Source organism: Anolis sagrei, chromosome 2 (assembly GCF_037176765.1).
Source record: "Anolis sagrei isolate rAnoSag1 chromosome 2, rAnoSag1.mat, whole genome shotgun sequence".
In the NCBI taxonomy this organism is placed as follows: Eukaryota; Metazoa; Chordata; class Lepidosauria; order Squamata; family Dactyloidae; genus Anolis; species Anolis sagrei.
This window is the reverse complement of record NC_090022.1, coordinates 151,378,626-151,666,983: the sequence shown is the minus strand read 5'-3', so window position 1 is coordinate 151,666,983 and position 288,358 is coordinate 151,378,626. Positions and strand designations below refer to the sequence as shown.

Below are 288,358 nucleotides of genomic sequence, written 5' to 3'. Positions count from 1 at the left end.
GTTGCAGTGGAGCCTCTTTCCTCACACTGGTAACAGTACTCTGTTCCAACTGCTGCTTGATAAGATCTAATGGCTTCCAAAATTTGTGCCTGCATTTAACTGCTTTCTTTTCACCTCCCCTTACCATTTTTCTTTTGTTTCACATCTGTGAAACTGTGAGCAAAAAAATCATATCTTGAATCTATGATGATTTTCTGATCTTTTTAAATAAACGATTCAGTAATTTATAGATGAACTAGCTGTACCCACCATGCATTGCTGTGGCCAACCTTCCCTCCCTTTCTCTCTCCTCCTTCCTTTGCTCCTTCTTTCCTTTCTTCCTTTCCTTTTCTTCTTTCCTTCTCTCCTTCCTTCCTTCTCTACCTCTTCCTTCCTTTGCTTTTTGCTTCCACCCTTCCTTCTCTCTTTCCTTCTTTCCTTCCCTCACTCTTTCTCTCCTTTCCCTCCTTCCTTCATCCCCTCTTCCCTTCCTTCCTTCCTTCCTTCCTTCCTTCCTTCCTTCCTTCCTTCCTTCCTTCCTTCCTTCCTTCCTTCCTTCCTTCCTTCCTTCTTTCCTTCCCTTTCTTCCTTTCTTTCTTTCTTTCTCTCCTTCCTTCCTTTTCTACCTCATTCCTTCCTTCCCTCTCTACCTCTTTCCTTCCTTCCTTTGCTTTTTGCTTCCATGCTTCCTTCTATATTTCTGTCTTTCTTGCCCTTTCTTTCTTTCTTTCTTTCTTTCTTTCTTTCTTTCTTTCTTTCTTTCTCTTTCTTTCTCCCCATCCTTCCCTCCCTCTTCTTTCCATTTTTTCTGTATGTCATTTAGCTTTTTTGTGTTTTTAAGTCCTTTCTGCTGTTTTTTGGGGGGGGGGGGGGAGGTTATGAGTGATGGTCACTTGTTGGCCTGTTAGGGATATAGTGTCCAAATTTGGTGTCAGTTCCCCCAGTGGTTTTTGAGTTATGTTAATCCCACAAACGAACATTACATTTTTATTTATATAGATAACAACAATAGCAGCTGAAGTCAGCACTGCTGTACCCAAACTTCAGAAAGCCTACACTCTACTCACCCACCACTGCAACACACACACTTTTACACATTGAGATCTGATCCAATGTGTCCATCTTAATTATGATTAATTTATTTGGCTTTTGCTAACTGATTGTGTGTAAGTTGCATTTGCTCCGGTTTTGTTTCCATTTCTCTAAGAAATATGCAACCTTTTCTTCTCCCTGAATGTAACCATGGTTCGAATTAGACACAGCTACTTTGATTAGTTGTTGTTCTGTATTAAGATGCAAATGCAGTAGAGGAGACGCATGAGTTGATTTCACTTTTAATTGTTCTGTCTTTTGTGGGAGATATAATGTTCTCTGATTATTATTTTTATATTCATAACTTATAATAATCAAATTCTGGAAGGGACTGATAAGACAAAGGAGATGAGACATTCGCTGCTGCATGCATATCAATTACAAGTAGCTGATTTTGCAGGCTCAAACGCATCCACATTTGCTGAAGGCATTTCCCTTCCCCTCTTTTTAAACTGGCATTAGTCAAATTAAGAAGGCGAGACAGTTCTATTTATAATCAATATAACTATAAGTGAGAGATGAGTAGAATGAAAGAAGAAAGGGAATCATTTGTGATCATTCTGCGGAAAGTAGATTGAACTGGAAAAGGTGTGTTGGCTTCAGTGATGATCCTGTAAAATACTCTGCTGAAGAAAATGTCTTCTTAGCTTTCACCAAAAAAATAGGTGTTAAATGAAAAGAGGATTGGCGCATTAGATAAGGAAAGGAAAAAAAGAAACATAGAGGGATACTCCACCCTTCCAAAACAAAAGAAACCAAGTCCAGAACACTATTTTATAGAGTGTGCTTTGCATTTATCTATATTTTAATCGATATTACTATATTTTAAACATTTCAGAGGATAGATGAGAGAAAGAACCTATTTTAATAATAGCAGCTGTAGGAACTTGAGACACTGTCGCACGAAGCTTGTAGTGCGTTTTGGAGCTCTCTAATCATGAACAGAAGATCTCTGGCTGCAAATCCCTAACTTCCCACTCTTGCCCAATTGGCTTCCTTTTTTAAAAAAATCAAATAAATGCAGCTTTCCAGGTAATTCTAGAAATCGTGATTTCTCTTCTTAATTAAGAGTTTCCTCTCTGTTTGCAAGTCCGTTTTGGAATATTTCCAGCTTTTGCATCACTAGACAAGGTTTGCCAATTAAAGGAACACCTCTTCCTTGCAAGGGAAAGGCTTGCAATTGCAAAATGCATATTTATTTTTATTAATATTTGAAGTGTTTATAGTGACAGTGCTTGCTGGATGAAACATTAACAACCTTAGATATGCAGATGATACCACTTTGATGGCTGAAAGCGAAGAGGAGCTGAGGATCCTTCTAACCAAGGTGAAAGAAAAAAAGTGCAAAAGCTGGGCTGCAGTTAAACATTAAAAAAAAACAAGATGATGGCAACCAGACTGATTGATAATTGGCAAATAGAGGGAGAAAATGTGGAGTCAGTGACAGACTTTGTATTTCTAGGTAAAAAGATTATTGCAGATGCAGACTGCAGCCAGGAAATCAGAAGACACTTACTTCTTGGGAGGAGAGCAATGACCAATCCCAATAAAATAGTGAAGAATAGAGACATCACACAGGCAACAAAGGTTCACATAGTTAAAGCAATGTATTCCCTGTAGTAACCTATGGAGGTGAGAGCAGGACCATAAGGAATGCTGAGCGAAGGAAGATAGACACTTTTGAACTCTGTTGTTGGAGGAAAATTCTGAGAGTGCCTTGGACAGCGAGAAGATCCAACCAGTCCATACTCCAGGAATTAAAGCCTGACCACTCATTGGAGGGAAGGATATTAGAGGCAAAGATGAAGTACTTTGGCCACATAATGAGATGACAGCAAAGCTTGGAGAAGATGATGCCTGCCATGCTTTGAACTGCCTGCCATGCTTTGAACTGATTTCCAAACTTGGTACAGAGGTAGCCCAATGTAAAGTGCATTGCAGAAGTCGAACCTTGCGGTTAGTATTACCATCTTTAGATCTTCCAATTTTAGGAAGGGGCATAGCCTGGCATATCAGCTGAAGCTAGTAATAAGGACTCCTGACTGTGGCATCTATCTGAGCTGACATTTGATGAGACGCATATAGGATTCAGTTTCAATTTGTTTTACTTCATCTAGCTAATTACCTCTTCCTTAGTAATGACTATTAAAGATCAGCAACAACAGCTATGCAATAGTAGCAAATGATGGTGGTTGTATTATTATTGTTGCTATTATTTATATAAGAGTTTTGCATTCAATTGGTATATTGCCCTGATGAGGCTGGGTTTTGGCTTTTAATAGAGCTAATAATTCCACATTTTAGGGTTAGTAGTATTTTTCCTAGGACTTTCACAATGTGGATTCAAAGGCATAAAAGTGACACTGGGCCAGAAGTACCCACCTTTCTATCTAAACTTGCAGCAGTTCATAAGATCTGAGCTAGCAGCCAGGATCCCACTACACCTTAACCTCAGTTTCTTACTCTGAGCATTTACAAGTGGTTTTTCAGCCTTCATATCCAGCAGCAATGCCCTCAATGAGCAGAAAGCAGACCTCTTTGCATTCGTGGAATGTAAAATCATCTACTCCTTAATCTGCATACTGAGACAGCCGCTCTAGGGCTATGCAAATTCATGAAGCAGATGGTTGCGGCTGAGCTGCTGCAAATAACAAAGCAAAGGATGAAGTGGAACATTCTGAAACTGGCACTGTCAGGGGAATGCCTTTGTTTGAATTTCATATTTTGAAACTGATAGACAACAGTGTCTCGCACGTTCGACAGGTAGGATTAGGCAGCATGTCGAGTGATTATGGAAAGAGAAGCAAGGCTAGGAAATTACTTTCTTATTGAAGATTATTTTGATTATTTCCTAGAATGTCAAGATGGGTATGTGCGTCAGCAAACTGATGACAGAGGAGATGGGGAAATGAACCAGTTATTTTGGTTGGGCTACAAATTGGACAGTCTTGGCTAGACACCTTAAGACCTATGGTAGATTTGCAGCAGAGAGGCCAAAGTTATTTTGGCTCCATCTCCGCTGCCATATAATCCAGTTTCTGAATCCAAATTATCTGCTTTGAATTGGATTATGTGGCAATGTAAACTCATATAATCCAGTTCAAAGCAGATAATCTGGATTCAGAAACTGAATTATATGGCAGTGTAGATCCAACCTCTGTCTAATTCAAATGTCAAATCCAAAGCTTATTGATATAACCCTTAAGAGGGGAACTCATAGAATTGCTCCATTTCCACTAACTGTGAGTGTAGTAGCTGGTCACCATGGCAAACTGGTGAAATTGGGGAGCTATCCAGCAAAGCAAGAGAACAGTTGTAAAGAATGCTGTGCTAACTGAGAAAGCCCAGGAACCAGGCTGAAGATCCAAGAGGAGGTGTGCATGAGCAATAGTCAAGATACAAAGATGTGATTTATTTTTCAAAGCAACAAGAGGAATTGTTCTATTGCCATGAGGTTTATCCGTCCTCCTTCAGAGCAAGACCAAGAATGAGGAAATTTCCCATTGCCCAATGTGCCCATAATTTTCTGAACAGGGCTTCAGTTCAACCTTGTTGCTGTCTCTGCTTCTAGCGCCTGGCTGCAATGGCCAAGGCTCTGGAAATTGCAAGGAGTGACTGTGGCAGATAAGATGGGGCATCTTCTAAGGTGGCAGACTAATGGGGTGCTTCATAGTATGCCTAATTCCCCTTTGTTCTCAATATGTATTTATCCTGATGGTGATACGGCTCAGGTCCTGACTATTTACGTGACCACATATCTCCCTATGAACCTGTTCAGACTTTAAGATCAGCTGAGGAGGCCCTCCTCTCAATCCCACCTCTATCACAAGTGAGGTTGGTGGGGGTGAGTAGTGCCCCCCACTTTGGAATGCTCTCCCTAAGGAAATAAGACAAGCACCCACATTGTTAATCTTTAGGAAGGAGCTAAAAAACTTGGATATTTAAGCAAGCCTTTGAGAATGGCTAGATTTTGTTGGAAACTATTAGGCTTAGAATGACCATGAGATTGTTAATTATAACTGCTGGATAGCTTGATAATAGGAATGGCTGATTAAACAGTGATATATATACTTAGAGGACATATAGCTTTTAAATTGTTATCATTAACACTTATGGTATTTTAAATTTTACTAAATGATATTTTTTTTGGTCATTGTTGTTTATCATGTACTAGCCGTCCCCTGCCATGCATTGCTGTGGCCCAGTCTGTGTATATGTGTGTGTATATATTGTATATATGTATATATGTATATATGTGTGTTTGTGTATATATGTAGTTTTGTGCATGCGTTGTAATGTATTTTTTGTATTTTGGCTTTTTAAATCTCTTTTGCTGTGTTTTTCAGTGTTTTTATGACTTATGGTCACTCCTTGATCTGATAGGTGTATTGTGTCCAAATTTGATGTCAATTTGTCCAGTGATTTTTGAGTTATGTTAGTCCCACACACAAACATTACATTTTTATTTATATAGATTGCTTATATTTTTGTATTATTGCTTGTTGTAAGCCGCCCCGAGTCCCTTCAGGGATAAGGGGTGACATATAATTTTATTTATTTATTTATTTATTTATTTATTAAATCTCCTTCTTTAAAAAAATGACTAAAGCATTCAGACTAGGCATTACATTGCTGCCTCCACTTTCATATTTATTTTTTAATTAGCACTCAGCATACTATTATTTTTAAACATATTCTTCAGTAGACATTAAGGACCTCATTCCGTTGAGGCTGAGAAGCATCTTCTCCTTGCTTCTCTGTGCTGTCGGCATGCTGTCAGCATGGAGTCCCCCGGAGCCCATCAGATGACAGAGAGCTACTTCCGGTGGGGATCCATTGGGCTCTGCCGACAGCGCAGAGAAACAGTGCAGCGTACACCTGACTCCTCATAGAAGAAGCTGGGGAGGAAGTGATGGGAAGCTGGGGACCATGATGAAATGTTTTGGAAAGACAATGTAAACTCATATAATCTCATACAACCCACAATTGCAAGAGAATGCAGCATGACTCTGCCTTACAGTTTCCTCCGCTGTTCCCCGACTTCTCAGCCTCAATGTGATGAGGTCCTTAGTGGAAGACAGGGTGGCTTGCTTAGGATTTGTTTCAAAGAGGGTTTTTTTTGTTTTGTTTGTTTGTTTGTTTGTTTTTTGTATATCTGACCATTCTGACATCATTTCTCGGTGATCCCATTGGGTCCTTTTTCCCTCGACAATACTAGAAGAAAGGGTAGATTTTTTAAAATTAACACTGGCTTTCTCTTGCAGTATACACATGTGCTCATGATGCAGTTTTTTTTAACCAGACATCCCTCTCTACGACATGCAAATAGTTGTGAAAAAAAATGGGTTTTGAAAAAAAATCTGTGCACGCATCTGCCCACAAACCTTGATGATATCTGTATATAAAGTTTTTTAGACATTTCAGAGAGTAGTCAGGAAAAAGATACAAGTGACAACCTCTCCAGCCTGCTGAAAAATTACTTCCTGGGCCATATATGGCATCTGGTAATTGATGGTTACTTTTACTGCCTTGGACACTCAGCCACAACTTCAACAAATATGACTGTGGCTGGACAGATTCTATCACATAGAAATGAGCATTAATTAAAGACCAGATGCCAGGATTCTGAAGCCAAGGCATGTGTGAGCACCAGGTGTGATGCAGTGTTGACTGACTGCTGATCTCCTGGGCCCCATGGGCATGCCACTGACATTAGCTCCAGGCACAGGCAAACATGTAAGTGCTCATTAGCTCTTTGGGGCTCATCTGATACCGCGCTCCATTTTCTTCCTAGCTGTCTGTGTCAATGAAGAATCATGGAACTCCAAGAGAGAGCCGGTAAAATGGACAACTTATATATACAGTGTACAAGATGTGGTTATTTAACCTGATTCTTAAGTTTTCTCAAGTTTTCCCATAAAATGCATAAGTAAGCAGCTGTTATGATGGTGTCAGCGCTTTTGATAAGCTTCTCTTTATGACTTGCAAAATAATAATAATAATAATAATTTATTTATATTCCGCCCTTCTCCCCAAGGGGACTCAGAGCGGATTACAGCATAAAATCAACCACAGGCAAACATTTGGTGCCTTGTTTAATGAAACAGAATGAAACACAAATACACGGACAAAGGCAAGGGCTTCTCCTTTCATTTCTGGCCCTGGAGGTGGTGCTCATCTCCAGCTCTGAGGAAGATGCTCATCTCCATTTCCAAGCTGAATTGTCCATAGACACCTCCTGGTTGTGTGGATGGCTGGCTGCATGGAGCATCTTTTTGCTTTCCTGCTGAGACGGTACCTATTGATCTACTCACATTTGCATGCTTTCAAACTGCTAGGTTGGCAGGAGCTAGGGCTAACAGTGGGAGCTCACCCCATCCCACGGATTTGAACTGCCAACCTTCAGGTCAGCACTTTGGCAGAACAAGGGTTTAACCCATTGCATCACCACGAGCCCTTCAGTTTGCATGCTGGTTGGGAAATTCTGGAAACTATAATCCAAAGTACAGTAAATATACCAAGCTCTGGGTGTAGTGAGCAGAACATTGGCCCTGAACATTCCTCATAAAATGCTTAACATTAATGTTATATAGATAATTAAATGTGCAGGCATTTGGTGGAATGGTTTACAATTCAGTAACCATGACACAGAAGGGAAGAAGAACTAATGATGTGGATATATGATACAATCAAAGTGACTAATTTATAAAAGGGTCCAAGAAACTTCAGGTCAGTGGAATATCTGAGCTTACCCTTCTTCAGTTCCAGACATAATCCAGGTGAAAAGATTACCACTGTTTTAAGGCCCTTGGAGAAGCCTAAAGACTAATTATGATATCATCTTCTATGTTTTCATTTTCCGTGGAAGGGAAAAATGGTTGAGTGATTGTGGTCATGCCATTATGGCATGACCACAATCTATGTGACTGTCTGGTTCAATAGAAGTATTGTGCCTTCATATTTTCCAGATGACTTCAGTAGATTCTGAAAATTAAGTGGTCTCTGTTACCATTGAAATTAAGATCATGTAAGACAGCTCTGATCATCAGCTTATTTTAATTAAAGTATTTATATGGCACTTTCCATTGCCCAGACTACATTGTATATACACATTTATACAGCTACTAGCCGCCCCCTGCCACGCGATGCTGTGGCGCAGTCTGGTGATGTCGAAAATAAAGTAGTGAGAAAGTGTTGGTTTCTAATATATGTAATGTCTTGATGCTTGTGGATAAACAGTATTTCTTGCTGTTTCTTTGTCAGTGTTGATGTGGAGATGGTTTGGTTTACCCACTCTGGAACATATTATTGTCCTTCTTTAGGGGTCCTTTTCAAACCTATACTATATCTCTGTGTGTGTGTGAATCATATATCTATAGCTATGGCTGGATGGCTCTTTGTCAGGAGGGCTTTGATTACGTTTTCTTGCCCTTGTGAAGGGAGTTGGACTGGATGGTCTTAAGAATTTTCTGTTGGTCACGAGGGTTCTGGGTGGGAAGTTTAGCCCAATTCTATCGCTGGTGGGATTCAGAATGCTCTTTGATTGTAGATGAACTATAAATCCCAGTAACTACAACTCCCAAGTGTCAAGGTCTACTTTCCCCAAACTCCATCCGTGTTCATATTTGGGCATATGGCATAATCGTGCCAAGTTTGGTCCAGATCAATCATTGTTTGAGTCCACAGTGCTCTTTAGACGTAGGCAAACAACAACTCCCAAACTCAAAGTCAATCAATGCCCACTAAACCCTTCTAGTGTTTCTGTTGGTCATGGGAGTCCTGTGTGCCACGTTTGGTTCAATTCCATCATTGGTGGGGTTCAGAATTTTCTTTGATTGTAGGTGAACTATAAATTCCAGCAACTACAGCTCCCAAATGACAAAATCATTTTTTTAAGTGAAGGACATACATTGGGTTGTTAGGTGTCTTGTGTCCAAATTTGGTGCCAATTCGTCCAGTGGTTTTTGGGTTCTGTTAATCCCACAAACGAACATTACATTTTTATTTATATAGATTATTATTCCATGGTAACATGCAACGCAATCTTGGGATTGGTTGTTTAAGGAAAGGCTCTCAGAACTCAGAACTCAGAGCTCCTTTCAGTGTCTCACCTAACAAAAAAAAAAACTTCAGGATTCAATAGGATGGCAGTTAAAGTGGAACAATAACACTATAACTGTGTGGTGCATATGGATCCAGAGTATCTTGCTTGCAGTAAACTACTATGTAATTAAATGAGCTTTGAATTTTGACTCTCCTTTCTTACGCTTTTTATCCATTACAATTTAGTAGAAACAACTGAAAGCACATTGAGATGAAAAACAAAAACAAGTGGAAAAACATCCTCTATATCAATGCCTAACTTGAGTAAGCCTGCCATGTTTCAGTAAGATCCCCTTCCAAAAAGCAAGAATATAATATGTCTATACATTTATTTTGCCACTTTGAATAATGTTTAACATGCCTAGAGCACACAGAGAGAGCTCTCTTACAACATTGCTTCTCAGATTATTTGATGTGAAGGAATAGTTTAATTTTCCAGTGTGCCAGGGACTGGCACCATATTTGTAACCATAGGAGACAATGGTTTCTGAAACTTGTTGTCACCTAATGGCTAATAGACTGGCGCCAATCTTATCCATGGCCGTCAGACAAACTACCTTTATGATTATGTTTAGTCAGCATAGGACAAGGAAACTAAAAACTTGATTTTGTGTCTATAGAAAATATATATTTTAATGCTTTAGAACAGTGTTTCTCAACCTTCCTAATGCCGTGACTCCTTAATACAGTTCCTCACGTTGTGGTGACCCCCAATCATAAAATTATTTTTGCTGCTACTTCGTAATTGTAATTTTCCTACTGTTATGAATCAAAATGTAAATATCTGATATGCTGGATGTATTTTCATTCACTGGATGAAGTTTGCACAAATACCCAATACGCCCAAATTTGAATACTGGTGGGGTTGGGAGGGGGATTGATTTTGTCATTTGGGAGTTGTAGTTGCTGGGATTAATAGTTAACATACAATCAAAGAGCATTCTCAACTCCACCAATTATGGAATTGAATCAAACTTTGTACATAGAATTCCCATAACCAACAGAAAATACTGAAAGGGTTTGGTGGGCACTGAACTTGAGTTTTGGAGTTGTAGTTCACCTACCTCCAGAGAGAACTGTGGACTCAAACAATGGTGGATCTGAACCAAACTTGGCACAAATATTAAATATGTCCAAATGTGAACACTGGTGGAGTTTGGAAAAAATAGAGCTTGACATTTGGGAGTTGTAGTTGCTCAAAGAGTATTCTGAACCCTATCTATGATAGAATTGGGACAAACTTCCCACACAGAACCCCCATAACCAACAGAAAATACTGTGTTTTCTGATAGTCTTTGGCAACCCCTTGGACACCACCTTTGCAACCTCCACAGGGGTTCTGACCCCCAGGTTGAGAAATGCTTTAGAAGGTAAGACTCACTACTTACAGATCTCAACTTTTCTAAACGAAATTAAAGATCCATTTCAGAACATTGCCATGACCTAAAAATAACACAAACCCCATTACCAAAAACAGATGCACTGAATATATCAACTTAGCATTACAAAAATCCTCTCTTTTTTTAAAGAAAATTATTAAGAAATCAAGGAATATGATGTTGTGGTTAATATATAATCTTACACAAGTTTCCTCTTTGGCAAATTTTGAAATGCACACTTGGTTCTTTGGATTTCAAGTATTACAATGCTTGTGCTGGCATTTCTTCACACATGTTTTGCGTAAAGGCTGGGGCTGAAAGAAAATGACTTGGCAAAGATTATATGCAGAATCCTTACCAGAAATGAGGCCTGAATCGAAAAACATGACTCCAATAGCAATTTTCACACCTACATATTCCAAATAGAATTGGGGAAAAATCTAGAAAATATCACACTTACCTTCTTTACATATCTTACAGCATTTGATAAAAAGATGAACCTATGCAAATGTAGTCCCATTTGTATTTCTCGTAAATGGATTACTGTCTCAGTTTCTTGCCACTCTATTATGCATTGCTGTAGGCTCAGTGCATATGCTGAGTTCATTTAATCTGCAAAAGCATTTTATGAACATGTCGGTACACAGGCATAGGATGGTTCTTGTGTCATTGGAAGAGCAAATTCACTGTGGGGTTTGTTTGGGGGTGTTGTTTTTTTGTTGTTGTTTTTTTTAGAATTGTGATCTTTGGAAATGCATGACCTTGTTAGAAATCATGACCGTTTTGGGAAAATGATGCCATAACCTTTTGGGAAATGGAAATCTCCATAACCTTTTGGAAAATGGCATTCACCATTCACTCAAGCTCACTTGAGTCAATCTTCTCCTAAGTGGTAAATATCCACTAGTATTCATGTAAGGCAATTAGGTTTCTCTGCTGTTAAACTGATATACCTCGATATCTCTTTGAACTATAAGGGACAAAGATATGCCAATGCACGAGAGAGAGAGGGGAGTTTCAGAAGTATTTTTTCAGTTGCTCAAAAAACATCTACTTTTCCTTAAAACATCTTGGTTTAAATCATGCTCTCAAGAGACAAATTAAGGTAGACTTCTTTAAAAGTAACATAGTTGGTTTACTCACCAACTTCATGTATTCAGCATACAGGTACATTGCGTATCAGTCCAGTTACAGATAGGATTTGAAGTACTTTCTATGTGTAGGTAACATAGGGTATCTTTCTTATAATGTTAACAGTCCAAAGTCTAAAGCATCTCTCTTTTCTGAGAGTCCAATAATCTCTGTCTAGTCTGAAAGACCAATGGTGTCTGAGTCCTGAACAATCCCAGAGTTAAGGAAAACCACATACCAATACACACATATACAAAACAGTAAGCAATCTGCATTGTATACAAACAAATAACTAGTGAAGGCTTGAAGAAGGTGGCTATTTCCAACAGTTTTAACCCCCAATTTTATGGGAGCTATCCAGGGTTCTGATCCCAAAATAGATTGAGCATCTCGGATAGCTCCTTTAAAGTTCAGACTAAAACCTGGAATAGTTTTATCATCCCATTTATTTATTTATCGTGTCAGGCAACCGAACAGTTGTATTACATTTTTAACAGAACAGACAAGCATACATACAAAAACACGGAGTTTGCAAGCTTGGCATTTGATTAAATGTCCTTTGACCAGTAGCTGGCCACTTGTAGTGCCTCTGGTGTTGCCGCAAGAAGGTCTCCATTGTACATGTAGCAGGGCTCAGGTTGCATTGCAGCAGATGGTCAGTGGTTTGCTCTTCTCCACACTCACATGTCGTGGATTCCACTTTGTGCCCCCCTTTCTTAAGATTGGCTCTGCATCTCGTGGTGCCAGAGTGCAGTCTGTTCAGCGCCTTCCAAGTTTTCTGTGTGCCCAGGGGGGAGTCTCTCATTTGGTATCAGCCATTGATTGAAGCTCATCCCATATGAGTCATGAACTGAGTGGGTATGGAATGAACTGGATTGTAAAAGTAACCATTTCCAAAGAATATTTAATAACACTTGCAATCCTGCATTTTCTTACCGAAGACAAAACTCCACTATGCTTAATGGAATTTTCTCCCATTAGCTAGTTAGGTATAACAGGGTGAACAACCTCCAGTTCCCATCATTCCCTAACTTTTTAAATGTTGCCTTCGCAGTTACAGTGCAAAAACTCTGGAGCAAACAGTCTATCCCTGAATCCTCAGCTTAGTCCCACAATGGAACCTTAGTTTCAGATGGACCTGGTTGTACTAATTGTGAAACAGCTGCCACCCAAACACATTTACTATCTGTTTATTTTTGAAAAACAGTTACAGAATGAAAGGAGATCAGTGATCCTACATATGCCTTGAAGCTATACGATGAATCTGCCTATTCTCAATATCCCTTTACTCAATATGACCTGGGGAAGGGGACTTTGATGCCTGAAGAACACTAATGTGTTTGTTATAAACTGGAAAAATTGTAAAAAGGCACACTCTCCCTTCACACACACACACACACACACACACACATGGCAACATCTCCCTGGAAGACAACATAGGAATAGTTTTTACTATCCCTAAGAGATATAAAGCATAAAGAAACATCAGGAGAGAATGCCTCCAGAACATGGCCATACAGCCCGAAAAACCTACAACAACCCAGATATAAAGCATAGTGTGTATGCTTATGGAAAAGTATAGAGGCAGGGGCGGCTCAACCCATTATGCAAAGTAAGCATTTGCAGTATAGTTGATTTTGCCCAGGGGCACTCTTGAGGCACTCTTGAGGGAAATAGACCTTGACATATGCGAGTTGTAGTTACTGGGATGTATAGTTCACCTACAATCAAAGAGCATTCTGAACTCCACCAATGATGGAATTGAACCGGATATGGCACACAGAACTCCCACGATGAACAGAAAATATATATCAGTGATTGGTTGGGGGGGGGGGGATACTGTTTGCTTACCATTGAAAATTACCTAGGGCCGCCTCTGTATAGAGGCTACATCTCTTTGCAAGAATTTGGTGATGTGTCTATGTGAAAAGGTTCCCTGAAAGCAGAGCACTTGCAAACCAACAGATAAGTGTAAATAATGTTGGGCAAGTGCTCTAGCATTTGGAGCATAAGAGCACTTAAATCCAGAATGACCTGTGTAAGTTCAGCAGCCATTGCCTGGAAAGCAAACACAGAGAGAACAAAAACACATTTGTATTCTTGCTGTCTTCAAGGTCTCTGGCCTGGCTCCACCACTATTTGGTTAAGACTCTTTTGTGTACTTTCACTGAGCAGTTTAGACTAATGCTTTCATGTAGGAAGCAACGTCGTTTCTGTTTGGCTGCCAATTATTCATTATAATCTAAAGGGCTCTAAAAGGCTGTTGGTTAGCCAAAGCAGCTGTACAACTTGCTGGATGGAGTGTGGAAGGAACATTTCACTGACTCACATGCACTCCAGTGGGGCTGCATTTAATGTTGAGCCAAAATCTGCTTTAAATAAATATTGTATATTGGTGCTTTATGAAGCTCAGCATCTGGCCAGGCTGGCCAACTTGGAATGGACTTTTGCCAATCACTCCAGACAAAGTAATAAAAAACTCATACCCTCAGAGTTTAAACATGCATACACTTCAAGTGCAATTATAACAGTAACCATCGAGCTATGAGGCCATCAAAATAATCTCCTGTCTCTTCCAATTTGGCCTGCTTTCCATGCCATAAAGAACAAGTTTTCTTTTTTAATGGAAGGAATAAGAAGGAAATGAGAATGAAGGGAAGAGAAAGAGATTAACTGTGCTATCCAGGGTGGCATTTCCAAATGAAGTTAGAGGAAACAGCAAGGAAATTGTACTCATTCTGTTGGCTTTCAAATTGCTGGTTGGCAATGAAAACCAACCAGTCCAGGTCTTTTGGCAATCTAAAAATTATCCTGAGGACCATGCCTAGAGGCCTCTTTGAACAGATAGCCAAATGAAGTGCTTGGCAGTGTCATTCAGCTTTGCTCCCTTTGGCTTGCTTTTCTCCCTGTGCCAAGCCATCCCCACACATTTCCCACTGCTGCTTTCGCTTTATTGTTATTTTTTTGTGGCAAAGAATGTTGGAACATGCGCTAAAGCTCACAGTCAGTTCACATAGATTTTTACCCAAGCTCTTATGGCTCAAAGTTGCCCACAAAAACAGCCAATACTCTCCTATAGTAATTCATTGCAGGAGGAAATTAATTGTGGTAAATACTTTTTCAAGTTATCTTTGAGAGAAGCACTGCAGCAAATGACTAAACTAACTATTGAGAAACCAAGTGTACTGATCTCTCCCCAACAACCCCCAGTGTTGCCTGGAAAAGGTGCCTGAAAATCATAACTGAATGACACTAGGTGCTTTATCATGCAAGCTTCCTCTCCTGCTAATAATAATAATAATAATAATAATAATAATAATAATAATAATAATACAATTTATTTATATTCTGTCCTTCTCCCTTAGAGGACTCAGAGCAGATTACAGCAATTACATACATAGACTAACATTCAATGCCTTTACAATCATATCCAATGAGACACACAAACAGAAACAAAGGCAGAGGCTTCTCCTTTCATTTTTGGCTTCTGGAGGCAGTGCTCATATCTGGCTCTGGAGAGGTGCTTTCTTCATTTTCAAGCCAAGGAGCCTGCATGATCACCTCCTGGTTGTGTGGCCAGGAGGATTACTTGGAACAACTCTTTGCCTTCTCACGTCAAAGAGGTCCTTATTTATCTATTCACATTTGCATGTTTTCGAATTGCTAGGTTGGCAGGAGCTGGACCTGACAGAGTTAGGTTCCCACTGGATATACTTCCAGTATTTTGTCCATCTTCTTAGATAATTTCCCCCAAATCCTCCCAGGAATTCTCTGTAGATGTCTATGAGGATGATGGTGATATCACTGTCATTCCAAATCAGAGGAATCTATGGCCCTCCAGATATTTTTGGCCCCACAATATCCAATCAGCCCTAACCAGCTTGCCTAATAACTGTGGGTAATGGGAGCTGTCATCTGACAACATCTGGAATGACATAAGCACATTATTTCTGATATACATTTTAAATGCAAACATACATTTAAAATCAATTTCAACAGTAGAGGAGACATATAAGAAAGAGAGGGAGAGGAGAGGCAAGGCAAGGCAAGGCAAGGAAAAGGCAAGGACAGCAAATGGCAAATGAACGCTGACAAATGCAGAATATTTATCAGATATTCTGTCCACAAAATGTGCTGAATATTCACTTTTTGTGGTGCATCCATGGGGGACTGTTATAAAATCATCGTCCTTCTGTGTTTCCCCAGTTCGTCCAGTGTTTCTCAGAGTGCTGAAAATCTGAGTTTTGGAAAGGTAAACAAAAAAGGAGAGTTTCCCCACTTAATCATTAACCATTCTTAACTAATGTTCAATACTCTCTGAGAAATATAACTTCTATGTATATCGGGTGGTGTCATCCTTAAACTGCATAACATACTTTCATTAAAAAGTTTGCAATAGGCACCATCCTATTTAAACCTCTAATTAGCACTAAAATGCTTTCTATTTTTAAAATAATTAAGAGCAATAATGTTGAAACAAAGCAGCATTACAACACTAATTAAACAAAGAATTTTTAAAAGTCGAGTGACTTAGCAATCATGGCCATTTGAGCAACATTTTCCTACTTCTAATTAAAGACTCCTGATCGACACTTCCTATCTAAAACAAATGCTAAGTGCTTTGTTTTTAGACCTTTCATGAACAATAATAGGGCAATCACACATAAAGAAATGATTAGATGCTGCTTAAATTATCTGATTTTTTGTAAAAGATTGCTAAGAATTTAAAGGATTTTGTATTAGAAGTGATGTTTGGATGTGAGAACTACTGTGGTATTGTGGTTTGAGCATTTGATTGTGACTCTGGAGACCAGGGTTCAAATTCCTGTTTAGATATGGAAACCCACTGGATGGCCTTGGGCAAATCACACACTCTCAGTCTCAGAGGAAGGCAAAGACTCAACCCTTCTGTACAAATCTTGCCAAGAAAACTTAGACAGCAGTCAGAAACAACTTGAAAGCACACTACAACTGCTGTCAGTGGAGCATACTAAAATGTAAATATATGGGTTGAGCATCCTTACCTGAAATTCCCAGAATCTGAAATACTCCAAAAGCCAAAATTGTCTACCTGAGATGCTGTGATTATTCATTTATTTATTTATGGCATTCATATTCCGCCCTTCTCACTGCAAAGGAGACTCAGGGTGGATCACAGAATACATAGATGGCAAACATTCAATGATGTTAAACAGACAGAACAGACAACAGATAGAGGCATTATGTCGGCATTTTCCCCAACTTCAGTGTCCTGGAGGTTGTGCTCAATTCCGGCTACAGGGGAATGCTTTCGCTCCATCCTCTATGACAAAGAGTCCCTGATCACAGAGTTCCTCCTTCCTTTGATCACTGACATTTTCTGGTATTTACTTTATGATGCCATAAAATACCTCCCTGCTTAATTGGAACCTAATTTCGCTACTCACCGCTCACAGCTGTTTTTGAATTACTTAGGTGGGCAGTAAGCTGGGCTGAAGGTCGGGTGCTCACCCTGACCCAGGCTACAAACTGCCAACTTTTTGATTGGTAAGATGCTGCTGGTGATTAATCAGCTGTGCTAAAGCCCTTTGCTTTCTGATGATTCAGTGTACACAAACTTTGCTTCCGGTATGAAGATATTTAAAACATTGTATAAAATTACCTTCATAATAATAATAATAATAATAATAATAATAATAATAATACATTTATTTGTTTCCTCTCTGAATGGCTTGAGGAGGGGTACAACAAAGTCAAAACATATAAACATAAAGTTCATACAATAGCAAACATATATAAAAACATGCCATTTTTAAAAATGTGTATATGAAGCATAAATTGATTTTTAATTTAGACTTGGATTCCATCTCCAAGATGTCTCATTATGTATACAAAATTGGGGGAAAAACTGAAATCGAAAACACTTCTGATCTCAACAAATTAGGTAAGGGATATTTATCCTCTATCAAAAAGAGTAATTCTTTTCATTGTGTGGAAATTAGTTTCACCTATAGTTTGCAGTGGAAGTCAAGTTGAGAGTTTCCAGAAGTACAGTTAATGGGTGTCACCAGCAGCCTTTATCTGAAGGCACTCTCAGTCTAGGAACCAAGGTGGAAACCAGGTTCAAACAGATCTTAAAAATGGGAACAATTTCCCCAGAAATAACATTTTCATATCTGGCTGATCATTATAGAATATGATAGGTGTCGTGTAATCGGGTGGGTAAGGATGTTTTGCACCAATAATGGGTTGGCCAACTCCACCTTCAAACATATTTGGTATCAAAACCTCACTAAAGGAAGTTGTCAACTTGTATGCCCCTTATCAAAATAAGATGGGGGCAGGGAGGGAGGGAGGATTTCACTTCCATGAATTTGTAATGGAAATATGGATGTTGATAAAGAATGAAATAGAGCTAATGGACTTAGGTCCCATGCACTTCCTCTTCCACCACATGCCTTGTTGCCAAATTCTATTAATAACTTTCTAACTTGTCCACACCTTTTGCTTCAGGATTGAGCAGGGTAGATGGCACTATTTAGGGCAGGGATGGGCATCATGTGGCCCATGTGTTGGACTACCATTCCTACTAGCATTTCCTCACCATTAGCTGTGTTGGATCATATTGCTTAATTAATTAATGGTTTAAAATACTATGTTATATTTGTAAATAGGGTGTTATCGCTGACAGTCTTAGATAATTAGGTTGCTATAAGGAATTTATCAAGTTTTAATCTGTTTTAATTTTTACTTTGTATGTTCTTATTATATTGCTAGCAGCTTTGAGTCTCAACTTGATGAGGGAGAAAAGTGGGGTAAAAATCGACTCAAATAAATAAATAAATAAAATAGCAGGTACTATCCAGCAGCAGCAGCTAGAGCCAGACACGAGTCTCACCCTGATTTAGTGAATGGATTTGGTCCAAAACTGCCAGTTGCTGATCTTTGTAAATCAATTTTTTGCCTGCCATGGCAGTTAGATGCTGGTTTTGGTTAGCTATTTTCACAACTAGAAACTGTTGCTTTAATTAATATTTTGATGTCATCAAGCAAGAGAGAGAGATTGATGGCCTTCTTGACCTGCCCTGTTCAGGAAACAAGCTTTGGTGCCTAGTAAACTGGACAAAAACCTGTCATGTCAGCTGTCTTGCAGCAAAAGCCCTTGGCACTGATAACTCTTAACATTCAAAAACATGACAGAAAAGTCTTAACGATCCTTAGAGATTGGTACAAAGTGATTTTGAGCCTAATAGCCCATGAGTAAAATTTTATTCACAAGTTAGTTAAAGATTAAGTAATCCCAGACTGGAAACGCATTTCAGTCTTAGTGATAAAACAAATCTCTACCCCTTGTATCAAGGCCAAACAAAGAACAGCTGACACATTTTCCTAACATGATTACAGTTTAAATAATTTTAAAATTTAAACTAAATGAGCATTAAATCTAAATAGGCAGTGGAGAATTATAAACTAAAGACTTTCCGCTGCTGAAGAAGCTTGTGAAGTAGAGCTGTGGAGTTTGGGTTCACACTGCTGAACTAGAACTAAGGTGAATGCATTGCATTCACCACCCAGATCAGTTCACCTGTAGGTTTGAAGCCAACTGGCAGCTTTCCTTGTCATACGACAAATGGCTCTTGTGGGTATAAACATTGTAGATCTGATTTATTAGGACATCATTATTGGACTACAGCAATGGAAACCAGCGTTTATTTTTCACACAACAATGGAAACCCACTGGATGATCTTGGGCAAGTCAAACACTCTCAGGCCCAGAAACCCCCAGAAAACTAGGTTTGCTTTAGGGCAATAGTTCCCAACCATTTTTTGACCAGGGACCACTTGACAAGGGACCACTTTGACCAGGGACCACTCTCCAACATTAGTACCAAAGGGATTATGAATCAGTTTTTAGCCACTTTGGTTATTTGGGGTGCTGATTCAGAATATTGCATTGGATAGACCATATGAGCTCTAGTTTCTGATACAGAACACACACCATCCAGTAGCCGCCATCTGCTTGCCCACAGAAAACTATATTTAATTATCTAGACCTGATGTGGTCTATCCAATGCAATTTTCTGAATCATCACCCAAATAACCCCAGGAAGAGGTCTAAAAATGAAGACAACAAGGCATTCCCACTTCCATGCACCACATGGAACAGCTCCACTCAGGGGGAGGGAGAAGGAGGAGAAGAAGGAGGAGAAGCAGTCAGGAGGTGTGTTGTCATGCCTTTTATGGGTAGTCAGCCTCTCTCCTCCCACCATCCCCGTTGCCTCAGCACTATAAGAAGGTTTCACAAGACCAGTCGCTCTTATTGCAACAGTGTAGTAACAGTGAGACAGCGATCCATATTTTAGTTCTTCAGGACCACTGGTGGTCCATGGGCCATAGGTTGGGAACCACTGCATCAGAGTCATAAACTGGAAATAAAAAGAACCAGTATTGACAACAGCAATATAGAGTTGCACCTACAATCTAAGGTTACAAATATGGACACCATATTGCAGCTGAGGAAGATGTGTGTTTCTTGGTAGAATGGTCATAACCCTATATTGTTGTTTTGACACATTATCCTTAGATCTGGACCACTCATGATGTGGATTTGATGCTATGGGTTGTAGCACTGAGCTAGAACATGCCTAAAGTAAGTATTGGTTTCCTAGCATAGCAACTCAAAAAGAATAGACCATAGACACAAACCTGCTGCATTTTATCATGCATGCTTGCTGATGGAAGTATGGAATCAAAAATGTGTGTCTCATCCAGCTTGATTTGTTTATTAGACAGGACACCGTTTATTAGAAAAGGGGGGTGGCAATACTTGGCTAGAAATATAAGCAGTCTGATTCAGTGGGTGGCTTGTCCATTTGAAAACAGATTGTGGACATGCTATCTTGAAGGGAATTCGGCCCACATGTTTACTAAAGAGCTCTGAAAAGGTACTCTGCAAGTCAATTTGCAGAGTTTATATATTTTCTTTATTCCAGCTCCCCAAAACCTCCAATCAGTATGGGAAAACTCAGATGTTATAGCTGTTAGATCCATAATAACACTATAATCATGAGATAGAGACTACAGGTTTGGAAAGGCAGTTCAAGCACCAAAAATTTTACACCTAAAGGGATGTAAAATTCATCATCTCCATCAGTTGTCATAGAAGCAATGTGCTGGCAGCCCGTCAATGTTTATTCATTGCCTTTTTGGCAAAGAACACAGGCTTTTGTGTCATCTTGGAACAGAAGCACTGAGTAAAATGGTAATCCCAATATCAGCAAAATCCCAAAAGGTAACTTTTCCAAGCTTAATGCTTACCAAATAGTCTATTCTTGTGACTGGATGCAGAAAGTCAGAATGGGAAGAGGGGGAGCTAAAGAAGAAGGCAATGTCCAAGGTAGAAAACAAGTATTCCTTATTTGTAGCTGAAACCAAACTTTCAAATTTGGTTCAGGGAACTCTGTGACTCCACTGTATCTATTCAAAATATGAGCCCCTTGTCATTGCCTACATGGGTACATTGATCATTCATTGGTTGAAATATAAAGTGTTGCCTTCCCTTTGAATAAATCACTGTGAGTCAAACCCCTGAGAAATTGTTCATGCTTACAGACTAACCATTGAAGGACTGTGAAATCAAGTGATGACGTGCATGAGTGAATGGTCCATCAAAGATATAAGACCACAGAGAACACTTTCACATTCAATACTTCAATGTTTATAGTTTTGGGGTTCACGTGGGTTTTCATGAGATCACTTCACATATTTAGCTGCTTGTCCTCAAGGGCTGATTCATATACAACATGTTCCTCACTTGATGATAACATCAACTAACAGTAACCAATGTGTGTGTGGATATCAAAGGTCAGCTCACCTCACATAACAAAATAGGTAAGGTAAAGGTTTCCCCTTGACATTAAGTCTATTTGAGTCTGACTCTATGGGGTGGTGCTCATCTCCATTTCTAAGCCGAAGAGCCAGCATTGTCTGTAGACACCTCCAAGGTCATGTGGCTGGCATGACTGCATGGAGTGCCATTACCTTCCTGCCGGAGCGGTACCTATTGATCTACTCACATTTGCATGTTTTCTAACTGCTACATTGGCAGAAGCTGGGGCTAACAGCGAGAGCTCACGGAGCTCCCCAGATTCAAATCACCAACCTTTCGGTCAGCAAGTTCAGCAGCTCAGCGGTTTAACCTGCTGTGCCACCAGGGGCTCCCATAACAAAAATTTTTTACAACAAATCCAGAATCTCATAATCTATGGTGAATGTATTCACTAGACTGTGATTGGATGAGGAAGAGTAAAGAATAAGCTACAGGCAGGTGAGCAGGAAAATTGAAAGGACACAGTGTAGTTTTCTCATCCATAGTCTTGGGATTCTGCGTCATTCTAGATCAGATAACACTCTGCCACCTTGGAGCTTCTGGATAGCCATGCCACCAAATACCCAACTGTTCCAGGAGGATAGATAATGTGTATGATCAGCAGGGGGAGCTACAATGTCTCAAGAGGTACAAGGCGTATCAACATCCTCAAACAACCAGATTCTTTTGTTTCAGTATAGAATCATAGATTCATAGAATCATAGAGTTGAAAGAGACCACATACACTGATACCTTCCCCCTCTTTTTTGTGTTATTTAGAAAAAGTTCTAATAAATACATTTTTTTAAAAAAAAGAAACCACATGAGCCATGGTCCAACCCCCTTCCATGGTCCAACCCCCTTCCATGCAAAAAGCATAATCAAATCACACTTGGCAAATAGCCATTCAGCCTCTGTTTAAAAGCCTCCAAAGAAGAAGCCTTCTCCACACTCTGAGGCAGAGAGTTCCACTGTTGAACAGCTCTTATGGTTAGGAAGGTCTCCCTTAAGTTCAAGTGGAATCTCCTTTCCTGGAATTTGAGCTCACTGATCCTAGTCTCCTGGACAGCAGAAAACAAGCCTGCTCCCTCTTCCTTATGGCAGCCTTTTAAACATTTAAACATGGCTATGAAGTTTCTTCTTTGTAAGAATGTGCCTTCTTCAGAACCAGTGACCACAGCTCTTTCTGTCTCGGCTTCCTTTTGACGATAGTGGTAACAAAGATAAATCTGTGTGTGTTTGTGTATGCAGGAGTTCTTTCAACTTACGGACAGAAAACAGAATGTCAGTGGACAACAAAGAAATTTAAAGATGGGCTTAAAGCTAACCTTTCAAAAAAAGTGCTATAAAACCAAGAACTGCAAAGCCTTGGCACTCGAGCCTTGTAACTGGAGGTCAACTGTTACCAATGGTGCTATGGATTTAGAAGAGGCACCTCTCACTTGTGCTCTGTAAGTGAAGAGTGAGTTTCTAATCAATGAATTTTTTCTCCTATATTGCAGAGCAATTTATGAGATGCTGAATCTAAAGGAACTAGATCTGGTTAGTATTTGGATAGGAGACTGCCAATAAATACCAGATGCTGTAAGCTATATTTCAAAGGAAAAAACTAGAAAAATCAACTCTGAGTATTCCTTGCCTAAGAGAACCCTGCAGAATTAATGGGATCACCATAATTCAACAGGAGAGGTATGCACTCGCGCGTGCGCACACACACACACATTATGAGATGCAGATTGTATTTAGTGATTAAAATAAGGGTTGTGAGGTTGCACGTTCATTCAAGATTTAATCCTTGATAAATGTGTAGACCTGGCATGTATAACAGAGAACTGACTAGATGAGGCTGGCTGGGTCAATCTCACCCAGCTTTGCCTGCCAGGCTACACCGTGCAGCACCAGCCAAGATCTGGAGCAGGGTCACAGTGGTCTATCAGATTCCATCTTCCTGACCAGGTACCACATTCTGCAGTCAACCACATTTGAGTGTGTCCACCTGAGAATAGGTGGCCAGGACAGAATAGGGATTCTGCTAGTGTATCAACCACACCGCTACACTACAGTCTCCCTGCCTAAGCTAGCCAGGGTGATCTCAGGCCTGGCATTGGAGTCCCAATGGCTCATTGTGCTGGGGGATTTCAACATCCATGCAGAGATCACCCTGTCAGGAGTGGCTCAAGATGTCATGGCTACCATGGGGCTGTCCCAACTAGTATCTGGCCCTACTTACAGAGCTGGACACACACTAGACTTGGTTTTCTGCCAGGGAAAGTGACAATGTGGAAGAGTTGACCATCACTCCATTGGCATGAGCCAACCATCACCTTATCAGGTTTAGGCTTACCTTGCCCTCCAACCTCTCCAATTAAAATGGTCTGTCACAGGAGGTTTTGCCGATTTATTAGGAGGCAAATATGTATAAAAGCAGCAAAATCCAGGAACTTCATAAAAGAAAGGAAGTTTTTGTCTAAGTCTCCGATACCCAGTGCCATAAAACTAACTGAGAAAAGGAAACCAACACAAGAAATTAGAATGAACTGAAACTAAACACGGTCTTTCATAAAAGTCTCATGCTATAGTTTCTAGAAATAATTTGAAGGGGGTATGAATAGATGAAGTTGCATGTTTGTCTTGCTTTATTGATCTCTTTAAATAAAAAAAATCATTTTAATTTTATTTATTTATTTAGAAAAAAAAGCAATTGTGGGGATGCTTTTCTGAATTTTTGCACAATTTTCCCCCTTGGAGAGTGGAGGTGGGAAGGCTATAATTTCAGAAACTGATTGTTTATTTTCCAAAGCTATTTTGTCTTTGATTTACGTTTGTGACTATAAACAAAAAAGGACCAATAGGCAACTTTAGTGTTTTTTGTGTTAAGATATTCTTATTTAATCCTTCAATATCCTAAATTGCAATAATACTGAATTTTGGAAGCAATACATATGCTATCTTACTCTAAATGATGAATTGATCTGTTGGTGAAAAGGTGGGTGATTCATCAATTAAAGTGATCTAATTGGATGATAGGCTTTGTTTAGAAATGTGAAACATTTTTAAACAGATGCAAATCTGAAGCAACATTCTAGAATCCAAGCAACAAACAGTATTTACACTTGATTTACAACAATGTCTTTTAAGCTTCAAAGTTAGTTGTTAGTTTTCGACTAACGTATTTTAATTACCAGTGATATAGTCCCTGCACAGCTGCATTGAATTTAATTGAAAAACTCATATATTAGTATTGGAACTTCAGGATGAATTATTGCTGTTTACATATTTCCAGCAACAATACATTTTCCTTCTCAGCCACTGGCAGTTTATTTCCAAGGTAAAAATGCGATGTTTGATTTTGCTGTAATCTGTCTTGCAACACATACGTAAACTTTGCTGTAATGCTCTGTCAAGCAATAGCCTTAGGTTGCCTTTGAAGGAAGAAATCAAAACTCAGTAACTATGTGGGATTTGGTGCTGGAAACAACTGAAGCAAGTTGGGATTTACAGTGTGCTGTAGCCTTCCCTGCTGCCAAACTATGGCACCAACATAGAATATTGATATATTTATGAAAACATTTCAATCACGGCCTATGTTGAAAGAGAATAATAAATAAAATAGCAGAATGTTTTAGTCAAACAATTTAAAAGAATGATCACATGCAAAACTACACGCTGCAGGAGTTGTGGAGAAGACACCCCAGGTAGGTTTTCCTAATATACAGGCAGTCCCCAAGTTGAAAACATCCGACTTACAAATGACTCATAGTTAAGAACAGGGATGGGACAGCAGGAAGTGAGAGAAATCTACCCCTAGGAAGGAAAATTCACTCCTAAGAGAGTTATCATGGGGAAAAGGTGCCTCTACTGAAGCCTTCTCGCCAATCCTTGTTTCCACAACAAACCATTTTTTTTTTCAAAATCCAAAGACCATAGGGACAGAAAGTGAGGTGTGATCTTCTGAACAGGGGCCCAGACAGCAAAACAAACACTGCAGGGGTGTTAACCCTTCCCTATGCTACCCAAAGAGAGAGAGAGAGAGAGAGATTATTGGTTGGAGTTAGACTTTAAAAATATACCTTTTCCGACTTACATACAAATTCAACTTAAGAGCAAACTGCAGAACCTATCTTGTTCGTAACTTGGGGACTGTGCATCTATATGACCACAATGATATTACTGTGTTGTGTTATGACAATCTGCCCTGCCCTCTAGGAGGCAGCCAATGATGTAAGCTCTAAGTGAGAAAATATACCCATAGATCTGAAAAATCAAATGTAGAGGAGTCTGTGTAAAAAGGCATCTGGCTCCAGATGACAACTACCTGTCCACCCCTGGAATCTAAGCAGATAGTGGCCAATGCAGCCAAGAGGAACTTCAGGAGACTGAGCCCTACCTCAGCCAGGGCACCAAGAAATACAGAGCCAACCTTATGAAATGGGGCTACAAAGTGGAGTCCATGACATTTGAGTGTAGACTGACTACAATGCAGCCTGAGCCCTGCCACATGCACAATGGGGGACCATCTCACAGCAACACCAGAGGCACTCCAAGTGGCCAGCTTCTGGTCAAAAGACATTTAGTATAATGCCAAGTTTTTAAACTTACTTTGTGTTTTTAAATACATGTTAACTGTACCCTCAACTCACTTCTGAGATGATAAAAAATAAAATCAATGCCTTTTGCCAACTAGTTTTGTTGTGTGTCCCAAGGTTTTATCTGTGTTTTAAAGCTCCTGAAAAGTGACTGTTTAGAGCTATCACTACCTGAATCCCCTCATTTTCGTGCCCATTTTGCTGACTAGCTTGAGAGCAGAAAAGCAATAATAAAAGTCACTTTTTCCTATCTCTGTGTAATTAATCGTTTCATAAAATTATGTTTTCCAGCTCTCCCATATTTTGATTTTTGCTGAGATAGGAAAAACCGATTTAAAAAAATTGTTTCAGCTCATTAGCAAATCGCTGTAAAGCAACGATTATAAATTTAAACCAAAGTCTGGCTTGGCAAGAGAACCGGAACTTCTTGACTCTCGGTTCCTTGGTGGTAAATATTCATGGTAAAAGATAAAAGCAACTCTCTGTGTGCCTAACATGGATATTTTAAAAGGCTGCACAGACTTCCCATGAAAAATGAAAACAGGATAGCAAGTGATTTACATATAAAACATGGGTCTTTCTGTCTAAGTGATGGAAGTAGTAATTGGTCGAGGCAACCCAGAAGGACACTTGCCAAGTCACTTGTTGTAGAGTTAACTATCTCAGTCAGTTACAAAGAAGAGCTGCTCAATGAATAACCATCAGAGGTCAAACGCTGTTTTGATAGATTTGTCAAGTTACAGCCTTTTATCCAAGACCTGGCACCAAGTATTAATGCCCTGACTACTGATTAAACAAAAAAGGAATGGTTTAGCATTTACAGACATTTACCCTTCAGCATAGACAGATAACAGAGCTGGCAAGCTGTAACAAATTAATAATTTCTAGTGTTACATAACTGGCTTAAAAAAAAAAATCAACAGATAGAATCTAAAAGTGCTACCAAATGAAGTGACCGAATTCTGGAATAGTAGAGCAGACCATACAACTTCAGGCTACAAGGAAATAATGTGATTTAAAAAAAAAAACAAAAAAACCTCAGCCATATATACTTTCTTCTGGTAGAAAATGAGTAGAAGTTGTGTTCTGCATGGAAACAGTTTTCATGAGAGAGAGATTGGAGTGGGGTTTATAGCATAGTTTATTGTCTCCTTCACGAGAGAGAAAGTGGGGTATGTAATAATAATAACAACAACAACAACAACAGCATCATCATCAATACAACAATTCTTTATTGATTAGTCAATTTTGACCATATCAAAACATGCAAAACATACAAGACATACACATACAGTAAAACCATATATGAATACAAGGCATCATGGCCTACTGGCCTGTCGACCCACTCCTAAATAATTGAGCAACTACAAGATAAAGAGGTTAAAAGATTAAAAATTGATTAATTCCTTAAAATAGGGTTAGGGTGGGGGGCATGGGTAGGTAAAACTAGTGGCGTGTCCATATTAAGTTTGAGTTTTGTTGATGGCAGCAAGGTCGCCTCTCTCTGCTTCCATCTTCTCACGGATGGCCAGCGCTTTTAGGGTAAAAAGGGTCAATTTTAAAATAGAGTTTTTATCTGAACCCCGAAGAAGGATGTGCAATTTCTCCTTATTCTCTGAATAAGTATGGTTCTCCAGCAGAGGCTCTAGGTAGTAAGACCGGATCCTGTTGTAGTAGGAACATTTTAAGAAAAAATGTTCTGAGTCCTCCACTTCTGCATCTACCCCATCATCAATAGAATTGCAAAGACTGGCACAAGCCAGTAAAGGTAGTCCCAGTTGGGATCAGCACACTGAGTGCAGCTCCTAAAGACTTTGACCTGCACTTAAAAACAATTGGCGCTGATAAAATTACCATCTGTCAGCTGCAAAAGGACACCCTAATCGGATCTGCACATATTATTTGCCAATACATCACACAGTCCTAGACACTTGGGATGTGTCCAGCATGTGATCACATACAAAAGCCACCATAGTGATATTTTTGCTGTGTACTAATCTTGTTATGTAAATGATGATGATGATGATGATGATGATGATGATGATGTCTGAGCCCCAAGAGGCAAAAAGTGGTGTGTTCCACGGGTCCTACCTGTGTGAGAGGTCGCTTTGAGGGAGCTGCCAGCAGTTTCTTCTTAGAGGGAAGACAAGGGAAGGGAGAAGAGAAGAGGCACCTCACTTGCTCAGACACTATGCCCATGAGGATAGGCATGGGGTGATAAAATGCAGTAACCCAAGGGAAGCCAGGTCCTGATGGAGCTGCTGTAGGCACAGATAAGTGACTGGTGCTGCTGCTGCCCCATTGAGATGACACTAATGAGCAGAAACCCCTTCCCAACAGCAGGAAAAGCTTCTGCTCCTGCCTCTATGGAGTAGTTCTCAACCTGTGGGTCCCCATGTGTTTTGGCCTACAACTGCCAGAAATTCCAGCCAGTTTACCAGCTGTTAGGATTTCTGGGAGTTGAAGGCCTAAAACATCTGGGGACCCACGTTAAGAACCATTGCTCTATGGCTTTAGACATGGCTGATCTAAGGCTTGGAGGCAGACCAAATGGTAGTAAGTGCCCCCATTGCTTTGCATTCTTGGAGCTATTCAGGAGCAATGTTGAATGGCTTTCACCATTGTAATCCATGAGGTCACTTCCCTGCACACATTCCTCCCAGTACTGTCAAAGTTTTAAAGTATCCCAATCATTCAGCATGAGGTAGCTGCCATTGGCAAGACGAACAAAGATCTGTGTGTCACATGACCAGTTCTGTAGCACTGAGCTGACCTATTTTCTCCATGAAGGATGCTGTCTCATTATCACCAGCGCAGAAGTAAGATTCATCTGCCTGACCAATTGACTTCTGTGAGTGGCAGAACCAAACAGAAGCAGGTAGAGTGGCATTGGGTCCTTTGCCTTGGACAACAAATTGTCTTGGGCTTGCTGTGAATGCAGCCTTGTAATTGTATGCCTTCAAGTAATTTCTGACTTATGGCAACCCTATAGGGTTTTCAGGGACTGTGTGATTCATCCATATCTCCCAATGGATTTCCATGGCTGACTGGGGAATCAAACCCTAGACTCCAAAGTCATAATCCAACTCTCAAACTCTCATGCTGTTAACTGAGTCTGAGGGTGCAGCTACTGGGCTTAAAGCATAGCATGCATGTGTATGTGTGTCTTCACATGTTGTTTATTCATTCAGTCACTTCCAACTCTTCGTGACCACGTCTGAACTCTCTGTTGGCTGTGGCCACCCCCAGCTCCTTCAGAGTCAAGCCAGTCACTTCAAGGATGCCATCCATCCATCTTGCCCTTGGTTGGTCCCTCTTTCTTTTTCCTTCCATTTTCCCCAGCATCATTGTCTACTCCAAGCTTTCCTGTCTTCTCATGATGTGGCCAAAGTACTTCATCTTGGCCTCTACTATCCTTCCCTCCAATGAGCAATCAGGCTTTATTTCCTGAAGTATGGACTGGATGGATCTTCTCGTGGTCCAAGGCACTCTCAGAATTTCCTCCAACACCACAGTCCAAAAACATCTATCTTCCTTTGCTCAGCCTTCCCTATGGTCCAGTTCTCACATCCATAAGTTACTACGGGGAATACCATTGCTTTAACTATGCGGATCTTTGTTGCCAGTGTGATGTCACTTCACTATTTTATCAAGATGGGTCATTGCTCTCCTCCCAAGAAGTAAATGTCTTCTGATTTCCTGGCTGCAGTCTGTTGCTCCTAGAAATATAAAGTATGTCACTGCCTCCTTGTTTTCTCCCTCTATTTACCATTTATCAATCGTTTTGATTGCCATAATCATGGTTTTTGACATTTAACTGCAATCTAGCTTCACATAGGACTTCACATATGTTTATTTATAGTGACCCCATGAATTTCTATACCTGTGTCTTCTGCTCCTGCGCGATGCTGCTTCAGAGCCATCCAAACCTTTTTTCCTGAGTTTCTATGTAAACTGGGACATACTTTCAGAGCAGAACATGCATAAAGCATTTGGGTACCCACCCCAATTAGTCCAATTGTGTGATTTTTGCCTATCTTTCATCTTGTGGCCATGAAACATATCAGATACAGTCCACTAGTTAATAATCCAAATCCCTGTACACAATGGCTCTGTCATGAGATGGTTGGCTGCTCCATTCTTTAATAACCACCAGCACCCTATTCAAGCCAATCTACAGAATCAAGGAGGCAACACTGAACTCCCTAAGAGGCTGTGGTTTGGGCTCTAAGTAGTTTCTGTTCAATAATAGCTTTAACAGTGTAATTTTAGCTCTGCATTACATCCAGACAGAGTGGAACCAGATAGGCTGTCTAATGCTTTACCTATGGGCTGGGTTTTTATTGGTTGCTTTGTCATAAAGCTTTAAGGAGGATTCTTCATAGATCTCGCACAGGGTGGGACTCAACGTTATCTTGGCAAATATACTGTTCCAACCCCACATTTGCAGGGATGATGAGAATGTGAAGCGAGGAGGTAGATTTATAGAGGAAGTGCAATGAACAAGAATGAGTTTTTAAAGTACTTTGTTTCATTGCTTCTTGTGTATTTTTTAAAATTATAGAATCATAGAGTTGGAAGAGACCAGTCCAACCCCCTGCCAAGAAGCAGGACAATCGCATTCAAAGCACCCCCAACAGATAGCCACCCAGCCTCTGTTTAAAAGTCTACACTTCAAGGTAGAGAGTTCCACTGCTGAGCAGCTCTTACAGTCAGGAAGTTCTTCCTAATGTTCAGGTGGAATCTTCTTTCTTGTAGTTTGAAGCCATTGTTCCATATCCTAGTCTCCAGGACAGCAGAAAACAAGCTTGCTCCTCCTCCCTATGATTTCCCCTCTCATATTTATACATGACTATCATGTCACCTCTCAGTCTTCTCTTTTGCAGGCTAAGCATGCCCAGCTATTTAAGCTGCTCCTCATAGGGCTTGTTCTCCAGATCCTTGATCATTTTAGTTGCCCTCCTTTGGACACATTCCAGCTTGTCAACATCTCCCTTCAATTGTGGTGCCCAGAATTGGACACAGTGTGATTCCAGGTGTGGTCTGACCGAGGCAGAATAGAGGTGTAGCATACCTTCCCTGGATCTAGGCCAGTGGTTCTCAACCTGGGGATCCCCAGATGTTTTTGCCCTTCAACTCCCAGAAATCCTAACAACTGGTAAACTGACTGGGATTTCTGGGAGTTGTAGGCAAAAACCATCTGGGGACCCCAGGTTGAGAACCACTGATCTAGACACTATACAGTACTCCTATTTATGCAGGCCAAAATCCCATGGGCCTTTTTAGCTGTAGACTTGGGGTGTTCTGGGAAGTACAAAAAATTGATTGAGGCCTATGGTCAGCAATGTTTCCATCCCTGATCCATGAATATTAACAGATGATAATGCTTAACTCAGCAAAGCAAAAGGCTACTAAAATCACAAAAGAAGGTCAGGCTGAGGTATGTTTTCTGGTAAAATGAGCCATGCTCCTGCTGGGATGTGCTCAATGGCGAGAGTTGTGGATGGACAAGGTACTCAGAACACATTCAGAAATGATTTGGAGTCAGGTGGCAAGCAGAGAGATTGCCAAGTTTTACTGATGGGATAAAACTATCAGGGGAACTTAAAGGAGGCTTGTGCAGAGCTCCAAAATGATGTCACCAGGCTGAGGAAATGACTATGAAATGGTAAATGCAGTTTAATGTAAAGAAATATCAACTGAAGTGCATTGGGACAATTACTCATATATTAGTAGAATCCAAGAGCCCCTCCAGACATCCCAGTTGTTCCAGTAAATGTCAGGACTTTCTGTTTCAAGATATCATGTTTTCTAACTGTTGTTTCTGCTCCTGCATTGATCATCCTTAAATATACTAGGGGTTTGGCCCTAGTTTATTGCTAGTTGTAGCAGCGTTTAGCACTAGTTCTAATCTATACATTTCTTTTCAACTGTGGGTTTCTCCCACTTGAGGTGTGGTCAAATGGTGGTGTGAGCATGATCTCCCACCATCCCTGTCATCCCCTCTATGTACTCAGTTGCTCTCCCATCCATCCACATTCCCTGTGTTATACATTTAATTTTGTAAAACTTACACAATCATCCCTTCACATTTTAGGGAGTTAGGAGCACATGTCACTGTGAAAATGAAAATAACTCAAATTTTAAAAATGCTGCTTTATCTGAGACATCTCCCTAGGAATGTCTATTGTCTAGATCAGAGCTTTTCAAACTTTTCATGTTGGTGACACGCTTTTCAGACATGCATCCTTTTGTGACATAGTTATTCAGTTTTACTGGCAAATCAGAGGTTAACCCAACACTTTGTGTGAGTTTTCATGCACTATATATATTATATAATATATATAATGTATGTATGCATATATATAATGTATATTAGGTAGAGGTTTCCCCTGACATGAAGTCAAGTCGTGTCTGATTTTGAGAGGTGGTGCTTATCTCCATTTCTAAGCCAAAGAGCCATCGTTGTCCGTAGACACTTCTAAGGTCATGTGGCCATGTATATTATATAATGTATAATATATATTAATTTCATATAATCTTTACTGTATAAACAAGGTTTGGATTTTTTCCCCCTTTACACTTCTTATATGCCACAGTTGATTTTTATGTTGTTTCCTCTATAGTCACTCCATGTGGTTCATCACAAACATCATTGTCAACAGATTTTCTTTTCTGAATTAGAAATTTATCCATTTTCGTAACAAATACCACAACTCAAATTATCAAATTATAAAATGTATAACAGTACCTACATTTGAACAGCACCAGCCATTGATTGGAGGGAGAATTTTTCACACGACACACTAAAGGCAACACAGTAGTGTGTCCGACAACCCAGTTTGGAAAGCTCTGGTCCAGATCTTCCAGCACAAGTCTATGGTCAACTCCTGCTGGAAACTAATCGTATAATTGCCTTGGAAGATCTAAAGCACATCTACACAAACACTTTAATGCAGCCTGGAACTAGTTTCACTATGTGGATGATTAGACAGACAGGTTGGGAACTCGGCTAAACCCAGAAAGGTGAGCACATTAACCATGGAACCTGGTCTCAAACTGCTCTGTGGAGTTTGTGTTGATTTCCCCATTTCTGGCAGAGATGTGCAGCAGGCTCCATAAACATAGGAGGTAAAAGTGGGGAGGGGGTGAGAGGAGGTAATTAATTACCCCTCCCAGGGGGTCAGTTGGCCCCTGTTAGCCAACCATAGCCTTGAGGCATTTTTGGCAGATTCCTAACCCCCTCGTTCAGACTTCTACAAAGCGCATGAGCAAGAACAGTTGTCTATAATGTCCTCCACATTCTGTAGAGTCAATTTCAACATGAGATCTGGGATATATTGCGATCTGCTGCAACATATTAAAGGCCTTAACTCAGTCTGTCCTGCAACTTTCTTTATGCACTGTATACCCTTTAGTCCATGTTGCAGTGTTCACTAGTGGCCAACATTTTGTGGCCACTGCAGCATCAAATCAGCTGAGAGCACATTATAGACGGGGGTGGGGGTCATTGTAAGATGGGACCCTAGAGAGGTATTTTCTCTAGAAATATCTCATTCTTCCAGCATGACTAGAGGAAGTTGACATAGGAACTTCGGGATTTGCCACACATCGTGGCAAATCTGTGGGCAGGTGGTGTGGCGAACCCATCACCCCACATCCCATGTCGCCTGACTTACCTTTGGCCCCATCCCATTTGCGGGAAGCATCTGCTACCCCGCTTCTGTCCATTGTTACAAATGCCACATGGGAAGCCTCTCGTGTTGGCGCCATGGCAGCATATGCAACTTGCTCTTACCTTTTGCCAGGGAAGCCTGCCGAAAGTAGATGTACATTGTGTAATGGCCTCTGTGGCAAAAGAGGAGAGGAACTGCTGTATGACAGACAAATTAGCCCATATGATGAGGTTGAAAAAGTCACACTGAAGAACCTAGATATTCCTAGAAATAAAATTTAAAGTAAAAGCTGCAAAAATACAAATGCAAATGTGGAGGACCAATTTAGTGTGGGGTAGAAGAGAGAGAAGTATTCAGTGTGTTAACCAGAAATGTAATGGGGGAATAAATGTCAAAGGAAAAACTCTGTAACCAAGTGCACACACCCATCCCAAATATTATCAATGGGGCTGCGCAAAAATTGAGTGGGAAGAACTGAGACAATTGATACTTCTGTATGGGAAAATCCTGGGGGTGGAAGACAAGGTGGAGCAACACCCTGCAGGGGCTTTAAAATGTTGTGGCTAATACTGACAATTCACAAGAAAAATATCATTACAATTTGAATGTTCTATGATATCAGAGGGGAAAAATATTCTAATCATTCCAACCATAATTCCTGGCAAATCCCAAGGTTTGGTGCCATTCAGGAGGAGCTCTGTGCTATCAGACCATAAGGACTTGGGATCTGGGAGAAGAACTGAATTAAAATGTAATGGAGGCAAACAGGAAATGCCATGTTCGACATACTTAGAAAAATATATAAAAATAAAATTATAATGCAAATCGATGATGTCACCATAATTAGACTACCAAGTACAGTTTTGGTCATAGCATCTGAAAAAAAAGATATTGTAGAGCTAAAGAAGGTGCAGAAAAAGCCAAACAAAATGTGTAGGGGCCTGAGCTATTCTGCTGTGAGAAATTATTATAATGTCAGGGCCTACCTAACTTAGAAATAAGGTGAGTATGGCGAGATGTGACAGAGCTATATAAAAGTATGCATGGTTTGGAGAAAATTGATGGGAAAATGTTTTTCTTCTTCCCAGCTAATAATGTCATCCAAGGTCATTCATGGAAGCTGAACAGTAAGAGATTGGAGACAGATAAAAGAAAATATTTATTCACAAAGGATAGACAATAGGATTGGCTATCACAAAACATAATGATTATTAATGCCTCCCAATTTGGATAAATTCATGGAGGACATTATCAGTGGCTACTAAGCATGATGAAAATATGTTCCTTCCGGTTACAGAGGCAACGTGTATTGTATATTAGTTTCTGGGGAACATGAGTGGGAGTATGCATCCCATGTGTGAATGCCTGGCACCTGCAAGGACACAATGCTGGAGGCTCTTCTTATTTGTTTAAGTACTAAACATGTTAATGTCACTATATGGAACGGAAGCTTCCAAAAACATTCTTTTCCTGATGAAGAAGCCATGATGTATTTTCAGCATGTTTGGCATATTTGCTGAAAGGTAGGTTCAGAGTTTTTCATAGTTACTCACTGTGTAGCATCAGAAAGTTGGTAAGGAAAACACGCTGAAGACAGATGTAACATTTAAAGAGCAATGGAGCAACTTTCTTACATATAGTTCATTTTCTTGTCTCAGGGTGAACACCAAACATGGGTTTCACTTGTTTGGTGTTCACCCTGAGACAGGAAAATGAATGATTTAGGTAAATGAAAGAATTTTGTTCATACACAACACTGATTGCCTAGTGTCCATGCATCATCTGTTCGCCATTCCCACAATCTGTAGGAAACTCTTTGCATTTTTAAAGCAGTAGCAGGAAACAAGTAGAACTGCAAGTCCGGGCCATTGGGAAACTGCACCCCAATATTTATAAGGCCACATAATTCCCATCCTGTTTTAACAATATAAGTCTGCAGTCATACAGATGTTACCTAGGAGTAAGTGGCATTTAATTCAGTAGAACTTACTTTTGAGTAGAAATCTAAAGGTGTTTACCATGCAAGACTGAATTAGCTGCACTTTGAGAAGAGAAAAAGCAGACAGTCCAGTGAAGCATGGAGATAACTTGACAGCTGAACTAACATTCAGTTTGCTGGTATAGACATCTGTCATGTAAACTGCAAAGCTGGAAAGATTTTTGCTATATCTGCTTAAATGCAACAATTCATCTTTACCCAGAAATGCTGTGGAAGAATCATTATATGTGGTTGACATCCAGCTGCAACTTCCTCCCATCCTTGAAAGATAAAATACTTCTCACAGAAAGCTGAGGTGGAGAATGCATGGCCCTCCTGATGTGATTGATAGACCACAACTTCCATAACTGCTTTGTTTAACTATTTGTTCATCACCTTACAGCTTGTCAAGGTTCCCAGGGTGATGTGCAACAGATAAACACATTTAAATTATAGCAGCTTGTCATAGCTCCATTATATGGAACCCTGGGATTTGTAGTTTTTGGTGACATCACAGCTTTTTGACAAAGAAAGGTAAATAGCTCAAAAAACTACAAATTCTAGAATTTCATAGCATTGAGCCATGGCTGTTCATGTGATGTCAAACAGTTCTATTTCTTCAGTGTTGATACAGCCATAGTGAGTGAGCTGAAGAAAAATGGCCCCCTGAAGTTTTAATACTTTTTCTGACAATGGAATTAGGTTGCACTTCCTGAAATCCCTTCTTATAAAGAGTTATTAAAGGTGAAGGCAGCCTTTCCTATTGAACTGCTGGCCACCTGGATGGCAGAATTTCCAAGTTAAGACTACAGAGAGGAATAGCACTTGGTAGCTTTCTACAATATGACCAAAGATTGATTGTGAGAAATCAAGCTCCTATTTCCAGGGAAGTACCCAATCTCTCTTTCTGTGAGTTCACTTTCGATCAACCCTGTGCAGCTCTAATGTTCAGCTCCACTTAACCTTGGCAGAAGTGTAATGTGCTCAACACCAAGAACATTGGCACTCACCAACAATGCAAACCTATCCATGTCTAGTCAAGATCTTATTTGTTTCAACACCGGCTCTTTGGCTTAAAAATGGAGATGAGCATCAACCCACCAGAGTCTGACACAACTGAACTTAATATCAGGGGAAAACCTTTACATTTACTACTCTGCTTTCTCAGATCCCATCTGGAATCCTGTGTCCAGTTCTGGGTACCACAATTTAAGAGAGATCTTGACAAGCTGGAAGGTGTCCAAAGGGCAACTAAAATGATCGAAGGTCTGGAGACTATGAATCACTCTTGAGGCGTGGCTTAAAGAACTCGGTATGTTTAGCCTGCAGAAGAGAAGCCAGAGGGAGGACATGATCACCCATGTATAAAGATGTTATAAAGAAGAGAGAGCAGGCTTGTTTTCTGCTGCCCTGAAGACTAGGACTCAGGGCAATGGGTTCAAATTACAGAAAAGGAGATTTCACCGGAACATTAGGAAGAACTTCCTGACCATAAGATCTGCAACAATAGAACTTGCTGACTCAGTGTGGCGGAAGCGCCTTCTTTGGAGGCCTTCAAATTGAGGTTGGATGGCCATCTGTTAGGAATACTTTGATTGTGCTTTCCCTGAACGGCAGGGGGTTGGCCTGGATGGCCCCTGAGGTCTCTTCCAACTTTGTAACTCTATAATTTTAAGATAGGAACTTCTGCCAACAGTCTTCTCTTCCTGATTGAAATGACCACTTTAATGGATGAGTCGTAGGCCCCTTTCTCTTTCTCCAGACAATAGAGGAAATAGTAACTACTTCCTATAAGTACTGATCTTGCCACCAGTTAATTATAAATGCATTTCCAGTTGCCCAGTAAACCTGGGAGATTTTGGGATGCCACACCCATACTGTGCAACACACCACAAAGTGATGCTTATTACCACAAGGGTGTATCCTTGTTAACTAAGCTCCTTGCTTCATTATGAAAAGAAACACAACATGGAAACAGGATGAGAACAAGGAACATTTTCTTCTCTTTCTTTTATTGTTGTCATAAGCTTGGATGGTTTAATATTAATGCTGTCAAAATTATAGCTCTTGGCCCCATGGTCACTGCATGTTTGGTCTTGGATTATGGGATGTGGCAAGAAAACTGGAAGTGAGAGGCAAAACAAGAGATGCTGTCACTAACATGAAGTAGGGCTGACATGTTGGAGAAAGGTTTAGACTTGCTTTGCATGGCAAATTGGGAAGAGAGAAGCAGGAAAGGGATATATCCTGCAAAATGTCAAGGAACACCCTCAGATTTAATCAAAATCTTAGTTCTGTTTCTGATTCCTGAAAGTCCTCCTGAGCATTTCATCTTCTGTGCCTTTCTCAGTACTATTATGAGGGTTGAATGAAAAGTAATGCCTCCACCTTCGTAACTCCTCAACTGATGGCAGTACTAGTATGCGGCAGGTACTGGCTTGTTCCGTAGACTCTCCTCTACAGTTCCATTTTGGCAGGAAGCCTTAGCATTGAATGGTTGGGTTGTTAAAGTGCAAAGTATGGACCCCTGCACAGATGGTTGGTCAATGCGACTTAAGTAACGTGGAGTCATTGAATTCTTGACAGCAGAAGGTGTCAACCCAAAGGAGATTCATCAGAGAATGCAAGCTGTTTATGGTGATTGTGTTGATGCAAGTACTGTGTGTCATTGGGTGAGTAAGTTTAAAGATGTTGAGGTGACACCTTCTACTGTGAAGAATTCAATGACTGCACGCTACTTAAGTCACATTGACCAACCGTCTGCGCAGGGTTACATACTTTGCACTTTAACAACACAACTGTTCAATGCTAAGGCTTCCTGCCAAAATGGAACTGTAGAAGAGAGTCTACTGAACAAGCCAGTACCTGCCGCATACCTGTACTGCCCTCTGTTGTGGAGTTACGAAGGTGGAGGCATTACTTTTCATTCACCCCTTGTAGACACATTACCAATACTGTAGTAACATAAATCTGGGGAATTGCAACAGGCAGATTGACAGTTCACGGAGTTTTCTTTTCTTGACTTTTCTAGAGTTATGTGAATGTTGCTCTTTCTTTCATCCCTGTTTCTCTGAGGTCACTTTCTTCTTTTCCCTGCTAGGAATGAGGCAAGGAACACAAGGAGTCTCCATAATGGCATCTTGGGCAGATATGTACCCATGGAAACCCACTTTAGCAATGAAATCTAGAGTATTTTTTCTGCATGATTGCTAATGAATTTTCTAAAATGGTCAATGAAAGATTTTAGCTTACTAAGAACGTTCAGAGTAGCTACCATAAATTCAAATACTAACCCAGGGTATTCAGCTAGCATGGTCGCAAATGACACTTGTATGCACAATGCACTGAAATCTAGAGTATTTTTCTGCACATTTGCTAATTAATTTTCTAAAATAGTCAATGAAAAGTTTTTGCTTGCTAAGAGCATTCAGAGTACTAGCCCAGTGTACTCACCCAGCATGGATGCAAATGACACTTGTACACACAATGCACTTGGAGATTACGTCTTCCATCAAAATTAGAGGGAACAATAATGTTAATGTCACGAATTCGTCCATCTTTTTAATGACCCTTCTGACAGATAAGGTGAAAAAAATCATTCTTCTAACAATGTTCTCGACCACTATTCTCCTTCTGCAAAAATTACAGCTTGGTAGCTATAACAGACCTCTATGTTCCCATTGAATGTGAAGTCCTAATTGACTATAGAAATTGCTGTGCCGTGCTACTTGGGGAAGATGTTTACAGGCTGGGAGAACTCCCCAGGGTTTGCACATTAAAAAAAAGAAAACAAAGACCCTAAAGCAAGGTTGGGGAACCAAAGCCAAATGAGTGGTAGGGAATGCTGAGTGATTCTTTTTAATGCATAATTAGTGGAAAGGAACTCTAGCCGTCGGATAGAGCACCCTGGAAATAATGTGGCTGGCTAGCTAAGAGCCTGAATAGTGTTTTATACTGCAATATTTTGTTATGCGTTAAACATGGAAATGAATTTTTTTAATATAGTTCCCAGAATTCCACAAACCAGAGTTCCTGAAGGGTAACACCCCTACAACTAAAATTTTCTAAAGTTCTGGTTGAAGGTTCATGTGCAGAGAAAAGCTGGTTTCTCTGGTTTGTGATTTGGAAATCTGATTCCTTGGGCTGAGGCCTTATTTAGGAAATTAGTAGCAACAATACTTTGGTTGCAAGGTGGGAATTAGAGTATCAGAAGACAAATAGCAGTAATCTTTATTTAGTTGAATGTCAAGGTTGGTATTAGTAGTTAAGTAAGTATTGGGTTTCAGAAAGCTTCTCTCTCTCTCTCTCTCTCTCTCTCTCTCTCTCTCATCCTTCTGTACACAAAACACTGAGCACAAAAGTCGAGTAGAAGAATCAAGTCTTTCCTCCAGGCTTTTTGAATACCACCTCATATATCATCACTCTACAGTGGGCATAGATATTACTTTCCAGGCAAGAGTCTATATTTTGAAAGCAGCATCTTTTTCAGAGATGGATAGCTTCTAAGTCATCATCATAGGCTACCACTCATGGCAAAAGTATGATTGCTCTCCAAGTGTAGGATCTTGGCAATGGGTCCATAAAGACCTATTTTTGATCTGCGTGTCCTTTTGCATTGATTTCCAGCTGGAAGGTGGTCCCAACAGGGGTTGCCTTGATGTGCCTTCCTCTTGACACCTTCTCCTTTTTGCCCTCCATTCATGTCTCATCAAATTCCACCGCACTGTTGGTTGGTAACAACTGGCCAGAGGGCCAAGGCCTCCCAGTTGACAGTGTCCATGCCACAGTTTTTACGGTTAGCTTTAAGGCCCTCTTTAAACCTCTTTCCTGTCCACCAACATTTTGTTTTCCATTCTTCAGTTGAAAGTATAGTACCTGCTTTGGGAGATGGTGATGGGGCACTCAGACAATGTGGTCAGTCCAATGTGGTGGAGGATCATCACTTCAGTGAGGGTTTTCTTTGCTTCTTCCAGAACATTGACATGTTTTCCTCCTGTTTTGTGCTGCTGTTCAACCATTATTGTTACTATTACACTAAATTTCATTTATATCTCTCATTTTCTCCAAAATCCGGAATCAATGTACCTTAGAAATCAAAACTATCTATGAAGGTGGTGTTCCCTTCTCTGTCTTGCTCCAAATGGCACCCCATCTCCCTTTCCTAGTCTCATCCTTTGTTCCTGCTTTTCTGGTACATAGACATCATACAAGTGAACACACACATTTAAAAATGAAAACCTCATCTCAGGAGCAAGGCTCTGGTAGAAATGATCCCTCAGCTTTAAAGCCATCTCCCATACATACATAAATTGAACTTTCTTCTCCTCCTGCTTATGATACTTTCAAACTTCCCTCCCCCACATAGGCACACAGAGAAGAATAGCAACTACCCAAGCCTTTGGCCGGTGCCCTGAGACTTGGCAACTCTAGATCTAATCCATCTTTTCCACACAATCTGACTCTTCCAGCTTCCCATTTTAAAACACTATCTACAGATAAACTCATCATTCAATACTTTTGGACTCTGGGGAGAATACTGGCTAGATATAGCCGTGAATAATTGTACCTAGTTTACTGCAAGCCAGGAGATGATTTGCCGGGTGCTAAATTTAGTTAATGAGTTAATTAATCATGTTACAGTTACATCTTAGATTCAGAACAATTTATTCACTGCCCTATCCCTCAGGCTCAGAACTGAAGCCACAGTGCATTTTTACACAGGTTAGGAAGAGATAAAATAAATATACCAGACTCCTGAGTGCACAGGCCAGCCAAAAAGCAGGCCTTTGAAGTCAAGTGATTTCAGTGGGGAGATTTAGATTTGTGCTCTGTTTTGCCACTGAATTCAATTGAACTTTTTCTATTTATTGTGTGAATCAACTTGAGAGGACAGTATAACCCAGAAAGGTAGTATATAAGTGCATAAATAAAGTGCAGACATTTTCCTTTGGTGAGATTGTATCCAATATTTACAACTTCATAGATAGCCCTGCTTTACCCTCCAAATACTGAAGGCCTGGGGAAGAAATGTTTTATGATACCCAAAAGAAAAGTGAAGTTCCAGCAGAACTTTGTAAACAGAATAGTGTACTATTAGAAATCATAATCTTTGGCCCCTCCTACACTGCCATATATTCCAGATCAAATTGGACAATCTGGATTTTATATGGCAGTGTAGAAGGGGCCCTGAGTATTTTTCCGATCTTCTTTTGGAATAGAGCAAAGCATGTGATATTGAGACCAATAATCTGGCGTGTCTGCCAGTTTATCAACAGAATTTCAGCTGTTCATTACCAAATCTAATTTATTTATTACAATTTATCCAACCTCTACTCCAAAATACTATTGCACACACACACACACACGTATCATGTCTTTATATTCACAAGAACTCTATGTGGTCAATTGAAGTGAGAAATACTGTCCAAAACCAAATTATTATTTTGGCTAGAACTGATACAATGAATCAATGAAATTTGCATTCATGTTGGATCACCATTCAACTATGGGTTCAATTAAATTCTTCTACAGTAATTGGAATTAACTAATAGAATACCAACCATTGACAGTGAGTTCCATAGTTCAGTTAGGACTTACTTGATTTCTGGATTCCCATGTTTGGGATGCTCATCCATACACTACACTGGCTATCAGGTGAACTGCTGTATTTGAGCTTGCATTGAATATTACATGTAGACTTTGCAATTCATTGTAAGATCCACCTGTAACAAAGCCCATTCAAGTAAACAGATCATCTAAAGTGCCCAATTACCCCCTATGGTCATAAACAGAATTTTGGTTACATCGATACAACCCAGTATAAAGATCTACAGAGACAAGGTTAGCAGCCATCTTCACTATTTGCATGGAGTTCGCTATCTCTGTATAAACTTAGATTTGTTTCTTAATCCTATAAATCAAATGTGAACAACTTCCAGATATCATTGGACTACAAGTTTAAACAGAAAATGACATAGTGGTAATTTCTGAAGTTCAGTACTCATCGTAACAGTTTTGCTATAGTTATAACCCAGAGAAATTTTGAAAAACACAGGTAACATACTATTGACAATATCCATATCCACAAATCAGTGCTGCCTATTTTCATCTACATCAAAACAACTTTTGGAAAGCCAGTGAGTCCTAATTGCCCATTCTGGAGCAAGCCACCTCAAATTATTCTAAAGCGACCCAATAATCGTGTTTTCTTGGCAAGATTTGTTTTTACCGTGCTCTGAGGCTGAGAAAGTGGAACTTGTCCAAGGTGAGTCAGTGGGTTTCATGACTGAGGAGAGATTCAGACCCAACCTCCAGGGTCACAATCCAGTACTCAAACCACTACAAGACACAAAGATCACAACAATATACTGTTGCTGGATAAAATCCATACCCAGGGAAGGTATTTTATTTATCGTGTCAGGAGCTAATCAAATAATTGTATTGTATTTTTTTAAAAACACACACAAAGTTTGAAAACTTGGCATTCTATTAAATGTCCTTTGACCAGTAGCTGGCCACTTGGAGTGCCTCTGATATTGCTATAAGAAGGTCCTCCATTGTGCTTGTAGCAGGGCTCAGACTACATTGCAGTATCTGGTCTGTGGTTTGCTCTTCTCCACACTCGCATGTCGTGAATTCCACTTTGTAGCCCCATTTCCTAAGGTTGGCTCTGCATCTCATGCTGCCAGAACTCAGTCTGTTCAGCTCCTTCCAAGTCGCCCAGTTTTCTGTGTCTCTCATTTTGTATCAGCCATTGATTGAGGTTCTGTGTTTTAGCCTGTCATTTTTGGACTCTCTCTTGCTGAGGTGTTCCAGCAAGTGTCTCTGTAGATCTTAGAAAACTATTTCTTGATTTTAGGCATTGGCGTGCTGGCTGATATCCAAACAGGGGATGGGCCGGAGATGTCACTGCTTTGGTCCTGTTGGTTACTACTTCCCGGTGGATGTCAGGTGGTACAACACTAGCTAGACAGTGTAATTTCTCCAGTGGTGTAGGGCGCAAAAACCCTATGATAATACGGCATGTCTCATTAAGAACCACATCCACTGTTTTAGCATGGTGAGATGTGTTCCACACTGGGCATGCATACTTAGCAGCAGAGTAGCAAAGCACACTGTATCTCATTGTAATCCCCAGTTGTGCCAATCAGCTTTTGTATGATATTGTTTCTAGCACCCACTTTTTCCCTCTCACTCAGGGATCTCTAACCCAGGGAAGGTGAGGGGTACAATGATATACGCATTGCTGCTAATCAAACAGCACCAGTTAGTGCTGGCTCCATTTTGATTCAATCATTCTTAGCCAGATTAGATAGCAGTTAGGAAAGATGAGAAATCGCATCTGGAGAATCCCATCTCTAGCCATATTTATCTGGACAGAAGCCCAACTATACTCTAGTTAATAAATTCTACAAAATCAAGTAGTGTAGCATTTGAATACAATTTTCCTGCTTCTTGGCAGAGGGTTGGACTAGATGGCCCATTAGGTCTCTTCCAATTCTATGATTTCCTCAGAATCCCATACATGTCAGGTTGGCCGTGTGTTGGGAAGAGGCTATTATATGTTAAAACAAACTTGACACATATCAAAAACCTTACCCTTCTTCACAGCATTTTAAATTACTACCTGCAAAGACGTTTCTTTATACACCACTGATGAGCATTCAAATATGCATTCGGACTTGCAAAACCCACTTGCTACTCAAGGTGGTGGTTCTTTGCCTTGAAGTCATTTCCAATGTATGGTGAACCTAAAGCAAGCCTATCACAGGATTTTGTTGTCAAAGTTTGTCCAAAGGGAATTTGCATTGTTTTCCAATGAGGTTGAGAAAGTGGGACTTGCCCAAGGTCAACTCGGGGTAGCAGAGTCTAGGAAAGCCTCGTTTCTACTAAAGGCATAATCTGGGAGATTACACAATTAGTTTTAATCACTGCATTTTATCTTTTCATAGCAGGTCATCCTGTTAATGTTCATCTTTCAGAGGAGAGAATAGCATCACTGCCACATTCTTCATTTGAAACAGATGAGATGTAAAAAAAAAAGAATCCAACTGAAAGTTGCATGCAGACTCTTTTATAGATGAGCTCTGGATGCACAGTTGTTCTTTTTCTGGGAGAAAGAGAGAGCTTAATTTGCAAATGGCTCATTCAGTACCCATCCTTTCCACATGACTAACTTCACACTTTATCTTTCCTTTCATATATAAGCTTTTCTGCTTCCGAGAGCTAAATCAGGATGCAAGTCACAAAGAAAATCAAATTGTTGTCTCAAAGAAAGGTGAATATATAATAGTGCAGAGTCTTTATTGATGGCATGTGCGCTCTGAGTCTCGCTTCAAACTCTCCAGTCTTCTCAGATAATTTATTGGGCTTCCTCTGTTTGCAGATGTGAAATATATTAATGCCTCCCAGAAACAATCCTTTTAAACAATCTCATAGGAAAGGAAAATGAAGGCACTGAATCTTTATTGGTTTTGAAGAAAAGAACAATGTTGATCTCTACCTAAATTAACAAAGGAAAGACTGGCTGTTTGTTTACTTTTGTTTTGTTTTTTTCAAACTTTGCAAACAAGCTCTCGAACATAAATCCTAGCTAAGAAGCTTTGCAAAACAGGGATTTAAAAAAAAAATAGAATAGAGTAATACAGGTTGAGTATCCCATATCGGAAATGCTTGGGACCAGATGTGTTTTGGGCTTTGGAATAGCTTTATTTCCATATGCATATATAATGAGATATCTTGGAGATGTGACCCAACTTTACATACCGTTCTCATTTCTGTTTCATATATATAGTCAGAATGCAATTTTATTCAACATTTTAAATACTTTTGTGCATTAAACAATGTTTGTGTATATTAAAATGATCAAACAGCAAAGGTGTGTCAGGACAGTGCATCAGTGACTTGGCAGCGTAGGCAGAAGCATACAATCTGACAAAGAAATAATCTCTTTAGATATTTAAAGCAACACAGGATCCCAAAACCAGTCCAAAGAAAATATACAGGAAGCTCACCAACAAATCAATGTACAATCCAGGGTCATTCACAAAAAATAGTCCAAACAGGCAGAAGACATCATCCAATAATTCAGTCCAAGGTCAAATATCAAAACTCTACATAGTGTAATGCAGGTCCAAGGATTCACCTCACTGACTGAAGACATCCAATGCAACTATTGCTTCCAGTAATGTTCTGTTTGCTACATCCTTCTTTTATGCTGCCTTTCAAACCACTCTACAGCTGACCTTCCCTCATTGAGGGAAGCTGGCCTTCTCTCTTTGACCAGTGCAGCTGGACCAAGTCTATTCTCACCTGTGGCCACGCAGAGTGCATCAAGTCCTGCCATTATTCCTGGAGATCTTCATCCTGCTCAAACTCAACTGCCCCAATAGAGTCCTCCTCCTGCACAGCACTATCATTCTCAGGCAGGGCCAACTGTTACTCCTCTATAGGCTCTACTTTGGATACTGGGAGGCAAACTCCCTCCTCCTCCTCCTCCTCTTCCTCTTGGTTCATGGTCCTGACAAGGTATCACTTATCTTAGTCATCCATGTGGACAATGGATGACTGTTTTTGGAAGAATTTGAATTTTGGAATTCCAAATAAGGGATGCTCAGTACCAGGGAACGTAAAGGTAGAAGCACAAGTCCTTCAGAATTAATTGTGAGTTTGGGCAATCCAAAATTTGAGGTGAACTCTATAATGAAAAATAAGGCTTTTGAACTACAACTATCATCGAGTTCCAAAGAGACTCAAACCTTTCCAAAATGTCTTCCTTTCTATGGACAAAGCATAGATTCAAATTGATCTAAAACCATTCTCTAGTCCTAACAGAATTTACTTAAGTATTTATTACAATATGGCACTTAATTGATGTAGTCAAGTTGGGAGTAGCACTTGGAGGATCAAGAAAGAATCTGGGCAGTATATATTGTAGATCTAATTGCTAGTCCCAACTAGAACAGCCTCACCAAATCAATGAGATTCCCATAAGTGACTACTTATATCAGTATCTCTTATCTAGCAGTTTGATTTGAGTCTTAATCTCTGATACAGGAAGCTGCTTTATACCAGGCCTTTGGTCCATTTAGCACAAGTACAACTAGAAAGATTTTTTCCAGGATTTTAGAGAAAAGATGCTGTACATTGATTATTGGACTATGTTCATATAAAGCAAGCACACTACCCTCTGTTGTTGAACTTCGTGCATTGGAGCACCTGCTTTATTATAACAAATTTGGACTTTCATGTGAAATTACAGCTCAACAAATGAGTTATCTGCTAAATTTAAAGGAAGTTGTGGATTAAAATGTATCAGCAGATCTCAAATTTTCAGTGGCCTTTTTATTTTCATGCATGCTGACCCTTTTCCTTTCTTATTTATTTTTTGGTAAAATTCTTTTTTTTTTTTACTTTTTGTATTAGAATACTGATAGGGGGTTAATTAAGGTTGCTATACATTAAGGGTTTAAAGCAGCCAAGAATTATTTCAATTCCAAGACTCTGTGGCATCTGCTTCAATTTCCTCCACAAAAGAAATGTGTGTGTCTGCAGCATCTATGGTATGTGCCAAGTGAAAACCCATCTGGAGAAAGGGGGTGCCTACTTTTTATGCTTTCTCATATATATATCTACTTAAAAGTCATTTTTCTTATATTTTTGCTCGTCATCTTTTAAGATTGTCTATATAACATTCTATATGTTTTCCTGATTATCCGAATGTAATAAAACTGAATACTAAATGCCCTAAAGATTCCATCAGATCTTGAATGTGAATTAGGGTCAGACCTGGTTAGCATTTGGGTGGAAGTTTGCCAACTAACCAGATGCTGTAGGCTACATTTCAGGAACTGACAAAACCATCTCTGAGTATTTCTGCATAAGAAAATCCTATGAAAATCATGGGGTCACCATTAATTGGCAGACAACTAAAAGGAATGCACATACATACACATTTAAGACACATTTGGAGAGTTTGGGAAATATAACAGGATTAGCGATTTCCATGTGACTTGAGTCTTCTTAAACTTGTCTAAAACTTGAGTCTTCTTAAAAATGTAATCTTTTAGAAATCTGAGTAAATAGACTGTCCCAACAAGAAATGGGCAAAAGTTATAGAGTTCTACTGCAGTGAATCTGTTCTAGTTTTAGTCTGAACATTGAAGAAGCTATCCAAGGTGCTGAAGCTATTTTTCATACAGGATTCAGCATCACATGCCCTGCTAGCATAGTAGCCATCAGCCACTATTGATAGATTTGGGTAATATGTAGTAGGTAAACAAAGGTTTCATTTTGGATGAAACCATAGTGTTTTCATGGTAAAAGACATTCAGAAATAGTTTATCTTCTGCACAGTATTAACAATGTTAGCTATGGTGTCACTGCTGTTGTCTCCAAAAGATCCTGTACCAGTATCATTGGTGTGAAAATTGGTGGAAAGAAACTCAACAGTTTAATGTGTAATCATACTACTAGCGTAAAACAACAAAGACTTAGAACAACTATTGAAGAAATCAAGATCAAAGACAGGCTTACAGATAAACATTGAAACAATAAAAATAATGACCAAAGATGATTTAAATAACATTAAATTTTTCCCTTACTCAATCACTAAACAAATGGAGACAGCAGTCAAGAATTCAGAAGAAGTCTAGGACTTGGAAGGGCAGCTATGAAGGAGCCCCAGATTGTGAAATCATGAGAAAACATGACTCACTAGAAAAGACTATCATGCTTGGTAAGATTGACATCAGTAGGAAAAGAGGAAGACCTGCATTCCAGATGTATAGATTCAGTCAAGGAAGCCCCAACTCTGTGCTTGCAAGATCTGAGAAGGGTAATTGATAAGAGGGTGACTTGGAGGTCTCTCATTCACAGAGTCACCATAAGTTGATGTCAGTTAACAACAACAAGCAAGAGATTGGTGTCCAGATTACGGTAGTTTAACCAAATGATGCACACATGTGCCATTACACTGTTTTAATTAATAAAGCTGAGGAATGGAGAAAGTCATTCAGGAGTAAGGTTGTGTGCTTTGAGGAGCTGTGAACTCGAGTTTGGGTAACTCAGAACAACTACCAGGACAGCCTGATCTTTCATGAGGGAGGGGGTGTTGAGTTTTCTGCCTCACCCCAACCAAAAAAATCAAAAAGGGAAGTGATTAACCAACAGTTTGGCATGGGGAAAGCTCCCACACAACATGGAGCAGATGTGAAAGAAGCAGCCATAACACTGACAGTAAATCCACTGCCTCCACAGCAACAAATGCACAAGTTGCCTCTCCGCCTTCATCCCCTGGATCTTCCCTTTGGAGGGCAGTAGCTAAAGGTAGTGCAGGTATTTCGCATCCAGAAGGTGCCCACTTCATTCACTGGTAGCTACATTTGAAAGCATATGTTTGATAGGAAAGGTCATTGCCTGAAACCATGCAATCCACGTGGGTTATATGGAATTGTGGCCTGCAAAGGACTTCCATATTTCATTCCAACCAATTTTTAACTAGGGCAGTCAGTTTCTCCTGTCAAAACAGAGGTAAGGAGGATCTATCACAATTAGATGTGACAACAGGTTTATTTCTGCCTATGACAGCATGGCATAGTAGTTTCAGCACTGGACTGTGACTTTAGAGAACTGGGTTGAAATCTCATTCAGCCATCACATTCCACTAGGGGCCCTTCCAGACAGGCCCTTTATCCCAGGGGGCCAGGTTTTCTATTTATCCCAGATTATGTGGCAGTGCATACCCATATAATCCAGTGTAAAACAGGGATCAGATCCTGGGATATAGGTCCTGTCTGAGATCACATCCTAGGATATAGGACTGCCTGAATTATACACTGCTCAAAGCACTAGCTCTGCATCTCCAGGATCTGTTGCCATCTAGACTGAGACTCCTTCCACACAGCTGTATAAAATCCCACATTATCTACTTTGAACTGGGTTATATGGCAGTGTGGACTCAGATAACCCAGTTCAAAGCAGATATTGTGGATTATATGCCTTGATATTCTGAGTTATATGGCTGTGTTGAAGGGCCCTATATTTACTTTGTTTACCTTTTCCTGGACTTAATGTGTATGATGATCATTCCCAGCCACAAGTAAAGCTGAGAAGTAAAGCATTGCAATTGACTTTTTTTTACACATGACTGGTCAGCACTGTCATTGTACAAATCAAACCTAAGCCATGCCATACTTGTTTCAGCAGATCAGGTGCTCATGTCTGTCATCCGCAAAGATCTTTTTCCAGACATTTCTTCCCAACAAGAGGATTTGTGAGTGAAAAATAATATAAATGTTAATATAAAACCACTGAAATGTATTTGTATATGCAAAAAATAATGTTCTTCTTCTCACTTCTCCTTTATTTGCATCCTTATCATCATCCATCCTTACTTTTCAAAATAAACACATTGTTGTCCATGGGCATATCTCTGTAAATTTAGAGGACAAAGGATTTTTTCTATCCAGCCACAGAGCCCATTGAAATAAGGTATTAGCCCATTGGAAAAAGGAGAATCTAGAATCCGACACTGATATTCCTGTCATCCTTAGCCAATGGCAGGATCTAATTCATTTAGAGTTATTTATGAGCCCCCAGTGGCAGAGTGGATAAAACTACTGAGCTGCTAAACTTGTTGACTAAAAGGTCACAGGTTTGAATCCGGGAAGCAGAGTGAGCTTCTGCTGTCAGCCCCAGCTTCTGTCAACCTAGCTGTTCAAAAACATGCAAATGTTAGTAGATCAATAGATACTGCTCCGGCGGGAAGGTAACAGTGTGTCCATGCAGTCATGCTGGCCATGTGAACTTGGAGGTGTCTACAGACAATGCTGGCTCTCCGACTTACAAATGGGAATGAGCACTAACCTCCAGAGTCGGACACGACTGGACTTAAAGTCAGGGGAAAACCTTTACCTTTACCTATGGGATCTGTAAAAGTGGCTTGAATATTCAGACCAAGGACCTTATCACATTAAGGTTGGGATTTGCCATGCATCGTGGCGAATCTGTGAGGTCGGTGTGAGGGGTGCAAAGAACCCCTCACACCACATTGGCTGTCTTAGCATTGACCTCATTCCATTGTTGCAAAGGCAACAATGCAAAGGCAACTCTCACACCAGAAGCAACTTGCAGTTTCTCAAGTCACTCCTGACATAACAAAAAAAAAAAAAAGGCAACATAGGAAGCCTCCTGTTTTCCTGCCACTTGCTTTCCCCTTTTGCCTTGGAGCCCTCCCGAAAGTAGATATATGTCATGTAAATGGGTGTACCATCTCTGAATTTGACTAAACTTTTTAAAAAGGTGTTCATTCTGGTGGTTAATACTACATCAGGCAAGGAATGTCTAAGAGATGATGCCATGAATTTCATAGGGTTTTCTTAAGCAAGGAATATTCAGAAGGGTTTTGCCATTACCTTCTTCTGAAAACACGTTATTCCTTAGTAATCTCCCACATATACTAAACAGAGCTGATTTTGCTTAGCTTCCAAGATCAGATAGGATCTTGTATCTTCCTGATGCAGAATAGATTGGTTTTGAACCATGCTGTTCTTTCTTGAGCCTGAAGAAGACTCTGAAACTCAAGTACAGAGTTCCAAGTAGCCAACTCACAAAAACACGGTGTGAAGTCAAATGTGAGGATAGCTGTGTTACTTTGAGTTGCATGGTTTTTTTTCAAAGGTCAAATAGAAGCCTTCCTAGGTGAGGTTAATAAGAGTTGCAACGCAACACATATGAAGCAAATCAAGGTGGAGAAATCACTTAAATCAGATAACCAAGTGTTGGGTAACATTGGGTGCATCTACATTGTGGAATTAATGCAGTTTGATGCCACTTTAACTGCCATAGTATCAATGCTATGTTATCATGGGAGGATAGGTCTTTAGCCTTTTCTTCCAAAGAGTGCTGGTGCCTCACCAAACAACTTCTGGGGAAAGACAGTCAAACTCCCTCTATCAGCTCCAGCTCCCCATTGCGGGACATGAGAGAAGCCTCCCACAAGGATGATAAAAACATCAAATCATCCGGGTGTCCCATGGGCAACGTCCTTGCAGATGGCCAATTCTCTCACATCAGAAGCAACTTGCAGTTTCTCAAGTGCTCCTGACATTACAAAAGAAAAAAAAAACCAAACAACAACTCCCTGGATTTCATAGCTTTGATGTAAAGTGCTGCCAAACTGCACTAATTTCAAAATGCAGATGCACCTGGGAAACATTTTAGTTTGGTTTTTTTCTAGATTAAACAGGAATACATTTCAGTAGTAGTAACAGTAGCAGTTATTAACTTTATTTATATCTTCCTTTCCCCCAAGATTCGCACTCAGGGTGGCTTAGAAATTGAAATTATTATAATAAATACTCTTACTTTCTTACACTTTCCATGGCATGCTAATGTGATTCAGCACACCATTGGAGAATTGCTGTCTTAAGCATTGTTGCCAGCAAATTTCCTGCAGGCCAAATTGCCCTCGAAGCAAGAACCCTGTTGTCATTAAATGGTAACATTACTTCAATTAAATCAAGCCCAAAGTGCACCTTTTTCAGGCTGGCAGGTTCTACAATCCTCAAAAAGGAACTCAACACAGCAAAAAGTCTTCATTTGCATGCAAATATCACCCTCTTTCATGCACATCAAGTGTCAGCTTGGAGCACACACCCACACAACCACCTGCTATTGAGTAAGAGAGGTGTGAGGCTCCCAATTTGGTGCCGCCATCTAGAAGACAGACATGGCAGGCAAGGGAATGGAAGGGGTGGGAATGTAAATCCACACACCCTCCTGTGAAATGTTTGGTAACATCCTCTGCTGAAAGAGGTGAGGAAGAGCTATCAGTTTATGACCTCACTGCTGAACATATCCTTTCTAGGGTGAGCTGCGCTGCCTCCTTCCCTGGTACTGTTAATCAGATTTGACAGGTTAATTTCCAGGCGATGACAGATTGCAACACAAGCTCTTGGACTATAAGTTGGCTTCCCCTTCTTCTTCAGATATTAATTTAAAATTCTCTCCATCCGCTCTATTTAAATGAGCGCAGCTTATCTCTGATGCCAGTGTCTAGGCCGGCTTTGTATCTAAACCCAGTTGAGAAACATGACATAAAATGGGGTATGTCAGGCATTCTGAGCTGTCATCAGGAGGAGAGGAATTCACAGCTGTTCTCGCCAGCACACAGACAACAAAGTCACTGGCTGAACATTTCTTCTAAACCTGCCAGAGAGTTTTCTTATAAAGGGCGATGCTGTTATATATGAAGAACGCAACTTCAGTTAGGTCATTGCTGTAGGCCGATTACAGTCGCCCTCCACATTCACTGGGATTAGAAGCAAAGGACCCCCGCAAACGTGACAAAATTGCAAATTCAAAATTTACTTTTAAAAAAACCCTGTGAGGACACTTTTCTAGGAATCTCTAGGTCCTCCAACACAACTCTGGTCAATTTTGCCAGAAGCTGACCATAGGATCACACAGATGCTTTCTAACATTCTCTCAAGGAATATCTAGGTCCTACAACATGACTCTGTGGCCAAGTTCCTGTGAAGGTTGATCATAAAGTCTCACTGGATGATTCTCAACATGTGGGTCTCCAGATGTTTTGGCCTTCAACTCCCAGAAATCCTAACACAGTGTTTATCAACCTTCCTAATGCCATGCCCTTAATACAGTTCCTCATGTTGTGGTGACCCCCAACCATAAAATTATTTTTGTTGCTACTTCATAACTGTAATTTTGTGACTGTTATGAATCCTAATGTAAAAATCTGATGTGCAGAATGCATTCTCATTCCCTGGACCAAATTTGGCACAAATACTCGATACACCCAGATTTGAATACCAGTGGGGTCAGGAGGGGAGGGGGATTGATTTTGTCATTTGGGAGTTGTAGTTGGTGGGATTTATAGTTTACCTACAATCAAAAAGCATTCTGAACTCCACCAACAATGTGACTGAACCAAACTTGGCACACAGAACTCCCAAGACCAACAGAAAATACTGGAAGAGTTTGGTGGACATTGACCTTGAGTTTTGGAGTTGCAGTTCACCTACATCCAGAGAGCACTGTGGACTCAAACAATGATGAATCTGGTCCAAACTTGGTATGAACACTCAATCTGCTCAAATATGAACACTGTTTGTCTTCGGGGGAAACAGCCCTTGACATTTGGGAGTTGTAGTTGCTGGGATTTATAGTTCACCTACAATCAAAGAGCATTCTGAACTCCACCAACAATAGAATTGGGCCAAACTTCCCACATAAAAACCCCATGACCAACAGAAAACACTGTGTTTTCTTATAGTCTTTGTTGGCCCCTCTGTCGTTCCCCCCGCAACCTCCCCTCCAGAGATCCCAACCCCCAGGTTGAGAAACGCTGTCCTAACTGCTGGTAAACTGCCTTGGATTTCTGGGAGTTTATTCATTCATTTATTTAAAACATTTATATTCCACACTTCTCACCCCGAAGGTGACTCAGGGAAGAGCACAACATAAAAACAGCAAACATTCAATTGTTGTTGGCCAAAACACCTGGGAACTCATAGGTTGAGAAACACTGACCTAAAGAGTCCTAAGAAGAACATTTTTATCAAATCTGTAAATAATCATATCTGCAAAAGTCAACCTCTCAAATGTGGAGGGCCAGCGGTAGATATTACATGCAAATGCACGCAATATCATCATGTCTGTGTTGTTTGGAAAGCAGAGGAGTCAGACAAGGCTGGAGAAGAGACTGCAGCAGAAGACATTTCATCTGGATTGTTTACTTTTGAAAAATAATAATTATTACTTACTGTTACAACTCTAGCACCCAAACGATAGCTTGTTACCAATATGGTTGTCATTTTTAAAAGAATCTGCTTTATTGTTTCTTGTTATTTATTCGTTCAGTCGCTTCCGACTCTTTGTGACCACATGGACCAGCCCACGCCAGAGTCCCTGTTAGCCGTAACCACCCCCAGCTCCTTCAGAGTCAAGCCAGTCACTTCAAGGATACCATCCATCCATCTTGCCCCTGGTCAGCCCCTCTTCCTTTTTCCTTCAATTTCCCCCAGCATCATTGTCTTCTCTAAGCTTTCCTGTCTTCTCATTATGTGGCCAAAGTACTTCATCTTTGCCACTAATATCCTTCCCTCCAACGAGCAGTCGGGCTTTATCATTGTTTCTTATAACTACTTTTGTAAAAAAAAAAAAAAGGAAAAAGAATGAATGAATGAATGAATACTATAATGTGCTGGTCGGAGGTACCTACTGCTTCCTCCTTCCATCAGTCTCATTGGCCTTTTGTGCACTTAGTAGAGCGGGGGCAGCAGTATGGGTTACTCCATGAGCCATATCATAGTGCTCCTCCACAGTTTAGTAATTGCATTTTACTGTCATATCACCAAAAGAGTGAGGTTATCTCTTGTTGTATAATATTTGGTCATCACACAGCAAGTATGAATAAATTCCATATGTGTAATTCATAAATACACAGTAGTAACTTAATTATTATAAGTGGTTATTTGTAATTAATTTCTTCCACACTCTGATTGAGCTCCATCATGGCACGGAGCTTTACATGCTGGACTTGGACTTTTGAGACCAAAGTTCAAATCTCCATTCAGCCATGGCAAGTGTCACTTCTTAATGTCAGAGAAAGGCAAAATCAAATCTACTCTGAACAAGAAAACCCCAAGATAGATTTGCCATAAGATCACCATAGATCAGAAATGTTTTGAAGGCTCACAACTACAACAGCAAACACTTTGCTTTATTCAGTTTCTTCAGGCAACTTTAGGAGGCACAAATCACAGCAGTTGGCAAAACAGCTCCTGCACACAAAACCAACTGTGTGATTTGTATGAGGAAGGAACTCAGGTCGAAAGCTGGTGAGGCCATGTCTTGTTCTGTTCCATTACTTGCTTGTTATCTTTATGTAAAATCTTACATCTTAAATATAGTTTATCTACATCCTGAGATTAGTTTATCTGCAGTGCTAATTTGTGTTGACTCCTTGTTAGTAATTGCCATGGCTTCTCCCAAAGAAAACTAGTAATTGTGGTTCAGTGAGGAAATGCACTTTCATGACGAGGAGAAATAACAAAAACAACTGAACTCAGTCTGTATGGATGAGATTGAGAAAGGAGGACATGGAAACTCATGCACATGAACTCCTACCCTTGGGCATGTGTGAGTGCTTCTCCAGACTTTTTTGTGTTTGCAAAGGGATAGGCTCATTCAAGGCCATAGCCAGAGAGCGGGGAAGGTTGAGGGTTCTAACCCCCCCCCCCAAGGATTGTAACCCCCTCCTCCCCCCCCCCCAAAGAAAACCTGGTTTACTCATGAATTTTAACTGGTTAATGAATTTATGAGTAAAACAGGGGTTTTTTTTAACCTGAAACATTTAAGAGCAGTGTTGAACATTTAAACCTCCCCCTCTGGCTACAGCCCTGGATTGCAAGGTATGAGAAACAACTTCACCTTTTGCTAGGTGTGATGCCCACCAAACAGTATGACAGGATGGAACAGTGCTTCAGTGGATAAAGCTAACCACTGACTATATCTGATGTCACCCTTTTAATTAAATAGATTTTTTTCCAAAGCTCTTCCCAAATATATTTTAAATCAGTGGTGTGTGTGTCAGTGTTTTTGTGCCCTCCAAAGGTTTTTTACTTGAGCTGAGTAGGGAGTCCATGAAAAAATTTCAGGAGATTAGTGAGCTTGAATTGAAAAAAAAATCCATTATGAATGTATGCAATAAATTACATTAATATTCCTTTCAAATAATATTACAGCTGTTTCAAAAATCTTTTAATGCTCATCCATGCTTCAGAACAACAGTAATTGAACCCAACACGAGATCATGTGTGATCTTAGGACCTCATCATACAAGTAAATTTCAGTGTTGTAGGATGTTTCTGCCTAATTGAGCCATCGAGCTCCACACCACCCATCAGACGATGTAGGCTCACTTCCAACTGAGCCCTGGGACTCGACAGGGGTGCAAGCATCATATGACGCTGCATCAGCAACATGGGCGCCTCTCCGTGTTCCATTAGGAACAATGGGACTAGCACAGGGGGAAGTCACATGGTGACAATTTCCATGGAGCCCCCGGTGGCGCAGTGAGTTAAACCCCTGTGTCGGCAGGACTGAAGACCGACAGGTCACAGGTTCAAATCCAGGGAGAGGTGGATGGGCTCCCTCTATCAGCTCCAGTTCCTCATGCAGGGACATGAGAGAAGCCTCCCACAAGGATGACAAAAACATCAATTCATCTGGGCGTCCCCTGGGCAACGTCCTTGCAGACGGCCAATTCTCTCACACCAGAAGCGACTTGCAGTTTCTCAAGTCGCTCCTGACACGACAAAAAAATAATAATTCCCATGTGTGATGGGGAAGCGTCGCTGCTGGCAAGGCAGGGCATGTGGCACCATGATTGCCCTGCTGTGAAAAACAGGTCTCTTCTAGATTCAAAAGTATGGGAGAAAGTCTCCCACACCTCATAGAGAATGTTTGAAGCAAAAAAAAAAACTTTTTTGTAGAGTGTGAAGGAGTAGGCCCTCCAAGTTTTTCCTAGCGGCTAATGAAGCCACCCGCAGCTGTCCCTAGTTGGCATCCTTGCTTCAGTGATTCTCAACCTGTGGGTCCCCAGATGTTTTGGCCTTTAACTCCCAGAAATCCTAACAACTGGTAAACTGGTTGGGATTTCTGGGAATTGTAGGCCAAAACACCTGGGGACCCACAGGTTGAGAACCACTAAGTCATCCAGCACTCTATTTATAAATCCCGATATACCTTGTACCCATTATTATGGAAGATCTAATATATGATTATGGAGAAGTTTATACATTTACCAATGCTATCACCCCAGACATTTAGTCTTAGCATGGGAAAAATCTATAAAATATCTGGACAGATGGGTCTATGGCAGGGAATGTGTGCGTGTCTACCAAACACCCTTTCCCATGTGCCATCTGAATACCTAGATACTGTAAGACTGCTGGAATGCAGATGTACTCAGTGTTTTTTTGGTTTCGAAATTGACTTTTCAGCCCCTTGTCCTTGAGGTAATTAATTTCATCCAATGTATCACACCTCATTCATTAAGAGAGTTCTGACTGTTTCCTGATTCCATTTTAAAGCTCTTCTTGCCCGCTAATGCAGTTCTTGAAAACACATCTTCTCTCCTTTGCTATCTTTAATTATTTTTCATTAGAGTCAATTTTCTTCATACAGAAGCAATTGAACAAGTTACCATAACAGAATAATTCCAAATTTGCCTTCCCTCTGCCACCTCTTCAGCTGCTTGTCTTTTGTGTGTGTGTGTCACACCATTCACCCTAGAAAATGAATGTCAAGATAATACCCTTCTTTTTCACTTTAATGTAAATCAGTCTGTCAGTGTTTGGACAGGGCCTTTTAGCCACAGGCAATTCAGATCAGAAATCCAATGTGCACTATGAAGTCCAAATTGTACTGCTTTTGTACTGCAAATTGAAGTGAGTTCATAAGTTCATAGTGAAATTCAGGGCACGTGATGACAGCATAGAACTGCCAAAGCTGGTGGAGAAAAATACAACCAACACAATTTAAAACAATGGGGTTTGTATTGTCAAAGGCTTTCATGGCCAGAATCACTTAGCATTTGATGGCCTGGAAATGAACAAAATCTGGCTACCAGTATTAAAAAAAACCTCTAAAATTATAACAGTAAATAAAGAACAAAACTCAAACACAGGGGAACTCCAGACAAGAAACAATTAGGAACAGCTAATTAACTCTCAACAAATGATTCCCCCAGGCAGTAACAAGCCACACCCCAAAAACTGTCAGGCCATCAAATGCTAATCAAGTGGCCAATTGAAACATTCACACCTAGCTCCAATAGACAAGAGTTCTTTCTCCCACCCAGGACTTTCCACAGATATATAAACCCAATTTTCCTAGTTTCCAACAAACCTCACAACTTCTGAGGATGCCTACCATAGATGCAGGTGAAATGTCAGGAGAAAATGCTTCTAGAACATGGCCATACAGCCTGAAAAACCTACAACAACAAAATGAGGTTTGTTTGTAAGTAAGGTGAGAGAGACCATGGGTGCGTCTACATCATAAAATTAATGCAGCCTGACACCACTTTATCTGCCATGGCTCAATGCTATGGAATCCTGAGAGTTGTAGTTTGGTGAGGCACCACACTTTTTGATAGTGAAGGCTAAAGACTTTGTGAAATTATAACTCCCAGGATCCCATAGCACCAAGTCATAACAGTTTTCTGTACTCCAGATCTCTCTATCTAATCTGCTGCTGGAAGTGAACAATCAACATGCAGAAATTATCCCAGTAGCATGATAAAACTCTGTGTGTGTATGTGTTTTTCTATTTCTAGTGGGGGGAAAATGCAAAACACCAAAGTTGAGTCAGTGCAGTAATGAATACAAACTGCAGAGAAAGAAAACAATCCATTACCATTAGTAATCCTTGTCACTAAGAATGAATTTTATACTGTGAAAATGATGATAAATTACATTATTATTGTGCTACTCACCACAGAATCCCACTTTCTTTCCTCAGCAGAGAGCTTCAGAAACAATCTTCCCGAAATGTCACTGTGACTGCTACACTCCTGTTGCCCATTGTATTGTGTTAGGGAAAGGTTCCTTTAGAGATGCATACCCACCAGGTGAATTGGGACAAATCCCACACTCTCAACCTCAAAGGAAGATCATATTAGAGGTATAGGACTGCATTAGATTCCCAGGAGATCGAAATGTCATCGCGATTGCTACACTCCTGTTGCCCATTGTATTGTGTTGGGGAAAGGTTCCTTTAGAGATGCATACCCACCAGGTGAACTTATTTATTTGTTTATTTGTTTATTTATTTATTTATTTACTACATTTGTATGCCACCCTTCTCACCCAAAAGGGGACTCAGAGCACTCTCACAGATAGGCAGCAAATTAATGCCATAAAATCATACATAAAATAAAACAAAAAAATAAAAACACATCACATTAAAACAATTAAAAACCTTGCAGTCCAAACTTATAATCCAGGGGTCCTCAAACTTTTTAAACAGAGGGCCAGGTCACAGTCCTTCTGTTGGAGAGCCGGATTATAATTTTTTAAAAAAACATGAATGAATTCCTAGGCACACTGCACATATCTTCTTTTGTAGTGCAAAAAACACTTTAAACCAATGCAATAATTAAAATGAAGAACAATTTTAAGCAATATAAACTTATTAGTTTTTCAATGGGAAGTGTAGGCCTGCTTTTGGCTGATGAGATAGGATTGTTGTTGTTATGTGCTTTCAAGTCATTTCAGACTTAGGTTGACCCTGAGCAAGGGTCAGGTAAATTACCTTGGAGGGCCGTATCTGGCCCCCGAGCCTTAGTTTGAGGACCCCTGTTATAATCCAAGGCCATTACGATCATCATTGCACTAATCTGTGTTCACTTACTGCACTAGAACAGGGGTCCTCAAACTACGGCCCGGGGGCCGGATACAGCCCCCCAAGGTCATTTACCCGGCCCTCACTCAGGGTCAACCTAAATCTGAAATCACGTGAAAGCACACACAACAACAACTATCTCATCAGCCTAAAGCAGACCCACACTTCCCACTAAAATACTAATAAGTTTATATTTGTTAAAATTGTTCTTCATTTTAATTATTGTATTATTTTAAGTGTTTTTGCACTACAAATAAGATGTGTGCGGTGTGCATAGGTATTAATTCAAGGTTTGTTTTGTTTTTTTCAAATTATAATCCAGCCCTCCATCAGTTTGAGAGACTTTGACCTGACCCTCTGTTTAAAAAGTTTGAGGACCCCTGCACTAGAAGATTATTGTCTGAAGGCTTGTTCCCATAACCATGTTTTTACTTTCTTCCTGAAGGACAAGAGAGAAGGGGCTGTTCTAATTTCACTTGGAAGGTCCCTAATTCATCTTAGCAACAATTCTGCTTCTTCCTGGTTTTCATATGTGATATAAAAATGTATATAATCAAGTGATAGATTGTGGACCCTTCAACACAGCCACATAATGCAAAATATCAAGGTAGAAAAACCCACAATATCTGCTTGAGCTTGATTATCTGAGTCCACACTGCCATATAGTTCAAAGCAGAAAATGTGGGATTTTATTCAGCTGTGTAGAAGGGGCCTCAGAGACACTGCAATGAACTGTGACTTTGGGCATTCCATTCTTTGAAAACATATTTATCCTATGGTGAAAATAATAATAATAATAATAATAATAATAATAATAATAATAATAGAAAAAAGTCTGGATTATTGATGTCGCCATACCAGGTGACAGTCGCATTGAGGAAAAACAACAGGAAAAACTCAGCCGCTATCAAGACCTCAAAATCGAACTGCAAAGGCTCTGGCATAAACCAGTCCAGGTGGTCCCAGTGGTCATTGGCACACTGAGTGCAGTGCCAAAAGATCTCAGCCAGCATTTGGAAACAATAAACATCGACAAAATCACGATCTGTCAACTGCAAAAGGCCACCTTACTTGGATCTCCGTGCATCATTCGAAAATACATCACACGGTCCTAGACGCTTGGGAAGTGTTCGGCTTGTGATTTTGTGATATGAAATCCAGCATATAGATCTCGTTTGCTGTGACATACTGTGCTTTTGTGTCAATAATAATAATAATTTAATTAAAGTACTTCTCTTTCATGTTCATTTTGTGATCTTCCCAGGAAGCAAGTGCTCCTGGCATCCATTTCTTACTACTCTGCTACACAGGGATGGTGCACCGCTGAAATGTAATCTTGTAGCATACATTTGGATACGATCATTGATGACATTCACTTCCCACAATCAACAATATGTATTGAGGAACAATTTGCTCAAGAAGAACCCACAAATTTTAGGATCCTGAGTTTTTATTATTGTTGTCATTTTTAAATAGCAGTATCAGTGCACAGAGCATCTTATAATTGTTAGACATCTGACAATTGGAAGGGCAGGGGATTAAGTTCTGTTCTTCTCTCCCTTTAGCAGCCAGAGCAGTGGCAGCTGGAATGAAGGCAGAGGGCTTTCCTTGCAAGCAACAAGTCATAATTCCCATCATCCATAGCCAGCAAGTTTTTGTTATCTGTGGATGATGGGAGTTTGAGTTCTATATCTCTGGAGGGTCCTGGCTTCCAGAAGGGTAATCTAAGGCCCCTTCTACACTGCCATATAACATCCATATTATCTGCTTTGAAGTGGATTATATGGCAGTGTAGACTCATATAATCTAGTTCAAAGCAGATAATGTGGATTATCTGCTTTGATAATCTAGATTATGGAGATCCCAGTGGGTTTTAGTGTTTTAATGCTGTTGATGTATTGTTTAATTGTGATTTATGTTTAATTGTGGTTTTACTATTGTAATTGTTTGTATTGGCATCGTATCGGTGCCCAAAGTAAGGCATTGAATCTTGCCATTATTTATGTGTAAACCACTTTGAGTTCCCCCAGGCATGAGAAAGGCGGTATATAAATATTGTAAATAAATAAATAAATAAATAAAATCCCTGTGCTGGCATGACTGTTGACAGGTCAGTGGTTCGAATCCAGGGTCAATGGTTCAATTTATTTATTTATTTATTTTATTAACAGCATTTATATTCCGCCCTTCTCACCCCACAAGGGACTCAGGACGGATTACAATGTACACATATATGGCAAACATTCAATGCCAATTAGACATGCAATGTATATAGACATACACAGAGGCTATTTAACTTTTCTGGCCTCCAGGGGAGCTGTCGCTTTCATCGTCCATCTGCGACACTGATGAAGCATGCTTTGCTGGAGTGCTTTTGCTGGAGTCTTTTTATGGCCTCATAAATTAGTTAAATTAGCCTCCCCACACAAGGTGGTACCTAATTTTCCTACTTGACAGATGCAACTGTCTTTCGGGTTGCAAAGGTCGACAACAAGCTACACAATCCAGGGAGAGCAGGTTGAGCTCCCTCTGTCAGCTCCAGTTCCCAATGTGGGGACATGAGAGAAGCGTCTCACAAGGATAGTAAAACATCAAACATCCGGGCATCCACCGGGCAATGTCCTTGCAGATGGCCAATTCTCTCACACCAGATGCATCTTGCAGTTTCTCAAGTTGCTCCTCACACTCACACACACACAAATCTAGATTATATGGCAGTGTAGAAGGGGCCTAAGATGTATTAGTTAGGCCTACTTCCAGCTGAATTATTTTCAATTTTTCCTAGATGCTAAAACTTAGTGGACTTACTTTTTCTAGTGCATGAAAATGCTACAGGCAAGAGAATGCTATTAACAGTATCCTTCCTAGCAGAAGGAATTAATTAGCCAAATGAAAGAGGCTGCAAAATTTCTTTGTATGGTATCCTCCAAAGGATTCCCATAGCTTACTTCTGTGGACAGAGAAACTTCAGTGATACTAGAAATTCAAGACATCAGCAGTACAGTTTAGGATGAATGCCTGCATAAGTGGGTTAGGGAGACTTTAATTGCTTTGTGAAGATATACTCAGGAAGCTTCCTAGTTCCCCATTTCCTCCTCTGCATTTTGCCTGAAACATTGTACTGCTGGTGAATGTAACAGGAGCAAAGTGCGTAAATTTGGGAGAAGAAAGGATGCAGAGTGGGGTCAGTGGAAGGACAAAAAGATTCACTAGTGGTTCTAAGAAAATAACTTTGGGATTTAAAAAAAGTATTCCAGTAGTGTGGTCAGGAGTCTTATTTTACATATGGCATCCTCTGTATGGAGGCATTCTTAATTTTAAGAATGTAAGAAAGTCAGGAGCAGTGCACACATTTTGCCATGGATTGATTATTTTGACTTGCAAAGTGCCGCTGTAGGCAAAGCTTGCAGAATTAAAATTTTGGATCACAGCTTCTATAATCGCTAGCCAGCAAAGCAATGGCTCATGTTGACTGAGGGATTTTGAGGGCTGTAGTGAAAAGGTAAGTCTCTCTCATTCTGGCTAAAGGAGAATGTGAGGTCAGATCTAGCCTCCCAGTCCAGTGTCCAGTTCTGGGCACCACAATTCAAGAGAGATATTGACAAGCTGGAATGTGTCCAGAGGAGAGCGACTAAAATGATAAAAGGTCTGGAGAACAAGCCCTATGAGGAGCGGCTTAAGGAGCTGGACATGTTTAGCCTGAAGAAGAGAAGGCTGAGAGGGGATATGATAGCCATGTATAAATATGTGAGAGGAAGCCACAGGGAGGAGGGAGCAAGCTTGTTTTCTGCTTCCTTGGAGACTAGGACACGGAACAATGGCTTCAAACTACAAGAGAGGAGATTCCATCTGAACATGAGGAAGAACTTCCTGACTGTGAGAGCCATTCAGCAGTGGAACTCTCTGCCCCGGAGTGTGGTGGAGGCTCCTTATTTGGAAGCTTTTAAACAGAGGCTGGATGGCCATCTGTCAGGGGTGATTTGAATGCAATATTCCTGCTTCTTGGCAGAGGGTTGGACTGGATGGCCCATGAGGTCTCTTCCAACTCTTTGATTCTATGATTCTATCCACACTGCAGAATTATAGTAGTTTGGCATTACTTTAACTGTCCTGACTCCATCCTATGGGATCTTGGGATTTGTAGTTTATTGTGGGTCTAAAAGAAAAGGGTAAATATCTCACCAAACTAAAAATCCCAGAATTCCATAGCATTGAGCCATAGCAAGTAATGTGATGTCAAACTGCTACAATTCTGTAATGTAAATACTAGGGCTGGGCAACCACAGAAAAAATTGTTTCTAAACTCGATTAGTTTTTAAGGGGTTTTTGTGTTTCGTTTTTTAAAAGAATTCTGAAATTTTTCTTTTAAAAAGTTCGATATTTACGAAATTTCAGAAATTACAAAACAATTTCGAAACAATAACGAATCAATTCGTTAATGGTGGACGCGATTGCGCAATACGCTAAAAAACCCTCCAAATGGGACAGGGGGAACTTCTGAAGCTTCCCTCTCTCTCTGTTGTTGACTGTTGGTGTGATAATTTATTTTTTTATCACTGATAAAACAAACAACAACTATAAAACTTGCATCAGACATACGGAAATAATAACGAAATAATAACGAAACAATTTCGAAACAATTTCGAAACAATTACGAAACAATACGAAATAAATTTTAAAAATTTGTTTCGATTTTTAGTTGCTCCTGAATGGTTCAATATCGGATCGTAAGCTACTCTAAATACGAATTATTAACGAATTACGAAATTAATGAACGAAACCGCCCAGCCCTAGTAAATACAGCCTAGCCCAATTTTACTAGACTGTTTGTGGACTGGATCCATTTCTTCTGTATTTATGGAATTGTTTGCTAAAAGGAATATATCTACAATACAGTCTTTTGGAAGGAGGATGTGGTAACCCCTCAGAAATAGCTGAATGACCCCCATGGGGGTAGCAACCCCCAGGTTGAGAAACGCTGATGTAGAACTTCTTTCCCTGACATCAAGTTTTATACATACACAGGAAGCTTTACATAAAGAGAACCACTCAATCATGCAAAGTTGTACTTCTTACCTTTAGTCTCAAATTACATAGTTTGAGAAAATAACTGGCATTGCACCATAGCTCTAGGTCAGTGGTTCTCAACCTTCCGAATGTCGCGACCCCTTAATACAGTGCCTGATGTTGAGGTGACCCCCAACCATAAAATTATTTCCGTTGCTACTTCATAACTGTAATGTTACTGCTGTTATGAATCATGATGTAAATATCTGATATGCAGGATGTACTTTCATTCACTGGATGAAATTTGGTACAAATACTCAATACACCCAAATTTGAATACTGGTGGGTTTGGGCAGGATTGATTTTGTCATTTGGGAGTTGTAGTTGCAGGGGTTTACAGTTCATCTACAATCAAAGAGCATTCTTAACTCCACCAACAATTGAATTCAACCAAACTTGGCACACAGAACTCCCATGACCAACAGAAAATACTGGATGGGTTTGGTAAGCATTGACCTTGAGTTTTGGAGTTATAGTTTACTTACATCTAGAGAGCACTGTGGACTTCAACAATGATAGCTCTGGACCAAACCTGGCACAAATACTCAATATGCCCAAATGTGAACACTGGTGGAATTTAGGGAAAATAGACCTTGACATTTGGGAGTTGTAATTGCTGGGATTTATAGTTCACCTACAATCAAAGAGCACTCTGAACTCCACCAATGATGGAATTGAACCAAACTTCTCACACAGAACTGCCATGAGCAGCAGAAAATACTGTGTTTTCTAATGGTCTTTGGTGACCCCTTTGACAACCCCTCATGACCCCCCCAGGGGTCCCGACTCCCAGGTTGAGAAACACTGCTCTAGGTTTCAGATTTCAATTGCCTTTTCTTTCTATAACGGGCTACCACAAACCGACATGCTCCAGATGTGTTGGACTATAAATCCTATCAACCTCAACATTATGGGTAGTGGTGGTCTACCCCATCTGAAGTGTTCAAGCTTAGAGGAGGCAACATTTGTACTTGTATCTCTTAACAAGTTAATGTATTGTCGAAGGCTTTCATGGCCGGAATCACTCAGTTCTTGTGGGTTTTTTCGGGCTATATGGCCATGTTCTAGAGGCATTTCTCCTGACGTTTCGCCTGCATCTATGGCAAGCATCCTCTACCTCTGAGGATGCTTGCCATAGATGCAGGCGAAACGTCAGGAGAAATGCCTCTAGAACATGGCCATATAGCCCGAAAAAACCCACAAGATCTTAACAAGTTAAACATGATGAAATAAATAGAAGCAGTAGTTATGATTTATTTTGGGTCCTGATTAAAGTTCCTTGCACATGGCCATTAAGGAAATGAAGTAACCCGAGTGGGAGTTTAAAAGTTCTCAGAGGGATTAAGATGCTGGTGAGTAGATTGGAAGGAAAGGGTGGAAATAAATGGCCCACCTCCTCCTCAGATAGGAAGAAGACTGGTAATGAGCTAAACCGCCTGTGGGATCAGATTGAGGAATGCTGATGCTCAGTTACAGTAATAACCTGTTTGACAGAATGAGCAGTGAGCTGGCAATTTTTTGCTGATGACGTGAAATTTTCTAGGTTACTTTAAACTGAAGGAGATTTTGAGGAATCCCACAAGGAGTGAACACAACGAGGCAAGTCTGACAATACGAAGGAAAGGAACACTTGGCAAAAGACAAATAGAAGTTGGCCTGTATCTCAGCAGGATTTACAATTATTTTCCCAGGAGGAGAGAAAAAGATATTGTCAACTGTCTGCGCAAAGCACAACCAAGCCAGAACGATTCATTCCAGTTTGGATGTTGCCGTTGAAAAATCTCTTTTATAGCTATTATTTAACCCCTGACAGATAGAATAAAATGTTTCCCTGGGCTGTGTAGGGGGGTGCAGGAAAGGCAATTTGGTCAATGCCAATCTGTTCAATCCGGGGTGCCCTGTGGCTCAAGCCTATCAGGATATATGGGTTTTTGAGACAGAGAGACCATGACAGGGTACAGAGCCGGTGGGATTGCTAAAGAAAATGAAAAGAGAGAATTTCTCCTGGATCTAGTCATCATGACTTAAATTGTTTCAACATGATGTGAGAAGGGTGGAACAATACCAGACGGGAAAGAACTGGTTATAAAGTTTTACATATGTTCATAGCTATGGAAAAATGCACCAAAGATGTGTGTGTGAATGATACTAAGTTTAACAGAAACGGAATAAATCAATGTTTGGTTTTATCAAGTGAGCTTTAGCAGTGCTGCTTCATGATGCTCACCATTTTCACCATCATCATTTCAATCTGTTATTATTATCAGGTGAATCATAGAATCAGAGTTGGAAGAGACCTTGTGGGCAATCCAGTCCAACCCCCTGCCAACAAGCAGGACAATCACATTCAAAGCACCCCCAACAGATGGCCATCCAGCCTCTGTTTAAAAGCCTCCATAGAAGGAGCCCCCACCACTCTCTGAGACAGAGAGTTTCACTGCGGAACAGCTCTCACAGTCAATAAGTTCTTCCTCATGTTCAGGTGGAATCTCCTTTCCTGTACTTTGAAGCCATAGGTTAAAGTGTAGTTTGTCAGTTTTTTAAACATAGGGCACAGCAGTCTTTTTCAATGCATCAGGAAGAGGTGAGGAAATGGATTTTTCTCAATTTTCTGGGGGGTTTTTTGCCAGATTTCCAACGAAGTAGCATTTGTTGTTCCCAGTTGAAAATGTGGGAGAGGAATTTGTGGGAGGAGCTAAAACATCTACTCCGGTTAGGAAGAGTTCTGTTGCCACCATTTCCTAGGTCTTTGCCAAAACAATTTTTTTAAAAGCCTTGGCAATAAGCCCCATTGAGTTCAGTTAAACTTTAGCACCTTTCAGGGCCGTCTGGCCATGTTCCAGAAGCATTAACCCCTGATATTTCACCCACGTCCGTGGCAGGCATCCTCTGAGAAGTGAGAATGTAGCAATTGGTGACTTTGATTAGCACTTAATAGCCTTGCAGCTTAAAAGCCTGACTGCCATTATGCAATGATGCAAGCAGAGCCGTAGCCAGAAAAAAATTAAATTTTTGAAAATTTTGGGGGGCGTTGAAAATTTGGGGGGGGGGGTTGAAACCTGCCTTCTAGCTCCTAGCTCACACTGAAGCAAAGAGCACAGCAGGGGCAGAGCAGCCTTCAATAGCCTGCAGCTCCGTCCCTGTCAACCACCTTCACCAAGTCTGGCCTCCTTAATGAGAGCATTCAACACCCCCCCCCCCCCGCAACTTGGTTGCTTCTCTACATCAGCTATTGCTGCAAGTAATGACAGTGTGAATAAATTGTCAATATTTGCTTGAGATAGTGCTTGCAGTTCTGGAGGGACTCTTAATTTTTTGCGTCTCATAGACTTAGCATGGGGATTTGGTTAACCAGTTAAAATTCATGAGTAAAAAAAGGTTTTTTTTAACCTGAAAAATTTCGGGGGGGGGGGGGCTGAAACCCTAAGCTGCTCCTCATAGGGCTTGTTCTCCAAACACTTACCAGCTTAATGTGATGAAGTCCCTAGTCTCTCTACCCAGTCACAGCTTCTAGTCTTTTTAAATGCCTGTGGGAAAATGGTGGTGATAGCCAAGAGTGCCAAAAACACACCTGAGGTGACGCTGGTGCTTTGCCCTATCTGTAGAATAACCCCCAATTTATTCATGGATCATATAAAAACGTGCCCTCAACATATACAGAAGGACAACTTATACAGTCACTTACTAGCCACGTAATCCTATTAAGTGTACATCCTGGATTAAATCAAAGTGCTAGTCTCAGGTCAACCCAATTAAATAAACAGAAACTTGTAAATTGACACTTAAGTAAAGCTGTTGAGTCAATGGGTTTTCTCAATACTGGATTTTCAAGCCCCAACAGAAGCATAACATATAGAATTCAATGCACCACACCAGGTCAGCTTAATTATCAGACATCTATTGACTGCCCAATAATAACTGGGTTGTGCGGTAATTGGTGTGGTATATCCTTAAGCAGTCACTGCAAGCCGACAAGTTGTAATTATGCATTAATATTAAATGTCATTTGCGTATCACAGCACAGACAGATAACATCTCTCTGCATTATGCGTTGCTAATGCCAGCACAGTTCACAGGCCCTGGCGTCCCTCACTTTCAGTCTCTCTCATGCTTTTAAGATTACTGAGACAGAGCTAGTGGGAAGGCATGCTGTGTTCCATTTTCAGATTTCAACAGGGGTTCCAGGCCATAACCCAGGGGATAGGCACAGATGTGCACATTTTAAATGACTATATTTGTGGATGGACACCCTTTCTCACTTTGATATCCAGTCCATTTCAAGTTCTCTCAGGATTTCCCATCAAAAGGGCAAAATCCATTACTTTATTTGCTTTTCCATTTTCAAATGTACGCGCATTGGTGCATGTGTGTAACATCGTATGCATTATTTGAACACATTCATCATTAATGATATCATGTTTAAAGATAACTTCATGGGCATTTGAAATCTGCACATGTAATATATGTGAACATCTATTTTCCCAGCTGCATCCACAGATGTCCAGTTATATGCTCTTTCAAGAGTAGAACTTGTAGAAATTGAAATGGATAGATTGTAATACCTAATATCTAAAAATAAGGGAACCCTGTTAAAAGAAACCGATTGGATGAAAGCGACAGAATACTTGAAACATAAAAACAGAAATGTATTGATATAGTAAGAAGAAAAGGGAAAGACAGCAGAAGAAAAGACATAGAAGGAAAAAGAAGAACCCACATGGAAGATAACCAGGAAGTCAAGAAGCTCATACATTCTTTCTTTTATCATTTACTTCCTTTCCTTTTTTGTTTCCTTTCCTACTTTTCTCTTGTTTTTCTTTCTTTTTTTCTTCCCTTTTTCTCTCTCTTTCTTATTCTTTCCTTTTGTCTTTCTGTGATTATTTAAAGTGTTTGTGTGTGTGCATACACACACACACACATACTTTGTTTTTGAGGGAAATTCTCAATAAAGATTATTATTTTTAAAAAAGAGTAGAAATTGTACTCCTTTTATATTTAGCCCTTGGGCTGTGGCAGCACAGTGGGTTAAACCGCTAAGCTGCAGAACTTGCTGATTGGAAGGTTGGCCATTCGAATCCGGGGAGTGGGTTGAGCTCCCGTTGTCAGCCCCAACTTCTGCCAACCTAGCAGTTCAAAAACATGCAATTGTGAGTAGATCAATAGGTACTTCATTGCCGGAAAGGCAACAGCACAGTCATGCCAGCCACATCACCTTAGAGGCATCTACAGGACTGTGGCGCAGCTAGCTGGGAGTCAGCTGCATTAAGATTACTATAATAATAATAATAATAATAATAATAATAATAATACTTTATTTATACCCCGCCACCATCTCCCCATAAGGACTCGGAGCGGCATACATGAGGCCAAGCCTGACAACACATCAATAAAACAAAAAACAGTAAGCAAAAACAATACAATTAATATAACTCACATGTAAACAGTAACACACAAGGATTTAAAAACCTATGGCCAGGCCAAATGTAATAATTTCAAATTTAAAAGGACATGAATTCAAAGCTTCTGACCAAAATTGTGTAGCTTCTTGTCGACCTTTGCAGCCCGAAAGACAGTTGCATCTGTCAAGCAGGAAATTTAGGTACCACTTATGTGGAGAAGCTAATTTAACTGATTTACAAGGCCATAAAAATCTCCAGGAAGTATACAAACAATGAGGAAGTACTTCATCAGTGTCACTAACGAACTGTTAAGCGACAGCTCCCCTGGTGGCCAGAAGCTGGAATGTTAAATAGCCTCTGAGTGTCTGTTTATATATGTTGTGTGTCTATGGCATTGAATGTTTGCCATGTATATGTACATTGTAATCCGCACAGAGTCCCCTGTTGGGTGAGAAGGGCGGAATATAAATACTGTAAATAAATAAATAAATAGATAGATATGGACAACCTCGGCTCTTTGGCTTAGAAATGGAGATGAGCATCACTCTCCAGAATCAGACTCGAGTAGACATAATGTCAAGGGGAAACCTTTACCTTTATATATAGCCCGGGAAGCAGGAATCCAAAGAGACCTGTCAAACCTCAAACTAAAATCAGATTCTGCACACATTCCTTCTATGAGACATCAAAAACTGCTCCCCACAGCTATTCTTTATGGGCTTTGTCCATCATGTGCCTTCCTCAAAAGCTTTTGTAAGCACACCAGGTAAGCGAGAGCAGACAAAGTGACAAACAGATAAAATAGGTGAAGGTTGTTACAAGTGCCTTATTTTAATAGGCAGGAGCTGTACATTATCTGGGTTGCCATCTGGTAGCACTAAGACTCTGTCCAGACAATATGGTGTAAGGAATGTTATTAAAAGACTCAAAGTGTTTCCCACACACACACGCCCTTAAGAAAATGGGACATGCAATAAAACCAGCAGAAGTAGAACTATCATGCAAAGTGACAGAGATAGGGAGCACATTTATTTTAACAATTCAACAAGAGTCCATAGTATTTATGTCAATATTATTTATTTATTTATTTATTTATTTATTTATTTATTTATTTATTTATTGTAGCCTGTTTTTTCTCTCTAAGAAAAGAGATCTGAAGTGGCTTACGTTAAAACCAATAAAATGCAATTTAAAACTTAAAAAATATACAAACATTAAAATAGAATTAAATATTACCAGTATTAAATCAATCTTAAAACTGATTAAAACCTATTCATAGCTCAAACCACAGCACCCCCTGACTTGATCTCAAAAACTTTCTTCTTTAGATATTTAAAGGCAACCTGTGCCTTCAAGTTGCCTGGTGGCTTATAGTGACCCCAAGAATTTAAAGTTGGAAACAGCAACCTTCTCAAGCCTCCACTAGTTATTTGTTATGTATATAATTGCTTACAACTCCCAGAAATATCGGCCAGTTTACCAGCTGTTAGGATTTCTGGGAGTTGAAGGCCAAAACATCTCGGGGCCAACAGGTCGAGAACCACGGATCTACAGGATCATCACAGTTTGGAAACAACTTGAAGCCATGGAACAACAAACATTTCAAATTTATCTTTTCAGGTAAAAGCTTACCCACAACATGACTTAATGCAAAATGGAGTTAAACTCTCATGCCCATCAGACGTTCCTAATTTACTGCTAGCATCAAAGATGAGTGAAAAAGGTAGAAAAGCTAGGGAACAGTTTGCATTTGCCTATTTCAGATTTCAATGCAAATAGAGGTCAGGGGCCAAGAAGAGCTATGTTTACAGCTCTGTACAACCCAAGGTTAATCAATCTGAACTCTGGCTACCTTCATGCAACAGAAAATGCAGAGAGAATTTAAAAAGGCTAATTATGTACACCGAGGCAGCACATCCAAATACTTTTGACTTAGTCTTGGAAATACTGTGTCACCTAAGTCTGCATACAACTAGTGCCAGACCTGGGGCGGGGGGATAAGATTTTTAAAAAACCCTGCAAATCTCTTACTTTCCTAGTTCAGAGCAGCAGTTTGGATGTTCTTATACATGCAGGAAGCTAATGCCTCTGTCCCTGATTTTGTGGGTAACCATCAAGAAAAATAATTAGGAATAAATGAAGCAGACATCATATTTGCATGTGAGTGCTTTGAAAGATACTGGCATAGACCCAGAGTTTCCTTGAACTCACAGAGAATCAGGAATAGGAGGTAGAGAAGAAGCCATTTTTGCCAATTCCTCCTTCTCCAAGCAGTCTATTGTATTTCCACAAAAGCTGCTCTAGAGCAGGACTTCTTAAACTTTTCTCACTACCTTTTCCCACCCGATACATTTTTACATGACACCTGATATATAGATATATAAAATAGGTATATAAATCAAATATTGCCAAACAGGCTGGTTTTACTTTTTATGGAATACAGTTGCGGCATTTTCTGCAAGGTCCACTTTAAACACTGCATGTTGTTGTTAACAGATTTGTACTTAGACTTGTACTCAAACTTAGATCCCAGGTGTTTTGGACTTGGAACTCCCACAATTCCTAATGGCTGGTTAACTGGCTGGGATTCCTGGGAGTTGAAATCCAAAACACGTGGAGGGTCAAAGTTTGCCTATGCCTTCTCTAGGGCAGTTCCACCCTGATAGTGACTATTGTCTCTATTGTCCTCAAGCAGCACCCATTTCCCTGCCCGGAAAGCCCCCGCTAGTAGCAGAAGGACTGACAGATCTGGCATGCATAACAGAGACCTGGTTAGATGAGGAGTCAACCTTACCTAGCTTTGCCTACCAGACTACTCCACACAGCACCAGCTGAGAACTGGGAGATGGGAAGGTGGGGTCGCAGTGGTCTATGGGGATTCCATTTCTCTGACCAGGTCCCCCATCCTACAGTAAACCACTTTTTGTGTCCACCTGAGGGTAGGTGACTGGGACAGAACAGGGATTCTGTTAGTGTACCAATCACCTCGCTGCTCTACAGTCTCCCTGCCTGAGCTAGCCAGAGTGGTCTCGAGCCTGGCGTTGGAGTCCAGGGGGACTTTAATATCCACCCTGAAACCAGGAGCAGCTCAGGACTTTATGGCCTCCATGACAACCATGGGGCTGTCCCAATTGGTGTCTGGCCCTACTCACGGTACTGGACACACACTAGACTTGGTTTTCTGTCAGGGATGGGAGGAAGGTGGCAGTATGAAGAAGCTGACTATTGCTCCATTGCCATGAACTGACCATCACTTGAACTATGTGAAATCAAATACTGGAATGGCTTCGATGATGTTTTTGGACCACGAGGCTAATAGTGAAGGTAGTGATTTAATATGTTTTTAAAGGTTTTAATGTATGTATTTTATAATTCTGTTTGACATGTTTATTGTAATTTTTACATTGTTGTAATGGCATCGAATAGCTGCCTAAGTTGTAAAGCCGCCTTGAGTCACCTTCGGGTTCGAGAAGGGTAGGTAGAAATATCGTTAATAATAATAACAACAACAACAACAACAACAACAACAACAACAACAGATGATTCATTGGAACCTGTGCCACAAATACCATCTGCCTGCGACAAAGAACTGGTGGGATCAAAAGCTGTAAAAAGTTACAGAAAATGAACACGTCAAACTCCTCTGGGAATTCTGAATTCAGACTGACACAATACTCCTGAACTTACAATCGTGTTAAAAAACAAAGTATGGATTGTCGGTGTTGCAATCCCAGGTGGCAGTGGGATTGAAGAGAAACAACTGGAAAAGCTGACACGATATGAGGATTTAAAGATCGAACTGCAAAGACTCTGGCACAAGCCGGTAAAGGTGGTCCCAGTGGTGATTGGCACACTGGGTGCAGTGCCTAAAGACCTTGACCTTCACTTAAACACAATCGGCGCTGACAAAATTACCATCGGCCAGCTGCAGAAGGCCACCTTACTGGGGATCGGCATGCATTATTCGCCAATACATCACACAATCCTAGACACTTGGAAATCCAATACAACAGCCAGCAGAGTTATGCTATGGACTCTGCTATGGACTCATCTTGTTGTGTTTCTAACAACAACAACAACAACAACAACAACAACAACAACAACAACAACAGAAAGCAATGGTGAGATTGAGATTTCCAAAAACACTTGCAAGAAAGGAGAGACCATTTCTTCTCAGGTGATGAAGCATAAGACTGAAAAAAGAGAGAAGGCATGATTAAAGTACCAAAGCCAACAAAGAACTAGGAATGTTCTGACAGCACCTGTTTGACCAGACTGACACTGAGTTGGCTGTTACTCAATTGCACAACTTTATTCTTGCATACCCAGCACTGGCATGAGATTGGTGCTACTGTATAATTATGCATATGACTGTCATGTTTAGCCTAATTTTCAGGTGGTACAGGCTTTCTTTCCAGAGGTAAGAGATTACTGTTGCAAACAAGAATGTGATGTAAGTTATTTGTATATTCAACCAATGTAACAGCAGGTCTTTTCATCCTAGAAAATCATAATATCTACTTGAAGAAAGTCTGATTGTTAAGAAAGCCCTGTTCAGAAAAATAAGTGCTATAATCTTGTGTGAGTAGTTCTTCTGTTGATAGGCTGCTAAATGGAACAGCTTGCACGTGCGTGCATATGCAATTATTTACATAGGTAGGTTGTGAAAAATTGCGTGTGCTCCAACTATCCAGCCTTGAGAAATTAAATCTTAACCAATTCCAATATGAAACAGATCTGATTGGCACCTCCAGAACGAATGTACAGATTGGAACATAGTTATCCGACAGCTTTCAATGTAGCTCTTGATTCATAATTATATATAATTGACAGGCATGATAAGCTTTGCATTTTCAGAGAAAATGCATGTAGAAATGTTATTTTGTGAAAAAATATGTTAAGAGACATTTAATTTTTTTACAGATTTTCTATTCCTTTAAAAAATAATCATGGATTAATTTAGAAATGGAACAGAATGGTTTTATGGGTGCCAAGATGCCAAAATGAGAAGGACTGAAATCAGAGGGGTTTCTGCATCCTATAACAACCTTTTGTTGAAGTAAAACAATTTCTAAAGGCACCAGATTCCATTTGATCTTGGAAACTAAGCAGGGTCAGCCCTAGTTAGTACTTGGGTAGGAGACCACGAAGAAATGCCAAGTGTTATAAACTCAGAGGAAGGAGTGGCATTACCACCTCTGAGGGCCCTTCCACACAGCCCTATATCTCAGAATATCAAGGCAGAAAATCCCACAACATCTGCTTTGAACTGGGTTATCTGAATCCACACTCAGATAATGTGGGATTTTCTGCCTTAATATATTGGGATATAGGGCTGTGTGGAAGGGCACTGAGTATTCCTTGCCCAAGAAATTCATAGAGTTGCCATATGTCAAATGGTGACTTATTTTATTTATTTTCTAGCTGTCCCCTGCCACGCGTTGCTGTGGCCCACATGGGAATTCTGTGTAGGAAGTTTGGCCCAATTCTATCGTTGATGGGGTTCAGAATGCTCTGTGATTGTAGGTGAACTATAAATCCCAGCAACTACAACTCCCAAATGTCAAGATTCTATTTTCCCCAAACCTCACCAGTGTTCACATTTGGGCATATTGAGTATTCTTGTAGAGTTTGGTCCAGATCCATCATTATTTGAGTCCACAGTGATCTCTGGATGTAGGTGAACTACAATTCCAAAACCAAAGGACACTGCCCACCAAACCCTTCCCATATTTTCTGTTGGTCATGGGAGAACTGTGTTTGGTTCATTCCATTTGGTTCACTTTGGTTCATTCCATCGTTGGTGGGGTCCAGAATGTTCTTTGATTGTAGGTGAACTCTAAATCCCAGCAACTACAACTCCCAAATGACAAAATCAATTTTTTTGAGTGAAGGACATACATTGGCCTGACAGGTGTATTGTGTCCAAATTTGGTGTCAATTCATCCAGTGGTTTTTGAGTTCTGTTAATCCCACAAACGAACATTACATTTTTATTTATATAGATTTATTTACTATACTTCTATACCGCTATTCTCAGCCCGAGGGCGACTCATGGCGGTTTACAAAATGGCACAATTTGATGCCCACAACAGTACAAAAATAATTTAAACATTAAAAACATTTAACACAGGTAAAAAATTCATTACAATAAACATCAGTAACATAATAAAAACCATAAGTCCTCCGCATTTCATTACCAATCATTATCCAATCACGTTGTCCAACCGTTCCGAGATCAGTTTAATAGCTACACTGCGTTTGGGAAGACCAGCTCATATAGCCAAGTTGAAGGGACATATACACACAGATAGAACAGCCTGGTTCATGCATACCATTTGATGTGACCGTCTTTAAGTGACTCAACCATTACATCATCAACACCACAGACAACTCCTTCATGTCATGCAGTCATGCCATTTCAAACACAGTGCTTTACAGTTGGGTCAGGTCACACATCTAGCAGCCAGACATTAAGGCCTAAATCTTGCTTGTACTCCCAAATAAAGTGACCCTTGTTATATACACTGTCCTTATATCCCAGGATCCGATCCCACATTATCTGCTTTGAACTGGAATATGTGGCAGTGTATACTCAGATAACTGAGTTCAAAGCAGATATTGTGGGGTTTTCTGCCTTGATATCCTGGATTATATGGCTGTGTGGAAGGACCCTGGATTATGAGTCTCCACTGCTATATAATCTGCGATAAGCAGATAATGTTGGATCAGATCCTGGGATATAAGGACAGTGTTGAAGGGTTCATGCATATCATTTGATGTGACAGTCCTTAAGTGACTCAACCATTACATCAGGGGCCTTAGGAGCCTTCCACAGAGTCATATAACCCAGAATATAAAGGCAGAATATTCAACAATATCTGCTTTGAACTGGGTTAGCTGAGTCCACACTGCCATGTATTCCAGTTCAAAGCAGATAATGTGGGATTTTATTCAGCTCTGTGGAAGGGGGTCAGTATACTCTAGTTGACTGACTCTACCATTGTTTTCATCTGCCCCAAAAGGTGCTTTCACATGGGTCTTTTTCACACTACAGGGTTATAACAGCAATGGGTCTATGCTATAGAATTATGGGATTTACTGGGCTTTGATGCCTATCACCAAGTTGCAAATTCCATAGGCTGGCAGTTAAAGTCAGACTAATTGACTATATAGTGATTAGGATTGTCAGATTAAAACTGGAGATAGCTCCTGTAACTTTAATGGTTGTGCAAAAGGGAGATTTTAGCAGGTGTGGCTTGTCACATAAGCACAAAGCACATGTGCATGCATGTGCATGCGTACCTTCAAGCCTGCCAATTTATGGTGACCCCATGAATTTCGTAAGGTTTTCTTAGGCAGTTTGCTGTGTCCCCCCCCCCCCCCCCAAATATAGCTTTTAAAAAAATAAAACTGTTGTTATGGTACATAACAGAAAAGCAAATCGTGGCAAATATAATCAGGTTACAATATTTTTGATATGTGCATGTACATATCAAATATAGCTTATAACACCAGGCATTCATTGGCAGTCCCCCATCCAGGTACTACCCAGGCCTGATCCTGCTTAGTCTCTAACATCACACAGGATCTGTTACCTTCAGGGTATATAGGCAAGCAGTACCTGCTAAAATTCCCTCTTCTATACAATGGTTAAAGATACAATAATCCTCTCCAGTTTTCCTCCTGACAACCCAAAGTGGAAAACAGCGTACAGTATTGAGGAAGGCAGCAACAATAGATCAAAACATAATTGGGAGGAGTGACAGCAGAGCAGTATGTGACTTTCTACTCTTCCTTGGGAGAAGACAGAATCTGAAACTCAAACTGGTTTTAAGATTTCTTGATGGCAGACATGCTACCAACTCTTCCCTTTGAAGGGAATTTACATAACACATGGTGAAACTGGTAGGTTAAATGTAGTCTAAAGCTCTAAAATATGGTGAAAGGACTAATGGAAAAAGATTAATTTCCATTTTTGCTAAAATAATTACTATTTTTGTTTTGCCTCTATTCACGGTAATACTCTGACTCTCGTGATCATACTTGCCAGTGTGAATATATGCACCAAGAGAGACACAAGTTTTTATGCAGGCAATGAAGAGCAGTGGGACAAATATGCAATGGCAGGGATTAAACCTAAACCTGCTGCTTGCAAGGTAGAGGCCGCGCTTCTTACAAGCCAAAGGGAACACATCTCGTAGCAGTTGCACAATTTAAAACAAAAGCCCTTTCATAGCCCACAGGTTCCTCCAGGGGAGGTGTGTCTAGAAATGACATTTAATTTAGGTATTAAAAATAACAAAGAAACCGGTGCAAAGTAATGCCACTTGTCTGTAATTACCATTTTAAAAGCATTAAATTGTGTTCCAAACATGGAATTAAAAAATCTGTTTTTCACTGCATTCAGAGAAGAGTTTGGGAATACTGCATGCTTGGCCAACTCTTTGCCTCACAAGCCAACTGGAACCACTCTATTATCTACAATGTGTCACCAGGAACACTATAAACCTACTGTCTTTGCTGTATGCCTGGGACTACTAAAGCTAATATTGAATATTGTGCCTTCATCTGCATTATAGGTCTGGTGGTACAGGTTGAGTATCCCTCACCTGAAATTCTTGGGATCAGAGGGATTTTGGATTTCAGTCCAATTTTGAAATACCTATATTTGCATATATTTGCATTATATTATGTTGTGAGCTACTTTGGGTCCCACACAGTGGTTCTCAACCTGTGAGTCCCCAGGTGTTTTGGCCCACAACTCCCAGGAATCCCACTCAGTTTACCAGCTGTTAGGATTTCTGGGAGCTGAAGTCCAAAAACATCTGGGGACCCCAGGTTGAGAACCACTGTGCTAGGGAGAAAAGCGGGATATAAATTATTATTATTATTATTATTATTATTATTATTATTTGTACATAATGAGATATCTTAGATATAGTAAATACACAATTGATTCGTGCTGTACCACCAGAACTGTCTATAATGCAGTGAGGGCACAATATTGACTGGTGCTTCATTTACACCTCAGTTACAAAGCCTGATGGTAATTTTATACCTTTAATAACTTTGTGCATGAAATAAAGTTTGTAAACTGAAGTATCAGAAACCAGAGTGTCACTAAATTATCCATAACTACTCATGTGGATAACTACTCATGTGGAACAACAGACTGGTTCAAGATTGGGAAAGGCGTCCGGCAAGGCTGCATACTCTCACCCAACCTTTTTAACTTGTATGCAGAACACATCATGCGATGTGCGGGGCTGGATGAATGCAAAGCTGGGGTGAAAATTGCTGGAAGAAACATTAACAACCTCAGATATGCAGATGACACCACTCTGATGGCCGAAAGCGAGGAGGAGCTGAGGAGCCTTCTAATCAAGGTGAAAGAAGAAAGCGCAAAAGCCGGGTTGCAGCTAAACGTCAAAAAAACCAAGATTATGGCAACAAGAATGATTGACAACTGGAAAATAGAGGGAGAAACCGTGGAGGCCGTGGCAGACTTTGTATTTCTAGGTGCAAAGATTACTGCAGATGCAGACTGTAGCCAGGAAATCAGAAGACGCTTACTTCTTGGGAGGAGAGCAATGTCCAATCTCGATAAAATAGTAAAGAGTAGAGACATCAGACTGGCAACAAAGATCCGCCTAGTCAAAGCCATGGTATTCCCTGTAGTAACCTACGGATGTGAGAGCTGGACCATAGGGAAGGCTCAGCGAAGGAAGATCGATGCTTTTGAGCTGTGGTGTTGGAGGAAAGTGCTGAGAGTGCCTTGGACTGCGAGAAGATCCAACCAGTCCATCCTCCAGGAAATAAAGCCCGACTGCTCACTGGAGGGAAAGATACTAGAGACAAAGTTGAAGTACTTTGGCCACATCATGAGGAGACAGGAAAGCCTAGAGAAGACAATTATGCTGGGGAAAGTGGAAGGCAAAAGGAAGAGGGGCCGACCAAGGGCAAGATGGATGGATGGCATCCTTGAAGCGACAGGACTGACCTTGAGGGAGCTGGGGGTGGTAACGGCCGACAGGGAGCTCTGGTGTGGACTGGTCCATGAGGTCACGAAGAGTCGGAGACGACTGAACGAATGAACAACAACAACTCATGTGGATAACTGGATTTAGGAGTATCGGGGAATCTGGGCTGTTAGGCTCAAAATAGCCCTCAGTTGGGGTGATTCCACTATAAATACAGGAGAGTACAGAAGTAAACTTCATAACCAGCAGACACTTGCATGTGGTGAGCTGGGATAGGCTTCCATTCTTAGGATGGATTACAATTGCAGAGTCAAAACTTTAGGTCCAAAAATATTTATTGAAGTAAAAGAATTACATTACTGATAGAAAAGGTCTTGGAGGTAACTAGCTTTCTAAGTCTCATCTTCTAAAGAAGGTAACAAGTAAAAGGTCTGTGCAGCTACATTTTGCCTAGAGAAAGGCAAAATGTGTCCTTACTGGAAAGGAGAAAAGGCAGAAGAGAACGAAAAATGGTGGAGAGACCGCATGGTCAACCTAGAGCAATAAAACTTAAAGAGGAAGTTCCCTCACAGAATTCCATTACTACATCATCACAGGGGGAGAAGACAGTGGTGATGGGAATAGTTTCCCTTTTTGGGAAAACATGCATAGGAATATGGGGGGAGGAATCCTTCAGCCTGGCCCTCTCTCTAGACTAGCTACTCATTGAGGTCTGGAAACTTGATGATACAAGAAACTTGTGTAGTCTAGGGATGAAACAAGGAGTATTTCGGATTTTATAATTCTGGATATGGGGTACTCTATCTGTACATCTGGGGCCCTTCCACACAGCCCTATATCCCAGAATATCAAGGTAAAAAAAACCCAAACAAAGCACATTATCTGCTTTGACTCAGATAACCCAGTTCAAAGCAGATATTGTGAGATTTTCTGCCTTAATATTCCGGGATCTAGGGCTTTGTGGAAGGGCCCCTAGGCAACACCCAGGGCAGCTTCAGGAGAATATTAGAACTTACCTTACTTACCTAGGCAATCCCTCATTGTCCAAGTAGGATAATCTTCCAGGGTGGGTCCGTAGGTGACTATGGAGCCCTATTCTTGACCTGCACTGTCTCCCGCAGTGAGGGCATTGGTTTCAGGTGGGGGGCAGTCCTGGTCGGGGTTGGCTTGATGCACCTTCCTCTTGCCACATTATTCTCTTTCGCCCTCCATTCATTCCTCTTCAAATTCTGTAGTACTGCTGGTCACAGCTGAACTCCAGCTGGAGCACTCACAGGCCAGGGCTTCCCAGTTCTCGGTGTCTATGCCAGAGTTTTTAAGGTTGGCTTTGAACCCATCTTTAAATCTCTTTTCCTGCCCGCCAACATTCAGTTTTCCATTCATGAGTTTGGAGTAGAGCAACTGCTTTGGGAGACGGTGGTCAGGCATCCGGACAACGTGGCCGGTACAGAACTTACCACTGAAGCCAGCTCTGGGCTGCCTTTAAAATATTGTTTTTCCATCAGCTTCTCCATTCTAAACAAGCATCAAGCAGCTAGACTGCAGATCCATGCTATGGATTCATGCTTTTGTTTGGGAATATTATGGAGAAATCGTGATGGTTCCCAGGTCCAGCTGATGCTTACCACTCTCATGCAATAAAGCCATTTTAAGGGAACAGCTATTGCCTACATGAGGGCATGGAGCCAACTCTGAAGAGCCCACTAATAGGTTGTGTGCACAAAATACTCTCTGTTTCTGAAATATGCTGGGGTATAAATTCTGTGGGTTATTATGCTCCATCTTTACATCAGTAGTAGCAGATAGCAAATCAAGAGAAGCACCCAAAGAAGCTGAATCACCAGCCATATACAAATTCTTTTTCTTTCTTCTGGGGAAGAGACAATTGAGTTGAATACCTTTGTCAAGTCTTTAAAGAGAAAAAGGGATTAGCTCTTGGTTTCTTTGGGTATGATCAAACCAAATTCAAGCACTGTGAGATTTTAAAGGGCTTGCCTGCCTTGTCTCCTTTGTGGTGAAATAGCCAAGTATTTTTTTTTTGTTAGTATTACAGTAACACCTTGAAGTCTCAACTGGAGCCAAGGCGTCATTGTTCTGCCATAGCACAGAGCAACCCATTCTTGGCTGCCCTTCTCCGCTTAATTGAAATGCAGCTTGAGTTGAATGGGGATTATGGGTGGATACAAAAAAGAATTGTCTTCCCTTTGGTGCTATAGTAATTGTTTGATGTTCACACTTTGACACTTCAGCAAATGTTTGGATTAAGTGTTGTATTCCTGTTTAACACCCTAGCTGGGGTGGGAGGAGGGGGTGGGGAGCCATTCTTGAGATGCCTGCTAATCTTAGTTCTCACCTTGTTAACTTTCAAAAGGGTCGCTTTTTTATGCAGCAAAAGGAGCCCTGTGGCTCTTTAAAGAGGAACACGTTAGCCGGAGATAAGCTCTCCTAAACTAAAACCCACTTAATCAGAAGCATATTAACTTTCTTTATTCTCTATGGTAATTGAACAGAATACTTGTGTATAAATATGTTATGAACATACATTCTCACACTCAATTCCCACTTTCATAGTCTAATGTATAAAGTAATCAGGTATGTGTCTACTCAGAAGTAAGTCCCATTGCAACAAGCAGAATACATCTCGAGGGAAGGGGGTTTATGATTGCAGCCTCAATTCTTCACTTTCCAACAACCATAAGTCACCAGTCGATTATAAGAAATTCCAAACTTCACATAAGGGTAAAGCCTCTTATCAGGCAAACATTCATTTCTTCACAATTTCTACTTCACTTTTTTACTTCCACGTGTGGAAAGTTGTGTAAAGAGATCCAGCATGGTGTAGTGATTTGACTATGGCCTCTTCTACACTGCTATATAATCCAGATTATCAAAGCAGATAATCCACATTAACTGTTTTGAACTGGATTTTCTCAGTCTACACTGCCATATAATCCAGTTCAAATCAGATAATAATCAGATAATGTGGATTTTATTCTTTCCTTAGACAATCCCTCATTCTCCAAGTATGATGGCTTTTCAAGTGTAGTGTCTTGGTGGTGGATACGTAGGCGACTGTGGAGTCCTATTCTTGATCTGCATGTTCTTCCACAATGAGGGCATTGATTTCCAGGTGGAAGTTGGTCTCAGTCAGGATTGGCTTGACAACCCCTCCTCTTGACACGTTTCTCCCTTTCCCCCATCATTTGTGCCTCTTCGAATTCCTCAGCACTGCTGGTCACAGCTGACCTCCAGTTAGTGTGCTCAAAGGCCAGTGTAGAATCCTCTCTGGACCATGGAAACCCATTGGGTGACCTTGGGCAAGTGCAGAAGAGGCCCATGACTTTGGATACCAGGGTCTGAATCCCCGCTGGGCCATGGAAACCCATTGGGTGACCTTGGGCAAGTGCAGAAGAGGCCCATGACTTTGGATACCAGGGTCTGAATCCCTGCTGGGCCATGGAAACCCATTGGGTGACCTTGGGCAAGTGCAGAAGAGGCCCATGACTTTGGATGCCAGGGTTTGAATCCCCACTGGGCCATTGAAATCTATTGGGTGACCTTGGGCAAATCACACACTCTCAGCTTTAGAGGAAAGCAGTGACAAACCCCCTCTGAACTAAATTCTGCCCATATAACCCTATGTTAGGATTTCCTTAAGCTTGCCATAAGTAGTACATTTTATTGATTAGCCCATCAGCTGTATCAAAGCATTTGACAAACACATTTAACACATACAGATACAACATACAACCCACAGTACAACAAAAGTAAAAAAATAAACAAGCTGTCAAAATGACTTGAAGGTGAACAACAACAGAGCTATGCATGATGGCACACCTAATGACATTCGTTTGTAATTCATGTACTGTCTTGCTCAAAAAGTACGAGGGGAAAAAACAGCTTTAATTGATTTTCAAATAGATCAGTAGAAGAAATCTCATAGATCTTAATCAAACCAAAAATTGACAACCAAGAGACTTGCGACTCCCAAATCCCTGAATTTGATTCCATAGTGGGATCTATGAAAGGTCTTCATTTCTACATTACAGTTCATTGTGGAGAAGCAATATTTTCACAATTGAGAAGATTTGGATACTTAGAGATCTGGAACAGATGGATTGGGACTCTGAAGTAGTTCCTGCAAAAGTGTATTCTTACTAAAGTTGGCAGGTGAAATAGGGGACGAGGCTCCTCTAACTTCAATATATGGGAAGAAGGGAGAATTTCAGTGGGCATTGATTGTCATACAGGAAAACCCTGCTGAAATATCCTCTTGTATACAAACATCTATTGAAGGTGGAGGGACCTTGTCCTGTCTTTCAAGTGTCAGCATTAATATCCCCCCCCCCGCCCCCCAATAAAGCAAGAAGAGCCATTGCACTTAAATACCACGAAGTATCAGCATAGTAGGTAAAGCGCTACTTCTCTAAAACTCAAAACATAGATTTTTCCTCTTTAAACAACTGTGCATCTCCGTCTGATTTCACATTGAATTGATACAGCTGTGTTTCTAGACTGTCATTTCAAACTTTAAGCAAATTTTCACAGTCAAAAGAACTCCACACCAGAAGCTCTAACATGTTACAGAAAAGGGTTTTTAGTCTTGTCTTCTTCTTGACACTCTAGTTTTTCAGGTGCTAGGAACTCTGTGTGTGTGTGAATGTTGGGTCTCCACCTGCATTCAGAACTGGCACAGCTGTAGCATCTCGATGACTGCAGACATTTCCAAATGGCGTGCTCCAAGAAGCATGCTCATAAGAGAATGGTGATCCATGAAAAACATGTCATAAAAGAAGCCCAACATACATACCCAAAGGAGACCATCTGCTGTAGATCTGCGTGACTTATTTGCTCTGGCCTTGCCTACTTCCAATGAACCTCATTTGTTATACACTTTGAAAAGTCTAAAACCAAGGATGCAGTCCTACTTCTGAACCGGTGCCTTTCGTAAGTAATGGACTGGATGACGGCTAACAAGTTGAAATTAAATCCAGACAAGACAGAGGTACTCCTGATAAGGCAAAACAGGGTATGGGGTTACAGCCTGTGTTGGACGGGGTTACACTCCCCCTGAGGACACAGGTCCACAGCTTGGGGGTGAAACTGGACTCATCGCTGACACTGGAACTTCAGGTGTCAGTGGTGGCCAGGAGCGCCTTTACACAGTTAAAACTTGTGTGCCAGCTGCGCCCAAACCTTGAGACACCAGATTTGGCCATGATAGTCTACACCTTAGGGCCCTTCCAGACAGGCCCTATATTCCAGGATCTGATCCCAGGTTTTCTGTTTATCCCAGATAATCTGGCAGTGCAGACTCCTATAATAAGTTTAAAGCAGAAAACCTGGGATCAAATCCTGGTATATATGGATTGTCTGGAAGGGCCCGTTTGGACTACTGCAGTGCTCTCTATATGGGGCTGCCTTTGAAGATAGTCTGGAAGCTACAATTGGTTCAGAGATTGGCAGCCAGGTTACTAAATGAAGCGCCGTAGAGGGATTGGACAACTCCCATGTTACGGCAGCTCTGTTAGCTGCTGATCTGCTTCTGGGTTAAATACAAAGTGCTGGTTATCTATATCTATATCTATATCTATATCTATATATATAATAAAGAAGAGTGTTTGTTTGTATCGGACAGAGGAAGGGCGGAGGGCGGAAGGGCGGAAGGGGTATGTGGCAGCGTTCTAATTGGCCAGCCTGAAAGTTCCAACATTCGGATTGGCTGCCGCAGTGGTGCTATTTGCATATGGTCTCTGATTGGCCAGCTTCAATAGGAGCCCCTGGTGGAGAAGAGGGTTCATGGCAGAAACGGGGCATGACAGAAGGAAATTTGCATATGGTCTCTGATTGGCCAGCCTCATTTCCAACATTCCGAGATGAGAAAGAGAGGAAAGGAAAGGCCAAAGGGGGCTGGGTCAGAACACTCCCAATACAGACCGAAATAGGCACACAGAGCCCCCATGACCCACTCTACATCCTACTGCAGTTTGGAGGAGGATGAACCATGGATGATGGGACTTGCAGTACCACCACTCACATTCTGAGACCGCTGTTAACCTCATCCAATGACTAATCAGGACCAAACTTCGCACATAGACCTCTCATGACCCACTGTACGTCCTGGTGTGGTTTGGCCGGGGATGGACCGTGGATTATGGGACTTGCAGTACCATTGCTCAATTCTCCAGACCATTGCAACCCTCATCCAATTACCGATAAATACCAAACTTGGCACACTGAGTCTCCATGACGCACTCTACATCCAGGTGCAGTTTGAAGGAGGATGCACCATGGACGATGGGACTTACAATACCTAAACTCCCTTCCTAAGACCATTACAACTGCCAACAATGATGGATCAGGACCACAATTTACACTGAGAGCCTGCATGACCCACTCTACATCCTGGTGCGGTTTGGAAGAATTTGGCAATGGATGATGGGACTTGCAATCATTTCACTCACTTCCTGAGATCACTGCGACCCTCGCCAATGACTGATCAAGACCAAACTTGGCAAGCAGAGTCCCCATGACCCACTCTACATCCTGGTGCACTTTCGAGGAGGACAGACCATGGATGATGGGACTTGAAGTACCTCCACTCCCTTCCCAAGACTGCTGAAACCCTCATCTAATGTCCAAACAAAACCAAACTTGGCACACAGAGCCCCCATGACCCACTCTACATCCTAATACGGTTTGGAGTAGGGCATGCCATGGATGATGGGACTTGAAGTACCTCTACTCGCTTTCCGAGACTGCTGCAACCCTCAACAATGACTGAACAACACCAAACTTGGCACATAGACCTCTCATGACCCACTTTATGCCCTGGTGAGGTTTGACTGTGGATCGTGCATGGATTTTGGGACTTGCAGTACCTTCGCTCAATTCCTAAGACCACTGCAAAACATCATCCAATTTCCGATAAGGACCAAACTTGGCACACCGGGTCTCCATGATGCACTCTACATCCTGGTATGGTTTGGAGGATGATGCACCATGGACAATGGACAATGGGACTTAGAGTACCTTCACTCAGTGAAACCACTGAGACCCTCATCCAATGACTGATGAAGACCAAACTTGGCACACAGAGCCCCCATGGCCAACTCAACATTCTGGTGAGGTTTGGGAGAGAACAGACTATGGATGATGGGACTTCAAGTACCTCCACTCACTTCCCAAGACTGGTGCAACCCTCATGTAATGACCAATCAAGACCAAACTTGGCACACAGAGCCCCCATGAGCGACTCTACATCCTGGTGCTGTTTGGAAGAGGATGGACAATGGATGATGGGACTTGCAGTACCTTCACTCACTTCCTGAAACCACACTCATCCAAATACCAAGAAAGACCAAACTTGGCACAGAGAGCCCCCATGGCCAACTCAACATTCTGGTGATGTTTGAGGGAGACTATGGATTATGGGACTTGCAGTACCTTCACCCATGTTCTGAGACTGCTGTGATCCTCATCCAATGACTGATCAAGACCAAACTTGGCACACAGAGCCCCCATGACCCACTTTACGTCCTGCTGCAGTTTGAAAGGGGATGGACTTTGGGTGATGGGACTTGCAGTACCTTCACTCACTTACTGACACCACTGCCACCCTCATCTAACGACTGATAAAGACTAAACTTGGCACACAGAGCCCACATGACCCACTCTATATCCTGCTGCTGTTTGTAGGAGGATGGCCCATGGATGATGGGACTTCAAGTACCTTCACTCACTTCCTGAAAATAATGCAGCCATTATCCAAAGACCAATAAAGACCAAACTTGGCATACAGAACCGCCATTACCCACTTTCTCTAATAACCCGGGCAACGCCGGGTCCCCAAGCTAGTATATAATAAAGAAGAGTGTTTGTATCGGACAGAGAAATTGTGGAGGGCGGTGTATGTGGCAGCGTTCTGATTGGCTGCCGCTGTGGTGCTATTTGCATATGGTCTCTGATTGGCCAGCTTCAATAGGAGCCCCTGGTGGAGAAGAGGGTTCATGGCAGAAACGGAGCATGACAGAAGGAAATTTGCATATGGTCTCTGATTGGCCAGCCTCAAATCCAACATTCCGAGATGAGAAAGAGAGGAAAGGAAAGGCCGGGGGCTGGGTCACAACACTCCCAATACAGACCGAAATAGGCACACTGAGCCCCCATCACCCACTCGACATCCTACTGCAGTTTGGAGGAGTATGAACCATGGATGATGGGACTTGCAGTACCACCACTCACATTCTGAGACCGCTGTTAACCTTATCCAATGACTGATCAGGACCAAACTTCGCACAGAGATCTCTCATGACCCACTTTACGTCCTGGTGTGGTTTGGCCGGGGATGGACCATGGATTATGGGACTTGCAGTACCATTGCTCAATTATTCAGACCACTGCAACCCTCATCTAATTACCAACAAATAACAAACTTGGCACACTGAGTCTCCATGACGCACTCTACATCCAGGTGCAGTTTGAAGGAGGATGCACCATGGACGATGGGACTTGCAATACCTGCACTCCCTTCCTAAGACCATTACAACTGTCAACGATGATGGACCAGGACCACAATTTACACAGAGACCCAGCATGACCCACTCTACATCCTGCTGCGGTTTGGAAGAATTTAACAATGGATGATGGGACTTGCAGTCACTTCACTCACTTCCTGAGACCACTGAGACCCTCGCCAATGACTCATCAAGACTAAACTTGGCACATGGAGCTTCAATGACCCACTCTACATCCTGGAGCACTTTGGAGGACGACAGACCATGGATGATGGGACTTCAAGTACCTCCACTACCCAAGACTGCTGCAAAACTCATCTAATGACCAATCAAGACCAACGTTGGCACACAGAGCCCCCATGACCCTCTCTACATCCTGCTGCAGTTTTGGAGAACGGTGGACCATGGATGATGGAACTTCCAGTACCTTCACTCACATTCTGAGACCTCTGCAAACCTCATCCAATGACGGATCAAGACCAAACTTGGCACATAGACCTCTCATGACCCACATTACGTCCTGGTGTTGTTTGGAAAACTTTGGAGATGGATGATGGGACTTGCAGTACCTTTGCTCACTTCCTGAGACCACTGAGACCCTCGCCAATGACTAATCAAGACTACAATTGGCACATGGAGCTCCAATGACCCACTCTACATCCTGGTGCAGTTTGGAGGAGGACAGACCACGGATGATGGGACTTCAAGTACCTCCACTCCCTTCAAAACATTGCTGCAACCCTCTTCTAATGACCGATCAAGACCAAACTTGGCACACAGAGCCCCCATGATCCACTCTACATCCTGCTGCAGTTTGAAAGGGGATGGACTTTGGATGATGGGACTTGCAGTACCTTCACTCACTTACTGACACCACTGCCACCCTCATCTAATGACTGATAAAGACCAAACTTGGCACACAGAGCCCCCATGACCCACTCTATATCCTGCTGCTGTTTGTAGGAGGATGGCCCATGGATAATGGGACTTCAAGTACCTTCACTCACTTCCTGAAAATAATGCAGCCATTATCCAAAGACCAATAAAGACCAAACTTGGCATACAGAACTGCCATTACCCACTTTCTCTAATAACCCGGGCAACGCCGGGTCCCCAAGCTAGTATATAATAAAAGTCAAAACTTGTATGCGGAGGGCAAAAGTGTGGCGGTGTATGTGCTCGCTTTCTGATTGGCTGCCACTGTGGTCTCTGATTGGCCAGCCTGAAAGTTCAAAGATTCCGATTGGCTGGACAGCCGTGCTATTTGCATATGGTCACTGATTGGCCAGCTTCAAGAGGAGCCCCTGGTGGAGAAAAGAGTTCATGACAGAAACGGAGTCATGAGAAGGAAATTTGCATATGGTCTCTGATTGGCCAACCTCAAATCCAACATTCCGAGATGAGAAAGAGAGGAAAGGAAAGGCCGGGGGCTGGGTCAGAACACTCCCAATACAGACCGAAATAGGCACACAGAGCCCCCATCACCCACTCTACAGCCTACTGCAGTTTGGAGGAGTATGAACCATGGATGATGGGACTTGCAGTACCATCACTCACATTCTGAGACCGCTGTTAACCTTATCCAATGACTGATCAGGACCAAACTTCGCACATATACCTCTCATGACCCACTTTATGTCATGGTGTGGTTTGGCCGGGGATGGACCGTGGATTATGGGACTTGCAGTACCATTGCTCAGTTCTTCAGACCACTGCAACCCTCATCCAATTACCAATAAATACCAAACTTGGCACACTGAGTCTCCATGACGCACTCTACATCCAGGTGCAGTTTGAAGGAGGATGCACCATGGACGATGGGACTTGCAATACCTGCATTCCCTTCCTAAGACCATTACAACTGCCAACGATGATGGATCAGGACCACAATTTACACAGAGACCCAGCATGACCCACTCTACATCCTGGTGCGGTTTGGAAGAATTTGAAAATGGATGATGGGACTTGCAGTCACTTCACTCACTTCCTGAGACCACTGAGACCCTCGCCAATGACTGATCAAGACCAAACTTGGCATACAGAACTGCCATTATCCACTTTCTCTAATAACCCGGGCAGCGCCGGGTCCCCAAGCTAGTATATAATAAAGAAGAGTGTTTGTATCGGACAGAGGAATTGTGGAGGGCGGAAGGGCGGTGTATGTGCCAGCGTTCTGATTGGCCAGCCTGAAAGATCCAACATTCGGATTGGCTGCCGCAGTGGTGCTATTTGCATATGGTCTCTGATTGGCCAGCTTCAATAGGAGCCCCTGGTGGAGAAAACAGTTCATGGCAGAAACGGCGACATGAGAAGGAAATTTGCATATGGTCTCTGATTGGCCAGCCTCAAACCCAACATTCCGAGATGAGAAAGAGAGGGAAGGAAAGGGGGCTGGGTCAGAACACTACCAATACAGACCGAAATAGGCACACAGAGCCCCCATCACCCACTCTACATCCTACTGCAGTTTGGAGGAGTATGAACCATGGATGATGGGACTTGCAGTACCACCACTCACATTCTGAGACCGCTGTTAACCTTATCCAATGACAGATCAGGACCAAACTTCACACATAGACCTCTCATGACCCACTTTACGTCCTGGTGTAGTTTGGCCGGGGATGGACCATGGATTAAGGGACTTGCAGTACCATTGCTCATTCTTCAGACCACTGCAACCCTCATCCAATTACCAAAAAATACCAAACTTGGCACACTGAGTCTCCATGACGCACTCTACATCCAGGTGCAGTTTGAAGGAGGATGCACCATGGACGATGGGATTTGCAATACCTGCAGTCCCTTCCTAAGACCATTATAACTGCCAGCAATGATGGAGCAGGACCACAATTTACATAGAGAGTCCGCATAACTCACTCTACATCCTGGTGTGGTTTGGAAGAATTTGACAATGGATGATGGGACTTGCAGTCACTTCACTCACTTCCTGAGACCACTGAGACCCACGCCAATGATTCATCAAGACTAAACTTGCACATGGAGCTTCAATGACCCACTCTACATCCTGGAGCAGTTTGGAGGACGACAGACCATGGATGATGGGACTTCAAGTACCTCCACTACCCAAGACTGCTGCAAAACTCATCTAATGACCAATCAAGACCAAAGTTGCCACACAGAGCCCACATGACCCACTCTACATCCTGCTGCAGTTTTGGAGAAGGGTGGACCATGGATGATGGAACTTCCAGTACCTTCACTCACATTCTGAGACCTCTGCAAACCTCATCCAATGACGGATCAACACCAAACTTGGCACATAGACCTCTCATGACCCACTTTACGTCCCGGTGTTATTTGGAAAACTTTGGAGATGGATGATGGGACTTGCAGTACCTTTGCTCACTTCCTGAGACCACCGAGACCCTCGCCAATGACTAATCAAGACTAAACTTGCCACATGGAGCTCCAATGACCCACTCTACATCCTGGTGCACTTTGGAGGAGGGCAGACCATGGATGATGGGACTTCAAGTACCTCCACTCCCTTCCGAAGATTGCTGCAACCCTCTTCTAATGACCAATCAAGACCACACTTGGCACACAGAGCCCCCATGATCCACTCTACATTCTGCTGCAATTTGAAAGGGGATGGACTTTGGATGATAGGACTTGCAATACCTTCACTCACTTACTGACACCACTGCCACCCTCATCTAATGACTGATAAAGACCAAACTTGGCACACAGAGCCCCCATGACCCACTCTATATCCTGCTGCTGTTTGTAGAAGGATGGGCCATGGATGATGGGACTTCAAGTACCTTCACTCACTTCCTGAAAATAATCCTGCCATTATCCAAAGACCAATAAAGACCAAACTTGGCATACAGAACTGCCATTACCCACTTTCTCTAATAACCCGGGCAACGCCGGGTCCCCAAGCTAGTCTATATATATAATAAAGAAGAGTGTTTGTATGGGAAGGACAGAGGTGCGGAGGGCGGAAGGGGTATGTGCCAGCGTTCTGATTGGCTGCCGCTGTGGTGCTATTTGCATATGGTCTCTGATTGGGCAGCTTCAATAGGAGCCCCTGGTGGAGAAGAGGGCTCATGGCAGAAACGGGGCATGACAGAAGGAAATTTGCATATGGTCTCTGATTGGCCAGCCTCAAATCCAACATTCTGAGATGACAAAGAGAGGAAAGGAAAGGCCAAAGGGGGCTGGGTCAGAACACTCCCAATAGAGACCGAAATAGGCACACAGAGCCCCCATCACCCACTCCACATCCTACTGCAGTTTGCAGGAGGATGAACCATGGATGATGGGACTTGCAGTACCACCACTCACATTCTGAGACCGCTGTTAACCTTATCCAATGACTGATCAGGACCAAACTTCGCACATAGACCTCTCATGACCCACTTTACGTCCTGGTGTGGTTTGGCCGGGGATGGACCGTGGATTATGGGACTTGCAGTACAATTGCTCAATTCTTCAGACTACTGCAACCCTCATCCAATTACCAATAAATGCCAAACTTGGCACACTGAGTCTCCATGACGCACTCTACATCCAGGTACAGTTTGAAGGAGGATGCACCATGGACGATGGGACTTGCAATACCTGCACTCCCTTCCTAAGACCATAACTGCCAACAATGATGGATCAGGACCACAATTTACACAGAGAGCCCGCATAACTCACTCTACATCTTGGTGCGGTTTGGAAGAATTTGACAAGGGATGATGGGACTTGCAGTCATTTCACTCACTTCCTGAGACCACTGAGACCCAAGCCAATGACTCATCAAGACTAAACTTGGCACATGGAGCTTCAATGACCCACTCTACATCCTGGAGCAGTTTGGAGGACGACAGACCATGGATGATGGGACTTCAAGTACCTCCACTCCCCAAGACTGCTGCAAAACTCATCTAATGACCAATCAAGACCAAAGTTGGCACACAGAGCCCCCATGACCCACTCTACATCCTGCTGCAGTTTTGGAGAAGGGTGGACCATGGATGATGGAACTTCCAGTACCTTCACTCACATTCTGAGACCTCTGAAAACCTCATCCAATGACGGATCAACACCAAACTTGGCACATAGACCTCTCATGACCCACTTTACGTCCTGGTGTTATTTGGAAAACTTTGGAGATGGATGATGGGACTTGCAGTACCTTTGCTCACTTCCTGAGACCACTGAGACCCTCGCCAATGACTAATCAAGACTAAACTTGGCACATGGAGCTCCAATAACCCACTCTACATCCTGCTGCAGTTTGGAGGAGGACAGACCATGGATGATGGGACTTCAAGTACCTCCACTCCCTTCCAAAGATTGCTGCAACCCTCTTCTAATGACCAATCAAGACCACACTTGGCACACAGAGCCCCCATGATCCACTCTACATCCTGCTGCAATTTGAAAGGGGATGGACTTTGGATGATGGGACTTGCAGTACACTTACTGACACCACTGCCACCCTCATCTAATGACTGATAAAGACCAAACTTGGCACACAGAGCCCCCATGACCCACTCTATATCCTGCTGCTGTTTGTAGGAGGATGGGCCATGGATGATGGGACTTCAAGTACCTTCACTCACTTCCTGAAAATAATGCAGCCGTTATCCAAAGACCAATAAAGACCAAACTTGGCATACAGAACCACCATTACCCACTTTCTCTAATAACCCGGGCAACGCCGGGTCCCCAAGCTAGTATATAATAAAGAAGAGTGTTTGTATCGGAATTGTGGAGGGCGGTGTATGTGCTGGCTTTCTGATTGGCCAGCCTGAAAGTTCCAAGATTCTGACTGGCTGCTGCTGTGGTGCTATTTGCATATGATCCCTGATTGGCCTGCTTCAACGGAGCCCCTGGTGGAGAAAAGGGTTCATGACAGTAACAGGGACATAACAGAAGGAAATTTGCATATGGTCTCTGATTGGCCAGCCTCAATTCCAAGATTCCGAGATGAGAAAGAGAGGAAAGGAAAGGCCAGGGGCTCTGTCAGAAAATTACCAATACAGACCACACTTTACAAACAGAGCACACAAGACCCACTCGACATCTTACTGCAGTTTGGAGGAGGATGAACCATGGATGATGGGACTTGCAGTACCATCACTCACATTCTGAGACTGCTGTTAACCTCATCCAATGACTGATCAGGACCACACTTGGCACATAGACCTCTCATGACCCACTTTACGTCCTGGTGTGGTTTGGCTGGGGATGGACCATGGATTATGGGACTTGCAGTACCTTTGCTCAATCCTTGAGAGCACTGCAACCCTCATCCAATTAGCGATAAAGATCAAACTTGGCACACTGAGTCTCCATGATGCACTCTACATCCTGGTGCAGTTTGGAGGAGGATGCACCATGGATGATGGGGCTTGCAATACCTGCACTCCCTTCCTACGACCATTACAACTGCCAACAATGATGGGTCAGGACCACAATTTACACAGAGAGCCTGCATGACCCATTCTACATCCTGGTGCAGTTTGGAAGAATTTGTCAATGCATGATGGGACTTGCAGTCACTGCACTCACTCCTTGGGACCGAGACCCTCGCCAATGACTGATCAAGAGCAAACTTGGCACACAGAGTCTCCATGACCCACTCTACATCCTGGTGCACTTTCTAGGAGGACAGACCATGGATGATGGGACTTCAAGTACCTCCACTCCTTTCCCAAGATTGTTGCAACCCTCATTAATGACCAATCTAGACCAAACTTGGCACACAGAGCCCCCATGACCCACTCTACATCCTGCTGCAGTTTTGGAGGAGGGTTGACCATGGATTATGGGACTTGCAGTATGTTTACTCACTTACTGAAACCACTGTGACCCTACTCCAATGACTGATCAAGACCAAACTTAGCACACAGAGCCCCCATGACCCACTCTACATCTTGGTGCAGTTTGGAGGAGGACAGACCGTGGATGATGGGACTTCAAGTACCTCCACTTCCTTCCCAAGATTGCTGCAACCCTCATCCATAGACCAATCTAGACCAAACTTAGCACACAGAGTCCCCATGGCCCACTCTACATCCTGCTGCAGTTTGAAGGAGGATGGACTTTGGATGATAGGACTTGCATTACCTTCCCTCACTTACTGAAACCACTACCACCCTCATCCAATGGCTGATAAAGACCAAACTTGGCACACAGATCCCCCATGACACACTCTATATCCTGCTGCTGTTTGGAGAAGGGTGGACCATGGATGATGGCACTTCAAGTACCTTCAGTCACTTCCTGAAAACAATGCAACCATCAGCCAATGACCAAGAAAAACCAAACTTGGCATAGAGAACCACCATTACCCACTTTCTCTAATAACCCGGGCAGCGCCGGGTCCCCAAGCTAGTTACTTATAAAGCCGAAATGGTTCGGGTCCAGGCTATTTAACTAACCATATCTCCACATATAAACCAACACTGGCACTCCAGTCAGCAGAGGCGACTCTGCTCTTGGTCCCATCCCCGTCTCTAGTGCAGTTGGTGGGGATGAGAGACGGGGCCTTCTCTGTGATCACTCTCTGCCTCTGGAACTCCCTTTCTAAAGAAGTAAAACTGACTCCCTCTCGCCTCTCCTTTAAAAAACTCTTAAAAACCTATCTTTGCTCTGTAGCATATAGAGAGGAGGAGGAATAGAACATCTCTCTATGTAACCCGTTAGACACTGGAAATCCACTTTGGCGCTGTTTAGCAGAACATCATCATTTTACACTTTGAAGGCACTTTAATTTATTGAGATTTTATCATGATGTAACTGTGGATGGTGAGACCTATTTGTTTTTAAGTATTTGTTTAGTTAGGTATTATAACTTCACATTGATTTTTATTTTATGTATTATTTGATTATATATTTGGTTTATTTGTTATTATGGCATTGAATGTTTGCCACTTTTTGTCTGGAAAGAACCCTGAGTCCCCCTGGGGAGATAGAGCAGGTTACAAATAAAGTTGTTGTTGTTGTTGTTGTTGTTGTTGCATAACAATGGACCCCCTCCCCAAAATGTTTCTGTTCAAAGGACTGCTAACTGGAGAGAAACAAGTTCAGAAAACAATTATTCAAGCAGAGACACGTGCTGCATCCTCTTAAGATTTAGCTGTAAACGCAGGTTCAATGACATCTATATAGCGGAATCATTCAGAGTCAGTGGAGGATGATTAGAAGTCAGCAAGGACAGTGTAGTCAATCATGTTGAGATGGCAGTAGACAAACTCCCCACGTAGGCAGAAAGGTTGGGCTCACAAGACCCTTTGATATTTAACTAATTTGTTTCTCGTGGCATCCGAAATTGCTCTTACAGCAACATTAATATGCCTTCGTACACTACAGTAATCAAATGAAGAGGTAAATTCATTATGAGAAATATCTAGCAATTTCAGGCTATATATAGCTCCAGATCCAGGGCTAATGTTAAAAGAGATAATAATGTACAAATTGTAATTAGATTGTAAATAACATTTCCAAATAACCTTCACATTTCCTGAAGGGAGATTTAGTGGTATACCATGGCAAGAGGAGAAAATGTGCTTGCAGATGTAAGCCGGCTAAAGATTACTGTCTCATAGTTGTTCTTTTATTCCTGTACATGAAATGAGTCACAGATTTTTCATTATTATTTTACAATACCCAAGCAGAAAACCACAAAACATTGCAAAAGACAACCATCAGTTATGAGTATCATTTAAAATATTTTAATAAGATTTAAATATGTTAAAATTACACTAGACACTCCAGTAAAAAAGCTGACTAGCTAGCAAAAACTACTAGCAAAAAACAACAACAACAACAAAACACCCCCAAAAGAACTGTTGTTCATTCATTCAGTCGTTTCCGACTCTTTGTGACCTCATGGACCAGCCCACGCCAGAGCTCCCTGTCGGCCATCACCACCCCAGCTGCTTCAAGGTCAATCTATCCATCTTGCCCTTGGTCGGCCCCTCTTCCTTTTTCCTTCAATTTTCCCCAGCATAATTGTCTTCTCTAAGCTTTCCTGTCTTGTCATGATGTGGCCAAAGTACTTCATCTTGGCCTCTACTATCCTTCTCTCCAATGAGCAGTCAGGCTTTATTTCCTGAAGTATGGACTGGTTGGATCTTCTCGCTGTCAAAGGCACTCTCAGCACTTTCCTCCAGCACCACAGTTCAAAAGCACCTATCTTCCTTTGCTCAGCCTTCCCTATCGTCCAGCTCTCACATCCATAGGTCACTACAGGGAATACCATTGCTTTAACTATGCGGATCTTCATTGCCAGTGTGATGTCTCTACTCTTCACTATTTTATCGAGATTGAACATTGCTCTCCTCCCAAGAAGTAAGCGTCTCCTGATTTCCTGGCCACAGTCTGCATCTGCAGTAATCTTTGCACCTAGAAATACAAAGTCTGTCACGGCCTCCACGGTTTCTCCCTCTATTTCCCAGTTATCAATCATTCTTGTTGCCATAATCTTGTTTTTTTTTATGTTTAGCTGCAGCCCAGCTTTTGAACTTTCTTCTTTCACCTTGATTAGAAGGCTCCTCAGCTCCTTGTTTTCAGCCATAAAAGTGGTATCATCTGCATATCTAAGGTTGTTAATGTTTCTTCCAGCAATTTTTACTCCAGCCTTGCATTCGTCAAGCCTTGCACATCGCATGATGTGTTCTGCATACAAGATGAATAGGTTGGGGGAGAGTATACAACCCTGCCGTATGCCTTTCCCAATCTTGAACCAGTCTGTTGTTCCATGGTCAGTTCTGACTGTTGCTACTTGGTCCTTGTACAGATTCCTCAGGAGAGAGGCAAGGGGGCTTGGGATGCCCATACCACCAAGAACTTGCCACAATTTATTATGATCCACACAGTCAAAGGCTTTAGAATAGTCAATGAAGCAGAAGTAGACGTTTTTCTGAAACTCCCTGCCTTTCCCCATTATCAAGCGGATATTGGCAATTTGGTCTCTCGTTACTCTACCTTTTCTAAACCCAGCTTGTACATCTGGCAACTCTCGCTCCATGTATTGCTGGAGTCTTCCTTGCAGGATCTTGAGCATACCTTACTGGCATGAGAAATAAGGACCACTGTACGGAAGTTGGGCATCCGGGCAACAAAAACTACATAGCCCTGATGCACTCTCTTGTGAGAGTTCATTATCTGGCTGCTGCAGTTTCAAACTAGCTCGCTTCTAACTGCATTAAATGGTCAGTGTAGATAGGGCCTTAATCTTGACTCTGTTGTTTTTGCTGACTGGACCAGTATTTGATCAACTTAGAATGTGTTGTAAAGGTCATCTTTTCATCCTACCAGCTCTCAAAAATCTGTTCTTCTGCTGCACTCAGTAGGACTTAAACCCAGTGCAGATGTTTAGTGAGTCTACGCATTAATGTGCAAACGGTTGAGAGGAATCAGAATGTGTTTTCTGCTGGCCTTGGCTTCACACAACTCAAGGCACCATTTCTTCCAGAGCCCCCAAGAGTAAGTTTCCCAAATGTGATCTGTCACCACCATTTTTAAAGGGAGTGAATATATGAAACTACACAAGTTTACAAGCTCCTGCACAAACAATATCTGGGACAATTGCAGGAATATGGTAAGCTCTTCTAGGCATGAGTGTTTGGGGTTGCTTCATTTTATATCATTCCAAATGAAAGAGTCTGCACAGTTAAATTGCTAGTGAATAAAGCCCAGACAGCTTCTAAAAGCATCAGCCAGAACTCTTGTGAGAAGGAGGAGAGGACAACAAAGCATGCAGCTGAAGTACAGAGTTACCACAAGATCCAAAGCAGGCCAGAAAACATTTCTAAAAATAAATAAATTGGTAAGTAGCATAATTTGGAGCTATATGAAATGGATGATTTTGTCTGGGAGGTATTATCCTTTTATTCATATTGTTGTTCTGTTTCTGGAATTATCTTTTGACGACCAGTCCATTCCAAATGCTGTTTTATCCACCTTTTACAGTTTACCAGATTGTACATGTTATAAAGTATGTCCTGCTGAACAAGACATGTGAAGGGGCAATGTGTTTCTCTGAAAACACAACCATGGAGACAATGGAGAGCTTCAACCGGACAGATGTCTACTGGATATTTATGCATCTCCATGCCACTTCACTCTTTATGAAAAATAAATGCTAAGTCTGCGGTAAGCCGGTTTCTGTTCTTGTTTGCTTTTGGTTCGCCACATAACCATAGGAAAAACCGTATCTCAATGATGGAGCATGTAGTTTGTACACAGGAGGTCCCATGTTCAGACTTTGGCAACCTCTTAGGAAAGCTCTTTTTCAAATACCCTAAAGCTGAATAGGCCAAGTGTGAGGCTAGTTGACGGCAAAAGCCTGTTTGAATATTTCTGTATTTCTTCAATTCTAAGAAACCCTCCCAACTCCCATATGAACATCAGTTAATATGCACATATTAATGTACCTTATGTATTTTTGTACTGAAATTAGAGTGCGTTTTATAATTGATAGCACCTTAGGTAAAGGTAAAGGTTTTCCCCTGACATTAAGTCCAGTTGTGTCTGACTCTGGGGATTGGTGCTCATCTCCATTTCTAAGCCGAAGTGTGAGTGTTGTCCTTAGACACCTCCAAGGTCATGTGGCCAGCAGGACTGCATGGAGCACCGTTACCTCCCCACCCCGCCGAAGCAGTACCTATTGATCTACTCACATATGCATGTTTTCGAACTGCTACGTTGGCAGAAGCTGGGGCTGACAGTGGAAGCTCACGTCGCTTCCCGAATTCAAACCTGTGATCTTTCAGTCAACAAGTTTAGCAGCTCAGTGGTTTAATGATGATGATGATGATGATGATGATGATGATGATGATGATAATAATATTCTTTATTTATACTCCACCACCATCTCCCCAAAGGGGACTCGGGACGGCTAACATGAGGCCAAGCCCAAAATAATACAGCAGAGTTAGACATAAAACAACAGAAAAATTGCATCACAACAAAATACATAAAGTAACAAAATAAAATAACCCACTGTGCCACCAGAGGCTCCTTACAATTGAAGAAATATGCTAGGTAATGTTCTAGAACATTTCAGTGACCCGTCTAACTGTACAATCTAGCATAGTAAAGGGGTTTTAAGATACCAACTCTTCTGGGGGATGCTGTTTAATTTTTGTTTTAAATGTCTTTTATTACCATTTTATCCACTCTACAATTACCTATGCCCTGTGCTGCTGATGTAAATCAACAGGGTCTTCGGCCCTGTAAAATTCATGGGAAATCTTGTTATAAGAGCCACGGTGGCCCAATGGGTTAAATCCTTATGCCGGCAGGCCTGCTGACCGAGAGGTTAGCGGTTCGAATTTGGGGAGAGTAGGTTGAGCTCCCCCTGTCAGCTCCAGCTCCCCATGCATGAGAGAAGCCTCTAACAAGGATAGTAAAACATCAAAAACATCTTAGTGTCCCCTGGGCAACATCCTTGCAGGCGGCCAATTCTCTCACACCAGAAGAGACTTGCAGTTTCTCAAGTTGCTTCTGATATGAAAAAAATCTTGTTGTAAACTGTCTCCCTTTACTCACTTCTCTCTCTGTCCTATCATTTTGTTCAAGACATTTTTGCAGTTGAGCTCAATGCTGCTGTAACACTGCACACCTCTGGTGGATGCATAAGTCAAGCCACAAGGAGTTTCCCTGAGTCACACAATTCCCTCATCTCCCTGTTTTGACAATTCTAACTGGCAGCAACTCCCCAGACAAGATCCTTGTCTAGTTCACCCTTGAGATGTTTGAAATTGAACCAAAGACTTTCTGCTTGGAAAAAAAAGAGCATGCATTCTGTGACGGAGCCATGTCCTAGCTTAGCTTGGCTCTGCTGCTCACATTAGTGTGAATGTAACACTACATGGATTGTCTCTGGCATTTCATTGCTTCCCACCCCAATTCCCTTTTATATTTATGACACAAAGTGTTCAGGGTGACCCCCACTTTAAAACAGGTGGGGGCAGGGAGCAAAGTGAATGGGGAAGTGTTGCTAATAAAGCAGAACAAATGCCTGACCAAGTAGTGGAGTCGTCAGCAAGGCTTTTGTTTTCATCTGTTAATTTTTCTGGAGTCCGGAGAGGCAGGAAAAGAAAGGATAGCAGCCTTAGGGTAGTTGTCCATAGAGACAAACAGGAATTGCATCCGGAAGACCAGCAGCACCTGTTAGCAGTAGCCAAAGGGGCACTTCTAGCTGGATGGATAGAAGACTACAGGGTACCAACACACAAGGAAGGTGGCATTGTACAGTTGAACATCTCTATCCAAGGATTCAACACTTATGGATTCAACCATCCACAGATTGAAAATACTTTTTATAAAATCCAAAAGACAAACCTTGATTTTGCCATTTTAAATAGGTATAAATGTTAACTGTATATGTCTCTATGTTGGCATGTTTTATTTTCTGTGTATATATATATATATATATATATTTGTGTTATCTGGTACTAGTTAGAAAGTAAGGAGCCCCCAGTGGTGTAATAGATTAAACCCTTGTGCCGGCAGGGCTGAAGACCAACAGGTCAGAGTTTTAAATCTGGAGAGAGTGCGGGTGAGCTCCCTCTGTCAGCTCCAGCTCCCCTTGCAGGGACATGAGAGAAGCCTCCCACAAGGATGGTAAAACATCAATACATTCGGGCATCCCCTGCGCAACATCCTTGCAGACAGCCAATTCTCTCACCAGAAGTGACTTGCAGATTCTCAAGTTGGCTCCTGACATGGAAAAAAAAGTTAGAAAGTACATTAGTAGGGTGTTTTTTTTAAAAAACAACAACATAACCTTCTAATGTGCTTGCTCATTTTATTATTATGTTTTCTTCTTTTTTGTTAATAAAAGTTAATATCATGGAAAACAAATATAAATATACCATTTTACCATGCCTTTGTGTATAATGGGAACTAAGTATCTACACATTTTCGGATCCATGGGGGATCCTGGAAAAAAAACCTAGCAGATATTGAGGGCACATTGTACATCTCACATCCTGCAGGGCCATCCAAGCTTCAGCTACAAGTTGTGCTTAGAGGGACCCACCACCTGAGCAGGAGAAGCACACCAGCAGTGCTTTGAGTTTTACCTATGTGTACACCTGAAAAAATTCAGGGGTGGTTTGATCCCAAGCGTCCCCTCCTTTCTATCCTTCCTTCATGATAGTATGATAGCTGGGTCTGGAAGCTCCGAGGAAGCCCAGAGGAAGGCTATGATAAGCCCCACCCAAGCCCATAGCCAATAATAAACTTTATTTGTTGATAGTATGATAGCTGGGTCCGGAAGTTCTGACTGTTACGGAGATGCTGCAAAGGTGGCTGTGAATAAGGGAAGAGAGGGGGCGGAGTAAGAGTGGGGAGAGTGAAGGAAGTATAGAAAGGAGGGGATGCTTAGGGTAAGAGTTAGGGCAAGGTTTAGGGTATGGTTAGGGGTTACAGTTTGGGTACGGTTCAGGGTTAGGATAAGGTTTAGGGTTTGGGCTAGGGTAAGGGGTTAGGCTTAAGCTTACGGTACAATTCAGGGTTACAGTAAGGGTTAGGGTAAGGTTTAGGGTTTGGATTAGGGTAAGGGTTAGGGGTTAGGGTTAAGGTAAGGTTTAGGGTTAGGGTAAGGGTTAGGGTAAGGTTTAAAGTTTGGATTAGGGTAAGGTTTAAGGGGTAGGGTTAAGGTAAGGTTTAGGGTTTGGATTAGGGTAAAGGGTTAGGCTTACGGTACAGTCCAGGGTTAGGGTTAGGAGTTAGAGTAAGGGTTAGGGGTTAGGTTTAGGGTTTGGGTTAGTGTAAGGGTTAGGTTAAGGGTTTGGGTAAGGGGTTAGGAAAATAGAGGGAGAAACCGTGGAGGCCGTGACAGACTTTGTATTTCTAAGTGCAAAGATTACTGCAGATGCAGACTGTGGCCAGGAAATCAGAAGACGCTTACTTCTTGGGAGGAGAGCAATGTCCAATCTCGATAAAATAGTAAAGAGTAGAGACATCAGACTGGCAACAAAGATCCGCCTAGTCAAAGCCATGGTATTCCCTGTAGTAACCTACGGATGTGAGAGCTGGACCTTAGGGAAGGCTGAGCGAAGGAAGATCGATGCTTTTGAGCTGTAGTGTTGGAGGAAAGTGCTGAGAGTGCCTTGGACTGCGAGAAGATCCAACCAGTCCATCCTCCAGGAAATAAAGCCCGACTGCTCACTGGAGGGAAAGATACTAGAGACAAAGTTGAAGTACTTTGGTCACATCATGAGGAGACAGGAAAGCCTAGAGAAGACAATTATGCTGGGGAAAGTGGAAGGCAAAAGGAAGAGGGGCCGACCAAGGGCAAGATGGATGGATGGCATCCTTGAAGTGACTGGACTGACCTTGAGGGAGCTGGGGGTGGTAACGGCCGACAGGGAGCTCTGGCGTGGGCTGGTCCATGAGGTCACGAAGAGTCGGAGACGACTGAACGAATGAACAACAACAAGGGGTTAGGTTTAGGCTTATGGTACGGTTCAGGATTAGGGTAAGGGTTTCACCATTAAAGAACTCTTACATTCCTCCTATATTATCTGTCTGTGGCCTGGCATACATTAGCTAAAGGTAATAGTATGAAAGCTGGGTCCAGAAGCTCTGAGCCTTACGCCGTTTCCGCTTTGCTCCTTCAGGAGCGTGGTTTGCGCAATGCAGAATGGAACAAATATTATAGAAGGAATGTAAGAATTCTTTAATGGGAAAACCTAACCCTAACCTGAACCCTAACCCTTAAACCCTAACCCAAACCCTAATCCTAACCCAAACCTTAACCCTAAACCTAACTCTAACCCTTAAGACTAATTCTAACCCTAATCCTACCCCAAACCCTAAACTTTATCATAACCCTCCCCTCCTTTCTATCCTTCCACCAATTGAAGTATATTCCTGCCCTCCTCAGTGTGCTGCTCTCTCCTTCCCCGATTCACAACCGCTGTTGCGGAATGTGCGTAACATTCTGAGCTATCTGAGCTCTGGTATGATGGTTAGTTTTTTGTTTTTGTCGTGTCATGAGTGACTTAAGAAACTGCAAGTCGCTTCTGGTGTGAGAGAATTGGCCGTCTGCAAGGATGTTGCCCAGGATATGCCCGGATGATTTGTGGGAGGCTTCTCTCATGTCCCCACATGAGCAGCTGGAGCTGATAAAGTGAGCTCATCCGCCTCTCCTTGGAGTCGAACCTGCGACCTGTCGGTCTTCAGTCCTGCTGGCACAGGGGTTTCGCCACGGGGGCTATGATAGCTGGGACCGAAGCTCAGAGCGTTACCCAGCACGCCTTCCTTATCCTGGCCTTCGTTTGCTCCCCTGGGAGGGCAGAGAGGAGTGCTGGCCACCTGCGGCGGCAGGGAGAGCGACGTTCAAGGAGCAGCCCGCCCCTTTCTTTGAGCCCGGGGAAGCCCGAGCCAATGGCAGGGGAGCGCACTCTTTGTCCCGCCCCTTTCCCAGCAGGGGCGGGGCCACTGAAAGCGGGCGAGGAAGAGCTTGAGAGAGGGAGCGCGAGCGCAGGAGGCGGCGGCGCGGCGAAAGGTCTCCCGTGAGTGGAGAAGGGAAGGGCAAGGCTTGGAGGAGGAGGAGGAGGAGGAGCGAGCGCGTGCGTCAGGTCCTGCTGGCAAAGTCGGCAAAGTTCAGGCGAGAGAGGGAGAGAGGCGAGCCCAGCGAAAGGCGCCTCTCTCTCCAGAGAGGAGAAGAAACTTCTCCGGCATGGAGGCGAGGCTGGAGCGGGCGCGGCGCTGAGCCTCCCCGATGGGCGTCGTTGGCAGGCGTCATGGCCAAATGGCTGAATAAGTACTTCAGCCTGGGCAACAACAAGACCAAGAGCCCCCCGCAGCCCCCCCGGCCGGACTACCGCGACAAGCGCAACGGGACGGCGGTGAGCGGGAGCGGAGGGAACGGCAGCAACGGAGGAGGCGGAGGAGGCCCCCCCAGTTTGAACCACAGCCACAGCCACCGGCACCACACCTCGCCGGCCTTCCCGCGCCACGACACCAGCGACCTGCTCCGCGCCTACCGGGCCCAGAAGGAGCGCGACTTCGAGGACCCTTACAGCGGGCCGGGCTCCTCGCTGCGGAAGCTGCGCGCCCTCTGCCGCGCCGAGTACTGCGCGCCCGAGGAGCTGCTCCTGGCCGAGAGCAGCGACGCCACCGCCGTCGCCACCGCCAAGCCCTTCTCGGCCGCCTCCTGCTGCGGAGGGAGCAGCGCCAGCACCGCCGCCGGCTCCGGAGGATCCTCCTCCTCGGTGGCCTCCGCCTCGCCCCAGCTCTTCCGCAGCCAGAGCGAGCGCCGCGCCGCCCCCGGAACAGACCCCGCCGCCACCGCCGCCTCCGCCGTCAAGTACATCTCCCCGAAGCACCGGCTCATCAAGATCGAGCCCAGCAACGAGGGCGGGGGCAAAAGCGGAGGCGCAGGGGGAGTTGGCGGCGTCACCTGGAGCCCCCCCGGGAGCACCGGCTCCGGACACAAGAAGCTCAACAAGTGCGCCGAGCCCGCACCGGACAGCGGCGCCAAGAAGGAGAAAGTAAGTGTGTATGTGTGTGTGAGAGAGAGAGAGGGCACCAAAGGGGCACCATGCAGGGTGCATCTCTCGAATTAGTGCAGCATATTATTTATTGGGTTGCTATAAGTTTTCCGGGCTGTATGGCCATGTTCTAGAAGCATTCTCTCCTGACGTTTCGCCTGCATCTGTGGCAAGCATCCTCAGAGGTTGTGAGGTCTATATGGCCATGTTTTCGGTGTGCCTTTGGGGACTTTTTGTTTTTGTCATGTCAGGAGCGACCAGAGAAACTGCAAGTCGCTTCTGGTGTGAGAAAATTGGTTGTCTGCAAGGACGTTGCCCAGGGGACGCCCGGGTGATTTTGATGTTTTATCATCCTTGTGGGAGGTTTCTCTCATGTCCCCGCATGAGGAGCTGGAGCTGATAGAGGGAACTCATCCGCTTTTCCCCGGATTCGAACCTGCAATCTGTCGGTCTTCATTCCTGCCTTCAGTCCTGCCGGCACAGGGGTTTAACCCACTGCGCCACTGGGGGCTCCTTTGGGGACTGAACAACCCATTTCCTGCCAAGCCCAACTTGTCTTTCTGATGCTCTTCACCTTATCTCTCAGTTGAAGATTAATTCCTTTGTTATCCCTTCGGAGCCCCCTCACAATTCATAGCACTTTCTACCTATTTCAGTTTCTACCCCCCTCAGTTTCTACCTACCAACAAGCTGAGCTTGTTGACCAAAAGGTTGCAGGTTCGAATCCAGAGAGCAGCATGAGCTCCCGCTGTCAGCCCCAGCTTCTGCCAACCTAGTAGTTCGAAAGCATGCAAATGTGAGTAGATTAATAGGTACCGCTCCAGCAGGAAGGTAATAGCACTCCATGTACTCATGCCGGCCACATGACCTTGGAAGTGTCTAAGGACAGCGCTGGCTCTTCGGTTTAGAAATGGAGATGAGCACCAACCCCCAGAGTCAGACACAATTGGACTTAATGTCAAGGGAAAACCTTTACCTTTACTAGTTAAATTGAAAAGAGGAGCCCCCAGTGGCGCAATGGGTTAAACCACTGAGCTGCTGAACTTGCTAACCAAAAGGTCGCAGGTTCAAATCAGGAGAGCGGCATGAACTCCTGCTGTCAGCCCCACTTCTGCCAACCTAGCAGTTCAAAAACATGCAAATGTGAGTAGATCAATAGGTACCGCTCCAGCAGGAAGGTAACAGCTCTCCATGCAGTCATGCTGGCCACATGACCTTGGAAATGTCTATGGACAACACTGGCTCTTCGGCTTCTTATAGACTTAGCATGGGGATTTGGTTAACCAGTTAAAATTCATAAGTAAACCCGTTTTTTAAAACCTGAAAAAAATTAGGGGGGGGGGGGGGCAGATTGTTCCGCATCCTAGTTTCCAGGGCAGCAGAAAACAAGCTTACTCCCTCCTCCCTATGACTTCCCCTCACATATGTATACATGGCCCCCATCATGTCTCCCCTCAGCCGTCTATTCTGCAGGCTAGAGATGCCCAGTTCTTTAAGCCACTCCTCATAGGGATTGTTCTCCAGACCGTTGATGATTTTAGTCGCCCTCCTCTGGACACATTTCAGCTTGTCAATATCTCCCTTCAATTGTGGTGCCCAGAACTGGACACAGTGTGATTCCAGATGTGGTCTGACCAAAGCAGAATAGAGCATGGGTTGCATGACTTCCCTGGATGTAGACACTACACTCCTATTTATGCAGGCCAGAATCCTATTGACTTTTATTGTTGGCTCATGTTTAACTTGTTGTCCACAAGGACTCCCAAGATCTTTTTCACACGTATTGCCGTCAAGCCAGGCATCCCCCATTCTATATCTTGGCATTTCATTTTCTAACTAAGTGGAATCTCTTTCATTTGTCCCTATTGAACTTCATTTTGATGGTTTTGAATTTTGCTTCTGTTTTCTGGAGTATTGGCTATCCCTCCCAATTTGGTGTCACCTGCTATTAGGATGCTAAGAGAGAGAGAGACTCTAATACCAAAAGTTTGAACTGAATGCTTTGGGGCAATTACAGCAGCCCCTGACTTGATTTTATGCACCTTGTTCTTTCAAAGCCTTTCAGTGGGATGTTTGAATAATCCCACTGAATAACCCCACTACGTCGGGATTATGGCAGTTGGATGAGGCACCACAGTCCCAAAACCTTGTGAAAGGACCCAACTTCAAGAATTCCTTAGTGTTCAGACGTAGTGTCTCACCTCACTGATTTTATAGGGAGGTCACAGTGTAGTAGAGGGTTCAGAAGGAAGGAGGATCCCTCTGTTTTGTTCTGACTAACACATGTTGGGTTCACTCCACCAAGGTGAACAGGTGGGTAAAGCTGTGGTGTCTGGGGGGATTGGGAAGATCCCTTTGTAACAGACCTTGACCCTAAGGGTTGATTTGCATGTGTGGACAGGCAACGCCTTCCTCCCTGGCTTGAGTCCATGGCCTGTGGTTGAACCAGCTCTGGGCGCCTGAGATTTGGTCACTAAGCCCATCCCTAGTTTCAGTTGGTGTGGGAAGTGCCTTACAAAACACAAAAGGGACAACATTTGGGACAGCAAAGAGACCAGTAGAGAGTAGATTGGGGACTGCCATGATGCATGGAGAGAGTCTGATTGTCAACAGCGCCAGTGACTCCTGCATGCAGGGATGTGACCTCTTCAGGAGGCTTGGTTTGGTGGATCTCTATAAGTCCTCTGGACTTCGTTCCCTGCTTCTTCTTTCTCATTCACATACAGTGTGAGATTGTACCTCTGTATTCTCACCACCACTTTAGGTTGTACCAAGGCTGGAGCTACACTGTCATACAGCGCAGTTTCAGAATTCAGATAAACTGCATTCAACTCGATTATATGGTAGTGTAGACTCACAGAATCCAGTTTAGTGCATTTAATCTGCAGTCAGAACTGAATTATATGAACGTTTATATCCAGTCTGAGAAATTGTGACATTTCTAGGGCTGAGTTGGGATTTGATTTGCCTTTCCCAAGCCAAATCAACCATATTGCACACTGGCTCTACTTGGACACTCCTCTAGAGATGTGTTACAGTGGGTCAGGCAGATGAGTGTGCTCTTTGGTATGGATTCTGAAATAAGGAACACTTTTTTGGCTTAGGTGCAGATTATTACAAATAGGTCCACCTCCACCCTGCATTATGCAACTATTGAAAGGCAAAACTGAAGTGTTTTTTTCTGGGTAGTATGTTGTTGTTGTTGATGGTGGTGGTGGCAGGGAGTCACTTCTCCTGGCTTAGATATTGCCTGCATCCATTTGTCACAGGGCATTGATAGGGCAGTAACAGGGCTTTAACCAATTACCATTTCCTTCCTCTTTGCTGGAGTGGGTGACACTTTCCTCAGGCAGATTTTGCAGCTGAGCTTGGGAACCAGATCCAGGCATTTCTGGCTTGACAAGTCTTTCTTTTGTCAACACCTCCAGCTTTCTGATGGACAAATTATAGGTGTTGCCAGTTTGGTGCTTAAATCTGGGGATTGTGGTGGGTTGGGCCTGCATTCAGAACTTTTCAGCCACACTTGTGCATTGCTGGTCAGTGCTCCATTCTTAAGATGCAACCCGTTTAAGTCACTAAGGGAGTGGAGACCTCTGTCTGGTCAATTTGGCTTTTCTTCGGTGAACTAGAAATGCCTTGCCTGGTGACTCAGTGGCTTAATATCTGGCCAACTGAAAGACATCACAGCTTGCTGCGACTGTTGTCAAGACTGTGTAACAGATAGTGGTTGTGTTTTCAGATCTACAAAAGAGAAAATGTTTTAATTCCTCAGATAAAGAACTTGGGTAGCAGGGTTTATTTGAACTGCCATAACCTGAGTCATATGCAAAATACTCCTTGCTGCTTTAGTCAGTACACATGCATTCAAAGGAGTGTGTTGAATATCCAGGAGGTTTAAGGGTAGGTTTGCTATCACATTAGTGTGTATAATTTTTGTGTCAGCCATGTGTTGGAAATGCAGCAGACATGTTTTAATCAGTTTTGGTTTTGTATCCAGCTGGCATGTATAATCATTTGTGACAGTCAATAAAATCAAGGGAAAGAGGCATCTTTTGGAATGGTATTTTTTTGTGGCACCAGCATACCGGTTTTGAAGTTCTTAAAATCCAGCTTTTTCAAGAGAAGGAGTTTCATGGTCTGTGGCCCTGCTGAATGAGCTTTCTCCGGAGATGATCATCACCAAAATAGCAGTGTCACAATCTAAAGTTATCACAGTCCAAAGAGCAGCTTCAGTCAAGGGCTCAAAACATATTTATTGTTTTAGTTTGTTGCTATTCAGTTTTTGAAAACAGACCTTCCACCTTTTTCATGTATTATAAACATATTGCATTGAGGATTCTCCATTCATGAAGGGATCTCTCCAGCCCTATTAAACAAGAAGAGACCAGAGTCTGGGTGACGATTTATCATGAGTGCTTTGATTGTGTCTTCTTCCATGGTAGGGAGCTAGACTGGATGGTCCTTGTGGTCTCTTCTAGTTCCATGATTCTATGATTCTAGGAATGATCTTATGATTCCTTTTTGTCACACTCTGAAAAAGTAACATTCAGTTAATGGCAACAAAGACTCATAGTACTCATGTCTGAAAGCATACATAGATATTCAGTGATTTCTGTTTTGATATTTTATGATACATCGGTTGTTTTTAAGATTATAACTCTGTGTAGGACTTGGTAAATTGATTTTATTTAATTGTTGAGAAGTATCTCTGGAGAATAAATCATAAGGTTTGAAAGAGATATTGACAAGCTGGAATTTGTCCAGAGAAGGGTGACTAAAATGATCAATGGTCTGGAGAACCAGCCCTATGAGGAGCAGCTTAAAGAGATGGGCATCTTTAGCCTGAAGACGAGAAGGCTAAGAGGAGACATGATAGCCATGTATAAATATGTGAGAGGAAGCCACAGGGAGGAGGGAGCAAGCTTTTTTTCTGCTTCCCTGGAGACTAGGACGCGGAACAATGGCATCAAACTACAAGAGAGGAGATTCCATCTGAACATGAGGAAGAACTTCCTGACTGTGAGAGCCATTCAGCAGTGGAACTCTCTGCCCCGGAGTGTGGTGAAGGCTCCTTCTTTTAAAGCTTTTAAACAGAGGCTGGATGGCCATCCGTCGAGGGGTGTGTGTGTGTGTGTGTGCTTTGAATGCAGTTTTCCTGCTTCTTGGCAGGGGGTTGGACTGGATGGCCCATGAGGTCTCTTCCAACTTTATGATTCTATGATTCTAAAGCATTTCCAATGTAATTAAGATCTTGTCTTTCTGCTTCTTTCTTTGTTTATGCACTTTATAGTATTCTCTACTTTTTGTACATTAGGCCTGTTGAGCCTCATCAACTTTGAGTGCGCCCAATGTATCTTATCTTGTACTCCTTTGGTATCCTTAGTGGCAGTGGTTACTTAACAATGAGTGAATAAGCTGGCCCTCTCCTGAGTAGGCTCTTTTTTCTCATTGAGGAAGCCCTGATAAGCCTCCATGGAATTCCAACATTCCCTAGAATACAGAGGAGGAAATGGCACCTTGTCATTTGAATTTCCCCTTTGTTTTCAAAGATGGTTTTACAGCGTAACACAGCATGAACTATTGTTCAAGAAAAAAATCAAAGCTTCTCTTGCTGGTATGCAGCTAATTTGTTCAGTCCTCATGTCCTGCCTGGGCAGGACTTTGAAATAATTGTGATATTTCATTATCATGATTCTTTAGTGATAATTACGTTAAAAATGCCTTGATGAAGTTGAAGTCACTAACAGAAGAGGAAGGTCACATTGTTGGTGGATTGGCTTAAGGAAGTTGCAGCTGCCCTGAGTTTGCAAGATCTTAGCAGGGCTGTTCATGCCAGCGTCTTGGAGAGCTTCCATTCATAGAGTTGCCATAAATCAAAGCCAGTGTGATGTCATTTAACAACAGGTTGAAAAGACATTCTGTGAACAGGATGAATCTACCTTACACTGAATCAGACCGCTAGTCTGTTATCTGCAATAGTATTGAGTACGGTAAGCAGAAGCAATTTCTAGAATGACAAGTAGAGACTTTCTGCCCACTGTTCTACCTGTGGCCAGTGGTCAGAGGTTATAGGAGTTGTCATCTAAAAGATCTGAAGGGCACTAGAATAATAGAAACATTGAGTTGGAAGAGATCACAAGGTGCCACCTAGTCCAATCTTCTGCCATGCAGTAACACACGATCAAAGCACTCCCAACAAATGGTCACCCTGTTTAAAAACTTCCAGAGAAGGAGACTCCACCTCATTCCACTGTCAAAGAAGGTCTTATCATCAGGACATTTTTCCTAATATTTAGGTGGAATCTCTTTTTTTCAGGCTGTTTACCTTTCAGATCTTTGAGACAACACCTCACATAATTCCTGGCCTTAACTATGCTGTAACTCATCCTTTCTTGCTTCCCTCCCCTTACAGGGAGGTGGTTACTTGTGCACATGTTTTCAGAGTGGTTTAAATAGATATACATATCTGGACTATGTACATTGTCACTTAATGGTATCTAGCAACAATGGAGGCTTTGGACCTGGAATAGATACAACAGAGAGAAGCAGATGGTGATAGGGTTTGATACAAATATGTGTAAACAGAAGAAGAAATTTGGTTGCACAGGTAAGGCAGAGATCAAAGTTGAAATGACTTGTTATCAGTTGCAACATATTTATATCTCTCAGCTTTTGCAGTGGGAAGGTACTATTTCAAAGCAAGACAATGCTCCAGGCAGAAGCAGAAAGCATGTGCTTTGTTCCCAAGTATTTCTACATGTTTACCAAGTGTTGCAATCTAGGATTATGATAGCGTTGTCCATTTTGCAGCCTGGGGGGATGATGCCTTGCTCTAGCTGCAAATATTCCTGATATGTTGAGCAGTGCAAGAACTAGGCCATTTTATAAATGGGGACATTTGTCTCAGGGAAATGGTTAACAACCCAAAATTGTGCTTTGAACCTTTTAGGTCTTTACCAAGCCCAGTCAAGGATTCCTTCATGAAAAGATCAGTTTTTATTTCATTAATGTTTGCAATATATATCCTAGCCAGATGGCTTCAGTGTTGATATGTACAAAAGCTGTCCATTAATTTTCATGTAGGTTTCCAATTTTCTGCCTTGGTCTGACCAATCTTCGAATTCTCAGAACTCTAGTGTCAAAGTATTTCACAAGGAAGGTGCTAGCACAGATGGGTCCTGCTAATTCCAAATGTTTCAGGGATCAGAACTGGGTCGTCAGTGGAAGACAGAAAGATATCTGGAAGATATTCAGGGTCCACTTACACTGTATAATTAATGCAGTTTGACACCACTTAAGCTGTCATGGCTCAAAGCTATGGAACATTGGGATTTTTAGTTTGGTGAGGCACAAGCGTTCTTTGGCATGGGCAGCCAAACACCTTGTAAAAATGCAACTCATAATTCCGTAGTGTTGAGTCATATCAAATGAAATAAACATTTCATTAATGCTACTGTACAGATGGATTGCTTATTTTTCCAGTGCCCAAACCTCAGATCATACAATTTTCAGAGTTGCAAAGGATCATAAGGAAAGGATCATATACTCCAACTCTCTGCCATCAAAGCACTCCTGAGAGGTGACAGTTCAGCCTCTGTTTAAATATTACCAAAGTGGGAGAATCTACTATTTTCTGGGGCAATCTATTCCACTATTGAACAGCTGTTAAAGTCAATAAAAAGAGTTCTTCATGTTTAGGTAGACTTTTTTTTCTTGTAATTTGAATCGATTGGTTCATGTTCTATTCTCTGGGGAAGCACAAAACAAGTTGGCTTCATCTTCTACATGACATCACTTCAGTGAGTTAGAGATGTTTGTCACATCACCTCATAGTGTTCTCCAAGCAAAATGCATCATTCTGCATAAGGCTAGGTTTCCAGAGCTTTCATCATCTTGGTCACTCTGTGTTGGACACATTCCAACTTGCCAGAATCCTTCTTGAATTGTAGTGGCCAGAACTGGACACTACAATTCACTGTTCTCTCACTCTGGTCATTGTATTCGTGTTGATGCTGCATCAGATCGTTGACTTACATTGATCTTCGTTGTTACCAAGATTCCAAGATCCTTTTCACGTGTGTTGTGAACCAGGTGGCACCCTTCCTGTATCTGTGCATTTCATTTTTTCTGCCTGTGTGTAATACAGAATATTACTTCCTGTTGAGATTCATTTTGTTTGTTTTTGACCCAGCTCTCCATCTGTCAAGGTCATTTTGAATTCTGCTACTGTTCTCTAGAGTGTGAGCTACTCATCTTCTCATTTGAAATCATTTTCAAAGTAGATAGATATGCCTTCTGTTTTATCATTTAAATCAGTGTTTCCCTACTTTGGTGCTTCAGTTCTAGAACATTCCAGACACGGACATCAAACTGATTGATCAGTTGTTTCTAAGCCCTTTTTGCTTTTTTTCAAGATGGGGAAAATACTTGCTCTCCTCCAGTCTGCTGGGACCGTTCCTGTCCTCCAAGAATTCTCAAAGATTACTGCAGTGGGACCCCTTCTACACTGTCATATAAAATCCAGATTATCTGCTTTGAACTGGATTATATGAAAACGTAGACTCAGGGCCCTTCCACACAGACATATAACCCAGAATATCAAGGCAGATAATCCACGATATCTGCTTTGAACTGGATTATCTGAGTTCACTGTCATATAATCCAATTCAATGTGGTTTTTATACAGCTGTTAGGAAGGGGCCTCATATAATCTAGTTCAAAGCAGATAATGTGGATCTGCTGCTTTGATAATCTGGACTATACGGCAGAGCCCAGGGGGGGGGGGGGGAATTGGCCAGGAAAGCCCCATGATAGGCACACAACAACAAAAACAAAGTTAGTTATTCGTTTGCTACCTGTTTACCTATTCTAGGCTGTGGTTGTCTTGCTGCGAGATTAATACCATTTTCACAAGGTGCAGCATTGTTCTCCTTCCTTGAGAATTTTGAGAATATGAAAGTATTAAATAATTTGGCCTTCTCTCTTCCCCTTATTATAATATTAGCATCTTTTCTACATAGTGGCCCTGCCATTTCCTTGTACTTACTCTTACTCTAAATATAGTCCAAAAAATTAAATGCTTAGGGAGTTTAATTGATATTGCCTATTTATTTGCATTTCTGTTTGGTACCCCCGATGGAACAGTTGGTTAAAGCATTGAGCTGCTGAGCTTGTTGATCGAAAGGTCGCAGGTTCGATTCCGGGGAGCGGCATGAGCTTCCGCTGTCAGCCCTAGCTTCTGCCAGCCTAGCAGTTCGAAAACATGCAAATGTGAGTAGATCAATAGGAACCGCTCTGGCGGGAAGGTAACGGCGCTCCATGCAGTCATGCTGGCCACATGACCTTGGAGGTGTCTACGGACAACGCTGGCTCTTCGGCTTAGAAATGGAGATGAGCACCACACCCCAGAGTCAGACATGACTGGACTTAATGTCAGGGGACTACCTTTACCTTTACCTTTTACCCCTCTTCCATTCCCTTCTGAAAGTTATCTGTACATCCACCCTAGTTTTTTTAGACACCTCCCATGAACTCTTTTTCCTTTGAGCATCTCTGGTCATGGGATATCACCCGGTGTTTCCCTCAGGTTACAGAAATCAATTTTGTTGAAGTCCAGAGTGTGCTTGCCTAAGAGGACACAAGTCAGCTCCTCACAGGATCCCACTCCATCAACTAGTTGATCGCTGTTGGATAGGATCAAATTCATTGAGAGCATAGGTGGTGAAAACTATAATTCGGAATTTGACCAGAAACTAATTGGTAACCATGGACAGATTGGTACTGATGAGTGGCCTGCCTTTTTAGCAATCTTATACCAGGTGCTCCAGGTTATTGAATGTGTTTTATAATGCACTCTTGGTTTGTATGGGTAAACATTGTGATGTGGCCACTACTTCATACACAAATTGAGAGTTAATTCTACAGAAGACTTTCTCATTCTGGTATTCTCCAGATGTGCTTACCTACAACCATCATGGTCAGTGGCTATGATGGAAGATGCAATGCAGTATACCTGGAGAGTATAAAAAAGGGTTTTTCAGTTTCTCTTGTCGACTGCAGGGGATTTCAGTGATGTGGCTGATGCTGAGAGGTTTCCCAGTGGACAAACAGAACTGAAAAGGCACCTGAAGGTTCAGAGTTGTAAAGGACATACATCATCTGCAGCTTGTCAACATTAACACGCAGACCCCCAACCCCACCCCTGATTCTATATCAGGGACACTATTTTACCACATGACTGTATAAAACGGGGCTTGAGCATCCATGAATTTTTATATCCATGGAGGTCCTGGAACCAGACTTCCATGGATATCAAGGGCCCATTGTGTGTAGTCCTAGTGCCTTTGGGGTGACTTCACATTATAGTACTGATTTTTTTGTCTGTGTTCAACAATTGGATAGAGATTTGCCATCAATACAACAAAGGGATTAGTATAATTTCATCTTCATATAGTAGGATGGTATTGAAAGAAAAAGGCTTACCAGGCATGATTACATGGTAGAAGTCAGCCTGCCAATGTAATCACCCTCTGTCCATGGAATGGGGCAGGAACACCATATCTTTCTTCGTCTAGGAAATAGAATTGTTTAGACCAGATATGTTAGTATAATTTTGGACAAAATTAAATCGGCCTGATTTTGAAGAAGAGTAGTAGTGGTCTTAGTTTTATGGCCTTGAGTTTAGGCAAGATGCAAGGAGATGTGCATGAAGTTGTCTTTGTCAGGTGTTTGCTAAATTCTCCACCCAGCATGAGACATCCACATGCTATCCCCCAGGGCTTTTGTCCTCTCCAGTTGAGCAAGCAGTGATGGGAATGAGAAGGAGAAGGGACTATAGGAAGCCTTTCCCCCCAAGGCGTATTACTTGGTGACATCACCAGAATGCTGGGAGACCAGATGTATGAAGGAACTAAATAAATACAAACAATTCATGGAATCATAGAGTTTGAAGAAACTCCAAGGGCTATACAGTCCAACCTCCAGTCATGCGGAATATGCAATCCTTACAGATGGCCAGCCTCTGTTTAGAAGCCTCCATAGGAGACTTCACCACACTCCCAGACAGCATATTCCACTGTTGAACAGCACTTATCATCAGGAAGATCTTCATGAGGGAAAAAAAAAACATTTATTGTTAAAAACTGATAGAAAATCTTTTTAATTTTGCTTTGTTTATATGCTTTAAGGAACACAGAGTGATTTAATAGTTGAGTCTTGAGTACTCTCCTTTTAAAAGAAAATGAACAATTATTTGGCAAACTGTTAGCAAAAGAGAGGAATGCAGCAGGTTGTACAAGTACTTTGGATATTTTTTCCCTTGTAACACTTTCATATACTGCAGAACAGTCCCTCCTGTGCAAAATCCACTGAAATGAATGTGAGTGATGCATATGCTGTTGTGCTATGGCAGATAGGCATATCCAGTTCATTTAAATGGGGCCATGCATACGGGACGTCCTCAAAGATTGGTCAGTTTTTTGGAACTGCACATGTACGAGCGCATAACATGGCTGAAGTCGATGGTAACACATTTCTATGGTATTTTAAAGTTGACAAATGATATCCTGTCCACATGTAATCCCAAATAAATCACTTTGTCAGAATAAAAGAAGATTAAAGGTATAATAAAATATTTATTGCTGTGTCAGTCATATACTTTCAACTGGAAACATTTAATTCTTTCAGGGAAATGAGTAATTGCATTGAAAATTTTCATCTATATTGCAGGGAGTTGGGGAAAAAGCATACATGGCATACATAGACCTTATTTGTATTTTAAAGAGCAAGTAGTTTGGCAGATATTGAAGTTTTGAAGCATTTATTAAAAGAATACTTTTTCTTTGTGTGTGTGTGTGTGTGTGTGTGGTAGTGATATAGGAACTTGGAAGCAGAAGTATTTTCATCTCATCCCCCTACATATTCCTTTGGCTTCATGGTCATGCAACAGGACTTACTGTTTATCTGTCTGTGTACATGAGCCAGAGACAGCTTGGTATAGTGGTTTGAGCACTGTATTCTTACTGTGGTTTGAGCATTGAAGTGGTTTGAGCATTGGATTCTAACTGTGGAGACCTCCCCCCCCCCTCAGCCCCACTCAATAATGGAAATCAATCGAGTGACCTTGAGCAAGTCACACTCAGTTCTGAAGAAAGCAAAGTCAAAGTCTCCATTTCCCAAACACTCATGATATGTTCACCATAAGTCAGAAGCAACTTGAAGGCAAATAGCAACAGCAACAATGATGATGATCCATGTCATATAGCAGTTTTAATGTTGGACTGCAACTCTAGGAGACCAGGTTTTGAACCCCCACTTAGCCATGGAAACCCATTAGGTGATCCTGGGTGTGTCTCTCAACTTTCAAGGAAGCGAATAGCAAACCTTCTCTGAATAAAACCCTTTGATAGGTTGCTATAAATTGAACTTGGCTTCAAGGCCCACAACAGCAGTCAATATTTCTTTTGACCAAATTGCTTTGTTATTACGGAATTCTATCAAAATCTATCCATTTCCAGTGTTGACTATAGAAACACACTGGAAACAAAAAGCTAATAGAATTTAAACAATGTATGAAGGAACAAGCTGCAAATACTTGGGGAGACAGTTCCAAGGCTATGGAGCAGCAAGAGAGAAAAACTAGTCAGTAAAAAAAAAAAAAACAAAACCAAAATTCTGCCTTGAGCAAGGAATGGAACTCAAGGAACAAAAATTCCGAGCAAGAAAATAATTAGAAATGAAAAATGGGGCAAACCGTACCATTTTGAGCTTCACAAATTAAAACAAGGCAGTTATAATGGTTCCATAAAAGGAAAGAAAAAAACAGAGTTATGACAGTTGGGGTAGCACAATCAAATCAATGGGCCATAAAATATAATCTTAGCAGCCAAAATGTTGGATGATAACCAGGGAGTAAGACAAATTAAAGAAAGACTGGTCGAAAGAAGACTAGAGCAGTCAGGGCAAGAAATGATAAAAGCATGAGCTGAAGTCTTTGTAGAAAAAGCAAACTGAAAAGGTCTGATTCTGGCAATCTTATAAAGATAAAAGTAACACAATTTAGCTATACCCTCAAAGTGAAGAAAAAAAAAAGAAGACTGCAAAAATTAAACCAAGATAACTGGTCCCAAAAGTATTTGCTTTTTAAGTCTAGATGCATCTCACTAAACAAGCCTAATTGCATACTTTTTAATTAAGTGATAGTGGAGTTTGCTTCCCTAAGAAGATATCAAACTGCAGGGTGTATATTCTTGTTTGATCATCTTGCTGTCAAATACCACTAGGATACAAATTCGTACCTCCCCATTTTAATTTTTAACGTGCCTTTTTTCTTTACTAATTCCAAATTTCCCAAACCAATATAAAGTGGCAAATATTTTTTCTAAAAATCTTGATGCCTTGCCTTATTGCACAGAAACACACCATAAGGAGAAGAGGGAAGACCCCCCCCCCCTCTTTTTCTCTATCTTTCCCACTCCATGCCAGTTTGTTTGCCACTCATTGCTCTTGCTTATCAGTAAGGACAGGAAAGAGTGAGGAGCATTTGGACTGGTAGACTGACTGGAAGGATCCTTTGGGGACAAGAAGAATTGAATGAGACAAGGGAGTGGGAGAAGAAACCTGAGATAAACTGGACCTGCCTTTTCAGGTTGAAGTCGAGACATCTTCAGTACCCTTGATGTTGTTGTTGTTGTTGTTGTTGTTGGAAGACTTGAAAGCATCACAGAGAATAACCTGAATTAATGTCCAGGGACTACCATCAGCTTCACACATTCACTGATGTTAGGTGTGCAGAACCCATAGAGGAAAACTGAATACAAAGCCACTTTTTTTTTACTTGAGAACAGGAATCTCTAGGTTCTCCTAGAGCACAACTTCCCCCTGAGATCGACACTGGAGAACCTACAAGTGGCTAGAGGAGTATTTTCTCTAGGAATGTGTCGGTCCTCCGGTGCAATTCAGTGTTCATCAACTGGTAGAAATTGATCAGAGTCAATTGGAGGGCCTAGAGCAGTGGTTCTCAAACCTGTGGGTCCTCAGATGTTTTGGCCTTCAACTCCCAGAAATCCTAACAGCTGGTAAACTGGCTGGGAGTTTTGGGAGTTGTAGGCCAAAACACCTGGGGACCCACAGGTTGAGAACCGCTGGCCCAGAGAGTGTTAGAGCATATTAATCACATTCATGAATAATCAGAATTGATTATTGCACAGTTGGGAGCCCAACTTGATCTCTTTATCATGTGTCTGTAAAATAAATGATATTGTTCTTGAATGTGTGAGTTAATGGCAGTGAAAAACATTACAAATATGTGGGGTTCATGATTGGTACCTTGCTTGTACCAGAGGCATCCTTAACACAAATTCTTTTCAGATCATAGGAATCTACAGCAAGATTTCTCTGAACTCTTAATGACACAGATCCAACAATGGAACTTTCCTTATTTTCCTGTTCAGATATCTCTGATGATATTTCTGCAAACTTTTGTAGGAGTTGGCTTCCTGACCACAAAGGAAAACTACAAAGTGTTCCTTCGGAGTTTTTATCGACTTCCTTTCCAGTTGAGCCAGTGGCCAGATCTCTTTGGCTAAAAATGTAGGGGTGATAAAGTGTGTTCTAGGAATGCTTCCACAGAGGTTGAGTCCAGATGTGGCATTTTCTTCATCAAGGGCCCCATTTACTCTGATATTATAATGCCGCTTGGATCTGGTTTGGGAGTAACTGGTTTTGCTGCATGGTGATTGGATTGAGAGGTCTGGAACTGGTTTGAGGCCAGGAAGGTGATCCCATTAACACAGAACCTGGCCTCAAACCGCTCTGCAGTTGTCCTATTTCTGAGGGAGATGTGCATCTGTGCTGCAGAGGCATAGAAGATGAAAAAAAGAGTAGAAGTAATAAATTACATTTATCAGGGGGTCAGTTGCTTCTGATGTGTTGCTTCTGATGTGAGAGAATTTTCCTTCTGCAAGGACATTGGCCAGGGAACTCCCGGATGTTTTATCATCCTGTGGGATGCTTCTCTCGTGCCCCTTCATGAGAAGTTGGAGCTGACAAATGGAACTCACTCTGCTCCCCGGATTTGAACCGTCGACCTTTTGGTCAGCCATCCTGCCAGCACACGGGTTTAACCCATTGCGCCACTGGAGGCTTTAATGTGCTGCAAATCCTTTAATCTACATGGCAGTGTACATTGATGGTGTGTGTTTTGTGACCACCGTAGTTTTGAGTCATCTTGAAGCCACATTATAGTGTCAGTGTAGATGTGTCCACAGAATTAGGAGTGCTTCTTAACCAAAGGGATTAAAACGTGTACTGCATCATGCTCAGTACATTTTGGTTAGAGTACTGTAGTATTTCCTTATTAGTATATTCTGTACTATAGCAATAAACTGTGTTCTGTAGCACAGGCTTGATCGTTATATCAAGAACTGGTGGGGCCATGCTCCATGTTTAATTAGTAAGAACATCTTTTTAAAAATAAGGTACTAATTTTGTCCCACTGAAAGCTCATTCTTTCCAAAACAGACTGTCAAAAATATCATAGAATTATAGAGTTGGAAGAGATCACAAAGGGCCATCCACTTCAAATGCCTGCCATGAAGCAATCACACAACGAAAGCACTCCCTTCTCTGTCAAGCTAACTATGCCTGTGCAGGTTGTTGAGGCATCCTTGAATAACATCTCCCTTTCTAGTCAACTAAAGGAACCAAACTCATAGAGAAATGAGGTTTTGTGAGAAAAACAGGTATTAGCTGAATAACCAAGCCAGAACATCTAAGTCATCCAAGTGAGGCATTTCAGATGTACAGACTTGCGTGATCTCCATGTCCGCCCTTCACTGGCATTTAAATACAAATTTAGCTGCAGCACTGTAGTCTAATTTATTAGATTATCTTTTTGACCTAAATTTTGATTAGATTATCTCTTTGGAAAAATGTTTGGAATTCACTGTGACTCTTTGAGCGCTACCATTATCCAATATTATGTTGCACTTCAGTGAACTATGTTGGAAAGAGAGAGAGAGAGAACAAGATAGAGACTTAGTTGTCAAAGAGGCTAGGACTCAGTTTCCATGTAATATGAAATTATGGTTGCTTCCTAAAGAAATAGACAGTGGCACACTTGTCCTTCTCTTCAAGTTCACGTGTAGCCATCCTTTTCCTGTTCCATGCATTAGGATTGACCATTCAAATCTTCAATTCAACTTTTCCATTCATATGTTGGGCACCATTATGCAATTGTAAAGATGGCACATGAATGAATCCATATCATGGATTAAGTCATTTTTGTTGTTGTTGTCAGAATTGCAAGTCACTTCTGGTATGAGAGAATTAGCCATCAGCAAGGATGTTACACACATACACACAGAGAGATATACAGATAGATAGATAGATAGATAGATAGATAGATAGATAGATAGATAGATAGATAGATAGATAGATAGATAGATAGATAGATAGATAGAGGTATCTCTATATATATTTATAGGTACATGGAAATCTCTAGATATCTATATGTATATAGGATTTGCAAAGACCTGTAAACATATGAGGGAAAATTCATATATAATCTTTTTGTATATAGATAGATAGAGATATATAGGTACATAGGGATTTCAAAGGCTCGCAGAGGAAAATGCCTATATATTGGTAGGAGAGATTAATAAATATTTCAGGGGGAAATGCTTTTATAAGATTAATGGATGTTCCTGACTTGCAAGGGCTTCTCTCCCCCTCCTTTCCCTTTTCAAAACATTCCAGCCTGGGAAGAGAAGCAGAGTGGAAGCAGAAAAGAAAACTCACTGTTTAGGGAAGAGAAGATGAGAGAGAAATATATGAAGATGAGAGAGCAATATATGATATTTCTCTCTCATCTCATATTATATATGATATACAGTACAGTCTCATTTATCCAACATAAACAGGCTGGCAGAACGTTGGATAAGCGAAAATGTTGGATAATAAGGAAGGATTAAGGAAAAGCCTATGATTCTGCAAATTAAGCACCAGAACATCATGTTTTACAACAAATAGACAGAAAAAGCAGTTCAATACACGGTAACGTTCTGTAGTAAATACTGTATTTAGCACAAAAACAGACTAGTGTTCTTTCTTTCTCCCACCCTGGACATTACTCCTCTCACCTGTGGATCCAGGTGGGAGGCAGACTATTTTGAATAATACAGAACGTTGGATAAACAAAGGTTGGATAAGCGAGACTCTACTGTATATCATATATTGCAAGCAATGGCCTCTAGGCTCTGCTGCTGGATCAACCCCATTATAAGCCAAGGGAGGCTTTTTCAGACCGTAAATCCTCTGCTTATCTTCGAGTATATATGGTACATTCACGATCTGGTGGTTATATTCTCAGTTTTCTGCAGACATTTAGTGAAAAGGAACCATTGGTACATCCTTTGCTCACATAATAACACATTTCTAGTATTTTTTTAAAAAAGAAATGGAGATTTGGTCCATCTTTGCTAGAGGAACACAATGCATTTATTTACACAATAAATGTATTGTGTTTAGTCATTTATTTCCATGTTATATGTGATCTGGACTGAAAACCTAAATTACATGGCTTGTGAGTGATTCCCAACGAATTGTGGAAAGACCCACTACTTATAAGTTGAGAAATTTTAGTCCAAATTCTTAACCAAAAAGACCTGGATCGTCTTAACCAGGAGGTTAGTGTAAGTACTATACTTTAACCCTTATAAAAAATGAAACGTTCCCTTCTCTGAAAAGAGTCATGGAAGATGAGGGCTTAGTCTGTCCTGTTACAACCTAAAAGAAGCACTGGCTTCTTGCCATGGCAGTGCTTCTGACCCTTTTGAATGCCTGGGCAGGAAAATTGTGGTGACCAGGGTGGCACTTTTCTCGTCTGCAGAATGACCCCCAACATATCTACACGTCATATCAATATCAAAACATGCTCTCAACTTATACATGAGTCGTATGTACTTCAGTATATATAGTATGTCTGTTTGAATTCCAGTCTCCTGTTCAGACACAGAAGGAAGAGGGATGTGCAGCAGCAGTCACTGTGATTGGCAAGTACTGTATATGAATCCTCTGGATCTGACAGACCTGCTATAAATAGCACAGCTCTTCCCTTGACTATTCAGCAGAGCAGAAACACCTTCTGCCTGTAGTTAAAAGTCTACCTTCTGATTATTGATACTCAAGATTTGAGATTAAATGCTCCAGACCTGGATTACTGTGTTAGAATATACATAAGGATGTATAGTAAGATTAGTTTAATATTTGTTAACTTCAGAGTTGCTTACTGAGATAAAACATGTCTGTATTTCTTTTCTTTTTCCAAACAGCATATCAGAAAGTAGCTCTTCCCACATATTTGAGGTAGTGAAATTTTGAAGCCATTAAAATAATTCTTTTTAGGGGTTTTTTTTTTAAGATACAGCTTTTCAGATAGTTTTCTATAACCAATTAGACCAGTATAGTTTAAAATAATGCAGGAACCTCAACCGATTTGCTTGGGGGTTGCATAAATGCTCTTATAACTATGTTGTAAAGCCCCAATACAAACAGAAAAAACTATCAGCATTAGTAAAGCAAAAATACATTACTTTGTCTCTTTTGTTGTGCACCTCTAAGTCGCTTCCAATTTTTGGCAATCCTAAAGGGCTTTCTTGCTCTGCCACTATGGATTTGAGGTGGGAAAACGAAACAAAAGAAGGAATTGGGGAGATTGTAACTAGAGAATGCTTCATCCATCAACCAGTCTTTCCTTCTACTTCTCCTGTTATAAATAAATAAGAATGCAGGACTAGAGCAAACCTTGGGTAGCCACATCTACTACATGCCTGAAATTGATCCCTAAATTAAGAAACTTCAAAAAGAATTGTTTACACAAGTGAAAAAAAAATCTAGAAGCCTACTATGACATGGACTTACAAATGAATTACTTTTAATGGGAAAAATACTTTGGGTTACACCAGGTAGATGTGCAGGGAAGAGTAGTAGCAGCAATGTCATGCAGCATTTATGGTATATTTGTACTTTTCTGAAGGACTTTAGGTTTTAATTAGTATTGTTTCAAATATAAATATAGATTCAAAAAGTTGAAAGAAAACTCAAGGACCATCCAGTGTAACCTCCTGCTATGCAGGAAAACACAATCAAAGCATCTCCAACAGATGGCCATCCAGCTTCTGCTTTAAAAGCTCTATTACTTTCCAAGACATATTCTGCAGCTCTTTCCATTAGGAGATTCTTCCTAATGTTTCAGTGGAATCTTCCCCTGCCCCTCTCCCTGCAGTCTGAATCCACTGCTAACAGAAAATATGTACATTGTTCCATCATTGGGAGAAAGGCATGAGCTCCCTGTTTGCCCATGCTAATTCATCTCTGCTCCATTCGAATATCCTTGCATTAAAAAGATGTAAAAAAGTAATACAATGCATTTAATATCAAAGTACTCTTTTGTTTCTTCTGGTCAAGTTTTTCCCTTGACAATCTACATATGGTTGTTAGAATACCCTTGGGATTTAAAGGAAATTGCATGCTTGTTGTCATCCCCCCCCCCCCCGTGTGTGGAGTTGGCTACAATACATTGGACAGGAGCCCCCCCCCCCGCCCGCCCGCCCGCCCATAAAGTAATTTCACTAATGTGTGAGGGATCGGCAAGTAATGTGGAAGATGCTCTTAAAATGGCACATGGCAGCTGTGGCTTGACAGTGTCTTTGCATTTGGCTGTAACAGCTTGATTAATGTAGAATTTTTCAGTCCTGCTCCCTCTCTTCTCCCCACCCCCAAAGATTTGGAACATGTGCATATTTTCCTTGATCCATTTCGTAATTGGTCTCCTTGTTGTCAGCAGCTGGCCTGATTGAGTGTCACATCCACCAGCCTCTTCTCAGAAAGGAAGTAGTAACTTGGAATTGATGTCAAATCTTCCTTGGATGGCATATTCTATTTCTTCTGTTTTCAGTTGCTAGAATATCATCTATAATTTCAAGTGACCCTATATAAATAAAAGAAAAAGACTTATTTGCCTTAAAAATGATTTGCCTTAAAATCTGGTATTTCCAGTTATTTCCCAAAGGTATACATCTAGAGAGGAACACAAATAAGGAAGCATTCGTGTTGTTCTCTATATGTGTGCCTTTGGGAAATAATTTGAAATATCAGATTTTATGCTTTTATTTGTCTTAACTGAATATTGGCTCTTCTCCAGAAAATATTACTCTTAAACCGAAACTGGTGTTGGAATCACATGAAAATCCTAAAGCCATGTATTCATTATCAATTCTGTATTGAGCACTCATCCCCCAAGGAGCCAGAGAGTGGCTTACGAATGCTTTCCAGCAGTTTTCTCTTTTTTTTTAAGTTGTTGGACTCCTGTCATATGGTTTTTTTTAGGGTTTTGAAGGTTACAGAAGATATCTAATGTCATGTTTTCCTCAACATATGAATGTGGAGGATGACCATTGAGAAAAGAAAGAAAATCTTCATATAAGAATGGGATGGGTTGGATCCCTAATATTTTCCTTTATTGCTTCCTGGTCAGTGAAGTGCTCCATCCCACCCTAACCAACTTATATTTTCCCTTTCCAATATGGCCAGGAATTTAAGAGAGGAGGATTTCAGGAGGGTTTGTTACTTTGGGATCATCTCATTTCCAGGCCTGGTAGGATTCTAACTTCTGGAGTTGCTGATGCAGGTTGAGACACCCTTATCCAAAATTGGTACCAAAAGTGTTTTGCATTTAAAATTTTCATATTTTGGAATACAGGTAGTGTAGCACATACTGTATTTGCAAGGCATGGAGTACTATGCTTGGATTCCCACCAATTCAGAGATCCCAATTCCTTCTCCAGCCTTGAGTCTTATATGGAAACACAGGTTGCAAACAGATGAGATCCAAGACTAGGGAGATACTTAGGATCTGACAAATGGTAGGAATCCAAACATCATCCAAACATCATAACTCCTCTTATTTCACAGATCCTCGCCCTTCTCTCTCTAGCCTCACATCTGCCTCCAGTCTCACATTTCATGTATTTGCTACTTGTGTTGTGTATGAGTCACAAGAATGGAGAGAGACTGGGAGTCTGAGAGATTGAAAAAAAAAAAAAGAACCAGTATCTGTACTGTACGAAGAGTCTCCAGGGTGTACACCAGCTGCCTGCTTCCACCTCACAAATAAATGAGTGTGAGTGAGGCTACCACCTTGAAGCACGCAGTTGCTTTAGGACTTATTTAGAGACCATCGGGAAAACAGCAGCACACACGTGATTAAATCGGAATCTGCCTTTGAAACAGAGTTAAAAAATAAGATGTTAAGTAACAAATGTATGCCAGTGTAGGGTTGTCAAATTCCAGGAGTGTCACATTCCAGGAGAGATGTGTTATACGTATATTCAGTTACATTCCAAAGTTCAATTCCATATCACATGAATGAAGAGGAATTTTGTTTGATGAGTCCAAATTCTGTGGTATGGTGACTGGTCCTTTCCATTTGCCTGTAGTTAGATAGCAAAGCCCCACTCAATCACTGGAGTTTTGTTGAATCCTTTATTTCCTCCCAGAAATCCGCTTCTTTGCCCTGGACTGTTTCTGTGGGAGAAGAAACAGCTGGAATTGCTTTGACTTTGTGCAAGATTAGATTCTAGGTTAACAAGCAACTTCACTGCTGGAAGCTCAAGTATGAAATCTGATATGTTTGCCGATTTTTCTGCCTAAATGTCATGGCTGTTAAGCTCCCATTAAAAAAATTGAAAGGAAAGCAACCATGTCTTACAATGCACAGGGAGGACAGGTGGGAAGGAGGTTGAGCTCCCATTCTCTTGAAATAATTATTCAATAAATGAAGATGGTAGCCATGCTTGTAATCATTTATTGCTTGCCTCTCTTCAGTACAGGTTGAACATCCCTTATCTAAAATCCTTGAGTCCAAAAGTATTTTAGACATCCGATTTTGGAATAACTATATTTTGCACATACATACATACTGAGATATCTTGGAGATGTGACCCAAGTCTCAATGTGAAATTCATTTTTGTTTTGTATAATCTCATACACATGGCCTGAAGATAATTTCATACAATATTTTAAATATGTGAAACAAAAGTTAATGTCCATTGAACCATCAGAAAGCAAGGGTGTCTCTGCCACCTGTGCGAACAGTTTTAAATATGGAGTGTTGTAGAATTCAAGAAAAGGGATGCTCAACCTGTAAATACTCTTCGCTGTCTGTGAGAGTTGGACCAAGTTTTCCCCAGTTGGTTATTTGTTTAATATTCTGTCATTCTCCCCATGTTGGAACCAAGATGGCTTTCAGTTTAGAATTCAAATAGAATACAGTAAAAACAGCATACAGTACAACAAAACGAAATAGACTAAATTTGACCCTCTATAAAATAAAACTGGCTCTGACATGGTTAAATATTTGATACCTTTATCTTGAAGCAATGAAAAATCTCCTCTGAATAAATCTTGCCAAGAAAATCCAACAACAGGGTTGCCAAAAGTTAGACTTGACTTGAAAACACACAAGTCTTCCTCTAGATCAGGCACGGGCAAACTGCAGCCCTCCAGATGTTTTGGACTTGGAAATCCCAGCCAGCTTACCGGCTGCTACAAATTGTGAGACTTAAAGTCCAAAACACCTGAAGGGGCAAAACTTGCCCATGCCTGATCTAGATGAAATTGCTTTCATAATTTTAGTCAGAATTCCACTGGATACCATCACTTTTGGTATGTGCTTAAAGCCACATTGTGAACCACTGGGTGATGTAAAAACAGCCTAAATTTCCTGTCTGATCCTGGAAGTTAAGCAGGGTCAGGTCTGATTAGTGCTTGCAGGGGGAACCACCAAGTAGTAACAGATGCTGTAGGAAGAGACCCCTGAATATTCCTAGCCTAAGAAAACCTTATGAAATTCATGTTGTTGCCATAAATCAATGGATGACTTGAAAACACACATAGAAGTATCATAAATAAATAATGAAAATGCATGGTAAATAAAAGGCAGATGATCTAAACGTATAGCAAGTTGATACTGCATAATATTTGAATAAGTCAAGTTTGCATAATGGTTCTGAAATCATAAAGCTTTGGGAGATGCCATGTGGATCATTTGTGGGCCCCAAACAGTTTTTTTTTTGTCCACAAATACAATTGACATTTGCCAACAAAGCTGGTTTGCTGAAGAAATGTACTAATAGGTTTTACTACTAATCGCAGCAGCAGTGTTTGAGGAGAGGCTGGATCCCACATAGATTGATATCAACCCCTGTGAATCCACCCATCCTGGCTGAAAGATTTCTAATTCCATATTCTAATCTGTGATTACAGTTTATAGGTCCTCTGGAGGACATTTACTTTAGTCAGTCAGGACTAGACTGACAACTGCTGCCCAGAAAAGTTTTTCTTCGGCCACTCTCAAATTGTAGAATGACCTGCTGTTGAACAACAGCTGGACATTCTGTCTGAAATTAAAACTGCACTGAAGACTAATTTCTCCCAGCAAACCTATACAAATGATTTTAAATTATGAAATGATTGTTTTAATATGTATGCTCTTTTAACTGATGGTATGGTTTTTTAACTGGTTAAGTATTTTAATTGGTGTTTTGTGGGTTTTTTTTTAGTGTGTTGTATTTTAATCCATAGTTCTCTGCCTTGTCTCATAGGAAGAGCTGGGTAAATAACAACAACAGCTTTGTAACATTTGGAAGAATGGTTTATTTTCCTGAACCAAACTTAAGAAAGAGAGTTGGGTTTTTATATCTGGAGAAGACATTGAGGGTCCATCTTGTCCAGCATTTTGCTTCCTCCAAAGACTAAACAGATACATGTGGGAAGGTTACAAATAGGGAAGACTCCACCTACGCATAGTTTACTTAAATACCCTGAAGGCACCAGATCCTATCTGGACTTGGAAGCCAAGCAGAATCAGCTATGGTTAGTACTGGAAATACCAGGTGCTGTGGGCTATATTTCAGAGGAAAGAACTGGCAAAACCACCTCTGAGCTTACGAAATTCATTGGGTTGCCATAAGTCGACAGGTGACTTAAAGACCCATTCTCTCTACACACAAACATATACAGTAGATTCGCGCTTATACAACTTTAACCTATCCGACATTCTGTCTTATCCAATGCTCTTATCCAACCGTCCCCCTCTTCCTCCAGCATTTTCTCTTCAATTAAAGGAGTGCTCCCCAACTCTCTCTCTATTCCCAATAAGTGAAAAGGGCAAGACAAGGGGGAGAAGGAGGGAGAAAAGGGGGGAAAGAGGCAGGACCAAAGCATCCTCCCTTCTCTCTGTGATTTCACACTCCTCTTCCGCATCCAGACACTTCCTGCTGGGCCCTTCTAGCCCTAAGACGTTGCCTTGCCTTAACCCTTTGAGTCTCTGTTGTTAGTATTCTAGATGTCTAGCGCTGCGTCAGGCAGGTAACAGTAGGAGACTCCATATTATCTGACATTTTTGTTTATCCAACGGTCTGCTGTCCCATTTATGTCAGATAAGCAAGACTCTACTGTGCAGTTCCATTTAACCTCCTTTGCAAAATTATTATGGTTAGATACATGCTGTATGAATCATGGTAATGCTTATAAAAAGCATCAAAGCTGTTGGTTATCATAGCATGAACTACTCTAGTTAGCCTATGCATTGTGTGAAGTAGTACTTTTTGCTTTTGTCTGACCCAAATCTACTACCAGCCAATTTCATTAGATTGCAGTATTACTGGGGAATGGAATGCTTCCACCCTCTATTTTTCCACATTGTTCATAATTTTCAATATTATATTCCCTTTGGAGTATTTTTCCCCTAAACGGTACATCTTCAAGAAAGTGCTCCTTGGTAATTTATGCAACTCTTTAGAGTTTCTGTGATATGGGACAACTAGAACCCCTTATAGTATTCCAGATAAAATCTCACTGGGAATTTGTATATGATTATACTTCTTCCTTACTTTCATTATTGATACATGTACATATTTATGCATTTAAAATACATATAACACATTGTGCTGAAGCTTTATATGGAATTTGGAACATGGGGCAGATTTCTTGAAACAGTCTCTATTATTTGGTTGTTTGACAGCTATTGGAAGATGAATTTTACTCTCATTCCATGTAACAGCAGTTGTCAGCACTGAATCCTTGGGTACTTAAAACTCTGTTACAAGGAGATAAGTGAGTGCAATTTGACTTTCATGGAATGTTGTTGTCATGTGAATTTGGGTTTATAAATATTTTATGCTATTTTCGTTATTGATGTGTTATCCATAGTGGCTCGAAGTTTAGCCTTGGTTCTCTTTGAATTGTCTCAGACTGGTGAACCTCATTATCCAGGGATGATGTAATCAGGCAAGGTAATCCTGAAATGTGATCCTGAAATTCATTTCGCCTTTGGTCTATAGAACTATTAAAGGAGTTCACATAAACCAAACTGGAATTTGATGTAATGGCTGAAATAACAGCCTGTAGTTACTGCTCATGTTCTGCCTCCAGAGACCCTTCCATTACTCTGTTACACAGATGCAAAATGAACTCTGATTTTGATCTGTACCATTAAATTAGAAGGGCACTGAAAGCAACGTAGCAACATTTAAACATAATTGGCCTTTGACATGCCAGCTAGGAATGGTTAGAGTTGTGCTCAAACACATCTGGAGGCTATCAGGTTGGAGAAAGGTGCTTTAGAAGTTCAGAACATGATCTGGCTTTCAGACTATGGTTAATGCCAACCTTGATCTGGAATTGTGTCTAAATTCAGTTCCTGACAGATTTCTGTAAATATATATGGAACACACTGTAAGACATACAGGCAGAAGCACATCTGTGGGTCCCCAGATGTTTTGGCCTTTTAAGTCCCAGAAATCCTAACAGCTGGTAAACTGGCTGGGATTTCTGGAAGTTGTAGGCCAAACACCTGGGGACCCACAGGTTGACAACCAATGCACTAGGGCAGTGGTTCGCAACCTGTGGGTCCCCAGGTGTTTTGGCCTACAACTCCCAGAAATCCCAGCCAGTGTACCAGCTGTTAGGATTTCTAGGAGTTGAAGGCCAAAATACCTGGGGACCCACAGGTTGAGAACCACTGCACTAGAAGGATGTTGATAGCTGTTGTTTTGTTGAAGTCATACATTTCTAAATAGTGTTGTTTATTTCATTGCTAGAGTTTAATAAGTTGTGAATTGGGGCACATCTGCACTGTAGGATCGATGCAGTTTGGCACTTCTTTAACTGCCACAGCATAATACTATGGAATATTGGGTTTTGCAATTTGGTAAGACACCAGCAATCTGTGGCAGGGAAGTCTAAAGACTTGATGAAACTGCAACTCCCAAGATTCCACACACTGAACCCTAGCTGTTAAAATGCTGTCAAACCGCATTAATCCAGTGCAGATGTATTATTTGAGTTCTATGTCTAGTTCTAGGGCAATAAAACCAAGAACTCATACAGCATTTTCAGATTTGCTGCATATACAACTTAGATTCTTCTGTAGTTCTCAAATGTGTCTTTCTAGCAAAACTGGTTCTGGCACTTTCTTAATCTAACTTTCCCCCTCTTTTGCTTTTGCGGCGTCTACTGAGAACTTCTTGGAAAAACTCTGACAGGACTCAAACCACAGTGGATAGTTTTAGCCTTCAATGTAAAAGACTCTCTTTCAAAAATAGATGTACATGCAGATAGCCATCTGGCCACTGTTACCCCCAAATTATGACCAAGAAAGATATTCTTTGCCAAAAAGCATTTAAGATGCTGGTTGTGGATGTCTCTTCTTAGAAAATAAAATAAAATGAAGAGCTAATTTTATTTAAGTTTCCAGACTTCATATGCTAAGTTAGTTGTGATAATGGTTACAAATATATTTGCTCATGATTAATTATAGCCTACTCTATCCAATTCAAATTGTTTGCCATTTGTACTTCAGACTGTATATTTGCTTAGGGGAGCATTTGTGAAATTATGGATGTCTACTTGACATTCTTTATTTATATGTTGTAAGGATACTAAGCAGGTTCCCATAATTAAAGGCAATGACTACAAGCAATCTGCCATAGGGCTGAACTACTTCCTGTGTCTTCTTGCATAATAACTACTATAATGGTAATGACAATAATTAAAAGCTCTTGTCTTTTCCCATGTTTGGGACTCAAGGAGGCTTACTTACAACAATTAAAACAAACATAGCTTAAAATCCACAGCATACAAAAGTTCAAAATTACCATATACTCACATATAAGTTGACCTCATGTATAAGTCAAGGGCATGTTTTTTGGGGAAATTATGGATTTTTATGTGACACATGAATATGTTTAGGGTCATTCCACAGAGAAGGGAAAGCACCAGTGCTGCCATGGAGTCTAGCCATCATTTCCTCATCCAGGCATTCAAAAACACCAGAAGCGGCACCATGGCAGAGAGAATAGAGGACATCAGTGCTTCTCTTGGATTCTCCCAGAACAGAATAAGGTTATGCCTTTCATCACTCTGCTCAGAGAAGGGAATGGTTCTTTTTTTGATAAGAGCCAAGGTAAGGTACTCACACTGGCCCATAAATAAGTCAACCCAGTGATTGGGGTTGATTTTTTGACTAAAATTTTTAGTCAAAAACTCTAGGTTAATTAAAGTATCATAAAATAAGAACATAAATCATATAACAACCACAACAAATAAAATATCAGCTCATTATACAAGACCTGTCACCCCTAAAAAGTCCATTCTTAAAAACCTACTGAAATAAAATGTGTTTTACCTGCTTACAGAAAGAAAGTAAGATGTCAATCTAACCCAAGCATAGACAAACTTCAGCCTTTCAGGTGTTTTGGCCTCCAGATCTCACAATTCCGAGCAGCCTACTGGCTGTTAGGAATTGTGATAGTCAGAATCCAAAAACACCTGGAGGGCTGAAGTTTGCCCATGCCTGGTCAAATCTATTTGGGAAGGGGGTTCCAAAACTTAGGAGCAGCCTCTGAGAAGGCCATATCATGTGTTCATATCAAGTATACCAATTAGGATGGTGGGACAAAGAGAAGGGCCTCCTCAGAAGAACTCAAACACACGGGCAGCTCTTTGAGAATTGATTGGGGTTAGGGTCAGAGTCAGTTTCCTTTTTGCTGTTACTAAAATTCCTAAGGATATCAAAACAGCTTCCAAGGTTTACTTATACAGATGAGGTTAAGCAAGTGAGGTTATAATGACGGTCTTGAGTTAGGAAGCAGTTTATTCATATGGGAAATAAAAAACATTGTTTTGCTCCTTGCATGGTGAGTTAATCTTGTGATGGTACTTGGAGGCTTAATTTATAGTAGCTCTGTTTCCTGGTGGGTGGGGAGTGAACCTGAAAAGTGGTGTTGGGAGGTTCCTGTTTGATCCCTTGGCTATTGGCCCGTAGAGTTCCTTAGGCTTTGTTCTGTTTATTCAAAAGGAGGTTTGGGTTTCAGTGACACTGGCACCAGTATGCTAATGAAAGCTAATTCTATTTCTCCTTTTCACCTAACTACAGGTGGAAATTGATTGGATAAGGGCAATTGATCGGATAAGGGCAAACTTGATATGAACAATAAAGCCCTTTACAGCTTTAGGTCCAAGATCTCTAACATGTATCTCCCCATATGAGCCTGAGATCCATAGGAGGAATCCTTTTTTCAGCCCTTCCACCTTCCTTGTCTGGTAGGAACCAAGACAAGGCTGTCTCAGTAACTGTCCTAGACCAGGCTTGCACAACATGTGGCCCCCAGGTATTTGGAGCTTCGGCTTCCAGAAGCACGTCAACTTGTCAAGAGCCAAGAATTCTGGGAGCTGAAGTCCAAAACACCTGGAGGGCTGAAGGTTGTTCAGGCCTGGTCTAGACTTTTGAATTTCCTCTCTAGGGAGGCTAGAACGGCCCCTCCTCACTCTCCCTCCATCAGTAGAAGGGGTTTTTTTTCAATAGGACAGGGTTGCAGAATTACAGACTTTTAACAAATATTATAAGTGCTGCATTGTTTTAAATTGTATTGCTTAACTTAAATTATTTTAAAGTGTGCATTTTAATATGATTAGAGTGTTTATTTTTTGTATGTTTCAATTATAATTTTTAAATATTTTAAGTTACCCTGGATTCTCATTTTAGGGAAAAGGTGAGATAGAAACAAAGGTAATAAATAAATAAAATAATAGGAAAATCAAGACAACAACATCCTCTTAACTTTCAGAATGAGCCTATTTACAGATTTTCCTCATGGGTTGGAGTTGCTTAAATAAAAAGTTCTGTCTCTCTCATGCAGTCTGGTTTGTCCAAAGTCAGACTCTCTGGGGAGTTCACAGTGGAACAGCATTTTCTGTAGATATCCTGTTGGAGAGCCACCTACTTGAGTAGATCAAATGTTAGGTGAAACCATTTTCCCTGAACTGCTCAAACATATTTCTGTTCAGAAAGCTTGGGAGCAAATGCTGAGAGTATCCTTTTCTAGATTTACTCCCCTCTCTCTAAGTCGTATGTTTCTCTCAGACTGACTCAGCAATCAATGTGAAAGTCCAGATGGAACCATTCTACTTCATCTTATTATTGGGCTTTGAAGAGGATTAGAGCAGTCTTTTGAAAAGTTAGACTTTAAAAAAAACCCTGTAAATAGCAAAACCAATTAGGCTTCTTCATACTGAGGTTACATGAAGGCAGTAAGTTTGGTAGGCAGCTTTGCAGAGAAATTGTGATTACCTTGGTTACTTCTTATAGTAAGTGAAATGATGGACATACATACAGAAGAAGCTCACTGAGAACCATAGCCACAGCTGTGTGTCCTATCAAGCTGATGACAACTCTGGAAACCAAGGTTCAAGACCCTGCTCAGCCACAGAGACTTACTGGGTGACCTTGGGCAAGTCACACTCTCTCAGCCCCAGAAAGCCCTGTGATAGGTTCTCCATAGAGTCACCATAGGTCGGAAATGACTTGAAGGTACATGACAACGACCTCTTGTTTCTACTTTTTCACAAACTTACAAGACCCTTTCGTATCCCCTTTTGACCCTCCTTCCTTCCATTATTGTCTAAACTAAAAAGCCCATCATGTTTAACCTTTCTTCATAGTGACAGTGATTCAATTTCTTTAATTTTGGTTGTCCCTTTTTCTTCTTCATCTCATGTTCTGTCAGGGTGCACCATATCAGACCATTCCTATTGGTGGATGATCACTATAATGGTTAGAAGACATTTCCTGGCCAGTTGTTCCTTTTGATTGGAGAGACTGGGCAATCAGCACCTCACAACTTTTTTCTGGGTATTCTTACTTGCCTGCCAATTTGGGTGTAGTAGAAGATGCTATCCCATCACAAGTCTTAAAACATGTTGTACATGTCACCCCAACAGCTCCTTTACACAGGATGAAGAACAGGTGTCATCCTGTCCTTCACCACAGGAAGCAAAATACCTTTGGTTGCTACCATAGACTTACGTTATGATGACAGGATTGAATGGCATATGTCTATTAGATACTGCTATCTACTGAAATCATCAGCCTCCCTTCTACTAGGTACTCTAAAAGTTGCAGAGCTGGGAAACACTCTGGAACTGTATTATGTGTCTTAAGAGAGCTGAAGAAGAGGAGGCCATAAAGTCCCAACTCTGCTGGTCTTTGAATTTAGGAATTGTGATGCTTGTAGTTTTATGTTCAATTCTTCTCCTGTCTTCTTTTTTCCAGGCATTCCTCACATCCCCTGTATCTTACCTCTTTTCCTGATACGGTTGCAGGTGTATTCATTGGTCTGAAATGTGTAACTGCAAGGCATTCCTTGTTTTATTTTTATAGAGTGGGACTGCCAAAATAACCACTAAAATTAGACATAATCTTAATCTGCCTTTCCCTTAATATTTTGCAACTCTGTCTCTGCTTGGTTAAAAGTATCTATGAAGTCGGAAAGAAGCAATGCTTAACCAAAGCAGATGGTCGGTGAAAGTTTGCAATCAACTTTCTCTGATTTATCTCCCTCTCCTCTCTCCTCTCCCTTTAAAGTGTCTACTCAAGTAATGAGTTGGCTATAGCTTAAGGTTGACAGGCAGTATGGAACTTGAGCCAAAAATCTCCCACATCAGATCTCTCAGAAATGTAGTCAGTCAGCCATCTCTCTCCCTTCTCACTCTCTCTTTTTTAAGGGGCTTTAAAGTCTGAAACTCATCTAAGGGGATTTGCTGCACCTGGCAGCTACATATCTCTGGCCAAAGATGTGCAGAGCTTTAGCAATCGTCTTAGAAGTTAACACCAACAAATCCAGCTGAGACAACATCTCTGCCAAAGCCCTGTAATGGCAACCATTGATGCTGCCTATACTTTTGGTTCTGGAAAAAAACAAAAAGAAAGATGGGGTGGGCTAGGGAAGAGACAGAGATACTTTCCAAGCAGAGCAGTGTAAACTGCCTCTTAAAAATCTACTTGCAGTTTGAGAGGAGTTTAGAAAGTACCATAAAAGGAATTTCATCTTGGAAACCTATTGAAGTTGTATATAAATCTTGTACATGTAAGACTCATAAAATGCTCGTCTCCCTCATAGACTAACCACTTCAAAAATATACACTTGCATATTGTAATAGTGATGATACTTTATAAAACATATTTTGGGTTGTCTTTTAAAAATGTAATATAAAGGGACAAATGAAACAGTATTTGTTTGCAGTCGTCATCAGTGGACATAGGACTTCGTAGGGGTTTTTTTTTTTAATGAAGAGCAAGTCTACATGAGCAAGAAACCCCAGACTCTCTCTGGATTGACTGCTGGCTGTCCTCACAATGATCCAGTACTTCTAATGGGTGTTGTACTTCATACTGGGTAGATCCGGCTTTGCCCTGTTTCAGGCATAATTGGGGGATGTTCCAGAGTTTGCTGGAAAACTCTGGAGTATCCTGTGGGCATCTGGACAGCTGGGTCAGTTCTGATACAGATTGGCACACTGTCCAAATTTGATACCACTGCCATTGAGCTCCTGGCCATTATGGGCACCATATCCTGGCATCAACAGACATATTGATGTGACCAGCAAGAAGGTTATTGGCCCTGCTTTTTCTTCCTGGTCACATGAGCATCACTGCTGACATCAAAACAGGGCACTTGTGATAGCCAGAACCTCACATGGAGGTTTCTGTCGAACCAATAGTAGTGGTGTGACATGGAAAGTGAAGTGATGGTCCAGTGGGGATGATACAGTCTTGGCCTGTCTGGACCGTGGGGCGTAATGCTGCAGCAGATTCAGTAAAATGTGTGTGCCTGCCTCCAGGTCCAGTCTGGATCATTCGTGCTTAGGACTGGCTGTGTAGACTCCCAAACTCAACAGATGGAGCAGAGAGACAAGATTAGCAAAAAAAATAAAATAAAAAAAATTACCAAGTTTCTTGGCAGGGAGTTTGTCTGGATGGCCCACGGGGTCTCTTCCAACTTAAGGATTCTATGATTCTATAATAAGTTACCTGAAGTTTGTTTCGTACTCATCCTTCTCTTTTCTGGTGCTCAGGTTTTTCCAGGAAATGAACCCATTTGAGTCTGTAGGAGAATTACATGCTGCAGTCATGTTTTTGACCACTCTAGTTTAGTGCTTCTTTTGTACACTAACTTTTGGGTATATTTAGTGTAGAACATTAAGCATTCCATGTTGTACAGAGAGCCTTCAAAGGTGTCAGTGAAAATGAAATCATTTTGAACCTATCCTTCTTAAGCAGAAGGCCCAGCGCTATGCTAAAGAGGCATGGGATTTCATCTTAATATGATGATCTCTTTAGTCATCATGTCTTTTCCCAATGATGAAAATAGGCCAGTAGAGAAACAGGCTACCTTTACCTGATAATTTTATATGATTTGCTTCTATGTCAAATCATATAAAATTATGGAGAAGACTTTTGCCTCATTTATCAGGTCATCTGTTGATCAACTGTATTTACTTTATTTGTACCTTACGCCGTACTTTCTACAATTACATTTTAGCCAAAATGGGTCTTTTCTGTGTGAAGAGCTCATGCAGTGGCAGAGAAACAGACTGTAAACTCTCTCTTTGACATTGTCAGTGGATTTTCCCCTTGAAGTTCATGGACTTTGTTTCCATAATTAGAATTTCTCAGTTCTAATAGCTTTGATCAAATTAGTGCCATTTTCATCTCTGTCTTTTCTATTTTGTTGTTTTTTAATCAGCAAAGCTGTCATGAACCAAGACAGTGAGTTTTTAAGAGGTTTGATTCTTTTTTTCTTCAAATTCTGACATTAAAGGGGAGATTTAGTTGGCAACTTATCCAAACAATGAGCTCAAAACTTGCTGCTTCTGCTTTATATCCTTTGTGTAACTGGAAAGTTAATCCCGATTCAAAGGCAATATTGACTCCATACTTAAAAGGCTGGGTATTTTCCCTCTCTGGCTGAGATCTGCAAGTTCCATCACATATTACAAAGAGTGCTCAATTTCTACTTTGATGCTAAAGGAGCGATTCCAAACCTTCATCAAGAGATCTCTTTTATCCCTTCCACCTGGATAGCCAGGGCTCCAGCTGCAGGGCTTAAGAAAGAAGGCCTGGATAAAAGCTGGAATATTGGGCTGACCATACTTGGAAGAAGAATATACAAGTCCCATTGAGTCTTGAAACTATTGGGTGACTTTGGGGCAGTCATTTTCACACAGCAAACATCACAAGGACACTGTGAGGATAAAGTGCAGAAAAGAGGTGTTGTGGACCTCTTCAGGCTTATCAGAGGTAAGAAGTGATAGCTTAAAAACATTATCCAGACTTCACCCTGGTCATTTTCTCCTCCTCTTTTTTGTGTCCTAGGTAAAGATGACAACACATGGTGTCTATGTTATGCTGTGGTAGGACTCTGAAAAAACTTATCTGTCCTTCCTCCCATTTCTTGTACAGAACCTGACAGTCTGGAGTTTAAATCTTACCTCCACACAATCCACAGGTTAGCATTCTTCTCCAATATGCCTTAGGATTTGGAGAACCCAAAACATTACATTCCCAACTTTGTTCAAGACCTGTTTTTGATATAGAGATATTGTTATACCTTAAAATATACCCTAGTATTTGTGATGAAAGAAAAAAAATATTTTCTTTTAATTCTAAAGGCTATTCTTGGTTCCTTTGTCACAGATAGTCTCACTTTGGTTGTTGTAGGTTTTTTCAGGCTATATGGCCATATTCTAGAGGCATTCTCTCCTGACGTTTTGCCTGCATCTATGGCAAGCATCCTCAGAGGTAGTGATCCTCACTACCTCTGAGGATGCTTGCCATAGATGCAGGCAAACGTCAGGAGAGAATGCCTCTAGAGCAGTGGTTCTCAACCTGGGGTCCCCAGATGTTTTTGGCTTACAGCTCCCAGAAATCCCAGCCAGTTTACCTGCTGTTAGGATTTCTGGGAGATGAAGGCCAAAAACATCTGGGAACCCCAGGTTGGGAACCACTGCTCTACAACATGGCCATATAGCCCAAAAATCCTACAACAACCCAGTGATTCCAGCCATGAAACCTTCGACAATACATGGTCTCACTTTGTTTCTAATTTCTCATTTAATCTCTTCAACGTGACATCCTCTCAACAATTTCAGCTCCATCAGCCATTCTTCTTTGATAATTCTGGTTGCTGTTCTCTGGATATGCTCCAGCTTGTCAATATCCTTCTTGAATTGTAGTGTCCAGAATTGGACGCAATATTCCATGAGAGGTCTGATCAAAGCAGGATAGAGTGAGACTATGATTTCCCTCGATACTCCTCTATATTCCTTTTGATGCAGCCTACAATTGCATTAGTTATTTTATCTGCTGTATCACAGTTGACTCATGTTGAACTTGTGGTCTACTAAGACTCTAGATTCCTTTAAGCCACAACACAGGTTTTGGTTCTGTCTGGAAGCACCTAGAATTCTCTACTCCTTTCCAAAACCAAATAATGACAATTGGGGTAAATTATGGTTCCTGGTTTTTTTACGTCCAGTGCAACTAGTTTGCCTGTTGAGAGGGAACCTCTGCACATTAGAGAGGATTATTGGAAATAGTGAAAGTTACATTGAAGTGCTGGTAAAATCCACTATGGTATCTGTAGGAGATTATTTTTGGAACTGTGTGTTTGCCTTTTTTCCAGTGGTGGGTGGGGTTCCTGTGCATTTTGGTTCTTTGCTCCATGATCAGTCTTATGGATGTTACATTTGCACCTTCAGATTTGCAACATCTTCCTTTCATTTCTCTTTATTTCCTTAATACCCAGAGCTGTAACTTAGCTACTGTGTGTCATTTTATATTAGCAGGCATATGTAATGCTGCAGATTTATTTTAGAAATGTTATTAATATCTGTTGCCAAAGCATATGTGAGTCATGCAGAAAACTGCAAAATAAAATTTAAAAGCTTTCAGCTTATATACAGCTGCTTTAGCTATCAGTCCAGTTTGGTATTAAAGATTTATCAACATGATTGCTCAAGTAAGGCAGGATTCCCCCTCCCCTTTACTGTGTAATTTGCTCATTGGATACCATATTTTTGGGACTATGCACAGGGATTTATCATTTTTACCACCTTAGTAAGTAGTTGGGGTAGTTTTTAATGAGTTTCCTTTCTTACTTAGGTGATCCCTCATAGCTCAAGCATGATTGTCTTTCAGATGTGGTGTCTTGGCGTTCGGTCCATAGGTGGCTGTGGAGCCCTGTTCTTTATCTGCATGTTCTCCCGCAGTGAGGACATCAGTTTCCAGATGGAAGGTGGTCCCAGTCAGGGTTGGCTTGATGTGCCTTCCTCTTGACACATTTCTCCCTTTCACCCTCCATTCATGCTTCTTCAAATTCTACAGCACTGCTGGTCACAGCTGACCTCCAGTTAGAGCGCTCAAGGGCTCTTGGTGTCTATGCCACAGATTTTAAGGTTGACTTTGAGACCATCTTTTAAGTTTCCTTTCAACAACAAGGCTTTAAGGGAGGGGTAATCTCCATCTATTCCTTATCTTTATGTACGGTATTTAAAACTGTTTTAGTAGGATCTTGGGATACAGATTTAATCCTGGTGATCCTATATTTTCTAGATGGTTGCCAAAACCATTAAAATCTATAGGCCCTTAAGGAAAAAAGTGTAAGGTAATATTAAAAAGCAAAAAAAATATTTTCCTGGCAACTTATGTATGTGTTAAGGGCCATTAGAAAGTTCTAGTGGAGATAGTGACACTCACCCCATGTCTGCATGGGTCAAATAAAAGGTACCCACCTCAAACCGACTGTGAGCAAGTCTGCACAATGTACAGTTGGTCCACTTCAAAATCCTGCACAAGAAGAACCAGAAATTATTCCAGAGCTTACCAGAAGGCACAGAGCCATTCCTTTATGATTTTACCATATGAATGGGATGGATCCAGGATGATCCAGTGTCCATACATCAAAAAGACCTGCCATTGTATTGATGGCTAGGAGCAGCTCCCTAAAAAGGTGAGATGTGGCTGGCAATGTTGCTTCTGGTGATCATATGGTTGAATGCCCTGTTGTGATCTCTACGATAATAACATTGCCAGCAAAACTCTCTTGGGGAGATGCTTTGAGCCAGCAACACAGTGGCAGGTCTTTTTTTCTGGCTGATGAAACAGCAATGGAGAACCCAGTTAGCTCCCCAGTATGACAGGGCACCAATGCCAGTTTACCATTGGTGTGGATAGCCATGTGAAGTCCAATGGAGTTCTGGGAACTGCCATGCTGGGAGTTGTGGACTTCCATTTGTTGTATCAAGGGCAGCTCCTGAGCAGGCAACCCTGAAGTGTAAATGCAGTTTCAGCTGGCCTTCTCACAGGACTGGAAGGGGGGGGGGGGAGGAGAAAAGGTGTGAAGAATATAAGTAATGCTCTTTCGGTACTTGGAATAGTACGATATAAAATAATAGTGAATATTAAATCTAGCCTGGTTCCACTTGAAAACTAGTTATCCAGTCTTGGCAGTTGAAGCTGGTGCTTATTTGAGCAATTATGCCAATGCAGTTCAGAAACCACTGTTATAATTCCACATTTCTGTCAGAAGGTGAAGAATTTGTGTTACTTTGTTGGAGATATGAGCTTGTCAGGCCCTAAGATGCTCCTGCACCATCCCACTGCTTGTTTTTGCACATCTATAGGTATGCTTCAGCATGTTCAGGTGGCACATGAACCAGATCTGTAAAGCTTAGGACAGTGTCATTCATTGAGCAGGCATAGCTGCCATTCTGACTTGAAATACAGCTTGTCCACATGAGCTATGTGTATCTTTACCTCTGTTCCCTGTATAACTTTGCCATTTGTCAAAATCTGGATTCACGTCAAGATGGAAAATGTGACAACTTTCTTCCCCCACCTCTCTTTCAAGGACTGCTTTTAACCAGCTGGAAGACCATGGTATTGTATGTGCCAAGTGGTTTAAATAATGACAGCTTAGGAATCATAACATGGGAGAGCCATGAATTTTGGTGGGCTTCTAGCTTTGCTTTGCTTTGTTTTATTTTTGTAATGTGTACTAGCATTTTTGTATCTATGGCTTTAGCTGGGATTTTTGCTTTTTGTTAAGAATTCTCTAAAAACTTAGAAAATAGGTCTTTCTACATCTTACCACATTAATTTCCTTAGACAAAAGTAGGAGACAATATTTTACCATGGATTCCAGAGGTTGGTTATTATTTCCAAAGGAGTCACCATGTTAGTCTGTTGTAGCTCAAAAACAAAGACCTCTGTGTCACCTGAGAGGTTAGCAAGTTTATTATAGCATGACTTCATTTTGTCATAAATGTTTTAGTCTTTATTGAGCCATACGACTTTGCTTTGCGAGACAAAGTCATGTTAGGCAGCTCTTTGGTCTGTGGATGTGTGTCTACTTAGGACTTGTCTGCAGGGACCTAGTAATCCATACTTTCCATGCATTCGATTTTGATTGTCCCCATGAAATCGCTGAACTCCTGGTAGTTATCACAGGGTAAACTGGTTTAGTCTTACATTACAAGAAGTAATGTGGCTTTGGTGAAGTATGGACATCAGAATTCGGTCCAATTTAGTCCTATCCACTGTCCACACAGGCCACTGCCACTCCCTTTTCTCTGCGCTCATCAGTGCAGGGAAAAGGGGATGGGCCAGACCCATGTTGCTGCCATTGCTGTTCCATGAGAGCTCCTGCCTATTCCTCCTCCTTCCTGGCTGTGTGGGCACCTCTTCTGTGGGCACAGAGCTCTCACTTCTCCTGTGGCCATCTGGGAATGGTGATGGTGATACATATAATAGGGACTAATGCAGTCTTGGCCTGATTGAACCAACTCTGTCCTGCCTTCACCTTGGGTTCAGGACAGTGTGTGTGGCTGCTTCTGATTATACCACTGGGCCGTGGATTAACCAACCAGTATAGACCAGACCTTTATGATTCTTCTGTAACAATGTGTGCCTTAATCTCTTGTATACAGCTTTCTTGTACAACGGTGAGAAATGCATCAAAATCTCATGTGGCTTCATACAATTTGAAGCCTGCTGATTGGTGAACAGGCCCCATAAGAGCTCTAGCTTGGGGACCCAGTATTAGGGTGGCCCAGCATTGCAGGAAGGCCAGCTAAGTGAGATGAACAGAAGACAAACAATGACTCTATAAAATACTAAATTTTGTTTTGTCCATCCAAGTAAAATTAATTATTTTACTAGGCACATTACATTATCCTCTCATCATTCTGACCTTTGTTTCATACTTGTGATTTATTGCCTGTTTTGATACATTAAATAAGAAAACCAATCATTTTTTTTATTTAAAGCTCAAATTTGCTAACAGAATTAAAAGCACAGCACAGAAAGTTATAACCGAATGGCTAATGTCTTTGAACTTTGTTGGCACAGTGGACAAAGCAAAATGAACTCTGTATCAGGCACACAATTTATTTTCACTGTGACAGAGATATCTAGTAACTTCTTTTGAAAACAGATTTCATTGCTACACTCAAATATTTGTAATAGATTTATTCTACAAGACTTGGGTTGTTTTATTATGATGGGTTTGAGCTCAGTAAAGTTTGTGCGTGTCATAGAATCACAGAGTTGGAAGAGACCTCATGGACCATCCAGTCCAAACCCCCTGCCAAGAAGCAGGAAAATGCCACTCAAAGTGCCCCTGACAGATAACCACCTAGCCTCTGTTTAAAAGCCTCCCAAGAAGGAGCCTCAACCACACGCCGGGGCAGAGAGTTCCACTGCTGAACAGATCTCACAGTCAGGAAGTTCTTCCTCATGTTCAGGTTGAATCTCCTTTCCTGTAGTTTGAAGCCATTGTTCCGCTTCCTAGTCTCCAGGGCAGCAGAAAACAAGCCTGCTCCCTCCTCCCTATGACTTCCCCTGGATAACATATGTAGAAACATGATACTGATAAGAGATTTATTGCTGGTAATTACATAATATGGTAACTTTATGAATTCCCAACATAATATTGCTAAGACAAGAAAGAGATGTATTGTTCCTAGCTGGTAAATGGTTGAAACTGTTCCCCACAAACCTGAAAAATCATTGGAATGGTGCTGCTCCTGATCTCCAAACCCCCAGAAATGTTTTGGGGGGTTTTATTGGGGGGGGGCACTTCAAATTGCTCTGCAGCATGAGGAAACCATGTGTCTGGCTTTCTATTTCCTGCTGTTCAAGTGAAACCCTTAGGTATAAATTGTTAAGAACTGTTTTATATGAAGTGAAGAGTGGCAGAGATGCTGAGACAAGAAGTTCTCATGGGATCATCTACCTACATTTGTGAACCCTTTTTTGAATAAAAACATTATGGATAAGTCATCGGTGATTTCAGACTTTTGTTTTTAAGCACTAAAATCTGTAGTGGTTTTGCCCTTAGGAGCTTTTTTCTGTCAGCCAGAACAAATTGGGTTTGTTTGATACAATCCTGAAAAACATTTGAAAACAAATGACTACATACACAGAAAACAGATTTGCATAGGAAAAATATCTAGCGGCATAAATGCTATGCTTGCTGATGGAAAGCATGATGCATTTTTGGCATAGTCAGCCAGAAATGTGGATTATATGTGAAGCCTTCTGTGTAATGAACTGTCCTAATCCACCTGCTATTCGGTAATTAATCATGATAGGATTATACGCAAACTAATCCTGGAGACTGGGGGAGCAACTGCATTAGAAAGGAAACTTAAATCCAGTTGCTAAGGTTTAAGAATGCCAAGTGCTTAGTTTTGCTATGAAAGTAAGTCCAAGTGGTCATATGGCTAGGAGGGTTTCTAAAATGTGTTGGGCAGAAGGAGATTTGTTAATGTTTATGTTTGTATCCTGACTTCTCTTTTAGATCAGAAAGAAGACATACTGGGCGGGATATTGCTTTATCTTCATGACACTAGATCTACACTGGCATATAATGCAGTTTCAGAATGGAGATTAACAGCAATGGACTGAGTCTTATGGCTGTGTAGACCCATATAATTGAGTTCAATCTGCATTATATGGATTTACACTGGCCATTATAACACAGTTCAAACTGCATTATATGGCAGTGAAGATGGGGCTTGAGTTGAGTTTTGTTAAATTGAGAACGTGTAACTGGATCAAGGTGACATTGAGAAGATGACTGTGGTTGAGAGAATACTGTGTGTCAGACTAAGCCCCGTCCAGCCTATTGGAAGCTCAAAGTTTGTTGTTTTCTTTGTAGTGAGGCAACAGGGAAAAGTCTCAGCAGGAATGAAGTATTTGCAAGTTGTTGCCAAGTGTTCTAGCCTTGTATTTTGTGGTTATGGAAATGTGCAGGAAAGGTGATAGCTGTCATAAAACAAAGCACAGCACAAAACTGGCTGCAGTTAATTTTGTCTAAAGACATGTGTGTTTGGTTTTGTGTTTTGAGGCCAATTAGATTACCTTAAACGCTTTGAGCTTTATCTCAAAAGAAAGCTGGCACGGATCCTTCAGTCTAGGAATTACAGTACTTAATTTGTTGGAGAAAGAACAAAAAATCCAGGAAATGGAAATGTCTCACCTAGCTGTGTGCTAGAGCTCTTGGGTTTACAGGAAATTCTGTGGAAAGGTAGACATGGCATTTTCAGGAATTTTTTTTCTGAAGGATTGTCATCTACATATTGGAATGTAGCATGAACCCAGTATAATAGTGTGTTTTGCATACACACTAGCAGCCCAAATTGTAGGTTTTCTGTCCAAAGCCATGTCTTTGGTGCACCAAGTAACCTGATGCAATGAGTAAGGGAAGTCTAACACATGTATGTTCATCTTTTGAGGACTGCTGTGTGAAGTTTCAGTCTCATGTGTGAATGAACCATCCCTCAGGAGACATACATTCCATATGCTCTCAGTTACACCACTTTCATGCAGTTAGTTTGTATGTTCAAGAGCAAGCTGACAGATGAGAAGTTCACCTAACAGGCACTAACTATGTGTGGACAATGAGAATGACAAACTGTTAATTCAGCAGTAACCAGATAACACTATGTTAACATTTTTTAAAAAAACTGTTCTTTGTTTGAAAGGGTTATTTCCTGTTTAATTGTGTGTGTGTGTGTGTGTGTGTGTGTGTGTGTCAGAAGTGACTTGAAAAACTGCAAGTTGTTTCTGGTATGAGAGAATTGGCCATCTGCAAGGACGTTGCCCAGAAGACACCCGGATGTTTAATGTTTTCCATCCTTGTGGAAGGCTTCTCTCATGTCCCCCACATGGGGAGCAGGAGCTGACAGAGGGAGCTCAACCTGCTCTCCCCTGATTCGAATAGCTGACCTATTGGTCAGCGGTCCTACCAACACAAAGGTTTAAGTCATTGCACCACAGGGTATTTACCTTGAAAATAGTTTTTGTACTTCAGAAACTGTGGCTATGGGTAGTACTGTTACTTTCTTTAGTCTAAGCACTTTGTTTGTAATTTTCCTTAATTAAAAATACGCCATTTTTTAGACCACAAAAACAAAGTTTTTGCAATTTAATAAACCTTTTCCATGTTTTTTTTTTATATATAATTTTTATTGAAAATTTTCTTTGTGTTACAGCAGATCAGGGACTGAATAGATAACAGTTGTGCATGAAACAAGAAAAAGAAAAGTGCGAGGAAATAGCGAACCTTTTCCATGTTTTTATGATAGAACCAATTAGGAAATGATATTTATAATCTGGGAACAAAAATGTGGATTATTCATGGCTTTTCTGCATAGTGCAATTATCTGTTGGTCCTGTTGGATAGTGTTAAATGTAATTTTATAGTCTCCAGGTCTGAATATTGCTTTGCATTATTTAAATAATTTGAATAATCCCTAAGATAGTTTGAATATATTTCTACTTCGATATGTATGTTATCTCAAGTCATCATCAACTTATGGGGAGGTCATGAATTATATACGGTTAGCCAAGAAATACTCAGAGGTGATTTTTGCCAGTGCCTTCCTCTAACATGCAACCCACCGCACCTGTTATTCATTGGTGGTTCTCCATCAAGGTACTGAATATGGACCCTTCCACATATTGTGGGATTTCCTGTCTTGATATTCTGGGACATAGGGCTGTGTGGAAGGGCCCCAGGACTGCTTTGCTTCCAGGATCAAACAGGATTTGGTGCCCTAGAGTATTAAAGCCCTTCTGTACAGTAGTCCTGGTTACTACTTGAATAGGAAATTCATTGGGTCACCATGAAGTCAATAGGCAATTTGAGGAAATATATAATAGGTACATACAGTAGTTCCTCTTTCTTTTGATACATCCCCCGCTTGTTGGCCAAATTTATTCATGGCTTTACTTTATCCGATGGCAATATGATTTAACTTGTGGATAAACTAGAATGGAATCAATTCTCCATTAAAAGTTCATGGTCTGAGCTGGCACATTAGGCTACCTAATGACTTGGAAATTCTTGGCTTTTCTTTTAAATTGTCATTTATGTTCCATTTAGTTTACTCTAAATTCTTTTGATCTTCACTGTACACTTCTTATTCCGTGCATATGTGCCTTCAAGTCACCTGTCAACAAGATGACCCCATTAATTTCATGGGGTTTTCTTTGGGTCAGATATCATTTATTACCTTTGCAGACTGATTTAGTTCAATTCACATATTATTCTGTCAGTGAAGAAGCATGCCTATCCAAAATCTCTCTGCAGTAACATCTATAATAGTCTCTCTATACAGTGTTTCATAATCTTTGGTCCTCCAGTTGTTTTGGACTTCATGTCCCATAAATCCCAGCCAATTTACCAGCTGTTAGGAATTGTGGGAGCTGAAGTCCAAAACATCTGGAGGATCAAAGGTTGTGAACCACTTCTATAGAGAGACTTCAGTTTTCCTCCTTTAACAGCCAAGCTGTTAGAAACCTACATGATGTAATGGGCACAATGTTTCAATTTAGAGCAAGGAAACCTGGATTTAAATCTCAGATATGGCCTTAAGAAAGTTTCTCTCTTGCTTTTGGATTAATCTGCTTTGTAAGATTATTGGAGAATGGAACATGTATGTTGCTTTGGGGTTCTTGAAAGAAATTTGGTTACCCACAGGCACAGTACATAGTCAGCTTTGTGGTTTGGGCTTAATGCTGCATCAAAATTACACTTTCAGGAGCAAATTAGGATCTACAAATAGTTGCACTGACCTGCCAGCAAAATGTTTCTTCATGAATCAGCCCTAAACCCTCTCCCACACTATGTTGAGGCCTGAAAACTCTTGTTTTGTGAGGTTGCTAACAATTCGTTGTCACTGAGACCCCACCCCACAGATCTGCAGCTAGAGGCAGGTAGGAGAAAATCTGATGTGAATCATGTCTATTGATTTCCTCCAGATTTCATAGGCAATTAACAAATTTGCACCCTTAATGAGGGCATGATCCCAAAATATCTGCATTGCTGAGTGAGCCTGCACACCATGGAGAGAGAGACGATAGGGCCCATCTTTCTTTTAATCAGAACAGAACAAAACGTAATCATAAACATAAAGCAAATACACCCAGTCTGTATTGTTACTCACTGGAAAACTATTGCCAGAAGCAAGGGACGTTACAGGAGTTCTTAGAAGAAGAAGAAAGCCCAAGAACGCCCAATTTATGGCAGACTGAGCTTAATTTTAGCTTGTGTTTTTGAGATCCATGCCAAATAAGTACCATATAGGGTGCTTTTTGCCAGACGGTGAAGTCACTTAAGTTCTCTCCTCCCCCAAACTTTCTCTCCGCTGCTCTTTTCACTTCTGAATTGTTATACGAGTGCAATGGGGTTTACGTTCATAACAGTTTCTAATTTGATTCAGACAGAAATGAAGAGGAAGAATGGCAATATATTTCTAGCTAAAACACATGTCGGCAGCTTGATACTTTTGTACACATCTTGCACATGTCTGACCTTTCAGTCATATTCACACAGGGAAATAAAATAGATGATATTCCTTTACTGGAAACCCAAACTTATTATTCACCACACCAGTGCTACTGAGAGTAGTCATCTATGAACCAGTGTTGATCCATGAACTAGTGGCTGTTGGTCTGCAGTGAGTTTTGATAACACTCTGTAAAAAAATTGATTTTTTTCTGTTCCTGGTTTGAAAGTGTTATTTTCTGTTTAATTGTGTGGTACATAATTTGAAAGTAGTTGTTATACTCCAGAAACTTCACATTTGTGGCTGAGGGTAGTACTATTATTTCTTTCAGTCTAGGCCAGGCATGGGCAAACTTTGTCCCTCAAGGGGTTTTGGACTTCAACTCTCACAATTCCTAACAGCTTCAGGCCCTTTCCTTAGGTTGTTAGGAATTGTGGGAGTTGAAGTCCAAAAACCCCTGAGGGCCGAAGTTTGCCCATTCCTGGTCTAGGCAATTTGTTTGTAATTTTCCGTAATGTGAAATATGCCATTTTAACCTTTCAGTGTGCAGACAGCAACCAAGTTTTTGCAGTTTAAGAAATTGTTTCCATGTTTTTATAATAGAACCTATTGGGAAAATGCATGTATAACCCAGGAACAAAAATTGTGTTACATAGTGTAAGTGAAAGAAACAGTTGTAGTCAACGGGCATAAATATGATGCTGGTCCCCTGACACAAAGAAAAACCCATCAAGTTGCCCTCATCATATAGCCCAAAGAGCACTGAAGTAGCAAAACTTGGATATAATTTCTTCTTTCTCAAGGTCAAACCAGTCATTTCAAGGATACCATCCATCCATCTTGCCCTTTGTTGGCTCCTCTTCCTTTTTCCTTCCATTTTCCCCAGCATCATTGTCTTCTCCAAGCTTTCTTGTCTTCTCATGATGTGGCCAAAGTACTTCATCTTTGCCTCTACTATCCTTCACTCCAATGAGCAGTCAGGGTTTATTTCCTGGAGTATGGACTGGTTGGATCTTCTCGCTGTCCAAGGCACTCTCAGAACTTTCTTCCAACACCACAGTTCAAAAGCATCTATCTTCCTTCACTCAGCCTTTCTTATGGTCCAGCTCTCACATCCGTAGGTGACTATGGGGAATACCATTGCTTTAACTATGCTGATCTTAGTTGCCAGTGTGATGTCTCTACTCTTCACTATTTTATCAAGATTGGTCATTGCTCTCCTCCCAAGAAGTAAACTTATTCTGATTTCCTGGCTGCAGTCTGCATCTGCAGTAATCTTTGCACCTAGAAATACAAAGTCTGTCACTGCCTTCACGTTTTCTCCCTCTACATACCCTTTGAATTAACAAGGAGTTTTTACAGTATGTTCAGTTTGTACACTGAGAATGTGTACAGACTGGAACTGCTGTATCAGACCTAATTTGTGTCTTGGATACAGTAAATCTCTTGACATTTTTGTGGAGTGTGAACATGCGCTATTTCACCAGTCTGCAGAAGGTGATCTGTTTCTCTCTGTCCTATGTGTTGCTTTTTTCTTTTTTGAAACCTGAGAAAAAAGGTATCTGTCTTTCAGTCATTTTGCAGACTGAATGCTGTAACCTTGCCAAATCACTTGCCTGTTGTTTTTGTTAACCAGTGATGACTGAAAAACAGCAACTGTTTCCTTCCAGTATCTTTTTCCCAAGTCAGAATTGTTGTCTGCTGTCCACATTTGAGTGGACAACACCTCCTTTGTTGTTGTTGACCCTTTCTGAATTGAAATTTTGCATTAAACATCAGATTGAATGTTCTGAAATCTCTTTGTTGGCCATAAACCCTTGTTCTGTGAAAGGAACTGAACTTGCATATGGGGAATTTGTATTTCTAAATAGTTTTTTGTCACATTTCTTCTTTGAGTTTGTTGATAGTCTTTTGTTCTTTGTTTCCACCAATGCTTTATTCAAGGCTTTATCCCAAAAGGGCTTTTTGCCTAGATTTACATGAGATTTTTGGTCTGTATCTCAGTGGCAAAACCAAAGACATATTTTACTAATGTTTGTTGCCAGTACTGATTTTGCGGTGAAACAAGCAAAATCCTGTATAGCATCTGAAACAGATTGCAGTCCTCTATAAATGTTATTTAATGCATGCTGCAAAGTTTGTGCACTTATCTCTCCTTAAACAATATCCTACATCCACAGAAGGGCAACTTGTGAAAACATTAATGCTGTTTTTGTGCTGGTCAGTGACCATAATAAAGTTTGTATTGTATTATTAATTCTTCCAGGGATGACGTTATAGCTGCAGCATCATGGGAGTTTTTATTTAGTGCCATATTTGCTTACTATACATGTATGATTTCCATATCCTAAGTGCAACATTTTTTGACAAATGTTTAGTACTTAGTATGGCTCTCCACTTTAACTCAATTAGTTCCTTAAAGACTCCTGGGATTGGAAACTCCCTTGGTTTTGGGTTTACTCAGAACTGAGGTTGATCTACGTAACTTCTTCTGTTACACTTTGTGTCTCCTTCTGCTTATTAGAGGAGTCTAATGCGCTTCTACAGTTTCTAAGACCCTTCTCATTAAAACGTGATACTCATTTACTGAGAATAAGCTAAGTGAAAGAATTTCATTATCTATTTCATCATCTGAAGAAGAGTGATCTTCACTGTCCTCTGCATCTAAATCTGTTAAGTCACCTGTATCAAGTTCTTGATGAAAATGTCTAATGCATCAGAACTGTATCTGAATCTTCTCCAACCATCTGCTTCCTATAGTGACAACTCAATGCATATGGCAAGAACAGGGGCTCTGTGATACTACAAGTTAGACTGCATCTTCCATCAGCCCTAGCCTATCTTAATTCACACTGGCTGTAGAGTTCATTTTTTGTTTTTGTTTTTGCAGAATTTTGTTTTTTTTCAAATAATACAAATGTTGTTCAATATACCCTGAATATAGAAAATGTTTACACCTTTAAACATTTGCACTATTTTTTGTTTCCAGAGAATTTAAGTCACAAAATGATTTGAAACAATAGAAAGATAATACCAATATATATATATTTAAAAAATCAATATAGCAAAAGGACAAAATACAGCAGCAGTTACAACAAAGACTGGATAGGATGAGGCCATTGCTCTGACTTGAGATTTAGAATGATACTTGCCTTACAGAACTGTGAGTTACTTGATGTAGGTAATCCCTTAACCAATGCAGATCGCAACTGTTCCATTAATAGTTGTCAAGGCCAATTTGCACTTCTCTGCATTTAGCTAGGTTGATTCTCAGTCACTAGATACACAGTTCACCTCCAGAGTTGGAAACTGTCAGGATTTTCTTTCTACCAACATGGAGAACACAGGATCACCTCCACATAACAAAGAGGTGGGAGAGTAGGACTTTCTGGAAGTAGATCAAATTAACATCGCATATCAAAGCATATTTTTATGGATGAAAGAAACCCTTTCCCCCAAACTTTCTAGATTATTTAAAAACTGTCAACAAGTATAAAGGAAGCCATGTGTTAGCACAGGCCAGCTGCGTTGTCTAAGCTAAAATTTTCTGAATTGTAATTGAAACTGAAATAGCATCTTGAGCAGCTGGACTCTCTTTTGACAGCTCTTGAACTGTATATCTAATTTTAATTAGAATGCAGGGATGTTGCTGCCTTTGAAACAGACCAGGTTGCCATGTTCGTCCAGATACTGGATTAGCCGATTTTCCGAAATGCTCTGTGTTTACGAGGGCTAAAGCTCTTGATTTATTTCAGATATTGATCTTGGAATTTATGATGGATGCTTTCAGTACCACCTACTACCTCAGCTGTTTAATCATTCCTCTGGTAGAAGCAGGCTATACTACTTGCAGCTTAGGTCTTGGCAGGCTTACTGGACTCGGAAGGCTTGCTGTTGATTTGTGAAGGAAAGGAAGAGATCCAGTTGCAAGAATATGATTCCCACAAATCCCAAGGCAACCATCGATTTTGCACTGTGATTGGGATTCTAGAAGTCAATTGACCAGTCAAATATTGCCAATCATCTGATCAATTCTCAGCCTGTTATTTCACTATAGTCAACTATTGTATGGAACCAATTATGTCCTCTTTTAGGTGGTGACCTATATTTTCAAATTTCCTTAATAGAATACTTTGGCTGCAAAGTTAAAGAAGGATGTTTGGTGTATTAGACTCCCTGTTTTTGTACATATCACATATATACAACCCTGCAGTTTTAAAAAAAAGTAATTGCTTAGATTGCATCCATTTTCTCTCTCCCCTCTTTCGGAGATTCTAGGATAAAAGCCAAGAACAATTGTTCAGTTTCTTAGACATAATTTGCATAATGTTGTATATTTTCAGAAACATGGTTAATTATAAGCTGTAATTAATTTACAAGAGGTTATGATAGAATGGCATTGTTTTGTAACAAGAATTAACAGTTTATGTAGATGTACCAAATTTTGTGCCAGTGTGTACTGTACCTACTGTCCTTTATTCAGATTATTGGTTTCTCTCTAAAATCAAGTCTGAGAATTAAAGTTTTGAGGTCATCATAGGTGAACAGACATCTTAAGGTGTATGCATACCCACACATACGTTTTTGTAGTAGAACCCAGCTGTACAGAACATTAATTGACTATCATTCATGAAGTCATTGCATCCCCATCCCACAAGGTTGTCTTTTAAAACCTATTTTCCCTTTTAAAAAATTATCTCCTGAATGTGTTAAAAGGCAGGCAGCCTAAAGCCTATGAGAAACAGAAAGTGATTCATTGGAATCATTCAACAGTACCTAGGGATCAAAAAGTAAAGAAGGAGTGCTAGAGCAATTTCACAAAACATCATAGACAATAGGATGCCTAGGCTCAGGCTTTCCCCTGTGGCCTTTGCGTACAAAATAACCACTGTTCCCTATAGGGCACAGTTTCACCTTCCAGCATCTAATAAAATATGTTTTCTCTAGGAATTTTATAGGGCCTCCGGGTGATTCCACAGTAAAATTCTGCCAGATAATCTTGCTGGAGGACCTAGCAAATTCCTAGAGACACGGATTTTCGAGGTCCTCCAGTGAGATTCTATGATAACTTCTCATTAAAGTCATTCATTTCAATGGGGTTCACTATTATTCTTTTTCCACAGTAATTTCAGGAATGCATCCCCTGCAGATATGGGGTTTGCAGTGTATGATAGGATTCAAATAAGCCCTCCAATTTTGTCAAAGACTGGACTTTCTCATATGGCAGTATTTGAACTCCTGCTGTGTCTAAGTTCAGACTATCAGAAAAAGCAAGTGCAGAGCCCTGTTAGGTAGCCCTTTTCTGTTGTTATCAGGCTTCAAGAGCATTCTTAAAGATCTGAGTGGCTTTACATTCAATGTTAAAGAGGAGGGACTTAGCCGAGACAGGTGATGGTTACACATTCAGTCATGGCACTGAAGTGTTGACCTTAGGCAGAGCCTCATCTTTTGGGCTTGTGGCTAGAGCTATGTTAGGCATGACGATGGCTTTGTCATAGCTACTCTTATGACAATTGCTCTACAACCTACTTTCCATAACTGGAGGACTATGTCCTACTGCTGGATTATGTAGGAACCTAAATCAGATTTGGTTTTTTATTTAACATGTCAGAACCGAATTGAGGGTACAGTTATAATGTATTTAAAAGCAAAAAGTTTAAAACTTGACATTATACTAAACTACCTTTGACCAGAAACCTAGCCACTTGGAGCGCCTCTGGTGTGGCTGTAAGGAAGTCTTCTATTGTGCATGTGGCAGGGCTCAGACTGCATTGCAGTAGGTGGTCTGTGGTTTTCTCTTCTCCACACTTGCATGTCGTGGGCTCCATTTCATAAGATTGGCTCTGCATCTCTGTTCAGCACCTTCCAAGTTGCCCAGTCTAGACTTGGTACAATGTTGCCTACTTTTGTTTGTTTCTATCCAGATTGTAACTACCATATATCCTTGTGTATAAGTTGACCTCATGTATAAGTCAAGGATAGATTTGGGGCCAAAATTATGGATTTTGATATAATGTGTGTCTATTTTGAGGTCTTACTGCAGAGAGGGAAAGTGCCTCAGCAGTCCGGCTATCCCTGGCTGCCACTGCCATTCTCCACTGAGGCATTCAAAAATTCCGTTGGCTACTCTACTCAGGGAAAGGGGTGGTTTCCTTTTCTATACTTTTTTGGATGAATTAGGTTACAGCACTTTCACTGACCCATGAATAAGTCAACCAAGGATTTTTGGGTTCATATTGTTAACATTTCTAGATTTATATTTGCAGTTCATTATGTTAGTTAAATGGATGCCCTAAAAGGGGATAAAGAACAGACTTTCATCCAGTTTGAAAGGTTTGGCTGCCTGATATTTTTGAAGGAGTTTTTTACCCTCCATAAACAACCAGCTGTTTTAGGCGTGATATAAACTGCAACGTAAATATGGGAAGTTCAAGTGACAGGAGTTTCTGTCTGTAATTTTAAAAATATTGGATCATTTCTCATACAACATATCTGTCCCCATGTCTGATACTACTTTGGGGTCTGGAATGTGTTACAGTTGGGTTTAAACAAAATCAATCTTTGACGGCTTTTATGTGTTTAATTTACTCTCGGTTTGGGACAAATGGGAAAGTAGAAAGATCAAATAAAAATACATTAGCTAGTCTTTTGTGTGTGTTTCCTCCCTCCTCCCCTATCCCCATCTCATGTCATTTTACTGCAGCTATTTCTAAAGAAAGGCAACTATTACAGTGTCGGCCCCTATATGGCAGAGGGAGGGGGCAGTGGGGCGCCCAAGATACTTATCTATCAGCAGCTGACAAGGCATCATCAGGGAAGTAAATGGATGGTGTTTTAGCTGCAGGGCTTTTGCAGATAAAACCTGCCCTTGTTAGGAGGAGAAATTACTCCTGCCTGATGCACACTGTTGTCTTTGAGCTGCGCGCCCCCAGCCCCTGACACCACTCTGACAGGGCGGCTGATTACAGCCTCAGCCCGCATGAGGCAGAAGATACCAGGCAATTCATTCTCTCTCTCCCTCTCCCTTCCTTCCTCTCATTCCCCATCTCTCCCTCTCTCTCTCTTTTTGAGTGAGCCATTAGAGCTGCAATAACAAGCCATTCATTACAGATCTTTAGTGAGGGTGGGGGAAGGGGGGATGCCTCCCTCCCTATCCCTTCATTTTGCACTTGTCATCTTTAGCAATTTGCATTTAATGAGGCCCTTGAATACACCTTAAATTACACCTCAAATGATGGGCAGCATTGGCTTACACTTGAATGGTCCAAAATAACAAAAAGAAAAGAAAGCTTAAAGATGAAACCATAATTACTCTGGAACGGTAATATTAGGGAAGAGCTAGCAGGGCTCTTAAGAACGTAAGGATGGTAAGAAGCACCCTTACTGATCAGGCAATGGTTTGTCCAGCACAGCTGCACCCTTGCCTCACTTTTTTGCTTTTTGTTTTCTACTTGTGTGTTATGCTTTGTCATGTTACTGGAGGATAAAGCCTTGCTTTTGGAGCTTGATTTCCCAAGTCTTATTGGGAGGTACTTTTCCAGGTACATCTGCCACAGTACTGCTTGGCTTTACATGGGATTTATTGATGTCATTTATTCATTATAGCTATATTCGTTTCCAAGTTGGGTTACTTTGGTCTCTTCCAGCAACCTTCTGAAGATGACCAGACTGAGAGAGAGGGTGACATTAGGCCATGGTTACCCCCAATTGCTGAGCAGTTACCTTAACCAGAATCTCCCAAGTCTTAGCCTAGAGTCTTGACCACAGCATAAGTTGACATAGACCACTTGCCAGGTCTCTTTGGATTCCTTGTTGTCCTGTGCAAAGTGAGTGCATAGCTCAGCCATGCCCATTTTAGTCCCTTCAAATTGTCATAATACCATAGAGTTGGAAGCGGGCTCATGGGTCATCTAATCCAGATGTTCCCAACCCTTGCTCCTCCAGGTGTTTTGGACTTCAGCTTCTAGAAGTCCCAGCAAGCTTGCCAGCTGTTAGGAATGGTGGAAACTGAGGTCCAAAGCACTTGGAAGAACAAAGGTTAGGAACCACTGATCTAGCCCAACTCACTGTTCAGTGCAAAATCTCTGACTAGAGAACCCCTAGCAAGTAACAGATTAGCAATGCTTTGGTTTATTCCATGCCTCTTTGCAAGAGCCAATCAAAAAATGCCAGATACCAAATACCCCAAAGGCATCAGATTTGTCTGATCTTGGAAGCGTAAGTACGTTAGTACTTGGATGGAGATCACAGGGGGTTACTAGGTGCTGTAGGCTATATTTCAGAGGAAGAAATTGGTAAACACATCTCTTTAGTATCCTTTGCCTAAGAAAACCCTATGAAATTCATGGTATCACCATTCATCAGTGGTTCACATCCTATTTTTTTAAACCAGGGACCACTTGCTCAGGGATCATTTTGACCAGGGACCACTCTCCAACATTAGTACCAAAATCTGGTTTTGGTCAACATTAGATTCGATTTGGTTATTGGGGTACTAATTCAGAAAATTGCATTCAATAGACCACATCAGCTCTAGTTTCTGATACAGAACATATGTCACCCAGTAATCTCCATCTGTTCTCCCACAGAAAACCATATTTAGTAATCTAGGGCTGATGTGGTAGCAGTATTCTCTTGTGGGTAGTCAGCTCCTCCCCTCCCGACATCCCCGTTGCCTTGGCACTATAAGAGAGTTTCATGAGACCAGTTGCTCTCGTTGCCATGCAGTTTTGAGGCAATAGTGTAGTAATGGTGGGACCGCAGACCATATTTTCGTTCTTGCAGACCAAGTGGTCCACGGGCCACAGATTGTTAATCAGTGAATTGAAGACACACACATGCACACACATGGACTATATGCTTTAGACTGAGGATCAAAGCTAGACTATAAAGATGCAAATTAAGGAAATTAATTAAGAAAGCAACAAAGTATATTACCAAACTTAACTGAAATTTCTTTTTCATGATCCATTAAAAGTTGGGGGGAAGATGAATCCTGTGCATTGGATGCTTTGTAGTATTCTTAAAAACCCCTTATTCAATAGAAGTCCTCATAATTTTATTTTTCCCTGTTACAGGTCCTAATAGCAGATGACTACTCTGACCCATTTGATGCTAAAAGTGAAGGCAGCAAAACTGGCAAAGGAGAAAACACTGGCTACATGGAGCCATATGAAGCTCAAAGGATAATGACAGGTAAGGGTTTTTTTACTTTGCAGGTGCATAAATGGTATATTCAGTGCTTTCTTTGTGACTCCCAGACCTGCACTGCTCATGTATAGTGCCTGGGACTGACTTGCAAGCAGTGCTGAAGGTATATGTTGTCAGTGTGGAGAATTATAAGCATTCATTTTTCTGCCATAGAAAATGTCCACCCAGTGAAGCACTTCCTGGGTCCTCTGTAGTACGTGTATCCAACTCCCATCATTTCAGTTCCTTTTTTTGTCTGGAATTTTTGTAGAAAGTATCTTTTGACTTTCTCTTATCTGTTGGTATAAGGCAGATGTTTTTACCTTTGCTCCATGGACTACCAACCAGTGAAACAAAATATGTTTCTCCCCTGCCCTCCCCCACCACCCTTTGGTTTCTTTCCTGCAACCTAAAAATTGTGTAATATATGAGCCAACTGTATATCACAAGACAAAATCTGTAGGTATCAGTAGAACAGGCCTCAAAGAAAACATGTTCAGGACCACATCATATCTGGTAGAGTAAGTAGTAGTTTCAAATAGTGATTATTTGCTTTCTTCTCTTTCCCTGTTACTTGGAAGTACAAATGAATGTTTTTCAGTAGTTGTTTGTTGCCTTCTTTATATGTAGTCTGCAATGCTGAATATCCCCAACCTCTTAAGAGTTTAGGATATTTTCTTCAATGGTTATAAACAAATTCTTGTTTAAGTTTAATGCAGCATCTCTCATTCAGTATGGATAATGACATTTAATGTTACAAGCTTCTGCTTCTTCATGAATGCTAATTTGTGCTCTAAATAAGAGTCCCACTGTAAATACGATATAGGAAATGGCATGAGAATGGATTGCTAATGTTGATTCACATTAGCAGCCATGTCAGACAAGACAAGAGATGTAAATATATTACCATTTCATGAGACCAGGGCAAATTATCTATTCAGCTGATTCATTTGCAGGCTTTCAGGCCTTTTCAGTGTTCAGACATTACACTTACTAGGAAACCCAAAGGATATTTGGAAATACGATGAGCAATTGCAATTTCCACTCTCATTAGTAGTTCATATATCCCCCAAAGACATACATACATAATGGAGAACTTGTAATGCTAAAGCACAATGACTGGTATCTCCTTTAGAGAAGAACTTCAGCACACCTTGCAAGAGAACATATGGTGTGCTTATTATGAGACTGCTCTTCTGTCAGTCATCTTTTCTCCAGCTCGTAAGGTCCAGGAGTGCATCTGCACTGCAGAATTAATGCAATTTGATACTATTTGACTGCTATTGTTCAGTGTTATGGAAACTTGAGCACTCTTTGGAGAGGAAGGCTGAAGGCTTTGTAAAACTCCTGTGATTCCATAGTCTTGGGACTCATCCTGGCTCTGTTGGCTGCTGTAAATCATCCATTAATTGTAATGCATATTAGTTAATTCGATTTGTATTATGCTGTAAGTATAATTGATTTAAATCTACCACATCTATTGAATTACCATTTTTGGCTAGTTACTATAAGTTTGTATTGACATGTTTGTTTACTGTTTTGAATGGGTTTGGTTTGTTTCTATTGTTTATTATTTATTTATTTACGATATTTATAGCCTGCCTTTCTCAGCCATACAACGACTCAAAGCAGGTTACAGATTGGCACAATTAGATGTCAGGCATTCATATAATTGCCATTAAAAACAATCAGCATTACAATATAAAACATAAATAAAAACTGTTAAAACATATAATCATCAGTGTCATCCTGTAAAAAACGTTATCCAGTAACTTTGTCTGGCCATTCCATGTTCATCATTCATAGTTCCGTGTTATCTATTCTGCTGCATTCTCAAAGGCTTGCTCAAACGGCCAGGTCAGGAGGGAGGGGGCTGATCTAATATCCCTGGGGAGGGAGTTCCATAGCCAGGGGGCCACCACTAAGAAGGCCCTGTCCTTTGTCTCTGCCAATCGCACTTGTGAGGCGACTGTGGCACTGAATGTTTGCCATCTTTTGTGGGAAACTGCCCTGAGCCCCTCTGGGGAGATAGGGTGGGTTATACATTTATTATTATTATTATTATTATTATTATTAGTAGTAGTAGTAGTAGTAGTAGCAGCAGCAGCAGTAGTATCCTGGCTGTGGGATCAGGCCTTCACGGACTAGACTTGCTGGAAAACTTACAGTTTTAATGGACCATAGTCCATGGACTGCTTTTAGGATGACGATTCAAATTGGTAATTCTTTTTAATGTTTTATAATGTTTTTATATTGTTTATATTATAATATGTATATCTATGTGTTTTTGTTGTGGGCACCATGATGTGCTGGTTGTTAGCCGCCCTGAGTCCCTCTGGTTGAGATAGGACGGGTTATAAATGCCCTAAATAATAGTATCAAAAGTGGGGAGGTTCAACTATTATGTGATGGTGACTTTTAGAGGCTTTTTTCAATGTGTAATAGTCCCATTAAAGCAGTGGTTCTCAACCTGTGGGTCCCCAGGTGTTTTGGCCTACAACTCCCAGAAATCCCAGCCAGTTTACCAGCTGTTAGGATTTCTGGGAGTTGGAGGCCAAAACATCTGGGTGGGGACCCACGGGTTGAGAACCACTGCTTTAAAGGTATCACCCCCCCCCCCCCCGCGCATCTGTGCCCTCAGAGCGTAGCTGCAGGGAGAAGGGTAGGCAAGCGAGTTTCCTTCCCCTCTCTCCCCTCTGCAGCTACAGAGCATTGCTCTGAAAGGGCAGATGAACTCACTCCCCTGCCCTTTCCTTGGTGATGTGGGGCTTAACTTGGCTCCTGTAGTGCCAAAAGGGCAGTCACAGCCTTAATGCACACACCCAGGCAAGTGAACTAAGGCTGAGACTGTTATGTGGAGAAGAGTAAAATATCAATTTTGCCTTCCCCAAAAGAAACGTGCAACTATTATGTGATTGTTAATATTATGCAGTGAAATACGGTATATTAACTAGATGGTATAGATGCATCCTTGGGCAGGGGCAGGAGAATCTCGCCTATAGGTCAAATTCATCCTTCTTCAGGTCCTAATTTGACCTTTCCTGGTTTCTCAGGGGGGCACAGCCCTTTTTGCTATTACATTGTTCTTTGAAGGTTTCTCGGCTTGTATCCTGATATTTTCCCGTATTCCTGAAGCCAATTCTGCTGCTGAATTAAAAATTAACCACTAAGGTTTATAACACTGAAACTGGTGGGTAGGATAAGGACATACAGTTATAATTAGAAGTTTTAATAGCATTATCTTCAGTTGTGGTGGGGGGGGGGGGGGGAGAGAGAATGGGAGTTATTTTTAGTCAGTTCAATCATTTCTATTAATTAAAAGTGGTACAGTAAAATTCAGCGGCATATAGTTTGTGTTGCATGCTGCCTTTTCCTGCTGCTTTGATGTGAAATGTCTCAAGCCTCTTCCTCATAATACTTTCTTTTGTTGGCTCATGCTGCAACGAAAAATTAGGAGGGAATTCCCAGATCTACTTGATTCATTTTGATGTTGCTCTTCCAGTATGTACTTGATCTGATCGGTTGAAGCCCAGCTATTGTAGTAACCTTAATCCTCTATGACTCAGGTTAGCATACCTTCGAGTAGCAAAAAGTAGACAACAGAAAGAATCTGCTATTAATAAGGATGTCATTTTATAGGCAGTAATAATAGCACACAATGTCCTCCATTGTGGTCCTTTCTACTGTGGTCCCAGTCAGGAATTAATTTTGCTAGAATGTGATTTTGTGAGGTGTAAACAGAGACAACAAGAAATTTCCATCAACCATTACTATGTGACTGCATATCAAATACCGGTAATTCTTTTCTAACTACATCTTATTTGGGTTGCTGTGTGTTTTCCAGGCTGTATGACCATATTCCAGAAGCATTCTCTCCTGACATTTCACCCATATCTATGGCAGGCAGGAGAGAATGTTTCTGGAACAAGGCCATACAGCCCAGAAAACTCATAGCAACCCAGTTATTCTGGCCATGAAAGCCTCTGAGAACACATTGTACATCGTATTGTTGAAGGCTTTCATGGCCAGAATCACTGGATTGTTTTAGGTTTTTTGGGTTGTATGGCCATGTTCTAGAAGCATTCTCTCCTGACATTTCACCTGCATCTGTGGCAAGTATCCTCAGAGGTTGTCTGAGGATGCTTGCCAGAGATGCAGGCAAAACTTCAGGAGAGAATGCTTCTAGAACATGGCCATACAACCCGAAAAACCTACAACAACACATTGTACACTTCTGGTTTTGCAAGCAAGAGCCTAGTAGCATCCCATGATGCATTAGATGTGGCCCAAAGACCTGTATTCACAAACTTATACACAAACTAAAATCAGATTTTGCCTCAAATTTGGAAGAGGGACATTTTAAGTAACTCCAGTAAAAACATAATTTTTTAGGGAAGGGTTAACACTCTAATGGAAGATATTAGGTTCTTTGTTTTCCCTTCTGACCAGGCTTGCTTTCCCCAAGGGCAGGAAGAACTTGTCAGACTTATTCAAATCAGGTAGAGGCAAGCAAGAAGGAGCAAGTGGTGGTAAACCATAGCCAAACACCTACTTGGCTAGGAGCTAATTCCAAGAAGAACATGGGATCTTCAGTGAGAACATATGTTTGCCTCAGGTCCCACATCCTCCCTGATCACTTTAAGAAGCCACGTTCTTGTATGGAATCCGGTTTTCTTTTGGCATTGTGTGATCCCATGCTGTAGCCATTGGTGCCAGTTGGTGAGGTGAATCTTCAGTGGACATGGGACTGCCTCTTCAGTGGGTATTTATACACTACTAATGGACTTGGGTTAAATTTATGAATGCTTTAAAGGACTAACAGGAGGGAAAGCCAGAAGTGAAAAGTACTGCATATTGTAGAAAATAGAAACACCAAAGTCAGCTAAAATGATTTAAGACAATGGTAATTTTTAAATAATGCAATATACTTATTTCTTTAATACTTTTTTCTCAGTTTGTTTCTAGCAAAATCATGAATGATACCTTAGTAATTCAGAGCCAGCTCATAGTTCTACTTTTTGCTTAGGAAGAACCAGGCATTGGGATGCTTTGAGTTGCATTGGTTTTGAGAACATTTTTTACCCTTTTTATAAGGAAAAAAGATTGTTCTCTGCTGCAGTCGCTCTTCATTAGTGACCAATATAGTCACAGTGCAGTTTCAGCATTTCAGGAAACAGTCTGTCACATTGGATTCAAAGATAACACCACATATCCAAATAGATTTGTTTTCATAATAATTTATCCTAGTATATGGGGGAGAAGTGAATTCTACAATTGAAATTGCTCAGTAAATTCTATTGGGAGTTCATTTGGGCATTTCTCACTGATGTAGCAACTTGTGAACTTGGAAATACAAAACAAAAGAACTGTCAGGATACTGAAGGTTTTGTCGGTATGATTGTAGGCTCTGATCAGGTGTTTTAACACATTCTTCAGGGTGTCATTGATTCTGATGAAGGCATTAACTTAGAAGGCTTTCTTGTCAGTGAATGTGTGGGTTGTTGGAGTATCATATATCACCAATCTTTGAAGTGTTGGTTGATTGATTTATATCCTTGATACTTACATGTCCTTGCAAGCTTTTTAATGCAACTGCTCCATATTTGTTGAAGAACACATCAGCTGGTGTACAAAATTGGCAAGGTCAATTCCAACAGTTTGACAGCCTCAGACTACATCTAACAAATGGGTCAAGTATATCATTCCAGTGTTATGTGCCTTCACGTTGATCCCGCACCCCAAACACATTTTTATCAGGTGAGAAACTGCTGGAGGGGCAGCCTGCATGCTTATCCTTGATGCACTTGAGCTTCTACAAAAGCACTACATAGCTTGGAAAAGTTTGGGTTTTATTTTTTTTATACTACAACTCATAACCAGTCAGTATGAGCAGTTGCTTAGAAAAGATACTTTTAGAACATGGTGTAGGTTTCATGTACAGCATGGAATCCAACAACCTCAGAGCCTTCTGCTACAACTCCTTCTGCTACAACAGACTGATCCATCGTAAGACGATCGGGGTGGAGCCAGTTGCTGATGGGATTCGAACTTGCGACCTGTTGGTCTTCAGTCCTGCCTGCACAAGGGTTTAACCCACTGCACCACCGAGGGCTCCGTAACATAAGAAGTGGTCTTATAGCCGTCATATGAAGCAACAGCGATTACTGTACAATTTTTAAACTCTGCTATTTCCCCTTCCTCCCATTGATTTGGGGTTTCAGCAAAATTGTGAACATTTAAATAGATGCAAACATTCCCAATCACTGTTTGGATGAACAAAACTTCTTTATTCAATTGAACCATAATTCTGCACATAATCCCATGTACAAAAGCAGCACATGGAAGAGAGAAATTAATGTTAATGTCCATATTGATTTCTGTAGAACTAGATAGCCTGCTGTTTAATTATGTCCCTGCACCACTTAGGCAATCGCCTTGATAAGATTATTTAATGGGTTGAACAGCAGGGCACAACAATAAAACTGACTTTCTTCATTTGTCTTATTATGGCCAGCTCATCTTTGGTTAAGGCTGTGCAAAATTCTCCTTGGGCCATGAGCGTCTAAATACAGTGATCCTATTCTTGCTAAATTTATACCCTTTACATTATACCAGATTTGCTTTTAGTTTTCCTCTGGGGATGCAAAGTTTAATGGCTGTGGTGCTTTGAAGGCTCTTCTAATGCATTTCTCAAGCTCTGACAACAATGGGATGTTAGCTTAGCTTGTGTCATGGGATCTCTCTCCAGCCCTTCAGGGAGATAAAACATCCATAAAATTACAGTGCTCTTGCTAAAAGTCCAGATGTAATATTGCTGTGTCTATTATTAATGAAACACTTAAAATATGGCCAGCATGGGGTTGCCATGACATGATTGCTCTTATTGTTGCACAATATCCTTGAACAACACATTCAGTGGAACCTTTGTTATTCTTATTGAAGGTCCTTTGCTCGAGCATCTCTTCTCTGCAGCAGATTACCCACCCCCTTGGTAGAGGTGAAAAGCACAGCACAATGGTTTCCTATTAGCACTTCCACATGCCATATGAAGCAGTTGAGAATATTCCTTCATTTGTACAGCTAGTGGGGAGAAAGCTCCAGTCTGCCTCCTGAAATGGAGCCCTTCCTAATTCAAATAGGTGCTGCAACCTTTCATTGAGGACAGATTGGGGGGTAGGGGTGGGAATAGAGATCTATTCTAAATGCCTCCGGTCCAGTGTCCCTCCCTCTCATGAATTCTTTGTTCAGAGATCATATGGAAATCATGAGGAAAATAGTCATTTTTAAGTGAAATGCTTTGTGATACAAACCCTGATACTTGTTTACAAGTGTAAACAATGTGCAAATGTAATCAAAGTTGCCTTTAAAAGTTAGGAAAGCTAAGAAGTGGATACTCTGTACATGCCTAGGTATGGCTCTGAAATAAGTGGCTGTTGGTTTCTATATGCTACAGCAGGGGTCCTCAAACTTTTTAAACAGAGGGCCAGGTCACAGTTGCTCAAACTGTTGGAGGGCTGGATTATAATTTGAAAAAAGAAATGAACGAATTCCTGTGCACACTGCACATATCTTATTCGTAGTGCAAAAAAAATGCTTTAAAACAATACAATAATTAAAATGAAGAACAAATTTAACAAATATAAACTTCTTAGTATTTCAATGGGAAGTGTGGGCATGCTTTTAGCTGATGAGATAGGATTGTTGTAGTTGCGTACTTTCAAGTAATTTCAGACTTAGGTTGACCCTGAGCGAGGGCCGGGTAAATGACCTTGGAGGGCCATATCTGGCCCCTGGGCCTTAGTTTGAGGACCCCTGTGCTACAGTAAGTATGCAACACACTGTTGCAGACCTTTAGTTTTTACCCCACCATTCTTTAACAAACTCCTACCTGTTTTATTTCACCTTTATCAGGGTGCATTGAATATAAGAAATGGCTGCAGAATTCTCTTGAGATCTATTTAATATTGGTTTCAGACCTTAGGTAGCTTAGAGGCCTAATCCATGGATTATCTACACATGAAGGCAGATTTCATATGTCCCAGTCCCTGGGCCCTCTCCCATTGTGAAATTGCATTGCTACTTTTTGCATCAATGTCTTTGTTTGCCTGATTTGATCTTTACATGTCCCTCACCTTTCCTTCATTTTTCATGTGCTCTAAACTGAGATGTCTGGCCTGGATGTAACAAGTGTCTTTTCCAAATCTGTGCTTCTTCTAGAAGCTTGGTGAATATGATATGCACATTGCTTCTGCCTGATATTGTAAAATATAAATATGCCAAGTCATGATGACTTTTCCAGCACAGTATGTTATACCTCCCTCCTCCTTACAATTTGCAACTGCATTGCTTGAAAGGCTGCACTTTTTAAATTATTTTTAATACTTGGGCATAAAGTTAAGACAACTATGTGTCCTTGTTGGAATCAAAGTCCCTATCTATGTAGTAGTGGAGAGGAACTTGTTATTTGGGCTTTCTCATGAAGATCAAGAGAATCAAGTCAGCACCCAGAGGATGTTAAAATGTTCTGTAGTGGAGAATTTATGTGCCTCTTAAACATGATACTGTTTCATAGCAAAACTGGGTCTCTGACATAAATTATGTGCTAAACTGTTGATGTAAATTAATAGCACAAGAGTTTGGGACTTTAGATATCATGAGAAGCATGCTGTAAACTTCCATTTACAGCCTATGGTGTAAGAGCTTTCTCTCTCTTTGGGTGTTATTATTTACTGAAAAATTGACTTCGACTTACAGTGACCTTTGGAATGAGACACCTCCAAAAGCCCCAGTCTTCAACTGTTTTACTCAGGTCTTATACATTTAAGGTTATGTCTTCCTTGACTTAATCAGTCATCCTGTAGTGCATCATCCCCTTTTCCCTGTCTTCCACTTTACCAAACATGATCATTTTTTACAATGAGTCAGGTTGTCTTATAATACTACCTTCAGTTGAAGTCATCACAAGGAGCAAAGAGAACAGAAAATATTACATTGTTTCAGGTATCATGGACCTGTGCATTTGGGCTGTCAGATGGAAGCAAGTAGCTGTAATTCTTTGTCACTACTAAGGTTGTGCTTTTGGTGTAAACCTTGACCCGTTTTGTGTCCTGGCTTTCAGTCCTGATCTGTTTTTTGGGACCCTCCCAAAAACGGGAGGGCAGATATCTGTTTTCAATCTGGGGTGCCAAAATATCCATTTTCTATTGGGAGGGTTCCCAGACTCCCCTTCCTGTCATTTTAAGGATTGAAGCTGTTTTACTCTAGAGGAGAGGTGCTTAGCTGCAGGCAGGCATATGCTTTAAGGAGGCTTCTTACCCGTTTCTACTCTGGAGTACAGGCGCTTGGCTACAGGCAGGTGTGCACTTTCTGGGCCTATACACCATACACACGGTCTTTCCAAGTTCTCATTCTTACTATAGAGGAGGTGCTCAGCTGCAGGCAGGCATGTGTACTTTCTGGACCTGCATGCCACACACACTCTCTTTCCAGAGCAAGGCGGGTCATTATTATTACCTCCATGAAGCTGTGGGAACCAGAGAGAAGAAACAGTAGCTTATCTCAGATTATCTAGTGAGTGCATGGCTAAAGGAATATTCAAAAGAAGCACATTCAGGTAGTGACAATACTGTAATGTCTCTCTGGTTAGTGCTGCACTCAGTTACTTGCTCTGAGCTTAAAACATTTACCAGGAAGAGAGACCCATGGATTGCTCATGAAATGCTAAAAGGAGGAACAGCTGGAGAGAGGAAGTCAGTTTGGCTCTTCCCTGGTTTTTTCGTGAATCATTAACCTCAAAGCTTACCTGAATGCCATTCTTTCTTGTCCTTGCTCTTGTTTGATCTTGAAAATGTGCTAAGACTGAGCGCCTTCCATTTTGTGGTAGCAATTCAAAAGGGATTCGCTTTTGAACAGGTTCCAGACCATTCCATCTGCAGTTCTTATCAGTTCTGCCCAGACAGTGGCACCGTTTTGTTCTTCAAGCATGGTGATGCTGTAGCACTCAGCCAAAAAAGGTGAGGAACTTCTCTGAGGAAAGAAAAAGTATTTTCCACTGCAGCCAATGATATCAGGATATGGACATGGATTTGGAACGTTTTGATTTGAGGCTGGGTGTTCCGCTTTTTCTTCAGGCATATTTATTTTCTATTTTATCTATCTTTCTATTTATCTGTCCATTCATTTCATTTCATTATTTGCTTCAGCCTATATCCTATTGCTGGGGTGCCAAATAATTTTAAATGCTGGCAGGAGGGAAGGCATTAATCTCTTTTGAGAAGGGGTTGTGTAGTCTGGCCCTGTTTTCCGTCTCTGTATGTGGCAACACTAAGAGAAGGCACTCTTGTATATATCTCAAAATCGGAGAGGTTTGTATGGAGGATGGTCTCCTGGGCCCTCGTCATACAAAGTTGGAACCAGCACTTATGTGTATGCCCAGAATTGGATCAGCACCACTATTGTAACAGAGTATCTATGTGCACCACTAGTCTATGGTCAACAATCTGAATGCAGTATTTTAGACCTCTTGGCCTTTCCAAGCCATACAGACATAGAACCTGGTATAGTAAGCCAAACCTCTTGTTCTTAGGGCAGGTGTCCCTGTAACCCAGTGGTTCCTGTGGTCTGTGGACCACGAGTGGTCCGCAAGAACAAAAATATGGTCCATGGTCTCACCATTACTACACCATTGCCTTAAAACCACGTGGCAATGAGAGCGACTGGTCTTGCGAAACTCTCTTATAGTGCCTAGGCAACAAGAATGTTGGGAGGGAGGGGAGGCAGAATACCCATGAAAGATTACTACTACCACATCAGCTCTAGATTATTAAATATGGGGGACGGGGGTTGTGGGTGAGCAGATGGCGACTACTGGATGGCATATGTTCTGTATCAGAAACTAGCGCTTATGTGGCCTATCCAATGCAGTTTTCTGAATCAGTACCCCAAATAAACAAACCAAATCTAAAGTTGACCGAAAACCAATTTGTAACCCTTTTGGTACTAATGTTGGAGAGTGGTCCCTGGTTAAAAAAAAAGGTTGGGAACCACTGCTGGAACCAGACCAGATTTCCCCCATCTGCAACTGGCATATAGAGTATTGGGGGTGCGTAACATTAGTCTTTGCTGTTGGCAGACAACATGAAACATTTTGTTGGGGAGACATATACAGAGATGCGTTGGATGTCAAGGCTGGCTTTCTGCCCCTTTTTGTTTAGCAGAGCTCTTCCTTTTCTGTATGCTGAACTTCAACTTTCAACTCATGGTTCCAGTGGTATTTGGGCCTCAGCAACTGATTTTCAAAATCTTGGATTTGAGATATCAAATGATTGGTCAGGTCTAGTGTACCAGAGGACTACTGCCCTGCACAGTTGAAATATTGATATTAACTCTATATAATGTATAAGTCTAGAAACCCTTAACTTATACACGAGATTGACTTTTACATGAGTACAGTAGAATAGATGAAAGAGGGCATCATCTAAATTGGCACTGATAACTTCATAGTAGTTGTATGATACCAACAGAAGGCCTGACTAGCAGAAAGCATCCTCGTTGTACTTTAGCCATGTGCAATGTGAGAGCAGCAGCTCCTCTGGGGAAGAGCCACTCCTTTCCAAGAAGTAAATTTCAAACATCCTGGGAGTGCAGGAAAAGCAGCCTTCCCATGATCCTACAGCTACTGGAGGCAAGCTTCTGAGTGCCAGCTCCTTTTGTAACTAGTTTTTGTTTGAGCATGCCATGTCACGCACAATGGTAACTATGGATGTTTCAAGCCATGGTGAGTCAGTTCTTGCAAAAGCTTTAATCCTCTTTCCACACAGGTGGTTATTCATTTGCCAGCCATGGATCTTTGCATCATTTCTGATAAAGGGGAGAGGGAGGGAATTCACTACCAATATTTCATGTTTCACTGGATTCCTTTCCATCAGTGATGCAAAATGCTGCTTACAAAGAGGATGCATTAGCTTATATTTCAAAATATCTAAATTGAGGCTCTCAAAATATACGATTCCCAGACAATTCTGTGCCCAGCAAACCTTTGCTGCTGGAATTGGACTAGTTTCTTGCAATAAGTACCTGCTTTTTAGGTATTAGGCCATCTAACACTAGGGTAAGTAATTGTGGGAGGCTAGGGATACGAGTCTTTTGAGACCTTGTGGAGGCCACCCATCCACTGTTTTGCTCAGTATTTGTCCTTGAGTCATGCCCCAGCAGGCCTATGGGGACATTTTCATCATATTTTAGCCCACGGGTCCATTTTAGGCACATCAAAGCCCAGTCCTTTTTTCTAAACAGGAAGTGATTAGAAACTACTCATTTCTAGTCATTCCCTGGCTCAAAAATGGCAGAATGGAGGACAAAGATGTGGCAGAAATGTCCACCAACACTTTAGAGGTTATTTTGGGCCAAAATAATTTTGACCTATGGGAGGTCTTCGCCATGGGGGTCACACTTTGCAGGAGTGTTCTGTCCTATCTGGCTACCTGTGGCCAGTGTGGAGATCATAGAGATGTCAGTGTCATGAATGTCAACTGTGGCTGTGGCTTTGTTACAGCTAACATGGAATGGTGGCCTATCCCCCACTATCCCCTGCCTAAGCTGCTTCTCCAGTAAAATTGGTCACTAACCAGACCTGTATTTGGAGACCCACAATTCTGACTCAGTTCACACTTTCAATATCCAACATATCTGTAGTTAGCAATAGACAATAAAGATGTAAGCCATATTGAGACATCATAACAGTCTGGGATTGAAGAAATCAGTTGTCATGAATGAGTCAGCCTGCTAGTCCCTGCTGGCTAATTGCTTCTAATTGCAATAAGAACGCCAAGCAAATGGTGGACATTTGGCAGCCTGCTTTGTTCTCCTGCTGTTCTTCCATGTTCCAGCTTCTAGCAAAGTTTTTTAAAATTCATTTTTTTTTTTGCCTATACAGACAGCCTCATCTTGACCCCATTGGCCAGTTCCTTATATAGACACATATTCCAAGGACCCGCCTCTTGTTATTAGCTGTATCATCACATCCAAGACAAGATAGAGATAGAGATAGAGATGTGAAGGCCTAGAGGAAGGGACATGCTTTTCCCAAGGTGTTTTCTTTTTGTGGGAAGTTTAGTATTTAAATGATAAATAAGATGGATGTCTTTGTACTCTTTTTTTGGCCTTGTTGTTGGCAATTTCCATTACATTTGCTTCAATCTGTTGCAATCTATGAATGAGGGGCTTCCAAGACACCCTGTCATCAAGAGCCATGCTGAGATTGTGCAGACTCTGGACTCAGACTTCCTTTAATGACATCCTAGTATAGTCTAGCCACCTGTAATGCAATCTTCCTCTTTTCCTACTGCTTCCCACTTTACCGAGCATCATCCTCCTTTCTAATGGGTCAAGTCATCTCGTTGGAAAGACATATGTCTGGCCTTTACCTCCCAAAATGATTTTTAAGAACTCTTAACTTACTTTACTTAGTTGCTTTAAATAAACTTTACAATACTGCAGAATAAACAAGTTTGTGGGTTATATAGTGTAGGAATGCAGTCTGGGAGTTTTGCCAAGCATATCCCTCTTGCAACTTGGTGGCAAGGCCTTCACACCACAGAGCCTCAGACTTCTGTTCTCTCACCGACATTAGCTCTCTACATCTTGTAAAGATTTTTTTAAAAATCTGCTGGTCTTTGCTTGGAAATGCACCTGTAAATAAAATGATAAATGAAAAGTTAGAGAACTTCTCAATCCAAGCAAACCTTCAGTTTGTAGATATCCACAAAAATTAAAAATGAAAGCAGACACTCCTCAGGCATATAAATGCTTAGTATAATAGTTCATTGTATACACACACACACAGACACACACACACACACACACACAAGTATCTCACACATTTAATTTCAAGGCATTTGCAGTGAAGCAGTTTGGATAGATGAGACAAAGAACACAAACTGAGCACAATTGGATAAAATTATATTCGCCCTTTTCTGAGGTTATCTTTTGCCTATGATTTGTTAGAAATGTGAAATTAAAACAAAAACCCCAGAAAGCATGTTTCAACTTGATCATCCGGTTGGTGTTGTGAAAGGTAAAGATCATTAAGCAACATAATTCCTTCCTTCCTTCCTTTTCTTATTACCGTCACCTTTTGTTGAGCTACTGTTGTGATTATAATAAATAAAGAACAGTTTGCATGAGAAACACTCTTGGGATCTTTTCATTAGAGCCACAAAAGGCCTGGGTGGCACAGTGGAGGTGGAGGAGGTGGCAGGGCGTTGCTTTTATGGCTGGGCTGCCTAATGGAAACGTGGCTGCCCTTGTCAGCCTAGAGAAGTTAATGCTAAGGAACTTGACAGGTGCTGCAAGACACTATAATTTTTCATTGTAGACAAGGGCAGAGAAAAAGGGAGAGGTAGTGCCCTTCCCAGTATGTCTATCAGCCAACGAGGCTGCTTTATTTAGCAATTTACTGAAGCTACACATTAGCAATTTTTCTACCATGCAGCCAGAAAGGAGGCATCCCTCTGCATTTTCAGCAATGCAATATATGTTCCATAATTTCAAGGCTGAAGTCAAAAGAAATTCAATTAAGACATTTGTGTTATACAGCGGGTGGGTAAATGTAATCCGCTTGAGAAATGTCTCAACATTTTCTGGAAAAAAAAATCCCCTCCCAGGATTTAAGAATATGTGGAGCAAGATTATCTTAGGCCATATTCACATGGGCCAAATAAAGTGGACTCACCTTGCAGCTGCTGCAGGGAATCCATGTGACATATATCTAGATCAGTAGCAGAAGAGATGCATCCAACTGTTAATGTAGCTTATGGAGTGATTCCAGCATTTTGGAGGTGTTAAAAGCCAGATGTGGCTGGATCCAGCCCAGTCTAATGTCCACATGTCCAACAGATCCTTCACTATGTTGCCATCCAGAAGCAGCTTCCACACAGAAACATGCTTCAACAACAAATAAGTGGGGTTCTGAAGGAAGCTGCAGAGTGGAAGGTGATTTCAATAGGTAGGAAAGCTGGGAGCTCAGGAGCAAAGAAACTGAAGGAAGAACACAGGGGGTGTTGGTGGGATAATCTAACATGGAAGAGGCATGAAAAGAAGGGCCAAGGAAGCAAGAAGTTAAGGCCTTGCTTAAAAATACATTTACGCCTTGTTTTTCTTTTGTTAGACTTGTGGCACTCTATGCAAGGTGAGATGAAGTCTTCCATAGAAACACAGATAACCTGTTTTCGCTTAAGCAAAGCTACTGCTGATATACTGAACTGTCTGGGACTTGCTTATCTCCGCAATCATATCTTCCCCTATGAACCAGTGCGTACCCTGAGATCATCTGGGGAGGCACTGCCCTCTCTCCCTCCACTGTCTCAAACACGGTTAGTGGGGATGAGGAGAGGGCCTTCTCATTGGTGACCCCCCCGGCTTTGGAACTCCCTCCCTAAGGAAATTAGACAGGGTCCCACTTTGTCCTCTTTTCAGAGAGAATTAAAAACCTGGATGTTTTGATTAAGCAGTCCACCAGTAATTATCCTGTCCCCACTTTAAGTTCAGCACCTTATGTCGGCCCTCTTACCGGCTACCTCAACACTTTCGATAATACTATTCCCAGCCCCTGTCTACTTGATTGTTGCACTTTACTTTCACTCCCTTCAGGATTTATTGCACTCATTGAGCCTGAACCTCAGCTATGTTCCTTTATCTCAGCCATATTGTTTTGATGTTGTTTATTATTGTGGTTGTTTTATATTTTATCTGATTTTTTAATTGTCTGTGTTTTATTGGTAACTTTTTGGGCTTGTCCCTTGTAAGCCACCCCGAGTCCCCTTGGGGAGATGGTTGGCGTAGTGTAAAAATAAAGTTGTTGTTGTTGTTATTGGGTTGGAAGAATGTACTGGTAATCCCTAAGTTATGAACAAGATAGAGTTTGCAGGTTTGTTCGTAAGTTGAATTTGTATATATGTTGGAACAGATACATTTTTAAGTGTAACTCCAGCACCCGATATATATATATCCAGGAATTAAGTGAAAACATTGTTATGTCGCCAAGCTTTCAGACATAGTGCAATAAGATAATAAGGAATAGTGAACAGACCAAGAGAATGACTACAGACTTGATTTTAGATTGCGTGATTTTAATAGCTGTTTTTAAATCATGTTGTTTATTGGTGGGTTTTAATATAAATGTTATATTAATATTTAATTTTTTATGCTTTATATCTATTTTTTCTTTTATGTATATGTTTTAATTTGGTTAGGTTAATTTATAGTTATATGTTATTGTCTTGCTTTTATCTTTTGGTTTTCATGTGTATGTACAGCATTGAAATAGGGAAGGGTTAAGCCACCTGTAGTGTTTGTTTTACAGTCTGTGCTCCTGTTCAAAAGATTTCACCTCACTTTCTGTCCCTGTGATCATTGGATTTTGAGAAATTCAGCATGTTGTGGAAACAAGTATTGGTGATAAAGCTTCAGGGGAGACATCTTTCCCCATGTTAACTCTTCCAGGAGTGAATTTCCTTCCTAGGGGTAGATTTATCTCACTTCCTGTTGCCTCATGCCTGTTTGTAACTATGAGTCATTTGTAAGTTGGATGTTTGTAACTCGGGGGACTGTCTGTATGTGGCCAGGTTTCATAATCTACAGCTCCCATCAGCCCTAGCCAGTATAGCAAAGAGTAAGAGATAATAAAAGCTGCAGTCTAGCAATCTCTGGTGAGCTATACATTCCCATCTGTGTCATATATTTTTCAATGTCACGCTGAGGCAATTTATTTGAAGTAATGAGCAATGTCTTTAGCTATAGGCTCCAGATAGTTTTATATACTGCAATTTTATTTTACCAGAAATTCCTCCTAGGTAGGCAACAGCCATTTCACAGAGGCCTAGGCTAGGGAGTTCAGGGCAGATTGTGCTATGAATAGCTCTGTTTCCTTCCTCAAAGGATTTTGGAATCGTGGGATGTGAGCTTATAAATCAACGATATAGAATCTGGCATTGCTCTCCCTCTTCCAGCAGGCGAGCTGGTTTTGAGAATGCCCACAGTGGGAAGCCTCACTGTAGGGAATGTATGAGGAATGTTTGTTTCATATTTCATACAAAGGTAACAAATTCACATTTCTAGGCAGCATATAAATGCATTTGAAGGCTCATACATAAATGCAGACCAATGCAGAATTGGGACAGAATGCACCTTTCATTGGAAAAATGAAAACCTGAATGAAATGGATCTTGGTACGGTTACTCCAAGTCATGTAGCCACAATGAGCCACAATCTATAAGACTCTTGCTGGACTTGTTAGATTGCCTCCTGTTCTCACTATCCTTGTCACCTGATGTTCATCATTCTGCCGTGAAATATAAAATTTCCAGGAATGTTGAAATAATTGAAAAATGTATTTTTAAAACTTTCAGAAATAAATACATTTTTAATTTTTTTAAACTTTCAGAACTGGAGCCTCTAGTGGCGCAGTGGGTTAAACTGCTGAGCTGCTAAACTTCTTGTCTGAAAGGTCACAGGTTTGAATTTGGGGAGGTGTGTGAGCTTCTACTGTCAGCCCCAGCTTCTGCTAGCCTAGCAATTTGAAAACATGCAAATGTGAGTAGATCAATAGGTACTGCTCCAGCGGGAAGGTAACGGTGCTCCATGCAGTTATGCTGGCCACATGACCTTGGAGGTGTCTACGGATAACACCGGCTCTTCAGCTTAGAAATGGAGATGAGCACCAACCCCCAGAGTTGGACACAACTGGACTTAATGTCAGGGGAAAACCTTTACCTTTACCTAAACTTTCAGAAAAGAATGGAAAAAGTATCTGCTCCCTTTACTGATTGAAAATTACTTTGTAATTTTAGGAACATAAAATAGAAATATACAATATAATTAAATATATGATTTTTTTTTAACATACCAGCCCTTAATGTCTCTAAAGCTATCACATTTTGCTTTCTGACCTTGGAACTGACCCTCAAGCGGAAAATGAGATGTGTGCGAAAGTTCAAGTAAATAAACTGCTTCATCTGGGGGAGGGAGTTGGGTGCAATAATATCATCTGTAATTTGATGGTTTCTTTCCTTTCCTTGTTTTTAATAGTCTGCTTTCCTAGAGATACTGGCTTGAGCTGTCAGTTGACATAAGCTTATTTAATTCCTAGGTTCTGGGGGAAACACGAAAGATAGTTTTAGGTTGCACTGTCAAAGATGCAATATATCTACATTAGTGTTGCATAGATAAGGCCTACCAGACACCATATGTCTGCTTCCTGTGTTGTGATAACAGAAATGTAGGTGTCATTTTATCTTCCTTTTTACTGTAGCTGTTTGGCCTTCCATGTAAGTTTGATCGATCATTTCTGGGACGGATTAGGAAACTGGTAAAGGAATACAGTTAGAGATTTTGGCTCCAGTGTAAAAGAACTAGAGCTGGGAGAAAAACTTAGAAACTGTAGTTCATGAATTATTTGTGTCTGTTCAGTATATAGTTCATATCAAGTACTGTGTTAGAAGAAGTGATAGAATTGATGTTTCCTGGAAATATTTCAAGAAGAGAAAACACAACCAGGATTCTTAAAATATATGGCAACCCCACTTATATGCACATTTACACATTCATTTTTCTTTCTTTCTGCAAATGTCTAAACCACCTTTTAAGGGGCCATGGAGCTGCTTAAATTGCATTGTACCCTATACACAATGTGTGAAGGGGACTTTGCAACAATGCTGAGGCAACACATGAAGTCCATGTATGAATACCTAATTTTGTTCATCTTCAACTGTGGTCAGACAGACCATACTTTTTTGGTATTATTGTCAAACTTTTGACATGCCTTAGTGCATAAGCATGCTGATGCCCTAAAATGATTACGAGTCAGTACGCATCTACAAAGAAAAAGGAAACATGCATAAATGAGCACTTGCTGCTTCATGTCAGGCACTGTTTTTGTTCGTACTGGAGGTTATTCCCAGCATAGAAGCTGAGAATGGGCATTTTTATGCTCATCCGCTGGCAGCCTGAATCATCTCAATAAACCTGTAACACTTAGTGTTGTTACAGCTGAGTCAGCCAGCAAAGCAGCAGGTTAGAGGAACTCTGGTTTCATGGGGATTTTCGCAATATACTCTGTCTGCAAAAGTGCGTGTTTGATACTCATTCTAGCAATTATAGAATCAACGCCTAGACAGAGGAGAAAAACTCATGAACAAGAAATTGTTGCTCATTCTGTTAAAGAGATATTATTTACATATTCAAAACTGAACCAAGCCATAACATGTGCATCAAAATAATAGGCACTATTTTGTGATGATGAGGCATGCTTAGGGTGCATCTACATTGTAGATTTATTACAGTTTGAAATGACTTGAACTCTCCATTCTGTGGAATTGTGGGAGTTGTAGTTTTGCAAGGTCTTTAGCTGTCTCTGCCAGAGTGCTGCTGCCCCACCTGACTACATATCCCAGAATTCCATAACATTAAGCCATGGCCGTTGAAGAGGTGTCAAGCTGTATTAATTCTATGGTATAGATCAGTGGTTCTTAACCTGTGGGCCATGGCCCAGCAGTTGGCCACGGGATCAAAAATTTGGTCTGCAAACCTGCTCCCACTTTATTTATTTTTTATTTCCGCCCCTTTCCGCAGAGCTGACCAGCCCCGGCCCTTTTGGTACTTATGTTGGCGAGTAGTCCCTGGTCAAAGTGGGCCCTAGTCAAGTGGGCCCTGGTCAAAAAAAGATTGGGAACCACTGGTATAAAAGAACACTAACTCTCCGGTGCAGATAGATTGCCCATGCCATTGAGGATAATGGAATATGTTGTCCAACACATTGGGAAAGCCCTTGTCTGGGGACATCTGGCATTATATGTGGAGGAGAGGGTTCTTAGCCTTCTTTTAATCTCCAGCTCTGATGCATTTGTGCATTGTGCTTCTGCTCTATTATTACGAGGGTTCCTTTTTTGACTGCTGGCTTATTCTTTGAATTGATGCTGATACTGATATTTTAGAGGCAGGGGTACTGTCAGACTGCAGTAGAGGATGATTTACTTAGATTTGAGAAGTCCAATTATAAAAGCATAATGTCACTAGGACACATCAGTTCATGGCAAGCAGTGGACTGGATAGCATTGTGGTCTCTTCCAGTTCTATGTTTTTAACAAATAAAATATCCTTTTGGATTTCATGCAGAATCTTTCCTCTCCTTGCATGCAGTGTTCTAGAGAAATCCAGATACACAGGATAGTTCTGGGTTTTTTATTTATTTGCAGGGACTATTATAACATTGACCACCCTCTGGACACTCTTTTTCCTTCTTGAGTTCAGCTGCAGTACAGTAGTAGCTGGAGGGAAAATTGATTTTCCTAGCAACAATGTATCACATTGTTCTACCTGTTGTAATTTGGGATGGCTTGCCCTTGAGTGGGCAGGATCCTTTGACTTTACAAAAGACATGTTCCTGGTAGAAATGAAAACTACTTGTTTTATTCAAAATAAACTCAACACAGCTGCTTACATTGTTGGACTCTCCTTGGAGATATTGCTGAGCAGACTGTCATGATTTCTAGCTCTACTGAATTGCTGGTATATTACAACTTGCAAGTGCTTAAGCAATTGAGAAAACCAAAATTGGAATACACTGACACAATGGTGTTATTATATGATCAATTTTATCCCAGTTATATGTCTTAAACAGACATACATACAAGGAATCCACTTCTCTCAACAGATCCAGAGGTACTCTTTCTCTCAAGCAATTCTTCTAGCCATCTGTGGCACATTTCTTCTTAGAGGCACTCTAAAATTTACATATGAGGATTATCCAGAAAGTAACATTACAAGGCACGTAGCTCTCACGGAGAATTTTTGCAGGGGAAGTTGGTATCACTGCCGTGTAGTGGGAAGCCAGCAGAAGCAAACAAGCAGTGCCAGTCATCAGTAGCTCATCAACTGGCATTGTGGTGAAGGTCCTCATTTCATTTGCCTCCAAGTGCGAATTTCGCGCTGCAATACGCTACCTAAATGCTAAGGGCATGAATGCCACTACGATTCATCGTGAAATCATTTCAGTTTATTAAGAGGATGTAATGTCAAGACAGCATGTGACAAAATGGGTACAGAATATATTGTGAGACCATGAAGAAACTTCGCAGAGCCATCCGAAACAAATGTTGTGGGGATGCTGACAGCGGGAATCTGTCTCCTTCATGACTGTGCATCTGCACACCACTTGTGCAACACAAGAGTTGTTGACTTTGGTTGGGATGTTTTAAGCCACGCCTCTCACAGCTCCAATCTTGCACCCATTGACTATCATCTGTTCACTCCATTGAAGGAACACCTGTTTGGAAAACACTTTCCCAATGATGATGAGGTGATAATCAAAGTGATGAACTGGCTGAAAAGGGCAGAGGGAAACGTCTATGACACAGGCATCAAGTACTTGTCCCACGGATGACAAAATGTATTTAATGTTGTGGTGCTACCCTTTCCAGCATAGCCAACAGCACATTTCAGAGCATCAACATCTGGAGAGCCAGATGTTCACTATCTCTGCTGTAGAAAGTGCCTCCTACGCTGTCTGACCCAAACACCAGCTAGTCATTAAAAGCCCTGCCAAAATGTCACATGTTGACAAGGTTAAATTATTAACAGCAAAGTGCATGTACATATTTATTAGTTTTTGCCCTGGGTTTATAGAAGGATTGCTTCCAAAATGTTGACTGATTCCCCCCCCCCCCCCAAAAAAAAAACGCACGCACACACACACACACACATATTTAGATGATTTTCCAAAACCTCCCTCATTTGGAAGAGACAAGGGAAAGAATGTTCTCTTACTCTGAGTTTAATGATTAAAAGGTTTATTACTTTGTTTGTTCTATTGCATGGAGATGTTTATAAATCATTTCAACTACTCAGTAAAGCTCTTTTTGTACAAATGTTAAGAATACTTTAAATCAAAAATGACGCCTACTGTATATCCAGATCTCTCCTGCCATTACGCTCTATTTTTGTACACACACACACACCCGCATTAATTGAAACTTTTGATGTCAACTCATACAAAAGAGGCATGAAATCAGGCTGGTGAAGAAGAGAGATATTACAGCCAGAGAAGGAAACCATTCAGAAAGATTACATTTGAACCCAAGAAGGCAGCATTAGAAAATGACAGGCGTAATGTTATGTTTATTGGTTTTGATACAAAAGGACACTTTTTGACTTGAAATCAAAAGGAGAAAGGGGCATATAACAAACGTATCTAAGTTCATAACGGAGATTCAGAAAGAGTTTGGTAAATCAAGTTCGTGCAGAGCTAATTTGTGATGTTGATTGTAGGGCAGAATTTTTTTTCAACTGTGGTTGCTGACTGAAGGACAAAAAACCCCCAAGCAATGTGATTAATGCTCTCACATCAGATTTAGAACCAGGCAATTACATTTCCCTTAAGAGGGATGCACTGAAACAACAACGTTGTTTTAAATCTCGCTCTTGCATAAACAATACCATACACTTATCTTCTGTTGCTACGTTGATGCAGAATGCTATGGTGGTTAAATGCAGATAACATTTGTAATGAATGCCTTCAAGTTGTTTCCAACTTACCATGACACTATGGCAAGCCACTCAGTGAAGGCTGACTGAGGGTTTGAACTTCAGCCCAATGCTCAAACCACTATACCACACCGGCTCTCTATAGGCCTAGAACAGTTAGGAAAAAGAAACATTGCAATCAGGTATCAAGAGATGTCTGTGGCTGTGTCTACACCAGGCAAAATACTCTGGAGTAATTTGCTGTGGATACACCATAGGCACAGAGACACCACAAAGCACTTTTGCACACCACACTGCCAACTGTACAACAGCACATTAGAATCAGTGCCCTGACTTTCTGGGGATCACTGTTGCTGTTTTGACAACAGCTCCCCAGGAGAGGCTTGCTTGATGACGATGCTTCTGCTGAGGTCACAACAAGACGCCCGACCTTATGATTACACTATGTAAAAAAAATGGGAATAACTGTTCCTGATTTGAAAGTGTTATTTCCTGTTTAATTGTGTTGAGCATACTTTGAAAGTAGTTGTTATACTCCAGAAACTTCATTTTTGTGGCTGCCACAAACTATGTTGAATTGGTTGAGACTTTATCAGATATTCATTGAAAAACTATAGCACAATATTCTGCAGTTTTCACAGTTTAATAATATTTTTCCATGTTTTGGTGGTAGAACCAATTAGAAAATGGTATTTATAACCCAGGAACAAAAATCGTGTTACATAGGCCCCTTCCACACAGCTGAATAAAATCCCACATTTTCTGCTTTGAACTGGAATATATGGCAGTGAGGACTCAGATAACCTAGTTCAAAGCAGATATTGTTGGGTTTTCTGGTTTGATATTCTGGGTTATATGGCTGTGTATTATCAGAAGCAACCATCGCTGGCAAGACGCTATTGAGAAACTGCTTCTGACTGGCAAAAAAGTAGTGGGTCTGAAAACGTGTGGACATTGGATCACTGTGGATCTAGCCCAGTCCATCTGTTCACATCTCAAAAACACCAGGGTCACTCCAGAATTTCCTGAAAACTCAGGAGTAACTTCCCATTCTTGTGGTGACTGGATTAATGGGTGGAAGCAACACTTCTGTACAATGGCCCTATATCATATTGACTGCTCACAGTGGTTTGAGATAAGTACAGTGTATTTGGCCTGTGTAGTCAATGAGTAGCTTTCCCAACTGACTCCTGAAGGCCACTGTGTTAGAAAATCTGTGTTTGAGCTGCGAGGTGGCAGCATCTCACATGGTGGAATGATTCTCCACACAGAAAAAAAACTGCCATCAAAAAGTCAGGCAGAAAGCTGAACTGTAATTCTTTATCTGATAGGTTCATTTTCTTTGCATGGAGGTGTGAGAATGGGAGAGATATAGTAGGTTTCCTCCTAAAATCCTTCACTGGCAATTTGTAGTTATATAGCCTCAACACAAACTGCACCACCTCAGTGAGAATTAGCACTATATTTTAACTACCAAGGAACTTTGAGGTTGTAAAAACGCCTCTAAATGGTACAGAAACCAGAAATGGCTGGAAGCCCAGAAGGAGGATTGAGAAAGAAAGAGGAGAGAAAAGGCTGTATATCCAGCACCCACAAGCAGAGATACACCACTTACAATACCCAAGAAAAGACCTGATGGAGTGGCAGTCAGAGAGCAATGTGAGGGGGAGAGATCTAAAGTAGGTTGGAGGAGAGTATTTGGAAAGCTTGAAGTTTTTGTTTTGGGTTTTGTTTTGTTTTGTATTTTTGGTCAGGAGCAACTTGAGAAATTGCAAGTTGCTTCTGGTGTGAGAGACTTGGCCATCTGCAAGGATGTTGCCCAGGAAATGCCTGGATGTTTTGATGATTTACATCCTTGTAGGAAGCTTCTCTCATATCCACGCATAGGGAGTTGGAGCTGACAGGGGGAGCTCATCCTCACTCTCCCCGGATTCAAACCTCCAACCTGTCGGTTTTCAGTCCTGCCGGCACAAAGGTTTGACCCATTGCGCCACCAGGGGCTCCTATGAAGAGCTTGGAGTAGTGAGCTAGGAGAAGCAGGGGCTTAGGAAATCAGGAGAATAGGTCGGATAGGAGAGAGTGCTGTGCATGTATGTGGTGGAGAAAATGACCAGGAGAAGGAATCTGTCTCAGCATTCTGCACTACCTCTCCCAGAAGAATGTAGCTGGCCTGGAGGATTCTGGGAGATGTAGTCCAATATATATATATAGAAGGCACTAAAGCTGTATCTAGACTGTAGAATTAAGTTTGATGCCTCTTTAATTGTCATGGCCCATGCTAGGGAATAGTGGGAGTTGTAGTTTTACAAGGTTCTTAGTCTTCTTTGCCATTAACGGTGTCCCACAGACTACTAGTCCTAGGATTCTGTAGCTTTGAACCATGGCAGTTAAAAGTGGTGTCACTATTTCTACAGTGTAGATGCACCCTAAGTTGCCAAAGGTTAGTCTACACAAGGTAAAATCTTTATTATTGTCCTAGTCTGTGAGAGAGAATGAATCATGAAAGTGTGGGTGAGGATTTTATTAATTTAAAATCAAATTTAAGTATTCTACAGGAAATTGAGAAAATGTGAAGAAGATAAAGAGTGGAGTCTGTTTTTGACGTAGGTTCAAAAGTGAAAGTGGAACAAGGAAAAAGGATAATATCAAAGAAGTGAACCCATGATATTCTAGGAAGGGAAGTAAAAGGAGATGGGTGGAAAATCAGGCTGTAAAAATAAAGTATACTGAACATACAGGAAATGTGGGAAACTTGTTGTTATTCATCTCCTGGTTATGTCTATTGTTGTCATTGCCAGGGAGAGAAGCATTGAGCTTTCAACAGGCTGTAGTATGTAAAATATGTGCACAAATGTCATATTGTACATGGGTTTGCTTACTCTTGGTTATACTGACACAGTTCTTGGGGCACATGAATATACACAGTTGGCTCTTGGTATATTCTGGGGTTTGGGGGTTCCAGGACCCCCATGGATACAAACATCTGTGAATATTCAAGCCCTTATATATACAAAGACATAGTAAAATGGGGCCTTTTATATAAAACGGCAAACTCAAGGTTTGCCTTTGAAATTTTAAAAAATTCAAGCTGTGGATGGTTGAATTCCTGGATGTAGAATCCATGGATATGGAGGGCTGGCTATATTCTACTTTGATTTCTGCTACAATGTTCGTTCATTGTGCACTTGGTCCAGTAACAAATGATTACTCTTCTTTAAAAAATATTAGATGGCTTCCTCCCTCAAGATCGTAGGAAATATTGTCACAGAATTTCCACTGCCTGCCAGGTTTCCTTTATGTGCCATAGGCGAAGGTGAGCCAAGTTCTCAAACTAAGGAAATGAACAAAATATTCTAATTGTGTGTACAGGGAAGTGACTCTTACCTAAGTTATCCAGCAGAAATGTTTTCTACCACCTCAAAAAGTCCTCTGGGAAGGCATGCATAAGAACATTATGAGAAGCCAGGCTGTGTTATATGCTATGTACGGAAGGAATAACCACATGGCACTCTACGTATTGTTAGACTGTGATTCCCCCTAATCAGCAGAGCTAATAGGGAAGAACGTGGGGAGTTATAATACCTGGTAGGTCATACGACTCCCACTTCTGTTTCAATAGCATGCCATGAACTAGAGAGACAACACTGTCTACTGTTTTGTTGAAGGCTGGTGTGAATGGGCACTCTTTCAGAGCAACACAAAGTCCCCAAGAACTGGTACAGACTTATTACTAACTTACTCAACCTTAATTAAGGCTGAGAGATCCTCAACCAGCCATGGACCACAAACTCTTTTGTAGTGCAAAAAACACTTTAAAACAGTACAATTATTAAAATTAAGAACAATTTTAACAAATATAAACCTATTAGTATTTCAATGGGAAGTGTGGGCCTGCTTTTGGCTGATGAGATAGAATTGTCATTGTTGTTGTGTGCTTTCAAGTCATTTCAGACTTAGGTTGACCCTGAGTAAGAGCCGGGTAAATGACCTTGGAGGGCCGTACCCAGCCCCTGGGCCTTAGTTTGAGGACCCCTGCTGCAGAATCACAGGAGTCATAGTTTTATAAGGTTTTTAATTTTCTCTGCTGATGTCTCACCAAACTACAGCTCCCACTGTAGCTTTGTGTCCCTGCCTATAACAAGCAAGATGAACAGCAGCTACCTCCAGACCTAGTTGCGTTATTTCATATATGATTTATTATTACTTTTGGATAAAAAGTACGACACTGCTTTTCTTTTTGTTTGATATGGGTACTATTTCTGCCCTCGTACCCAATTTTCTCTTATTTTATTGCTCTGGAAATCATTTGCATTTTAAAGTGGGCTATACATGTTTAAGATTGTAATCCTGAGTAGACCTAACAATTGCTAGTCTTTGTTCTGGTATATTTCCTATCAGTAGTTAGAATGGAGTAGAAGAATTGAATCTGAAGTCAGAAAAAGCTGTACAGTCCCATCATTGGGTCCGGGTTTCTTAATTAGAACCAAGAGTGAACCAGTTCCCTCTTTCTCTGCCTTGGGGAGCCAGCTCGCTCAGAGAAATTTATTGCTAAAGACGAGAAGACAGCATGTTAAATAAATCTTTCTCTTTGATGGGCTGAGCTACCTGTCAAGAAGTACTAGTTTGTTATTCCAAATTGATCTGTTACTGGCTGTTGTTCTGTGCTTAATTTTCAAAATGGTGGGTTCTGGTGCTTAGCTTTTGCCTGGAGGCTGTGGCCCAGCTTTGTGGTTGTAGTGCAATGAGAAAAAAAATCATTCTCCAGGTGATTAAATACATATTTTGGGCAGGAAAGGCACATTGCTAAGATAGATTGTGATACATTTGATGAGATCCCAGGTGCTGAACATGGATCCCTAAACTGTGCAATATTGAGTGTGTGTGTGTATTTGTAAATGGTCTTTCTGTAGCAAGTTGCATTGTGAACCAAATCAGCATAGACCCCACGGTCAGAAAACACATCCTGAATTGACATTGCCATTGACCTTTTGATAAAATGCATGAACTCACCTTCACTGCATGTATGTTTTGCTCCAGGCTGAGAAGTCTGAAACAGCTATTTGCTGGACAAAGCTTTGATGCAGAAAGGAAGTCCCTGGCAAGGAGATGAAAATACGCCAGGAAAATCAGGAGAACATAAAAAGAATTGGTTCCCAGTGAATTGTAGTCATATTGCCCCCAACCTTGCCCCACCAGCTGTTGCTGGCTTTTGAAGTACTATGGCTCATTCTTCAATAGCAATTCCCTCCAGGGATTCTAGCTTTCCCCTCATGGAAGTTTCCTTTTACTTGCTAAGATGCAACAGCAAAATCTTCAAGATCTTATTATCCCGCCTTTAGAAATAATTCCTGGCACCTTTCTTTTTTTAAATCCATGGTAATTCAGTTCAGTGATTCCCAAATTAAAGTCCTCCAGATGTTTTGGATTACAACTCCCAGGAACCTCAGCTGTGTTGGCAGGGATATAACAGCTAGTCTTCCAGATGTCTAAAACATCTGGAAGACTAGAGCAGGCACCCTCAATCTATGGCCCTCCAGCTGTTTTGGCCTCCAACTCCCAGAAGCTCTTTGCCAGTTTGTTCAGTGGCCATGAATTCTAGGAGTTGGAGGCTCAAACAGCTGGAGGGCCACAGTTTGAGGGTGCCTGGAGTAGAGGTAAACATTGTAGTTTGATCAGAACTACAGCTTTGAGCAGAACTTTTCCCCACATGTCTGTAGTATGAGCCCATGTTTAGCAGAATTAAAAACAACTTAGAATCATAGACTAAAGAGCTGAAAGAGACCTCATGGGTCATCCAGTCCCACCCCTTGCCAAGAAGCAGGAAAATCAAATTCAAAGCACCCCCGACAGATGGCCATCCAGCCTCTGTTTAAAAGCTTCCAAAGAAGGAGCTTCCACCACAGTCCGGGGCAGAGAGTTCCACTGCTGAACGGCTCTCACAGTCAGAAAGTTCTTCCTAATGTTCAGATGGAATCTCCTTTCTTGTAGTTTGAAGCCATTGTTCCGCGTCCTAGTCTCCAGGGCGGCAGAAAACAAGCTTGCTCCCTCCTCCCTGTGGCTTCCTCTCACATATTTATACATGGCTAACATGTCTCCTATCAGCCTTTTCTTCTTCAGTGACCACATAGATCAACTTCACTCTTACTGATACACAACTTCTGTTAGATTATCAAAGTAAAGCTTTTAAAGTGAAGTCTGCATTCATCACATCAATGTGAGCATCTGTTTTGCTTGTATTTTGCTTAGACAGAGGCAGTCTCAAAGCACACTCCTGCAGAGGCAAACAGGTAGCCTTCTCTGAAGGCAGGTGATTTTGCTGAATCCTCACATCAGGAGTGAGTAAATGATCAAAACACAAACAATACAAAGATGCAGCAGAATAAAGACTGATGAGTATAAGCAGTAGCAAGGTACTAAATCATGGGGAGACAGAACAGTTATGTTCTCCGCTGCCAGGTGTTTGGGGCTTACAGGAAATTGTAATCCATTTGTCTAGGGCGCCTTAGCCTGCCTTCTGATTATTGCTATAGCCTGCTCTCCTTAATTGCTTACTGGTTGGAGAAGGCGAGTTTGTCTTATGTGCTTGGTACAAAATGTACCATTCATGAATATCCACAGAATGTGCCCATTCATGAATACTCACATAAACAGTTCATGCCTATATTGTTCTTTCCTGGTGTTTTGTTGCTGTAGAAAACTTCTTTATTAATTTTTTTTTAATGGAACTGAATTAGGTTTTGAACATTCTAAACAAAAGAGTTACAAGTGGGGTAGATGCAGGAAACACTGTGGATATAGTATATCTGGATTTCAGTAAGGCCTTCAACAAGGTCCCCCATGACCTTCTGGCAAACTAGTCAAATGTGGACTAGGCAAACCTGTGGTTAGGTGGATCTGTAATTGGTCAAGTGAACAAACCCAAAAGGTGCTCACCAATGCTTCATCCTGGAAAGAAGTGACGAGAGGAGTGCCATCCTGTCCCGTCCCGTTCAACATCTTTATTAATGATTTAAATGAAAGGTTAGAACAGTGGTTAGTGCCGTGACCCCTTAATATGGTTCCTGATGTTGTGGTGACCCCCAAACATAAAATTATTTTCATTGCTACCTCAGAACTGTAATTCTGCTACTGTTATGAATTGCAATATAAATATCTGATATGCACAATGTATTTTCATTCACAGGACCAAATTTGGCACAAATACCCAATATGTCCAAATCTGAATACTGGTGGGCTTGGGGCGGGGATTAATTTAATCATTTGGGAGTTGTAGTTGCTGGGATTTATAGTTTACCTACAATCAGAGCATTCTGAACTCTACCAGCGATGGAACTAAACTAAGCTTGGCACACAGAATTCCCATGACCAAGAGAAAATACTGGAAGGGTTTGGTGGTCATTGATTTTGAGATTGGGAGTTGTAGTTCACCTACATCCAAAGTGCACTGTGGACTCCAACAATGATGACTCTGGACCAAACTTGGCACAGATAGAGTGGCTTAAAGAGCTGAGTGTGTTTAGCCTGCAGAAGAGAAGGCTGAGAGGAGACATGATAAGGACCATGTATAAATAACTATGTGAGAGGAAGTCATAGAGGGAACAAACTTATTTTCTGGTGTCCTGGAGACTAGGATGCAGAACAATGGCTTCAAACTACAGGAAAGGAGATTCCACCTGAACATTAGGAAAAACTTCCTAACAGTGACAGCTGTTCAGCAGTGGAACTCTCTGCCCCAGAATGTGGTGGAGGCTCCTTCTTTGGAGGCTTTTAAACAGAGGCTGGATGGCCATCTGTCAGGGTTGCTTTGAAGGTGATTTTCCTGCTTCTTGACAGGAGGTTGGACTGGATTGCCCATGAGATCTCTTCCAACGATGTGATTCTATGATTCTATGAAAATAATGGCAGAAAATTAGTATCATAAAGGAACTTTTGCCTTGATTAGTATCATAGAGGAACTTTTGTGATATTGGTGCATCTCAACCAAAGATAGTAGAGGAATACTGAGGGGTGGAGAGCTCAAATCTGCTACTCATCCCAATTACGGTATGATCTAGTATCACTGATTTCATTTATTCACATCCAGTTGAATATATCCTCTCTAGGCAAGAGTGCAGTGGGGACAGATCAGTGATACCAGTTCACCCGGCCTTAATACCAAGAACTAAATTCGGTTTACGTGTGTTTGTGGCACTGGAAAGGCCTGCAAATAGCCAGCACTCATTTCAAGTAGTGCATTTCTCACAGGGTTACATTATTCTTCATAATGTTGGGCACCTTGCTAATAACTTATATAACAATTATATATTCTAATGTTCAGACCAGAACTCTGACTGTTTATAGTTTTCTTTTTATGTACTCCATAAGATACAATCTATGTTCACCATTCTCAAACTGAAAAACACCCAACTTTGGCACAAAGAGCAGTCAGTTGTGCTTAAGCCAAGAATTGATTTCATTGGCTGGCTGCTCTGAAACTGGTTGCACAGAAGCCTAATTTCCAGCATGCTATCTGCGTTGTCAGTTCAGGTTAAACAAAAGCTCAGTTAACAAGGAATTTTAAAAACAAACAAAACAGAAAGTGGCTGAACGGTCACAATAAAGAAGCAAGTAGAAACGTGGCCCCAACTTTGAATCTGTGGGCAAAATGTGCAAATCCATTTGTCTTACTTATCCTGATCTATTGGGGTCAGTACTCTTTGGAATCTGTCACAGGGTTGAATCAGGCCAGATTTGTCCTGGCACAGTTGATTAGTTGGCTGGTTAATGTATGTCTGTATTTAATTACCCCACATCACTGAGGCGTGTAAAGTTTCCCACATGCTCACCCCTGAGACGAATGCTTACTTGCCTGTATTATCATCCCAGAAATTGCAGGTTCTTTGTGCCCACAGCTTTGCAGAGCTGGTCTTTAGTTCAGAAAGAGGGGTTTTTCTTGCAAAATATCAGAAATGTTTATGAACTGGATATATGCTGAAAGGGACACTTGCGCCCCAGTGGCAACCATTTCAGAGAATCATGGGATCATAGGATTGTAGACCTAGGAGTTACCACATAGACGGTAGACAGTGTTTCTCAACCTGGGAGTCGGGACCCCTGGAGGGGGTGTTAGAGAGGTTGCCAAAGACCCTCACAAAACACAGTATTTTCTGTTGGTCATGTGGGTTCTGTTTGAGAAGTTTGGCCAAATTCTATCATTGGTGAGGTTCAAGTGGCTCTTTGATTACAGGTGAACTATAAATCCCAGCAACTACAACTCCCAAATGTCAAGGTCTATTTTCGACAAACTCCACCAGTGTTCACATTTGGGCATATTGAGTATTCGTGCCAAGTTCGACCCAGATCCATCATTGTTTGAGTCCACAGTGCTCTCCGGATATAGGTGAATTACAACTCTCAAACTCAAGGTCAATGCCCACCAAACCCTCCCAGTATTTTCTGTTGTTCATGGGAGTTCTGTGTGCCAAGATTAGTTTGATTCCATCATTGTTCGGAATGCTCTTTGATTATAGGTGAACTATAAATCTCGGCTCAGCAACTACAACTCCCAAATGACAAAATCAACCCTAACCCTAACCTCAACCCCAGCAGTATTCAAATTTGGGTGTATCCGGTATTTGTGCCAAATTTGGTACAGTGAATGAAAATATATCCTGCATATCAAATATTTACATTACAAATAGTAGCAAAAGTATGGTTGTGAAGTAGCAACGAAAATAATTTGATGGTTGGGGGTCACCATAACATGAGGAACTGTATTAAGGGATCTCAGCATTAGGAAGGTTGAGAACCACTGGTCTAGTCCAATATGCTGCCAATGCTTGAATCCACAGCCAAATCATTCCCCAAAAGATGGGAAAGGGGAGCATGTCTTTTCCAAGGCTCTCTCTTGCATCATGTATAGTGGGCCTTTGGTATCTACCATGGTTTGTTTTCCTGGCGCTTTGTAGCTACCAAAATCTGTGGATGCTCAAAAAACATTACATACATTGGCATAGCAAAACTGTGTGTCTTCTATATAATGAGAAAATCAAGGTTTGCCCTTTGAATTTAGAAACTTATTTTCAAGTAGGTGATGGTTGAATCCATGGATGAAGAATATATGGAAACCTGGGTGGAGGTGGAAGACTTTATTTCCTTAAAGATATCTTAAAACAAGTGAGCTGAGAACACTTTCCACATAGTGTTTTTCTTCTATTCTAAGATGCCATTGTTTCTAAGATGCACACTAATTTCAGTACCATTAACAGAAGAAAACCTTTATTTTTATATATACAGTATTTCCTCACTTATCACGGGTGTTACGTTCCAGGACCACCCACGAAAAGTGAAAATCCATGAAGTAGGGACTGGTGAGTGAGCGACCGATGGAAGGCAGCGGCAGAAGCAGGAGCCTGGAAGAGGGAACCAGGCTCCTGCTTCTTCAGCCACTGCTGCCCCTGCAGCTCTCCCTCGTTTGCTTACCTGCCCTCCCTTGCTCGCTCGCTACTCACCGGGCCATGTCCCGGTAACAAAACCAGGACTCGGCCTGGTGATTAGCAAGGAAGAAAAACTGTGAAACAGCGAGTCTGCAAAAAGTGAACTGTGAAATAGCGATGAAACACTGTAATAAAGCACCCACGAATCCAAGACTCATACTTTTAGAGATTTGTGTGTGTGTGTGTGAATTGAAGAAATGCAGTACTCTTGAGCTGAACATTTGCTTGCCTGTGTAGTTATCACAGAATTATCACTAGCAACCTGGCAAGAGGTTTTACTAGTTAGTGCCACCAACTGAGCATTCAGTAGTAGTGCCAGATTTTGTTTTGCCCCTAGGCTTCCAATATTTGACTATTAAGAATTTGCAGGCCTGTTCCACAAACAAGAGGGAGTGCTGGTTCATCTTCTATTCATTCATGTAATTTTGGCTGCCCTTGAGCAAGTGGTTGTCCCCTTTTGGCCTGATAAGTCAGGAATCCCCTGTGAATGTTCCTATGGTCTTCTTTGAAGAAAGGATGGCAATAAGATGGGCCCTTGGTATCCACAGGGGGTTGGTTCCAGGATACATTCTGGATAACAAAATCTATGGATACTCAAGGTCATTTCATACAGTGGCAAAATAAAATGGTGCCCCTTATTTAAAATGGCAAAATCAAACTGTTGATTGATTGGTTGAGGGGTTGGAATATTTTCAAGCTGTGGATAGTTGTGATTCTGTGTATGCATGGGTATGAACACTAGAATCCTAGATATTTCCACTCAGATGTAAATTCTATTGAGTTCAGTGAATCTGTTTTCCCCAGGTAATTGAGCATAGAATCATAGCCTAAATGTGATTAAGATGCTGGTATGGGTTTTCTGTTTGCCATTTAGTGACCCTTCCCTGTTAATCAGGTTTTATTTGACATTTGAGAAATTTGAATTTCTGAACTTAGATTACCATAATAAGCATGATTCTGTACACACACAAAAGCATTTTCTTCATCAGAATTAAGAGCTCAAAGAATAATATTAAAAATCTCAAATCCAGGGCATTATAATGTAATCTTCAAAGAGAGCTTCAAATAGTCTAAGGGAAGCTTTTTGTTCAAACACTCCCTTGATTGCTCTTGCCTCTCTGGATGAATACTCCCTGTGGCCTGGTAATCCCCAAAGCCCAACTCCCAAGTAAGTAGAGCTAACACATGTTATGATTCTTGGTCAGTTTAAGGTGCATTTGAAAGCTTAGAGCGGTAATAGCAATTACAGCTTTTATAAGGAAAAGTGTCCCAGTTCTTCTTCTTAAGTATGGTGGATACTTTGGTATTCTGGTCTAGGCTGAGCTGTCAAAGTCCATCATGTTAGCGCTGCGCTTACAGCGCAGCTTATGAAAGGAGAAGGGTGTTTCGATTTTGCTTTCAGGGAAACCTTTTTCTTTACTATTATTGAATAAACCCGAGACGTAGCACAGGTTAAGATGCTTTTCCGTATTTATTCTACTAGACCAAGGATGGGAATCTTGCATATGTTGTGAGGGTACAATTCCAGCATTCCTTACCTCTGGTTGTGCTGTCTAGGGATGCTAAAAATTTGGGTCTCCACAACATTTGGAGGTCTGCACAGTATGATCACCACCCCTGATTTAGGCCGTGGTTTAATGCCTGCAGTATGCTTTAGTTTAGGGCTTCTGTGTATCTTTGATAGTAATTAAACTTCTCACTTACGTGGACATACCATGGTTAAGATATGGATTGGATACAAACCATGAACATAGAAGTTTAGGTGGTATTTGCATTAATTAGGATTCAGCATTTGGTCCTCATCAAGTAAGAAAGCTCAGGAGACACTTCTCCAGACTGATGTCTACTTAGGAGAAGACTCAAAGAGGGTGCTGTTGTCTTTCGAAGCACATTCCTCTCAAGCAGATCTTTCCTCAGCAAGCTAAGCCATTTCTCACTGAAAGGCAGGCAAATAACAACCTGTCGCCTTGAGTGCTAAGGTTATTTTCTTTATTTTCTGTCACCTCAAGTGCCAAGGTTATTTTCTTGTATGAATTCATCGATAACCTGTTAAAAAATGGATGAGTTGAAAACAGGTTGTTGGCAAATCTTACATGTTAGGGATTTCAAAAGCAACATCCCTGAAATCACCAAAACAACTCACAGTTTGATGCAATTTGATGGAATAGACCTGAAATCATTGAAACATCTGACAATTTGATTCAAGACCTTAGAAATCTGGAGTACTACTTTCGGTTTTTCCACCATTCAACAAAATTAATTACAAGTTAATATGTTACATGTAGTTTTAAACTATTTTCAAAAGCCATTGTCTCAGTTGTTTTAGTTGGACTAATCAGCGTTTCGGGTTAGTTCAATCCTTTACATCAGGGGTCCACAAACTTTTTAAACAGAGGGCCAGGTCACAGTCCCTCAAACTGTTGGAGAGCTGGATTATAATTTGAAAAAACATGAATGAATCCCTAAGCACACTGCACATATCTTATTTGTAGTGCAAAAAACACTTAAAAACAATACAATAGTTAAAACAAAGAACAATTTTAATAAATATAAGCTTATTAGTATTTCAATGGGAAGTGTGGGACTGCTTTTGGCTGATGAGATAGGATTGTTGTTGTGTGCTTTCAGGTAGTTTCAGACTTACGTTGACCCTTAGCGAGGGCCAAGTAAATGACCTTGGAGGGCCGTATCTGGCCCCCGGGCCTTAGTTTGAGGACCCCTGCTTTACATAATTGTAATTTGAGAGGATTGGATCATTTTTATTATTTTAATGTAAAGTAATGCTACTCATGCATTGCTAATAATAATACCAGCAACATTGTTAACTTTAACATTTCTCTTCTCTTACATTCTCTCTTTCACACAAACGTACACTATTTTTCATATATGTGTAATGGGTTTGGTTTGGTGATAAGGTTTTTGTGTTAACAAAAATTAGATACTGTACTCTTCAGAGACCATGTGGATTATAACCTAAAGAGCAGGATTTGAGTCCCTGCTCAACCATGTAAATCCATTGGGTGTGCTTGGAAAAACACAATTTAGCATCTCACCTCTGGAGGCCTTGTTGGAGTAGCAGGTTAAACTGCTGATCTGCAGAACTTGCTGACTGGAAGGTCAGTGGTGCTAATCCGCAGAATGGGGTGAGATCCCATTGCTAGATCCAGCTTCTGCCAACCTAACAGTTCGAAAACATTCAAATGTGAGCAGATCAATAGGTACTGCTCTGGTGGGAAGGTAACAGCACTCTATTCAGTCATGCTGGCCACATGACCTTGGAAGTGTCCATGGACAACGCCAGCTCTTCTGCACCCCCCCCCCCCCGAAAATGGCTAGAGCAAGCCATGATATTTTTTAATGTTATTGCTGATGTGATTATGTTGTGTTTTTATTTGGTTGTTTTTAATGCTGTTATTTTTACCTGTGATTTTGGTCTTGTCCCCATGTAAGCTGCCCCGAGTCCCCTTGGAGAGATGGTCGCAGGGTATAAAAAGTAGTAGTAGTAGTAGTAGTAGTAGTAGTAGTTGTTGTTGTATGGCACACATACCAGAAGGGGCACGCAGCACCCTCTCTCCTGGCACAAGAGTCGTCTGCTCTGCCCTTGCCCACTTGCCCCCTTGCTCGCTCACCTGCCACTTGCCCTGCCCCCCTCCCCCAGATGCCCAACCCAACCCTCCCGCTCAAAGTTTGGGCACCCTGTATCTAAAAGGTTCACCATCACTGGGCTAAAGTAAACTTCCTCTGAGCAAATCTTACTAAGAAAGCCTCATGCTAGGTTTTCCTTAGTGTTACTGTAACTTGGAAATGGCTTGAAAACACACAAGAACAATTCATTAATTGGCATTTAGTTGGGTTGTTCACCATTTTGTCAGTAAGTGTGGCAAGGGGCAGGTAATGTTGCAGTTATTCTACTACAATATCATTTAAGCTATTGATCTATTTTTGTCTCTTTTTTCCCTGCTAGTGAGGGAAGCGGCATTTGAAAACTTTCCTCAGCTTATGGTTTCCACACTATTATTGCTGTTGCTGTTTTGATGTTCATGTTTATCCCACTTTAAATATAGTACTCCCCACCCAACTCTGTTCTTGGTAGGTTGCTCTAAGTGAACCAATCAACCTTTTTATGTTTCTCTTCTGACAGAATTCCAGAGGCAAGATAGTGTGAAGCCCCAGCAGAAAGACATTCAGCTGTATGACACGCCTTACGAGCCTGAAGGCAATGGTGTAGAGTCGGATTCAGAAAGTATAGTGAGTCAGCGCTTGCGAGAGAGCAAGTTGCCACAGGACGACGACAGGCCTGCGGATGAATACGACCAGCCGTGGGAGTGGAACAAGGTCAGCCTTCCAGCCTTAGCAGGTAAGGCCCTCCAGAACTAGTCTTGGCAACTCTGGGTGTTGTTTTGTTTTTCAATCTCAGGAGGGATCTTAGAAATATTTTTGGAATGTGGAAAAATTATTTTAATGGCTTCTAGCATCAACAATTGTGATTGAAACGTTTTGCCTTTTCACTATGTTACTCTGAACACCAGATTGTGGAAATGATCAAGGTCAGCTCAGAACCATGGAGCAGCTGTAACCACATTTTAGGCACTGGAATTTGTGCGTTGTCCAGTTGGTGTTGGTTTATTCGTTCAGTCACTTCCAACTCTTTGTGACCTCATGGAGCAGCCCACGCCAGAGCTCTCTGTTGGCCATCACCACCCCCAGCTCCTTCAGAGTCAAGCCAGTCACTTCAAGGATACCATCCATCTTGCCCTTAGTCGGCCCCTCTTCCTATTTCCTTCCATTTTCCCCAGCGTCATTGTCTTCTCTAAACTTTCCTGTCTTCTCATGATATGGCCAAAATATTTCATCTTTGCCTCTAATATCTTTCCCTCCAATGAGCAGTCAGGCTTTATTTTCTGAAGTTGTCCAGTGTAAGGTTTCTAAAGTCAGTTGTTGGAAGGAAAGTGGTTCAAGGATATCTGTGTTAACCTGAAAATTGTGGGTATACATGAGAAGCTGTGTGGTGTGTCTCACAGCACCCAGGAAACACAAGACAGCATGGCTTAGGGCATTGGTGGAAATTCAATATGATATGCAGCTTTGCTAGACTACCATTTGACCCAAGGAAGCCTACAGCTAGGTGAATGGATAGACAAGTCTTACATATGTTGATGTCTATGATAGTAGCTGTTACTGGGTGTTTGAACCTTAGGAACTATGGCTGAACCTGGTTAAGAGTGAGAGCTTGAGTACAGTGTCAAGAAGAGAGGACATAGGATTCTTCTTGCTGTCAAGAGCCCTGTATTTAAGCCAAGCTTAGTCACTCATGGCCTTCATGCTTCCTGCAAATGGCACCCCTGCTTCTTTGTATGCTTGAGAAAGGTTCTGAGACTTGAGCATACCCACATTCCCTATTCTTACCTGCAGTCACTAGATTAGAACCTATTTGCAAGTCTTGGAGTTTCTATGAGAGATAAATATCATTATATATTCAGATATGTACATATCTTTCTTGCAAGCTTACCAGAATTGTCTGGCAGGCAGAATTTGTAAGGCGGAAGCTGGAATAGCTGGACCTTAGTCTAATCAAGCAAATAAATTCTTAGGTTCATGTTGCAGCTGGTTTAATATCTCCCCATACAATTTAGTGGAACTAAAGAGAACCAAACCTACTTTGCTTACACAGTCTTGCTCTGAGCTCTCATTGTTGTGTAGTTGTGGTTTTCCTGGAATTGTGTCCTATTGTACGGATGCAAAAACAGGATAGTTTCCAGGCAATTGATAGGGTATAATATTTCACCAACTCAGTTTGTGGTTCTCATGTTGTCTAGGCGTCTTGCTAACAATCAGTGATATGAAGGGTAACTACAGACCAGTGGCTATCTCTCCATTTTGCAGACTGCATTATATGGCAGTGTAGATGGGGCCTGTGACATCGCGCTTACCTGTAATTATCATGGTTATCTCTTGAACTGAACACATGAATTCCTCAAAGGCTGGGGAAAAGCAGAAGCAAATCTACCTCTTGCTGCTGAACCTGGATTCACTGATGAGGGAGTGAGGTAATACAAGCAGTAGCTACTCTTAAGGACAGTGCAATTCAGTGAATTGATATTTTATATGGGATGTCAATATTTGCATAGAGCTAGAATTCCTTGTACATTTGGTATTTTACAGAATCCTGAAGATTTTTTTTCTTTCTCAAAATACTGGTCCCATTCTGTATTCATCCTTGTAGCAGCTATTTTAATTTTTTTGGTGAAAGATAAGGTTCTTGTGAGAAGTAGCAACTATAAAAGGTGGGTACTGATTTTCCCTTAACTGAGGTCTATATTACTTTCTGAATGTGACCCAGTCTTGCCTCTAGAAAATGGATATGGCAGATAGTTTGTTGGTTAATATCAGCTGTAAGAGCTCTACGAGAGAGGCTCAAGTTGGCAGGTGAGCTTTCTGTTCAGCCATTTCTGTAAATATTCTGATAGCTCTAAACATTGGCCAGCCACATTTTTTGTGGTAATTGCCTGGTCAGTTCAGACCTGCCATTATCAGATGGGTTTTAAAGTACACTTCAGAGATCTTGGGTCTGACAAAGCTAAGGCAGAAAATGAAGATAAAAAGAAAGGGCTCCTATTATGTCAGCAAAAAGAGGTGAGCACTCAATAGGAAATATCAGGTGCAATTGTCCAGGAAAGAGGCCGTTTGTTTCTGTCAAACACATTTCAAACATGTTTTGGCTTTTAAAATCTCTAGGTATTTTCTATTGTGTTAAGAGCTGGACATCAAGAGGTTTTTTGTCCACCATTTTTAGTCTTCGGGAAAACCGTGTATATGTGCCTTCAAGATGCCTGTCAACACTGTTTTGATAGTTGCCTATGTGTAAAGTTGCCTTGGTCACCTCCAGGGTTGAGAAAGGTAGGGTAGAAATATTGTATTTGGAACTTATTTTGCCAGTAATTTCCTCTGAAATATAGCCTATAGCACCTAATATTCATTGATGCTCCCCCCCCCCTCCAACTACGAACCAGGGCTGACCCTGTCTAACTTCCAAGATCAAACTGGTGACTTTAGGGTATTTAGGTCTTACATTTAGAAAACAACACTCAGGGCCCACACTGGATTAAGTTTTTGGACAGCTGTAGACCATAACAATAAATTTTCCAAATGCTTAAGTTTTTGTGTTTATATACAGGCAGTCCCCAGCTTATGAACAAAGTTCTGTGTGTTCTTTAGATGTATTTGTTTGCAAGTCAGAGTGGGCACATTTTTAAAATAAAACTTGAGTCGGTTGTACTGAGGAGGAAGGAAGGGAGCTTGCTGACAGACTCTCTCCCTCGCATTCCTTCTCAGCCAAGACCCTGGCGAGGGGCAAGGTAGGCTGGCAACAGGCTGGGGAGGAATACAAAAGAGCCCATCAGCAAACTCCCTCCATTGCTCCTCAGCCAACACTGGGGCAAGGGGCAGGGGAGGCTGTCTGGAAGCCAAGTCTTCCCAGCCACGGCTGGAGGCAAGGAGCAAAGGAGCCCGTTGGCCACTTCCTTCACCAGCCTCTTGCATCTTGGCTGGGGAGGAACACCTAGCTCCACCACTCCCTAGCTGGCCTCCTCTGCCATGTTTGTATCTACGAGTTGCTTGTAAGGTGGATGTTCCTAACTCTTGAGTACTACCTTTCCTATATTTAGAATAGTTGGCTAACAAATATGTTGCGGGAGAGGTCTTTTGCTGCCTGAGACGCCTTCAGAGATACCTGCATGCCCTACTGGAGGCCATGCTCTTTTCCACTTGGGCACCATCCCCACCAGGCCACACTCTCAAAGGAACTTATTGAGCTCCATACAGGGATCTGGGTTACTTAGTACTGGAAGAAACAGAAGGCTTCCCTTCTTTGGCTGTCATCAGACCAGCAAACAAAACAGGCCAAATAATGGGTATCATGTCAGGAGGCTAGAACAACCTCCCAGGCCTTGAAAAATTATTTTTTATTTTTACTACAACTTTTTGAATATCTAAATTAGCAAGGCCACTGGCTGGGGGTTCAAGGTATTGTAACCTTCTAAAGTAGTTTTTTTCCGAGCTCTGTGGCTGCCCCATCCTATGACATATCACTTTATCAGATGTTTGAACTAAGTTTGTACCACCTGAAATCAATCAGTTCTTTTGACTTTCAGTGCCTTTTCTTTGCTCACAAATGAAAACATAACAGAAGTTCCACATGCCAATGAATCAGGCGCAAGACATGAATTGCTTTCTCAGATCAGTTACTGTATCTTGCTTAGGTGCAGAAAAAGGGAAGAGGCTGTGGGTGCCATTATTCTCTTGGATATGTTGCCCTTCTGTGGAGAAAACCTTCAGGGAGAACATTGCTCCATTTCCTTTCTCTGGAAACAAATGTTATGATTAGTCATAACGGTGTAACCGGATGCTGGAATGATTCCTTATCACTAATTGAATTCCTGGCACAAATGCAACGAGACGGTTGCTTGTTGCAAGGAAGAAGGGGGGAAAGGGCTCCCTCACCAGCCTTCTGGCAGAAGATGGTATTTTGATGTTATCGTTAATTGAGAATGCAGTTGTTGGGAGAAACCCACATATTACAAATTGCTCTTCTGCATACCATAATGTACCTTTTACCATATATGAAGCTACAGCTGCGAGGATAATGAGCAATATATATCAACTTTATGCCTTTTTATCTCTCTGTAATACTTGATATTGGTTTTTAACTTAATTGAAAATCCTAATTAGCAGTATGAACGGATTAGGGAGCAGGTGTCTGACTACATGGGATGGGAGATTCGAGAGCTTTTGTAACTTGTTCGTTTTAAAAGGGGAGGAATATAGCATTAGCAATGTTTATCATTGAAAGAGCAACAACAACTCCCAACAAGTTAATATCTGTGACTTTTCATATTACCATTATAAAAAATAATAATAATATGGCCTCAATCTCCTATATCAGGACTTCTTAATTTTTTCCACTTGTGACCTATTTCTACCAAGAAATTTTTATGTGACCCCAGATATATAGATGTAAAAATAGGTATAAAGTAAAAAAAAACTGATAATAAATCATAATTTGCAAGGCTAGTTAAACAAGCTGATTTTCTTTTTGTGGAGTACAGCTGATGCATTTTCTGCAGAGTCCTCTGTAAACACTGCATGTTGTTATTAACAGATTTGTGTAAACACTTGGCCTTCAGAAACCTTTTACTGTTGCCAAATTTTTCAGGCCCCCATCATTGAGTAAAGAGGACCCATTTGGTGTCAGAACCCAGAGGAAACTAGAGAAATTATATGGCACACAAGCCAGGGAAACTGAATTATTGCAATCTTGTCAAGTATCTGGAATTATGTAGAGGTATGGCTTTTTCTGTGATCGTGCGCAGGTAGCTGCTGTGCCTGACTATGCAATAAGAGAAAGGTATAGATAAGAGCCAACAAGGTGCAGTGTTTTCAATGTTCTACAAGGAGTCTTGAAGACCAGGCCTATAATCCCCACTCAGCCATAAAAGCTGATGGGGTGACATTGGGCAAGTCACCCTTTCTCACCCTCAGAAGAATTGCCAAGAAAACATCATATTATGAACTGTAATTGCACTTCCCACACCAGAAAAAGTATGTTGGCCACTAATGGCATAGATTCTAAATATATATATATTGGATTAAAATGGTTTAGAGAAAACAATTTGCTCTCAAAAACAACTTGGAAGCAAGCATTCATATAATGCAATTGTCTTCTTCTTCTGAAGGGACTGTAGTTCTGTGTTGATGTTCTTTATATAGGAAGTCTGTGTTTCAGTCGCTTGCATCTGCAAGAAAGCTTCTCTGACATAGATGGAATTGGCATGTCCTACCAGTTAGATTCTTGGAGCCACCTAAAAATATATGTAAAGAAGCAGCGCAAAGAGGAAGTTTCCAACAGGAACAATGACAGCTTTTCCTCTACCTTAAGCCCTTGGGCAAAAAAGAGGGTTTGTCACAAAGGAGCTCCCTGTCCCTACCACACCACACGTCCCCAGCATCTTTTTCTCAGTGGATTGTTGAGGAACTTGGCTATAGTCACAGTGCTGTTGAGCAAATTACATACAACTCTGGATACAGGAAATTGTGACAAGTGAGTTGTTTATCAATTAACAGATAATTTGAAAGAGAAGAGACTGCATGTCTGTTCGGATCTGTTGACCGTGTTTTAAGCCCACAAGGACACCCTTTTGGGGGAATATTATCATGGTAATAAAACATGGGCATATCTCTGCAACCCAGAGGCCAAGAATCAGTCAGTGAATAGCTGCACTCCACCTCCCCTAGACCAAAGAAGTTCAATAGCCAGAAATTGAAAAGCCAGAAGATTATAGTGAATATCTTTTGGGATGACAACTGGCAATTTTACTTGATTTCCTCGTATATGAGACTACAGTGATGAACAGTGACTGCTACATTACATCACTCTACGTTGTATCCATTAAAAAGACCACAGAAACATCTGGATGCAATCCAGTACTGTTACACCGTGATAATGTATGGTCCCAGACTTCTCTGGCAAGGTTCTTGCAGAGATAAAATGGTAAATTGTACCACATTCCACCTTGTAGCCAGGATCTTGTGACCTCAGACATTCATTTATTCAGCCAGATGGACAGCCTTCAGGGATGGTTCTTCAATGATTTAAACAAAATGAAGGATTTATTTATCGTGTCAGAAACAAATTGAGAATACAGTTATAATGTATTAAAAACCACAAACAAAGTTAAAATCTTGGCATTCCAAATTTCCTTTGAGCAGTAGCAGGTCACTCTGGTGTGACTGTAAGGAAATCCTCCATTGTTCATGTGACAGGGCTCAGACTGCATTGTAGTAAGTGGTTTGTGGTTTTCTCTTCTCCACATTTGCATGTTGTGGACTCTACTTTGTAGCACCATTTCTTAAGGTTGGCCCTGCATTTCATAGTGCCAGAGTGCAGCCTGTTCAGTGCCTTCCAAGTTGCCCAGTCTTCTGTGTGCCCAGGAGGAGGTTTCTCATCTGGTATCTGCCACTGATTTAGGTTCTGGGTTTTAATCTGCCACTTTTGGACTCTTGCTTGCTGAGGTGTTCCTGCGAGCTTGCTGAGATGTTCCTAAGGTGTTCCTGTTGATCTTAGGAAGCTGTTTTTTAAGGCATTGGCTTGCTGACTGGTATCCAAGTAGAGGGTGGGCCTTACCTTCTATTCTCAGGTTTTTCCATTGGTAGGGAAGAGGAAATATCCCCTACCAACCTTCCTCCTGCCAATGTCCAGTATCCCACAAGAGATTTTAAAGGAACAGACCAACAGCCCCTAAGAGCAAGGGCCAGAAATCTCTTATACCCATGAAGGTTCCAGATGTTTCAATGCCTCTTTACCCAAAGGAAGCTTGATTGGCAAAGGGTGTCTCCCTCAATCTTACATAATCCTCTGCTACCCGAAGTTGATGTAGCTTGGGTCATCACCACTAAATAATGTGTGAGTTTATTATCCCAGATGGGCTAATTATTTACTATCTTGGAGTTGTCCAGTGGGAGTGTGATGAGAACTCAGAGACAAACATAACCTCAACCACCCAAACTTGATCATTAAAGTTTCCCTCAATGAATGATGAAATACCAGGTTTCCATGATGAAAGCCAAAATGATGACAAGGAGAACTAGCAATAAAAGTGTTTTTTCTCCATTCAGAAAAAAGCTTCCACTGACTGTCAAGACTGTAGATTTGTATTTGAGAGCCCCCCCCCCCTACACACACACACACACACACACACTTTAGGTAGCATTTCAGAATGTATTTGCTGGTATAAACTTCATTGTAGGAAAATAATTTTTTATACAAGTTGTGTATTCACCGCAGTGAGCAACAGCTTTTTGAAAAAGATCTGTTGCTACCCTGAATTGATGCAGTTCATATTCGAATGCATTATTACCGTACAAGATATACAATAAACATGTTTAAACTCCTTTGAAGTTATTCATTTTGATTGTTTTCCCAGCTTTGGTGAATGCCTAGGCTGCTGCTGCTACCCACACTGGTGTGGTGATTATTTGCAATCTAGACTCTTTTTTTTTTTTGCTTTTGTTTGAAGGTGGTATAGAAAAAACTAAAACAGTGGCACCCTTGTCTGTCTGATAACGAAACACCAATCTGAATATTTAATGTGTGAATATTTTTCAATAGCAAAACATCTTCAGCTGGAAGGCAAATTCATATGCTATTGAAAAAAATATTTGTGAATTGTGAATAACAAAATATGTGAAATCCCTCGGCCTTGGGATTACACTTTGTTTTTTAATATACTTGTACATGTAAAATTAATAATGTATGTTTAGTGTTAATGATTCTTACTATTCTAATAACCAAATCATGGGCAGCCAGGAATTGCATTGACCTGGGGGGCCAGAGGGGGGGGGTGTCGGTAGTTTCTATGGCATTTCTAATCCGAAGCCATATAGTACTCATGATCCTGGCTTTAGGATGCAGGCAAGACTGTATTCTTTTCTGACTCTCTATCTAGCAGTGCATCAATTGCTTCATCCCCAACTGAGGAAACATGGGGCAAAGGAACAGGGATGGCATTTCCTTATATCATGAACTGTACTTGTACTTCCCAAACTGGTAAAAATGCATAGGTCTCCATTTGTATAGATTACAAACACTTTACTTCAGCCTATTTAGAGTAGATAATTTGTGAGCAAGCATTCGTTTAAAACAATTTGGTTACTCCTGAAAGGAGCTATCATTCAGTATTGAAGATCTTGCTTTTTATAGAGAAATCTCAGATTTAGTCCCTTGCATTTCTTATAATCCATACTGGCTTAGATAAAACATGGATGTAAAGCTTTTTGATATACTGATAAAAATACCAAAAAGGTGATGATTCTCGTGGAAGTGAAATAGTGAACCCATTTGTTTTGAAAGTTTTCCCATTTAAGAAAATGGTTCAGCACCTTGGAGAACTCCTTTAAGGTCTGGATTGAAGATTCACCACCTTCAGTGAACAACCTACTGTGACTGGATATGACTCTCAAACATGAGCAAAAACACTCATTCAGAATGTTGATAAATAAAAAATATCAGTAAATATATGTGTAGCTGTGATCAGTTGCTTAAATCAGTGGAGAAAATAGATACGTGTGTATGAGTTTGTGGATGAATGGATGTGTATACCTAATTCCTTTGCTCAGCAGCAGAGTAGAAACGATATTATGGATTCTCAGACTTTTCTCCATCTTCCTTAAATCTAAACGGAAAAATCAATGAACATGTATTTTCAGTCTTAACTAGGGATATGTTAGCATAGGGTTTTGCCATAGCAAAGTGATGTTCTTAAAATGAAAACACCTGTTTATATTCAGTTGCTTGGGAAACATATTTGCGATATTTAGACATATGAAAAGCTTATCTTCTTTGTGTTAGTATTTACCTGTTTTATTTGTATCTCATTTAGCAATACTTAGAACAGCTTATATACAGTATTTCATGCCATCTGGGTGTTGTTTGGTTTATTTCTTTAGACTGTTTAAGAAATACAGTTAATTATTCTTTATCTGAAATTCCAAAAACAAAATACTCCAGAATTGTCCACATAAGTGGCTAAGATACCTTTGCTTTCCAGTGAGCCAATGTACGCAGACTATGTTTTAAACACATTATTTTTAAATAGTATATAAATTATCTTCAAGCTATGTGTGTAATAATAATAATAATAATAATAATAATAATAATAATAATTTATTTTTGGCCTGCCCTATCTCCCCAAGGTGACTCAGGGCAGCTTACAGTAAAAACACATTGGCAAACATTCACTGCCAGAAACCAAACAACATATAACAAATCAGAAACAGAATAAATAAAATTAATATAACAGCATGAATAGACATCACATAATACAATCCACACTTTTACAACATACTAAGTTCTTTGAAAACTCTTTAAAAGTTTGTCTAGAGATTATTATTAAAGCTGAGATGGTATAAGCTGTAAGACATATATGAACCATAAAGGATTTTCATGTTTAGACTTGGGTCCTATCTTGGAGATATCTCATTATGTACATATGCAAATTACAAAATCCAAAAATATCTGAAATTCATATGGAAAACAATTTGATTTATTCAACTGAATATTGTTAGGATTTCTGAAAACTTGATCAGTTTTGCCTCCTGGAATCCTATGCTGAGTTTAACGTGCTAGGGTTCTTACAAACTTTTTTTGAAGCAATATACAGTTGGCCAATGGTATTTGTTATGGTCTGATTCCAGGATCCCCTTTAGATATCAAAATCCATGGATATCCTGGCAAAATCAACGTTTGTTTGTGAGGGCTTTTTTAGTGGGAGGGAAATACTCTCAAGCCATAAATAGATACATCTGTGGATACAACATTTGTGGAAATGGATTGCTGATGGTATGTGGTCATTGTTCCCAAAGTTTTGCACACATTAACTGCAAGAACGCTGCAACTGTTTCACAGATATTTAAATTAATCCAGGGTCAGAATCCTATTGATTAGCCAAACTAGAGTTAAAACCATTGTATTAACTGTTGAATACATATACGTAAACCCAGTTGGTCCAGTAGGTCTACCCTAGTCGTGACTAACAACAACGTGTTCGTCTACATCTTGCATGAGCTGACTATATGTACTTTGACAGACAGGTATCTATCTGATTTGTCTCTGCTTGATTCAGTATTTCATTTTGTCACTTTCTGATTGACTTCCACAGGGGAGAGGTACCTCTGCATTGGGTACGACTGGAGCATTTGTTAGAATCAGCTACTGCAGAAAAGGTTTTATGTCGTATCTCCACATGAGCCGCTACTGCAGGCGTGCCCCCTTCTGTTTAGAAGGCACATTCAGAAAAATGACTGCTGCAGAAACACAGCAGGTCAAACTTTTTGGCACTCTGAAAATAAATGCTCATACAGAATAAAGTGTGCTCCCAGTTTTTAATCTAGAAAAAAAGAATAACACAACTATCAAAAGTTGTATGAAGCGCGCTTATCTCATATTTAATGGACATAATTCTTTAGTAAAGAAATACGTTATCAATACTGTATTTTGTAAAGTCTGTATTTGTAGTTTAAACTTAATTCCCATTATAGCCATTAACATGAGAGTTAAGTCCCATTGAACATAATGGTAATTAGTATTACTTTGCAGTAGGGAAGCATAGGATTGCACTGTTAAATGTGCTATTTTCACACCCTCCTTGCATGCAGTTAGCCAAGGTAATTTGTTTTACTTCCTATAATATTAAATAATTGCTTGCTGCTTTAAATTATTTGCACGTTGTTGTAATGATTTAGGTTCTGACAGTTCTGTTTGGTTGTCTGATTTGTCTCAGTACAAATATTCTTTTAAGGGATTATATACGTGTCTTCCACAAAGACAGACAACATTAAAGTTATTGCTATTAAATAGAATCAATAAATGAGGCATAATTAAATTTTATGAAGCATTTGAATCGGTTAATTCTTTCCAGCACCCTTGCTTTGTGATTATGATATTGCAAGCCTTTGAACATTTTCATTTACATGAATCATTTTGTGTAATGATACCTTTCATGCACTGCTATTTAAGGACCAACCCAGACAAGACTTGCATTCTGCAGGATTCGCTGTAGAAAACTATCATACGCTTACATATATTTTTTGTACACAAAAGGAAAAATACACTTATATGTATTTTCTTTTACTTGTGGAGAAAGTATATTCTGTGAGGCAACCCTTCAGATGGGTTGCTGTCAGTTTTTCGGGCTGTATGGCCATGTTCTAGAAGCATTCTCTCCTGATGTTTTCCCACATCTATGGCAGGCATCCTCAGAAGTGGTGAGATCTGTTAGAAACTAGGCAAGTCAGGTGTATATATCTGTGGAATGTCCAAGGTGGGAGAAAGAACTCTTGTCTGTTGGAAGTAGGTGTGGATGTTTCAGTTGGTCACCTTGATTAGCATTGAACAGCCTTGCAGTTTGATTGCTGCCTGGAGGTGTTAGCTGGCCCTGATTGTTTCGTGTCAGATATTTGGAGTATACTTTGTGTATGTGTGTGTCTGAGAAAGAGAGTTGTATGTATATTTATAGTTTCTATGTGCCTTCAAGTTATTTCCAACTTATGGCAACCATAAGTCACGTGGTTTTCTTGGCAAGATTTGTTCAGAGGAGGATTGTCATTGCCTTCATCTGAGGCTGAGAGACTGTAGCTTTAAAAATGCTGTAATCACTATACCACATAAACTGTCACATTTTTATATCTACAATTTACTATTGTCCCCATACTCCAAGGTTGCTACCATGTTGTTTGTTTATTACATATTTGTCCAACTTTTAAAAAATTATGCAGAAGGTAACTCATTTACATATCATGATGTTCCAGTAAACAAAACTAGGAAAATAAAAACACAAGAGGGAAAATAACCACTTTAGTCTTATATGTATTTATAAGCTGATCAGATGTCCAAATATAACTCTATTTCTAAATTTAGTCTATAGAAAATTATTGTAAATGTTGCAAGATCAGTCTTTCAAATGTTCTATGCGTTGGATCTCAAGTGGAGGAAAAATTTCCAGTAAGCAGTTACGGGGTATGAAAAATCCACTTCTGATTGACTTTTTTTATTTTTCAAGAAATAAATAAGTCAAAATAACATGCACATCTTTGAATATCAACAAACTTTCCAAAACCAAATATATGTGTGATTGCCTCCTCCCAAAATGTAGCCACAGTGGGACAACTCCAAAACATATGCATTAAGGAAGCATTCGTAATATTAACATCTCCAACAATATACTGATTTAAAAAGTGCTTTCTTGAATAGATGTTGTGGTGATCAATATACCCAGAAGAGAAATTTCTGCAGAATAAAACATAGTTGGAACACTAGAATCACCCTAGTTATAGATGTTAAAGTCAATGGCCATTGATTAATCAGAGATAGATATTCCAATTCTGTATTCCATTCTTGCTGTAAACCTCTTGTGTCAAATTAATTTTTTTTTATTTTGCACAAACATAACAGTTCAGGATGCAAAACTGTACTTTGAAGTGGAATTGCAAATCCTTGTTTATGATTAACCTTGACCTGAGCATAGTCTGCAAGAGGATCTTCATCCAGTTTGATCACTCCTTTACAAGGCCTTAACTTTTACTTCCCAAAGCCTCTTCCCGAACATTTGTCTCACAGCTCGACACTTCAGAAGCATCTGTCTTTCAGCTGCAGCTGGTCTGGGAATCCTAGCTCTTATCTCCAGACAGTGATTGGAGATTAAAGCTAGGGTCCCTGTCAGCTCTGCAAAAAGGGCCGCCTTTCTGTAGTAACTGCCTTGAAAGCAGTCCAATCGATGAAAACTAGACATGACAGGGAAAGTATGAGCCTGACTGTTTATTTATTTATTACTTTACATTTGTATATTACATTTCCATAAAAGCAATCAAGGATGTGTATATCAGACTACAGTCCGTAAAGCATTCAAAACCAGCAAAATAATGAAGTGACTACAAAAGCAGTGGCATAATTTGACAGCTAAATTAAAACAATTTGTTGTAATGACCTTTCTTGAAGCATCAAGGATGGAAAACCATTGTGCCTTCAACTCATTTCAAACTCACAGCGACCACACTGGCTCTCAAAGAAAGCTGCACCTAGTGGAGCTCTTATTCTTGGCTTTTAACAGCAAGAGGGTTTAACCCACAACAAAGCCTTATCAGTTTAATTACCCATGTAAGACAAAGCACAGGTGATAGTATTCACCTCTCTCATGGCCCTTCTAGACAGGCCCTATATCCCAACATCTGATCCCAGATTTTCTGCTTTAAACTGAGTTATTGGAGTCCGCACTGCCAGATAATCTGCGATAAACAAAAAACCAAGAATCAGATCCAGTCATATAGGGCCTGTCTTTTGGGATTTCACTGAAATCTGTGAATGTATTTTTGGAAAATGACATTTGCACAGGGGGATCATGATAATACTGGGTCAGTTCACTTACCTTAGCCCTCATGATTGCATATGTTACCTCTTGTTTGCACAGGAGCCTCCATAAGGCAATGTACAGGTTACAATTCCCTATCACGGTACAAGGTTGTTGCTGTGATAAAACCTTGAATTTTCAAGAGATACCTGTCTGCATAATGTTATCCTGGCCTTGGCTTGATTGTTTATTCTTGGTATTCCTGCACACAAGCAAATGACTGGATTATGGCATAATCAGTTCCTTAAAAGTTGCTCTTGAATCTTGCCTCATTATGACTTCCTAAAAACTCAGCAACACATTCAATAAAGAAGCTTTCAACTAATATGGTTTAAAAAGTACTTAGCAGGCTATCTAGCTTTTAAAAAATCAGTTTTTTATTTTTCTCACTGCAGTATACTTTGCCAAAAAACAACATAAATTCTTAGGATTAATGTTCCCAATTTTATTGACTCAAAATGATAAAGTAACTAAAAAAGAATATTTATCAATACAGGAAAGTCTTTAGCGTTTTATCCAAAACCTTGCCCAGTCTTATATCTAAAGACTGGGGTCTTTTTGCTCAAAATAATTTTCCCTATTACCGATTATAGATTGAATTGCGCTGGCTGTATTTATGTTGTTGTGGAATTGAGGCTAGTTTTTATCTGCTGTTGAAATGTGCAGAGTAAAACCATTGCCTAATCCCCAGAAAGCATATTGAAAGCTGGCCATTGTAATTTCTGAAACAATCCCGAAAATACACTAAGACCTCATATCTGTGAGACATACATCCTAACCAGACTGAAATTAGGTGAAATAATGCCTACGACTGAACTCCATTGAGTTATTTACTCCCAATCTCGGCACACACATTTGGAGGATCTAAAGATTCCTAAATACATACCTTTTCTAGAAGTTTCCTAGACCCTTCAAGGCAACTCTGTGTATCTTCAACGTAACGTATACATAGAATTGCCTGGAGGACCTATCAAATTCCTAGAGAAGGCTTGGGCAAACTTTGGCCCTCCAGGTGTTTTGGACTTCAACTCCCACAATTACTAAACAGCCAGTAAGCTGGCTGGGATTTCTGGGAGTTGAAGTCCAAAGCACCTAGAGATCCAAAGTTTGCCCAAGCCTGTCATAGAAAGACAATCCCACCCCCCAAGCATGAATAAGTAAAACCACAGATATGGGCTCTGTAGTAGCCGGGGTCTTGTTGGACTTTATTTACTTGATGTGTTTTTCTGCCCTGGTGGGCCTCCTGCCATATTATAAATTCATTTTTAAAAACTCGAGTTAATAAAGGTAATTAAAAAATTTAAAAGTAGAAACAGCTAATATTAGGTGGTTGGGATATCCTTCCCTTGAAGATGAGAAGGTTGCATAGAGATAGATATGTGAACATAACAGAGTTTCCCTGGGTGTCTTGAAAGAGGAAGAAATGTCTACCTGTCTCTTCTTGACTTTGTTATGAGATGCCAACTTGGAGAACTTCTTCCCACATGTTGGCATGACTTAGGGCTCTGCTTTGAGGGGGAAAGCATAGGTTGGCAGGGAATAAATCCTCAGATCTTTCCCAGATTCCCATTACTGTCCCATAACCCTTAAGGATGTCTCACAATTTATTTTGAAGGCCTTGACATTAGAAGCTTCCATGCAGAAAATGGCAAAGCTGTGAACAGCCTTCTTCAACCAGGCACTCTCCAGACATATTGGACTACAGCTCCCATCATCCCCACCATGGTGGGACTGGCTGTTTTGGAGTATTCTCAGTTTGTCTCAGATAGGCTGGGAGATGAGAACCCCACCTCCCATTCTTAGAATCATTTCATATAGTAGTTAACATGGCTGGATATTTTTGAGAGACTAGTTGGGCACCACATTAGCTGCCATGGTTCAGTGTTACAGAATTATTTGTAGGTTTGTGAGAGATTTCCCCTTCTCTGTCAGAAAGCTCTTGTATCACAGCAAACTACGAATCCCAGGATTCTACAAGATGGAACTATGGCAGTGAAATGATGTCAAACTATTATAATTATTCAATGTGGTTGGTTTGTATGTATATCTGTTTTATTTTTAATCTGTACTAGTTATGTTATCCTTATTTGCATTTAATGAAGCAGAGGCATTTCCCCTTCTTTTCAAAACTATGTGTGGAACTAGCATTCTAATATTCTTGCATATGCTGTTTCTAACTATGAGCTTGAAGATCCTGGATTAGGATAATTGTTTAGAACTTATTTTGGTAACTGGATTTTGGGGAAAATTTGAGTTCACATCTATACACACACAAACAAGCTTGTGCTGACTAGAGATTAAATGTCAGCTTGACCTGCACATAATTATGAACTACTGAACCCTGCAATTCATATTGTTCTGCTAGAGTTCTTGTTAGAAGAAACCTAAGAGATTACTTATCTTGTAATAGTAATGGAGAAATACTACAAACAGACGTATGGAATTGATCTTAAGGGGATCTCATCCTTTGCTTTACTGGAGGGCAGAAAAGAGTAGTGTTGCCTTCTACAGTGTTCTGCAACCCACATCACCACTCCATCCAGTGTGGTCAGTGGTCTGGCACAATGGGAAATATAATCCAAACCATTTGGAGGACACCAAGGCAGGGGTCATGGTTTCACCCACAAAATACTGGGAAATTATGTGGCGTCTGCAGACAGTTATCTTCTAAAGAGCCTCAGCTCATGTCCCCTTTCTCCAGAACTAAGTCTGCCAAGTTTGAATTTGTGTTATAGATGAGCACTGAGCCCTTTATTTAAAGTGTAGCTAATGTTTGTTGGCCAAACTCATGCCTTTGAATCTTGTACAAGCAGTCCCCAAGTTTCAAACATCCAACTTACAAATAACTCACAATTAAGAAAAGAGCTGAGACAACAGGAAGTGAGAGAAATCTACTCCTGGGAAGGGAAATTCACTCTTGTGAGAATTTTCATGGGAAAAAGGTGTCAAGCCAAATTTTGCAAAATGTATCACAGGGACAGAAACTGAGGAAAATCTTCTGAACGGGGGCACAGATAGCAAGACAAACACCACAGAGCTGTTAACAATTCTCTATACTATACAAAGCTTATATATGTGTGTGTACATATTACATTTAAAAATATACCTGTTCTGACATACAAACAAATTCAATTTGGCATACTTCAACTGCAGAACGTAGCTTGTTCATAACTTGGGAATTGACTGTAATTGGCAAGTAAAGAAATTCTGGATATACACACAGCAACGTGGCAGTCCATTTACCAGCACACTGATTCCTGGCATTGACCTTTACTAGTGTGGTTGTTGTGACTACAGCTATTAGAAATTTGGCAGTATCATGGGTGCCTGGTATGGGAAGGTGGCAGACCCCCTTAAGGGTGTATCAAAACTTCCATTTGGCCCTGAATGCTGTTGCAACTACAAATGCTGAAAGGGCCTAGAGAGGCATACAGGTTTCTTTTTTACTGTCTGCCAAACAGTGCCATTACGTGGTCCTTCTGAATCCATAGTTTCCAGACCCACAAATTCAACTGACCACAAATCTTCATACCATGTATTATTACGTGGTATTGATGTGAATGCAGACACCATGAAGTGTGTATGTTCACACCACCACCACTGAATAATATGGGCTGTGATAATCTGTAGTTTTTTGTATCCACACAGGATCCAAGAACCAAACATACAGTGGCCCCATTGTATAAACTTCAAGAAGGGCCACAGGGCAGTCTGTGATTATGTATTGCAGTAACTTAACAATATTGTTAATAAAATACACAAGCAGCAATACCTTTATTGGGCCAACTCCAAGCCATTAAAATATATAATGCAAGAGAAAAATAGTGATGATGTTGGAGTCACAGAGTTTCATTCATAGAATCATAGAATCATAGAATCAAAGAGTTGGAAGAGACCTCAAGGGCCATCCAGTCCAACCCCCTGCCAAGAAGCAGGAATATTGCATTCAAATCACCCCTGACAAATGGCCATCCAGCCTCTGCTTAAAAGCTTCCAAAGAAGGAGCCTCCACCACACTCCGGGGCAGAGAGTTCCACTGCTGAACGGCTCTCACAGTCAGGAAGTTCTTCCTAATGTTCAGATGGAATCTCCTCTCTTGTAGTTTGAAGCCATTGTTCCGCGTCCTAGTCTCCAAGGAAGCAGAAAACAAGCTTGCTCCCTCCTCCCTGTGGCTTCCTCTCACATATTTATACATGGCTATCATATCTCCTCTCAGCCTTCTCTTCTTCAGGCTAAACATGCCCAGTTCCCTAAGCCGCTCCTCATAGGGCTTGTTCTCCAGACCCTTGATCATTTTAGTTGCCCTCCTCTGGACACATTCCAGCTTGTCAATATCTCTCTTGAATTGTGGTGCCCAGAATTGGACACAATATTCCAGATGTGGTCTAACCAAAGCAGAATAGAGGGGTAGCATTACTTCCTTAGATCTAGACACTATGCTCCTATTGATGCAGGCCAAAATCCCATTGGCTTTTTTTGCCGCCACATCACATTGTTGGCTCATGTTTAACTTGTTGTCCACGAGGACTCCAAGATCTTTTTCACACGTACTGCTCTCGAGCCAGGCGTCACCCATTCTTTCTGAGACAGTGACAGTTATGATGGTATTGGGGTATTTTAATGCAGGCAGATCACTCACCTTATTAGCCATGTGAGAGCGGAGACTAAGAGCAACAACACTGGTAATAAAATTTCAGCTCCATTAGCAACAGAAAAATAACTTCCTTTGAGATTCAGCTGTTCCTGTCCAATTGAGTTTTGGTCCTTCAGGAGTCTGGTTCCATCTGATGAGCGTAGAGGCTGTATGCCATGGTTTCTTGGTCCGTAGATGACCTTTGTGGCTTTGAAAAATCCCTGAGCATTATGGGTATCTGCCAGGTGTTGGATTTCTTCGACCTTCTTTGTCCACCAGATGTTCTTGAGCTCTCTTGTCCTTCTTTGGACCTCAGCTTTTGCATTGGCATAGATCTTTTTCTTAGCAGCACAGTTGCTACGTTGGAAAGAACACTACCAAAGCCTCCTGAACCGCAGCTCCAATGTGGCCGAAGAGGTCCTCTCACAAATCCCACAACAATAAACCAGGGATGAGCTTGCAGCACTGCCCAGTTTGGAAGAAGTCAGCAATGCCATCAGCCAACAGAAGAATAACAAAGCCAGTGGACCAGACGGGATCCCTGCTGAAATCTTTAAAGAGGGAGGACCTGAGCTGACACACCAACTCCACCAGCTCATAGAAAAAGTGTGGGTGACCGAGAAAATCCCAGCAGACTTCAAGGATGCCACCATCATTACCCTCTTCAAAAAAGGGGAAAGAACAGACTGCAGAAACTATCGAGGTATTTCCCTTCTAACCTCTGCTGGGAAAATCCTCGCAAGAATCCTTGCAAACCGCATTCTGCCCCTCTCAGAAGACACCCTCCCAGAATCCCAGAACGGCTTCCGCCCCTCCAGAGGAACCGTGGACATGATCTTCACTGCACGACAGCTCCAAGAAAAATGCAGGGAACAAAACCAACCTCTATACATGGCATTCATCGACCTTGCAAAGGCATTCGACACAGTGAATCGCAGCGCTCTCTGGACCATCCTCCACAAAATCGGGTGCCCAAGCAAATTTGTGAACATCCTGCGGCTCCTCCATGATGACATGATGGCAACAGTCTTGGACAGCAGTGGCTCCCAAAGTGACCCATTTAAAGTGGAATCCGGTGTCAAACAGGGATGTGTTATTGCCCCAACTCTATTCTCCATCTTCATCGCTATGATACTTCACCTTGTTGTTGGGAAATAATCTATCGGACAGATGGCAAGCTATTCAACCTCAGCAGACTGAAAGCCAAAACCAAGGTTACAACAACATCTGTTATAGAACTCCAGTATGCTGATGACAATGTCGTCTGTGCGCATTCAGAAGAAGATCTACAAGCCACTCTAAACACCTTCGCAGAAGCATACGAGAAGCTCGGCCTGTCACTGAACATTGAGAAAACCAAGGTGCTGTTCCAGCAGTCACCAGCCAATCCCTCTCCAATGCCAGTAATACAGCTTAATGGTGTAACATTAGAAAATGTGGACCATTTCCGCTACCTTGGCAGCCACCTCTCCACCAAAGTCAACATCGACGCCGAAATACAACACCGCCTGAGCTCTGCAAGTGCAGCATTTTCCAGAATGAAGCAGAGAGTGTTTGAGGACCGGGACATCCGTAGGGAGACCAAGGTGCTTGTCTATAAAGCTATTGTCCTCCCTACCCTGTTATATGCCTGTGAGACGTGGACTGTCTACAGACGTCACATGCAGCTCCTGGAACGTTTCCATCAGCGCTGCCTCCGGAAAATCCTGCAAATCTCCTGGGAAGACAAGCGGACAAACGTCAGTGTGCTGGAAGAAGCAAAGACCGCCAGCATTGAAGCGATGGTCCTCCAACATCAACTCCGCTGGGCCGGCCACGTTGTCCAGATGCCTGACCACCGTCTCCCAAAGCAGTTGCTCTACTCCGAACTTAAGAACGGAAAACGGAACGTTGGTGGACAGGAAAAGAGATTTAAAGATGGGCTCAAAGCCAACCTTAAAAACTCTGGCATAGACACTGAGAACTGGGAAGCCCTGGCCCTTGAGCGCTCCAGCTGGAGGACAGCTGTGACCAGCAGTGCTGCAGAATTTGAGGAGGCACGAGTGGAGGGTGAAAGAGTGAAACGTGCCAGGAGGAAGGCGCGTCAAGCCAACCCCGACCGGGACCACCTTCCACCTGGAAACCAATGCCCTCACTGCGGAAGAAAATGCAGAGCAAGAATAGGGCTCCACAGCCACATACGGACCCACAAGGAAATCCATAATGGAAGACCATCTTACTCGTCCAACGAGGGATCGCCTAAGTGAAGTGAAGTGAAGTTCCTGTCCAGTTCAAAGCTAGCTTTTCTTAGCATGCATCTACTGTGGAGTGAATGCAGTTTTAAATCACTTTAAGTGTCATGGCTTCATGCCAAGGAATCCTGGAATTTGTAGTTTGTTTGAGGCATTAACACTTTTTGTCAGAGAAGGCTAAATGCCTTACAAAACTACATCTCCTGTTATTCTAAAGAATTGAACCATAGCAGTAAACGTGGTGTCAAACTGCATTAATTCTAGTGTAGATGCACTTTTAGGCATAGAACATTGAATTTCACAAGGAGTCTCTGTACTGCTACATCTGGAAAAAAATGTTTCGGTGTTCTAGAAGTAAAGCACCAGATCCTGTCTGCTACACTGTGTAACAAATTTTGAAAAAGAAAAGTTGTGTTCCTACTTTGAAAGTGTTATTTCCTATTTAATTGTATGAAACTTACTTTGAAAGTAGTTATTATACTCCAGAAACTTAGTTTTTGTACCTGCCACAAACTATATTGAGTTGGTCGAGACTATGTGAGATATTCATTGAAAAACTATAGCCAAATGTGCTGCGGAATGACCCACAAAAGCAATTTTTTTTGCAGTTTAATAAACTTTTTCTATGTTTTTGTGATAGAACTAATTAGGAAACAGCATTTATAACCCAGGAGCAAAACTGCTCTGCCCAACTTACTGGGCAGAGAGGTTGCAGCGGCAGGGCGTCCTCCCTCTGCCAGGGCATCGGAGGGGGCTTCTTCCTTCCAGAAGCCCCCATGGTAGCAGGAGAAGTTCCCACCAACCGGGCGGCTGGCCAATCAGAGGTGGTCCCTGCTCGCCCCCTGATTGACTGGCCAGCTTCCCCCAGGAGGAACAAGCACCCTTAATAAAGGCTGTGAAAGGTCGCACCTAGCAGCACACCTTTCTGATGTCCCAGTCCATCCAATGTTGTTCTAGTTGATTGGCTTTTCTTGAGCTTTTGTACTTTTTCACAACTTTATGACATGCGGCATTGGCCCTGGATCTGGCTTGTGTATTCTACCCCCATTGGAGGAGGGAAAGGTCCGGTCGTTCTCCAGGGGTGCAATGGTGTCGGGATCCCAGCATTGTGCCAGTTGGTATCAGCAACATCCCCTAGCAGGGTTAAGTGGTATTGGACTGCAACCCGCCGTCCAATCCTCGGATCCAGGACCCATGCAGGGCTGCCAACCCTGAGTCTCTTCTGTAAGCAATAAACAGGTTGTGGCCATTTGTTATCCCAACTCACTGTGTGTCTCATAATTGGGTTTGCTAGCAGGAGGCTCTAGTCGTGCATTCCAAAACAATTGTGTTAAATCATGTTATAGAATCTAAACAGGGTCAGCCCTCTTTCCTAGATTTGTTGTACTTTGCTGCAGGACCCACACAGCTACCCTTGAATGTGTTTTGTTTTTCCTGGATTCCAAAGTAACATTTTGCTTTCATAGATAAGTGTAAGAATGGGTAGTAGAGAACGAAATTCCCCACTTCACGTTAAGAGAGTTGGATTTGCTACATCCTTATTCAGTTTTGTAGCTTAAAGTTTCTAGTTTCCATCTTATAAAACGGTGCTTTCCCAACTGTGTTGATTTGGAAGTAAAAACTTTGCCTGAACTTTTCTTTCAGTCCAATTCAATGGAGGCGAATTGAGGCAATCTTCACCTTCCCCGTCTTCAAGTGACCGGCGTCGACAGCTTCGAGCACCAGGGGGAGGCTTCAAACCTATCAAGCATGGTAGCCCCGAATTCTGCGGCATCCTGGGGGAAAGAGTGGATCCAACTATCCCACTGGAAAAACAAATGTAAGTTCATCTGACATTGACAGTGCTGGTTGGTGAGAAAATAGGGAGAAGTCATCTGCAGAAAAAAAATTGATTGTAAAGCTCAGTCGCTCATTGAAGGAAGCTCAAGCTATACATCTGCATTACGGGTTTTCAACACAACAGGTCACTGTTTTGCCTGGTCTTGCTTACAATAAAGCTACATTTGGTTGTATTCTCCTTTCAGCTGCCTCTGTACATGATTTGCAAAGGTTTGCTGTGATTTGTGCACTCTCCAGAGAACATGACCAATACAGCAATATAATGTATGCTTTTAAACATGTTTCGCGTGTTCATAATTTAATTTTTCAGAGTCTATTCTATTAAACTGTATACTTAGAAAATATGAGGTGCTGCGGTGGCACAATGGGTTAAACCATTGAACTGTTGAATCTGCTGACCTAAAGGTTGGCAGCTGCTGATCAGGATGAGCTCCCACTGTTAGCTCTAGCTTCTGCCAACCTAGCAGTTCGAAACATGCAAATGTGAATAGATCGATAGATACTGCTTTGGTGGGAAGATAGTAAAGGTGCCCATGCAGCCATGCCAGCAACACAGCCAGGAGGTTCTATGGACAACAGGCTCCTTGGCTTGGAAATGGAACAAGAGCACCTCCCCATGGCCAGAGTTGAGCGCTGCCTCCAGAAAGCCGGAGATGAAAGGGGAAGCCTTTACCTTTGTTCTGTGTATTTGTATGTCATTGTTATTCCACTGAATGTTTCCTATCTGTGTATGTTGTAATCCACTCTGTGTTCCCCCGAGGAGATAGAGTGGAATATAAATAAAGTGTATTATATATTACATCCTATGACATCAAGAGTTATTTTGGAAAAACTGTGCTGCAGCTAATTTATGATATGTACAGGATTTTACAGAATATCATCAATTTTACCAAAAACATTACATTGCAAAGCTTCTCTTTTTGAAGACTATCAATGAATACCAAGACCGTAAAGGGAGCATTTATAATGGGCATGGGCAGATTTCAGCCCTCCAGGTATTTTGGACTCCAACTCCCACCATTCCTAATAGCCTACAGACTACCTATGTCTTAACTATAATATAGAATTAATGTAATTTGACACCACTTTAACTGCCACAGCTCAAGGCTATGGAATCCTACGAGTTGTAGTTTTACAAGGCCTTTAGCCTTTCCTGCCAAAGAGTGATGGTGCCTCACAAAATTATGTATAGGGCTCCCGAGTATTGAGCCATGGCTATTAATTCTACAGTGTAGATGTACCCGAAGCCCAAAATACAATCAGATTGGTTCTGGATACATTGTTTGGTCACATTGTCATATATATTTTTATTGAAACTTGATATATTGTAAATGGGCAAAATTTCAACCACATATGGCTACTAGTAAAATCTACTTGTAATCTTCAAGAAGACATTCATATTATGGTGAAAAGCTCCCTTTATATCGGTGTTGTTGCTGCAGTAAAATACGTTGTTACAGCAATTTAAAATTCAGGAAATTCTTAGGAAAGAGATTGGAAATAGGATTCCAGCACTCCACAATACAGACCCATCTTCAACGCAACAGACAACTTTATTTATTTATTTATTTATTATTTACGGCATTTATATGCCACCCTTCTCACCCCGAAGGGGGCTCAGATCGGTTTACAAGATATATAAACATACAATATGTTATATTATTAGCATAGTACAAAATCAGTATTATATATTACTATATATTACTAATATTATTAGTAATATTACATGTAATATAAAATATATAATTATAATTTAATCTCCCCATCTCAGAAATATAGCATGGAGTTGGAAACAATGTACATAAGTGTAAAAAAAGTTTTCAAATTGTCAAAACACCTTCCTGTGAACAATGTTTCATGATTCACTGTTTAGGAAAAAATGAAATGGATAAAGAAATATTTCCCTTTCTATCATGCATTAGATTGAAGAATCGGCCAGTGACATTGGTCAGTACTACATTTGGAGCTGCATAAGTTATAGCTCTTTACAACAGTGTGCAAATTAATGTAGCGAATTCACTATCGTAAAATATTATGATTTTACTGGTTTGAATAACTTCTTAAAATTCAAAGGGAGTGGGCTATAAATATTAATTGCTCATACTAGAACCTCCATGTAAGAAGGTAGTCTGATTCTTCTGGGAACCAAACAACGGGTGGTCAACATAGTGATGCTAGCTTCTGATTGGATGTGCATAAATCTGTGGATGTCTGGATACTTGGGCTGGATCTACACTGCCATATAATCCAGTTTCTTACTCCAATTATCTGCTTTGACCTGGGTAATCCAGATAATCTGGATTCAGAAACTGGATTATATGACAGTGAAGAGGGGGCCTCAGGTGGACCTATTCCAGCAAGAGAAGTCTTCCTCATTTATTCAGAGGTTGACTAGGCCAGACCATTGTGATTTAGGAAATGGTTCCACCGCCTGAAGGGAAAGGATTTGTTCCAACAAAGTAAACCCTACAGAACATAATTTTCCAATCTCCGCATACATGCAGCAGCAAAAGGCACCTCGCTGTTTAATTGGAGGGTTTCACCCCGTTTACAGGTGCCTTTACAAACATAAAATAGCTTATCCTCTGCTGAAAATTGCAAATAGATAATTCTACAGATATTATTTGGCATTTTCATCAATCTGTCATGCTATAACTGTGAAAGATTAGAGCAGTACCTGGCTTTTTTGAGAGTTACAATCTTGTTCATCGTTGCACAGATTGCACTCGGCAGAATTCAGTACTGATGCAAATGTACTCTTTAATTCCAAGTGATATCAATGTGGTATTAATATTCCTACACATGCAGAATAGTACTCATTCTTTGCTAAATTTTTCAAATCACCATTATTGTCTTTCCTAAAATTCTTTCCTTGCCTTTGTTTTCATACTAGTAGGGGAAAACCAGTAAACTGTATACACAGAGCAGACTGGGGATGACTGATGCAGGAAATACCATTTTGGAATGGCCGTTGCTTTAAAAGGAAAAGTAGGAGTATATCAGAGGTCAAGGTTCCCTTTCAGCCAAACCCACTTTCTATTTGCAGAATATTTTCCACATGGGAAGATTCAAAACTGTAATTCTCCCTCCTGAAGTCACACATAGTGCAGGTTATTCCATCTTTGCCTCATTTTGCTAAACATTTTGACAGCAGCTGAAAAAGTTGAAAGAAGCTACATTTCCACTCAAATCATTTATTTCGGTCATAGACCAGCACAGGAAATAAAAGTCACAGTTTCATATGAACTTGGTATGTTTAGCACATTTAAAATATAAATACTGAAGCACAATAAGGGTGAGGGAGTGGAAAGGGAAAAATGGTAAAAACATACAATGCACAGGTCTATCAGGACATTATAGAATCAAGGAAGATGATTACTGAATACTTAGCTAACTTTTGGGACCAGTCATCCTCTGACAGATTTTGTATGCTGCTGCAGAAAACTTTCCACTCAGTATGTCTGTTAATCCTTGAACTCAGATGTTGTTTGCTATCATGCAATTGATATTTACACTAGGGCTGTGCATTCGAGGTAAACCTTGACTCATTTTGTGTCCTGGCTTTTGGTTGAGGCCCTGATCCATTTTTTGAGAGCCTCCCTAAATTGGGAGGGCAGGTATCTGTTTTTGCTCTGGAGTGCCGAAAGATCAGTTTCCTATTGGCTGATTATGGGGGCGGGGCTTCCCAGGCTCCCCTTCCCACGTGCTTTAAGGAGGCTTCTTCTTACCTGCTGTTTCTTTCCACTCTAGAGGAGGTGCTCAGCTGCAGACACTGGCAGGCATGCGTGCTTTCTGGGCCTGCATGCCACACACGCATTCTCCTTCGAAAGAGAGAGTTTGTGTGGCATGCAGGTCCAAAAAGTGTGCTCAACTGCCAGTGCCTACATCCGAGCACCTCCTCTAGAGTAATAAATTCTTACTCTAGAGAAAGCACTTGGCTGCAGGCACTGGCAGGTGCATTCTTTCTGGGTCTGTTCACACATACACTCTCTTTCCAAGGCAAGGAGGCAAATTCTGGGAAGTGTTTGACTGAAGGCATTCACGCTTTCTCTGTGATGTTGAAAGGCAGACTTGGAGCCTGGATCAGCTCTTATTTGCTTTTGTGGAGAGCCGATTTTTGTGCCCGGAGAGGGGTTCCCGTTATGTGCTCCCGAAGTACCAAAAGAAATGAAAAAAATGGGAGAAACAAATTCCACGCACAACTCTAATTTACATGTATCTGTGTATATATCAATTGCATGCTGGCAAACAACATCTCAGGACAAGGAGATATATCTTCATCCTTTATTCTACTCAGAACGTTCTACTACGTATGAATCCTAAATTTCTTTTCTTGACTTTGTTTTCCTACTAGTATTTGCACACTCCCAGATGTAGGGAAAAATCAGTAAGCTGTATGTACAGAGCAGTCTTATGGATTTTAAGGGCTGGAGGAAAGAGAAGAGTCTATTCTCTTTCCTCCAGCCCTTAAAAACCATAAGACTTCAAAATATTTAATCTTTATTTGCTGTTTTTTTTTTAAAAAAAAACAACTGTCTTTACAATTTTGGAGTAGCAATCCGAGTTGTTTCTTCCTTTGTTTGTCAGTTTTTTTAAAATTTAAGGCAAGTTTACTCTTAAGTTTTAATTGCTTTGTGGCTTTTGCTCTGTCTTGTAGATGGTATCATGGAGCAATCAGTCGGACAGATGCAGAAAACCTCTTGCGGTTGTGTAAAGAATGTAGCTATCTTGTGAGGAACAGTCAGACCAGCAAGCATGACTATTCACTGTCATTAAAGTAAGTATACTGAGTGTTTTTCTTTTTAAAAAAAACTCGACTTTATGAGCATGACTTATTAAGCAGACTTTTTTGGTGCAGCAACAGCAAACAAAACTCATTCCTTCATGTTGACACTCGAAGGCCTGCCTGTGCCCCATAGGAGTTTTAGAATTCCAAACGCCAGACTGTATTGCTTTGAATGACAGTTTCTAGATTTGGTTGTAATGCTCCAGGGACGTGCACAGATTTTTTAGTGTTTGCCTAGCCCCTTTTAACAAAATACACTTTATCTCTTCTAGCCACTGATTAAATTGTTTCTGCTCTTCTGTCTTTTTTCCTCAAGCATTTAATAAACTCATTGTATTGCTGTCTTCCATCCCCTCTCCTTTCCCTTCCCTGCCTATGCAACAACTGCGCTATACTGACATAGCACAAAGAGATTGTATGGCCCACATAATGCCATCAAATCAAATTTCAAACAGGCCTTCCACAGTTGGATAGACAGACTAGTGTATAAAGTATTATCCAATGCAACAGGTGTGTAATAATTAGATAATGAATAAAATATTCCACAAATTATACCAAAAGAAAGTCATGCAGAAATTTTCAAACCAAAGATTTGAAGCAAACAGGCTTGGGTAAATATGTTTAGGATCATAACAGTAGAGGAAGATTCATTGAATTCACTGAATTGCTTCCAAGTAAACATTCATTGCATCAGACTGCTCAAAAGTATATAAATATAGCACTTTTGTCTCAACTGTCCATGTAAATGTACAGCACAGAACAGATGTGACACACTAATGAATCCATTATATTGTGGATTCTAGAAAGTACAAAATACAGTCGGGTTGAACTTGCATTTCACATAGTTGTGGTGGGAATTCTTTTTAAAAAAAAATTGATCTAGAGCAGTCCAGTAATGAAATTTAGCCATCTTTATCCACATAATAGCTCCTTTCTTACACATTGCTACAAAAATCATTGGGCTGTGTTGTTACTAAGCATATGAAAAAAAAAGTAGATTAAAACATGTAGATTTGTAGAAAATCTTTGGATCATCTATACAGTATTATGGAGCCCCTGATGGTGCAGCAGGTTAAACCACTGAGCTGCTGAACTTGCTGACTGATAGGTCGGCGGTTTGAATCTGGGGAGTGGGGTGAACTCCCGCTGTTAGGCCCAGCTTCTGCCAACCTAGCAGTTCGAAAACATGCAGATGTGAGTAGATCAATAGGTAGCACTCCAGCAGGAAGGTAACAGCTTTCCATGCAGTCAGGCCGGCAACATTACCTTGGAGGCATCTACGGACAGTGGCGGCTTTTCGGCTTTGAAATGGAAACTAGCACCATCCCCCAGAGTTGGACACGACTAGATTTAATGATAAGGGAAAACCTTTACCTTTTTATAGAGTATTATAATACGTACATTTAATTTCATGTGATACTAGTATGTGTATTAATCAAGTATGCTATGATTACTTAAAACAAAGAAACTAACAATGACTTTACAATTGGTAACTGTAGCTATTCTCATTATCAACATCTTCCATTAGAATATGGAATATAGTATTACATAGTAACCCAGTCTTTCAAGCTAAAGCTATTAAAATTAGTTCTATTTTTAAAAGACAGAAAAGTATCTCATCCCCACCCACAATGAAAGGTTTTATTTATAATTCCTCTCAAACTAGCTTTGCTTCATTTTGACATTAATCTTGGGTTATGGTTGAAGCAAGAAGCATTCCTGGCTTTAAAATACTAAAACCCAACCAACTGAAATGTCTTCCGCTTTGGTTACTTGGGGTCTGGAACTTAACAGGCTCAAGTAAAACACAAATCAACTGTTGTACATGTTCACATTCAAAATAAGTGACTCTCCAAGCAAACTTTCTGGAGATGTGGGACATAGCTCTCTGGTTATTTAGTACAGAAAAATTGTATTGAAACCCTTTCTTCCTCAAATAAAAGAATCAGTGGTAACAAGCTGGGAGAGTCCTCATGTTATTGTAACCTCCTGAGATATAAAATATCAGGTTTGATGAACCAAATCAACATTTTGCTGTGGTGTTCATGTAAAAAAATCAAAGGGGCTCTTAGGTTTTATTGAAAGCAAACTAAGATTGGTAACAGGAATGCCTTATGTTGGTTTTTCACTGTAGTGTTAATGCAGTTTTCCACTACTTTAATTGCATTAATTCTGCATTGTAGACTACAACTATAGGTGATTCCTCATGGCCAAGTATGCTTGTCTTCCAAGGACAGAGTCTTGATGGTGGGCCTGTAAGTGACTGTGGAGACCTATTCTGGATCCACATGGTTTTTTCCAGTGAGGACATAGGTTTCCAGATGGGTATCCTTAATGCGCCTTCCTCATGACACGTTTCTCCCTTTCTTTTTCTATTCATTCCTCCTCAATATCCATGGCATCCTTGATGACAGCTGACCTGCAACTAGCACACTCGAGGGCCAGGGCTTCCCAGTTCTTGGTGTTTATTCCACATTTTTAAGGTTAACTTTAACCCCATCTTTAACTCTTTTTTGCTGTTCACCAACATGGCCAGTCCAGCGAAGTCAATGGCATAGAATCATTGCTTCAGTGCTGGCTGATTGTGAAAAACTGTATTGCAGAGAGACTAGTAGAATATACATATTTCATGGCCTTTTTGAGCTAAAGTCTGAGGAAGACATCTTTTTATGACAAAGTTCTCTGACTCCACTATTCCCAAACTTTTCTTTAAATCTTTCACTTTTTTTGCTCTTTTTTAAGATCATCTATGGGTTAAACCATTGTGCCAGCAGGACTGCTGACCACAAGGTTGACAGTCCGAATCCAGGGAGCGGAGTGAGCTCCCATCTGTCAGCTCCAGCTTCTCATGGGGGGATATGAGAGAAGCCTCCCACAGGATGGCAAAACATCCAGGTACCCCCTGGGCAACATCCATGCAGACAGCAAATTCTCTTACACCAGAATCAGATCAGTAATGGAAGGGAACTTTTAATAAGCAATATTAAAGGGCGGGGGGGGGGGGGCTTGGTCCTGACACACACACACAAAATCATAATATGAAGACTGGTATGTTACATATAATTTTGTGCCAGTGCTTGGGTACAGAAAATCTCAGCTTTACATGCTCATCTCCCTTCTTATTTGGCTGTTGGACCAGCAGAATTTGTTCTTAATATCCAGTTATTGTCTCCAAAATCTAAGAAAGAATGAAAAGTATATTTAGCTATGAAGTAAGCTGGTGTTCAGCTCCTGTTTTATTGTGGGGAAGGAATTGGAAAGAAAAGATTTACTAGTATTTGTTTACAAAAGCTATCTGCCATGGTAATCATTTACAAAATGTGGCAAGCTTTATAGAATGAGAGGGAAGTATTCCCTGCCAGCTGATTTAGGCTGCAATCCATGAAACGGAACAAAATTATACTGGTGGCAGAATCACATGGTCTTTCTTTGCTGTACCGGTATTGTTTCAGACTGTAGCTAAGGGAAAGCCTTTTAAATGTTCACCCTTTATTTTAAATTTAAAATACCTAGTTCGTGATTTTCTGTCTATTTGTTTGTTTTAAAGTAACACGTCAGCCAAATGGCTGGTACACAGAAATGTCTAACTTGGTTTGGTTTTATTTGATTTTAATATAGGGGTGCACTCATCTCCCAATTCCCTCCACCCAGAAAGAGGCATATTTATTGATTGATTTGTTGATTTATTTGTGATATTTGTATACTGCCCTTCTCAACCCCGAAGGGGAATCAGGATAGTTCACAGTATTGTCAACAATTCAGCATCCTCAATGAAAACTGTATAAAACATTAAAATTGACCCTCCCCTAATAAAACATTAAACATTATTAGACACATCACTTAAAATAACATAACTTATCACACAGACACATAACCATTGTCTGTAAACAGTCCTGGGTCATTTACAACCTGAAATAGTTTAGTCCAATGGATGTTATACTTTGTAATCTTACTGCTTGTTGCAGCCAAGTCCTTGAACCGTCATCCTTAAAGAAATGTAGATACCATAAGATAGTGATACAAAAATAGACATCTGTCATATAGAGTATGAAGAGCACTTTAGGGGCATTTCACAGTCTTTTTTTCTTCAGGATTTCTTAAGGATCCTTGAAAACTAAGGCTGTTTTATAGAAAGGTGCCATTTGCCTCCTTTACTTGTTTTCTGCACCTGATAATATATACTAGCCTTTTTCTCTAAGAGCGATGGAGAAAAGAAACATTGGAAAAAGAGTGTAAGACTGGAGAGTCCTCCGGGGAGTTCGAGTCCATATAGGCAGCTGATCAGCAAATCATCATGTATTATTATTCTTCCAGTCCATTTAGTCTGACCTACCCTGTTTGTGGCTATGATGAAGCAGTCAAGTGCTGTCTGGATTTCTCTTGTTGTGACTATCCACTTGCAATGGCTTGTTTGTCCCATGGTTGTGCACTCTCATGTTTCCAGTATTTATCTCCCTAAGCTGTCTGTTTCCGGCATTCTTTAGGCCGAAGTGTGGAACAAAGTGCAATGTTATCCCTCAGAGCTTTTGGGTTCTCCAGTGGTGGAATTTCCTTTTTTTTTGGCAGGAGACCAATACTTCCCTTCGCTCTTCCTAATGTTGTTCGTGCAAGCTATGCACAATCCTGTTGCTTTGTAGTTGCTTCCCCGCTCTCTCTTTTCCCAGTTCTCAATATTTCTATGAAGAAATATGTTGCTGTTGCTTTAACCCACACTGTAAGTTTCAGATGATAGCTGAGTTCTGATGGCAAAGTCTCTCAGTGTACTACATATCTGATAATATCTGGTTGCCTAAATAACATCATTTTTGCCAAGATAAAAAACTGTTCACATGATATTTAAATTATAATGAGATAGCTTAATACAAAGCTGTCTGTACTTTCTAATCCACTGAACTAAGTTCATCCTACCAGAGGTGTTTGGGCTGTAAAATGCTCCTGGTCATCACTTCTGGGAAAGTCACAAAAGTGCCTAGTAGGGCTTCCATACTCCAGTGGTTAACTGCTTTTGACTGAGGGCACATCTACACTATAGATAGAATTAATGCAGTTTTACACCACTTTACCTGGTATGGCTCGATACTGTGGAATCAGGTGATTGTAGTTTGAGGAAACATATTCAAACCTTGGCAGAGAAAACTATACAATTCTTATGATTCCATAGCCCTGCGCCATGGCAGCTAAAGATGTGTCCTACAATGTAAGTGAGTTGGCAAATATACAAATCTAGTTTAATCCCTAGTACATGGACACATCACTAAGCCAGTCTGAGTCCCTCTACGGAGGTAGAGAAGATGGGGATACAAAAGTTTTAAATAAATAATAAATAAACCACTTAAGGCAGGGGTTCTCAAACTTTTTAATCAGAGGGCCAGGTCACAGTCTCTCAAACTGTTAGAGGGCTGGATTACAATTTGGGGGGAAAAACTGCACATATCTTATTAGTAGTGCAAAAATCACTTTAAAACAATACAATAATTAAAATAAAGAACAATTTTAACAAATATAAACTTATTAGTATTTCAATAGGAAGTATAGGCCTTCTTTGGCTGATGAGATAGGATTGTTGTTGTGTGCTTTGAAGTCATTTCAGGCTTAGGTTGACCCTGAGGGAGGGCCGGATAAATGACCTTGGAGGGCCATATCCGGCCCCCCGGGCCTTAGTTTGAGGACCCCTGACTTAAGGTATGAGATATTCTTGAGATTTTTTTTTTGGTTTTGTTTTTCTTTTGGAACAAAGCAAAGAGCATGTGTTTTTATTGCACTGCTCAACTTAGAACCAAAAAGATTTCTAGCATTCTGATCACGTTTCCAGGCCCTGGAGTTTCCAAGTGCCTTGAAGTGTGACAAAGTCTCCTCTGGTGGTCTTGTGCCTCATAGCTCAACCACATGAAGAGACATGAGGCCATAAACTGATCCATCCATCCCCCACTGTCTCACCACAAAGCGCTCCGATTGTTTTACTGCATGGTTTTGATAGAATCGCGGCAGGCGCCTGCTGAGCTACTGGAATGTCAACAACACAGAAGGCAGCCTGGCTTTCCTTTTAAACCAGTGGCATCTCAGAGAGTACAAAGTGGACCATCCTCCAAGGCATGCACAATGTATAGGTGGGTGGGTAATTACACAGGAATTGGGAGGCAGGCTTTCAAGTTGGCCAACTACTTTCTGTTTTGTCGATTTTAGTGTGAGGGCATAGAAGTTTTGTTTTGAATTTAAAAGACATAAAACAATTAGCTGCATGTATGCCATGTACAGTAAAAAAAAAAGCTGAAATTAATTCAAATTAAATTCTTCTTTATTAGCAAATAAAATCCTTCCATTCATATTTGGGTAAATATTGCTTAGTTTATATATAAAATTACTATGATACTGAACTAAAAGGAACTAAATTGACTATGATATTGACTATCTCATAAAAATAGCTGATTTTTATCCACATATTATATAGCAATTCTAAAAAAATCACATGAAAGTGGAAGGGACCTCAATGGCCTGCAGGGTCAACCTCCTGCTTTGCAGAAATACATATGGGGGGAAAGTATTCCAGAAAGATGGCCATCCTAAAAAGAGCGTCCACCACTGTCAGTAATTGAATAATGGAATCCTAGAGTTGGAAAAGTCCTCATGGGCCATCCAGTCCAACTCCCTGCCAAGAAGCAGGAAAATTGCATTTAACGCACCCTCAACAGATGGCCATCCAGCCTCTGTTTAAAAGCTTCCAAAGACAGAGACTCCACCACAGTCCAGGGCAGAGAGTTCCACTACTGAACAGCGCTCACCATTAGGAAGTTTTTCCTCATGTTCAAGTGGAATCTTCTTTCCTGTAGTTTGAAGCCATTGTTCTACATCCTAGGGTCCGGGGCAGCAGAAAACAAGCTTGCTCCCTCCTCCCTAACTCTTTCCCTCACATATTTATACATGGCCATCATGTCTTCTCTCAGCCTTCTCTTCTGCAGACTAAACATGCCCAGCTCTTTAAGCTGCTTCTCGTAGGGCTTGTTCTTCAGACCCTTGATCATTTTAATTGCTCTCCTGGATACATTCCATCTTGTCAACATCTCCCTTTAATTGTGGTGCCCAGAATTGGACACAGGGTGATTCCAGGTGTAGTCTGACCAACGCAGAATAGAGAGGTAGCATGACTTCCCTGGATCTAGACACTAGCACGCCAAAATCCTGCTGGCTTTTCTAATGTTTTCTTTCTCTTCTTGTAATTTGAACCCATTTGTTCACATCCTTGTCTTTGAAGCAGCAGAAAACAAGTTTGTTCCATCTCCTCCTATATGTCATTGCTTCAGGATATTTAAATATGGCTCTCATCTTGTATAAACTAAACATATCCAGCTCCCTAAGCTGGGCTTGGTTTCCACAACTCTAGATACCATAACAGTACATAGCATTTTGTTGAAGTGAATTTCATTTTCTATTTAGAGAAAAACCCTTATTTAAGGGAGTTGATTGTTATGGAGGTACATTTACACATCCCAGAAAAACGTACTAAGGAAAGAATGCCTTTCTCTCCCAGAGTCTATCTATTTGGGAGAGTGGGATTTTTACTTCTGTAATGCTAGGAGCTCTGGCGTGGACTGGTCCATGAGGTCACGAAGAGTCGGAGACGACTGAACGAATGAACAACAACAACAATGCTAGGATTTATGTTTCTCATGGAGTTCTGTGGAGGAACATCTTTTGGGGGTTTTTTGGTTGAAAGCAAGTGGACCGTCCTTTCTCTTGACCAAAGTGCTTGAAGCAGTGCAGACTGACCCATCCACCACTTTTTCTCAGTTCTTTTTACTTATTTTCTGTATAACATGTACTATCAGTTCAACTCTCACAATTCTTGACAGTTCCCCAGGCTTCTGGGAGTTGAAGTTCCAAACACCAGGTGAACCACTAGTTTAAACCATTAAAAGAATAATAAGACCAGTCCCTTATCAGCCCTAGTCAGCATGGCCAATTGTGAAAAATGCAAAGAATTACAGTCCAACAACATCTGGGAGTAGGATTGCAAGGTCCACTGTTATAATCCAAAACCAGTTCTTGCACATTACCACTATTTCCTGACTTGTGTATAAGCCAACATATAGTGTTCTCTTTACATTGACACCCCCCCCCCCCCCGGTTCCTAATTTTTGTCATCTGACTTTAGCACTTCATCCATCAGGTCTGTCCTTACAAATGATTGACACCGGTCTGCCCAACCGAACTCAGAATTGTACATTACTCAGACCACAAACGATTGTTAGATGTTTGCTTTATATTGTACTATATGTGGTTGTCTTTATACTGCTTGGAATTGTCTTTATAAATTTTGTTGTGTCATATTTTAACTATGTCCAACTATGTTGATCTCAGGCTTGTCCCCATGTAATCCACCCCGAGTCCCTTCAGGGAGATGGAGGCGGGGTACAAAAATAAAGTTATTATAAGGTCATAAGCATCCCAGCCCCTGGGGTTTCAGAGCCAAGTCCAGTGCCTGGCGATGTCACTGCGGGCAAAACCATAAAAAGCCAATCAACATGACACTTTAAGAATCAGCTTCAGTTGGTCCGTGTTGCCATTCAGTGAAAAACACAAGACACAAAAGAAGGAGCGGGAGAGATGAGGTCTCTACAGAGTTTGCAGCTATAACTTCAAAACAGCTTTCTTTTGACTACCATCATATAGGTCTCAAAACAGGTTATTTTCGAGGCAACTTTCTCACTCTGAGATGCTTTCCCTTGCCCTGAGACCTGATTGCCAAGCCCTGTGATCCGGGATCCCTACCCAGAAGGTTGTACAATTCCTATCTCTGCATTAAAGCACCTTTTATGTTTGCTCCCCACCAGCTACTGATATTTTTTCAGCATCTTGGTTTTAACAGCATTTTTTTCAATATCCCCATATTTCTCAAGTGAATAGATCTAAATCATATGGACATTGGATTCTGTCACTGAAATTACTTTCGGCATCTCTCCATTGACAGTCAAGGCTTCTAGAACAGTGACAATGCTAGTGGCAAGGACAACATAAAAACAGAGAAAGAAGTGGGGAAGGCAACCTCTGTGGTAGGACTATGGCTGATAGGTGGGTCAGGCTGCAAACAAAAATATCCTCTTATGCATTTTATGCTACTTGCTAAATGTGTAAGTGTATCAGGATATCTTTTGCTGGAGTGAGGAGTTTAACATCAATGGGCGACACATATTTTAACACAGGTTAAGTGAGTATTTTAATTTGGTATTTTATCTGGCTAATAGTCAGGCTGGATGTGCATGGGCTCTCTTTTTATCCCTGCACAGTTGTGCTTTTAGCTCATTTGTGCCAGGAAAAACTAAGGTAAAAACCTTAAGCCTTCAGACTCATAAAACTCTAAAGGACATCTGGAATGTGTGCCAGGGACTCTTGAAAGGCTCATATAAGATTGTAGTTTAGTGGGTTTTTATTAGCACTAGAATATTTCTGTTCTTATTGAACGATTTTATTGCCTTACAACAAACGTGAAAAGCATGCCACACGATTTCTTGGACTTGGCATTCCAAGAATGGCAACTTGAGTCATTCTTAAAACAAGGACTAAAATAAAGAGAAGAGCCTCCTTAAAATATGTTAGTAAGTATTGTGGCCCTGAGTCTCTCCCCCCTCCTCCCCCCCCGGGGGAGGGGGGTTGAGAAGGGCGGGGTACAAATATCTGAAATAAATAATAATAAATAAAGAAATATTACTGATAATATAGAGACACCACTGTTATGTAGGAATTGCATCGCTTCACAGATCTGTCATTCACTCCTTTGCGGGACAGGAAGGAATTATTACATGCCATTATTACAGAAATGAATCCCGTTGTCCTCAACTTCTGAGAGGACGTGTATATAATTGCACTATTTAAAAGATTACTACATACATGAGATAGTTCATTTTGAAAGCAGATTTTTGCAGAAGCATCAGGTTCCTTTGTGTATGTGCCTTCAAGTCATCCATCAACTTACGATGGCCCCATAGAGTATTCTTAAGAAAGGAATACTAGGAGATATGTAGTTTGCCCAGTTTCTTCCTCTAAAATATAACCTCCAGCCTCTGGCATTTGTTGGTGGTGTCCCATTCAAGTACTAACCAGGGCTGAGCTTGCTTAACTTCCCAGATCAAACAGGTGCTTTGGGGGTATTTAGACCAATTCCTTTGGCCAATTGTTATGGTATTCAGGCCAGTATGGGTGCCTTTAGGGTATGTTATCCAATTGTTTCCCTACAGACGAGATATTCTATCATATCTGTGGCTGGCTTCCATTCGAAATGCGTTTCCTTTCTCAGATGACAAGTTAGCTGTTTGGCTTTAGGCATGAAGAGTCAGCTGTGGCAATGTCTAAATGCAGTTACAGTCCTTGCGTCTCCTCTTGATTTATGCAGTGAGAACAGAGGTTCTTCCCCCGCCCCTTCCCCAAACAGGCAGACACATTTTGTTCTGTTTATGTACATGTGGGGTTATAAATCTTGATTTGTAGCTGCTGATGTCTCCAGAACAAGAAAACAAGATTTTCTTCATTAAAACAATCTCGCAGCTGACAAAAGCCTGTCGAATAATAAATAGGCAGGGTAACTGAAAAGCATTGTCAGCTTCCACTTTGTTTGCAATGCATGAAGTAGATAATAGAACTGTAGGATAAACTTAACATTGGTAAGGTCAGAGGGCACTGCTGAGCTATCTGGCTTTGACCTCCTCCTGTAGCACAGGTCAATTGCATTTCCTCCCGTCTTTGCACTGTATCAGGCTGGCTAGGCGGAATTCTGCTAAAGTAATCATCTGGAAGGATAAACCATTTTCAGTTCTGAAAGAAGGCCGCGATCTTGAAAAAGGCCATCTCTTTTTTTCCGGGCTGCCTGTTCGACTTCTGAATATTTCTTGTATAGTTTTTCATTGTATCAAAAAACCAAAGGTCGGCTCAGTACTTGCTTCATCTTCACAGACATTCAGAATGGCAGAAAGTGAAAAAAGGGTGGATTCAGTTATTGAAGGAATCATTTCAGGCTGTGATTTAAAGCTTCTGGCTTTAGGGGCAGAAAGAGTTTAAAATCCCTATTTGAAGAAAACTACTTCTTCAGAGCCAATAGTTAAGGCTAGACTCCCCCCCCCCCCCCAGAACCACTACTTTATGAATACAATACAACCCCCTTCTCCACTGTCATCAGTTCCAAGATTCCCCTTAGACACCTGAAACCATGAATAATACGAGGGTTGAATGAAAAGCAATGCCTCCACCTCCGTAATTCCTCAACAGATGGCAGTACTGGTATGCGGCAGGTACTGGCTTGTTCAGTAGACTCTCCTTTACAGTTCCATTTTGGTGAGAAGCCTTAGCATTGAATGGTTGTGTTGTTTAAGTGCAAAGTATGAAACCCTGCGCAATGCGACTTAAGCAATGTGCAGTCATTGAATTCTTGACAGCAAAAGGTGTGACCCCAAAGGAGATTAATCAGAGAATGCAAGTTGTTAAGGTGATTGTGTTGGTGTGAGTACTGTGCGTCGTTGGGCGAATAAGTTTAAAGATGTTGAGGTGGGAACATCTGACAAAGAGTTGGACGTTCTGTGACAGCAACCACCTTTTCACAAGCAAAAGGTTGACAGATTGATTCAGGACTATTGTCGTATCACTCAGAGAGAAATTTCAAGCATAATCAGCATTTTCACATTGTTTTGCTTGGCTATTGGAAGATCTGTGCACAATGGGTACCCAGGATGAGAGAACTGTGAGACACTGGTTGCGGAAACAGAGTTTCGACTTCTTCCGTGACAGCTTCAGAAAACTTGTTCAACATTGGCAGAAAAGTATCCAGTTGTCTGGTGATTATGTGGAAAAGTGAATAGTGGTAGTTAAAGAGCACGTTCTAAGGATTATTTTTGTGTTTGATTTATTAAAATATTCCCATCCACACCAAGTAACGAAGGTGGAGGCTTTACTTTTCATTCAACCCTCGTAGTAAACCATGTGTTTTGTCTATACCTGGGCCTTTGAATAGCTTTGGAGGATTTTTAGAGCCCACAAACACTTCTTGGGAGAGGAAATATTTTGGGGAACATAGGTAAGTGAATCTCTGGATAATGAATCTGCAGATAACGGGATCATGCTGTACACAATCACTGGAGTAAACTACTCCAAAAACATAGTGGGTTGATAAACAGCAAGCGGCTGCAAGTCTCACTGCTCAAGAGGTGGCCCAAGGTCCATGTCAGGGTTGGACCCTGATAAGTAAAGGTTTCCCCTTGACATTAAGTCTAGTTGAGTCCGACTCTAGAGGGTGGTGCTCATCTCCATTTCTAAGCTGAAGAGCCAGCATTGCCCATAGACACCTTCAAGGTCATGTGGCCATCATGAATCTGTGGAGTGCCATTATCTTCCTGCCAAAGCGATCTCTATTGATCTACTCACATTTGCATGTTTTCGAACTCCTACATCGGCAGAAGCTGGGGCTAACAACAGGAGCTCATCCCATCTGCGGATTAGAACCGCCAACCTTCCAGTCAGCAAGTTCTGCAGCTTAGCTGTTTAACCCACTACACCACCCTGGTAGCTGCCCCAAAAAGAATTCAAACATACATTCAGGAATTAAATCTAATATAGTCTAGTCTAACATACAGTGATCTTAGGGGAGGGGCACTGAATTCATTGCCATACTGAAGATGTTGCTTGTATTTTCATTAAAAAAACAACAACCACAATCCTGTACGATATTGTGGCTCTGTCCTGTCACTGGCCACACCAGTAGATCCTTTGCAAGAGGGGGATTTGTTTGCATCAGTCAGCAGCAGAATGACAACCTTATAGGCAAAGCCTTTTAAGCAGAAATGGGTGAAGTTCTTTTCCCACAGCTATCTATTTAAAACTACATTCAGGAAACTACAGCATTTTTCTGCTGCTATTCCACCTAACTGTATGGAACTGCCTTCCCAGTCTCTTCTCAGACCTAGTGGGGAAATTTTGATAATTAGTAAATCAGAATCTGATGAGTAACAGTGGAGGCTTCCTGACCACATTCCAGGGATGGAAGAGGAAGTGTGTGTGAGTGTGAATATTTTCCAAAAAGAAACTAAGCTGGAGGGGCACATTCATTTCCCACCCCCCTTGCATCTGCTGTTTGTGCGGCTTTCTTCGGCCATCTAGGAAATGCAAGGAATCATTTTTGAAATCCAGGCACACCCTGTCACTTGACAGGAGGTCAATAGTCAGTGTTACAGATAGTGACCAGAATGTGAATTATTTAGAGAGTTGATTCCTCTGTTACTCATACCCACTTTAATAGAATTGTTCTGCTTGATCAGACCAAGATTTATCTGCCTTTGACAGTGGCCTTTCACATGCCTCTGGAAGCTCAACACAGGCCCATCCTTACCATTGGGCAGACAATGGACGTATCTACACTATGGTTCAGTTCAGCACTAGTTTAGTTACTATAGCTCCATCCAGGGGATCATGTAGTTTTGAACTTCTCTGCCAAAGAGTGCTGGTGCCTTCCCAAACTACAAATCCCAAAATTCCATAGCATTGAGCCATGGCATTTAAAGAGGTGCCGGGCTGCATTAATTCTACAATGTGGATGCACCATAAGATGACCAACTCAAGACAGCAGATGCTGTGGGGGTGACAATAGCAGTAATTGGTTGTTTCTCATTAATACCTCAGTTTATTACCCTTTTTAGAAGACAGCTGTGTGTAATTGTTTTCAAAAGCCTTGCTGGAAAGATGACAAGGAGGTAGCCAAGTGTGCCCTAGGGGAAGCCACCAAGAAAGCTTTCATGTCTCACCAGATGTGCCTGCTTTTACACCCAGTGGGTTCACCCAGCTGAACTGCAGAGCCAAAATGCTAATTTAACTCCTCCGAATAACCTCCTAATTCCTACGCGTAGTTGTTTTAAATGGTTTATTTATGGGGGATTGACTTCATTTTTGAGGTAATCCCTCGGAAGGCTGCTTGCAAACTTCAAGAGCAATAAAAACTTTATTAATCAGCAAAGACAATAAAATCATGTGCGAAAATAACAAACAGCACAGCCAAAACCCATTTTAAAACCCAACATATCTAGATTAAAACTAATCGTAAAATGACTTCCCAAACAAAAGTATTTGAAAATTGTTGTTTAAACATGTAGAGGCAAAAGCTTGCCAGATTTCCTTGGGGGAAAAGGTTAGATATCCTGCAGGGAAGGGGACTCAACCAGCAACCATCTTTTTTTTTGCTGCAGAAGGCAGTGCCTGAGGTGGTTACTATAAAGTTCAGGTGGGGCCATATATTTTAGTTGTGCCTTGAGGAGGTTTTTTGTGAGTGTGGGAAGACACTGAAATAATATTACCTTTTAACTAAAGAATCAGTCCAGGTTGACCCTCCCTTATCTGTACTCCAAAATGTTGGGTGGCTGAGATAACCTTTAGTTCAGAAGACCAGACTCAGAGTTAACTGAAACCAAGAAACTCTCAAAATGAACGAAAAATACTTAAAATTAAAATTAAATCAGTTTGTAGTGGGAGTGTTACATTAAGTTTGTTTTTATTTGCTTTTAATTACTGTACTTCAGTATTAATTAGTCAATACAGATATTATGATATAGTATAGTATGGAGCATGGTATTAATTAGGGGCCATGGTAGTACAGCACTACGCTGCAGAATTTGCTGACCGGAAGGCTGGCAGTTCAAATCAATGGGATGGGATGAGTTCCCATTGCTAACCCCAGCTTCTGCCAACCTAACCGTTCGAAAACACGCAAGTGTGAGTAGATCAACAGGTACTGCTTTGGCAGAAAGGTAACGGTGCTCCGTGCAGTCATACCAGCCACATGACCTTGGAGGTGTCTGCGGACAACTCTGGCACTTTGGCTTAGAAATGAAGATGTGCACCACCCCCCAGAGTCAGACTCGACTAGACTTAATGTCAAGGGGAAACCTTTACCTTTACTATGGTATTCGTTATGCCTATTTTTGATAGTAACTCTTGAGCAACCAGAAATTACATTTATTTGACATCTACCAATTCCCGTGGTTAACTCAGAACCTACTGTATACACAAACTGTTTCATGCAGAAAATAACCAAAACTATTGTGCATAAAAAACCTTCAGGCTATGTATATAAGGTATGTATATGAAAAATACATGATTTCAATCTCTAGGATATCTCACTATGTACATATATGCAAATATGTTAGACGGGGTTACACTCCCCCTGAAGACGCAGGTTCGCAGTTTGGGAGTGATCCTAGATTCACCGCTGAGCCTAGAACCCCAGGTCTCGGCGGTGGCTGGGAGAGCTTTCGCACAACTAAAACTTGTGCACCAGCTGCGCCCGTACCTTGGGAAGTCAGATCTGGCCACGGTGGTCCACGCTCTTGTCACATCCCGGTTGGACTACTGCAACGCACTCTACGTGGGGTTGCCTCTGAAGACTGCTCGGAAACTTCAACTAGTCCAGCGAGAAGCAGCCAGGTTGCTCACCGGAGCGACGTACAGGGAGCATACCACCCCCCTGCTACATCAGCTCCACTGGCTGCCGATCCAATTCCGAGCACAATTCAAAGTGCTGGTTTTGACCTATAAAACTCTATATGGTTCCGGCCCAGTGTATTTGTCCGAACGGATCTCCCTCTACGTCCCACCTCGAAGTTTAAGATCTTCTGGGGAGGCCCTGCTCTCGACCCCGCCACTCTCACAAGTGAGGTTGGCGGGGACGAGGAGCAGGGCCTTCTCAGTGGTGGCCCCCCGCCTGTGGAACTCACTCCCCGGGGAGATTAGATCGGCGACGTCCCTTCTGGCGTTTAGGAAAAAACTGAAGACCTGGGTGTGGGACCAAGCCTTTGGTCATTCTGACAATTAATTTAAGGATCTGACGATAAACATGGAATGGATATATGGACTCTAACCCTGATCATGAGATTGTTTTATTATTGTATGATGTATTGATGTTTTAATTTAATTGTTGAATTGCTTTGTATTTTATACTGTTTGTCAATGGATTTGGGCATCTAATTGTGCCTCCTCTGTAAGCCGCCCTGAGTCCCCTCCGGGGTGAGAAGGGCGGGGTATAAGTAAGTGAAATAATAAATAATAAAATAAATATAGGAACTCCAAAAACTCTGAAGCACTTTGACTCCAAGTATTTTGAATATTCAACCTATAATGAGCTGAAATAATACTATGGCTATAGGAGCCATGGCAATGAATCCCATCTCACATGGCCAGGATATATGTAGAAATGCTAGGTCCTTTGTACATTTCTAGCTGACCTGCACTACTTCTATCGCATCGGCCAAGTAGTCGTAGCAAAAAAACCAAACACTTGCGTAAGAGCCATAACCACATACGTTTTGTGGATTATATTCAGAGCTTGGACAAGTGATTTTGAGGCACAGATAATACTTTCCCAGATCCTCCAGCCAACATGATCAGGAGATTCTCTGAGCTTTTTTCCACAGTATAACTTGGCTAAGCCTCTGGCTGTGTTTGTGCTAAGAAATCAGAAGTATTGCAGGCCTGATGCACAATCTGGGCTTGTTTAGTTTCCAAGGATAATGCAACAACTGATTAGGGTCCTCCTTATAGCAGTGCACCAACTTGTCAGTTCTCGAAGTTCATTAGAACAGGTTCCCAGAGGGGCAGTTTATTGAATTTCTTCTCAGTATTGTCTAGTCAAGTGTCACTTGTGTGTGGTTATTCTTTCCAGGGTTGATGGATTTCTTTTATACAGCGATTTCTTCTGCGAGATAGGAAAACCAGGAAAAAATGCAACATCATGGAAACAGCTTGATGAAAATGATGTCAAATGCCTGCAATGGCTCGTCATATTTTAATTCATGTGCTTCTGAAGGTGGCAAGTTTATTTTATGAGATGAGCAATTGTTCTCGTCACGAGAAGAAAGAGTGAAGGTAGCTTGTCATGTCCACCCTCTTATGTAATGTTCATGTTAGACACTACAAACACTGCATACTTTTAAAAATGCACACATTCTTCTTTTGCCAAGACCCACTTTTGAATTTAGATGCACTTCATTTTATACCTATGGGAATGTTTCTTTAAAGCAGGCCTGCACCATTCGTGACCCTCCAGGTGAGTTGGACTTCTGCTCCCAGAATTCCTAACCATTGCAGAAGCTGGCTAGGGCTTCTGGGAATTTGAGTCCCCATACCTGGAGGGTCACAGGTTCTGCAGGCCGGCTTTAATGGAAACAACAAAGTCCCATCTCCATTGATGTCCATTACCAGTGTTTTGTATGACTCATTTAATCCACATCCAACATAGAGCAGTAATATTCTGGACTGGACCCAGAGGTGACCACATACTCCATGCCTGACCCATGACAGGGGAAAATCTACATCCGTGGGTTTCAACTTGTGGGTCTCCAAATGTTTTGGCCTTCAACTCCCAGAAATCCTAACAGCTGGTCAACTGGCTGGGATTGCTGGGAGTCATAGGCCAAATACCCATGGACCCACAGATTGAGAACCACTGGTCTACATGGTTTGGCCATTAGACTTTCACATTCCATTGCCAGTTTTGGATGACCACAGAGCTCCAAGAGATCCCCCTCCTTCTCCCTGGTCATGCAGGCACCTCTACTAATGTCAGTACAGGCACCCATGATGGCCAAGAGCTCTGCAACCATCCAACACGGCTGACACAGGCCCAATCCATTCGCTTACCCTGATCTTGCCAACTCTTCTTAGGACACAGCTAAACCAGTTTACCCAGTGATGAGGACCCAAACTCCTTGGGCAACATGTAGGCATCCAGAAGCAACTACTTAGCCACCTCAGGTTTTGGGACTCATGTAGATGAACTCTGAATCTTCATAACTGGAAAGAAGCCACCGAAGAACAATGATTCAAGTAAAAATGCACCAGGCTGCCAGCAAATACTTTGGACTTGCATTTAGTCATGGTGTCAATTCTCTTGGTGCATGCTACTATTCTCCTTGAAAGAGTTGGGGGCGGGGGCAATCAACCAGCCAAGGTGGCACAATGAGTTAAACCTTTGTGCCGGCTGAACTGCTGACCTGAAGGTCAATGGCTTGAATCTGTGAGATGAGTTGAGCTCCCATCTGTCAGCCCAGCTTCGCATGCGGGGACATGAGAGACATCTCCCACGGAATGGTAATACATCCAGGAATCCCCTTGGCAACGTCTTTGTAAGAAGGCCGATTTCCTTGCAGTATATTCTCAATTTGCTTCTGACGCTAAAAAAAAGAAGAAGAAAAAACCAGCCATCTATTAAGTCTTGAGTACAGTTCTATTGTAGCATCTTATTATGTAAAGCAGGCTGTCCTAAGTATGACATACGCAGTCTTAGAGATCATCTTAAAAGTCAAAAGGCCATAGACCCCCTCATCCATAAATCCTTTGACCTTCAACAGTTTCTGAGCTTTAGGATGCAGGAGAGGGCTACCCATTCTCCTTGCTCTTGCAATATTAATTTAGAAGGAAATTACATCTGCTCCGTGCTATTAGCAGCACAATTTGGGAATTTATACATTAAGCAGGTTTCCTAAACCAATTTCTTTGAAAAAGCAAACTTAAAAAAAAGTCTGATATAATAGCTTTTTATCAGGCGCATCTGTCTACTGGCAGGGAATAAAGAAATATGAATATCTCCCTATACATAACTTTAAAATAAAAATTTAAGAAACCAGTTACAAATTGCAAATGTACCTTTCTAAAAGAATATACTCGTCTCTGTTAAGGGCGCAGAAGGTAGCTACTATTCATACATTGTTGATAGCTTGTTTTGTTTGAATAAAAATGAATTAGAAATAGGAGGCAAATCAGTGCTAAGAGTAAATAAAATTGTGGAATTGTATTTCTAGCAGCCGGGCTGTAAAAAATCTGTAATTAATATAGGCACATTGTAGTCTAAATAATAAAGCATAGGGCTTTGTTGTGTGTTAGTACATAAATCAATTGCATTTAGAGAGCACAAAGATGGAGATTTAATTTGGTGGGGGTAGGAATTCACCCTGTGGAAATAGGTTGTCAAGAAATTGATAGAATACCAGAGAGGTTTTGCTATCTGAAGACCAAATTACAAAGAGATGTAGCTGACCTTTATAAATTGCATTTTCCATGTTGCTTTAAGTGTTGCTGCAGCCAAGAGCCCTGTGCATTTGAATTCCTTTTAAAGTGTACTACTTCTCCCACTTGTTAAACTATGGGTAGGTTTTCTTCTGATTTGTCTGGTGTATAAGTAAAGCTTTTCTTTTCAAAAACCTAGAGCTAAAAGCCAGCCACTGCGAGGGGCAAACCCAATCTTGGAAGGAGACTGTCCTAGAGAAACCAAAAGGCAAAGCAAGAGCCACTAGGAAAGTTTTTTGCACATGTTCACAATAAGAAACACGTCCTTGCTCTGTGTCCTTTGTAGATGAACCTTGGAACTAAACTCAGGGACCCCAAAAGGAATTCAACTATTGGAAACTGGTCACTTTTTACACCATTTTGAAACCTCATCATAATGAGCTGAATTCTATATCTTAGAACAGGGGTCCTCAGACGTTTAAGGGAGAGGGCCAGTTCACATTCCCTCAGATGGTTGGGTGGCCGGTCTATAGTTTGAAAACCAAAAACAAATTCCTGCACGTGTTTTATTTGTAGTGCAAAAACAAAACAAACAAACAAACCATGAAAGAACAATACAGTATTTAAAATGGAGAACAATTTTGACCAACATAAACTTCTCAGTATTTCAATAGGAAGTGTGGCTCTGCTTTTGGCTGCGAGATAGTCAAGTTAAATAGAATTATTGTTGTTGTTGTATGCCTTCAAGTCGTTTCAGACATAGGGCAACCCTCAGTCTAAAGTTAGGGTGGGGGCTGGGTCAAGGGCCTTGGAGAGCTACATCTAGCCCGCGGGCTTTAGTTTGGAGACCCCCCTGTCTTAGAAGAACTCGTTTAAGGATTATTCGCTCCCAGAATTCCCCAGCACCATGGGCCTGGGATTAATGGTCTAATGGTCTACAATTTCCCAACTCTGCCAATATCCACACAGACATTTCAGTTATCAGTTCTGCTTCAAATGCTATGTTATACAGGCAATCCCCAAGTTACAAACAAGATAGGTTCTGTAGGATTGTTCTTAAGTTGAGTTTGTATGCAATTCCAAACAGGTACAATTTTAGGGCATAACTCCAGCTGTGTGTGTGTATAAAGGTAAAAGTAAAGGTTTCCCCTTGACATTAAGTCTAGTCATGCCAGACTCTGGGGATGGTGCATATCTCCATTTCTAAGCCGAAGAGCCGGCATTGTTCATCGAGGCATCCTAAGTCATGTGGCCAGAATGACTGCACGGAGCACCATTACCTGCCTGCTGAATCAGTACCTATTGATATACTCACACTTGTGTGTTTTCAAACTACTGGGTCGGCAGAAGCTGGGGCTAGCAATGGGAACTCACCCTGTCCCATGGATTTGAACCAATGACCTTTCGGTCAGCAAGTTCAACAGCTCAGTGGTTTAACCCAGAGCACCACCGCAGACTACACACACATATAAGCTTTGAATAGCATATGGAGGGGTTAACACCCCTGTGCTGTTTACTTTGCTGCCTTTGCCCCTGTTCGGTAGATTTCACCTCACTTTCTATCCCTGAGAGAATTGGATTTTGAAATATTTGGCTTGTTGCGGAAACAAGGATTGGTAAGAAAACTTCAGTGGAGACCACTTTTCCCCATGATAACTCCTTCAGGGTTGAATTTCCCTTCTGGGGGATAGATTTCTCTCACTTTTTGTTATCTCACCCCTGTTCTTAACTATGAGTCATTTCTAAGTTATGGAGCCATGGTGGCACAATGGATTAAACCCTTGTGCTGACTGAACTGCTGGACTGAAGTCAGCAGTTTGAATCTACGATATGGAGTGAGCTCCTATCTGTCAGCTCCAGCTTTCCATTGTGGGGACATGAGAGAAGCCTTCCACAGGGTGGTAACACATCCAGGCGTCCACTGGGCAACATCTACTGACTGCAAATTCTCTCACACCAGAAGCGACTTGCAGTTTCTCAAGTCATTTCTGGCATAATAAAAAATTGAAAGTTAGGTGTTTGTGACTTGAGGACTGTATACAGGGTTAGTCAAAATGAATAGGCCAATAAGAAAATTAATTGTACCCAAATTGGCCTATTCATTTTGACTAACCCTGTATTTCAAGAAGTATAACAGCCTGCTTGATGCTTCTTGGTGTGGGAAGCAAAATTAACATTCCACACAAATTCAGAAAATTCACATTTTGTGTCAGATTGAAAAGCTTTGGAGCCTTGAGAAACACAGACATTGTAGCTCCTTCAAGGAGTACTTTCCATAGATCCACACATACTGAGTTGAGTGGTTGATGGGGTTTCCAAAGCTTGAGAAATCTCATGCACCATCTCCCAAAGGAGTAGAAACCACCAGGTGACGTTGGTTGAATTTTAAATTAGTCTCAAGTGCAGAATTCACCCAGCCCACCCTTATCTAGCACATTTCAGAGCAGCTTGCTGTTAAATTAACCTCTAGTCATAAACATTGGGACTAAAGTGCATGTACCCTTTTAGTCTATAAATCCTTCCAACTGAACTAAGGCAGCCAACGGACCAGAAAATGCAACCTGGTTGCAGTTAATGCTTTGGGGACTGATTGCCAGAAAATCATAGAACAAAGCCGTTTTGACCTCCATTCCCTAAATCAAATGATGATGATGATGGTAATGATGGGGAAGAAAGCTGAGGGGGGGGGGGCAGCAAAGTACTAATACTACAGTGACCCTTCTGGCACCTTAAGTATGAACTCCATTGTAGCACGAATTGAAATAGTCCAGAGTTCACTTTCTCAGTGCATGAAGTGGACTATTAGGTAAGCAAATATATGGTGCATCAATTCAGAGAGTTACCAGGTCGGAAAAGGTTAAGCTTCTTTGGTAGACGTCTTTTTTGTGTGCATGCACATGCCTGTAAATTCACATAAACATTTTTGCAAGATGAGCCCAAAGGCTAAGCAAAGCAAACAGAGCTGCTCAAACTGGTGATACTTGGACCAGTTCAGATTCCACATTCAATTACGTATCCACCACCAAGACACTAGACACTACATTAGGAAGGCCATCATACTCAGACAATGAGGGATCGCCTAAGTAAGGAAGCTGGTCAATGAGCTTACTTACCTACTGGTTTTTGGTGAGTATCCAGGATGAAAGAAACCATTGTTGCCGGCAGGCACAAATATGGTGCTTCTCCCAGAAGGTTAGAAATAGAATTACCAGTCACCCACATCTGATAGTGTAAAGAGCACGGATGTACTTACTTAGACAATCCCTCATCCGAGTATGATGGCCTTCCAAGTGTAGTGTCTTGGCGGTAGATACTTAGGTGACTGTGGAGCCCTATTCTTGGCCCGCATGTTCTTCCACAGTGAGGGCATCGGTTTCCAGGTGGAAGGCAGTCCTGGTCAGGGTTGGCTTGACACTCCTTCCTATTGGCACGTTTCTCCCTTTTGCCCTCCGTTTGTGCCTCTTTAAATCCCACAACACTGCTGGTCACAGCGGACCTCCAGTTAGAGGCCCAGGACTTCCCAGTTCACAGTGTCTATGCCACAATTTTTAAGGTTAGCTTTAAGCCCATCTTTAAATCTCTTTTCCTGTCCACCAAAATTCAATTTTCCATTCTTGAGTTGGGAGTATAGTAGCTTCTTTGGGAAATGATGATTGGGCATTCTGACAATGTGGCTAGTCCAGCGGAGTTGATGGCGTAGGAGCATCGCTTCAGTGCTGGTGGTCTTTGCTTCTTCCAGCATGCTAACATTTGTCCGCCTGTCTTCCCAAGAAATTTGCAGGATTTTTCTAAGGCAACAGTGATGGAATTGTTCCAGGAGTTGAATGTGACATCTGTAGACAGTCCACCTTTCGCAGGCGTATAACAGGCTTTATAATCAAGTAGCTTGGTATCCCTATGGCTATCCCAATCCTCAATCTCTGCTTCATTTAGAAAAATGCTGCACTCGCAGAGCTCAGGAGGCATTGCATTGTAGAGAGGTGGCTGCCAAGGTAGCAGAAATGGTGAGTGATGGAAAAGCACTTTGGTTTTCTTGAGTTCAGTGTAAGGTACATGTGAAAAGCCTAGGTACATGTGAAAAGGCTAGTGAGTGATGGAAAAGCACTTTGGTTTTCTTGAGTTCAGTGTAAGGTACATGTGAAAAGCCTATCTTTTCACAGGAGTGAGAGAGCCTCAAGAGTGGCTATGACATGCTCCCAACTGACAGTGAACTAGCAAAGTAAGGTACAGTATACATAAACATCTGGCCCCTGTTTCCTGAAATTAGTCATCCACTTCCAGGTCATATAAATCTCAGTCCAATAGTAATTTAAACATTTGTTGTTATGTACTGAATATGAACAGGCGGCTTCTACACTGTGCTCTGCCCCTAGATTCACAGGAAAAAAATACATACTGAATTCTGCCCCCAAGTCTTCCTAAAATCCCTTGACTTCACCCTTAAATATTTTGGAAAGTGTTAATAGATCATTTTTATTGTAACAGCAGCCTCCATTAGATAGATTCTTCTTCATCAGTATAAAGCAGCACATGAAAGTTACAGCACAGTTTAGGGTCTGTATTTTTTCGCTTTTTGGAAAACTCAGAAAGAAAGCTCTCATGATAAGAAGATATTCCAACAGCCAAACTCTTTCGTATTGATTGGGTTGTAGTTTCTCCTCTTCAGCAAAGATTGGTCTGAAGTGTTTGCTAGATATAAGAGCTTTTTTGCTTCTCTTTCCTACTCCAGTAAATAGAGTTCAGATATTTGTAAGAAATGTGAAAGTACTGAGATTTAAGAAGTGCAGTTTCTTCAACAAATGCCTACAGCTTTCGTAAAGGGCTTCCATCTCACAGGTTCTGGAAACTCCTCCTCAGCCATAATTTAACCCTTGTTCATACATTGTAAAAGTTGCACTCAGCTCCAGTATCATCTAAAATTTAACATGTTTGATGTATTCTTCATGTTTTGAGATCTGGGGGCAGAGGGGGGGGGGGCGGCTTTCACAAGTAATCCTTTTCAAGGCAGCTCTTAGATACTGATGGCAGGGGGATTGCCTTCATTTTCCCAACATCCCATAGTAACAGAGCTTCCTAACTAACATTTGCTCTTTCTCCCTCCGTTTTTATGGAGTTTTCTAATGGCTTTATTCAAGATAAGCTCTGTTTTGTGTCTGTTGGAGGGCAGCTGGGACCTTCGTACTTTGGTTGTGGGCTACTTGAAAAAAATGCCTGACCTACTGTCAGAAGCAGATTGCTGGTCTGACTCATCTAAGCTCTCCTCCTTTGTAGAAGAATGTATTCTAGTTTCAGGGGATTAAAATAGCATCGCATAGACTTTTTTGGTTCGGGTAATTTAAAAGTGTATTGGGGCTCTGCTTTTTCAGATCATGATATCAAGAAAAAGAGGTCAATATTTCCATGCTTTTATAAACACACTTGGTAATTGGGTTGTTGTAAGTTTTTTGGGCTGTTTGGCCATGTTCCAGAAGCATTCTCTCGTGACGTTTCGCCTGCATCTATGGCACGCATCCTCAGAGGTTGTGAGGTCTGTTGGAAACTAGAAAAATGTGGTTTATATATCTGTGGAAGGCCCAGGGTGGGAGAAAGAACTCCTGTCTGTTGGAGGCAGGTGGGAATGTTTCAGTTGGCCACCTTTATTAGCATTTAATGGCCTAGCAGTTTCAAGGTGTAGCTTCTTACTGCTTGGGGGAATTCTTTGTTGAGAAGTGATTAGCTGTCCCTGATTGTTTCTTATCTGGAGTTCCCCTGTTTTTTGAGTGGTGTTCTTTATTTACTGTTTTTCAATACTGGTAGCTAGTATTTACACAAATCAAGGAACATGAAAGGCACTGCAGACTAATTCAACCAGAGAAGTCATCCATAGCAGAGCACTTGATGAACCAACCTGGACACAGCATATTATTTGAGAACACAGAAATGCTGGACCACTGTCACAACCACCATGTCAGGCAACACAGAGAAGCCATTGAAATCAACAAGCATGTGGACAATTTCAACAGAAAGGAGGAAACAATGAAAATGAACAAAATCTGGCTACCAGTATTTTAAAAAACTCTAAAATGGAACACTAAATAAAGAACAACAATCAAAAACAGGGGAACTCCAGATTTCTGGAACATGATCATATAGCTCGGGAAACTCACAGCAACCTAATGATTCCAGCCATGAAAGCCTTTGACAACACATCATCAGTCTGTTTACCCATACAGCCCAATATTGTCTGTTGATATTCACATCAGCACTTTGGGGTCTCAGGCAGAGAGGTATTCACCATCATCTGCCAGATACCTCATTGTTTTTAAACTGATGGTGCCATTTCAGGGGTGCATTGTAGGGTTGATGTTTTTGGTTTGCAATGGTTATCTCCTCCTACCTTTGATTGGCTGTGGGGTCATTCTGCATCAATGGAAACCATGCCTCCACATTATAAGGAAATATGGATAATTCTGCAAATTTGGGGGTGGAATTTCAGCATATCACTGATCAGATGGCTCAAAAGACACCCTTGCATCCCTTGTTTGTTAGAACTAACAGGTTTTAAGGGAGATTTTACAGAATTGGGCTTCATGAATTGTAGGTAGAGTGATTGCCACTTTTGAAGCAAATTTCTGCAAATAACTTTTTTCTATCCACAAAGTAAGCCTGTTTCAGGATCTTGTAGTAGAATGTGAAGCCATCATGGATTTATAGTAAACATTCATGAGCAAGTATTACAATTCTTGGTGGTTGTTGTTGTTGTTCCCAAATCCTTCCTGTGTGATGTTGTATATTCTTTTAAACATAATTTTTGGGTTAGTGTTCCACTCTGGAAATTGGGCGAATCCCTTTTATCTTACATCCTATTTATGAATCAGAAGCAGTCCATTCATAGGCAACATCAAGATCCAGCAGAAGGTATTCCCGGCAAAACAAGGGAGCAATCTCTGATCGTTTTCTTTCACTCTGATGCTCCACTTCCCAATCGTGTGAAGCAGATTTTAGATGACACTAAAACCCTGATGGTACTGTGGGTTAAACCGCTGAGCTGCTGAACTTGCCAACTGAAAGGTCGGTACTTTGAATCCAGGGGGCGAAGTGAGCTCCCACTGTTAGCCCCAGCTTCTGCCAACCTAGCAGTTGGAAAACATGTAAATGTGAGTAGCTCAATAGGTGCAACTCTGACAGAAAGGTAATGGTGCTCCATGCAGTCATGCTGGCCACATGTGGAGGTGTCTACGGACAATGCCAGCTCTTCAGCTTAGAAATGGAGATGAGCACCACCCCCCAGATTCGGACACAAGTAGACTTAATGTCAAGAGCAAACTTTGACCTTTTTAAAGTCTTCATGGGGAATGGGAATTGGTAAAAGCCATCTTACTATTTCATATCCACTAACATGAGAAACCTCCCCAAGGAAGTACCTCACAGCAAGCCTTAAAAAAAGCCCACCCCATCAGTGTTTATGGGTCTGGCAGCCTCTGTCTACTTGGAAGCCGTATGCCGTTGTTTGCCTTCCAAAGGTTTGAAATGTAATCATTGTTTCTCTGAGCTGGGCTGCCTCTAACCAGAGGAGGGTGCCTCATGCCTCTCCAAATAAACATTTCATTAGAGCAGCTTTTGTTTAAAATGTGTTCCCAGGTCCACCTAGCACTTAAACAGAAGTGACAGGGGCCCCCACTGTTTGCACGCTGGCTTTCTGCCCGCTTGCCCTGTCATTTGATGGTGTCCGCCCGCTTTCTCCGTCTTTTGTCCCTCTTTTCAAAGCAGCTGATTAAAACCCGCTCCTCACAAAAAGCAGCTGACGCAGGGCTTTTGCTTTCCCACTTGTTGGGGGTGATGCTACAGAGCAGCGTGATGTCAACTGGAGCTAGAAGAGAGGCGCTCTTAATTGCTCAGTGAAGATAATAGCTGTCAGATACCAAATGAAATATTGCTCTTGAAAAGAACCCATTATGCATCTCTCTCCCGCCTCCCAAAAAGGAGCAGCTTGCAAAGCATTCCAGGTGGAGGATCCTGCCCACCAAGCATTTAACTTTGATGCATAGTGAAGGAAGAATAGAACTTCGTAGCAAATACTTTCACCTATTTAAAGGGCTAGCTATATATATATTCCTATGGAGTCTATAATGACCAAGTAGCAACAGTAAAAACAGACCACGGAACAACAGACCAGTTCAAGATTGAGAAAGGAGTACGGCAGGGCTGTATACTCTCCCCCAACCTATTCAGCTTGTATGCAGAACACATCACACAACATGTGGGGTTTGATTAATCCAAGGCTGGGGTTAAAATTGCTGGATGAAAACATTAACAACCTTAGATATGCAGATGATACCACTTCGATGGCTGAAAGCAAGGAGAAGCTGAGGAGCCTTCTAACCAAGGTGAAAGTGCAAAAGCTGGGCTGCAGTTAAACATAAAAAAAAACCAAGATGATGACAGCCAGACTGATTGATAACTGGCAAATAGAGTGGAAAAAACATGGAGGCAGTGACAGACTATATTTCCAGGTACAAAGATTACTGCAGACACAGACTGCAGCCAGGAAACCAAAAGACGTTTCCTTCTTGGGAGGAGAGCAATGACCAATCTCAATTAAATAGTGAAGAGTAGAGACATCACACTGGCAATGAAGATACTTAAAGGTATGATACTCCTTGTAGTAACCTATGGATGTGAGAGCTGGACCATAAGGAAGGCTGAACAAAGGAAGATGGACGCATTTAAATTGTTGAGGAACTGCCTTGGATAGCAAAAAGATCCAACCAGTCCATACTCCAGGAAATAAAGTCTGACTGCTCATTGGAGGGAAGGATATTAGAGGCAAAGATGAAGTACTTTGGCCACATAATGAGAAGACAGGAAAGCTTGGAGAAGACAGTGATGCTAGGAAAAAGGAAGATGGGCTGACCAAGGACAAGATGGATGGATGGTATCCTTGAAGTGACTGGCTTGACTCTGAAGGAGCTGGGAGTAGTCACCACTGACTGGGAGCTCTGGCATGGGCCGGTCCACGATATATATATATATATATATATATATATATATATATATATACACACACACACACACACACACACACACACACACACACATATACATACACACACATACACATACACACACACACACACACACACACACACATACATACTTGTGACCCTGACTCCCTCTTTGGAGGTCAAGAATAGGATGGGATACAAATGTGTTATATATGTGTTATATAACACATTTGTATCCCATCCTATTCTTGACCTCCAAAGAGGGAGTCAGGGTCAGAAGTGACTGAATGAGTAAACAACAAAATATACACTGGAAATGCTACCTCTTCTGGCTTTGACACGCTCAATTTAAACTGGTGTAGCAACCCATGAAGGACTTGTGGTTCGGAATTTTTGTTGTATTTTAGTTCAGTCCTTCAATCGAAGAATTCAGTCAGAAGATAGGCTCAAAAGTATATCTTTATAACATAAATTTGGAGGTGAGAGTAGTGTGCCACACAACCTGCACTGCAACATCTAAACTAGTATGTTTTAGATGCACATAGGGGACACATTCCCCTTGCCTTTGTTGGAGAAATATTAAACTACCAATTCAAATGGCTTTTGCAAAAATAATGGGAGGGTTCACCTCATTCAGCATTATAACCTGGGACAGCCCTGCAAGGATGTACATCTGTGTGCATTTCCTGTGTCTTCCCTGCAAAGCTACAGTGATGTCAGGAGGATCCCAATTCAAGTGTAAACAAAGTATGTGGATTTCAAAGAATCCTTGACTTGGAATCTTCCCTTTTTCAAGGAGAAAGTATGACACCTGGGTGCATCCATGATTATTTATATATGTAAAATCAACTACTCTTTGTATTTCAGATTGGTACTGCCAAATCTGGCAAATAAGCTTAAGTCCAGACTTAGTCAAAGACAGGCCTTAAATGTTTCATTACTTTTGATCCTCCATCCCTTTTGAAAATTTGCTCACATTTACTTCTGTTTTAAAGAAGAGAGATCATTGCCATTTTGTTAATTGGAGGTTATTCCGTTGGAGAATTCAGCTACATTCTCATGCTGAGCACAGAATTTTAGCCAGACAGAGGAGAGCAGTAAATTCCAGAACATAAATGGATAGGGCAAATGGAAATGTCAGCCTGTTTTAAAGAGAGAAAGCGAGAGGAGAGGAGAATGAATCAAGATAGCTTCCTGATTTCTTTCTCTCCAGATAGAATTTCATCATTTGACCATGGCTTAACTACTGTAAAGTAAATCTTTCTGAGGACTAGCAACAATGAGAGGACAAGCAGGTCATGAAAGTCATATAAGCATTATTGCTTGTAGAGGGTTTTTTGGCCATGCATCTTAGACTTCATGGTGTGAAATGTTCCAAGGTGTTGGTAGCAGGGACCTGCAGCAACAAATATCAGTTCCATTTCTCTGAAGTAAAGTTACATAAGTTTAGCCACAGCAAGGTGGGTCTCCTTCAATACCAGCTGGGACTCTTTCACATTAGTAATTCTAGGGATGGACTCTGTGTTGAGAGAGTCCTCACAGCTCTCATATCTGGAATGTAACTCCAAAAATGATAGGTCTGCTACTAAAAATTGCAGGCCTTCACTGAGTTATGTCACTTCTCTCTATAATCTTTATCTCTCCCAGTTGCAGCAGTCAACCATGTGGAATGAGGTCATTGAGACACAAGCTTGGGAGTGTTGGTGTGCATCAGCAAAACCCAGTCTGTATTAGGACAGTTTTGCTTGTATCCATTTAGGCATTGTTGTTGTTGTTGTTGTTGTTTATTGTTTATCCCACTTTTCTCCCATGGGTGGGATTCAAAGTGACGTAACTAACTTACAGGGTTTCTGTTGTATAGCTTGGTACAGAAAGCCCTTTACTTTTGTTAGAGTTGGGGTGCTGAACATCCATGAAAGGGGCGGAAATGTAATTATGTTTTTTAAAAGGCTGTTTTCTTTACCTAAGATAACTCCTCTCTAGGAATCTCCGCAGAGGTTCCTCCAGAAGTTGATCATAGAATCACCCCAGAGAACCTAGAGATTCCTAGAGAAAGCATATTGATCAAATCTGAGAAAAATCAAATCCAAAAAAAGTTAAACGCACAAATATAGAGGGCCAACTTTATATATGAATTGATATAATGTAGACCGTGATAGAGAATTCCAGCCACTTAAGTCTGCTACCAAGCACAATTCAAAGTGCTGGTTTAGCCTATAAAGCCCTAAATGGTTCCTGCCCAGCTTACCTGTCCAAACATATCTCCTCCTATGAACCACCTCGGGGATTAAGATCTTTTGGGGAGACCCTGTTCTCAGTCCCTCCTTCGCAGGTGTGAATGGTGGGAAGGAGAAACAGGGTCTTCTCAGTGGTGGCCCCTCAGCTGTGGAACTCCCTCCCTAGGGATATTAGATCACTCCCCTCCCTCCTGGCCTTCAGAAGGAAAGTAAAACCCTGGCTTTGGGGCCAAGCCTTTGGAGATTAACTATAGTGCAATAACAACTATGGAATATGTGCAATGATTGCTGGAATGTCCCTGGATTACGATTGTGGATGACGTGATTTTATTAGTGAATAAAACCACTAAAATCAGTTGCCTATTTGTAAAGCCTCCTTGAGTCCCTTTCTGGATAGAGAAAGGTGGGATATAAATAGGATAGATAGATAGATAGATAGATAGATAGATAGATAAATAAATAAATAAATAAATCTGACGGGGAACATGGGGAAGGAGATGTTGCCATAGTAATATTGTGACCCTGCTTCAGGTAGCAAATTGTGGGTATCATTTATTTATTTATCATGTCTGGAGCAAACCAAGGGTACAGTTGTGATGTATTTGAGAAAAACTTGGCATTATATTAAATGTCTTTTGACCAATAGCTGGCAACTTGGAGTGCCTCTGATGTTGTTATAATAAGGTCCTCCATTGTGCATGTAGCAGAACTCAGACTGCATTGCAATAGGTGGTCTGTGGTTTGTTTTTCTCTACACTTGCATGTCGTGGACGCCGCTTTGTAGCCCCATCTCTTAAGGTTAGCTCTGCATCTCGTGGAGCCAGAGCACAGTCTGTTCAGCTCCTTCCAAGTTGCCAAGTCTTCTGTGTACCCAGGATGGAGTCTCTCATCCGGTATCAGCCATGGATTGAGGCCGTGGATTGTGGGTATCATGAATGGGCAGCTTATTGCTACCTCATTGTATTCTTACATGGATAGGGATAAGTGGGGGATTTTCTGTCTCACAAGCCGAAAGGAGAGTCCAGTAAGGCTGCTACGGCTCTCATGGATGTTCCATGGCTTGGGTATTTTTACCTTTTGCCACACTACATTTAAGGCAGTCATGGAAATGCACTTTTGGTGGTATCTCTAGCACATGGCTGCATTTTGCTCCCACAAAGTCAGCATTAATATCGCAGCTTTTGAATTGCCTGTGATTTTCACATTAATGCAACTCTTCAATTTCTTCACTGTCTGGGAACCTGCCAGTTCGATTTTCTTCCCCTTTCCTCTTGACAGTTGGCAGGGCCATGATTGTTAGAGTTGAGGCTGCCAGTCCCATTGTCCCCCAATGCTAACAAGCTAAAAGTTGGTGATTGCAATGGGTTGCCAGATTGGCGTTGTCCACCGTAGTCTCTGAACATGATGGAGATAGAAGCACTTCCCACTTCAGAAATAGGGGTTGAGGGAGAAGAAAGGATGGTATTCTGATTGGGAGTGATGATTCTCTCTTTCTTCTTTCCAAATGAAGTGAACCTGACAATGCACAGATTCCAAGTAATAGGGTCGTAATCACTGGGCACTTGCTCTGCCTCCAATTGCATAAATGTTACATGGGAGTGTTTTAAAGTCATTTTATCATGAAAAAGGAGGCAATTTAACATAACTATTACCCTGTGCTCTTCATGAAAAATGCATTAAGCAATTACAACTGAAAGTAAGAGGTCTTAGGAAGCAACACACTGCTGTAGGCGATATGCCCCAGCAGCTGCAAAGAAGTGTGATGTATTATTAAATGCCTTGATTATTAGGAAAGAGATGGTTCACATTAAAGGAGAGCATGAGGGGTGGTGGGGGGGGGGGGAGTATCTGCCTAATAGGGAACGTTTTGATAATCTTTTTGATGATAATTTTCTTTTTGTTTTGGGGGGACAAGGTTGCATTTCCTTGTCTGTAGGAACATCCCTTGTGCAGCTGGGGGGATTTAATTTGTCATATTGCTTGCTGAGAGCCCTGTGACTGGCTTCCTCCGTTCCGGGTATCAAAGGAGCAGCAAATGACACATGCCCCAGAAAGCCATGGCTGGAGCTTTGTTCCTTGCTAGTCAAGCCTAGGGAGCTTGATTGAAATCCTAAACTTTTTTGTTGTTGTTGTGTCAGAAGCAACTTGAGAAACTGCAAGTCGCTCCTGTTGTGAGAGAATTTGATGTTTTTATCATCCTTGTGGGAGGCTTCTCTCATGTCCCCGCATGAGGAGCTGGAGTTGATAGAGGGAGCTCATCCGCCTCTCCCCGGATTTGAACCTGCGACCTGTCGGTCTTCAGTCCTGTCGGCACAGGGGTTTAACCCACTGCACCATCAGGGACTCCAATCCTAAACTGACATAACGCCTATCTCAATGCTCATGTCTGGGGGCTTTCAAGGCAATAGCTTGCTCCTAGGCACTGACTCCATCCCCTTTTGAGAAATTGTAAAATGTCCCACCACAAGGCTCACAGGGTTTTTTTTCCAGGGATAGCAACGTCTACTAGTGTATATCCTTCATTCATTCAGCAGTGCCCCCAGTGGCACATTGGGTTAAACCCTTGTGCCAGCAGGACTGCTGACCAACAAGCTGACTGTTTGAATCCAGGGAGCAGGGTGAACTCCCGTCTCAGCTCCAGATCCCCATCCGGGAACATGAGAGAAGCCTCCTACAGGATGGTAACACCCGGGCGTCCCCTGGACAACGTCCTTGCAGACGGACAATTGTCTCACACCAGAAGTGACTTGCAGTTTCTCAAGTTGCTCCTGACATGAAAAAAGCATGTTAGGAGCAACATAGCCTGGTTATGTGAAATGACAACTGAATATCAACATTCGTGGACAGAACTGTCTTATGAATGGATGCAGTCAAGAGGTCAGGTCTTTGAATGAGCGAATTCTCTTTTGATAGTTAATATGGCCCCTGAGTCGTTGGAACTGGGTTCCAGGCATGGATGACTTGAGACTCTTTCATATTTATGGATGTTTGGCACCATGTACACACTCAGTAGGGGGCAGTTGGCAATCAAAGTTCTCCCTTACATATGTAGTCGCAGACATATTTTGTCTTGTTAATATATTATATTCTTTGAGATGCACTTTGAATGTACATATTCATTGAAAAGTGGTGATAGAATTCTGTATTAAACTAGTTTAGATGCATGTTTGTTGTTGTTGTTCAATCGTTCAGTCGTCTCCGACTCTTCGTGACCTTATGGACCAGCCCACGCCAGAGCTCCCTATTGGCTGTCACCAGGGCCGTAGCCAGAAAAAAAATTCGGGGAGGGTTGACAATTTGGGGGGGGGGGTTGAAAATTTCGGGGAGGGTTGAAAATTTCGGGGGGGGGGGTTGGGTTCAAACCTGCCTCCTAGCTCACGCTGAAGCAAAGAGCACAGCAGGGGGCAGAGTAACCTTCAATAGCCTGCAGCTCCCTGTCAACCACCTCCACCAAGTCTGGCCTCCTTAATGAGTTGCTTGGTTGCTTCACTACATCTGCTATTGCTGCAAGTAATGACAGTGTGAATAAATTATGAATATTTGCTTGAGATAGTGCTTACAGTTCTGGAGGGACTCTTAATTTTTTGCATCTCATAGACTTAGCAGCATGGGGATTGGGTTAACCAGTTAAAATTCATGAGTAAACCAGATTTTTTAAAAAAAATCTGAAACATTTCGGGGAGGGTTTGAACCCCTAAAACCACCCCCTCGCTACAGGCCTGGCTGTCACCACCCCCAGCTCCTTCAAGGTCAGTCCAGTCACTTCAAGGATGCCATCCATCCATCTTGCCCTTGGTCGGCCCCTCTTCCCTTTGCCTTCCACTTTCCCCAGCATAATTGTCTTCTCTAGGCTTTGCTGTCTCCTCATGATGTGGCCAAAGTACTTCAATTTTGTCTCTAGTATCCTTCCCTCCAATGAGCAGTCGGGCTTTATTTCCTGGAGGATGGACTGGTTGGATCTTCTCGCAGTCCAAGGCACTCTCAGAACTTTCCTCCAACAACACAGTTTAGATGCATGTAATAAGTCTGAATTTGCCCTCACTTGTTTGGGAAGCGGGGAGGCATTCTAAATAATATAAAGGCACCAGACCACATCTGATCTTGGAAGCTAAGCAGGGTCAGACCTGGTTAGTGCTTCCTTAGGAGACCACCAATTAATTCCACATCCTGTAGGCTATATTTCTAAGGGCAGAACTGTTCCTTGTCTAAGAAAACCTTATGAAATTCATGGACATATACCAACTAGAAAGTTTAGGTGCACACACACATATACACCAATATAATAAATTTGCACGCCAGATAAATAGAGCTACTTTTTCACCACTTGCAGTCCAAAATAACACAATTGTTTACCACTCTTCTCCACTTACATGCCAATTGAATCATAAAGATTACTTGCATTTTGCAAATACCTGTAAAGCAGTAGCCAAAAAGTGACAGAAAGATGTTGTTCTAAGGCAGTGGTTCCTAACTGGCGGTCCATGGACCACCAGTGGTCCCCAAGAAGGAAAAAATGGTCCATGGCCTCACCATTACTACACTGTTGCCTCAAAACCATACGGCAATGAGAGCAACTGGTCTCACTGAACTGTTGGATAAATTAGCAATCTTGCATGCAGACATTTGAAAAGATTAGGTCCTTGCATTTTCCTATGTAGGATCACTAGAGTGCTTGTCAAGTGTATTGCTCTCATAAACTTTGCATGTGGAGTTTGGGGGAACTTGTCGCCGGTGACAAGGCACGTAGGCAGGCACGCTCTTTGATCCCACAAACCTATATAAGGAAGAGATAATGTTTTTGTCTCTTGTCCACTGCTTCCATTTGTCCTTTCCTTTTTGACTTCCTGTTGCTCCTCGTGGTCCTGTTTTTTTTGCATGGAGCCACCTTTTTGAGCATGCTATGTGGGACCTCCTTCTTCACCTTAGGCCTCGTATATTTTTCTTTCTGTGTATTGGATTTATACCTGCAACCAAAGATTTGCCTGTATGATTTTCCTTCATGCAAGTTTAGTGAGTAAAGTATATTTTATTATGTTATTCTGGTATATCTGAGTATTATTTCCATGCATGCTTTTAGATGGGGGTGGCTGTTTGATCAGTAGTTGAGATAAAGCTTTCAGACCCTCCCTGTGTTACATTTTGTGTACCTTTGCTCTAACTCCCGCTACGCATGTCTTTGACCTTTTAAAGCACTCTGCTTTATGCAGTGCCTTTCTAAGGGAGATTACCTAAGTCTGAGGTCTTCCGTACATTAAGCATTTGCATAATAATCCAATAAAAACCCTCTTATAGTGCCGAGGCAACGGGGATGTCAGAAGGTGAGAGGCTGACTACCCAAGAAAGATTACTACTACCACATCAGCTCTAGATTATTAAATATGGTTTTCTGTGGGCAAGCAGATGGCAACTACTGGATGGCATATGTTCTGTATCAGAAACGAGAACTGATGTGGTCTATCCAATGCAGTTTTCTGAATCAGCGCCCCAAATGACCAAACTGAATCTAAAGTTGACTAAAAACTGATTTGTAACCTTTTTGGTACTAATGTTGGAGACTGGCCCCTGGTCAAAGTGATCCCTGGTTTTAAAAAGGTCGAAAACCACTGTAAAGGTTGGAAGTTGAAGGTCTAAAATGCAAAAACTACAAAGAGCCCTCCAAATAAGTTTTCAAAATCCTTACTATATTGGACTCTCTTCTGATTGTGCATTGTTATCAAAATTCATGTCTTGGCCAGGTATTTTAATGCACAGTTAAGAGCAGATTGAAAGAAAGATTGTGGTTCCTCCTTGTAGGTTTATTTTCTACAATTCATAACAATTGTTACTACTGAAGAACTGATAGACTGTTGTAGAACTAATTGGAGCTATGAGATCAAAAAAAAGTGATACAGGCAGACTACAGAAGATGATTCTTTGCTAGGTTAATAATCCAGTGCATTTTATTCTTTGTATGAACATACCCAGTGGTGATGTACTTCTAGTTTCTCTCCTTCCAACATGCACCTCCATTCGCAGTTGTGTTCTGATGTTCTCTTTTTGGCTCTTGGATAGCTTTAGGCTGACATCATATAACCATGTCCCCGAATTGAGCTCCTGGCTGTGCCAAATTACCTGTTGAGGATAAAGATTTCTTATCTTATAAATGTAACCTTTTGGCAGGGAAGGAGATTTCACTGAGCTTGATAGTTACACCTTACTGAAAACCATCTTCTCAAGTGAGTCAATAACGATAGTGGCGCAATGAGTTAAAACCTTGTGCCGGCTGAACTGCTGACCTGAAGGTTGGCGGATTGAATCCGTGAGATGGGGTGAACTCCCTTCTGTCAGCTCCAGCTTCCCATGCGGGGACATGAGAGAAGCTTCCCACAGGATGGTAACACATCTGGGCATCCCTTGGGCAATGTCTCTGAAGATGGCCAATTCTCTTACACCAGAAGCAACTTGCAGTTTCTTAAATCAGTTCATTCAGTAGCACTTTTCCTGGGACTCTACTCCTTTAAAAAGGGGGAGACTGCATACTTGAATGTTGCCCTTGTACATACAAGTCCTACACTGAAAACATGGTTATGTAGGATATAAGCCTTTTTTTCCAGACAAACTAGTATTCTGTGTTTAGGGAGCTTTGCACAGAGGGCATTCTACCTCTTAATCCTCCCATATGTCAGGTGAGCTGTCCAGGAATAGTTTTACCATCTGGTTTGTTGATGTTGCAGACCGAACAGAGGTTTTGAAGATCACCTCAACACTTTTACACCAAAACATTTTGGAGTTCATGATATCTCTCAGAAGGGATCTCCAGAACCTAGTATGTGGTAATAGAGTGTACAAAGTGAGCTCTGTCTTAGCCAGATTTTTATTTCATGTCAAAAGCATTGCATAAATAAGTATAAAACTGATAAAATAGAGGGAGCACAAGGGCTGAATATTTTTAGATTGAAAATGGGCAACAGTGATCACATTGTCTGTAGCTTTAAACAGTTATTCCACTGTGCGTGAGGAAGGGCATGGTGGGCAAGCATAAAGATGCGGATTTGTTTGTTATGCTCCACAGTTGCACAAGGTAGAGGATTCTTCTAGGTTTTGCCAGGTTGTATTTTGATCTGCCCACTCAACTTCTGAGTCTGTTCTGGGACTTTCAAGTTGCCCGGTTTTAGTTTGCCCCCTGGAGGCAGACCTTCATGGGGGGCCATCCAATTGGGATTTCCTGGTTTAGCTACTCAGAAGGATATTCTTGCTGTTGCTTGGGGAACATTAAGGGGAGTGGTGGTTCTCATGAAGCTTTTCCTTGATTTGAGTCTACTGGGAGAAGGCTGACAGCCATGCAGTGGATGGCTTTCACTGTGTTCAATCTTATTTATTTCACATTGGGAGGGGGGGCAATGCTAGCTAGCTTAGAGAGTTTATGAACAGGTGTAGGTTTGAGACATCCTGTGATTATTCTACATGTTTTGTTCAGTCCCATATTCATCTGCTTCGCATGGACAGAATTGTGCCAAACAGGGCAGGCACACTCAACAGTTGAGTAAGACAAGGCCAGGGCTGATGTTAGCCAGGTATTAGTCTGCCTCTGTTCTCAAAAGCTATTAGCAATAAAATGGAAGGGGATTGATGATAGGATGAAATGTCATTTTCCATCATTATTCTAGGTATGTATGAAATACACAAATGTTATTGACCCGCAAACATTTTACAGTCCTACCAACAGTTCACTTTGTGGTCTTTGGTAGACCACTGTGCTATCAGTAAAGATCCAGATATATAACAGGAAATTCTTGTCTTGCATTAAATTTTAAAAGTTATCCAAACAGGCTGCCGTCTGCTCTAGAAATAAATTAATATGCACCTATTTTTCAATTCTGTTAATTTAGTGGCAGAATCTTAAAACCATATACAAGCAGAGCGTGGGGGACATAATGAACTGAATGAACAGAACAATATATCTACTCATAATAATGTATTTAGAGATGTCACCCTTGGCTTAAAGGAAATCGTTTAGAGAGCAATTACGTTTCAAAAGCAAATCTTTCCTGTAAAGAATTGAAATTTAAATCAAGATTTTTAAGCTTGCAGGAGCTATAATTACAGTGCCTGCAGTGATTTCTACTCTACAGAGAAGGGTCATTTCATCACGAAATTGCCTCAACAAATCTGAATAATGTGAGCCTGAGATTTGCTTCAGCTTTTCATAGGAAACGTTCAAGTTTTAAAAATTAAATTCTCAGGCAATTTCAGGAGGGATAAAGGAGTTATTCTCAAATCAAGATTGTTCTGCTGTGTATTCCTAAGATAGAGAACTGAATGCTTGCTCTAACGGATCCTATCCCACTCTCTCCCTTTGGAACAAAGCAGAAAGACCTCTTTCTGTTCCACACTAAATGGGGTGTATTTTGGCTCTTTGTTCCTAAATGGCCAGCTGTGCAAGTCCCCCTGTAGACAGGACGCTCAATGCTTATTTTCCTTAACTGTGGGTTAGTACTTGATATACAAGATCCTTTTCAGACCTTGCAAACAAGCCTCACTGGCTGAATGCAGAAGCTATTGCCTATGCTACTCACTAATATCCAAAACCACTCACAGATTGCTTCAAATCAATGACATTTTAACTCCAAGGTCTAAATCAGGCATCCAGTCCAGAGTGCAGAAGACTGATGGAATCAGTTAGTAAATCAAAACTTGCCTAAATCTCATTGAATCAATGGATATACTCCAGTTGGATTAGAATCATTGAATCACAGAGTTGGAAGAGTCCTCGTAGACCATCCAGTCCAACTTCCTGCCAAAAAGCAGGAAAATCGCATTCAAAGCACCCCAGGATTAGGAGCTGGATTTAAGTCAAGGTAGATATATCATGAGATTTCTGTCAATTTGCTTTTTCAGCAGTTAAATCTGATTTTTCACTCCTACAGCTGTTGTTAAAGTCCCTAAAAGATTTCTCAAAACATGGATTTGATTTGCTAGTGGATATTTAGTTGATGTTTTACAGGCCTGAGTGTATATGCTTTCAAGTCACTTGTTGACTTATGGCAGTGGTTCCCCAACCTTTTTTTGACCAGGGACCACTCTCCAACATTAGTACCAAAAGGGTTACAAATCAGTTTTTGGACAACTTTAGATTCTGTTTGATTATTTGGGGTGCCGATTCAGAAAATTGCATTGGATAGACCACATCTGTTTCTGATACAGAACATGTGCCAGAATCAGATGGTATCTGGCCCCTTCAGGGTATTTTATACCCCTGAATTTTTTTGGGTCTGGACTAAGAATAGTACGAGCATTGAATGAAAAGGAATGCCTCCACCTTCATAACTCCTCAACAGATGGCAGTAGGGGTATGCGGCAGGTACTGGCTTATTCAGTAGACTCTCCTCTACAGTTCCATTTTGGCAGGAAGCCTTAGCATTGAATGGTTGTGTTGTTAAAGTGCGAAGTATGGAACCCTGCACAGACAGTTGACTTAAGCAATGCGCAGTCATTGAATTATTGACAGCAGAAGATGTCACCCCAAAGGAGATTCATCAGAGAGTGCAAGCTGTTTATGGCGATTGTGTTGATGTGAGTACTGTGAGTTGTTAGGCAAGTAAGTTTAAAGATTTTGAGGTGGGAACATCTGACTTGTGTGACAAACAAAGAGTTGGACGTCCTGTGAAAGCAACTACTGAATTTCACAAGCAAAATGTTGACAGATTGATTCAGGACGATCGTCGTATCACTCAGAGAGAAATTTCAAGCATAATCGGCATTTCACAAGAACATGTGGGTCACATTATTGCTTTGTTTGGCTATTGGAAGATCTGTGCACAATAGAGTGCGGAAACAGGGTGTCAACTTCTTCCATGATGGCTTCAGAAAACTTGGTCATCGTTGGCAGAAATGTATCCAATTGTCTGGTGATTATGTCGAAAAGTGAATAGTGGTAGTTAAAAAGCACATTCTAAGGATTATTTCTGTGTTTGATTTATTAAAATATTCCCATCCAAACCAAAATAACAAAGGTGGAGGCTTTACTTTTCATTCAACCCTCGTATTTAAGCGACATCATGATGTACACATTGCAGCCTAAACTCTGTGGTTGGTCTTCATTATAGTACACCATTAAAGTGGTGGGATTTGCCTACATTATTCACTCATTATTCAACAATATTTAAAATTAATCTGCTCTAACCAACAGGTTGCCAGCTTATATCATTTTCTTAATTCTTTTCCTTCCTTTCCTTCTACAGGAGCAACCAAGGTTTTATGCACATGAAGCTGACAAAAACCAAAGAGAAATACATTTTGGGCCAAAATAGTCCTCCGTTTGACAGTGTGCCAGAAGTGATCCACTACTACACGGCAAAAAAACTCCCGATTAAAGGAGCTGAACATTTGTCACTCCTTTACCCCGTTGCTGTCCGGACCTTGTAATTGCTCCTTCCTGTGGATGGGAGATGAGGGGAGAAGCAGCAGGAGAGGGGCCCCTGCACTCGCTGCAGCAAGGTTTCGTAGAACCGAGGTGCCCAGCTCTGCCTTTCCAAAGGCAGACAGATGTATAGTAATGGAATCGTTGCACTACTTTGCATGTCCTGTGTGGAAACGTGGGTTTCTATTTATAGGAGAGAAAAGTGTGTTCAGACATAGAAGAAACGCACCATGCACCATCTTCCAGAATTCCCCGCAGCCGGTGAATGGAAATGTTGCCAAATCCAAAGAATGGCCTTCCAATTTTACCACCTGCAACCAAGAACTTGTCTTTCTTCCACTGTGGGCATAATCTTCCAGAAGCTGCACGTGGCCTCTAATTCTTGTTGGAAGAGGAAGAAGAAGAGGAGACTGAGAGAAAACTGGTCCAGTGGCCTTGCCCAGCACTCAAAAACCAGAAACTCTGTATCATGCCCCCAACCCAAATTTTTGTGTTGTTTCCCACACATTTTGATTCAACATGGAAATTTCCTTCCTCCTTTTTTCTTGTCACAATAATGATGTGATTTGAAGATCTCAAATGAGTAATTTTGCAATAGCAAAAAGTTTCCATTTATTTATGAATAGGGTATGTACTTAAATAGTGGTTTAATATATATATATAGATATATATTTTTATCCCCCTCTCCCTGTTTTTGGTACAATAATAAAGATCATAGGGTTCCCTGTGCTGATACATAGATTAAAGGGCAGAGAGTCAGTTCTGTTTTCTGTTGTGTACGTACAATGTGAGTGGTGACCGTTCTGTAGTTTCCGGGAGGAGAACGGGGGTTCAGTATGTTGAGGATTGATGTTTACATGACTGCATTTCAGACTCAACAAGTCTTCTGCAGGATTTGAGCAAACCTGATTTGAGCAAAGCCCCTGTAGTCCTCATGCAGATAACCAACAAGCTATGGGTTTTTTTAAAATCTCAGGGACATGGGGAAAGCACAGATGGAGAATAGCTTTTTTTTGTATTGTCAAAGGCTTCCATGGCTGGAATCACTGGGTTGTTGTAAATTTTTCGGGCTATGTGGCCATGTTCTAGAAACATTCTCTCCTAACGTTTTGCCTGCATCTATGGCAGGCATCCTCAGAGGAGACATCAGGAGAGAATGCTTCTAGAACATGGCCATATAGCCTGAAAAACTACAACAACCCAGCTGTTTTTTTGCTTCTCCCTCTGAGATGAACACTACATGATGCCTCCAAATGTATACCAGGGCTACTTTCATCCGTGAGGGGCTGTCCTGTTATGCACAATGACAAGTTATGGTTCTTCTCCTTGAATAACGCATCAAAAACTCTTTGCCTTGACAGAGTAACTGCAGTTGGTGTCTACCTCACCTGTAACACATAGATCCTACCTGGGATGGGTAAGCAGGTTGTACCTCTTGGCCTGAAAACTTGGCAAACTCTAACTGAAGGGTAGAACCTGCAAAGAACGCAGCTGCAACTGGTAGTGATGCCTCCCTGCCAGGGTGCTTATTCTGCAACATTAGCACCAACATTAGCTGTGATATTGCTATGGCATGTGCTTCCTTGCCAGCTGTATGCACTGATGAGCAAAGGCACATCATCATCATGTCAGCCATGGGTTGATTTGTACTAAATGGTGGGCTGCCATTTACTTATGGCTGAATGCACCCCATTTTCTTGGGCATCCCAAGGAGACCCTAGCTTTCTCCCTGGCATTATGCTCTCAGTTGCACTGTGCTTTTCCCTGTTGGTAAATCTCTGAGTTCGAATCTTTCATGCTCTTTTTTTCACATTTGCAATAAGGCTGTGAAATTAACCCACTCTTGTATCTGCTTTCGGAACAGTCAACTTCACTTATGTGTTTGTTTAAAAAGAGTAATGGAATATACATTATTCCGATGCCTGTATAAAATACTGCTTCTTTGTACTGTACAATGTGAAAAGAGAAGGCCTCAGGTGAACTGGGCTTATAAATAGTAAGTGTCTCTTGTGTCCTGATTTGTTTTAGCCTCATACAGACCAGTATTCAATCTGGTATTAATTCCAGGATTCTAATTTACCTGTTTGAGGGGGAAAAGAAAATAAATCTCTGTAAAAATGTGTGTTGAAATCGGCTGGAGGTCATCTAATGGAATGTTCAGACCAATTCTGCATGCCAAGTGTCTCTCTGTTGTTGTTTCATTTTTCACAAATCCTGGGAGGAGGAAGGTTCTCCCTGAACTGAGTAAAAGAAAGATCAACAAAGCAAAAAACACAGTTAAGGTCCTCTTTTATCTTCTTTCCAGTTCCCTCTGTGGAAGAAAATGCCCTTGCCCCTCCACACAGGTGACTGATATCGGCACTGCTGTTTCAACCATGGGTCACCAACTCATATCCCAGTTGCTCCAAATGATCTAGATCACAGGAGATGATATGGCAAGAGAGCCAGTCAGGCATTATTCCTTCTGTCCTTTACTAAAGCTGCTACTTGATCCTCTGCCTAATAATCCCAGGAAAAATCTTTGCCGGAAACCCCACCAGCACTTCAGAGCAGCCACCACTGACTAGTTTACAAATATTTACTCTGTTGTTAGCTGTTGACCTCATGTCCCAAACATTTTGATGGTTGCACCAGTATTCAGTAACTAACAGGAGTGCTTACATAACCAGACCATTAACAGCTGAAGGCAGTTGTGGAGCTAAGGTGACAGTTTTCATAATTTATATTGCTTACAGCTATTGAGATAACACAGAGCCACTATTACTCCTCTGCCACTAGTAGCTATATTTGTAAACATTAATTACCACTACTGCTGGTAGCTCTTACATATTGAAAACCTTCATCAAATGAAAACTAACAAAAGTGTATGCACCCAATGCAATGAGAACCTCTCTGGTGTCACATAGCTACCAATTTCATTAAGTGTAAACATTGTCCATGTACCCTTATTGTTTTCAGTGAGTGTGCGTGCATTTTACTCCTCGTTACAACAATTTCCACTGTTGAACTTCAAGGTCCAAGGCCTTATCATTGAGTTGGCAGTTATTTACATAGAGGAAGTCTTTATATAAGGTTGTTTTAAAAATCCCCCAACTAAGCTCTACAGGAGTACAATCTTGAGGTACAAAATCTTGGTCTTTTATCACACTGCTCTTGTTTCCTGGCTGTAATTCCACTGTTACTGTGCTCCATCCACATCTTTTCATGGTTTCTTCAGAGCAGCTGACAACATTAAGCATCTTTTCACAGCAATGGTATACATCCAATTGGCAGATATAAGAAAAAGCATGCCAGAACTAACAATACACCAGATCCCTTGTCATGTTCATGATGCTGACCAGTTCTGTCATCTTCTTTGCCACTTTTGCATAATATCTATTTCAGAAATGACTGAAGATGGATATTCTCACACTATCATTAGAGAAGGACTTCACAACTTCCAGTAGCTGTTTCAATATGCATCAGCATGCTTGAAGGCTTTAAACCTAGGGTAATTCCAGCTAAGCTCTCCACATCTGTCCTAGGAATATCTCAGTTATATGGGATTAGATCAGTCCAGTGTTATAATCAAATCCCAACATCAAAATATGTCTCCTTGAAGAACTGACCACCCTTGCCATATTTTTCTGGCCCATTTTTGACACATGACACATTCAAATTCCTCAATACTTGGTCTAAGAGGAACAGAATCCAAAAGACAAGTGCCCTCTCCAGAGTTGTAGATTCCACTCTTTGGTTAGTTTTCATATTGATAATCCTGTCCCCACCCCATGACACAGCACCAGCTTTGAAAGGTTATTTTGTTCCAATTATAAATGAACACTGTGATCAATCAAATTGTCCACAGTATATTTCCAAGAAGTTCTGCCAGCTACTGGTCAGAGCTCATCTAACCTCAGTTTCTCTCAGTGTTCCCTCACACAAACATTTCTGGAACATTTAGTTAGTGTGGAAAATTGGTGAAAGACAACATTAACATCCAGGTAAGCAAAATTGGTGTCAAATTTAAGAAAAGATGGGTTCTTCAAGCATTCCTCAGAGCAGCAACTTTTCCAGATAATCATTTTATTTCTAAATAATTTTCATAAGACAATCCTGTTGTCCTAAAACTAGGCACTTTTCTATTGTCAGTTCTAGAGCAACATTGCCTGATCACCTTGCAACATCCCTTAAGAAGATTTGCCTATGAAAACATGGCAGGAAAGGAATTAATAACTAAAGATTGGCTACATCTATGGGTGCTGCTGGTCAAACAGTTTTGATATACCTTAGATATATATTTATTACTCATGTTCGCTACAGAGGGGGGCCCTCCAAAGGCTAAAAAACATCTCCAATGATGGAATTCAGCTATTTTCACCCAGTAACATAGCTGTCATCGCTGAGTCTTGGTGCAATTACCTAAGCCTACTGTGTTCCTCAAAACAGTACATTTTATCTACGTATATATCAGTGCCTCCTTCAATTTTACCGAAAGTGATTCAGATTTTACAGCAACTCAGGTCCTGATCGACCTTTGAGAATCACCACTTCTGCCTTGCTTGTCTTGCTTGTCTACCTGAGGTTTCAAGACCAGTGAGCTGACATTCAACTTATTATGTGCCCTGTCGACCCATGTTTATCTTGATGTCAGAAGTGTTTTGGCCGTGGGTCTTGTTTCTTTTTCAGATGGGTTACAATTGTATTTCACAAAGTATTACCTGGGAAGCCTCTTCTCAATATTGTGTGGTTTTAATGTTTTGACCTGCCTGATCCTTTAATGCAGCCTTTCCCAATGGTCCTGCTAACTGGGAAAGAGAGGAGGTATCCAACACATCTGGAAGACACCAGCTGGGGAAGAGAAGGTCTTAGTATTGAGTTACCGTGTCCTACACAAAGGGCTTCACATGAGTCTTCCCATTGATTTTAGCATGGTTTGGCCTTTTTCAAAGTAATAGTGCACATAAGGATGCGCATAAACTGAACTGTGTGAGTGTGTGTATGAGAGAGAGAGAGAGAGAGAGAGAGAGATGTGCACATCTGCCTAAATCCCATTGAAGGGAAAGCTAGGTTTTCAAAAAGCCGCATTTTTTAATTTATTTTTAACAGAAAGAATTAATCAGAGGTGCAGAATAACCACAGCATAAACTGAACCTATCTGATTTAAGGTTTTTTGCACTGTGATGCTTGTCTGTTTTATTTAAGTGATTGTGTGATGACTATGTTTCCCACTTTTCAAAGTTTTCCTCTTTTTACAAAAACAAAATATACCCAATGTTAACGGTGATTTGTGCTGTCGCTTATGGCTGAGAGAATGAGCCATAATTGTGCCTGTGTAGTCCATGAAAAGTTTATTTTCAATAAAATTATAAACCTCTCCCTTTTCTTCCTCTCATTGTGGTGGTTTCCTCTCTGTCAGAGTGTGTTCATATTTTCTGGAGCAGCTAACAATTGGAACTATTCTTACCCCGCAAAACAATCCATACGGAGGTGCCCTGGGTTTTGTAAGGTTCCTGTGTCAGCCTTCAGCAGCGAACATGAGAATGAAGCGGTGCGTTTTTGTTTAGCAACATCTGTGTCAGACAGCTCAGCTTGCCTATTCAATACAGCCTGCCTGAGAGAGGCGCTTCATTCCTCTCTCAAATTCATCCCGCTGCAAAAGCTTTCAAAAAGCTATTTGCATTGACTAATTTTTCTCTGAAGGCTCAGCAAGTCAATTAGTCCCCCCTTTTCCAAAGGCAGAATGGGATGGCACCAAACTAGGGAACCTTCCAAGTAATAAAAGCTGGCAACAATAGCGCTGTCTTTTGCAGATAGAAAAGCCAAAAGACCATCTCCTGCAATTGCAGGGCTGTTTGGGTTGAAAAAAATAATAATCTCGGAATGATTGTGGTTGACATTCCTAAACAGGCAAGTCATTTCTCCCTACTTCCCCTGAAAGGGAAACATTCATTTCTTTACAATTATATACGAGGAGAGTAAGGCTGCACCAAAACTACTCCTTTATGTATGCTTTTGACAGCGCCAAAACCTTTCCCTATTGCAGTGATTTTTGGCACTCCACGAGAAAGCAAGTAGTTATTCATTGCAATTGCCTCTACATTCCCTGAAATGGTTCAGTGACGTCATGGCACAATCAAACCACAACCGGCTGTGTGTTGTTGTGAGTGGCATCTTGTTCACTCTTAAGGCGGTGGTTCCCAACCTGTGATCCATGGATCACCAGTGGTCTCCAAGAACTAAAATATGGTCCGTGGCCAAACAGTTACTTCATTGCTGCAACAAGAGTGACTGGTCTCTCAAAACCCTCTTATAGTGCCTAGGCGTATTAAATACGGTTTTCTGTGGGCGGGCAGATGGCAACTACTGGATGGCATATGTTCTGTATCAGAAACTAGAGCTGATATGGTCTATTCAATGCAATTTTCCGAATTGGCACCCCAAATAACCAAACCAAATCCAAAATTGACCAAAAACCAATTCATAACCCTTTTGGTACTAACGTTGGAGAGGAGCCTGATCAAAAAAAGGTTGGGAACCACTGCTCAAAATGCTTTCTTTGAGTAGATTCACATATGTAAGCAATCACAAATACCTTGGAAACAGATGAATATTCAGGATAAATTGATCACTCTTCAATAATTCAGTGATCCTCCAGGTGTTCTGTACTTCAGGTCCCACAATTCTTAACAGTTGAGAAGCTGGCTGGGATTTCTGGGAGCTGAAGTCCAAAATGCCTAGAACAAACTTTTAAAGCAGAGGGCTGCTTCAAGGTCCCTCAGACTGTTGGAGGGAGGTGGACTATATTTTGTGAAAAACATGAACAAATTCCTATGCACAGTTATATATTATTTGTCTGCTCTGCCTCAGGCAGCAAAAAAAGTTTTGTTCCTGAATACTTTTAATGGTTGGCACCCTGACACCACTTTAACTGCCAAGGCTCAATGCTACAGAGTCCTGGGAGTTGTGGTTTTGCAAGGTCCTTAGCCTTCTCTGCCACTGCATTGTGGTGCCTCACCACAATGGCTCAATTCCATGGCTCAAATGGCTCAATTCCATGACATTGAGCCATGACATTTAAAGTGTCAAATTGCATTGATCCTAGAGTAGAGATGCACTCTTAGCTTGCTCCAGACTTTCTATGTGGTTAATAAGATGGAGGTAAAAGGGCAAGAGGTGATGCCTGATCATACAAATTCGGAATACATGCACCTTTGCATGACTTATCTTGGTTGCATCTACAGTAGAGTCTCACTTATCCAACCTTCGCTCATCCAACATTATGTATTATCCAATGCAGTCTGCCTCCTGCCCGGATCCACCGCTGTTTCAATACATTGTGGTGTTTTGGTGCTAAATTCATAAATACAGTAATTACTACATAATGTTACCATGTATTGTACTGCTTTTCCTGTCGATTTGAGGTAAAACATGATGTTTTGGTGCTTAATTTGTAAAATCATAACGTAATTTGACATTTAATAGGCTTTTCCTTAATCCCTCCTTATTATTCAACATTTTCACTTATCCAACGTTCTGCTGGTCCGTTTATGTTGGATAAGCGAGACTCTACTGTAGTTCTTGTTGTCACATAATTTGTGCTCCTTTGGAGCACTTGCTGCTACTTTTTTTAGCACTGTTTTTTTCTAGCGCACAGTACAAACAGTTCTCCCATTAGGTTTTGTCAAGACAAATTACTTTGGAGCCTCCAGAAATATATCAAATGAAAATAAGCAGCAAATATAAGTAACAGTAGAACACAATACATCATGTAGATAGCCTGTTAGGGTAGCAGCTGCCATCCCGATCCCATCTGTAGTCATGGGCCATTAGCAGTCTTCATGGCCAAGCCAGTAGTCTGGACAACAATGAGCATTCCCACCCAAAGACAATGCAAAGATATTTAAGAGGGTCTGGGAGAGCACTCCAGTTCAGTCCATTTATTCAGTCACTATACTTTCTGCTCTTTAACCAGTAAACAATTCCTTTCCTCTTCTCACTTAACTGCTGCTTATATTCAAGAGGTTTCAGTGAGTTGTTTAGTCTAAAAATACTACAGCCATAACCTTATTTGTTGCTGGTGGTTGGCTAGACTCTAGTTATGCCAGTGAAAGTAACGGTATTGCAAAAGGAGGTCTCCTGGACTTCCTTGCATACCACTTTGATCCCAGGTGGCTATAAAAAGGTAAAGGTTTCCCCTTGACATTAAGTCTAGTCAAGTCCAACTCTGGGGGATGGTGCTCATCTCCATTTCTAAGCCGAAAAGTTGGTGTTGCCCGTAGACACCTCCTAGGTCATGTGGCTGGAAGGTAGCAGCGCTCTATGCAATCATACTGACCACATGACCCTGGAGGTGTCTACGGGCAACGCCAACTCTTCAGCATTATTTGATGCAAAGCTGAAATGAGGCAAAGGATAAGACACCTCATCCATCATATGTTCAGAAGTCAACAGGACTAGCAACAGAAACGTCCTTCAGCCCTGGCTGTGGGGAAGGGTTTTTCAGGAGTAACAGAACAGTTTAGAAGCACTTTCCTCCCTGTGCTTCAAGAAAGGGGTTTTAGAAGCAACAGTGGGTACCCACCTCTGATGTCAATATTTACCACTTGATATTGTTGCCTTAGGGGGCATCTACAGTATAGAATTAATGCCGCTTGACCCCACTTTAACTACCATGGCTCAACGGTATGGAATCAGGGGAACCATAGTTTTAGGGGGTCTTATAGCCTTTTCTGCCAAGCAGTGTTGGTGCCTCACCCAGATTCAATAGTATTGAGCTATGGAAGTTACAGTGGTGTCAAACTGCATTAATTCAACAATGCAGCCTTTTTTCTGTTTAATGTAAGTTGATTTACTAGCTTCAGTGTTGCCAGGAAGGTCATAACATCAGAGAAAGTCCAAGCAGTCAGAGACTAAACGCTGTGCGGAACAGCAATGGAAGTTGTGTGGCTCTCCATATGTTGTTGAATTGCAGCTCCCAGCATTCCTCCTCATTGATCATGCTGGCAAGGGCTACTGGAGGTTGTGGTCTGACAATACCTGGAGGGCCAAACAATTACCATTGTTTGGTAATTGAAAAGAAATCAAGGGCAGTCTAGCTTTGTGGGCACCAAAAACCCAAACACGGAGAGGATTGTACTCTCCTCCTCAGTGTGTCTGCACATATACTCAGTTCAGTTCATTTTGCTTTTTGCAAATCTTCCTTGTTTGCAAATCCTGCTTTATCGTCCGTGTCATTTCCATAACATTACTTTATATGCATGGAACGATTTCCCAAATTAACAGCTGGCAGTCCCAGACTAGGAATGCTACAGATATTGCCATGAGCAATTAATTAATATTCATGATGAGAGATTGTATTTTTCCTATTTAATTGCCACTTGTTTCACTGCAATTGAAGGGGGAGAGGTTGGGAAATTAGTAGTACTCCAATTATAATTCAATTTGTGTGTGTTTGCGTGTATGTGTGCGTGTGTGTGAGTCGAGAAAGAGATGAATCCCTTAATATCCTATCAGTTTACACAAATGTTTTGGGAAACATCAGAAATAAAAAAATAGCATGCTCTCACTTTTTACATTGTAATAAGGATGTATTCTAATGCACACTCCATTTTTGAAGCTTCAGTTTGGGTGGGGGGAGTTTCTGTGAATATTATTTTAGAATTTCATCTGCATGCACAATACCTTGCATTTTTTTCCAACATGGAAGTCATCTCATCTGCATTAGTCTTTCTTTTCTTTTTTTACTATCTCTATGGGCCCATTGAAGAGGCAAAGAAAGCAGAAAGCGGTGCTTAGCTCAGCCAGACTAGTAAACAGCCATCTGGCTAAGGACAAAACAGTGGGAGCTGTCAGAGATGTTGGGGCTGTGGTCTCCTCCTCCTCCTCTTCCTCTCTCAGAGGTAAACCAATTTTTTTAAAGCCAAAACCCAACAAATATAAGGCACCATCAATTTTAAGACACATCCTGTTTTTGAAACTCCTAAAACAAGAAAACTGAGCTTGTTGATCGAAAGGTCGCAGGTTCGATTCTGGGGAGCGGCGTGAGCTTCCGCTGTCAGCCCTAGCTTCTGCCAACCTAGCAGTTCGAAAACATGCAAATGTGAATAGATCAATAGGTACCTCTCCGGCAGGAAGGTAACGGTGCTCCATGCAGTCATGCCGGCCACATGACCTTGGAGGTGTCTACGGACAACGCTGGCTCTTCGGCTTAGAAATGGAGATGAGCACCACACCCAGAGTCAGACATGACTGGACTTAATGTCAGGGGACCACCTTTACCTACCTTTACTAAAACAAGAAAAATGCACCTTAGAATCTGTAAACTAATATATTTGCATTGTCGAAGGCTTTCATGGCCGGAATCACTGGGTTGTTGTAGGGTTTTTCGGGCTATATGGCCATAGTCTTATAGCCCAAAAAACCCTACAACAACCCTAATGTATTTGCATTTCTAACCTGGATTGTAACTCCTACAACTTCTTTCAAGTACACAAAGGATACACAGATCAAAAGTACAATTAGTGAAGTCCAAGGGAGTAAACAAGGAGGTTTTAGCTTCACTGGCAACAGACATTATTCCAGTGTGCAGCTGGATGTACTTTGCATGGTAGGAAAATTAAATAGAAAAAAGGTTTTGTCCAGTTAGCAATATGGGCTTTAATAAGAAACAAGAAAGGGATGAATAGAAAACTCAAATGACTACTGCAATCTTCCACTCATTAATATGTTTCCTGAAACAGTTATCATGGGAAAAGGTGTCTCCACTGAGGCTTTATGGTTAAGAATCAAGAGCTGTTAGGCTCAAAAATAACCCTCACTTGGGGGTGATTCCACAAAATATAGCAGAGTGCCAGAAGCACAATTCATAACCAGCAGAAACTTACATGTAGAGAGCAAGGATTAGTTTCTATTCAGCAGGATGGAACAGGATTGCAGAGCCACAACTTCATAGCACCGGGACTGTGATGCAGCTGTCTGAGTGTCAGCTGCATTAAGATCACTTCTGACCAAAAAAATTGATTTTGTCATTTGGAAATTGTAGTTGCTGTGATTTATAGTTCACCTACAATCAAAGAGCATTCTGAACTCCACCAACAATGGAATTGAACCAAACATGGCACATAGGACTCCTATGATCAACAGAAAACACTAGAAGGGTTTGATGGGCATTGACCTTGAGTTTGGGAGTTGTAGTTCACCTACATCTAGGGAGAACTGTGGACTCAAGCAATGATGGATCTTGACCAAACTTGGCACGAATATTCCATATGCCTATATGTGAACACAAATGGAGTTTGTGGGAAATAGACCTTGACATTTGGGAGTTGTAGTTACTGGGATTCATAGTTCACTTACAATCAAAGAGCATTCTGAACTCCACCAACAATGGAATTGAACCAAACTTAGCACATAGGACTCCTATTATCAACAGAAAACACTAGAAGGGTTTGGTGGGCATTGACCTTGAGTTTGGGAGTTGTAGTTCACCTACATCTAGGGAGCACTGTGGACTCAAGCAATGATGGATCTACACCAAACTTGGCACGAATATTCCATATGCCTATGTGTGAACACAAATGGAGTTTGAGGGAAATAGACCTTGACATTTGGGAGTTGTAGTTACTGGGATTCATAGTTCACTTACAATCAAAGAGCATTCTGAACTCCACCAACAATGGAATTGAACCAAACTTAGCACATAGGACTCCTATTATCAACAGAAAACACTAGAAGGGTTTGGTGGGCATTGACCTTGAGTTTGGGAGTTGTAGTTCACCTACATCTAGGGAGCACTGTGGACTCAAGCAATGATGGATCTAGACCAAACTTGGCACGAATATTCCATATGCCTATGTGTGAACACAAATGGAGTTTGAGGGAAATAGACCTTGACATTTGGGAGTTGTAGTTACTGGGATTCATAGTTCACCTACAATCAAAGAGCATTCTGAACTCCACCAACAATGGAATTGAACCAAACGTGGCACATAGGACTCCTATTATCAACAGAAAACACTAGAAGGGTTTGGTGGGCATTGACCTTGAGTTTGGGAGGTGTAGCTCACCTACATCTAGGGAGCACTATGGACTCAACCAATGATGGATCTAGACCAAACTTGGCACGAATATTCCATATGCCTATATATAAACACAAATGGAGTTTGAGGGAAATAGACCTTGACATTTGGAAGTTGTAGTTACTAGGATTCATAGTTCACCTACAATCAAAGAGCATTCTGAACCCCACCAATGACAGAATTGGGGCAAAGTTCGCACACAGAACCCCCATGACCAACAGAAAATACTTAAGGTCAGCCAGTCCAACTCCCTTCACTGGGGCAAGAAAAATAATCAAAGCCCTCCTGACAAAGAGCCATCCTGCCACAGATTTAGATACATATAAATTATTCACACACACACACAGATATAGTATCATAGATTTGAAAGGGACCCCTAAGGAAGGACAATGATATGTTGCATGTTCCAGAGTAGGCAAACCAGACAATCTCCACATCAACACTGACAAAGAAGCAATCAGAAATACTGTTTACCCACAAGCATATAGAAATTACATATATTAGAAACCAAAACTTTCTCATTACTTTATTTTCCAGATCACCAGACTGGGCCACAGCAACGCATGGCAGGGGATGGCTAGTATGTAATAAAAGAGTGGCTGAACAAGTCAGATGGGAGGTCATGTGGCCAAGGAAACTATAAAGGAAATATGGACTCTTGTTGACAAGAATACTTAGTCCAGCCAAGCAAATACAAACATAGGCCAAGTCAAGCTGAAGAGGACTTGGAACATTGCAAGAGATATGTATTTATTGTGCTTTTTTACAATGAAACAAACATAACTTTAAATACGTATGCCCTGTTCCAACTAAGGAGATGTGCAAGTCTAGACAAGCTTACAGGCATGAGTAACTTGCTGGGAAATACAGGCATAAACTGGATTGAGATTTAGATAGACATTCAAATGCACATTCCTTACCCCCACCCCCATTGCATGGTTTAAAAATGGGATACATGTTTGGATGTGCATTGAAGTGGGCATCTCCACCTACGGTCTTGCACAATTGATATTACATATTAATATCTTGCTTATCTGCGACTAAACCTGGATAAGGGCCACTAGGACCAGGGAATGAGCCAGCGAAGCAGCGCAATACACCTGTGAGAGGGAAGGTGGAGATACTGCATAGGGATGTCTATTTCTATGTTGCAGAGCTGCATTTGAAGAACTGGGTGAAGGAGTTTATCAAACCAGCTTTCCACCAACTGCAGTCTTCCAGATGCTCTGGCCTACAACTCCAACAGCAAATCCAGAGTGGTTGGGAATGAGTCGTCCCCGTCCCTGTCCCCCCCCCCCCCCGAGTCCCTCCCGGGGGGGGGGGATTGAGAAGGGCAAGGTACAAATATCTGAAATAATTAAATAAATAAATTTATAGCAAGTACATACATTGAAAACAAGCCACCATTGCCTGACAGTGTCAATCTAGGGACTTCAGATAGTTGGGGGGGGGGGGAGCAGAGGGAAACATCTTACCCCGTTCCCTCCCATCTTTCCCCATCTTCTGGGTTGGCCATCCATTCTATGCTCTTTCATAGCCGTCCCTCATCTTTCCTCCATTTTACCTCGTCTTTCTCCACCAGGAGTCATTTGACACCCAACTCCGGATAGGATATTCAGACTCCATTCCCATGTGCTTGGGAAACAGAGTGTCATAGAGCCCCACTGGACATACCCTTACGTTGCTTGATGGTCTCCACGGGAGTGCATGGAAACCGAGCCTGAAGATGACGTTTTTGGACAGGGGTGGGCAACGACTGATCATCACATCACATTTGTCCCCAAGCGTAATTTCAAACGCCTCTTTCCATCAGCTCAGATTCCTGGCAAGAGCAACCTTGTTCTTTCTTCTGCCAGCTCTGAAAAAAAAAAAAGCAATAAGAGGTGTCAGAAAGGAGGAATGACAGAGAGGTGGTAGCAGAAAGAAAAAAAGGGGTCAGAGACAGCAAGGCTCCGCCAACTTTCAGGTCGGAGGATACCCATTCCTATAAATATGATGTTCATCAGCCCCATTCCTGGGACTATAAATATGATATTCCACACCCATCTCATTAAAAGCTGCTTAATATTTACAACTTGACAGTAAGATTAAAACTCTAAGAAATGGATCATAAATTATTATTATTATTATTATTATTATTATTATTATTATTGGCCGTTCCTAGACAAAATTGAAGGAAAGATTGACAAGGAGAAGACCTGGATATGGCTCATGAATGGAACCCTGAAGAAGGAGACAAACGGTCTGACTCTGGCAACCCAGGAGCAAGCCATCAGAATAAAAGCAATTAAGGCCAGGATTGAAAAATTCAGCTGATGATCCAAAATGCAGACAGTGCAAGGAAGCTGATGAAATCATTGATCATATCCTCAGCTGCCGCAAGAAAATCACACAGATGGACTACAAACAGAGGCACAATTCTGTGGCCCAAATGATTCACTGGAACTTATGTCACAAGTACCACCTGCCATTAATAAAGAACTGATGGGATCATAAACCTTCAAAGGTAGTGGAAAATGAACACGCAAAAATACTGTGGGACTTTCGAATCCAAACTGACAACGTTTTGGAACACAATACACCAGACATCACGATTGTGGAAAAGAAAAAAGTTTGAATTATTGATGTCGCCATACCAGGTGACAGTCGCATTGAGGAAAAACAACAGAAAAAACTCAGCCGTTATCAGGACCTCAAAATTGAACTGCAAAGCCTGTGGCATAAACCAGTACATGTGGTCCTAGTGGTAATTGGCACACTGGGTGCCATGCCAAAAGATCTCAGCCAGCATTTGGAAACAATAAACACTGACAAAATCACAACCTGTTAACTGCAAAATGCCACCTTACTTGGATCTGCGTGCATCATTCAAAAATATATCACACAGTCCTGTACGCTTGGGAAGTGTTCGACTTGTGATTTTGTGATACAAAATCCAGCATATACGTATATCTCATTTGCTGTGTCATACTGTGTTTTTGTGTCAGTAAAATAATAAGAATACACTTTATTTTTTACCCGCCCACTCTGCCCATGGGGACACATGGGTAAAGCTACCTTAGCAGAGAACTAAGGGCCCTTCCACACAGCCATATAACTCAGAATATCAAGGCAGAAAATCCCACAATATCTACTTTGAACTGGGCTATCTGAATCCACACTGCATATATTCCAGTTCAAAGCAGATATTGTGGGATTTTATTCAGCTGTGTGGAAAGTGTCTAAAAGATTGTGGCTCTCTGTAAATCACTGCCTTTAATCTCCTGAACATAGCAGACCTCTTCTTCAGGTCAAAACAAAAAAGGATTGCTTAAATAAGAATATAGAAAAGAAGAGCAGATCTTGACCAGGAAACATCAGCACAGTTTCTGTGAAGGTATTGTCAAAGTCCATGAAAAGCCTCCTTTCTCTAAGCAAGATCAATACCAATTCCACAACCCAAGTTGATGACACTGTCAGAAAAACACACCTTGGATCAGATGCTTTTTTTGAAAGCAAACAGAGAGGCTGAGTGAGTCAGATAATACCTCAAATAGACATCTAACTGAAGGTACAGAGAAAATGCTCCAAGGCCATTGTTTCCTAACAAAGAGTTAATACATAATGCACTCATGGTGCCACCAGTTCCAAATGACAGGGATAAATGCATGGCTTCCCAGTAATTGACAGTGAAGTAGCTATCAAGGAAAAAATTGCCCCTTCCATAATGAGATGTTGCCATTAGAAGGATTCTTCAGAAGACAGGGTCTGATTGCCCGACTAGCCGTTCACTCCAGGTACATTTTGTACATCGATGATGAAAACAGAAAAGGCTGGGATGGGTATGCTATGTATTGCTGGCTTTCACTGGTCTAACATTCACGCCCACCTTGCCTTGAACTTTCCTCAGGATTAAAGACTTCTTCTAATATCTAAATAGCGATTGCCACGCAAATGTACCAGAAATACTTATTCGCCTCCATGCCACCCAACTCCATTGGACCTCAGTGACCTTTCTCCATTATGCGGCCACTTTCCAGCCTACAGGTTTATAACCCTCCAATTTGAAAGGAGGATTTATCTCTCCAGCCCTACAGACAAAATCTCTTGCACTGTGGTGCCCACTTGTGGTTGTCTACCTCAATGCAACCTTAGATTTCTATTTTTTTTAAGATTGCAGGAAGATACAGAGAATTACCCAAGCTACTCACAAGGGAATCTAGCTAGCTAGGAAGCTAGCTATCTATATAGTCAAACTTTGTATGTTCATAGGCAGTGGATTTCCAAAACACCTTCAATTTGCAGTGAGCACTGTGGCGCCCGCAAATGACAGATCTTGACCAAACTTGGCACACAGACCCACCATGACCAACAAAAAATACGGAGTGGGGGGGGGGGATTGACTCTTTAATTTGGGACTTATAGTTCAATCCATTCCAGAAAGCATTCTGAACCCAACCAAAGATGGATCTGGACCAAACTTGGCATGTGTACCCAATATGCCCAACTTGGAATGCAGTTGGGGGTGGGAGGAATTAACCTTGAATTTTTGGAGTTATAGTTTGCCTTTGCCTCTGATGCTGAAGTGTGGGACTCACCAAAGTTCACACAATGGGTTTCCATGACTGAGTTGGGAATCAAACCCTGTTCTCCAGCATCATTGTCCCATGCTTAAACCACTGCACCGTGTTGGCACTATTAAAGACACTTTTCAAAGTTTCCACTTTTCAGCTCAAAAATATTTATTTATTTATTTATTTGCTGTATTTATATACTGCTTCTCTCAGCCCGCAGGTGACTCAGGGCAGTTTAAACCTGGTTATCCAACAGATTTCTTAATGCTAGTTCACTTTGTGGTGTATACTGTTGCCAACTTCTTGACAGACCTGTTCTGGTTTCCGGAGTTGAATCCACTCTTTCTAATTTTTGAGAAACATCCGTGGGACAAATTAGTGATTACTTAAGCTGCTTACTTTAGAATAATAATATGCTTATATTTATATTCCACCCTATCTCCCCAAGGGAACTCAGGTCAGATTACAGTACACATATACTGTAAACATTCAATGCTGTTATACAATTAACAAAGACAGACATTACATAAACAAAGGTAAAGGCTTCCCATCTTTTTTCCATATCTGGCATCTGGAGGCTGTACTCATATCTGGAAGATGAAGCAACAAGGGGGGGTCTTGTTGCTTCATCTTCCATACCGAGGAGCTTTGTTGTCTTTAGATGCTCTCCCGATTGAATAGCAAACATGTCTGCATGGGTTCCTTCTTATTACCTTTCCGCCAAAGCGGTACCTATTTATCTACTCACATTACTGTTTTTGAACTGCTAGGTGAACAGAAGCTGGGCTGACGGTTGGGAGCTCACCCCAACCCAGGTTTGAACTGTTAACCTTTTGATTGGCAAGATTTTCTGCAGCTGGCAGTTTAACCCTCTGTGCTAAAGCCCGGCCTTCTGTAGGCTTATCATCCGCTGATGAACAGCTGTTAGGGTCAGAAAGTTCTTCCTAATGTTCAAGTGGAATCTCCTTTCCTGTAATGTCAACCCATTACTCCACGTTCTTGTTAAGAGGAAGCTTTAAAAGCTCCCAACGCAAACTGTATATGGATTAGAATAAAAATAGAAACTTCCCTTCCCTTTCCCACTTACCGCCATCATTGTAGGCTGTATTGTCGAAGGCTTTCATGGCTGGAATCACTGGGTTGTTGTAGGTTTTCCAGGCTATATGGCCATGTTCTAGAGGCATTTTCTCCTGACGTTTCACCTGCATCTATGGCAAGCATCCTCAGAGGTAGTGAGGTCTGTTGGAACTAGGAAAATGGGTTTATATATCTGTGGAAAGACCCATTTTCCTACTTCCAACAGACCTCACTACCTCTGAGGATGCTTGCCATAGATGCAGGCGAAACATCAGGAGAAAATGCCTCTAGAACATGGCCATATAGCCCGGAAAACCTACAACAACCCATCATTGTAGGCGTCTGCTATTATGAATGGAATAATACCACCCCAATGTTACTTCGTTGAGTTGGATTGGCAAACAAAAATGTATAAAAACAGCAAAACTTTGGGTAGCCTTGGTCTGCCCTTTCTCTGCAGCTGCTATGAATAATGCACAATGATAATTATGGCAATTGCTTGCAGTGTCTTACTTTTGTGAACTGGAAAGGGAAGGAGGGAGAAGATGGGTGTTCATAGAGATTCATTCTCAAAGGCAATTTTTTGAAGAGCTGTGTAGCAAAAATCAAAACCAGATGCAGCGTGAAGAGAAGAATGGGCCATTACTGTCCCCAAGTGGTCTGTTTGAGTTTTACAACAAGAGAAGCTCACTGATTCCTAGCCTCCTTCCAATGCATAGTATCTCTATGTCATAAAGTTCATTAAGCTGTTTCTTAGGGTGCATCGCCCTATACTGTAGATAATGAATGTAGTTTGACACCACTTTAACTACCATGGCTCAAAGCTAAGGAATTGTGGGAGTTGTAGTTTGGTGAGGTACCACGATTTGATAGTGAAAGCTTAATAACTTGTAAAACAACAACTTTCGTAATCCCATAGCTTTGAGCCATGGAAGTTAAAGTGATGCCAAACTGCTTTAATTTTACAGTATAGATGAACCCTAGGGAAGTATATGAAGTGTTCATGACAAAGCCAACTTGAAATAAGACCTGGGGGTGGGGAATAAGAGATGCTTTTCATCTCACAGGATCATTCATATCAGCTCTTGCCCACCACACATAACAGATGTAAGGAACCTACAGTTCTCCAGAGCTGAACTATAACTTCAATCATCTCACCCATTGGTTAGGGGTAATGAGGAATGGAGTCCAACAACAAATAGCTGAAGAGAGTACACATTCAAATCTACTTTAGGTAAAGGTAACGTTAAGTCCAATCGTGTCTGACTCTGGGGGGGGGGGTGATGCCCATCTCCATTTCTAAGCCAAATAGCTAGCATTGTCCATAGACACCCCAAAGGTCATGTGGCCAGCATGACTGCATGGTGCGTCGTTACCTTCCCACCGGAGTGGTACCTATTGATCTACTCACATTTGCATGTTTTCAAACTGCCATATTGACAGAAGCTGGGGTTCAAAGTGGAAGTCATGCCACTCCCTGGATTCAATCCTGTCACCTTTCGGTCAACAAGTTTAGCAGCTCAGCGGTTTAACCCACTGCACTGCTCCTTACAGGATTCAGTATCCATATTGACCCATATAATTCTACATGTACAAGGTTTTAGGATAGGGAGAGGGTTTCATATGGGGGAAATTCCAAATGGACCATTAGAGCTTTTCCTGCTCCTCAAAAATGTGTTGTTACTGGATAAAGAAAACCCTGACTGTGCTTTCAAAAATATATTTTTTAGAAATCCAAACATAGTGTAGTCACAACCTTTGAGTATGCCTGCCATAGATATGGGCAAAACGTCAGAAGAGAATGCTTCTGGAACACGGCCATGCAGCCTGGAAAACTCACAGCAACACAATAGTGTAGACCTTAAGTAGCAATCAAAAACACAACTGGGTAGCAGTTTTGTTTGAAGTTGTAACGTCTTGCCTAAGTGGCAAGCATGTGTGATGATACAACAACAAAATCATAAAGAAACAAAGAAAGTTTAAAAATCAAGAAGGAGAGACGGAAACACTTTTTTAGATAGCTGCAACAAACCTTCACATAGTGATTGGTGCAAATACTTAGAAGTCAGTCCTACTAGGACTTACTTACATGTTAAGAACACAGAGAATATTAGACCTTTATTGACATAACCTGGAACTTGGGAAAGCCACCTTTGGGACAACAACTCCCCAAATCTCCTTAGGCCACGACAGTAGGGAAAATATTGAGAATTGTTAAAAAAGGTTTTCTCATGTTGGAAGCTATCTATCATATATGGCTAAACAGAAGGGAGGAACATTCCTAAGTCAAGGGTAATGTGTTTAAAGAAGGAGGGGAAAGTTGTTCTGTCAGTAATGGACATGTAGCCTCACATTTATTACAGCAATATACCTGCTTGCTTTATGGCAGCTTGACCTTTTAAAATTACAGCCTTGTGAGTCATGTTGGCTACAGGTTTTGCAGAGCAAGCTTAGGTGAAATGACTGACATCTCAGCTAACAGGGATAAGGAGAGAACCATATTCCAGCAACATCTGGACATGATTCAGCACATCCTAAAGCAGCTGCTCCCAAACTTTGGTCCTCCAAATGTTTTGGGCTTTACCTCCAAGAATTCCTGACTAACTACTTCATCTCACTAGAGAAGGGATCCACTTTAAACCCAGTTTCTGCCTCTTGCAGAATTCTGGGATTTGTAGTTTAGCTCCTCCCTAAACTACAAACTAAACTACAAAAGCTCCTCCCTAAAGTACAAACCCCAGAATTCTACAGGAAGCAGCAACTGGATTTAAAGTAGATTCATTCTCTAGTGTGATGAGGTCCCTGCTGTCTAGGGCTTCAGGAAGTTCAAAACTCCTGGAGGACCACTTCCATTTGAGCATTGGGAAGAACTTCCTGACTGTAAGAGCTATTCAGCAGTGGAACTCTTTCCTTCGGAGTGTAGTGGAAGCTCCTTCTTTAGAGGCATTTAAACAGAGACTGGATGGCCAACTACCAAGAGTGCTTTGGTTGTGCTTTTCCTGCAAAGCAGAAAGGTGTTGGACTAAATGGTCCATGTGGTCTCTTCCAATTCTATGACCAAAGGTTGGGAGCCATTGCTCTAGAGCAGGCCTGTACAACCTATGGCTCCCCAGGTGTTTGGGGCTCCAACTCCCAGAAACCCTAGCCAACTTGTCCAATGGATAGGAATTCTGGGAGATGAAGTCCAAAACACCTGGAGGGCCACAGATTGTGCAGGCCTGCTCTAAAACTTTAACAAGAAGTTATTCCAAATACTCAGAATGACGCCAAATCCCAGATTGTACATTGGAACATTGTTCACAACTGAAAAGTCAGATACATTTTTTGGGAAAAATCTAATCTTGTTTGCCTTTTGAAATGGGAGGCATTTGTTGTTGTTGTTGTTGTTGTCATTAAACATCAAGAAAACCAAAGTACTCTTTGAGCAGTCACCAGCCAATCCCTCTCCAATGCCAGAAATACAACTTAATGGCATAACATTAGAAAATGTTGACCATTTCCACTACCTTGGCAGCCATCTCTCCACAAAAGTCAACATTGACACTGACATTCAACACCGCGAGTGCAGCATTTTTCTGAATGAAGCAGAGAGTGTTTGAGGACTGGGACATCCATAGGGATACCAAGGTGCTTGTTTATAAAGCTATTGTCCTCCCAACCATGCTATATGCCTGCAAGACGTGGACAGTCTACAACTCCTGGAATGATTCCATCAGCACTGCCTCCAGAAAATCCTGCAAATCTCTTGGGAAGACAAGCAGACAAATGTCAGCATGCTGGAAGAAGCAAAGACCACCAGTATTGAAGTGATGGTCCTCCACTAGCAACTCCGCTGGACCGGCCACATTGTCCAGATGCCCGACCACCATCTCCCAAAGCAGTTGCTCTACTCCGAACTCAAGTATGGAAAACGGAATGTTGATGGGCAGGAAGAGATTTAAAGATAGGCTCAAAGCCAACCTTAAAAATTGTGGCATAAACACTGAGAACTGGGAAGCCCTGGCCCTTGAGTGCTCCAGTTGGAGATCAGCTGTAACCAGCAGTGCTGCAGAATTTGAAGAGGCATGAATGGAGGGCAAAAGAGAGAAATGTGCCAAGAGGAAGGCGCGTCAAGCCAACCCCGACTGGGATCACCTTCCACCTGGAAACTGATGCCCTCACTGTGGGAGAAGATGCAGATCAAGAATAGGGCTCCACAGTCACCTACGGACCCACCGGCAGGACACTACACTTGGAGGACCATCATCCTCAGACTACAAGGGATCGCCTAAGTAAGTGTTGTTGTTTCCTTCTTTTTCTCTGGTATACAAAGGTAAATTGTTCCACTTCTCAAGTTGTCCCAGTTCCTCAGTCCTTTGTCTGCATTCTTCCCTTTGTCCCCAGTTTGTTTCAATTGCAAGAAATTAAGTTCAAAGTGCAAAAAAAAAAAAAAAAAGGTTCACAGGCATGCACTCCAGAGGAGGGAGAAGATTCTGGCCTTTGCCTGCAGGTTTATGAAACAGCAAACTGCTGCAGCCTCTCCCACCTTGTGTATTCTTCCTCATTCATAACTTTTGTCATCTTGACCTCACTCCAAGGTTGGCTACACACATCCTGATTTTCACTTGGGAAATGTTAAAGGATATGACATAGGTAACCTCCCTTGTTTAAACTGCAAAAGATATACTCAGGAAATCAAAATGAAGTAGGTATCTGACCTTGGGAGGCAAACATTAGCTTATGTCAATGCATTTTTAAAGTACAGGTAGTCCCTGAGTTACAAACATCCAACTTACAAATGACTTATAGTTAAGAATGGAGAATGAGACAACACGAAGTGAGAAAAATCTATCCCTCGGAAGGGAAATTCATTCCTGAAAGAGTTATCATGAGACAGAGGCGGCCCTAGGTAATTTTCAACGGTAAGCAAACAGTATTTTGGTGCCCCCCCCCCCCAACCAATCATTGATATATATTTTCTGTTCATCATGGGAGTTCTGTGTGCCATATTTGGTTCAATTCCATCATTGGTGAAGTTCCGAATGCTCTTTGATTGTAGGTGAATTATACATCCCAGTAACTACAACTCGCATATGTCAAGCTCTATTTTCCCCCAAGAGAACCTCAAGAGCGCCCCTGGGCAAAATCAACTATACTGTAAATGCTTACTTTGTGTAATGGTTGAGCCGCCCCTGCATGGAGAAAGGGGGTCTCCACTGAGGTTTTATCATCAATCCTTATTTTCACAAGCCAGTTCTTTCAAAATCTAATGATCACAGAAAGCGAGATGAAGTCTTCTCAACAGGGGCACAGAAAACAAACAAACACCACAGGGGTGTTTATGCTATCCAAGATATATATATTTGGCTAGAGTTACACTGTAAAAATATACCTGTACTGATTTATATACAAATTCAACTTAAGAATAAATCTAAAAGGTAAAGATAAAGGTTTCCCCTTGACATTAAGTCTAGTCATGTCCAACTCTGGGGTGTGGTGCTCATCT

General features: G+C 41.2%; 1 protein-coding gene across 1 annotated transcript; it reads left to right on the top strand.

Annotated features, from left to right (window-relative positions):
• Window positions 1–105,588: 105,588 nt before the first annotated feature.
• On the top strand, window positions 105,589–270,540 carry SHB (SH2 domain containing adaptor protein B). Its single transcript, XM_060763765.2, has 6 exons — window positions 105,589–106,645; window positions 159,976–160,093; window positions 197,240–197,455; window positions 219,561–219,735; window positions 224,413–224,532; window positions 265,006–270,540. Exons 1-6 carry the CDS (start codon window positions 105,896–105,898, stop codon window positions 265,187–265,189), a joined length of 1,563 nt encoding a protein of 520 aa, XP_060619748.2. The 5' UTR covers window positions 105,589–105,895; the 3' UTR covers window positions 265,190–270,540.
• Window positions 270,541–288,358: the final 17,818 nt, after the last annotated feature.

Bases quoted from the DNA above. Each gene is read 5' to 3' on its own strand.
- SHB (XM_060763765.2), top strand. From the start codon at position 105,896: ATGGCCAAATGGCTGAATAAGTACTTCAGCCTGGGCAACAACAAGACC. The intron at 106,646-159,975 runs GTAAGTGTGTAT...TCCCTGTTACAG, and splicing joins GCGGCGCCAAGAAGGAGAAA to GTCCTAATAGCAGATGACTA. The intron at 224,533-265,005 runs GTAAGTATACTG...TTCCTTCTACAG, and splicing joins GACTATTCACTGTCATTAAA to GAGCAACCAAGGTTTTATGC.